At 39.9% G+C, this 288358-nt stretch overlaps 2 protein-coding genes across 3 annotated transcripts; both read right to left on the bottom strand.

The window, feature by feature from the left end:
- Positions 1 to 81534: 81534 nt before the first annotated feature.
- On the bottom strand, positions 81535 to 83012 carry GPR88 (G protein-coupled receptor 88; the record flags this gene model as incomplete). The annotated part of the gene is made up of 1 exon (XM_079930677.1): positions 81535 to 83012. The coding sequence occupies exon 1, from the start codon at positions 82684 to 82686 to the stop codon at positions 81535 to 81537; it is 1152 nt and encodes a 383-aa protein (XP_079786803.1). The 5' UTR covers positions 82687 to 83012.
- Positions 83013 to 122666: 39654 nt separating this feature from the next.
- Positions 122667 to 287276, bottom strand: CDC14A (cell division cycle 14A; the record flags this gene model as incomplete). 2 transcript variants are annotated; one of them, XM_079913594.1, is made up of 15 exons in its annotated part: positions 287229 to 287276; positions 285207 to 285297; positions 268111 to 268186; positions 254764 to 254856; positions 217884 to 217963; positions 200464 to 200530; positions 197389 to 197451; positions 183766 to 183853; positions 176759 to 176989; positions 155335 to 155473; positions 139377 to 139536; positions 128063 to 128178; positions 125979 to 126026; positions 123826 to 123948; positions 122667 to 123117 (listed from the first exon to the last, which is right to left on the bottom strand). In XM_079913594.1, the coding sequence occupies exons 3-15, from the start codon at positions 268150 to 268152 to the stop codon at positions 122667 to 122669; spliced, it is 1701 nt and encodes a 566-aa protein (XP_079769720.1). In that variant the 5' UTR covers positions 268153 to 268186; positions 285207 to 285297; positions 287229 to 287276. The 2 variants fall into 2 exon arrangements, with proteins under 2 accessions (XP_079769720.1, XP_079769719.1); XM_079913593.1 differs by lacking the exon at positions 287229 to 287276 and adding an exon at positions 286091 to 286646.
- Between the last annotated feature and the right edge of the window lie 1082 nt (positions 287277 to 288358).

Here is a 288358-nt window from a genome sequence, read left to right as displayed (position 1 = left end):
AGGCCATATATGACAAACCCACAGCAAGCATCATACTCAATGGTGAAAAACTGAAAGCATTTCCACTAAGATCAGAAACAAGACAAGGATGTTCACTCTCACCACTCTTATGCAACATAGTTTTGGAAGTCTTAGCCATGGAAATCAGAAAAGAAAAAGAAATAAAAGGAAGACAAATTGGAAAAGAGGAACTGTCACCATTTGCAGATGACATGATACTATATATAGAAAATCCTAAAGATGCCACCAGAAAACTACTAAACCTAATCAATGAATTTGCTAAGTTTGCAAGATACAAAATTAATGCACAGAAATCTCTTGCATTCTTATACACTAATGATGAAAAAGCTGAAAGAGAGATTAAGGAAACAATCCCATTTTCCACCACATGAAAAAGAATAAAATACCTAGGAATAAAACTATCTAAGGAGGCAAAAGACTTTTACTCAGAAAACTACAAGACACTGATGAAAGAAATCAAAGATGACATAAACAGATGGAGAAATATACCATGTTCTTGGATTGGAAGAATCAATATTGTGAAAATGACTATACTACTCAAAGCAATCTACAGATTCAATGCAATCCCTAGCAAACTACCAATGGAATTCTTCACAGAATTAGAACAAAAAAATTTACAATTCATATCAAAACACAAAAACCACAAATAGCCAAAGCAATCTTGAGAAAGAAAAACAGAGCTGGAGGAATCAGGCTCCCCAACCTCAGACTATACTACAAAGCTACAGTAATCCAGACAGTATGGTACTGGCACAAAAACAGAAATATAGATCAATGGTACACGATAGAAAGCCTAGAGATAAACCCATGCACATATGGTCACCTAATTTATGGCAAAGGAGGCAAGAACATACAATGGAGAAAAGACAGCCTCTTCAATAAGTGGTGCTGGGAAAACTGGACAGCTATACGTGAAAGAATGAAATTAGAACACTATCTTACCCTGTACACAAAAATAAACTCAAAATGGATTGAAGACCAGACACTATAAAACTCTTAGAGAAAAAAAAAATAGGAAAAACACTCTGATATAAACCACAGCAAGATCTTTTTTACCCACCTCCTAAAGTAATGAAAAAAAAACAAAAATAAATGAATGAGACCTAATTAAACTTCAAAGCTTTTGCATAGCAAAGGAAAACATAAACAGGACGAAAAGAAAACCCTCAGAATGGGAGAAAATATTTTCAAATGAAACAATGGACAAAGAATTAATCTCCAAAATATACAAACAACTGGTGGAGTTCAATATCAAAAAAACAAACAATTCAATTAAAAATTTAGGCAGAAGACCTAAATAGACATTTCATCATAGAAGACATACAGATGACCAAGAGGCACATGAAAAGATGCTCAACATCACTAATTAGCAGAGAAATGCAAATCAAAACTACAATGAGGTATCATCTCACACCAGTCAGAATGGCCATCATCAAAAACTCTACAATCAATAAATGCTGGAGAGGGTGTGGAGAAAAGGGAACCCACTGGCACTGTTGGTGGGAATGTAGATTGATACAGCCACTATGGAGAACAGTATGGAGGTTACTTAAAAAACTAAAAGTAGAGCTAGCATATGACCCAGCAATCCCACTACTGGGCATATATCCTGAGAAAACCAAAATTCAAAAAGAGTCATTGTACAACAATGTTTATGGCAGCACTGTTTACAATAGCCAGGACATGGAACCAACCTAAATGTCTATCAACGGATGAATGCGTAAAGAAAATTTGGCACATATATACAATAGGATATTACTCAGCCATAAAAAGACACGAAACTGAGTTATTTGTAGTGAGGTGGCTGGACCTAGAGTCTGTCATACAGAGTGCAGTAAGTCAGAAAGAGAAAAACAAATACCGTATGCTAACACATATATATGGAATCTAAAAAAAAAAAAAAAATTGGTACTGATGAACATAGTGACAGGACAGGAATAAAGATGTAGACATAGAGAATGGACTTGAGGATGCGGTGGGGGAGGGGAAAGCTGGGCGAAGTGAGAGTAGCATCGATATATATGCACTACCGAATGTAGAATAGTTGTCTGGTGGGAGGCAGCAGCATACCGCAGGGAGATCAGCTCAGTGCTTTGTGACCACCTAGAGGGGTGGGATAGGGAGGGTGGGAGGGAAGCTCAAGAGTGAAGGGATATGGGGACATGTGTATGCATATGGCTGATTGATTCACTTTGTTGTACAACAGAAATTAACACAGTATTGTGAAGCAATTATACTCCAGTAAGGATCTATTTAGGGCTTCCCTGGTGACGCAGTGGTTGAGAATCTGCCTGCCAATGCAGGGGACACGGGTTTGAGCCCTGGTCTGGGAAGATCCCACATGCCGCGGAGCAACTGGGCCCGTGAACCACAACTACTGAGCCTGCGCATCTGGAGCTTGTGCTCCGCAACAAGAGAGGCCGCGACAGTGAGAGGCCCACACACCGCGATGAAGAGTGGCCCCCGCTCGCCACAACTAGAGAAAGTCCTCGCACAGAAACGAAGACCCAACACAGCCAAAAATTAAAATTAAAATTAAAAAAAAGATCTATTAGGGGCTTCCCTGGTGGCGCAGTGGTTGAGAGTCTGCCTGCCGATGCAGGGGACACGGGTTCGTGCCCCAGTCTGGGAAGATCCCACATGCCGCGGAGCGGCTGGGCCCGTGAGCCATGGCCACTGAGCCTGCGCGTCCGGAGCCTGTGCTCCGCAGCGGGAGAGGCCACAACAGTGAGAGGCTCGCGTACGGCAAAAAAAAAAAAAAAAAAAAGATCTATTAAAAAATATATATATTTTTTAACTATATATATTTTTAAACTATATATATATAGTTAAATCTGAGCTGCTATGTGAAATGGTTAATATAAAGCACATGAACGAGATCCTGCACTGAATAAGACAGGGCTGAGAGAGAGCTTGGTATGTCCTGTTATCTCATCCACCCCTCAGGCAACGTCACTTCCTCTGATCACCTCAGAGAAATGAGAATTTATTGTCCATTAAATAACTCATTATAATGTTTAATTACTGTTGCAGTCACTGTTTTCTTTTTTTCTATTTGAATTTGTCTAAAAATAATGAGAGCTCAAATTATTGGCTCCAGAATGCAGCTTCTTAAAATCTTAATATATGGTATGACTATGTTTATGTTTACCTGATATGCCAGAGTCCCTGGATTGATTTTGCATTATTCTTGGATGCAAAAAATTTAATTCATTTTAGACATCTTTATTAGAATTTCATATTCTTCATCAGATACAGCACACAGATAGAGCCCCTAGATTACCCATGTAGGCAGGAAAATTGGGGAAAAAATGAAAACCTGTCATCTATGTCATTATCTCAGCACTAAGTCTTTAGGGAGTAGGAAAAGTGTCACTCAGAGCATCCCTGCCATTGTCTGAGCTGCATCAGTACCACCAGCTGTCTGACACGATCATTTGGAGCTTGCTGAAACTTGCATGTTTTCTCTTCCATCTATGCATCCCCTCCCTCTCCTTGGTGGAAACAAGACCAGTGTTTGTTCAAACTCAATAGAAAATAGTAGCAAGCACCATCTTGGTTTGGCTTTTCTTTTCATGGTAACAGCTAATAACTCACTTGAGAGCTTGACAAAGGGCTAGGCACCATGCTAAGCGCCATTTCATTCAACCTTCCCCGCAACAGTCCCATGAGGTGGTATCTATTATTATCCACATTTTACAGATGAGGTATCTGATGCTCCAAGAGGTTAAGTAATCTGCCCAACTAGCAAGTAAGGGAATTGGAGTTCAAAAGAAGTCAGGTGGTTGATAGAGAAAAATCTTCTAACTGCTGTGTCTTCAGCATCACTGATGGGAACGACTCAGGAGCCCAGAGGGTAAGGAGGGTGGGCTGATGCTCCTGAATCCTCAGCAACAGCCATGAAGCTACACAGCTCCTGTTCTGCCTCTGAGGACACAGCTGAATGAGTAGCCTCTGCTCTGTATGAATTCGGAGGTTTCCCTGGTAAGTCCCTCGCAACAGACCCCCAAACCCACCTAACTCTCAGCTCATGTCTGTAGTGATTTTACCAGGGCATAAACCTTCACATGTCCCCATGAAAATGAAGCTGAACACAAATACCCCTTCAAAAAGTAAAGGTGGCTTAAATTCACACTAATCTAGACGTGACATGTGTTGGTTAGATTTAGCTATTGGAGACTGCAGAGAAACAGAGGAAGAGCAGCTCACTATAAAGGGCATGGAGGGACCTGGAGAATATTCAGAAATAAGCATGTAGGTTCTGACATCAAACTATACTTACCAAGTTGCTGATTGTCAATCAACCCATTCCAAGAAAGAATTAAAGGGGATGTACACTGGCCCCCTACCTATTCTTTCCACTCTGGAGCCTCACAATCTAATGTATGGGACTTCACACACAAAACCAAGCTCCCACCTTGCCTCCTGTCTCCCTTGCTGCTATTTATATGCAATTTATATTGATAAGCTAGTTATTTGAAGAAATGAATCCATTTCTTGGCAAAATCTATTTATACAACTGGTATAAATCAGCGCTTCTCCAGGGCTTCGTCCCACGCTGCTCCACTGTACACAGAGGGGGCAGCATTTTCCTCATGATGTGGAGAATGGTGATCACAGGTAGGAAACTCTGTCCCACAGGCTTATTCAGACCTTGTCTAAGAAGTCCCGCACAGCCATTAACTTTATTCCTGAAGAGGCTTCAAGAAAGGACTGATAAAGAGATTTGCCTGGGAGTACTGGGGTAATCTTATTATTTAAGTCACAAAATCAAGTTAATGTCAACCAAGTACTATAAAGGTTTATTTACTTACTTTATTTTCCACATTAAACTAGAGCTGGATTGAGAGGCAACCCAGCCAGAGAGCTGTCCCTAACACCAATCTAAAAGGGGAGCCACAAAACACCTGGTACTACAACCTCGCCAAGATGTGGTAAGATGGAAGAAATGTGTATTGACCTGACTACTTTTAGAATACTGAATATGAATGGAAGGAACACTGTCTCCTAAAAGGAGTGAAAGAATCAAAGGGACAAGTTAAACTGCCTTCTAAGGAGGTAGGAAGTGTTAGCCCCAGGGCTGTTGCTTTGCTGGATGAAATTTGCAAATTTGGGTCCAGAGCTGAACTGCTCCGGACTACAGAGAAGAGGCAGAGCGCTCTTACCAAATAGCACTCTGATTCCTCTCTCTCTGTTTGAAGGAATGCCAAATTATTCCTTTGCCCAGGGGAGCCACCAGTCTTGGTGTGGCCCTGGAGGGAGAGCTACATGTGGACATGGGTTGTACCTGTTTTGTTCGGAACTGTTCACTAAGCATCTAGCTCAGTGCCAGCCAGAGCACTCACCCTAGAGGCATGCCATGGCTCTGCTCCAGGGGGTGCTATTCACAGAGTGTACAGGCACTGTGTTCAGCCTCACAGATGGTGCACCACCTTTAGGGCTGCATATAGTGGCCTCTGAGATTTGTTGGTTGACCTACTGAATGAAAAAATGACATACAGATGGAGGAGGCATTAACATTTTCCCACCACTCTTTTCCCCACATTCACTTCATTGTCTTTATTTAGTCTCATGCTTGCTTTTTTTTTTTAACATCTTTATTGGAGTATAATTGCTTTACAATGGTGTGTTAGTTTCTGCTGTATAACAAAATGAATCAGCTATACATATACATATATCCCCATATCTCTTCCCTCTTGCATCTCTCTCCCTCTCACCCTCCCTCCCAACCCATCCCTCTAGTTGGTCACAAAACACCAAGCTGATCTCCCTGTGCTATGCGGCTGCTTCCCACTAGCTATCTATTTTATATTTGGTAGTGTATATATGTCCACATTTTATCCCAGCTTACCCTTCCCCCTCCCCATGTCCTCAAGTCCATTCTCTAGTAGGTCTGCGTCTTTATTCCCGTTCTGTCCCTAGGTTCTTCATGACCATTTTTTTTTTTTTAGATTCCGTATATATGTGTTAGCATACAGTATTTGTTTTCCTCTTTCTGACTTACTTCATTCTGTATGACAGACTCTAGGTCCATCCACCTTACTACAAATAACGCAATTTCATTCCTTTTTATGGCTAATATTCCATTGTATATATGTGCCACATCTTCTTTATCCATTCATCTGTCGATGGACACTTAGGTTGCTTCCATGTCCTGGCTATTGTAAATAGAGCTGCAATGAACATTGTGGTACATGATTCTTTTTGAATTATGGTTTTCTCAGGGTATTGGCCCATTAGTGGGACTGCTGGGTCGTATGGTAGTTCTATTTTTAGCTTTTTAAGGAACCTCCATACTGTTCTCCATAGTGGCTGTATCAATTCACATTCCCACCAACAGTGCAGGAGGGTTCCCTTTTCTCCACACCCTCTCCAGCATTTATTGTTTGTAGATTTTTTGATGATGGCCATTCTGACTGGCGTGAGATGATATCTCATTGTAGTTTTGATTTGCATTTCTCTAATGATTAATGATGTTGAGCATTCTTTCATGTATTTGTTGGCAATGTGTATATCTTCTTTAGAGAAATGTCTATTTAGGGCTTATGCCCATTTTTGGATTGGGTTGTTTGTTTTTTTGATATTGAGCTGCATAGTCTCATGCTTTCTTTTTTTTTTTTTTTTTTTTTTTTTTTTTTTTTTTTTGCGGTACGCGGGCCTCTCACTGTTGTGGCCTCTCCCGTTGCGGAGCACAGGCTCCGGACGCGCAGGCTCAGCGGCCATGGCTCACGGGCCCAGCCACCCTGCAGCATGTGGGATCTTTCCAGACCGGGTCATGAACCCACGTCCCCTGCATCGGCAGGCGGACTCTCAACCACTGCGCCACCAGGGAAGCCCATCATGCTTTCTTAATTTGACTTGAAGAGGGCTGGACCGCTCTTTCTACCTCCAGTCTCCTGTGTTAATTCATTCTACTCAGTAGGGGTAGGCTGTCTAGAGTAAGACCAGATCATGCCACTTCCTTCCTTAAAAGCCTCTGATGGCTTTTCATTGCCAGTGGAAAGGCCAAAATTCTTAGCATGGAAAATAAGACCCCCTGTGAGTGGTCCCAAGTTGAGGAGTCCAGTATCATCTCTTACTACTTCCTCCTTTTTAGCTCTGTGCTGCAGCCATTGCCAGTGGTCAGATTCACTCTATGCTTTCTCACTTGAGGACCCTGCACATGCTACTCCCTCTACCATGGATAACATTTTCCCCTTTTCCACTATTGGTATGGATTTTCCACGAGTATATCTTTAAAAATAAATAGTTTTGTCAAATTATTATAGATTTTTTCATAAACTTTTAGTTTTAGAATAGTTGCAGATTTACCAAAAAGTTGCAAACATAGTACAGAGAGTTCCCATACACTACACTCAGTTTCCCCTGATATTAACATCTTTTGCTAGCATGATGCATTTGGCACAACTAATTAACCAATATTGATACCTTATTATTTTTTCTTTTTTATTGAAATATAGTTAATTTACAATGTTGTGTTAGTTTCAAGTGTACAGCAAAGTAATTCACACACACATATATATATATATATATATATATATATATATTCTTTTTCAGATTCTTTTCCATTATAGGTATTATCAAGATATTGAGTATAGTTCCCTGTGTTATACAGTAGGTCCTTGTTGTTTACCTGTTTTATATACAGTGGTGTATATATGCTAATCCCAACCTCCTAATTTATCTCTCCCTCCCCACCCCTACCCCAGACTATCCCCTTTGGTAACCATAAGTTTGTTTTCTATGTCTGTGAGTCTATTTCTTTTTATAAATAAGTTTATTTGATGATACCTTATTATTAACTAGAGTCCATACTTTATTCAGATTTCTTTAGCTCTTACTAATGTCTTTTTTCTGTTCCGGCATCCTATCCAGGATATCACTTTACTATTAATTATGATATCTCCTGAGGCTCCTCTAGGTTTTGACAGTTTCATAAACTTTCCTCGTTTTTGATGGCCTTGACAGTTTTGAGGACCACTGGTCAGATATTTTGTACAATGTCCATCTACTAGAATTTGTCTGGTGTTTTTTTCATGGTTACACAGGAGTTATGAGTTTGGGGGAGGAAGACCACAGAGTGCCGCTCTTATTACATGATATCAAGAATAAATGCTATCAACATGTCTGTTAATATCAAATCACTGTTAATGTTCACCTTGATCACTTGGCTGGGACAGTGTTTGCCAGGTTCCTCTTTGTAAATTTACTCTGCACACTCTCCATACTGTAATCTTTGAAAGGAAATCACTACATGAAGCTCATATCCAAGGGGCTGGGACATTATGCTCCACCTCCTTGAGTAGGAAGCATCTACATAAATTATCAATTTAGATTTTTTAAAACATTTTGGGGCTTCCCTGGTGGCACAGTGGTTGAGAGTCCACCTGCCGATGCAGGGGACGTGGGTTCATGACCCGGTCTGGAAAGATCCCACATGCTGCAGGGTGGCTGGGCCCCTGAGCCATGGCCGCTGAGCCTGCTCGTCTGGAGCCTGTGCTCCGCAACGGGAGAGGCCACAACAGTGAGAGGCCCGCGTACCGCAACAAAACAAACAAACAAACAAACAAACAAACATTTTGTTCTCTCGGATACCTATTTTTACTCACAGGTTTCTAATAACCAGTTTGGCTTATTCTCAGTGGATTGTTTTGACTTTGGGTAGTCACAGAATTAGGATAAAAGGTACATATATGGTTCAGTTTTCTAATTTCCTTTCTAAGGCCTAGCTTCTAAACTGGAATTATTTGTTACATTTTAAATATATAATTTGTAGTCTTTAATCTTTACAGATGATCAAGAATATCATCTATTCTTTAGAAAGAGAAGAAGCCAAAGACTTGAAATGTTAATGATTCAAGTCAGCAGAAAGTGAAAATTGTTGATAAACTGGACACTATTGTTTTACATATATCTGCCTAGGGAGAGGTGGTAGAGGAATTCTTAAAGTTGCATAAATACTTTCTAACCATCCAAGGGCAGTTCAGTGCACTTTCAAGAATTTGTTCTTATGTCCCCCAAGTCCCATTCCAGTACATGTTATTATTTGTGTATCATGATCTAGAGCAGAAAAGGGTAACTTTCCTTCATGAGTGCCTGCCCTGTATGTTCTTCAGTTAATATACTTTACTAAAATAAAGAATTTGCCACTGTCTATTATCAGATTCAGACAGAGTATTCTGTTCTTGAATTGGCATGTCTCTGGAGTAAACATCTCTTGGCAAAACATTTGTGGTTGTAAAACCTTTGTGTTTGAAAAACAGAGAAACCTACCACCCAAAAAGAATCTTATTCTAGCCTCCCATAAAAATCAGCTTGAAAAAATGCAGCAAAGTACATTTAAGCAGTAGCTAGTTCATCACTAGTTGTTACCCTGAATTCAGCTAGTTTTTTCCCAAGCTAACTTATGTGTAGTTAAGGCCTAAATCTACATCCTTCTAGATTTACAGTAAAGTTTCTTTCCCTAAGTACTTCCAATAACTAAACAGTTAACACATGGTTCACATGGCCTGAATCTGATTGCTGGAATCTCCCTAAAAGTGCTTTCCCTGGGGCAGAATTTCCCTGAGAAAATAAAAGAACAAAAGAAATGAAGTCAAACTTTATTTTGGAATTTCTGTATTGGTAAGGAAATGGAGCTATTAATCACAGAAAGTAGGTCTTCAAGTTGAATTCTCTAAAACAGAACTGCATGGTACTTGTAAATTTAAAATACAGAAAGCAAGCAAGCCATTGGCAGTAGAATGACTGATTTGGAAGCTTCACATTAGTCATTTTATTTGATTTTGAAGTGACCAACCATAAGAGGTATATTATGACTGCCCAATTATTTCCTTATATTCTGAACAGGTGACTGTGGATATGTCCCAAGCATACACGACATGGGAGCCAACACCACCAGGACTATGTGAGGGCCTGCTAACAATTCTTCCCAGCAAGAAGAGTCACCCTGGAAAGCTATACACATCTATATGGGTTGATATGAAGGGAGAACTACAGCTACTACATTTACAAAACAGTACACAAAATAATACCTAGTTTTTGGTAAAATACAGAGCTAGAGTATAAATGTCTATATATGCCAAAAAAAGGTATGGAAAGATATATACACTAAAATGCTAACAGTGCTGAATAGTAAGAGAGTGAATGATTTTTATTTTCCTCTTGTACTTTATTACAGTTTCTGAATTTTTCTAATAGTATTTTTTTTCATTTTTTTAAAAAAAGATACACCTAAACATACCTTTTCTCTTTCCTGCTGGAATTTCATTTCTTTTTTACTGTCATATTTTTCTTAACACTCTTCAAGTGCAACACTTACTATCATACCCTTCACTATTTGCAACTAAGTGGAAGGAATTCAGACTCTGAAAAAAAAAAACATATTGATGATATGATATCTAATGGTGATGAGGATAAATTGGAGGCCACATAGAAAAAATTAAAATTCCATTTTTTTTTTCCTAGAAGAATTTTTAAAGGCCCTTTAAGGTTTATATAACAATCTGGCTATACATGAAATTGTGGTATTTACAGTATCTGTTATCATTGGTGGTCATAAACATAACTTGATTTTTTTCCAACAGAAAGAAAAGTATGCAGTGTTCTCCTGTTAATTCACATAACTAAACACCTCGAAATCTCCTGGAACTGATAAAGTTTATCAGAAGCTCTCTCCCAGGAATGAAGGGAAGTTTATGCATTTAACAGGCATAAGTTCTCATATGCAGAGTATTTTTTTTAAACTTGTAAAATACAGTGGTTTCTGGCAACAAAACTTTAATAAGCATTAACTTTGATGGTGCATGAGGAAGGATACTGGCAATTACAAGAGAAAAATATGCTCTTCATATGCCCTTGACTGCTTCTTCTCTGGGCACAGGTCATTCTGTGAAGCAGACACACAGTTGCACAAGGGATGGACATGCACAAAGTTGGGGGGAGGGGCAAGGGATGGTCGGGGAGACAACCACATAACCAACCAGAGTCAACAGGGCAATGTTCCAGACAATCTGAAAACTTCATTGAATGCAGAAAACCACAATATGGAGGTTGAGAACACAGGTTCTAGTACAGTGATTCAACATGTAGTGTGCATGGAAATCACCCAAAGGAGCTAGAGTGTGCCCAAGAATTTGCATTTTTAATAAGTTCACAGATATTGTTGATGCTGCTGGTCTGTGGGTCACACTTTGAGAATAAACAGAATCAAGTGCCTCAAGTACAGTCTCTACCACTTACTGACTACCCGACAGCAAGCAAATGAATGTGCTAATCCCTCGCCAGTCAACTCTGTGAAATGGGGCCATAATAGTCCCTGCTTCACAGTACTGTTGTGAGGATTAAATGAGAGATGTCATCTAAGGCTCTTGGCAAAATACTCAATAAACATCATAACTGTAGTTTTGATATTATTATTCCTGCTTTTTTTAACATCTTTATTGGAGTATAATTGCTTTACAATGCTGTGTTAGTTTCTGCTTTATAACAAAGTGAATCAGCTATACACATATATATATATGTATATGTATATATATATGTGTGTGTATATATATATATATATATATATATATCCCCATATGTCTTCCCTGTTGCATCTCCCTCCCTCCCACCCTCCCTATCCCACCCCGCTAGGTGGTCACAAAGCACCGAGCTGATCTCCCTGTGCTATGGGGAAGGGTAAGCTGGGACAAAGTGAGAGAGTGGCATGTACATATATACACTACCAAATGTAAAACCAATAGCTAGTGGGAAGCAGCCGCATAGCTATTATTTTTAATATTAATATTGTTTTGATAGTTTATCTAACCCCACAAAGCAGTTGAGGACACTGAGGCCCCAAGAGATTGAGTGACTCTCACATGGTTCCCGAGGCAATGACCAGTACAGCTGGGATGTGGACCCTGAGCTTTCAGGCACTCTCACGACACCAGACTGAGCGTGCCCTGAGATATCTTGAAGAGGTTGAGCATTTTTCAGCTGGTCTCAAACCCATGATCTTCATGTTGGAAATAAATACAAAAACTAGCCTCCAAAGGACATGAGCATCTAATAAAGCTGACTAACAAGAACCTTGCACCGCTTCTGCCAGATTGAAAGAGAACGTACAGTACTGGGTTATCAAAACAGGAAACCAAGGCCGTGCTGAATGAAGAAACTGTTAACGGCCCTAATAACTGAGGTGCTGGCATTACCCTTATTTCTGGAGAAGGCGAGGAGTCTGGCTGACATTAAACACATCCCTTAACCCCCAGGAACATGTAACGGGGACAATTCACAGTCACAATATGAACCTCCAGCAGGACGCTTGGGATAACAGGAGGTTATTGTCAGAGCATTGCCTGCCTTTGGCCTGCTGAGAAAGAAAGAATTCCTTAACTTTAGCTTTAATAAAGTGCACAATTACGCATTTTAGAAGAACAGAACAAACGTCCTTTCCCCAGCCAATAGAATGTGATGTGCTTTTCAATAAAGCTGCTGAGAAGGGCAATAAATCCTAGCCTGGTTGTAATACTACGTCTAAGCTGAAAAACAAGGAATAAGATGCTCTTCTCAAGTCTCCAGTCAGCTTTCTGCTTTGGGAAATTGGGACATTAGGGAGAAACAGAGATCCTTAGAACATTTTCTTCAAGGCAGATCTGAAAGGAAGATTACTAAGAATAACTTCAGAACATTTGGAAGATTCCAGTAATTTTTACATAAACTCAGAAAATTGCTTTGAATTTTACTGAATTAACAATTTAATTCCTAGAATTATTATGAAGATTCATTGATTAATATATAAAAAGAGCTTAATACAGGCCCTAGCACATAGTAAGTGCTCTATAAGTGTTTGCTGTTATATTAATAATTAGGAATTATTATGACGATTTGGTATTATTATAAAGTCACAGGGTTTACAGGTTGGTTCAGATCTCTGTGACTCTCATGACTATGTGAGGTAAAGAAATTTGCTCTCTCATTGGGCTAAAATAGAGAGAGAAAGAGAATGATTGAGGGGAAAATAAACATTTTGACAATAAAAGTTTTATTAAACATGGAAACAATCCTTTTTACGAAGAACTGAATTTAATGTTTTGGGTGGAAGAGTGGTTGTTTTGTTTAGTTTTGTTTTCATGAGTTAACATATTCTATGGAGAAACATTCAGGACTTTTCAAAACCACAGTTGAAGGCTTTTAACCTGAGATAGTCAGAATATGTGCATAAACACACAAGTAGGAAGCATTATATGTCTTTTTTTCTTACTTTCTAGTTCATCAAAATCAGGTTAGTTAAGAGTGAAATAATCATCTCACAGAATATTTTTCTACCATATTTGTTTCACTAATTGTAATTTTTGTTTTATAATTTTTAAAGTCTTCTTAAAATTTTTAAGAATACTTAACTTTATTTATTTATTTATTTATTATTTTTGGCTGTACTGGGTCTTAGTTGTGGCTTGTTGTGGCATGTGCGATCTTTAGTTGTGGCATGTGGACTTCTTAGTTGCAGCATGTGGACTCAGTGGCATGCGGACTTAGTTGCGCCATGCATGTGGGATCGTTGGGTTCCCCGACGAGGGATCGAACCCAGGCCCCCTGCATTGGGAGCACGGAGTCTTACCCACTGGACCACTGGGGAAATCCCACTAACTATAATTTTTTCATGGGCCCTGACATCTTACTGAGTTCTGAATGACCATTTGTATTATTATTTTTGAACTGGACAGTTCCACCTACTCATGGTACTAGGGCCCAAATGTATGTATTTTAATACAGTATTGGAAATACAAAATTATGCAGCTATGGACTTCCCTGGTGGCGCAGTGGTTGAGAGTCCGCCTGCCGATGCAGGGGACACGGGTTCGTGCCCCGGTCTGGGAAGATCCCACGTGCCGCGGAGCGGCTGGGCCCGTGAGCTATGGCCGCTGGGCCGGCGCGTCCGGATCCTGTGCAAAAAATTATGCAGCTATTCATGATGGTAGCATAAATATGATCCCAGGCAAGTCAAAAAGTATGCTGATTGAGTTATCCTCCACCTCAGCTGACTCCTACTGACCCAAAACACACTCTCCTCCATGTCCCATATAGTCCCCTAACTTCCTACAAGGGGTGACTCTGAAACCGAAGCATTAGGTAGGATTGTGGTTAAATATTTTGCTTTTAACTTAGGTAACATAATTTCATACAATAATAAGTAGAAGTCAAGAGAGGGGAGGGAATTCCCTGGCGGTCCAGTGGTTAGGACTCAGCCCTTTCACTGCAGTGTCCCAGGTTAGATCCCTGGTTAGGGAACTAAGATCCCCCAAGCCGTGCAGTGCGCCCAAAAAGGAAAAAGAGGGGGGTAAAAAAGAGAGAGGAAAAATGGGGGAGGGAAGCCAAGATTTAATGTTAACTACAGCCCCTGGAAAAGAAGTCCACCTTAGATAAACTTGTTCTTTGTTCTCTACCATACTTATTCCGCGGCAAATTTATATCTTAGACCAACATGTTCTGTTAGTGGAGGATGTCTAGACACATTTCCCGTTCCACTCTGCCATAAAGGCAAGCACCTTTTGTTTCGAAACCTACTGACTGGCTACATCAGGTACAAAGTGTTATCAAATTAACCTAGCTCTAAATGCTACTTTCCCCAGAAAAACTTTGAGGAAATCAAAACAGCAGCAGGTTATCCAGGCAAATACTTATTTAGCTGTCATTAGCTCTCGGTGGGAGTCCTAACTCTACCACTAAGGGCAAAAAGAAAGCAACATTATTTCTCAACTTCAACTTTTGAATTCTTACTAACAAAAAGGACTTTTTTATTCTTTATTAAAGCTTAGGAGGAAATAGTGATATATCTTTGATCACTATAATGCTTTACTTACAGAATACAATAAAGACATTTCTCAAATAGAAAAATACAGTGTGATCTTCATCTGCAAATAGAATTATGTCCTTCATAGCAGAATTCAGGCAGATCAGCTAGCTAATTCTGGTCCAAATCACAGTGATTCATTACATAAAAATTCATGAAAGGAACAAATTTTCTTTCTCTAGAAGGCTTCCAGGCCATCTTTCTCAAAGCTCCACTAATAGTTCTGTACTTCAGAGCTTAGGATGCCCTAAGCTCTGAAAGACCAGTGGCTGGGCAGTAACGTAGTGCCACCTAGCTTCCCTCCTGAGGGATATTTGTCCATCACTAGATGTTCTCAAATGCTTACAGAAACTAGACTGGATTCAGAAATGTGCTAAGGCTTTATGAGGCAGAAATAGAGAAAGGAGAAAGTTTCTCCTTTCATATTCCTGCAAAGACAACTGACCATCAGAGGTGGACCCTGGACTTAGGCATGATCTTCTACAATCTGGAAGTCCCAACATCCTATCTAGTCTTTCCCCACCCCATCACCCCTACACTCTGTAGGAGGAGAATATGTATTGTAGCATATACAGTGCTTATGGTGGTGACTACCCACATTGCGTATTCCTTCTAACCACCTCAACATATGCCATCAGTATTCCCACCTCTGTTGTAAATGCTTTCCCCAGACTAAAGTTTCCTCCCCATTAATTCTCCCTTTCAAATCCTTCCAATTTTTCAAGCCCCACTTCTTTTATGCAGTCTTCCCTAACTATACCAAACTCCAATAATAATTTCATCTCTGAGTTACATTGTGTTTTCAGTTCTTCCTTGTGTCTTTTGTTACTCTGCATGCACTTCCTTGCCCATTCCAGTCGTGTACCTGGAGTGTCCTACTCATCCTTCAAGACTCATCTCTGCTCTCTACACTGTTCTTGACCACACACACTCCCTCCTTCAGACAAACTGAGACACTGCCTCCTTGGTGCACATACATCTGTTAGGGAACTCATTTTTTTCCTCACCCTATTAGAATCTAAGCAGGGACTGTGTTTTAGTCTTCTGCTTTAAAATAATCATTGATACATTGTTATTGAGTTAATAAATGGTTGAAAGAATGAAATAAAACCTTTTAATTATTTCATGTGTTACTGCTCATTGTTTCTCCAACTAGTCTACATTTCCTGGGGAAAGACTATATCTTTTAGTCTTTCCATTGCTATAATCCTGAACACAATGACCAACCCCTGCCTAATCCCTTGTGACCTTATCAAAAACAAAAACAAAAACCCTGCATTTCCCTCGTGAATTGATTTTCCCACTCTCTGAAGCAGTCTCCTCTTTCCTCACATCGATACTACCATTCTCATTCCCAACTAAAGACTGCTTCTTTTTTAAGAAATTTTATTGAAGTATAGTGGATTTACAATGTTATGCTAATTTCTGTTATACAGCAAAGTGATTCAATGATACATATATATATTCTTTCTCATTATGTTTTTTGAATATTGAATACAGATCCCTGTACTATACAGTAGGACCTTGTTGTTTATCCATCCTGTATATAATAGTTTGCATCTGCTAATCCCAAACTCCCAGTCCTTCCCTCCCTGACGTCCTCTCCCCCTTGGCAACCACAAGTCTGTTCTCCATATCTTTGAGTAGAGATGTTGCTTCTTATTTCACTGAAAAGTAGAAGCAATCAGGGTTTCTGGCAGTATAGTTGACCAGAAACTGTAAAACCTGCCTTCTACATAATATCTAAAAATGCTCAATAAAGTATTTTTTAAAACCCTTTGCATATGATTGGTGAAATGGCAGGAAAATTAGGGAAATGAGAGGAGGAAAGAAATAAGATGGGAGAGAAATGAAGCATACGAGACATGCTAGGCATGTGCCTTTGGTTTCATTGCTGAGGAAGGACTGGAGATAAAACTTATGGTGGCCCACGGCATGGGAGCGGGTGGGAGTCTGTCCACAGAAATCCAAGACACGGTCTATTCTCAACGCATTAGCCAGAGTGATCATTTTAAAGTGTCGTTCAACGGCTCACAACCCTCCAATGACTCCTTATTTCCTTGAGAGGAGAATCCCAGGCCTTTAAAGGCTCTCTGTGACCTGAGGCTCTTCCTCCCTCCTTGAACTCCCTCTTGTTTCTCTCCCTCTCTCTTCTTCCTCTCCAGCCACACTGGCCTTCTTCCTCTTCCTTATGCTATTGATATCCCGGATATAAATAGCCATACTATTGTCTACATCGGGTCCTTAACTCTTTCTATTTCCCTTTCCAGTTCCCTAAACTTCATGTGACTTATCCCTCACTTCATTCAGCTCAGCGCTCAATATAACATCCCAGAAAGGGCTTCCCTGACTGCATTATGAAAAAACAAGAGACCCCACACCCTTCACTCTCCATCCTCTTACCCAGCTTTATCTTGCTTCACAGTGCTATCACTGCCTGAAATTACACTTCAAATTTTTACTAAGTATTTATTGCCTGTCTTCTCCACCTGAATATGAACTTTATGAGGGAAGAGACTTTCTCTTTCTCATTTACATCAATAAACCAATCCTAGACTGGGCTGGAAGAGAGGGGTGCTTTATTCACACATAATTTTTCAGAGCAGTAGGGACTTTGGAAGAAAGTTGGCACCAAGGGAGGTGTAGTCGTCATTGGGAAATAACTGCTATGATATACAACCCCTGAAGTTCAGGAACTTAACACAGTAAAGGGTTATTCCTTGCTCAGATGGAAGTCCTCACAGGCGTTCCAAGTCAGATGGCCCAATGGGTGAGCAGGCACCCTCAATCTAGGGGCTCTGCTATCCCCTAGGACCTTGGAATCCTCCACTGGATCCTTTGCATCTGACCAGAAGATGAAAAACTAAGGAGAGCATAGAAAATTATCCAGAGGCTTTAGGCTTTAGGAACTTGTGAGTTCCTTTTGTCAGAACTCACAAGGCCATATCTAACTGTGAGGGAGTCTGGAAAAGCAGTCTACTTGATTCTAGAGGGACGAGGAAGTAGGGTTTGATGCACACATAGCATAGTAGGGTCTGTGCAAAAAGTAAACAGCAGGCAATGCACAGCTGAGGTACAAAGGATGAGAAACTTATCCTGGAATAGTGTTCTAGAGGAAGGGAACAGCAGATGCAAAGGCAAAGAGGTGTGGGAAAATAATAGTCCATTTTAGGAACTTCAGGTTGTAGATATGACTGTATCCATTGTGAACATCCAATGCAAAATGAAAAGGTGTAAGGTTGAGGAAATAGGCAGAATCTAGACTATGAAAGACCCTGTATGCTGTGACAAAGGGTTCAGACTCATCCTGAGGGTGGCAGGGAGCCACTGAAGGATATTAAAGGCAAGGGTTGGAGAATAATATGATCAAATGTGTGTTATTGAAAAATCACTCCGATGGCTGTATGGAAGATGAATTTGGGGTAGAGAGAATGGAGACAGAATAATTAGACAGGAAGCTATTGCAGAAGTATCAATATAACAAGAAATGTTGAGGGATGGGAATCAAAACTAAGATAGTAGTTATATAGTGCTTGTTTAAAAAATTTTTAAAGTCTCATGAGCAGATTTATTGTCTTTGATGAGCTAAAGACTCTAATATTATTCCTGGAGCTTAGAAAGCCATCTAACACAGGTTAGCAAAGTCACATTTTAATTAAATTTCTAATTGGATTTTTAATGCTTGTCATTAAAAATTAGAGGTCAGTCTAAATGGATAAAGCTATTTCCAATCGATGCTAAGAGATTACTTGGGGCGGGGGAGCAGGCAGTAAAAGGTATGAGTGAACTTTCACTTACCTTGATAGTGTGTGCAAGAGTGGGAAAAATTGATGAACATCTCCCCGCAATACCCACTGTGATAATATGATTCTAATCAAAGAACAGATGAAAAGGATAGCTTTTTCATCATAAACTGTATTCAACTCTACTAGATAAATTAATATCACACTTCAATTAAATTGTTTTAGGTGTTTCTATAACCACAACTACTAACATTTTTACATTTTCTCCTTATAATTATAAACTTTTCCATTTCCCTGAATCATTACTGATCCACAATACTAATTCTCTCTTTTTCTTTTTTATGGGGAGGAGGGGAATCATATTTTTTAATTCAAAAAAATTTTTTTTCAGCTTTCTTGAGTATAATTGACAAATAAAAGTTGTATATATTTAAGGTATACAATGGGATAGTTTGATATATGTATCCATAATTACCAAAATCAAGTAAATTAACACACTTATCACCTCACATAGTACCATTTTTATTTATTTGTTTATTTTGGTATGGTGAGAACACAAGATCTAGTCTATTAGCAAGTTTCAAGTACAAAATACAGTATTATTAACTGGTCACTATGCTGTACATTAGAATTTATTCCTCTTATAACTGAAAGTTTATACCCTTTGACCAATATTTCCTTATTTTACCAACCCTCCAGTCCCTGGTAACCACTATTCTACCCTGGTTCTATGAGTTTGACTTTTGTAGATTCTACAGATAAGTGAGATAATACAGTATTTGTCTTTCTCTGTCTGACTTATTTTACTAAACATAATGTCTTCCAGGTTTATCCATGTGGTCACAAATGACAAGATTTCCTTCCTTTTATGGCTGAATAATATTCCATCGTGTATATATGCCACATTTTCTTATTCATTTGTGAACAGATACTTAAGTTGTAGGTTGTTTCCATATTGTGGCTACTGTAAATAATGTTATAATGTTATAAGCACAGGGGTCCAATATCTCTTTGAAATCCTGATTTCAATTCCTTTGGCTGTATACCCAATAGTGGGATTGCTAGATCATATGCTAATTCTATTTTTATTTATTTTTCAAATCTCCACGATGTTTTCCACAGTGGCTGATCCAATTTACATTCTCATCAACAGTTTACAAAGGTTGTTTTTTTTCCATACCTTCACCTACAAGTATCACTTGTGTTTTTTTTAAATTAATTTTTATTGGAGTATAGATGCTTTAGAGTGTTGTGTTAGCTTCTACTGCAGAGCTAAATGAATCAGCCATACATAAACATATATCCCCTATCTTTTGGATTTCCCTCCCATTTAGGACACCACAGTGCATTAAGTAGAGTTCCCAGTGCTATACAGTATGTTCCCCTCAGCTGTCTATTTTATACATAGTATCAATAGTGTATATATGTCAGTCTCAATCTCCCAATTCATCCCACCCCACCCCTTTCCTCCTTGGTATCCATACATTTCTCCTCTACGTCTGTGTCTCTATTTCTGTTTTGCAAATAAGATCATCTATAACATTTTTCTAGATTCCACATATATGCGTTAATATACAATATTTGTTTTCCTCTTTCTGACTTACTTCACTCTGTATGACACCCTCTAGTGTCATAGAGAGTGCCATCCATGTCTCTTCAAATGACCCAATTTCATTCCTTTTTATGGCTGAGTAATATTTCATTGTATATATGTACCACACCTTCTTTATCCATTCCTCTGTTAATGCACATTTAGGTTGCTTCCATGTCCTGATTATTGTAAATAGTGCTGCTATGAATGTTGGGGTGCATGTGTCTTGTTGAATTATGGTTTTCTCTGGGTATATGCCCAGTAGTGGGATTGTTGGGTCATATGGTAGTTCTATTTTTAGTTTTTTAAGGAACCTCCAACTGTTCTCCATAATGGCTATATCAAGTTACATTCCCACCAACAGTGCAAGAGGGTTCCCTTTGCTCCACACCCTCGTCAGCATTTGTTGTTTGTAGATTTTTTGATGATGGCCATTCTGACCCGTGTGAGGTGACACCTCATTGTACTTTTGATTTGTATTTCCCTGATAATTAGTGATGTTGAGCATATTTTCATGTGTTTGTTGGGCATCTGTATGTCTTCTTTGAAGAAATGTCTATTTCCGCCTTCCACCTATTTATTAATTGGGTTGTTTGTTTTTTCAATATTGAGCTCCATGAGCTGTTTGTATATTTGGAGATTAATCCTTTGTCCATTGCTTCATTTGCAAATATTTCCTCACATTCGGAGAGCTGTCTTTTTGTCTTGTTTATGGTTTCTTTTGCTGTGCAAAAGCTTTGAAGTTTCATTAGATCCCATTTGCTTATTTTTGTTTTTATCTTCATTACTGTAGGAGGTGGGTCAAAAAAGACCTTGCTGTGGTTTATGTCAAATAGTGTTCTTCCTATGTTTTCCTCTAACAGTTTTATAGTGTCGGTCTTACATTTAGGTCTTTAATCCATTTTGAGTTTATATTTGTTTACATTGTTAGGTAGCGTTCTAATTTCATTCTTTTACATGTAGCTGTCCAGTTTTGCCAGCACCACTTATTGAAGAGGCTGTCTTTTCTCCATTGTATGTTCTTGCATCCTTTGTCATAAATTAGGTGACCATATGTGCGTGGGTTTATTTCTGGGATTTCTATCCTTTATCATTGATCTATATGTTTGTTTTTGTGCCAGTACCATATTGTCTTGATGACTGCAGCTTTGTAGTATAGTCTGAAGTCAGGGTGTCTGATGCCTCCAGCTCCATTTTTTCCCTCAAGACTGCTTTGGCTATTCGGGGTCTTTTGTGTATCCATACAAATTTTAAGATTTTTTGTTCTAGTTATGTAAAAAATGCCATTGGTAATTTGTCAGGTATTGCATTTAATGTGTAGATAGCTTTCGGTAGTAAAGTTATTTTCACAGTATTGATTCTTCCAATCCAAGAACATGGTATATCTCTCCATCTGTTGGTATCATCTTTAATTTCTTTCATCAGTGTCTTATAGTTTTCTGCATATAGGTTTTTTATCTACTTAGGTAGGTTTATTCCTAGGTAGTTTATTCTTTTTGTTGCAGTGGTAAACGGGAGTGTCTCCTTAATTTCTCTTTCAGATTTTTCATCATTAGTGTATAGGAATGCAAGAGATTTCTGTGCATTCATTTTGTATCCTGCAACTTTACCAAATTCATTGATTACTTCTAGTAGTTTTCTGGTGGCATCTTTAGGATTCTCTATGTATAGTATCATATCTTCTGCAAATAGTGACAGTTTTACTTCTTCTTTTCCAATGTATATTCCTTTTATTTCTTTTTCTTCTCTGATTGCCGTGGCTAGGACTTCCAAAACTATGTTGAATAATAGTGGTGACAGTGGATATCCTTGCCTTGATCCTGATCTCAGAGGAAATGTTTTCAGTTTTTCACTATTGAGAATGATGTTTGCTGTGGGTTTGTCAAATATGGCCTTCATTATATTGAGGTAGGTTCCCTCTATGCCCACTTTCTGGAGAGTTTTTATCACAAATGTATGCTGAATTTTGTCAAAAGCTTTTTCTGCATCTATTGAGATGATCATATGGTTTTAATCTTCAATTTGTCAATATGGTGTATCACATTGATTGATTTGCATATATTGAAGAATCCTTGCATCCCTGGGGTAAATCCCACTTGATCATGGTGTATGATCCTTTTAATGTGTCATTGGATTCTGTTTGATAGTATTTTGTTGAGGATTTTTGCATCTATATTCATGAGTGATATAGGTCTCTAATTTTCCTTTTTGTAGTATCTTTGTCTGGTTTTCATATCAGGGTGATAGTGGCCTCATAGAATGAGTTTGGGAGTTTTCCTTCCTCTGCAATTTTTTGGAAGAGTTTGAGAAGGATGGGTATTAGCTCTTCTCTAAATGATAGAATTCACCTGTGAAGCCACCTGGTCCTGGACTTTTGTTTCTTGGAAGATTTTTAATCACAGTTTCATTTTCATTACTTGTGATTGGTCTGTTCATATTTTCTCTTTCTTCCTGGTTCAGTCTTGGAAGGGTAAACCTTTCTAAGAATTTGTCCATTTCTTCCAGGCTGTCCATTTTATTAGCATAGAGTTGCTTGTAGTAGTCTCTTAGGATACTCTGTATTTCTGCAGTGTCTGTTGTAACTTCTCCTTTTTCATTTCTAATTTTATTGATTTGAGTCTTCTCCCTCTTTTTCTTGATGAGTCTGGCTAATGGTTTATCAATTTTGTTTATCTTGTCTAAGAACAAGCTTTTAGTTTTATTGATCTGTGCTATTGTTTTCTTTGTTTCTATTTCATTTATTTCTGCTCTGATCTTTATGATTTCTTTCCTTCTGCTAACTTTGGGTTTTGTTTGTTCTTCTTTCTCTAGTTCCTTTAGGTGTAAGGTTAGATTGGTTATTTGAGATTTTTCTTGTTTCTTGAGGTAGGCTTGTATAGCTATAAACTTCCCTCTTAGAACTGCTTTTGCTGCATCCCATAGATTTTGGATCGTTATGTTTTCACTGTCATTTGTCTCTAGGTATTTTTTGATTTCCTCTTTGATTTCTTCAGTGATCTCTTGGTTATTTAATAACGTATTGTTTAGCCTCCATGTGTTTGTGTTTTTTACATTGTTTTCCCTGTAATTGATTTCTAATCTCATAGCACTGTGGTCTGAAAAGAAGCTTGATATGATTTCAATTTTCTTAAATTTACTGAGGCTTGATTTGTGACCCAAGAGGTCATCTATCCTGGAGAATGTTCTGTGCGCACTTGGGAAGAAAGTGTAATCTGCTGTTTTTGGATGGAAAGTCCTGTAAATATCAATTAAATCTATCTGGTCTATTGTGTCATTTAAAGCTTGTGTGTCCTTATTTTCTGTTTGGATGATCCGTCGATTGGTGTAAGTGAGGTGTTAAAATCTCCCACTATTATTGTGGATGACTTTATTTCCCCTTTTATGGCTATTAGCATTTACCTCAGGTATTGAGGTGCTCCTGTGTTGGGTGTATAGATATTTACAATTGTTTTATCTTCTTCTTTGACTGATTCCTTGTTCTTTATGCAGTGTCCTTACTTGTCTCTTGTAATAGTCTCTATTTTAAAGTGTGTTTGTCTGATATGTGTATTGCCCCTCCAGCTTTCTTTTGATTCACCTTTCTATGGAATATCTTTTTCCATCCCTTCACTTTCAGTCTGTATGTGTCCCTAGGTCTGAAGTGGGTCTCTTATAGACAGCATACATATGTGTCTTGTTTTTGTATCGATTCATCTAGTCTGTGTCGTTTGGTTGGAGCATTTATTGCATTTACATTTAAGGTAATTATAGACATGTATGTTCCTATTACCATTTTCTTAATTGTTTTGGGTTTGTTCTTGTAGGTCCTTTTCTTTTCTTGTGTCTCCCACTTAGAGAAGTTCCTTTAACATTTGTTGTAAGGCTGGTTTGGTGATGGTGAATTCTCTTAGCTTTTGCTTATCTGTAAAGTTTTTGATTTCTCCCTCGAATCTCAATGAGATCCTCACTGGGTAGAGTAATCTTGGTTGTAGGTTTTTCCCTTTCATCACTTTAAATATATCCTGCCACTCCCTTCTGGCCAGCAGAGTTTCTGCTGAAAAATCAGCTGATAACCTTATGGGGATTCCCTTGTGTGTTATTTGTTGTTTTTCCCTTTCTGCTTTTAATTTTTTTTCTTTGTATTTTATTTTTGTTAGTTTGATTAATATGTGTCTCAGCGTGTTTCTCCTTGAGTTTATCCTGTATGGAACTCTCTGTGTTTCCTGGATTGACTATTTCCTTTCCCATGTTAGGGAAGTTTTTGACTATAATCTCTTCAAATAATTTCTCAAGCCCTTTCCCTTTCTCTTCTTCTTCAGGGACCCCTATAATTCAAATGTTGGTGTGTTTAATGTTGTCCCAGAGGTCTCTGAGACTCTCCTCAATTCTTTTTATTCTTTCGTCTTTATTTTGTTCCTCAGCAGTTATTTCCACCATTCTATCTTCCAGCTCACTTTTTCATTCTTCTGCCTCAGTTATTCTGCTGTTGTTTACTTCTAGTGTATATTTCATTTCAGTTATTGTGTTGTTCATCACTGATTGTTTATTCTTTAGTTCTTCTAGGTCCTTGTTAAACATTTCTTGAATCTTCTCAATCTGTGCCTCCATTCTATTTCTGAGATTCTGGATCATCTTTACTATCAGTTACTCTGAATTCTTTTTCAGATAGTTTGCCTATTTCCTCTTCATTTATTTGATCTTGTGAGATTTTACCACAATCCTTCATCTGCAACATATTTCTCTGTCAGCTCATTTTGTCTAACCTACTGTGTTTATGGTCTTCTTTCTGCAGGCTTCAGTGTCATAGTTCCTCTTGCTTCTGTTGTTTGCCCCCTGGTGAGTGAGTTTGGTCCAAGGGCTTGTGTAGGCTTCCTGGTGAGTGGACGTAGTGCCTGCACTCTGGTGGGTGGGGTTGAGACTTTTCCTTCTGTAGGGCAGGTCCTCCTCAGGTGGTGTGTTTTGGGGTTTCTGTGGGCTTAATACGACTTAAGGCAGGCTGTCTGCTGATGGGTGGGGCAGTGATCCTGTCTTGCTGGTTCTTTGGTGTGAGGTGTCTAGCACTGGAGCCTGCACGCAGTTGTGTGGGGCTGGGTCTTTGTGTTGATATGGATACTTCTGGGAGCATGCATACTGATTACTTTTCCCCAGACCCAGGAATTCTCTGGCAGTCCAGCATCCTGGACTCTACGCTCCCACCCTGAACACCCAGGCCCAACCCCTGGCTGGGGAACCAAGAACCAACAAGCTGCACAGTGCAACCCAAGAAAAAAGAAAGAAAAGAAAAGACAAAAAAGAAAAGAAAACAAACAAAACTCAAGAGAAATAGCAAAAACAACAGCAAAAAACAACAGCAACAACCACACATCACACACTTACACACACACTCACACATACAGAAAAAAGGAAAAACAAACACACAAAAAACCCAAGGGGACAGGCAAACAAACAGAAGAATTCTAATATGAGAACAGTCAATAAGGACTAAACTAATAAAAACCAAGAATGACAAATAAAACAAAAAGCAAACAAACAATAAAAACGGAAGAAAACATAAAATATACACGTTAAAAGAATGAAAAAAATGAAAAAAAAATTTAAAAAGAAAAAAGAACAAAGATAAGAGAAAACACTGCAAAGCAACAAAAAAGTAAAGTAAAAATAGAAAAATAAAAAATTATATATATTAAAAAAGTAAATAAATTAAAAATGAAAGATAAAAAATAATAAAAGCAACAACACCAACAACTGAGTAAAACAAAACAAACAAAAAATAATAGTAATAAGAATATTTTCCTGGTGCCTCCTCTGTCAGTATCCTTGCTCCCACAGTGAGCCAGAGCCAATCCTCACCTCCCCTTCCAATACCTCTAGTTAGGTCTCTGAACCTGCGGTGGGCACTGTGGAGCCAGCTCAGACTCTGACCTGGCCTGATCCCCACGTGTACTTGTCCTCTGAGTCCAGTGCTGTGAAGGCTAGACAAGTCTCAATTGTTGAAACACTCATTGTCTATTCAGGTATTCCACAGATGCAAGATTTACCCAGCCAATCTTGGGCTGGGTAATCCACAGCTTGTGCAGCTGCACGGAAAGATTTCTGTTCCACTTCCTTAGTCACCCCGCTCCTGGAGCTCAGGTTTGGTTTTGACTCCACCTTTGTGTGTGCACTGCCCTCAGGCATCTGTTCCTTGCCCCGGTGAGAGGGGGCAAACCAGCAGTTGCTTGAGGCACACTTACTCACTCATGTCGGGGTAGGGGTACTGAGACCATGAATATAATGTTTGCAAGTTGCCTGCGGCAGCAGGACCAACAAGCAGTTGGAACAGACTGTGGCACACTTGTTCTGGTGGGTGTACCTCCCAGTGGAGCTGGCGTATGGGACTGGTGGCAGCCCTTCACCCTGCACACCTCTCAACAATGGCACCTCACTTTTCAGGCAGACTACACTCTCTCTAGGGGCATTCCTGGCCATGCACCCCCTCATTCCCATCCCCTCTACTATATCCATGCTCCCAAAAGCTTTCCTCTCCCCAGCCCCATTCTCCCAACCCCATGCTTCAGCACTCAGTCCCCGCCAGCATCAGCGGACTCTTGTCCCAGGCAGGGGTGCCCAGGGCTGATTCCCAAGGAGGCTTTGGAATAGTTGGCACCCAGGCACCCAGAGCCCTCATGGGTAGAGGAGACCCAGGCCTGAGGGGGGAGTGGACCCATTCAAATGGGAGTTCCTCCCAGTGCCGGAGGCCAAGGAAGCCTTGGGAAGGGAAAGGGAAGGGAGTTATAATGGCGGCTCCACCCCTTGTGCACCACTCAACAATGACACCTTGCTTTTATGGTATCTCAGGTTTTTTCCGCAGACTTTCCCAGTGGTGGAGCTCCTTACTCCTGTCCTTTCAGGCTGTCTTTTCACAGCCAACAACTATCTCCTCCCTGGGTCGGCGTTACAAACCTCACTTTCCAACACCCAGACCCCTTTCACAACAGGCAACTCACAATTCAGGCTGGAACACGCAGAGGTGCGGTGTAGAGCATGCGTGCAATTCTTACTTTGTCCTGCCTTCCACAGACCATCTGCTGCATTCTCCTTTGATCCCCTGGAGGTCCTTTTCTGTCCCAGCTGATTTCCACAGGGTGAGGGAGTTTTTTTGAGTGTGGGGACCTCCCTTCACCATCAGCTTCCCACTAGGATTGCTGGTCCTTTTTTTTTATTCCACTTTTCTTTTTTTCTTCTTTCTTTCATACTTTTAGATGTCTGAAGTCTTCCACTAATGTTCAACAGGTGCTCTGTGGGAATTGTTCCATTTGTAGATGAATTCTTGACCTACTTGTGAGGAGCAATGAATTCCGCATCCTCCTATTCCTCCATCTTGACTCCTCTCTCATCGGTTTTTTTTTTTTTTTTGGCTGCATTGGGTTTTTGTTGCTACATTCAGGCTTTCTCTAGTTGCGGCAAGTGGGGGCTATTCTTCACTGCAGTGCACGGACTTCTCATGTCAGTGGCTTCTCTTGTTGTGGAGCATGGGCTTCAGACACGTGCTTCAGTAGTTGTGGCATGCAGGCTCAGTAGTTGTGGTGCACGGGCTTAGTTGCTCCGTGGCATATGAGATCTTCCTGGACCAGGGCTCGAACCCATGTCCCCTGCATTGGCAGGTCGATGCTTAACCACTGTACCACCAGGGAAGCCCCTCTTGTCTTTTTGAGAATAGCCATCTTAACAAGTGTGAGGTGACATCTCTTTGTGGGTTTGATTTGCATTTCTCTGATAATTAGTGATGTTGCTCACCTTTCCATATATCTGTTTGGAAAATCCTTGGAAAAATGTCTATTCATATCATTTGCCCATTTTTAAATCAGCTTATTTGGTTTTTGCTATTGAAAAATACCTGTACACTGAAAACTATATGACATTGATGAAACAAATTGAAGAAGACACAAAGAAATGGAAAGACATTCCATATTCATGGATTGGAAGGATTAATATTGTTAAAATGTCCATACTACCCAAAGTGATCTGGAGATTTAGGTGATCCCTATCAAAATACCAGTGGCATTTTTCACAAAAATTTTAAAAAAAAATCCTAAAACTCATATGGAACAAAAAAACCCTGAATAGCCAAAACAAACTTGAGAAGGAAGAGGCATCACTCCTCTTGATTTTAAACTATATTACAAAGCTATAGTAAGCAAAACAATATGGTACTGGAATAAAACAGAGTCATAGATCAATGGAACAGAAGAGAGCCCAGAAATAAACCCACACATATACAGTCAACTAATATATGACAAAAGCACTAAGAATACACAATGGGGAAAGGATAGTCTCTTTAATAAATTGTGTTGGGAAAACTGGATATCCACACGCAAAAAAATGAAATTGCATTCTTATAACATACCCAAAAAATCAATTCAAAATGGATTCAAGATGTAAATATAAGACCTGAAACCATAAAACTCCTAGAAGAAAACATAGAGGAAAATCTCCTACCAGAAACAAGACAAAAAGACAACCCTCAGAATGGGAGAAAATATTTGCAGATGAAGCAACTGACAAATGATTAACCTCCAAATTATATAAATAGCTCATGCAGCTCAATATCAAAAAACCAAACAACCCAATCAAAAAATGGGCAGAAGACCTAAATAGACATTTCTCCAAAGAAGACATACAGATGGCCAAGAAACACATGAAAAGATGCTCAATATCACTAATTATTAGAGAAATGCAAATCAAAACTACAATGAGATATCACCTCACAACAGTCAGAATGGCCATCATCAAAAAATCTACAAACAACAAATGCCAGAGAGGGTGTGGAGAAAAGGGAACCCTCTTACACCATTGGTGGGAATGTAAATTGATACAGCCACTGTAGAGAATGGTATGGAGTTTCCTTAAAAAACTAAAAGTAGAACTACCATATGACCCAGCAATCCCACTACTGAGCATATACCCAGAGAAAACCATAATTCAAAAAGACACATGCACCCCAGTGTTCATTGCAGCACTACTTACAATAGCCGGGACATGGAAGCAACCTAAATGTCCATCAGCAGAGGAATGGATAAAGAAGGTGTGGTACATGTATACAATGGAATATTACTCAGCCATAAAAAGGAATGAAATTGGGTCATTTGTAGAGAGGTGGATGGACCTAGAGACTGTCATACAGAGTGAAGTAAGAGAAAACAGAAAGAGAAAACAAATATTGTATATGAATGCATGTATGTGGAATCTAGAAAAATGGTATAGATGATCTTATTTGAAAAGCAGAAATAGAGACATAGATGTAGAGAACAAATGTATGGATACCAAGGGGGAAGTGGGGGAAGGGATGAACTGGGAGATTGAGATTGACATATATACACTATTGATTGATTGATACACTATTGATACTATGTATAAAATAGACAACTAATGAGAACATACTGTATAGCAGCAGTCCACAACCCTTTTGGGACCAGGGCCCGGTTTGGTGGAAGACAATTTTTCCATGGACGGGGGCCAGGGAGACAGTTTCAGGATAATTCAAGCACATTACATTTATTGTGCACTTTATTTCTATTATTGTTACATTGTAATATATAAAGAAATAATTATACAACTCACCATAATGCAGAATCAGTGGGAACCCTGAGCTTGTTTTCACTTGCCACTCACTGATAGGGTTTTGATATGAGTCTGCAAGCAACTGATTTATTATGGTCTCTGTGCAGTGAAACCTCTCTGCTAATGATAATCTGTATTTGCAGCCACTCCCCAGTGCTAGCATCACCACTCAGCTCCACCTCCAATCATCAGGCATTAGGTTCTCATAAGGCATGTGCAACCCTGACCCCTCGATGCACAGTTCACAGTAGGGTTTGCGTTCCTATGAGAATCTAATGCTGCCACTGATCTGACAGGAGGTGGAGCTCAGGTGGTAATGCGAGCAATGGGGAGCGGCTGCAAATACAGATGATGCTTCGCTCGCTCACCAGCCTCTCACCTCCTGCTATGTGGCCTGGTTCCTAACAGGCCAGAGTCCATGGCCTGGGGGTTGGGGACCCCTGCTATATAGCACAGGGAACTCTACTCAGTGCTCTGTGGTGACCTAAATGGGAAGGAAATCCCAAAAAGGGGGGTTATATGTATATGTATAGATGGTTCACTTTGCTGTACAGCAGAAACTAACAACATTGTAAAGCAAATATACTCTAATAAAAATTAATTAAAGAAAGAAAATCTCCTGATATTAATCTTGGCAATTACTTTGTACTTGACAACAAAAGCTCAGGAAACGAAAACAAAAATAAACAAGTAGAACTACATCAATCTAAAGCTTCTGCATGGCAAAGAAAACATTCAACAAAGTGAAAAGGCAACCTAAGAAATGGGAAAAAATATTTGCAAACCAAATGTCTAAAAGAGGGTTAATACCCAAAACAATTCTTAATTAGAATGATTAGAATGTGCAATCTAGATATTTTAATGTCACTGAAAGAAAAAGAGGAAGAAAACCAGTGTGTTTTTTATTTCTACTCTGAAAAAATAATTAGAAAGATTCCAGAAAAGAAGAAGGCAAATTAAAGCATCAGTAATACTTTTCAAAAGAAACCTTTACAAATCTAAAATCACTTTTTATGATAATACCTATTATATTGAAATGGTAGAATTACGGGTGAGTGACTTATTTTTCTCCATCAAACTCTCTGTGTAAGTACATTACTTCTATAATAAAAATGAATAAAGATAGATTCACTTTGACAAGTTAATTTGCTCATAAAGTTATCATGGATTCCTGAGTTCAAATCCCCACCACTTATGTGACATTGAACAAGTTAATATCATTATTATCATTATTATTATTATCATTACCAGTAGTATTATTAATGCAATAGAAAGCATTCAGCATGTATTTTGTGCCATTCTTTTAAGCACTTCATGTACATTAGCTCATGTTAGTGAATCTTTCAAAATATACTTCTTCACCTATTAAAAAGTTGGTAATAACTCCTTAAATAGCAATTATGAAGATTAGATGAGATTATATATTAAAAGCATGTGGCAAACTGTATGATATTATGCATGTGTTGGTTTGAATCTTTGTACATTCTGATTATAAAGAACATTCAGATAATAAATATAAATTCACCGATGCTTTGCTTTTAAAAAGAACAATGGGGGCTTCCCTGGTGGCACAGTGGTTGAGAGTCCACCTGCCGATGCAGGGGACACGGGTTCGTGCCCTGGTCAGGGAAGATCCCACATGCCGCGGAGCAGCTGGGCCTAAAAAAAGAACAATGGTAGTTTTGTCCTACCACTGAACTTTAAGAAATTGGCTTCTTTTAACCTTAACTAGTTTCTGAGAAGCAGATACATGTAATGAACTGAAGTAAAAATTGTTATTTTGGTTTTAGGGCTTAGTATTTTCCACAGTTCAAAAGATGGTGAAAGCACTTATTGCCAGAAAAGTGCTAGGGAGGAGAGCCGGAGAAGGAGGGAAATTCCCAGTCCTTGATAACAGAACAATGGAATCAGGTTCTGAGCTCTCCGTTCAACAGTCACTGCTGTTTCTGATGCTTCGCTTTCATGCTCTTCACAGACTAAAATGACTGTGTATTCACAGTGAGACACGCTTCTCTCCCTTTGCTAGTTTAGTTTATAAAATATGCAAATTATTTTTCAGACTGCAATAAATGAAGGTAAGAAGAAAGGTTGCCTGTGTCCAGAAAAATCCTTACCACCGGTGCTGAAAAGACTGACTTAGCAGAGTGCCACACTGTATCTCTCTGGTTCAAATTTTGGGCTACGTTCTACACTGCATCCCCTCAAAAAAAGAACCTTTTGGTCATCAAACTGTTAAGCCAGAAACTTAGAACTATGCCTTGGTCCTCCTCTTCTGTCAACAAACCCCACGTTTCTATCCCAAAGGCATCCTGTCACCTCTCGCTGATCTCCATTTCTATTGTTGCCCCACTGTTATGCATCTCCCCTGAACTTCTACAACAGCTTCTAACTCTTCCTCTCTTCTTTCATCCCTGATCGAATATGTCTCCCCATTTTTCTCTCGCACTTTTACTCTATTCTAGGGTAATTCCTTCAATTCAACCTCCTAGATCTATGCTGTCCAATATGGTAACCACCAGCCACAGGTGGCCACTGAGCACTTGAAACATGGTTGGTCCAGAATGAGATGTGTTGTAAATACAAAATACACACCAGGTACTCAAACATTTTGAATGAAAAATAAAAGAATGTAAATATCTCATTAATAATTGTTCATATCTATTACATTTGAAAATGATAATATTTCAGGTTAAATAAAATATATCACTAAAATTAATTTCACCTGTTTTTTCACTTTCATAAGGTGGCTGCTAGAAAAATTTAAATTATACATATGGTTTGCATTGTACTTATTTTGGTTAGATCTCTTCTCCATTGCTAATTCAGTTGTCAGCTGCTACATTCAACCTTTTTACTGAGGGGTGTGGGGTATTTTGTAAATCAAGTTTTTAATTTCCTAAAGCCCTTTTGTGTTCTCTAGTTGCTTCTTTTTTGTAGCTACTACTCTTATTTTGTGAGTTTAAAAGCTTCTCAAATATTTCTGGAGATAAACAGAATTTTATTAAATTCCTATATCCTGTACTAACTCTATTTCCTCAGGATTTAGTTTCTCTATTTTCCCCCCTTTTTGAAGCCTCTCTTTCATGCTGCTGGTTTCTCCTCCAGTGGTTTTGATTCTTGGCTACTCATATCTAAAATGAGTATCTGTACTGATCAGTTATTGGTGGCTGCATTCCGTTTCCTGAGCCCAAGTGAAATGGCATTTCCCTTAGCAAGGAATAAGGATATTGATCAATGTAATCCTAAATGTGAGTGGGCAGAGACATGTGGCCTAGCTGGCTTCTCTTTAGGGCACATGAAGAACTTGCCTTTTCGGTACAGAGACTCCTTTTTTTTTTTTTTTTTTTTTTTTGCAGTACGCGGGCCTCTCACTCTTGTGGCCTCTCCCATTGGGGAGCACAGGCTCCGGATGCACAGGCTCAGCGGCCATGGCTCATGGGCCCAGCCGCTCCGCGGCATGTGGGATCCTCCCGAACCGGGGCACGAACCCCTGTCCCCTGCATCGGCAGGTGGACTCTCAACCACTGTGCCACCAGGAAAGCCCCAGAGACTCCTTTTGATAATACCTGGAGCACTGCCCTAATTATCTCTCTGGCCCCAAGATTTACTTTGGAGCTCCTCAAGGTATATCATCCATTCTATTTAAAGTTTTCAGCTTATTGCAAGAAATAATTTTAACCTAAGGAATGGAAACTAAAACTTGTTACAGAACCATGTGGTAGTGGAGTCAAGAGAAAGAAAAAAAGAGAAGAAGAAAATACAATATATCATCACAGAAAAGTTTTCAGACTTACCCAGGCAGTTAGAGCTACGTCTTCTTCATAGCAGCCCAAACCTTGCAAGAAGGCAAGACAAGGTACAAATGAGGGACATCAACTATCCATATATCTGATAACAAATTTCTCATCCCTAAATCTATCCCAAAATGAGTTGAGCTGTCTTGGAGTTCTCCTCATTAGATAACTTTGCATTGGGTAAATAGGAGACGAAATTAAAGTATTCAACATGTTTAAAACTGATGATTTCTAAGGTCTAGTCTAGGGAGGTACCAAGAAGAACATCCTGGGGTGTGTCAGAAATAACACTGAACTGGAAATCTTGGCATAGAGTACCAGCACTGCCAGTAACTGACTGTACAACTCGGGAAAGTCTCTTTAACCTCTCTGGGACTTAATTGTGAGCAACTCAGAAATAGTTTGTCTTTCCCAGAGACAGACCGCCTGGGTACAGTGGACTTCCTTTTGGCTCAGTTGTCTCATCTGTAACAGGACTCAGGAAAAGTCCTCTATAAAGGGCCAGATGGTAAATGCTTCAGGTTTTGCAAAACCTAATACAGTTTCTGTAGCATTTTCTGCTTCTCTCTCTCTCTCTCTCTTTTTTTTTACAATGTTCTAAAAATGTAAAAAGCATTCTTAGTTCATGGGCCCTACAAAAATAGGCCACAGGCCATAGTTTGTCTATCCTTGATCTTCAGAGATAATAAGAGTACTACTGCATAGGCTTGTCGTGTCTATTGAAAGAGTAAAGCATGTAAAGCATTGGAACACTGCATAGTACATAGGAAGCTCTCAAAAATATTAAATGGCATGGTTACTACTATAATTGTTATCATATCTTCAGTATCTAGCTTAGCATTGGGAACACATCATGACCTCAGTAAATGATTATTAAATAAATTAATATGTAAAGGAAGGGGCTTGGACTCCATAATATCTGCGCTCTCTTCAAGCTCTGCAATTCTATAACCCTCCCATCTCAGAATGCGTGTTGACAGCAAGCATTGGCCCAGTGCTTGAAGGGAAGTCTGGTGAGAGTTGGAGGTGATGCCAAGTAAAGCCGGCAAAAATATTAACCTGCTGAAAAAAATGTTTCAATATGTAAGACTGAAATAAAAACCTGAAAGGCCAAAAGTCCTAGAAAAGTACTTAACAAATCCAAGTATGATTTTTGTTACATATATTTATGCAAAGTACAGTTTGCCAATTTAATTTAGAAAGCCTGTCTTTTCTAGTGAAGTGAGCTACTCCCTGGAGCCTTGATATCATCTCTTGAAAAATTTCATGAATTTACGATGACCTAATTTTTATCCACAAATGACAGAAATTAAACATTGAAGATGGTGAGGGGAGGGGGAATTAGATAAAAGTGGTCAAAAGATACAAATTTCCAGTTATAAGACAACTAAGTACTAGGGATATAATGTACAACATGAATATAGTTAACACTGCTGTATGATATATGTGAAAATTGTTAAGAGAGTAGATCCTAAGAGTTCTCATCACAAGAAAAAAAATTTTTTATCTATGTAAGATGATGAATATCTACTAAACTTACTGTAATAATTATTTCACAATATATGTAAGTCAAATCATTATGTTGTATACCCTAAACATAGTCACTGCTGTATGTCAATTATATCTCGATAAAACTGGGGAAAAAAATTGTAGGTGCCCTGAGGTTCCAGCAATACTTTCCTTTTCTCCATCGAAGATTATACCAACAATTTAAGATGACACAGATCAATTATCAAATTAGTAAATATCGGTTAACATCTTTGGAAGCTGAATATACAATGAGCCAACTAACATTGCCCTGTTATAACCCCATTGTGTATAAAAATTAGGTTTAAATGCTTAATGAATTGTGAAAATATAATTTCTAAGTTATTACTCTTGTAGAGGTGACTAATAATCATATTACTGACTTAAAAAAAAAAAGAGAAAGAAAGGCTGTCTTTCTTCTAAGCCAGTGATTCTCAAAGTGCAGACCTCGAAGGAGCAGCAACAATAGCACCTAGAAATTGGTTAGAAATACAGATTCTCCTCCCTGCTCCAGACCGAGTCATAAATTCTGGGAATGGGGCCAGCAATCTGTGGTGGTAACCAGCCCTCTAAGCAGGATCAAGTTTGAGAGTCACCATTTTAAACCAGCCCCTTCCTCAATCATCTTCTTAGTCTTATCACCTTAGTCCATTCAAGCTGCTAAAACAAAAATACCATAGACTGGGTGGCTTCAACAGCAAACATTTATTTTTCACAATTCTGGAGGCTGGGAAGTCCAAGATCAAGGAGCCAGCAGATTTGGTGTCTGGTGAGGACCCACTTCCTTGTTCATAGATGGCCATCTTTTCACTGTGTCCTCACATGGGGGAAAGGGGCAAGGGAGCTCTGGGGTCTCTTTTACAAGGGCACTAATCCCAATCATGCAGACTCCACTCTCATGACCCAATCACCTCCCAAAAGCCCCACCTCCAAATACCATCACACTGGGGATTAGGTCTCAGCACACTGGGGATTAGGTCTCAGCATATGAATTTGGGTGGTGGTGGACATTGGCGGTGTGAGGGGGGGCAAATGTTCAGTCTTCAGTCTCACCAAATTCAGGATTTGGGGTCTCTTCTTCAATTAGCATAATCTTTATAGAACCAGAACAAGTCTCATTTTTCTGTTCTCCCAATTCTTGGATCCTTTCTCCTCTCTCTCCTTCCCTTATCCAGTCCCTTCCCTTTCCTTATATCCCCTTTCAGTGCCTATGTTCTGGGCCAGGCCTTCCCAGACCACAATGAGCACGTCATTTGCTGAAATCTTTAGTATTAACTCTACTACAATTTAAACTCTAATCACCCTCTGTCTTGCACTGTTACTAAGTTGTTTTATTGATTCAAACTAAAATCATTTACTAAGGTTCTACCTGGAGCCAGATTCTGGACTAGACTCTGTGACGGTTCAGACATAGAACCTATCTCCAAGGAAATAATCTAGTAATGGATGAGAGGAAACTTACAAGTAATAATAAATGTAGAAAGCATGCTTAAAGGGGGCACAGATAAAAGCATCATTTCTTGGTCTTTAAATAGCACTCATATGTATTTGACTTCCAAATTTACATCTTCAGCCTGGACCTCTCCAATGGTTCCAATATCATAAATACAACTCCACACTCCATATCTAGGCCTGAATGCCACAGAAACACCGCAATCGTAGCATGTTCACAACTGAAATTATAACCTTCCTCCAACCAACTCCCTTCCCCATCTTCCCCATCTTTCTTTCACACTTCACATCTGAGTATGATTTCCTGCCAGCTCTACTTTCAAAACAGTTGCAAAAGCTAACCGTATCTCATCACTTCCACCATTACCACCAAGGTCTTAGCCTTTGGACAATGCTCTTGCTTTCATGCCAGCCTATTTGTAACCCAGCAGCTGAAACAATCCTTTTGAAATATAAGTCAGATGATGTTACTTCTCAGCTCAGACCCTGCAATGGCTTCCCATCGCTCTGTGATTAAAAGCCAAATCCTTAAATAGCTATGGGATCTGCACCCCGTCCCCCTCCCACCATCACACATCTGCCCTCCTCACCTGTTAGACTCACTCACTCTTCTCTGGACTCCCTGGCCTTGCACTTGTCATTTCCTCCCCCTCAAGTACCTCCCAGCTCACTTCCTCATTTCCAACAGGTCTCTGGTTGAAGATCGTTTCTCCATGAGGCCATTCTACTCGAAATTGCAACTATTCTCCCCCCACTCTGGAACTCTATACCGTTTTCCTGTCTTATTTTTCCCAGGACATTTATCACCATCTAACATAGAATATATATATATATTTTTGTATCCCCCCCACTAGATTATAACCTCCATGAGAGCAGAGACTGTTGTCTACACAGAGTATATATTTGTTGACTAGATGGGCAAATGAAACAATGATGTGTTACAGCAGTCCAAAGAAAGGGCAGAGTACTTCCGATCAAACGAATAAAGAAAGGTTAGGGTGGAGGTAGCATGTGAGTTGGTCCTCCAAAACTTGGTAGAGTTTAAACAATAATAGATGGTTCATGGAGGCTTACCTTTTTTTTTTCATGAATAAGTTCTGAGGATCTAATGTACAGTATGGAGACTATATTGAATAATACAATATTGTATACTTGAAATTTGCTGAGAGTAAATCTTAAACAGATCTACTTAACCCTTTACGGATACTTACTTATGGAGACTTCTCTTTTTACCAAACCTAGGAGAGCCCATTATCCCCAAATGTAGCTAAAACATTGTACTATTATGGTATAAAATATATTAAAATTATATCCTTTCAATGTTAATATTAATAATATTATTACATTAATACTAATTATTAGTAGAGTCAAAAATAGTTTTAAATTGTTCTGTGAAAAAGTGATTGAGTGGAGCAGGCAGGGAATGAAGACCTTTGTAGGCTCTGGACAGGACCCAGGGTGCACACAAAGGCTTTCAAGGTGAGAGAGATGAAGATGTGGAGCCACTGACTTCCTTTTCTGGGTCAAGGTGTAGTCAATGATCCTTTTCTGATGAGATTAGGGATATTTGTTCTTCATAAATTGATGGAAGAGCGATTTTGTTAGGCGATAAGAGTAAAAAGCTTAGCATTAAAGAAGGTGTGTGTGTACATCAGTAAGCGAGTGTGTGTGTGTGTGTGTGTGTATGTGTGTGTGTGTGCATGCATATGTGTGTGAGAGCTATGGAAACAAAGAAAAGGGAGAGGAGCTGCTTCCAGACAGGGTACAGTGAGCACGACTCAGGGAATACACAATAATGGATAAATAGTTGTCAAATGGATGACGTCCCACCAATTTAAAATAGCCCCAAGAAGAATCTTCCTAAGCCCTCACTGATGATTTTTTGATTCTCCTAAAACTCAGCTCGTGATTCATCTCCCCCAGGAAAACTAAATGGTGCACCAATCTTATCTTCTCTGCAGAAAACATGGCATCCAAAACAGAATATTTATGCTAGAAAGAACCTTGAGAGTTGCTTATTCCATTCACTCTCATTCTCCAATAAGATGGGGGGCTTCTGATATGTGTAGAGCCTGTTCAAGGTCACAGAGCTGGTTAGTATCAGATCCTGCACTGAGTCCAGGGCTTCTGGCTCCATGTCCAGGACTCCTTCTCCTTCACCAGCTGACACTGTTCCACTGTATTGTTTGCTTTATTGAACAACAAAGCAAGTCAGGTGGCCAGTACTTGCTGGTGTATCATCTGACATTATCTTGCAGAACTTGGATTCTGGCTTACACTTGAGTTCCTACTGAAGGTCAAGGTTGGCTTAACAGTTGTTCATTTCATTCATTCAGTAAATATTTATGGAGCCCTTACTCTGTGCCAGGCACTACTGATCCAACAATGAACATGACAATCATGGTCCTGTCTTCACAAGAGCTGCTTACATGTTGGTAGAGGTGAGAGAAAACAAGAACAAATAAAATTACCAAATACTGAGATAAGTGATTCGGAGGAAACAAACAAGGTGGCTGTGGTAGAGAATAGAAAGGGGACCTACCTTAAGTAGGGTGGCCAGAGGAGGTTGCTAAGAAGTGTCACCCAGGCTGAGTATGAGGTAGGGGAAGGAGCCAGGCACTGGAAGAGTTTCTAGACAGAGGGAACAGCAAATGAAAATCCCTTGAGGCAGCAAAGAGCTTCGCATGCCTGAGAAGCCAAGAGAAGACCTGTGTGTCTGGATCACAGTGAGGGAGGGAGAGAGTGGAGGCAGGGCCAGGGAACATAGGACGTGGATGCCCTGGTTTGGAGCTTGAATTTTATATCAAGTACATGGAAAGGCACTGAAGGATCTTAAGTACATGGTTTTATTGACATATTAATAAGTTCCACTCACGTCAAAAGGGAAAAACTCACTCATCATAACTCTGCAAGGTAGGTACTATTATGATCACCATTTTATAGCTGAAGCAATTGCAGCACAGAAAACTTAAATAAATTGCCTAAGTTCATGGAGCTAGGAAGCGGCAGAGCCAAGATTCAAATCCAGGCCATATGATCCCTGAGTATTCACTCTTAACCACTACACTTTTTTTTTTTTTAACATCTTTATTGGAGTATAATTGCTTTACAATGGTGTGTTAGTTTCTGCTGTATAACAAAGTGAATCAGCTATACATATACATATATCTCCATGTCTCCTCCCTCTTGCGTTTCCCTCCCACCCTCCCTATCCCACCCCTCTAGGTGGTCACAAAGCACTGAGCTGATCTTCCTGTGCTATGCGGCTGCTTCCCACTAGCTATCTATTTTACGTTTGGTAGTGTATATATGTCCGTGTCACTCTCTCACTTCGTCCCAGCTTACTGTCCTCAAGTCCATTCTCTACATCTGTGACTTTATTCCTGTCCTGCCCCAGGTTCTTCAGAACTTATTTTTTTTAGATTCCATATATATGTGTTAACCGCTACACTTTTGGTTTTTGCTGAATAAGAATTTGGTGAGGTGGGGCAGAGGGCAAGAGTGGAGGCAGAGATATCAGTTAGGGATCTATTCCAGGAATCTAAGGGAGAAATAATGGTGCATAAATCAGGATGGATGGAGGAGGTACTGGAGATGGAGAGAAGCTCATGGAGTTCAGATATATTTTGGTAGTAAAATTGACAGGATTGGATGATGCAGTGGCTATAGGAGGTGAGGAAAAGAGAGGAATCAAAGATAGTTCTTAAATTTCTAGCAAAAGTCATAAATCAGGCTTCTGGGGGTACCATTTATTTAGATAAGAAAGACTGGTAGAGAAGTGAAACAGGTTTTAGAGGTAAAAAGTCCAGGTTTCTGATTTAGCTACCTTAAATTGGACAGATCAAGTAAATGTCTGAATGAGTCTAGAGCTCAGGGGGCTGGATATAAAAATGTGTAAGTCATCTGCACAAAGATTGTTTTTTAAAGCCATGAGAATGGACAAGACAACGTAGGGGAGAGCATAGAGAAAGAAAGGAAGAAAGAGAGAAAGAGAGAGAGAGAAAGAAAGAAAGAAAGAAAGGAAGGAAGGAAGGAAGAAAGAAAGAAAGAAAGAAAGAAAGAAAGAAAGAAAGAAAGAAAGAAAGAAAGAAAGAAAGAAAGAAAGAAAGAGAAAGAAAGAAAGAAAGAAAGGAAGGAAGGAAGGAAGGAAGAAAGAAAGAAAGAGGATCTGAGACACACTCTGAGGAGAGGATGGACCTCAGACCTTGATTAGAGATGGGTCCATCAAAGGAATTCTGAGATGCTTTGGACAATGAAATGGGGTAAGCCATAAAGTATGGTAACAGAAAATCCAAGACAGGAGATGGTTTCATAAAAAAGGGAGTTGTTAATATGTCAGATGTTGCTGAGAAGTCAAATAACAGGGGTGAGTTATATCACCTAAGCCATTTCATACCAGTGACTCCAGGAAGCTCTCATCATTTAAAGACCTGCCCAGCCAGTTCCCACATGTAGGAAAGTCTGCATTTAAGTCTTCATTCCTTTTTTCTTTATTTTATTACATTCAAAGTCCCATCAGTGAAATACCAAATTGAATCATTTCTACCCCTGAGAGGTAGTAAGTTTCAGGTGATTTCTGGATACAGGAGATTTGATAAGGAAGAGGAGGGAGAGAGAGTGTAAGGGGGGAAGAGAGGGTACTGTCAAAGTCGGGGAGAGGGAAAAGCAGAAATGATGGGAGACATCAAATGGCACAAGAAAATAGCCTGGGGCCTGCTCACTGCACTGAGTCACTTCTGTTTTAAAATGGTACTCTGGCTGACATTTGATTTGATAAATGAGTATAAAATCTCCCTTACATTTCCTCAGGGTATAAGCAAACATTCCCTTTATATACGATACACCATTGATAATGAGGTTCTTAACACACTCTCCTTACAGTCCTTATATCACCATCCTCCTTGAGGATGTATTAGGGACACAATTAAGAACAAAACTCTTATTAACAACATGTAAACACCACATGATGCTACCATTGGACTAACAGAGACGTGGGGAATGAGAAAGACACATTTGGTGACTTGTATCTTCAGACCAACCCACAACCCTCAGGAGTGTGCATGTGCCAGAGGGAGGGCTCCCTTCCTAGTTGGGGGCTGGATGGACTTGGATTCTAGCTGACACACTTGAGCCTGAACCCACTGGTTGTCCACTGCTTTACACTCTTAAATCTTTGATCTTTCACAGATCCTGAGGGAAGACTAAGCTGGAAAACCGGTTCACCTTCAGTGTCAAACGTTTCCAATCACCTGATGGGAAGTAGAAATGCCATTCATCAAAGTACTTAATTCTTTAGAAACCTTGATTTCACAGGTCTTTAGAGGAACAAAACAAAGGAAGTCAGCATCCTCTCCACCACTTGTGGTTAGGAAAACAATGATGTCATGTAACAAATGTTTCTTAACAATAGAAAATTCTACTCAGATGAATGAATAAATAATGAATGAACTAACAAAATTAATGAATGAAAGAAAAGGCACATTATAAATTGATTCCCTATAGATTATTCCAGATACTCTTCCAGGGGCTGTGATTCCTTCCAGACTCCAAACAGGGCATGAGATGAGGACAGATAGGACAGGAATACAGGAAAAAGCTACAAGGGGGATAAACAAAGAGACCTTGGCCCCTGGGTAGTGGCGGTGACTATCATCTGGACATTTGTCCTTGTGGAGTCTTTTAGACAATCAGAGCCAACTCTTCTCAAATCCCTTATCTGAGGACGAAACTTCCCTGACTGTGCAAAAATGAAGCAGCTGATGGCCTCCATAAGGAGGCATTTTTGAAGAGCAAGCATTTCCCCTGTTCAGGGCAACCCACTTCAGAGAAGGTTAGCGTTCCTGGAGAGGCTCCAAACTGTCCAGAGAGACTCTGTCCCTGTAGTCTAAACGAGGAGAAAAGTCAGCAAGATTCCTTATAAAACAGCACACACAAACAACAACCAAAAAAACCCTTTCGCTTGGGGCCTAGAGGATTACAAAGTGGGGGGTGGCCACGACACGTGAGTACAATCATGGTTCCTGGGGCCTCGGGGCCGCAGTAAGTGGATGGCAAAGCCAGAACTGTGATTTGGCTCTCAGGTGACGATGCCAGGCAGAAGTGCCCTCACTTTTCTTTTTTGTTTTTCATTAATCAGTGGCATTTCCTATTTAAGCCCTAGATTGCTCCACTTAGAGGTGTTATAGATCCAGTTGTTTGATGAGTCTCCCTCATGGCAATGGTGCCTTGATAAGATTCCGTGACCAGAAGTGAGACTACATTGTCCTGTCCATGACTTTCTCCATGTTCTTTTCTCACCTGCAAGGGTGAGAACCCTCTACCGTCTCTATCATCTCCACTTTGAAAAATGGGCAATTGTCTGTAATTATTATCTGTGCCTAGTATCAGTACCTTGAAGCAATATGGGGTAAAGAGCAAACACATCAAATAAAACTGGCTTAGCGTCCCAACTCCACCATTCACTAATTGTGTGACCTCAGATAAGTTCCTCAACGTCTCAGAGCCTCAGTTTTCCAAATCATAAAATGGATCTGTGAGTCTGTACTACACAGGATTATTGTGAGGATTACACGGTAACATATACAAGCTCATCACACACTGTTGGCATTTGGTGAGCACTCAGTAAACGCTGGTTCTGTTCTGTCCCAACAGGATGCTCGCTCCAACCAGAAATGACTCTACTTTTCCCACACACTCTCCCAGAGTGTTTATTATTTGCCCATTTACAGAATGTCTATCATGTCCTGCTTTATGCTCTCTACTGCACTGGAAGCTTTTTCAGGACGTGGGATGTGCAGTGTGTTGTTTCCTCATTTCCCTACTGCTTGGCATCTACCTTCACATGAATAGCACTCCGTGAACATTAGTTAAAGGAACAAATCTTTCTCTCTTATCAGAACAGATCAGAAGGTAAACATTCCTCCAAGTCGTCCTTATTTACAAGTCTTTACAAAGAGAAAGGATTCAAGAAGTTCAGTAACATATTTGAGATGGGGGAGGTGAGTGCCTCCTTCATTCTAAAGTTTTCACTTTATGATCTTATCTATTTCTCACATCAAACCTCCTTTAGCCCCAACTTACAAAAAGGAAATAGACTCAGAAATATAAATAGTTTGCCCAGGATTTCACAAACTATAATAGCATTTTAGTTACCCTAATTGAAATATTTCTATGCAAATTAAAAGCGATTGAGAAAGAGACAACGGTTTGGGTCCAGAGTCCCTGGCAATCATTAGTCTTAATCAGTTTTCAATTATGCCAGACACTACACATAAGTGACAATAATAACTGAGAGTCTGGTAACAACTTGGTCAATTTATAAAAACTGCCCATTGTTTTCTTTAAAAAAATTTAAAAAACAAAAAAGCAACTTCCTGGAGCCCACAAGCCCTCTTTATTTACTAAAGTTCCAAATCCCATGGTTATCTTTTGTCTCATTCCAATATGCAAGGCCCTTCACCTAGTTAAGAGATACTTGTCCAGAGAGATGTTATTTTAAAGGCTGAACTTTGCACGCTCAGCAGTCTTGCCCTTGAATCAGAAACAGTCTGTTCAACAGAAGTCCCTGGAACTTCACCATCCAAACAAACATGGGGCTCAGGAACACCTCCCCCATCTCCGGGGAGAGGGTCCAGAGAACCACAGAATTAAAACAGCCCTGCCGTCTTTCCTCAACACAGGATTTTCTCTCCAAAGTGTCTGTACTTCAAATCTCTGATTTATGTAAGAAAGAAAACTTTACTTAGGTTCTAAGTGTCCTTAGTATTTTTTTCTTCCTCCTAAACCAAGGCAAACACAGGTTCACTATAACATGAGACAGCAGTGGTAGCTGAGGCCCAGGAAGGGGTGGGGGTGAGGATGCAGGGGTGAAGTAAGAGGAGAGCACAGTATTTCGAAAGGAGCATCTGAGATTATTTTGAAACACAACATTAGAATCCATAAATCTAGGAACTGAAATTCCCTCAGGTTCCATAGTCATGTTATCTGGATGGTTTACACAGAGTTAAAGCCTCGTGGTTAGTATAGAAGCTACCCAGGTTTTAGAGCACTTCCTTTTCATTCTCTTCCATTCTCTCCTGGGATCTGACCTGTGGCCTGATCCCCAGCTCTTCATGGCCCTGCAATCTTGGCCTGCCTTGGTCACCAGACCTCTCTCTCCTCCCCTTTTCATTTTGGTGACTATTCTACACCATCCTTATGTTTCTATTGCATGCCTGGGGTGTGGAGGGTGTTTCTGCTTTTACTTCGTTGTTTGATTCTATCTGTCAGCCACATAAAAGTCACCCTACATCCTTATATGTTCACGGTTCTATAGGCATATTTGAATTTCAAACAAATATGTGATTTTACAAACACAGTATTTTACATACTGGTTCCCAGTCCAGGGGAAATATGTCCATAATATCAATTATGTTTTCAGGGAGATTGGTCATATTTCTATAAATCACCTCTGAATTTACCCCTGAACCAATAGGCAGGTTTTAGGGATCAGAAATTCTCCCACAAGAAAGTCCTTTAAAATAGAAAGATGGTCCTAGCTTGGTACACTCATAGAGGTAAACCAAGCTTATCAAGGCCAGGCCACCACACTTCCATTTGTATTGTTAAGATGGGTTTTATAATTGCACAATGGGAGTCATTGATTCAGAAAGAGTGTAAGTTAATTAATGGATAATAAATCTATAACAGGATATTGAAAGAGACTCAGAAGCATCCAGAATCATTACGCTCAATGGCCAAGGGCAATTTCTGTGAACACACATGAAATATCCCTTGATACTACTAGAAGAGACCTCTTTTTATAAAAGGATAGAAGGAATAAGTGTGGTATCTTTTACATGAGATGAGAGGGTCTGAGGGAAAGACAAATCAACCTGTCTTCTCAGGAGTGACCAGAGTCACTCGGAAATGTTAGGGCTTCTTACAAGAAACAGTGAAGAGGGCCCATTTTAAAGTACTTTTCTTTTTCTCCTCGTAAAAGATGAATGATATTTTTGACTGATGATTGGTTCCAGGAACTAAAACTGTGGAACAGACTTGAAGGAGAGCTGGATGGGAGACACAAACCCAAACTTTAGAGGATGGGTGATGGGAGGAAAGGATTGCAATAACAAGAGTTTTCTGGAGTATGTTTGATTTTCAGAAAAGACAGGGGCTCTTGGGAACAAACTTGGCTAGAGTTATCTCAACATCCTGACCCAGCCCTGGGGAAACTTGTAGTGGGTTAAAAACAAAAGGCAGCACAGAGGTCAGCTTCAAAGGAGCCCAATAACATTGTGATACCTGCGGAGGAAGGATTCTCTCCAGACTTCCTGAGAGAAACTTCACCAATCACTAGGGTGAGGAGGTTACTTATGGTGGCTCTGGGTGGCAGCCAGGTCAGCCTCCTGGGCACAAGCAAGAGCCGCATCAGTCAATTAAGATCATGATAACTTCTACAAATACTCTATCTTCCTTCAGTAAGCATCTTCTAGTCATACGTTCTCCAGCTGTCCAAAGTTCCCATCTGCAATGAGGTTTTGAAAATCATACCCAAATGCAGTGTGTTTTGGTTTCTAAGAAAGTTCCAGAGCTAGTTAGCCTCTAGGTGACACAAACTGCATTTATCTCCAGATCATCTGTTCTTGTCCTCTCCCAAACACTGATTCAATATTTTTTAATTAATTCACTTTATTCTTTAGAGAATTTCAGGTTTGCAGAAAGATTGATCAAAATGTACACAGAGTTCTCATATTGCCTCTATGCCCCCCCCAACACACACACTCTCTCTCTCTCTCTCACTTTTTCTCTCTCTCTCTCTCACAGTTCCCCCTATTATTATCCTCTTACATTAGTGTGGTAAATTTGTTACAATTGATAAACCAATATTAATACATTATTATTAACTAAAGTCCATAGTTTACATCACGGTTCATTTTGGGGCTGTACAGTTCAATGGGTTTTGACAAATGTATCATGACTTGTATCCACCATTGTAATTTCATACAAAATAATTTCACTCTCCTAAAAATGCTCTGTACTCCACCTAGTCATCCCTCCTCTTTTCCTGTGAACCCCTGGCAAGCACTGAGCTTTTTACTGTGCCCATCAATTTGCCTTTCCCAGAATGTCATATGGTCGGACTTGACCTATTCATATTGGCTTCTTTTGCTTAGCAATACGCATTTAAGTTTCCTCCATATCTTTTCATGGCTTGGTAGTTCATTTCTGTTTGATGCTGAGTAATATTCCATTGTATGGATGTACCACAGTTTATTTATCCATCCACCTACTGAAGGACATCTTAGTTGCTTCCAATTTTTGGCTATTATGAATAAAGCTGCTATAAACATTCATGTGCAGGTTTCTGAGTGGACATAATTTTCCAACTCATTTGGGTAAATACCAAGGAGCATGATTGCTGGATCATATGGTAAGAGTATGTTTAGTTTTGTAAGAAACCACCAAACTGTCTTCCAAAGTGGCTGTGCTATTTTGTATTCCCACCATCAATGAATCAGAGTTCCTGTTGTTCCACAATTTTGTCAGCATTTGGTATTGTCAGTGATTGGATTTGGGTCATCTTAACAAGTGTTCAGGGTATCTCATTGTTTAATTTGTAATTTCCTAATGACATATGATGCTGAGTATCTTTTCACATGTTCATTTGTCATGTGTATATCTTCTCTGGTGAGGTTTCTGTCAAGGTCTTTGGCTTATTTTTTAATCAAGCTGTTTAGTTTCTTATTGTTGAGTTTTAAGAGCTCTTTGTATATTTTGGATAATAGTCTTTTATCAGATACATAATTGGCAAATATTTTCTCTCAGTTATGGGTTATCTTTTCATTCTCCTAATAGTATCTTTCAAAGAGCAGATTTTTTAAAATTTTAATGAAGTCCTGTATATCATTTTTTTTCATGGATTGTCCTTTTTGGTGTTGTATCTAAAAACTCATCACCATACCCAAGGGCACCTAAACTTTCTCCTATATCATCTTCTAGAAATTTTATAGTTTTATGTTTTACTTTTGGGTCTATGATCCATTTTGAGTTAATTTTTGTGAAAGGCATAAGGCTTGTTTCTATATTATATTTTTTGCATGTGGATGTCATTATTTCAGCATCGTTTGTTGAAAAGACCATCATTTCTCCATTGAGTTGTCTTTGCTCATTTGTCAAAGATCAGTTGACTATATTTCTGGGAGTCTAATCCCAGACTCTTTATTCTGTTCTATTGATCTATTTGTCTATTCTTTTACTAATACCAATTTTGTCTTGATTACTGTAGCTTTATAGAAAGTCTTGAAGTTGCATAGTATCAGTCCTCCAGCTTTGTTCTTCTGTATCAATCTTGTGTTGATTATTCTGGGTCTTTTGCATTTCCATGTAAACTTGATAGTTTTTGTCAGTATTCACAAAATAACGTGCCTGGGATTTTGATTGGGATTACATTGAATCTATAGACCAAGCTGGGAAGAACTGACATCTTGAGTTTTCACATCCATGAACATGGACTATCTTTCCATTTACTTAGATATTTTAAAATTTCTTTCATCAAAGTTTTGTAGTTTTCCTCATATAGATCTTGTGTATATTTTGCTACATTTATACCTAAGAATTTGTCTTTTTTTGTATTAATATAAATGGTGTTCTGTTTTTAATTTCAAATTCCAATTGCTCATTTTTGGTACATAGGAAAGCAGTTGACTTTTGTACATTAACCTTGTATCCTACAACCTTGGTATAATCCTTTTTAGTTTCAGGAGGTTTTTATTTGTTTGTGGTGAGGGGTTGTCAATCTATGAGATTTTCTGCATAAACAATCATGTCATCTGCAAACAAAAACAGTTTTGTTTCTTCTTGCCCAATCTGTATATATTTTATTTCCTTTTCTTGTGTTATTGCACATCATGTTCATGTATGGTTTACTTCTTTCTGAATATTTTTAATAGCCATGTCTTTATTTTGATTATTGGTTACTGTCTATGAACAATTTGATTTAATTCAATTTGACTTGATTTAATGTGTTTAGTTTGACTTAATGGGTTTATAAAGCTACTCTTATACTTTAGCAACTGAGTTTCAATAACTGTAGTAAACCAGCATCTCTGAGGGTGAGTGATGTGCCAGGAAAATTACAAACTGAAATTCTCACATTCCTGTAAGATTGGTCCAAAAGATAGCTGGAGAGGCACATTTGTAAAAGAGATTCAGTTCTATGAGAAGCATTTTATACTTTATCGAGATAAATAATTTATTGTTTATTTATTCTAAATATGGGGTTGGCCAAAAAGTTCATTCTGGCTTTTCCATAAGATGTTACAGAACTTTTGGCCAACCCAGCATATAATCTGATAACTAATGATATCTGATAATCACTTTCTGCAGGTGAAAATCCCAGAACACAATGTCTCCCCTTTAAAAATAATTGCAAATTTTACTTTTACTTGTATGATAAAATTCAACAAAATTGTATTCATGTGAATGAAATACCACATGTCTACAGGCAACAATCAAAAGTCAACTTTTCCATATTAGAGGAAGTGAGTGTTCTTAAGGTCCAGCAAGATCTGGTATAGGCAACTGCTTAATCTTCTTTAACCTAGGACTGCCTCTGTGTGTGTGTGTGTGTGTGTGTGTGTGTGTAGCCATCTTAATAACCTTCTCTATAAGACTCTTCCTCTACACAGAGAATCTGACTAACCTTCTGCATCCTTCAAAGCTACAAGCTAATGTTTATTTTTATACACCTGTAAAATGCACAAATTTTCTCTTCCTAAAGTGAGATAGTTAATAGAGGCATTTTACTGCTAAGGCTGTATGTAAGACAGGACTTATGATAAACAGCACAGTTGAAAAAAATGCATGTAGTTGTTAAGGAGAGTATAGCTACTCCTGAAATCAGAAAAAGGAAGTAAACTGTGTTTCTTCCTCAAAGAGACAGATCTGGAGAGTCCTGCTACTATCTCAAATAATCTACTTGCAAATTTCAAAACAAAGGACACAAGGAAATTACAGGCTGTCTCTTTGATTTACAACTTCCCCCCAACCAGAGCTGGTACTTACACTGCTACGTCTGAAATTGATCTGTGTGGGAAGGTTTCAGAGGGATGGCCAGCCAACTGGTACACTGCTGCCAAGTCAGCTGATGCCACAGCCTGGTATGGGACCCTGGCCAAGTAACCCATAGTGTCTACCTGAAGGAGTTATTGTGCAGAGGTGGAGAGCAGTGCGGGGAGAAGGGGGGAGGAGGAGAAAGTTATGGAAATACATTTTGAAAATCCAAAGTGCAGTTGAAATTCCAGTCTTAATGAAAAACAGTAACAGGCTCCGCTAAATACCCACAAAGCCCTGCTAAAAATATGTGAAGTTCATCCAGAGTTCAAACCTCAGAATTATTTTTATTTCCCAGCTTAGGCCTATCAAAACTGCCATGAAGCCTTTGGCTGTTTTAGTGAGAAAACAATCTGTCCTTGCAAACTAACCAACATGTTCTTACATCACAAAATGAAGCCAGAAGTGAAAGAAACTTGACAAATCTCTCCTTGCCGTTTTACTGAGGTTTAAGAGCACTGAGTTTGGAGTCAGCGAATATAAATTTGAACTTATTAGCTTCTTGACAACCTCACTGAGCTTCAATTTCTTAACCTTTAAAGTGGATTAGGCATAGGCCACTATACTGCGTAGAATAGGAAAAATTCAAAATCGCTTTCTTTCCACTGTTACATTACTGATTTGAATCATGTGTAAGTCCTCTCTACGGTCAGAATTACAATGTAGCTGAACCATAGCTGCTTCCCACTGACCCACAACACACGAAAGCTAAGACATTGAAAGGGAAGAAAATGTTTAATTTGGAAACCAAATATCTTTGAGACACTAATCCAGATGTAAACTGAAATCACACTGTCCTCTGAAGTTGATACGAAAGTATGTCGAGCCCTGCCCCTCATTCAGTGGGAAGTTTATTGCTCTACTTCAGATTTCTACAGAATCTCAGGGGCTTGTGTTTATTTCTGGCTTCAAGTCCCTGCTTTCGCCACACATCGAAACTCACTTGAGGCTCACCTCCCCTCCTCTTCACCCATCCCCAATGAAACTACCCCCCACACACTCCCCCATTCAGAGTTCTTAAACAAAACCACTCACATAAACAATTGAGTAGATGGCAAACGTTACTGAAAGTTTGAAGATGCAGAAAATTTTACAATAACAAAAGCAACTGAATGTACACTACAAGGCATCCGGTGCTGAAAGGCATCTTGCCCCTTGCCTTTTCCCAAAGGAACCAACCTCCTTCCTACAGCTCAGCTCACTCTCCCTGTCCATACCCTCCTGCATCAAGAGTCCCCTCACCTGATCTGCAGAGAGATTTATCTCTCTACACCCTACTTGGTGCTGGTCCTTCTGTGGCTCATCCAGAGACACCCTGATGGGCTCTGTTAGGCAGAGAGCCATCCACTTGGAGCCCCAGTGTCACTAGTAGAGGCTGTGAGATTTTATTCTTTCCTTCTCTGCACTGCTCCCTCCAGCAGTCTCTGTAAATTGAAGGAAGTAGTATAGAGATTTATTTTCCTACTCATACATGTTATTATTCCCCAAACACCTAAGACAGACCTGACAATTTAAGGATTTTTTTAATGAGTATGTACTTTGAGCAGTTTTAGGTTTATAGAAAAGTTAATCAGAGTATACAGAGAGTTTTCGCACACCCCTCCACCCTCTCCCCTTCACACAGCCACACTTTCTTGTTCTTAACGTCTTGCATTAGTGTGGGAAACATGTTATAATCGAGGAACCAATATTGATACATTATTATTAACTGAAGTCTATAGTTTACATTAGGGTTTACTTTGTTTTATACAGTCTATGAGTTTTCACAAATGTACAATGACATGTGTCCATCAATACTGTATCATACTGTCCTACATTTCATTGTCCTAAAAATACCTTGTGCTCCATCTATCCATCCCTTCCTTCCTTCCCCACAAAGCCCCTGACAAACACTGATAACAAGGTAACATAGCTAGTAAGGGGTGAAGTCAGTGACTATTGGACTCAAAATTTAGTGCTTTTAACCACTGTCCCACCTGTCCTTTTTCTTTAGGCTTCCCTTAGAGAAGAAAGGAAAATGGCTTTCTCAAATTCAATTTTAACTTGCACTTCATATGAAACCGTTCTGTGTTAATTATCTTCACTGTCAGACACGGTACCTTTATGTGCTGAGGCAGTTTGTGCTAATCTGTGTCAAAAGGAATAAATGATAGCAACTTTGCTCAATGAAGTATTATTTTCTGGTCACCAGTGCTCAGAAAGAACCCTTGAGATCAACAACCAAATAAATGTACATAAGTTGTAAACCTTCAGAAAAGATTATGTTTGAAATTTAACCCACTATCTGGGGGGTGGGGTGGAAAGTATATAAGACTTTAACTCCACATTAATATAAACTACAAATAAAGCACATTAAATTAGAATTTCCAGTTCAATAGTAGATACGAATGGTAAATAAGGGAGAGTAAGTAACTGTAAATAAAGAAAGCCCTCCACTGCATACCATTTGCTTGGTACAGCCGGATGCCTCCAATCATCTTCATCTTTAATTTTTGACAGCAAATTTCTGCTGCGCTATCAATGATTGACTGTAATGTTTGCATGTGGCTGGCTTGGTTACTCTTTGGGCATTTGTTTTCCTACTTCTCAGTCATTATTTTGCAGAGATGATCTGCAAATGGCGCACCCAGTCAAGTCTGGTCTCTGAGGATCGCAGTCTACGGGGCCCAGCACTGACCATGGAAACTTTGACAAGAGTGGTATTAGAGGAATAGTGGAGGCCAGACTGGAAAGGGTTAGGAGAGGTAAAGGACTGAGAAAATAGGTTCATGGAGGACAGACTGTTTAATGAATAAATTTGGCTGTGAAGGACCTGAGCGTGTCTGTAGAACAGAAGCCAGTAAACAAAAACCAGTAAGTTTTTCAGCCAGTAAAATTCTGTAGAACAGAAGCCAGTAAGAGAGAGCAACAAAAGGTAAAGGAGTAAGAAAAAAATAGCTACAGTTCCTGGGGTCCAAGGAGGTGGGAGGGAATGTTGCTCTTAGGGCGCTGCTGAAAACCCATCGCAGCTGGAGAAGGTTATAGGAAAACTCTCTACTCCAGGGGGAAGGGAAGGGTTACATGATGGAGCTAGAACTACAACTGGGGGAGGGGGGGAGGAGCCCTGGAAAGGAGACATCCCGAGACCCGGGGATATAGTACCTGCTGAGACTGAAGCTGAATAAGAGGAACAGAAAACTCCCCTCACCTTCCCTACAAGGCTGGCAAATGCTGAATAACAAGGAAACAGGCCCTCTGTGAGTACAGTGCAAAGGGAAAACCTAAGGCAGAGGTTGGAGCAGACATTGTGAAAACCCTCTGACAAACCAGTCCCACCAGAAACACAAGGGATCCTAGAGGCATTTGAAACCTGGTGCAGAGGGTAACTATAGCAAAAGCAAACCTCGAATCTTAACTCCTAACTAGATTAATTCAAATCTCCACACTAAAGGCCCAGCAGAAGGAAAGATATGCCCATTTCCAGGTATAAAACTCTCTGCCTCAGCATCTTCTGTCTTGTAGCTTTCAACAAAAAATTATAGAAAAGGCATGAGAAAAACAACACACTGCCAAGAGACAAGCAGTATTGGAACTGGAAATTTAACGATTAAGATGTTAAAACCTCTACTAGAAAAGATGGTAAACATGCAAGATCAGATGGGGACTTCACTGGAGAGGTAGAAACCATAAAAAATAAAAGAGAGAATTCTGGGGGGCGTGGGGGGCATAAATCCTGGGGATTGTTTGTAGGAACAAAAGTAAAAGGTGAGGAAGAACAAGAAGTCAGATGACTGACTTCTGGGACGATGGTGGAAGAGTAAGATGCGGAGATCACCTTCCTCCCCGCAGATACACCAGAAATATATCTACACGTGGAACAACTCCTACAGAACACCTACTGAACACTGGCAGAAGACCTCAGACCTCCCAAAAGGCAAGAAACCCCCCACGTACCTGGGTAGGGCAAAAGAAAAAAGAATAAACAGAGACAAAAGAATAGGGACGGGACCTGCACCAGTGGGAGGGAGCTGTGAAGGAGGAAAAGTTTCCACACACTAGGAAGCCCCTTCGCGGGCGGAGACTGTGGGTGGCGGAGGTGGAAAGTTTCAGAGCCGCGGAGGAGAGGACAGCAACAGGGGTGCGGAGGGCAAAGCGGGGAGATTCCCGCACAGAGGATCAGGGCCGACCAGCACTCACCAGTTCGAGAGGCTTGTCTGCTCACCCGCCGGGCCGGGCGGGGCCGGGAGCTGAGGCTCGGGCTTTGGTCGCAGCGCAGGGAGAGGACTGGGGTTGGCGGCGTGAACACAGCCTGCAGGGGGTTAGTGCGCCACGGCTGGCCGGGAGGGAGTCCGAGGAAAAGTCTGGAGCTGCTGAAGAGGCAAGAGACTTTTTCTTCCCTCTTTGTTTCCTGGTGCGCGAGGAGAGGGGATTCAGAGCGCTGCTTAAAGGAGCTCCAGAGACAGGCGCGAGCCGCGGCTAAAACTGCGGACCCCAGAGACAGGCATGAGACGCTAAGGCTGTTGCTGCCGCCACCAAGAAGCCTGTGTGCGAGCACAGCTCACTATCCACACCCCCCTTCCGGGGAGCCTGTGCAGCCCGCCACTGCCAGGGTCCCGGGATCCAGGGACAACTCCCCCGGGAGAACGCACGGCGTGCCTCAGGCTGCTGCAACATCACGCCAGCCTCTGCCGCCGCAGGCTCAACCCGCACTCCATGACCCTCCCTACCCCCTGGCCTGAGTGAGCCAGAGCCCGCGAATCAGTGGCTCCTTTAACCCCGTCCTGTCTGAGCGAAGAACAAACGCCCTCCAGCGACCTACATGCAGAGGCGGGGCCAAATCCTAAGCTGAGGCCCTGGGAGCTGTGAGAACGAAGAAGAGAAAGGGAAATTTCTCCCAGCAGCCTCAGAAGCAGCGGATTAAAGCTCTACAATCAACTTGATGTACCCTGCATCTGTGGAATACATGAATAGACAACGAATCATCCCAAATTAAGGAGCCATGTGGATGAAAGGCTCTTGGTGCTCCAGCCAGGAGTCAGGGCTGTGCCTCTGAGGTGGGAGAGCCAACTTCAGGACACTGGTCCACAAGAGACCTCCCAGCTCCACATAATATCAAACAGCGAAAATCTCCCAGAGATCTCCATCTCAACACCAGCACCCAGCTTCACTCAACGACCAGCAAGCATTAGTGCTGGACAACCTATGCCAAACAACTAGCAAAACAGGAACACAACCCCACCCATTAGCAGAGAGGCTGCCTAAAATCATACTAAGGCCACAGACACCCCAAAACACACCACCAGACGTGGACCTGCCCACCAGAAAGACAAGACCAGCCTCATCCACCAAAACACAGGCACTAGTACCCCCCACCAGGAAACCTGCACAACCCACTGAACCAACCTTAGCCACTGGGGACAGACACCAAAAACAACGGGAACTATGAACCAGCAGCCTGCAAAAAGGAGACCCCAAACACAGTAAGATAAGCAAAATGAGAAGACAGAAAAACACACAGCAGATGAAGGAGCAAGATAAAAACCCACCAGACTTAACAAATGAAAAGGAAATAGGCAGTCCACCTGAAAAAGAATTCAGAATAATGATAGTAAAGATGATCCAAAATCTTGGAAATAGAATGGAGAAAATACAAGAAGCATTTAACAAGGACCTAGAAGAACTAAAGATGAAACAAACAATGATGAACAAAACAATAAATGAAACGAAAAATGCTCTAGATAGGATCAATAGCAGAATAACTGAGGCAGAAGAACGGATAAGTGACCTGGAAGATAAAATAGTGGAAATAACTACTGCAGAGCAGAACAAAGAAAAAAGAATGAAAAGAACTGAGGACAGTCTCAGAGACCTCTGGGACAACATTAAACGCACCAACATTCAAATTATAGGGGTTCCAGAAGAAGAAGAGAAAAAGAAAGGGACTGAGAAAATATATGAAGAGATTATAGTTGAAAACTTCCTTAATATGAGAAAGGAAATAGTTAATCAAGTCCAGGAAGCACAGAGAGTCCCATACAGGATAAATCCAAGGAGAAATACGCCAAGACACATATTAATCAAACTGTCAAAAATTAAATACAAAGAAAACATATTAAAAGCAGCAAGGGAAAAACAACAAATAACACACAAGGGAATCCCCATAAGGTTAACAGCTGATCTTTCAGCAGAAACTCTGCAAGCCAGAAGGGAGTGGCAGGACATATTGAAAGTGATGAAGGAGAAAAACCTGCAACCAAGATTACTCTACCCAGCAAGGATCTCATTCAGATTTGATGGAGAAATTAAAACCTTTACAGACAAGCAAAAGCTGAGAGAGTTCAGCACCACCAAACCAGCTCTACAACAACTGCTAAAGGAAATTCTCTAGGCAAGAAAGACAAGAGAAGGAAAAGACCTACAATAATGAACCCAAAACAATTAAGAAAATGGGAATAGGAACATATATATCGATAATTACCTTAAATGTAAATGGACTAAATGCTCCCACCAAAAGACACAGATTGGCTGAATGGATACAAAAACAGGACCCATATATTTGCTGTCTACAAGAGACCCACTTCAGACCTAGAGACACATACAGACTGAAAGTAAGGGGATGGAAAGAGATATTTCATGCAAATGGAAACCAAAAGAAAGCTGGAGTAGCAATTCTCATATCAGACAAAATAGACTTTAAAATAAAGACTAATAGAAGAGACAAAGAAGGACACTACATAATGAACAAGGGATCGATCCAAGAAGAAGATATAACAATTGTAAATATTTATGCACCCAACATAGGAGCACCTCAATACATAAGGCAAATACTAACAGCCATAAAAGGGGAAATCGACAGTAACACATTCATAGTAGGGGACTTTACCACCCCACTTTCACCAATGGACAGATCATCCAAAATGAAAATAAATAAGGAAACACAAGCTTTAAATGATATGTTAAACAAGGTGGACTTAATTGATATTTATAGGACATTCCATTCAAAAACAACAGAATACACATTTTTCTCTAGTGCTCATGGAACATTCTCCAGGCTAGATCATATCTTGGGTCACAAATCAAGCCTTGGTAAATTTAAGAAAATTGAAATTTTATCAAGTATCTTTTCTGACCACAACACTATGAGACTAGATATCAATTACAGGAAAAGATCTGTAAAAAATACAAAAACATGGAGGCTAAACAATACACTACTTAATAACGAAGTGATCACTGAAGAAATCAAAGAGGAAATTTAAAAATACCTAGAAACAAGTGACAATGGAGACACGACAACCCAAAATGTATGGGATGCAGCAAAAGCAGTTTTAAGAGGGAAGTTTATAGCAATACAATCCTACCTTAAGAAACAGGAAACATCTCAATTAAACAACCTAACCCTACACCTAAAGCAATTAGAGAAAGAAGAACAAAAAACCCCCAAAGTTAGCAGAAGGAAAGAAATCATAAAAATCAGATCAGAAATAAATGAAAAAGAAATGAAGGAAACGATAGCAAAGATCAATAAAACTAAAAGCTGGTTCTTTGAGAAGATAAACAAAATTGATAAACCATTAGCCAGACTCATCAAGATAAAAAGGGAGAAGACTCAAATCAATAGAATTAGAAATAAGGAGAAGTAACAACTGACACTGCAGAAATACAAAAGATCATGAGAGATTACTACAAGCAACTCTATGCCAATAAAATGGACAACCTGAAAGAAATGGACAAATTCTTAGAAAGGCACAACCTGCCAAGACTGAATCAGGAAGAAATAGAAAATATGAACAGACCAATCACAAGAACTGAAATTGAAACTGTGATTAAAAATCTTCCAACAGGGCTTCCCTGGTGGCGCAGTGGTTGAGAGTCCACCTGCCATCGCAGGGGACGCGGGTTCATGCCCCGGTCCGTGCTGCGCAGCGGCTGGGCCTGTGAGCCATGGCCACTGAGCCTGCGTGTCCAGAGCTTGTGCTCCGCAACGGGAGAGGCCACAGCAGTGAGAGGCCCGTGTACCACAAAAAAAAAAAAAAAAGAAATCTTCCAACAAACAAAAGCCCAGGACCAGATGGCTTCACAGGCGAATTCTATCAAACATTTAGAGAAGAGCTAACACCTATCCTTCTCAAACTCTTCCAACATATAGCAGAGGGAGGAACACTCCCAAACTCATTCTATGAGGCCACCGTCACCCTGATACCAAAACCAGACAGCGATGTCACAAAGAAAGAAAACTACAGGCCAATATCACTGATGAACATAGATGCAAAAATCCTCAACAAAATACTAGCAAACAGAATCCAACAGCACATTAAACAGATCATACACCATGATCAAGTGGGGTTTATTCCAGGAATGCAAGGATTCTTCAATATATGCAAATCAATCAATGTGATACACCATATTAACAAATTGAAGGAGAAAAACCATATGATCATCTCAATAGATGCAGAGAAAGCTTTCGACAAAACTCAACACCCATTTATGATAAAAACCCTCCTGAAAGCAGGCATAGAGGGAACTTTCCTCAACATAATAAAGGCCATATATGACAAACCCACAGCCAACGTCATCCTCAATGGTGAAAAACTGAAAGCATTTCCACTAAGATCAGGAACAAGACAAGGTTGCCCACTCTCACCACTCTTATTCAACAGTTTGGGAAGTTTTAGACACAGCAATCAGAGAAGAAAAGGAAATAAAAGGAATCCAAATCAGAAAAGAAGAAGTAAAGCTGTCACTGTGTGCAGATGACATGATACTATACATAGAGCATCCTAAAAATGCTACCAGAAAACTATTAGAGCTAATCAATGAATTTGGTAAAGTAGCAGGATACAAAACTAATGCACAGAAATCTCTGGCATTCCTATACACTAATGATGAAAAATCTGAAATGGAAATCAAGAAAACACTCCCATTTACCATTGCAACAAAAAGAATAAAATATCTAGGAATAAACCTACCTAAGGAGACAAAAGAACTCTATGCAGAAAATTATAAAACACTGATGAAATAAATTAAAGGTGATACAAATAGATGGAGAGATATACCATGTTCTTGGATTGGAATAATCAACATTGTGAAAATGACTCTACTACCCAAAGCAATCTAGATTCAATGCAATCCCTATCAAACTACCACTGGCGTTTTTCACAGAACTAGAACAAAAAATTTCACAATTTGTATGGAAACACAAAAGATCCCGAATAGCAAAAGCAATCTTGAGAACGAAAAACGGAGCTGGAGGAATCAGGCTCCCTGACTTCAGGCTATACTACAGACCTATAGTAATCAAGACAGTATGGTACTGGCACAAAAACAGAAAGATAGATCAATGGAACAGGATAGAAAGCCCAGAGATAAACCCACGCACATATGGTCACCTTATCTTTGATAAAGGAGGCAGGAATATACAGTGGAAAAAGGACAGCCTCTTCAATAAGTGGTGCTGAGAAAACTGGGCAGGCACATGTAAAAGTATGAGATTAGATCACTCCCTAACACCATACACAAAAATAAGCTCAAAATGGATTAAAGACCTAAATATAAGGCCAGAAACTATCAAACTCTTAGAGGACAACATAGGCAGGACACTCTATGACATAAATCACAGCAAGATCCTTTTTGACCCACCTCCTAGAGAAAAGGAAATAAAAACAAACAAATGGGAACTAATGAAACTTAAAAGCTTTTGCACAGCAAAGGAAACCATAAACAAGACCAAAAGAGAACCCTCAGAATGGGAGAAAATATTTGCAAATGAAGCAACTGACAAAGGATTAATCTCCAAAATTTATAAGCAGCTCATGCAGCTTAATAACAAAAAAACAAACAACCCTATCCAAAAATGGGCAGAAGACCTAAATAGACATTTCTCCAAAGAAGATATACAGACTGCCAGCAAACACATGAAAGAATGCTCAACATCACTTATCATTAGAGAAATGCAAATCAAAACTACAATGAGATATCATCTCACACCAGTCAGAATGGCCATCATCAAAAAATCTAGAAACAATAAATGCTGGAGAGGGTGTGGAGAAAAGGGAACCCTCCTGCACTGTTGGTGGGAATGTAAATTGATACAGCCACTGTGGAGAACAGTATGGAGGTTCCTTAAAAATCTACAAATAGAACTACCATATGACCCAGCAATCCCACTACTGGGCATATACCCTGAGAAAACCATAATTCAAAAAGAGTCATGTACCAAAATGTTCATTGCAGCTCTATTTACAATAGCTCGGAGGTGGAAACAACCTAAGTGTCCATCATCGGATGAATGGATAAAGAAGATGTGGCACATATATACAATGGAATATTACTCAGCCATAAAAAGAAACGAAATTGAGCTATTTGTAATGAGGTGGATAGACCTAGAGTCTGTCATACAGAGTGAAGTAAGTCAGAAAGAGAGAGACAAATACCGTATGCTAACACATATATATGGAATTTAAGGGAAAAAAATGTCATGAAGAACCTAGGGGTAAAACAGGAATAAAGACACAGACCTACTAGAGAATGGACTTGAGGATATGGGGAGGGGGAAGGGTAAGCTGTGACAAAGCGAGAGAGGCATGGACATATATACACTACCAAACGTAAGGTAGATAGCTAGTGGCAAGCAGCCGCATAGCACAGGGAGATCAGCTCGGTGCTTTGTGACCGCCTGGAGTGGTGGGATAGGGAGGGTGGGAGGGGGGGAGACGCAAGAGGGAAGAGATTTGGGAACATATGTGTATATATAACTGATTGATTTTGTTGTAAAGCAGAAATTAACACACCATTGTAAAGCAATTATACTCCAATAAAGATGTTTTTAAAAAATAAAATAAAATAAATAAACAAACAAATAAGAAGTCAGATGACTGTGATACTATTTACTGAGGTAGAAAACATAGAAATTCTAATTTGGGGAGGAATGTTCATTATTTCAGATTTGGACAATTTGAGTTGAAGGAATTGGTGGAACATCCACGTGTGTATATTCAATCAAGGGTAAACAGAGATGTAGAGTTCATGAGAGACATCTGGGCTGGATCAGCAGGATACAGATTGTTGTTTGAATCATTGGAATGGATAACCTCTCTCAAAGAGATTGTGTGCATTGAGAATAGAAGAGAGTCAAGACTGAAAACACTGGGAAAACCAGCCTTTGAGGAGTGGGCAGAGGAAGAGGAGCCCACCAAGGAGACCAAGAATGAGCAGGAAGAACAGCAACGAAGGATGCCCACAGTGCAAAATGCTGCAGAGAAGTCAGTAAGATAAGAGACTACTCTATCTGGCAACAGCGATGTCACTGATAAGCTAGAGAGTGTGGTAAAATGAGAGACAGAAAGTGAGTTGGGTGAACAAATGGAAGTAGAGACAGCAAGAGAAAATACCTCTTTCAAGAAGCTGGGCTATAAAGGTAAGGAGAGAAATAAGGTGGTACCTGGATGGAGATAGCTCATCCTCCATAGGGAGCATTTCTTTGCAGAGGAATCAGCTTGAACATATTGAAGTGCTGATATGAATGATCCCGTTTGAAGAAACAGGGGAAAGAGAGGGAACTTAACTGATAAATGGCTTCACTGAAGAGATCAGTGTCAACTGGCTCATTTTCACACTCTCAGCATTTATCTGGTGTATATTATGTAGTAGGAAATATGTCACTGAATAAGACACTGTCCTTGCCTTTAATAAGACACTGTCCTTGTCCTTGTCCTTTGGTCTGTATGCCTATTTATGGCCTACATAGGCATACAGACCAAAAACTAAACAAAACAATTGCTATATCGCGAGATACGAGCTACAGGTTAATCATAGGGGGTTATGAGAGCGTGTAGGGAGGCTACCTAATTCAGTTTTAGGAGGTCAAAGACAATTTCCAAAAGCCAGAAGAATGTAAGGTAGTAGGAAGGAATCACTTGATTTCTAAACAAAGGACACAGTTTATGATGTTCAAGAGGCTACAGAGAGCACTGATCATTCTAGAAAACAAATTTAGTGCTTCCTTTCATAAGTGTTCATTGCACTTACCATTTTTGCTTCTTGTCAATTATCCCAACTGTAATGAATGAATAATGTGTGTAATTATTTGTTTGATGTTTCTCTCCCCTAAGTCCCCAAAAGGCAGGGACCACAACTCTATTTTTTGCACAGGTATATAGTAGTCTTATGATAAACGATTGGAACCAAAAATGTAATAATTATGTCTCCCCTTATCTCTGTGGGGAGAGTCAGAAGAAGAAATCATTGGAATGTGTTCCACTTGGAAGCAAAGCACGTTAAAACCAACTGTATCTGATTCTTGACTGCAGGCTCTGACATGGTCTCTTTGCAGATGAAGGCTGGACCCGCTGCCAACAACCCACGTGATGCAAATGCATCAAGGTGGGGTCTATTTTTAGCTACAGCAAATTACCATTCCTTTATGCTTTTAGATTTTTATCTCTGCAAATGAGTTCTCTTGTTCTTACATTTTTTCAGCATCAAGACTGGCTTCTTTCATGAAGAGAGAAGATAGTCTTTAAGACAAAGAGCATTTCTCCTTTCATCACCCCAGCCTGGAAGTTCAAAGAGATTTTGGAGAGCTGCTTGTTGCTATTCCTGAGAGTAAGGATGGTCCTTCCATACTTTTTGTAATGACACTGCAGACTCAAACTGGGGTGGGGGAAACTCAGTCCAAAGAAAACAAAATGAAGATTTGACTGTGAGTCTAGTCAGAGACATAGTGTTCCATGCAATTCTATCCAATTGGTTAATAAGAAACTGACATTGTATAATTATAGATTGTAAGGTCGGATCTTAACAAACGGCACCGCGAAACAGAGGAAAGCTTCAAGTGAGCTTTATTAGGGAGCACTCCTGGGCGAGATTCACTGGTCCGAGAGAAAGGGGCCAGAGAAGTCGCATCCGGGAGAGGGTTGGGCAAGATTTTATAGGGGAAGAAGGGAGAGGGGTGTGGTGAATCTGGGAGGACGCAGGGTATTCCTTATTTGGTGGTCTTTTCGGGTATCCTGGGGGACGGTTGGTCCCGCCCCTCGAAAGGCGGGAAGGCTGGGCTGGGTTCAAAGTCCCCAAGTCAGTTTCTGGAACTGGGTGGTCCGGAATGTCTCCAGGGCAGTTTCTGGAACTGGGTGGTCAGGAGAATTTCGGTCTGATGCAACCTGTGAATCTGATTGTGTTCCCCTGCCTCGGGCCAGTTGGCCTTACATAGATTTTTTTACTATATTTGTAAAAAGGTCATGTCATATAAAAATGAGCTACAAGCTCCCACAAACAAATACAGTTTATATAATGCCTTGAAGATGTCTTCAAGGTCAGGTAGCTTTCTGGGTTAACAGATGTAGTGCTGTTGGCAAAGTTGTCAGCTGAAAGGTGGTGTCAGCACAGAGGAGGGATCTCATTGTGAGAATCCCGTTTCTTGTGGGGGGCAGGGAGTAGAAGAAAACAGGGGACCTGAATATCAGGTAGGCTGAGGTGGGGAGAGGACATGTAGCTTTTTAAGTATTTTTGAGGTATAATTTTATATTTTTAAAAATATTGTTTTGTAATACAACATTAAAAATTAAAACTTTGTATACATTTCTTGATTAATAAGGATATGGAGAAAAGGTTTTGGAATCACTAAGAGGCCAAAGATTTTTATCTTTGGTCAAGGAGGGCAAAAGTCTAAAAAACCCAGTCATAAGATTGGCCCCAGGCTTCCCTGGTGGCACAGTTGTTGGGAGTCCACATGCCAATGCGGGGTATGCGGGTTCATGCCCCAGGCCGGGAGGATCCCACATGCCACGGAGCGGATTGGCCTGTGAGCCATGGCCGCTGGGCCTGCACGTCCGGAACCTGTGCTCTGCAACGGGAGAGGCCACATCAGTGACAGGCCCGCGTACCGCAAAAAAACAAAAACAAAAACAAAACAAAACAAAAAAAGATTGGTCCCAAGTAAGAAAAGAAATATGTTTGGTTCAGTACCATCTTCCCTTCCTTTTTTACCTCGCTTTACCTTACCTTGTCTCCTTTTCCCTATGTTAATTTTTTCTTTGTAGTCAAACACACCATACACAGTCCTGCTTCCATGTCTGTGGTAGGCAGAATAATGCCCCCTCCAAATATGTCATGTCCTAATCCCCAGAACCTATGATCATGTTACTTTATGTGATAAAAAGGACTTTGTATTAAGGTTAAAATTAAGGACCTTGAGATGGGCGATTATCCTGGATTATCTGGATGGATCCAATCTAGTCTCATAAATCCTTGAAAAGTGCAAGAAGGCTGAAAGGTCAGAAGACACAGAAAGGATTCACCCCACCATTGATGGTTTTGAAGTTGGAGGGAGGAGACCATGAGCCTAGAAAAACAGCAGCTTCTACGAGCTGGGAATCATCCTTAATTTATAGCCAGCAAGAAAACATGGACCCCAGTCCTACAACCAAATGGAGCTGAATCCTGCCAACAACCCAAATAAGCAGGAAATAGATTCTCCCTTACAACCTCCAGAAAGAAACACAGCCTGCCAACATTTTGGAGGATCCGGTTTGAAGAAACAGGGGAGAGAGAGGGAACTTAATTGATAAATGGTGTAAGACTGTAATGAACTTCTGACCTACAGAACTGTAAAATAATAAATTTTTGTTACTTTAAGCCATAAATTTTCTTGCAATTTATGATACAACAATAAAAACCTAATACAATGTCTTTGCTCCTATCTTTCTCTGTGTTTACAATGCCCTTTCCTCTCCTACATTCTTCCAAATCCCACATCCTCAGTGAAGCAATCCTGACTTCACTCCCTACTCTGTTCTATGTGTTGGCACATATATTTATGTAGGGCAACTAGTTATTTCTTCATGCTTATGCTCTAACTCTATAATGAGATTGTAAGAACCTTAGGAACATGAATGATGTATTAATAATTGCAGTCCATTGCAAAAATGGCCACAAATTCTTTCCTTCCACAGTCTTACAATGTGACTTTGAAGATATTCCCATCAAAAGATGGATTACATTCCTCCACACCTTGAATCTGGGTTGGTCCTGTAACCTGCTTTGATCAATGTAGATTAGCAAATGTAGAAGAAGAAAGTTGACTCTGAGACCACCATCAAATGAATGAGCCTGGACTAGCCCAGTCAACTAACCCAACTGCTAGCCCAGCCAAGAGCTGATCAAATGTCAGACAGGTGTGTATGAACCATGGACCACCACTCACTGCAGACTCAAGGGTGGGTTCAGCAGAAATCAGCAGAAGAACCACCCAGATGACCCCATCCAAATTTCTGACCCACTGATTCCTGAGCTAATTAATGATTGTTGTTTAAAGTCAATGGTTGGGGGTAGTTTATTAAACAGCAAAAGCTAACATATATAACTCAGTGCTCTGCATTGACCTATTTGTGAATAATTTTTGATGGTACTCACAATGATGATGATGATAATGACAATGACAGTAACAACAATGACAAAGATTAAAGAAAGCCACATTCATTCCTAGTAAAACAAGAAGGTAAGTGGCATCATTTCCATATCTCAATACCAGGAAATTTCAGTGCTTATAAATTGAAGAGTTTCAAAATTTTTGTTCAAGTAAATTGGAAAATACAGTATCTATAGATTTTAGGTTTATTGGTCTGTTATTGATCTCCAACAAATCCAAAAGAGCTCTTAACCTAGCTTTTGTATTGGTAACTTTTAGTGTTTCAATCTATTTCCCATTTTGTCAGAACATTGGGAGGGGCCATAGAGCCACTTTGCTGCCCCAGTTCTGAACGTACAAGCAGACTTTGGTTAAAATCTGCAGCGGCCTTTGTCACATGAGAAAAACTCAACCAGGAATTTTCATCAAAGGTAGCTTTTACCCAGTAGACAATAAATAGCTTATTTCTCATCCAAATAGTGTTCTCTAAAATCTGTTCAACTCCCAACAAAGTCTTCCAAAGTATTGTGTTTATAAAAGTTCTTAAGTGAATTAGGTAGTACATAAAACTCTAATATTTAGCCTAAGAAGTCTTAAATATGATGCACTTCTTTCAGCCTATATTCCATTAAAAAAATGTTTGGGAATGAAGTGGGAACAAAAAAGAAACAAACAAAAAAAGCATCAGAAAGGAGATGGGTTAAAGATGGCGGACTAGAAGGATGTGCTCTCACTGCCTCCTGCGAGAACAACAGAATCACAACTAACTGCTGAACAATCATCTACAGGAAGACACTGGAACTCACCAAAAAATATACCCCACACACAAAGACAAAGGAGAAGCCACAATGAGATGGTAGGAGGGGTGCAATCACAATAAAATCAAATCCCATGACTGCTGGGTGGGTGACTCACAAACTGGAATATATTTATCCCACAGAAGTCCACTCACTTGAGTGAAGGTTCTGAGCCCCACGTCAGGCTTCCGAACCTGGGGGTCCGGCTACAGGAGGAGGAATTCCTAGAGAATCAGACTTTGAAGCCTGGGGGGATATGATTGCAGGACTTTGACAGGACTGGGGGAAACAGCGACTCCACTCTTGGAGGGCACACACAAAGTAGTATGCAATTCAGGACCCAGGGGAAGGAGCAGTGACCCCATAGGAGACTGAACCAGACCTACCTGCTAGAGTTAGAGGGTCTCCTGCAGAGGTGGGGGGTGGCTCTGTCTCGCTGTGAGGAGAAGGACACTGGCAGCAGAAGTTCTGGGAAGTACTCCTTGGTGTGAGCCCTCCCAGAGTCCGCCATTAGCACCACCAAAGATTACAGGTAGGCTCCAGTGTTGGGTCGCCTCAGGCCAAACAACCAACAGGAAGTGAACGCAGCCCCACCCATTAGCAGTCAAGTAGATTAAAGTTTTACTGAGCTATGCCCCCCAGAGCAACAGCCAACTCTACCCACCACCAGTCCCTCCCAGCAGAAAACTTGCACAAGCCTCTTACATAGCCTCATCCACCAGAGGGCAGACAGCAGAAGCAAGAACTACAGTCCTGCAGCCTGTGGAACAAAACCCACATTCACAGAAAGGTAGACAAAATGAAAAGGCAGAGAACTATGTACCAGATGAAGGAACAAGCCAAAACCCCAGAAAAACAACTAAATGAAGTGGAGATAGGGAACTTTCCTGAAAAAGAATTGAGAATAATGATAATGAAGATGATCCAGGACCTCGGAAAAAGAATGGAGGCAAAGATTGATAAGATGCAAGAAATGTTTAACAAAGACCTAGAAGAATTAAACAACAAACAAACAGAGATGAACAATACAATAACTGAAATGAAAACTACACTAGAAGGAATCAATAGCAGAATAACTGAGGCAGAAGAATGGATAAGTGACCTGGAAGACAGAATGGTGGAATTCACTGCTGCAAAACAGAATAAGGAAAAAAGAGTGAGAGGAAATGAAGACAGCCTAAGAGACTTCTGGGACAACATTAAATGCAACAACATTCTCATTATAGGGGTCCCAGAAGGAGAACAGAGAGAGAAAGGACCAGAGAAAATATTTGAAGAGATTACAGTCAAAAACTTCCCTAACATGGGAAAGGAAATAGCCACCCAAGTCCAGGAAGTGCAGAGAGTCCCATAAATCCAAGGAGAAACATACCAAGACACATAGAAATCAAATTGGCAAAAATTAAAGACAAAGAAAAATTATTGAAAGCAGCAAGGGAAAAACAACAAATAACATACAAGGGAACTCCCATAAGGTTAACAGCTAATTTCTCAGCAGAAACTCTACAAGCCAGAAGGGAGTGGCATGATAGACTTAAAGTGATGAAAGGGAAGATCCTACAACCAAGATTACTCTACCCAGCAAGGATCTCATTCAGATTCGATGGAGAAATCAAAAGCTTTACAGACAAGCAAAAGCTAAGAGAATTCAGCATCACCAAACCACCTCTACAACAAATGCTAAAGGAACTTCTCTAAGTGAGAAACACTAGAGAAGAAAAGGACCTACAAAAAAAACCCCAAAACAATTAAGAAAATGGTAATAGGAACATACATATTGATAATTACCTTAAACGTGAATGGATTAAATGCTCCAACCAAAAGACACAGCCTTGCTGAATGGATACAAAAACAAGACCTAGGGCTTCCCTGGTGGCGCAGTGGTTCAGAATCCACCTGCCGATGCAGGGGAAACGGGTTCGTGCCCCAGTCTGGGAAGATCCCACGTGCCATGGAGTGGCTAAGCCCATGAGCCATGGCTGTTGAGCCTGCGCATCCGGAGCCTGTGCTCCGCAACGGGAGAGGCCACAACAGTGAGAGGCCCGAGTACAAAAAAAAAAAAAATCAAGACCTATATATATGCTGTGTACAAGAGACCCATTTCAGACCTAGGGACACATACAGACTGAAAGTGAGGGGATGGAAAAAGATATTCCATGCAAATGGAAATCAAAAGAAAGCTGGAGTAGCAATACTCATATCAGATAAAATAGATGTTAAAATAAAGAATGTTACAAGAGACAAGGGAGGACACTACATAATGATCAAGGGATCAATCCAAGAAGAAGATATAACAATTATAAATGTATATGCACCCAACACAGGAGCACTTCAATACATAAGGCAACTGTTAACAGCTATAAAAGAGGATATTGACAGTAACACAATAATAGTGGAGGACTTTAACACCTCACTTACACCAATCGACAGATCATTCAAACAGAAAATTAATAAGGAAACACAAGCTTTAATTGACACAATAGACCAGAGAGATTTAATTGATATTTATAGGACATTTCATCCAAAAACAGCAGATTACACTTTCTTCTCAAGTGTGCACAGAACATTCTCCAGGATAGATCACCTCTTGGGCCACAAATCAAGCTTCAGTAAATTTAAGAAAGTTGAAATCATAACAAGCATCTTTTCAGACCACAATGCTATGAGATTAGAAATCAACTACAGGGAAAAAAAAAAACGTAAAAAGCACAAACATATGGAGGCTAAACAATACATTACTAAATAACCAAGAGATCACTGAAGAAATCAAAGAGGAAATCAAAAAAAAAAGTAGAGACAAATGACAAAGAAAACACTATGATCCAAAACCTATGGGATGCAGCAAAAGCAGTTCTAAGAGGGAAGTTTATAGCTATACAAGCCTACCTCAAGAAACAAGAAAAACCCCAAATAAACAATGTAACCTTACACCTAAAGGAGATAGAGAAAGAAGAACAAATAAAACTCAATGTTAGCAGAAGGAAAGAAATCATAAAGATCAGAGCAGAAATAAATGAAATAGAAACAAAGGAAACAATAGCACAGATCAATAAAACTAAAAGCTTGTTCTTAGACAAGATAAACAAAATTGATAAACCATTAGTCAGACTCACCAAGAAAAAGGGGGAAAGAACTCAAACCAATAAAATTAGAAATGAAAAAGGAGAAGTTACAACAGACACTGCAGAAATACAAAGCATCTTAAGAGACTACTACAAGCAGCTCTATGCCAATAAAATGGACAACCTGGAAGAAATGGACAAATTCTTAGAAAGGTATAGCCTCCTAAGACTGAACCAGTAAGAAATAGAAAATATGAACTGACAAATCACAAGTAATGAAATTGAAACTGTGATAAAAATCTTCCAACAAATGAAAGTCCAGGACCAGATGGCTTCACAGGTGAATTCTATCAAACATTTAGAGAAGAGCTAACACCTATCCTTCTCAAACTCTTCCAAAAAATTGCAGAGGAAAGCACACTCCCAAACTCATTCTATGAGACCACCATTACCCTGATACCAAACCCAGACAAAGATACTACAAAAAAGGAAAGTTACAGACCAATATCACTCATGAATATAGATGCAAAATTCCTCAACAAAATACTAGCAAACAGAATCCAACAACACATTAAAAGGATTATACACCATGATCAAGTGGGATTTATACCAGGGATGCAAGGATTCTGCAATATACACAAACCAATCAATGTGATAAACCATATTAACAAATTGAAGAAGAAAAATCATATGATCATCTCAATAGATTCAGACAAAGCTTTTGACAAAATTCAACACCGATTTATGATAAAAACTCTCCAGAAAGTGGGCATAGAGGGAACCTACCTCAACATAATAAAGGCCATATATGAGAAATACACAGCAAACATTATTCTCAATGGTGAAAATCTGAAATCATTTCCTCTAAGATCAGGAACAAGACAAGGATGTCCACTCTCACCACTATTATTCAACATAGTTTTGGAAGTCCTAGCCATGGCAATGAGAGAAGAAAAAAGAAATAAAAGGAATACAAATTGGAAAGAAGAAGTAAAACTGTCACTGTTTGCAGATGACATGATACTATATACATAGAGAATCCTAAAGATGCCACCAGAAAACTACTAGAGCTAATCAATGAATTTGGTAATGTTGCAGGATATAAAATTAATACACAGAAATCTCTTGCATTCCTATATACTAATGATGAAAAATCTGAAAGAGAAATTAAGGAAACACTTTCATTTACCATTGCAACAAAAAATATAAAATACCTAGGAATAAACCTACCTAGGGAGACCAAAGAACTGTACGCAGAGAACTATAAGACAGTGATGAAAGAAATTAAAGATGAGACCAACAGATGGAGAGATATACTATGTTCTTGGATTGGAAGAATCAATATTGTGAAAATGACTATACTCCCCAAAGCAATCTACAGAGCCAATGCAATCCCTATCAAATTACCAATGGCATTTTTTACAGAACTAGAACAAAGAATCTTAAATTTTGTATGGAGACACAAAAGACCCCTAATAGCCAAAGCAGTCTTGAGGGAAAAAATAGGAGCTGGAGGAATCAGACTCCCTGACTTCAAACTATACTACAAAGCTGCAGTCATCAAGACAATATGGTACTGGCACAAAAACAGAAATATAGATCAATGGAACAAGATAGAAAGCCCAGAGATAAACCCACACACCTATGGTCAACTAGTCTATGACAAATGAGGCAAGGATACACAATGGAGAAAAGATAGTCTCTTCAATAAGTGGTGCTGGGAAAACTAGACAGCTACATGTAAAAGAATGAAATTAGAGCACTCCCTAACCCCATACACAAAACTAAACTCAAAATGGATTAGAGACCTTAATGTAAGACTGGAAACTATAAAGCTCTTAGAGGGAAATATAGGAAGAACACTCTTTGACATAAATCACAGCAAGATCTTTTTTGATCCACCTCCTGGAGTAATGGAAATAAAAACGAAAGTAAACAAATGGGACCTAATGAAACTTAAAAGCTTTTGCACAGCAAAGGAAACCATAAACAAGACCAAAAGACAACCCTCAGAATGGGAGAAAGTATTTGCAAACGAATCAACGGACAAAGGATTAATCTCTAAAATATATAAATAGCTCATGCAGCTCAATATTAAAGAAACAAACAACCCTATCCAAAAATGGGCAGAAGACCTAAGTAAACATTTCTCCAAAGAAGACATACAGATGGCCAAGAAGCACATGAATATCTGCCCAACATCACTAATTTTTAGAGAAATGCAAATCAAAAACCACAATGAGGTATCACCTCACACCAGTTGTGCATCATCAGAAAATCTACAAACAAGAAATGCTGGAGAGGGTGTGCAGAAAAGGGAACCCTCTTGTACTGTTGGTGGGAATGTAAATTGATACAGCCACTATGGAGAACAGTATGTAGGTTCCTTAAAAAACTAAAAATAGAACTACCACACGACCCAGGAATCCCACCACTGGGCATATACCCAGAGAAAAGCATAATTCAAAAAGACACATGCACCCCAATGTTCATTTCAGCACTATTTACAATAGCCAGGTCATGGAAGCAACCTAAATACCTATCGACAGACAACTAGATAAAGAAGATTTGGTACATATATACAATGGAATATTACTCAGCCATAAAAAGGAACGAAATTGGGTCATTTGTAGAGACGTGGATGGATCTAGAGACTGTCATACAGAGTGAAGTAAGTCAGAAAGAGAAAAACAAATATCACATATTAACGCATATATGTGGAACCTAGAAAAATGGTACAGATGAACCGGTTTGCAGGGCAGAAATTGAGACACAGATGTAGAGAACAGATGTATGGACACCAAGGGGGGAAAGCGGTGTGCGGGTGGGGGTGGAGGTGTGATGAATTGGGAGATTGAGATTGACATGTAAACACTGATGTGTATAAAATGGATGACAAATAAGAACCTGCTGTATAAAAAAATAAATTCAAAAAATTCAAAAAATAAATAAAGTGAGACTACAAAAAAAAAACCAAGTAGGACTTGCACTTTTTTAAGAAACATTATATTTGTGAGGGAAATCTCTGTTTGTAAGGGCATCTCCCTCTCTGACTCTGGAATAGGTGGATGACCAAATCTCTAGAAACTTATCAATGGAATAGGCAAAGACTTAAATCTGTAACAAAATCATCCTTGTTTACTGTGCTTTTCCTGCAACCTCTCTTAACCAACTCTCCTCATGCTTGACTTCCTTTTATCTTTAGCTGAGAATGGTATTTAAGGTAAAGGCTTCAGCCATTTTGACAGGTTACTCAGTTTTCCTAGGTCCCTCCCATGTATGTATACATGTTATTAAACTTTGATCTTCTCATGTTTAAAAAAAAAAAGCATCAGAAACAAGGCAGAAACACTAAGAATGTCTTTGTTGCATATTGTTGCATAGAGGCAAAGAATGTTGCATATTCATGTCCCTGTGCCCAAGGAGGGACATCCCTGGTCACCTAGGCTTGCTTCTCTGTTAGCTGGTGTGGGTAAGGTTTTTGGCAAAGGCAGTCCTTCTCACTAATTATTTAAAATGTTATAAGCCCAGAGCAAGAAAGATTTTGTCACCTCCAAGTAGAAGAAGAGATATTATATAATCTTAGAAATTAGATTTCAAGGCAATCTCAGAGTTGCTCTGATAAAACTTCCCACACAGTACAGACATTCTTTCCAGAGCTAGTCCTCCACACCCTACTTGAATTCCTCAAGTGTTAGGAAAGTCACAATTTCCTGAGACAGCCCATTCTATTTTAAGCACCTATTGAGACAAAGTTCTTTCTCATAATAAGCTGAAATCTATCTCCCACCCACTGAGCCAGATTTTACCTCTAGGACCACACCCCTCACCTGTTTTCTCCTTGCTCTACGGTTGGGTGCTGTGTTTGTTTACAAGGCCAGGCTTTAGAATCAGCTGGACTTGAATTCAACTGTCAGCTGTTTCCCTTGCCAGCTGCATAAACTTAGGCAAGCCTAACTCTCGAAGAATCAAAATTTTCAACTATAATACTGGAGTCATCGTACCTGCCTTATAGGGTTGTGAAAATCAGAGAAGGTAATATACATAAAGTGCATGGCACAGCGTCTGACACATAGTATGTTACCAATAAATGGGATCTGGCTTTATTATTTTGCTTGACAGCCTTTCAGACATTTGCAAGCATCTTATTTTTCCATATAGTCTTCTCCAAGCCGAGCATCTCCTTCAACTGTACCTCAGAATATGGCAAAAATTATTCTTTCCCAGATCTGGATACTGCACTGGTTTACAGCTTAAGTTTGTATTTAGGGGCTAGTTTAAATTATACCTGGTTAACACTTCCTGATACAACTGGCAGTTTACCTATTCTCAGAAACTGGGAGGCATTTCCTCTAATAAATAAAACTGGATAGAAAAGCAGCTCATCTGAGCAACTGTACCGGAAGCCTGCCTGTTCCTCCTGACTGCACCCTGGTTCAAGATCACAGGTCTACACTTTTAGAGGAGAATGCCTTTTTCTCATTCGTCTGGTCTCCAGAGAAGTCACTTTTGCTAGTGTTGCCCCATCTTTTGGTCTACCTCTTGGAGGTGAAGTGAGTTACCTAGTGGATAGGCAACAACCACTAGCCAAGTTTCTCATCAGAGTGGAACTAATCTAGCAAGGTCTTGAGCCCAAGAGATGTGGTATCTTTCTCCTTCCTCTCCACTTGGACTAGCGAGAGCCAGTTGACCTGCTTATTCCAAGGACTAGACTGGTAGGGAGGGCATTAGTAAGCCCATCTCGGCCCTCACATTAAGTTACATCCTCTAACTTAGCCTTTATCAATATAGAAGTGGTATTGTGATTCACCATTTGCACACTTTATGTTCTTATGTATCACATGGTCCAAAACTCAGTGAGTGAAGAGGGGTGCTATTTCCTGGCCACCTCCAGACCTCAGTATGTTCTGACCATGATCTGGAAATAGTCCTACCGCATGAGTGCTGATGTGCAAGGAAGACTGAGGGCTGCTCTCACCTCTGCCCGCTCCACCCGCAGCAGGAATTCTCTTTCTACAACCAGCCAGAGAGCAACTATGAGAGGGACAGAAACAGAAAGAGACCTGGTAGATTGTAGATTTTTACATGCTCCATCTTTTCACTGTCAAGAAGCTAAGTAATAGGGGTCAGAGGAGATCCTATTTCAGTGCAACAGACTTAACAATAAATGACTTCTAGACACTAGAAATTGCACAAGGACCTACTCATTTTAACCTGCAGTCCAGCTGTAAGTTCTGAAAAAGAGATAAAATCCACCGAGTAAGTAGAGAGCAGCACAAATGGCAAACAATGAATCCTGTACATTGACAAGCACTGGATAGATTTCTCATTATAATATTTTTTTAATGCCAGATGTTCACAGCTCAGCTTCCTTTAGGGGTAGCTATGTGACCTACTTCTGACCTATGAGATGGGAGACATCTTTAGGGGAGTTCTTAGACTTTCCTCTCTCATGAAAAAGAGAGGCAAGCAAGCAGAAGCTTTTTCCCTCTCTTCTGCTCTGGGTGCTGTCGTGTGATTATAGCAGACATCTTGGAACTATCACCCAACAACATTGAGGCTGATGAAGCAGAAGGATGCAAAGAACCTGGGCACTTGATGACATCAAGATGCTACTGAACAGGGATTCCCTGGTGGCGCAGTGGTTGAGAGTCCCCCTGCCGATGCAGGGGACACGGGTTCGTGCCCTGGTCCGGGAGGATCCCACATGCCGCAGAGCGGCTAAGCCCGTGAGCCATGGCCGCTGAGCCTGCGCGTCCGGAGCTTGTGCTCCGCAACGGGAGAGGCCACAGCAGTGAGAGGCCCGCATACCGCAAAAAAAAAAAGAAAAAAAAAAAAAAAGATGCTACTGAACAAATTCTGGAAACGACCTACAGACTTCTCAATTGTGTGATGATGAAACGTCATCATTGTTTAAGCATTTTTAGTTAGGTAGTCTATTACTTGTAGTTGAACATATTCTAATTGTTACAAGGCCTAGGCCCCTCTTTGTAACATCTTTCTTTTGCTTACACTTTTTAAATATAGGTGAGTGTACTATTTACAATAGCCAGGACATGGAAGCAACCTAAGTGTCCAGATGAATGGATAAAGAAGATGTGGCACATATATACAATGGAATATTACTCAACCATAAAAAGAAACGAAATTGAGTTATTTGTAGTGAGGTGGATGGACCTAGAGTCCGTCATACATAGTGAAGTAAGTCAGAAAGAGAAAAACAAATACTGTATGCTAAGACACATATATGGAATCTAAAAAAAAATTAAAAATGGTTCTGAAGAACCTAGGGGCAGGATAGGAATAAATACATAGACATAGATAATGAACTTGAGGACATGGGGAGGGGGAAGGGTAAGCTGGGACGAAGTGAGAGATTGGCATGGACATACATACACTACCAAATGTCAAATAGATAGCTAGTGGGAAGCAGCTGCATAGCACAGGGAGATCAGCTCAGTGCTTCGTGACCACCTAGAGGGGTGGGATAGGGAGGGTGGGAGGGAGATACAAGAGGGAGGGGATATGAGGATACATGTATACGTATAGCTGATTCACTTTGTTATACAAGCAACTAACACAACAATGTAAAGCAATTATACTCCAATAAAGATGTTTCAAAAATTAAAAAAAAAACATAGGTGATGTATAAATACACATACATATAAATGTATGTCAATATATACTTTCTGGCTATAATTATGTACAATCAAATATACATAGGAAAAGAAATTTTTAAAAGTAGATGAGTACAGTAAAATGCTAAGAGTGGTAATGAATGATATAATTTCTTCTACGTTTCTATATTTTACAAATTTGCTATGAAAACAGACATTAATCTGCACATAGAAAAACACCCTTTATTTTCAAGAAATAAAACTTTCATAGGGGCAGATTTTTTTGTAGTAATACCAGAATTCAACCATGCCAACATTTCATAGAACTTTCATTTGGCTAAAAGCAGAGTATCCACTATAGCATTACTATACAAAGGAGGCTATGTACTTATCTACTACATGAGAATAGAAAAATGGGAAGGGGGCCTAATTTATACCAGGAAAGATTAAAAACTAAAGCACTTTCTGTTGAATAAAAATAGCAGGGGGTTGGGCTGGCTAGCTGATCTTCAGGGCTACCATCCAGTGAAATGACCCGAAGTAAAGACATTCCCACAGTTGTTCCTCCCAGGATTTTAGCAAAATTGCATGACCATTGATTAGCAGTTTAAGGCTTTTAGAAATCAAAATCACACAGCTTTACTATACAAGACCCTGACCAAAAAAGTATATGTGTAATTACTGAATATATGTTCAGTAATTTGACCTTGAATTTAAAGTAGTATTTAGGACTGAAACTTATTGTTGCTTTTGTCAGTGTGAACAGAGCTTGGATAAGAGGAATATAAATCTCCCCCAAATAACAGCCTGTGATTTATACACATGGCTCATAATCCCATACGTTATTACTCTGGGATATCCTTTAGCAAGATATGAGTTGGGAGATAGGATTTATTCTCAGTCTGTTTCATTAAGAGGAAAATATATGTTCAAGGAAAGGATCAAATCTTTTTTCTCTCAAAATTACTGTCTTCAACTATAAACATATATTAATTATTTAGTATATTTCAGGTAACTGGTTACTAAAAGATAAAAGGCAGTATTTGCTCTACAAAAATAAAGAAATAAACCAAAAAAATCTTTCCTATCTAGTTTTGAAGATGACACACACAGTAAAACAGAGGGAATACAAGGGAATATGTGGTACGATCAAAGAGGTGCAGTTCTGGGCTTCACTGGTGGCGCAGTGGTTGAGAGTCCACCTGTCGATGCAGGGGACACGGGTTCGTGCCCTGGTCTGGGAAGATCCCACATGCCACGGAGCGGCTGAGCCCGTGAGCCATGGCTGCTGAGCCTGCGCGTCCAGAGCCTGTGCTCCTGTGCAACAGGAGAGGCCACAACAGTGAGAGGCCCGCGTACCACAAAAAAAAAAAAAAAAAAAAGAGGCGCAGTTCTATTGGGGCAGAGCTTATGGCTGGGGGAGCTCTGATGAGCAGGGGAGAAACAAAGTGAGCCTTTCTGGAAGGAAGGATGAGGGTTGGGTAAGTGATGAGACACTAAGGGACTCCAGGAAGGTCCTTGAATGAACAAGTTACAGACACAGAACATGGGCCATGTTTAGAAGGCAGTGTAGAGACCAACTAGGCTATAGTGAAGGATGCAAGTAGGGGAGAGAGAGATTGGGGAAATTAGGGAACAGTCCCGTCATGAAGGGAATTCCACACTTAACTAAAAACTCCGATTTTGTCCTACAGTACAGTAGTTACCATCTCATGCTCTGGAGTCAGACAAAGGTTTGAATCCCAGCCCCACCATTTAAGTTGCCACATGACCTTAGGCACATTAATTACGTTTTTTCCTTTACTTTTTCTCTTCCTTCTTTCTTTCCTTCCTTCTCTCCTTCCTTCCTTCTCTCCTCCCTTCCTTCTTTTCTTTTCAAGTTTGACTTCACTTTTTTTAACTTTTCATTATGATAAATTTCAAAGATACGTACAAGTGAAATGTGCAATACATCCCATGTACCCATTGTTCCCCTTCAATAACCTTCGACATCTGACCTCCCTTCTTTCATCTACACCCTTCCCACTCCCTCCCTATTATCCTCCTTACCTATAGCACTAGGCCTGATGTGATTAAGCATCTGGGGAAACTCTATGTGTGGCGCCTGTTTAAGGAGTCCCTGCAGGTGGGTAGAGTTAGGAAAGGATACCCAACAAGGACCCATGTGAAAGCAGCATTGCCCTTAGGTTGGAGATACTGGGGTCCCAAGCTGTGTCTCATGCTTCAAAGGGCCTGCTCCCACCTGCCTCTGGTGTCTCCCCTTCCCACACAAAAAGGGGTCCCAAGGAAATGTGCAAATCCAAAGTCTGTGACTCCTTCAACAGGCCTGGTTCCTGGATCCCCGGAATTCCCTGCCTAAATGGCTTGAGGTGACTACCAGGACATGCTCTACCCTCTACGTGCACCACTAGGCACTGGCAAGGTGGCTGGTTGAGAGGTGGATGTGGGCAGAGCTTGGACCTGTGGGCTGAGTCCACACACACATGTGGAGGCCCCTCAGCACGCTGACTGCGAGAGGAAAAGCAGAAAGGCCTTGTTTCTGCAGACCAAGAGCTCTCGTCCGGAGATCCATTCTTGCCCCCATGCCCCACAAACAATAAGGGCAGCGCTTTAAAAGTGAGGAACGTCTATAATTTTCCTCAACGTTCTTGAATTTAAATTTATGCTACTGATGCCCTTTGTCAGGTCAGCCCCTAGGACTGCCAAAGACCCAGACGAGCAGCGTCTGAGTACCTGGAAGAATGGAATAAATGGTCACATGTGAAACAAGAAAGTTGGCCAATACAGTTGTCATCAGAAGAACAGAGTTGCATTAAACCAGGGGGCCAGGGCAGACCAACACTTCCTTGGTAAGCAGATCTTTTCAAGGGCTTTCTCTATTAGAGAGTCAAAACCCTATAGTATTTAAAAAACAAAACAAAACAAACAAACCTGTGGATGCTTCTGTACCTCTGTACAAAACAGAATTATTGTTTAAGCACATATTTCATTTTGGAAGAAGGAAAGTGCTACAAGTAATACCTATTACTTCCTAGAATTTAACCATTAAAATACAAGGGTGGTGCAGGGGGAGAGTGTGCTATATGTCTTAACAGGCATATACCTAAAGAAAAAAAGTAGAAAAGGCAAAGTAGGGCAGCCCAAAACAGCAATTAGGATTTTTCTTGAGTGGATAATGTGTAGTTTCATTTAAATAGGAACACAATCTTCATTAACTTAATCTGTAAAAGCAGTAACTCCAACTCCCAGCTATTGCCCGAGTAAGGCAGTTTTATTGTTTTTTGTTTTCTTTTTTTTTTTGCGGTACGTGGGCCTCTCACCGTTGTGGCCTCTCCCGTTGCGGAGCACAGGCTCCGGACACGCAGGCTCAGCGGCCATGGCTCACAGGCTCAGCCCCTCCGCGGCATGTGGGATCCTCCCGGACCGGGGTACAAACCCGTGTCCCCTGCATCGGCAGGCGGACTCTCAGGCACTGCGCCACCAGGGAAGCCCGCGAGTAAGGCATTTTTAGAAACATCATTGCTACTTCGAAATTTAAAGTGAATCAGTCCTGTGGAGTTAATTACCGGTAAATACAACCTGAAGTAGTTCTCCCACTTGGCACTGAACAAGCATAAGGTGTTCTCAGTGTTAGCCAGAAACACTGCAAGGTATCAGATACTTGAAAAGCTAAGTTTATAGGCTTGGCAACAGTTTATAGGAATAGCGGGAAAAATCGTCAGTAGCATCCACAGTGAGAAACATGGATAAAGGCCTAATTAAAAGAAGACCTTTTTGATAGAGATTTTGATAGAGATTTAGACAAGCATCCCCCAGCCCCCCCCCCAAAAAAAATTCAGCTCTCTGTTGTTGCAGCCTATTCCCCAAATCAGTTATACTTACAAAAAGGAAATTACACCTATTTCTTTTCAATGCTGGCATGTGGATCCTATTTAGTTATAAAAGGTAGAAATAATTTTAGAAACTAAAAGTAAAATTAAATAAAGCCAGAACAAAGAAATTACTTTCATCACCAGTGCTTCGGGATACAGTGTCATCTGCTTCAGCGTTCTCGAGGAGGTATGCAAGAAGATCAGAGACCGAAGAAAAAAACTCGGAGGAATAGTTGTCTGAACTTTAATTAAATATTTGAATCAAGAAAAATGGGAACAGATGAAACCTTAGTAAGAGAGAAATGGTGCATGCACAAAGGGGATAGATTAATAAAATGACTGCTGATCTATTACTGGTAATAAACACATTTGTTTTGTTTTGTTTTTCTACAAACATGTCAAAGTTTCCTGCAACTCCCATAATTATTCAAACACACAAGTGTTCCCACTATCCTGGCTTACAAATAAATGTCCAGGAGGCCAACAAAGCAAGCTGTTTTGGTTCCTGAATTACACAGTTAATTGAGGCTGTTCAGCCCCAGATCTGATGTAGTGAACAGTCAGAATTGCTGATAGCTGAGTATCTTATTACTTTACTCTCATTTTTATTTGCTAAAGTGATTTCACACAATTTTGCATTTCAAATATTTCTAAATAAATTTAGTAAACCAGAGATGAAAATGGCAAGCCTCAAATCATATGTTTTAGAACAGATTCCCATTTGAACTGTTCATTTTATATAACCGAGTTTATTACACCTTCTTTAACAGATATGATATTAATGGTAAGTGTCGTGGTAATACATAAAAAAACACTGTTACTTTCTAATGTGTGACTTGTCTAAACCCTAAAAAGAGCACAGTTGGCTTTGCAGAGCCAAATCATATTATTGATCCATCTTGACTGTGGTTCATTTGCAAGATAAAGTCCCACCTGGGAGTCTTCTCATAAATTGGGTCAAGACAAGAAGAACTCTAGGTAGCCAGAGGTGTCTCTGTGTCTCTTTTCAAATAATTGATGGCCACTTCTTCTGGTGTGTGGAAGAAGTAAAATGTCCTTGTCAAATGGGTATTGCTTTAGTACCACATGCCCAATAAATTCTAGCATCTAGGAGAGCATGCAATAGAGGTTAATATTAGCTATGCAGTCATGGTATTATTAGTGTTTAATTATTTCATGTGCATTGAGATATTTTAAATGTTAAAGAGAAAACAGAAGGACTTATTCTCCTTAGCAACCATTAGAGTACAGAATGTTCACAGCTGCAATCACACTCATAAGGCAGGTAAATTGATGACAAAATGAGGGTAGCAACTAATGTGCATGCTATAGAAAACCTGAAAGTGGTACCTAAAATAGATAGCCCCCTTATGTTTTCCAAAATTCCATAGCTGGCTCAGACCATCAATCAGCACAATGGAAATCTGTCACTTTAACACTCAATGCCGATTTTCAGTCTTAGAAGTGCAAAGGGCGGGGGGGGGGGGGGGGTGTAAAATAATAAATCTGGGGGTTTTCCCCCTCACTGGCTAAGATGCTATCTCATTCGCGAATAATTTTACTTTATAAAAACCCTTTTAAAAATAAAGGGCTTAAGGTCTTAATGGCAACTCATACTGGTGTGCACATCTGTGGCTTCATTCTTCAGGTTAATATACAAAGGCTAAGTTATAGCAGAAGCATTATCGAAGGTAGGTTACTTTCTAAAATGCTTCATAAATATTATTTCCTTCAATATTATTTCCTTTGGCTCATGCACACTCAACGCGCTTCATATATATTATAAGATGATGAAGGTGGGAATGGTAATTATGTTATCAAAGCTGTTTTCCCAAAACTGTGTTGAAAGAAATTAACCGGTTCTTTCAAAATGTCAGTGTGCAAGTTCCTGAAGTTTCCCGGTGTTCTGACTTTAGGATTTCTCCAAAACACGCAAACAAAAGGTAAAAATCAGGTGGCCGTCGAAAATGACTTCGCGGACCCCATGTATACGGAAACCTCGGTTCAGGTATCCCACTGGGGTCGAAGGCGAAATCTTCGCACCGATATATTATTGAGCTTCACCCGCAGGAGTCTTCGTTCAGGCAGGGGATGCTTTCCAAGATCAGGAGGCGGTGGTGCCCAAGGGCAATGGAAGCTGGGAATCTCCGCTTCCCGCCCGCCCTGCCCGGGTCACCAGTGCTGGCCTGCGGCGCGAGTGCCCAGCTGCGCCTGGGACACCGCAGGCATAGCCGTGGCGGCGGCGGCGGCGGCAGCCGCCGCGTCGCCGATGCCGGGCAGGACGGAGCGCACGGAGCGGCGGAACTCCTCGTTCCTCCACGTGTAGAGCAGCGGGTTGAGCGCGGACAGAGCGCAGCACAGGAGCCAGCTGGCCGCCTGCACACCCCAGGGCACGGGCAGCGAGAAGCCGCTGGCCATGCTCACCCACACCAGCGGCTGCGTGGCCAGCAAGAAGACGCAGCAGAGCAGCAGCACCGACAGGCCGCTGAGACGCCGCTGTGCCCGCCGCGGGTGCAGCGCTGGGGGCAGCGGCTGGGCCTGAGCCGGGTGCGCGGCACCACCCGGGCCTGGCGCGTGAGGGGCTCCCGGGAAGGCGGCGGCGGCGGCGCAGCCGGGCAGCTGGTGCAGTAGGTGGAAGTTGAGGACGCTGACCCGCTTGACGCTGACGCGCACGCGGCGCACGATGCCCAGGTAGCAGTGCAGCAGCAGCGCCGTCTGCGCCAGCAGCGCCGCGGCGGCCAGCAGCGCCGGGTAGTGGACGCGCGGGGGCGCGGCGCCGGGACGCGGCGCCCAGGGCGGGAGCAGCAGCACGAGGCCCAGGGCTAGTGCCCAGGACAGCGCCAGCATGCCCGCCGTGTGGCGCCTCTGGTACAGCGCCTGGTAGGTGGCGGGCGCCCGGGTGATGAGTAGGTAGCGGTTCAGGGCCACCAGGCAGTGGGACAAGAGGGACACGGTGAGCCCGAGGCCCAGCAGCCCGCCCCGCAGCAGGCGGTAGCTCCCCCCGGCGCCGTCCCAGTCCCCAGGGGGCTCCGCAGAGCCCGCGGGCAGGAGCCCGAGCACCGCCTCCTGTGGCATCCAGAGGGCGCAGACGCTGAGGTCGGCGGCACAGCCGTTCACGATGAAGGCGTTGCTCGTAGTCTGCAGCTTTCGGAAGGACGACACGAGATAGATGACCATGCCGTTGGCCAGCGTGCCCCCGATGGCCAGGCCTGAGTACAGGAGGGACACGGGGATGCGCCGGCCCGCCCACGACTCCTCTTCCTCGCAGAGCAGCAACAGCGATCCCCCGGTGGCGGAGGAAGTGGACGTGGAAGAGTTGGTCATTCTGGCCAACTCTTCACACCTCTCTGGCTAGCGTCGGCTTCTCGCAGCGCGGCGCATCCTGACACCCGCCTGCAGAGAGGGCAGAGACATCCCTTCAGCCCTCTGCCACCGACACAAAAGGCTGAAGCAGAATAATGGGCTGGGGGAGGGGGAGAGAGGGAGCTCTAGGAGAACGGGGGTGGCAAACGACAGGTGCCTGCCTGGGAAGTGTCTCTAGTGCCAGGCGAAGGGCCTCTTTACATTCAGCAAGCACCAGGGAAGCCCTAGGACAGAGCAATACAGAGAACAGTTTCCTCTTCTCCCCCTAAACACACACATAGACACACACACGGGAATGGCAGATGGAGCCCCCAGTTTCCAGGAGAAAGCAGAGATATCCCACCTGAGGAAAATACCAGGGGAAAGGGGTTGGGGGTATCTTACTTTCGGGCTGGTCCTTAGCTGGCAGTAGCAGAGGGAGGGATGCCAGGAAATACCTCCTCAGCAGCAGCATCTGTGGTCCCGAAATCAATAGGAGAAACTCATCTGGGATCAGTGCCAGGAGCCAAGTGCCTCCTTCTCCAATGCAGCATCCACGCACATGGCCCTAGGCAGAAACCAGCAGCTGCAGGGAGACTTCTCAGCTGGCAGCAGGGCTGGAGAAAGTGAAGTGGCAGGCTGCAAGCCCAGGCAGGTGGGCAGGTAGTCAGGCGGCAGCAGCAAGGATGCTTGGCTGCAAAAGCAGAAGCTCAGCTCAAGAGGAGAGCAAGCACTCCGTGCTCAGAAGCAAGAGTGGTGGCTGATGAGGGGAACCCACTCGAAGCGCTCTCCTGCTCAGTTATACATCACGCAGGGAAAAGGCAGCCTTTCCACACTTGCATGAATTATTCAATAGCTTCTAACTTGTGAAAGGGAAGAAAAATATCTTGCTCAGAAAGTGCTGTCATTAAACAAGTTTCTCTGTTTTTTCTCAGTCTCTCAATCACCCTATTTTTCACTTTGCTTCGTTTTTCTTTTCTTCTTTTTTTTTCCTTCCATCAATGCTAGAATAAAATTTAATATACCCCCAATGTATTTCATCCCAGTCTGATGCATCCTGGGGGTGAGTTTTTCTGAGAGATAAATATACTCCTAATACCTACGAATGATCTCTTCCATCCCACATTTTCAGGGAGAACTTACATTCTAATTGAAATTCACTTTTTCTTTGGTAAGGTGGGACATGGGTCATTATCCACACAAAATCTCCAAGTCTTAATTTCAATCATAATTTCAGTTTTTTTCTCATCATCAAACTCCTTTCTAGAGGGTGGCTTCTGTTTCAGTAATGAAATCGAGGGTAAAAATGACATGGTCAGAAGTTTAAATACAAGTGGGTATCTGGGGGAAAGCAAGGGCCCTGAATGTTACACAGTTTAAGGGGCAAAGTTGTCTCTTTACTGCAGAACTTTTAATCTTGTGGTCTGTCTTAGATAGAGATTTGCAGTCTGAAGTTGGAATCTTCCACATGGGAAATTTTTCATAAAAGTCATCACCTCCCACAAATCATTTTTCACCAGGAAAATCATTTATTTGAAAATGTAACTCAATATAGAATATGGTAATACGGCATAATAGAAAAAAATGCTAGGTGGGGTTTCAGGACACCTGGGTTCTAAGCTGGATGTCCACCAAATAAATGGCCTTGGGATGGATCATTTCACTCTTGTCAAATAAGGAGTTTCACTCAGTGACTTCCAAGGCCCTTTCTGTTCGAACTTTCTATGAATCCTCATGCATAAATGTGACATTTCTCCACCCTAGTCTGACATCTGAAATATACCTACTCCGTCTAACATGTAATGTAGTCAGTCTCAGGTCACACGGCAGCAGTTTTTTTCCAGTCTGTCCCTAAGAGTGTCTATTCAGGATGAAGCACAAAGTGCACCTCCTCTGCTCTCTGCTTCCCTCTCTCTCTTTCAGAAACAGGGTTAGTTAATGACAACTCTGAGGAGGTAGGACTAAAGCAGGACTTGATGGATTTGGTCCATTTAAGTGGTATCTGATAGTTGAGTCGGGGGATTTTTTGCCAGTGTCTTTTATCTGTTGTTATTTGTCTTAAGGCTTTGAGTACATCAAGCACAGCAAGCCTGCAAGAGATCCCTCTAATCATTTATAGTTAAAACTTGTTGAAATAAAAATTTCCTCTCACGTGGTGGGGAAGGATTCAAGTTTCAGGTCCTTGGTCCCAGCTGCTGCCTTGCGTGGAATGAGCGAAGCCCCTGCTGGGGAACTCCGATGCCTTGCAGTCACACACTTCTGCCAAGACCCTCCCTTCTTTAGCCCTGGCCTGGAAAGGGACAAATTTTTGTTTGTTTGGGGGTTTGTTTTTGTTTTAAGCTACTGCATTTACATAATATAGGGTGGGAATTTTTTCTATCTTATTCCCAGCATCAAAACAACACTCAATTATAATTAATATACTTGTTAGTGAATCAGCGAATGGATGTGTGTATAAATGGTTTCATTTCTTTCCATGGTGAGTCAGTAAATAGTTTTCATTAGCATCTCTTTCCTCCTACCCCCGCAGGAACTTGCTCTGTGAACTATGCCCTCTGATGCTGACCCAATCTCTCTACTCTCCACTGCTTGCTTTCCATTGGCCTTACAAAAATGCTGATTTCACTGCAATCCGATAAAGTTTCCCTGCACTTCACCTCCTTCTCAAGGTGCCTACACAGCTCACTCCCTTTCCTGGCAAAAGTGCTCGCTTTCTGTTTCTACTTCCTTTGCTCGCATTGAATGCCCACCCCACACTGCTTTTGGCTCTCACCACTGAGACACTTTCCAACTGATCAAAGGTCTGCCCATATATAAAACTGCCTACTGGACATGTCCACATGGCTAACCTATGGGTATCTCAAACCCCAGATGTCCAAAACTGATCCCTTCCTCTTCTTTCCAAATCAGTTCCTCCTTCTCCTGTGTTCTCAGTGACCAGTATCGCCAGTATCCTGGTGCCTAAGTCAGAATCCTAGCTATTACCCTTGATTCCTTATTTTCTCTCTTACTCCTGATATCCATCAATCACCAAGTGTCATCATTCTACCATATTAATTTTTTTTTATCTTTTCACTGATCTCTATTCACTTTGCCACTACCTGGTATCAGACAAACATCATCTCTTCTTTAAATTATCCCAACAAGGGCTTCCCTGTTGGCACAGTGGTTGAGAGTCCGCCTGCCGATGCAGGGGACATGGGTTCATGCCCCGGTCCGGGAGGATCCCACATGCCACAGAGCGGCTGGGTCCATGAGCCATGGCCGCTGAGCCTGCGTGTCCGGAGCCTGTGCTCTGCAATGGGAGAGGCCACAGCAGTGAGAGGCCCGCGTACCAAAAAAAAAAAAAAAAAAAAATTACTCCAACAAGCTCTAACTCTATGTGCAATCTTACCTTCCCCCAGACAATATGATCTTTCTAAAACCAAAAGACATCACTTGACATATTAAATATATTTATTTTTATCTGTTTCCTACCCTCTACTCTAATATACATTCCTTGGAAAAAGGAGGTTTACTTTGTTCACTACTATTATTGGCAGCTCCCAGAACAGTACCAGGCACATAGTAGACCCTTAATCAATATTTGTAGGAAAACTAGCAAGAAAATGTCACATTCTGCTTAAAACCTTTCACTGGGTCACCTGTTGCCCTCAGGAGACTCATAAATATCATCTTTGCTAATGATGTACACATACCATATGTACCAAGCATTGTTTTGAGTATTTTTCATCTCTTGTTTTATTTAGTCCTCGTGCCAGACCTACAAGGTAGCCAGGCTAGGGCCTAAATTTGCAGGCCAGGGCAGGAGTCCAGATAAAAGTCCATAGGTCACATGTCTAAATATTTTAAAATCATAAATCAAGCTATCAAACTGTTAAATAAAACATGATCTATTCTCCTATCTTGACAAATATGCTAGAAAGCCAGGCTCAAATTTAGAATTCTCAGATTTATAAATTGTTTCATGCCACTGGAATGTGACAACTCAGAGAGTTTGCCTCTGGCCCACAGTTCACCCCAGTTTTTCCCCACATGCCAGAGGGGCCTTATTTTAACATAGGACATGCCAGCCTGCCCATTCAAGTTTCATTCACATCCTTGTCACACAGCCACTCCTTGGCAACACCTCAGACCTAGGGTGGTACCTGGAAAGCATAGTCGGTCATCAGAAGGGCAAAGCCAGAGAGGAGGTCCACACAGGTCATGGAAGTGCGTTCATGGCCACCAGGCACAGAATTCTGGGTTCCTGGTAATGAACATGGTCTAGAAAAGGATGTAAGGTGTAGGGAAACTTGTCCCCTTAAATCCATTTAATAGATGAGAAAACAGAGTCACAAAGGGGTTAAATAACTTGCCCAAGTTCAGCTAGGAAGTGACATAACTAAGATTCAAACCCACTAGCCCATACTCAACCACTACACTATACCACCTCCTTTGGTGAAGTTTAATGTTCTTAACATGGATTAGCTGAGGTAGATTAAGCTAATGTAACAAGGAGACCCAAAACTATAGAGGTTTAAAAAAATAATGAGCAGTCCAGATGGAAGACAGATCAACCGCCCAGGACCACTGAGAAACCCAGGTATCTTCTCAGTGCTCTACCACCCCTTAGGGTGATGATAGTATTCAAGGTGTGCTCCCTGCCAGCAGTATTAGCATCACTTAGAAACTTGTGAATCACCAGGAATCATAATTCCTGGTGATGGGGCCCAGTGATCTGTGTTTTAACGAGCCCTCCAGGTAACTCTGATGCATGCTACAGTACAAGAGCCAGTGCCCTGGGATGTTATCCTTGTCTACATGGCTGACATTGTTTCCCTGCTACCGTGTCCACATTCCAGCTGGCAGGGATTGGATAAAAAGAAAGCGGGGTAGCCAGCTTTCTACATAAGGATGTGAACTGAAAATTCCACTTATCACTTTTGCACACACCCCAGTGGCCAAAACCCCAGCAGTCACATGGCTGCTCCTTGCTGCAAGAGAAGCTGGGACCACTCTAACTCACGTGCCCTACTAAAACTCGGGAGGGGCAGGAGAACGGAGAGAATGGATGCTGGGCAGTGGAGGGGGGCAGTTCTCAGGTTTACGCAGGTTTAAACCTGCAAGTTTAAAACAAGACATTGTGATTAAGGCCCTATAAACACAGTGCCTAGAGCATACCAGCTTTTTAGTTTTTTCATTTTTATTTTATTTTATTGTTTATTGAAGTACAGTTGATTTACAATGTTGTATTAATTTCTCCTGTACAGAAAATTTTATTTGGCTATACATACATTCTTTTTTATGTTCTTTTCCATTATGGTTTATCTCAGGATATTGAATACTGCTGCCTGTGCTATACAGTAGGACCTTGTTGTTTATCCATTCTATATATAGTAATTTGCATCTGCTGACCCCAACCTCCCATTCCATCCCTCTCCCCCCGCCCCGCAACCACAAGTCTGTTCTCTATGTCTGTGAGTCTGTTTCTATTTCATAGTTAGGTTCATTTGTGTCGTATTTTAGATTCCACATATTGGTGATGTCGTATGGTATTTGTCTTTCTCCTTCTGACTTACTTCACTTAGTATGATAATCTCTAGGTCCATCCACGTTGCTGTATATGGCATTATTTCATTCTTCTTTATGGCTGAGTAGTATTCCATTGTGTATATGTACCACATCTTCTTTATCCATTCATCTGTCGATGGACATTTAGGTTGTTTCTGTGTCTTGGCTATTGTGAATAGTGCTGCTATGAACATAGGGGTGCATGTATCTTTTTGAATTATAGTTTCATGCCAGCTTTTTAATACCCTTTGAAAAGGTTTGGTATCTGAAAGAAAGAATTACTGGCTCTGAAAAACAAAAAGGAAACTTTGAAATAGAAAGGGACATGCTATTAATAGTCAACTGCAATTCAATTCATTGTTATTCATAACTTAGTTTAAGGCGGAATCAGGATACATTTTCATGTTTGATATGACCTGTGATGGGGCCTCCAAAAGTGTTGAGGTCTGCAGAAGTCTTAAAACGGTCCCACATAAATCCCCACGTGACCTCATACATCCTCACCTCTCCACCGCATCCTCACTCCTCACCTGTGCTCCAGCCATGCTGTGGGCGTGCCCTTCCTGAGTGTGGCCCAGCCTCTCCTCTCCTTCCCATCCGGGCATCTCTATTTGTTCAGCGCATACTTTCCTCATGGCTGTCTCTCCACAATCTGCCCCACTCCTGCCCAGCTAAGTCCTACGCAGCTTCCAGGTATGAGCTCAGGCTTCACCTCGTGCAAGGAGTCTTTCTTGATCTCCACAAGCGAGTGTCCAGCCTGGGTTCCCCCAAAGCACCCGAGTGTATCCCAGCCACAGCCAGGCTTCCCGGCTATGTTTATTCCCTCTCCAAACCGTAAGCTAGTCCAGGGCCAGGCTCTGTTTTTGATCAGAGTGCCTGACACATTGGAAATACTTAAACATTTGTTGACTGAATAGGTCCCTTGGGAACCTTTGATATGTGGGATCAAAATTTCTATCTCAATTTGCTTCTCAAGAGATACAACCAGCCTCAGTCATGCTGCAAAGCGTTGCGATTTTTCTCAAACACTTTAAAAGCTTCATGAAACCATATCTTCATGCTTTATGCCACCAGATTTTCTTTAAATAGAACTTTTGTTCCTAACAACCCCTCCTCATATAACCCCACCCGTGACAGGATCCAGTGTGGACTTTTCTAGTACTCAATTTCATAATCCACCAAAACAAGATCTAGCTAGCAACTCTCTCAAGTGCTTTGCGAAATCAAGGGGTAAGTGGCAGCACTGACAAAGTGCTCATTTCCTGTGGTCTGCCGTCAGCCAAGCCACAGAGCAGCTTCTCTAAGCACAACACTGAGGCAGTCTAAAATCCCATTTCAAATCCCAGCTGTACTTCCTCAGATCTTGGTCTCTCAGAAGTAACACAACTGGGAATCGTGGGGTATGGGCCAGTTTGGACCGTAGAAGAGCAACAGCTTTTGATGTTTCACAGCCAAACTTAGGAATAATTCAACTGCGTGTGAGCATTCTACCATTACCACAAAGCTCAATGGTCGAGTTTTTAGAAATTAAGAATTTAGAGAATTATGAAGCTGAAAACGACCTATAGTTTGTTCTATCCTGAAGCCCTTTACCTGGGGTCCGTGAGACCTTGCCATGATGGCCCTCAACTTTTCTCCTGCCTTCAGAGAGATTCTCTATTTCCTCCTCAGTGACGTCAGCTCGCTATAGTAAAGTGATCAGGGGGGTGTACCGTGGAGCATGGTTCTCAGCTGGGGGCTAGTTTGCCCGCCAGGGTACATTTGGCAATGTCTAGAGACATTTTTGGTTGTCACAGCTTGGGTGGGGCAATGTTATCGGCATCTAATGGGTAGAGCCAGGGATGCTGCTAAACATCTCCCAAGGCACAGGACAGACCCCCCCTGCGACAAAGAATTATCCAGCCAGAGAGGTTAAGAGCTCAGGGTCAAATCCAAAGCCTGTTTGTTATTAGCATGTGACCTCAGGCAAGTGATTGCACCTTTACAAACCTCAGTTTTCTCATTTGTAAATTGAAGATCATGTCAATTGCCTCCGAGGAGTCACATAATGATTAAATGTATGCAAACAGCTTCATGAAGTGGTCATCTTATAAGTGTGCCACACCTATTGGTGACAAAGGTGGTTCCCTGCAGGGGGCGGAGAGTGGAGGATGCCCCTTAATGGAACAAATCTGAATGGGAGGGGGTATGAAACATAGTTTAGATGAGCCAGTTCTCTAGCTCTGAGCGTCACTGCCATAGGAAGTCCCTGTGAGGTTGTTAAGGGAACTGTCACCCTCCCTAAATTTGTGTGCAAACATGTATGTGTATATTTGTGTATTTTTCTGGAGAAAAGATAAAAGAATTTTATTAGCTGCTCAAAGGAGACTGTAATCTCAAAATGGTTAAGGACCATTGATGTCATCCAGTCTCCTCACTTTACAAAAAAGAAAATTGAAACCCAAAGAGAGTGAATGACTTACACACATAGTGACGGATCTGTGCCTCAAGCCAAGTTGTCCCATGACACGAAGACAGGTGGCTCCACTGAGGGGCGCTAAGAGATAAATTGTGTTTACCTCATAACAAAATAACTTCATAGCAAAACAACATAATAAACACAATTCCTCCTTCTAGTCCTATCAACTTATAATTCTCTCTGTTTGTCTTTTCAGTTAATTGAACTGTGACCTTCAAATCTCCTGTACCAAAACCACCCGGGTCTGGGTCAGAGTTACCGTCTGGGCCCGGAAATCTGCATTTTAACAAGCTCCCCAGGAGATTCTTTCCTACACCAGTATTTGAGAATCACTGCAGTGGAGGATATGTAGACTGATCTTGTTAGTTTCTGAGTGTTGATTTGTAAAGTTGCCAAGGCATTGCTTTTCTGAACTACATTTTCAGCTTTTCCAGGAAAACCAATTTGAGCTAAAATTGCTTTGGCTTGGTCTCTGTCCAGAAGTGACTTTTTTCCAGTAAGAGGTTTAATATAGTTTATTTTTTAAATCTGCTTAAAAAATATTTCTGTCTGAAAGAGATAGGAACTGGATGGAGAGAGTTTCATGTTGTCAAGTGTTTAGGAATTATTTTAGGTAGTTTTAGTGATGAGATCAAATTACTTTAAGAGAGCGCTGTGTGTGTGTGTTTTCACATATCACTGAAAAGAAAAAAAAATCATACACTTTTGGATGTCTGATCACAATTATCACCATCCTTAATGATGACGGTAAGCAAGATTGACAAGATCAGGAAAGAAATAACACGAAAAATCTAAGAAATTTCCTTATAATTTTAAAGTCTAAATTAGATTAGGGAGCAAGATGACCAGAAGCTGCTACCCTATTTCTGCCTCATCTAGGCAATCAGTGGTGGTTAGAAAAACTAATATTTTCTATTTTCCTCATCTCAGAAATAAGGCACCCAATCCCCATCAATTTCCAGAAGCCCTTTTCTCAGCATATTCCTTTATTTTCTAATCCTTGAAGAATTCCTCTGGATACCGGGCCAGCCCTGTGAGCCCTGGTGAAAGCAGCTGCTAAGTATGTGTGAGAAGCCTCCCTGTTCTGGAATTTAAAAGTCGGGGACTTTGCCCCATTTCTGACTGTAACACACACATCTCCACTTAGGTGTCCCTCAAACACTGTAGATAAAACTAACCCTCCCGTGTTGCTGCCCATTGGGTGTGGAGTAGGTGGCGATTCCCTGTGCGCAAACACCCTATTGCACCGCCTCGTTTCTTCCCAAACACCTCCATACCCCACACGCAGTGGGGAACCTAAGTGTGTACATAGACCCAACCCTGCCAAGAGGCTGCTCCAAAGGTCCGGCTTTTCTTCAGGTGGGGCTAGCGGTACTCTGTACTATTCCTTTGCTCGTTACATCTGCACCACACTGTCCTCCAGGGTTGTCCTGTAACTTTCTTGTCCTGTAACAGTGTAGTGGACACTTGTTTTGATGGCCCCTCCCTCCACCTGTTCTTCTGGGACTAGAACACCTGTTGTTCAGAAATCTATCCTTCACTTGATTTCAACGGGAGGTGACCTGTTCTTCTGTGAGCCCAACCCCAACCCACTAGATATGGTTTGTAAGTCCAGAGGTGAATGTGAGTCCCTCCCCAGAGGTGTGGGCTTGAGTCTGAGAGGCAGCCAGTATCTCTCCGGGTGACTGAAGCTGAACTTGCGATAAAGCAGCAGCTCCCAGCAGCCCTGTTGTCTGCCGTGCAGAGAGAGATAGGGCACACCTGCTGGTTTCCAGATCCTGGGTCCAGCTTTACCTTAAGTCCAGCCACTTCCTAGTCCTTGGGCTCTATAAGCTCCTTGTGTCCTAAGCTGATTAAAGTTGGGTATCTCTCACAATCCAAAAAACAAACAAACAAACAAACAAAAAACCCAACCAATACATGATTAGATAATTTCCCCAACTGTATTGTGAACTCCTTGAAGACTTAGATGAAGGCGGGGAGAAGATACCTTCTTACCCTTTTCCCCCTTGTTTTTTTTTTTTTTTTTTTTTTTTTTTAACATCTTTATTGGGGTATAATTGCTTTACAATGGTGTGTTAGTTTCTGCTTTATAACAAAGTGAATCAGTCATACATAAACATATGTTCCCATATGTCTTCCCTGTTGCGTCTCCCTCCCTCCCACCCTCCCCATCCCACCCCTCCAGGCTGTCACAAAGCACCGAGCCAATATCCCTGTGCCATGCGGCTGCTTCCCACTAGCCATCTACCTTACTGCGTTTGTTACTATGTATATGCCCCTGACTCTCTCTCGCCCTGTCACAGCTCACCCTTCCCCCTCCCCATAACCTCAAGTCCGTTCTCTAAGAGGTCTGCGTCTTTATTCCTGCTTTACCCCTAGGTTCTTCATGACATTTTTTTCTTAAATTCCATATATATGTGTTAGCATACGGTATTTGTCTTTTTCTTTCTGACTTACTTCACTCTGTATGACAGACTCTAGGTCTATCCACCTCATTACAAATAGCTCAATTTCGTTTCTTTTTATGGCTGAGTAATATTCCATTGTATATATGTGCCACATCTTCTTTATCCATTCATCCGATGACGGGCACTTAGGTTGTTTCCATCTCCGGGCTATTGTAAATAGAGCTGCAATGAACATTCCCCCTTGTTTTTATTCCCTTATTCCCTTGGGTTCTGAGCACAAGCCCTTGAGCAATATATTTGTTAACTGATAGATGGGGGAGGGGCCCTATTTAGCTTATTATTTCTCAATCTAAATCTTGATTTTGAAAGCCACTCTGAACAATTAAATATCTTATTTTAAAAAGACAGTGTTAAATATTTGGAAACCTTGGCTTTCTCTCCTCAATTCCTTAATCCTACTGTGTACCAGTAATTAATGAAGAAGTTTTTGTTTTTGTTTAATTTTAAAGCCTAAAAAAGCAATTTCAGGCCCCATGCACCACTTTCTGGTATAATTACTTTGAGGTAAGACCTTGGCGTCACTGGTTTTAAAACACTCCCCAAGTGATTCTCATGCAGCCAGAATTTAGAATCACAGTTCCACATGAATCTCACTTTACAATCATTTTAATGTTACATTTATATACATCCTTTAAAGCAGCCAGTTGAGGAAATTGAGTGTCAGGAAAGTCACATTCCAATAAAGTTAAAGTGTTTTCATGCCTCTATTCCTGCAGTCCCTCTATGACCCCCTCCAACACACAACCCTGCCCCCCTCCCTTAGTCGATTTTGTACATTTGTGGAAAAGCAGGAAGGATGGAGCAGGCAGTTCATTTGTCCTGCAAACCACTTCATCTCCTCTGGGGCCCACCTTAAAGTCTCAAAAGTATGGATCCTGCTAGGGCAGAGAGCTGGTGGGAATCACCACAGCAGGTGACTCCACCGGTCTCAAGATTATTGTTTCTTTGAGTTCCTTGCTGGGTGAACACATTCAGGTTTTTAACTAGGAAAAAAAAGACCAACATTAATTCTACACCTCCTGCTGTCCTCAAAACCGTCTCAACAAATGCTTGCTGCTCTGGGAAGCCTCCTCTTTTTACCCACACGCTCTCCTCGGGACTGCCAGCATTTCCCAAGAAAAAGGTGTCATCACACTGCATGGGCATTATTTAGGTGTCTGTGTTCTTCCCAAGACTGTGAACTTGAGCACAGGGACTTTTACTTTATATCTGTAGCTCCTTGGCAGCCTCTCATAAACTTTGTTGAATGAATGAATGAAATATTAATCTACGGTCAACTTTCCAATCTCTGTGGGTCAGTATGAGTTTTTTTTTTTTATGCCTTTCTCATCATCTCCATTCTTTCTAGACCAGCAAAGACACCAGAGCCAGCAGCACATTAAACTTTCCTAAATCTTTTCTGATAAAGCCTCTTCAAAGTTCTGCTCCCAGCAGGAAGACGTCCTGAACCAGATTTCACTCAAACTTCTGGATCTAATGACTAAGAGTCTCCCCTAGAAAATAAAACCTATGTAGCACTTAATTTCTGAAGCACTCAGAGAAAATATGAAAAAAAGCAAAGTGAAATAAAAGGGTCCAAACTATCCTATTATGAGTCGGGTACCTGGGATAAGCAACAAAGGACCTACAGACTTAATCAAAGATGTCACAGCGCAGTGAGGGGCAAACAATGACAGTTCACTGAATCCAAAGTAGGAAAAGGCTTTTTGAAGAAGGTAAAAAGTATGCTAACCACTAAAAGGGTTGACTGTATGTGGCACGTAAAAATATGTAAGAAGAAGCCTTAAAGCATAACTCACAAGAGGGGACAGGGCCTACTTTTATCCAGCACATGGTTTGGAACACTGAGTGTATTTGTGCAGGAACAAGAAAACACATAACATTTTGGGTGTTCGGATAGAGTCATTATTTAAGTACAGAACATGCTTTAGAAAAATATTCTGGAAGTCTAATCTGTGATCACAATTACTTCAGGTTAGCAGATTTGAGGGAAAGGAGGATTTGAATCTTTTACTCTGTACAGCTCTGATTGTTTTTACAAGAATCATATATTTTTTAAATTAATTAATTAATTTTATTTTTGGCTGCTTTGGGTCTTTGTTGCTGTGCAAGGGCTTTCTCTAGTTGTGGCAAGCAGGGGCTACCCTTTGTTGCGGTGCATGGGCTTCTCATTGCAATGGCTTCTCTTGTTGCGGAGCACAGGCTCTAGGCGCGTGGCCTCCAGTAAGTAGTTGTGGCTTGCGGGCTCTAGAGTGCAGGCTCCGTAGTTGTGGCGCACGGGCTTAGTTGCTCCGGGGCATGTGGGATCTCCCCGGACCAGGGCTCGAACCCGTGTCCCCTGCACTGGCAGGCGTATTCTTAACCACTGTGCCACCAGGGAAGCCCTACTTTTTATTTTTTAGTTTTCAGGGAAGCCCTACTTTTAAAAATAACATATTAACTTAAATCCACAATGTATGCTTTCAATGAAATATTTTATTAAACAGGACTCTAATTCTGATATGTCAGGTATATTAATGCACAGTGTTTGAGCCCATTAAAACCAAGAGAACAATATGTTTTGGAAAAGAATTGCCCAGGGTTTGTTATTAGGACAATGTAAAAATTTATATTAAAAATTCCTTAAATGGCCTGTTTATTAGACATCGCTCATTGTTGTGTGAGATTTCACTCAGGCATGTCAAAAAGATGCACAGCCAGGTGGCTGTGGAAACTTCAAACCTGAACCCTCTGCTTTTTGGCCAGCTAATTTTTTCAACACTGTATTAAAACAACTTTTTAAAATTTCAAGAATTTAATTTTCATCCATTAGATTCCAGCGCATGAATTCTTAGCCTTTTTAGATTTTTCATGCCAGTTGAGACTCAGCAAGAGATGATTAATTTATATACGTGTCTCTGACTCCCTGCCTCGAAACATGCTCTATTTTCAAAGTAATAATACCTGGTGTGTCTGGTATTTTATTTTGATGTGTTCTTTCACAGCAATCAGGCCATATTTAAAAGAGGCTCTTTGGCTACGTGTAATATAGCAAAAAAGCTTACGTGATGGGCTTCGGCATTAATTAAGTCTGTGTCTAAATCTGGGCTGTCCCTCTTGCTAGCCATATGACCTTGGACAAGTCACGTCACTTCTCCACCTCTGTTTTGTCCACCTAAAGCCTCTCAGGTCTACATAGTAAGATAGCTTATAGATTTACTTATAGATTTATGGCACTTAGCACAATGTCTGGCTTAAAGCAATGACTCAATAAAAATAATGTATTCTTAATATTCCCCCAAGGCTTAACAGCTTTTGCAGGTCTGCACACACCAGCCTGGAAATCTAACTGAGAGAATCTGAGCCGACAAAACGTCTTGTTCGTAAGTCTTTTCCTTGGAATATTCTGCCTGGGGCTTTTGACTCTCACACCTGTCCAGGGTAGCACAACCTTGGGATAAGGCTTAATGGGAGGCCTGTGGGCATCTGTAAATCTCTCTGCTCAAGCAGCCCTGTTGCTTTGTTAAGAGTGTTTTAAATTTATCTTTATTTTTTATGTTTTGATTTTTTTCAATCCAGGTCATTTTTGTTTGATTTATTTTTAATTTATTTTAGATTATTCTCCTCATTCTTTTAAATCTTCAGTTCCTTAATGGTATTATTCCACTGCATATTTTATTATTTAGATTTGCCTTTTATTTTAAGCAGTTTATCAACTTATATAAATCTTTTATCATTTTTATTTAATTATATTTTATATTTAATTTTTCAATACTTTTTATCTTAATATTGTAAAACTTGCAATATTTTAAAATTATATTTCTGGGGTTTTTTTCATACTAGGTGAAGTAAGTCAGACAGAGAAAGACAAATATCATATGATTTCGCTTATATGTGGAATCTAAGAAAATGATACAAATAAACTTATTTACAAAACAGAAATAGAGTCACAGATGTAGATAATAAACTTATGGTTATGGGGTGGGGGAAGGCAGGGAGAGGGATATTTTGGGAGATCGGGAATGACATATACACACTACTATACATAAAATAGATAACTAATAAGGACCTACTGTATAGCACAGGGAACTCTACTCAATACTCTGTAATGACCTATATGGGAAAAGAATCTAAAAAAGAGTGGATATATGTATATCTATAACTGATTCACTTTGCTATACAGCAGAAACTAACACAACATTGTAAATCAAGTATACTCCAATAAAATTTTTTTTTAAAAAAGGAAAGAAAAAATATTAACCCATATTTTTATTTCTTTTTACATATTAAATAATGGGTAAATATTAGGAGAAAAAATTAGACTAGTTCATCTCTTAAAGCAAAGAAACTCAGAGAGTTTTTCCTACTCTAGTTTGCCCTGAAAGGGATTAGAATATTGGAGACATTGGGTGGTGGCATGTCTACTATAACCAGTAGTGTTTAGGAAGGGGAAGCTGTAGCACTTCCAAATTTATCCATTTAAAAACAAAGCAGAAACAGGAACTCTGGCCCATCTGGAGCAGTGGAGACTCCAAGGATAGATCCCCTGTCTCCTGGATCACAACTCCTCCCCTCCACAAAGAAGTCTTGAAAACAGGGATTTTGGGTCAGTCCTGTTAAGATAAAGCTAACTGCACATTAATTTAAATGTGCTTTAGTTACTACAAATCAGTTGGCTAAGATACAGAGTGTGCAAAAAAGGGTTTATGTAGCAGGCCTGAGACAGGTGTCCTAGGAAAAGCCTGCTTTCAAGGTTGGCCTTGGCTTGCACCTGGGAACTTGACTGGTAAACAGATCCCTGGGCTGTTATCAGACTTCCCCTAATGATAAGGGTGGTTCACTGTCCTTAGACCATGCAAACAATAAAGTTTATGCAGAATGCCTGTTTTCCTTCTTCGAGCCTGGAATTTTGGTTCATGCTGGGTGGTGGGTGCTTACATGACCAGCCCCGATAAAAAAAACCTTGGGTGCTTAGGGTCTAATGAGCTTCACTGGGAGACAACACTTCACATGTGTTGCCACTACTGGTTGCTGGAGAATTAAGCATATCCTGTGTGACTTTCTGGGAGAGGACTCTTGGAAGCTTGCACCTGGTTTCCTCCAGACCTCACTCCATGCAACTTTGCTGATTTTGCTTTGCATCAAACTGTAATAAGTCTTAGCTGTCAGTGCAAACAAGTGCTGAGTCTTGTGAGTCCTTCTAGCAAATCATCAAACCTGGGGGTGGTCCTGGGGACACCGACAAACAGGGCTTCTCCTATCTCCAGACTGGCTGATAAATAATTAGTTCCTGGTTTAGTTCCTATCTTGGTATCTCTCCTCCAGACCAGATGGATGAACTTCCCTCTTTCGGTTTACTTTAAAAATTAACAATCCTAACCACCTGTCACTTAAACTGGAATCCTTAATTAAGGATAATTTTCCCCATGACTTGACTTTAAAAAGGAGATCAAACTTTCTAAAGTCTCAGTTTGTCAGCTTGGTGGATGATCAAGGTCTCTCTCAGCAGTTCCACTTCTTGTCGTGACAGTACAGTCATCTCAGGACCAGCGTCCCTCATTCGGCCACTGGTGCAGTATCTGAGAAAGAGAACTCCATGGAGGTGCTCTCTGGTGAGGGGACACGAAAATCTCTGAGCACAGTGATTCTGCCACCTGTGTCTCTGCTCTGTCTTATGGTTTCTGCAGTGTTCCCCTTCAACATGGCCCTGGGCATTCATTCTTTGATCATTGAAGGCCTGTGATCTAAGTGGTGATGTAAGCTCCTGGCTAGGCCTCAAGCAGCAGGAAAAGTCTGGAATCGGCTGCTATGCTTGTGAAAGAAATTGGTACGAAAAGTGGCCAAGGGAGAAAGAGGAAGTGAATTTTATATATTTCCTCAAATCAGGAAAAACTAGGTCTATCCAACCCTGCTGGTCACTGTCAGCAGATGCCATATTACTTTACAACCCAAGCTACATGAGAGGTGAATTTGTTACACCCTTCTAGAATTGAAAAAAAAAAACTGCGTGGAACTTGCCTCTTGGAGTATGGGATCTCTCTTAGTATGTGCAGTATGGTGCTAAAATTCTCTCTGCCTGCAAGGAACCTAGATTTTTAAAAATGGTTCCATTTCCTCCAGAGTTTTACTTTTTTTTTTTTTTTAAACAAAGACAAAATGAACGGGGCTTCCCTGCTGGCTCAGTGGTTAAGAATCCGTCTGCCAATGCAGGGGACATGGGTTCAAGCCTTGGTCCGGGAAGATCCCACATGCCGTGGAGCAACTAAGCCCGTGCACCACAACTACTGAGCCTGCATGCTGCAACTACTGAAGCCCACATGCCCAGAGCACCCGCAACAAGAGAAGCCACAGCAATAAGAAGCCCGCACACCACAACGAAGTGTAGCCCCCAGCTTGCCGCAACTAGAGAAAGCCTACGTGCAGCAATGAAGACCCAACAAATCCAAAAATAAATTAAGACCAAATGGACTGGCTTCTTTAATCTCAAGGCTCTGGGACCCCTGTATCCTCCAAATTTTACTTCTCAAGACAAAAAGGCACAAGTTACACTTTACAGCTTAGTGTACACTAGCTCTCAGTAAAGGTCAGATAAATTCTAGATAGATGATAGATAGATAGATAGATAGATGATAGATAGATGATAGACAGATACTTACATAGACTATTATTATCCTATTCTGATCTCTGGTTTCAATTTGTCCTTTGAACTTCCTATGCCATGTACCTGACGTAATCATTTTGGGGGATCTGGATATCAAGACTGACAATCTCACTTGGAGATAACCTCTTCTTTAAAAAAACTTTTAAACTACTTTATTGAGGTATGACTGACATACAAAAAGCTGTACATATTTAATGTATACAACTTGATGAGTTTGGAGGTAAGTATACTTCCATGAAAACATCACCACAATCCATGCCATAAACATATCCATCACCTCTAGAAGTTTCCTCCCATCTTCATTATTATCATTATTATTTTGTGATAACTTAAGATCTACCCTCTTAGCACATTAGTCAAACAAATAACAAAGTTTCAGTTCCACAAGATGAGTTCTAGAGATCCACTGTACAGCATAGAGCTTATAACTAACAATCATGTATTATATTATTCTTAAAGTTTTGAGTAAAATAAATACCAATAAGGAGCTCTGGAACCGACCAGAGGTGTGCATTTAGTATAAATGTGCCCAACCTAAGAGTAGACCATATCCTATGACATCTGAGAGGCTGTTCATCTCAGCTTTAAGTCTCAGCATCAGTTTCCTCAAAATTTGGTGTCCAAAGCCCCTTCCTTCTCACTCCTCTATGACATGCCCTCTCCAATCTTTGAAGCCACCTTAAATCCTTTTGGAAGAGAACCATAATATAAATAAACAAAACACATTTGATAGATCGTTACCCCTGATTCTGAAGTTTAATGTAAATGTAGACGTTTGCAGTCCAGCTTCTCATAAAAGCTTTGATCAACTTGATTCAAACCAAAGTAGGCTTTGTGAGTCATCTCCATTTTGGTGGTATGCAGGTTAAATAAAGCGAGGTATGGTGAGTGAAAAGTCAATTTATGTTCGTCCATTTAAAACCAATTCCAAATAATTTGAATTTTGTATTAAAAGCAGTCTTCCAATATAAGTTTCTACTTGTACTCACCAAAAAAAGTTTTAAATTCTCTAGAAAAGCTATTTTTCTCCTTCTTGAGATGATTATCATAATTCAATCCATAGAGAAGGAACTGGGTGGGAATATATTAACATATCAATCCAGCTCAAAATAACTTAATGCAGTTATTTTCTGCTTTCCTTTCTCTGCCAGAGGTGCCACCTCTACACAACCTATGTGTAAATAAAAAAGTTTTCTGTTATGCTGTAGATTGTGTCTCGCTGTAATTGGAAACCTCCCTAATTAATCTTCTGAGCAGATACACAGCGAGCAAATTCTTGCTGTGCTGAGTGTTGCGAAGAGGACTGCAAGGCTTCGCAGGCAACTCTGCCTTAGGAGGGCACTTTGGGAAAGAGCACAGTCTTCTTATATGATATGAAACACCACAGAGTACTGTTCAGCTTACACACTGACAACTGGTTTAAGTAGAAACTTTTTAACACAGTGATGGTTTAACACATGTCACCAAGGAGAGCATACAAGTGAGAACAATTTTGAAAACACATTTGTAGAGCTTACCGTTGGTCAACTTATGTTCCTGCTGTTATTTGAATCACAGCTGAATACATACATAGGGCAGCCTCTCCAGGTGTGTTTGGAGATCTAGAAATCATTTGACAGGGACTTCCCTGGTGGCGCAGTCGTTAAGAATCGCCTGCCAATGCAGGGGACACGGGTTCGAGCCCTCATCCGGGAAGATCCCACATGCTGCAGAGCAACTAAGCCTGTGCGCCACAGCTACTGAGCCTGCACTCTAGAGCCCACAGGCCACAACTACAGAGCCGGCACGCTGCAACTACTGAAGGCCACGCGCCTACAGCCCGTGCTCCACAGCAAGAGAAGCCACCACAAGGAGAAGCCCGTGCACCGCAACGAAAAGTAGCCCCTGCTCGCCACAACTAGAGAGAAAGCCCACGCGCAGCAACAAAGACCCAGTGCAGCCAAAAAAGAAAGAAAGAAAGAAAGAAATCATTTGACATCTAAGGGTAACAAAACCATGTGAACTCAATGACTGGTAGGTGAGAAATTTATTGGAACTAGTTAACTGATTTTTCTACTATGTTCTTTGTAAGAACTAAATCTGATTTTCTGCCCTTCTAGACAGGTTGATGAATTCATAAAAAATCTCCTTCTCTAAGATGTGGTCCCATGACAACCTCGGTACTCCAACTGTCTCATGCAGTGTTGTGAGAACAGCTAATTGGCAGATTCCCAACTCAAGAAGTGAAACTATCTTCCCACCCACAATCTTTCCTATGTGTTCTGAAAAATTTCAGAAGACAAAAGAGAAGGGGAAAACCTCAGAAACATCACAACCCAAAGAGGTCTAGTTGAATACATAAAATATCTCCAATAAATAATGCAGCTTCTCCCTCCCACGCCAGCTCTTCAGGGCATAGATCCAACAGTGGCGAGGTTTGTGCCATCTGATTTATTTCTATAATTTCTCCTTTAAAAAAAAGCAGCTATTCTTTCTCAAAAGGAACTGATGACCAGTGTATCATACAATAGTCATAAATGATCAAGCAGGCCCAAAACACTGATATGAACAGTATTTTATTAACAAAAAGGAAAATTATATATGGAGGAAGACAGTAAGAGCCTGACATTACCTGACTCTTGTGAAATTCAAAGTATAAGATTTCTTTGTGCTCACTGTCACATATTTCAGGAAATGACCACAACCTGGGAAGTCTATAAACTAAAAACCTGCAACAGAGAATTTCAGAAGCTCGAAAGGCACCAACCAGAGTGGATTAAATATAAAATTATAAAAAATACTTCAGTACATTGATAACTCCAAATCCAAATTACAAAAGCCAAGGAGAATGTAAATTGCATAAAACTTTTATTATTTATTAGCAGTGTATTATTCTACACTTTAAAATAGAACAAAATATCTTTTTGAAGGTAAACTATTCATAACAAAATACATGTCAAACAATTTTTATTATTGGAGTAGAATCACTTTGCTATATACTTTCTATATTATACACATATACTTCTCGGTTTGTCTATGTATGCACATGTGTATAAATAATTTTAAGACATACCCATGTAGATACATATGACTAAGTACACACATAATTATGAAAAATTTACAGTAGTCAATTTTACAATCATTTAGTAGCTGCACATAAGTTAGTATTCACAGAACTAAAACTGTCAATATGGTTCCCTTTCCCCCACTTCTCAAATATCATCTGAATTACTCTTCACTGATAATTTTGAAAAAATACATCATTTTCCTATACAATTAACCAATCATTTTTTACAATAACTCATAATAAAATATTTTACTATTTTAGCTTTAGAAAAGGTATACAGTTTAATTCCACTTAGTTTAAGTTTTGATTCCTAAAACATACAATTCCTTTTTTTCATCAGTTTAGTGCAATTGTTTGGTACTTCAGTTTTTGAAGGTTAAATTAACGAACCTGAGTCAAACATTCATTCAAATGCCTTTTTTAAAATGTAAAACATAAACAAGATGTTTTGATGAAGCATGTATAATAGTCTCAATGTACCCCCTTCTAATAAATATATGATAAATAACTCAATGGTTGAGAGTAAAGCGCTTCATATGAATCCACTGAACTGTCTCTGAGTAGTCCATTCTTAAGCAGCATGGAAAACAAACAGGATCAAAGACTCCCCAACTCCCCAAGGAAAAGAAGCTTACAGGCTTCTGGAGCCTAAATATAAGATTACATTTACATGAAAGGGCTGTGAAGTACCTAGGAGTCCTTTCATTTTCATGTTAGGTTTCAGATATGCCAGCTTGTGTGTCAGGGGTTTGTGATCTGTTTTAAACTTATCTCCTCTATTAATACATTGAACTACTTAGCAGCATCTTTTTCAGTTTTTTTTCTCTTCATTGATTTAGAACTGGTGCCAGACCATGTGTGAATACAGCCAAAAACCTCGTACCAAAAATCAGATTACTCTAATTGGGTTACGAACTCTTTTGAGAGGAGGAAAGAAAAGCATTTGGACTGTAGAGTCATTTCATAGAGCAAAACCATTCTTTCAGAAGAAATATTCGATGAATTCTGATCTTCAGCTGGATGTTAAATTTTGTTAAAACCCCCAAAGATGCAAAACTAAATGGCTCAGCAACAAAAACAAAGGGAAATGAAATGGTCTAAATAAGCCATATCAAATGACTGTACTCTTGCTAGAGATAAACTCGGATAAACTTAAGTTAGACTGACTTCCCAAAAGAATGAACTGTTCTGCCATATTCACAGTGGGAACAGAAAAATCACTTTCTAAAAACTTTCTCCCTTACTTTTTCTTAATAAAGAGGAATTATTTATTCATTGTAGATAAAACCATACTAAACAAATTCAAAATACAAATTTTTGGTAGCAAACAGGAAGAAAACCTAAGTCAAAATATAGTCTAGTTTTTACATAATTTTATATATTTATAAATTTATCAAAATAGTCTTTTAAAGTTCACAATACATACATAACATAACACTGTACATGTAAATGTAATAACAAATGTATTATGAAATACATTAAAAAATAACCTTTCAAAATACCAAATTCAACATGAAAACTGTCTTAAAAAGGGTTGACATCTTCATAAACATAGTTTCAGTGCATTTATAGTAGTCATTAACCAGAGTTTTCTGGTTTCAAGTCTCATGAAGGTGTTATCTTAGTGCTCTCTTTAATTTAAGGTAAGAAGGCAGAGATATTCTTCTGGCAAAAGCAGCTGCTTTCTCTCTACATTGCTCGTCCAGATGAAGCAATTGTGTCTAAGAGTAGAACAGCTTTCACCGGAGTGGCAAGGCCTTAGTAATGAACATATTCAGACTGAAGGGACTGTGCAGGGGAGAGACATAAACTGAGGTTAAATTCCATCACACACAAAATTTCTTGTACATTATGCAGCTTCTTCCTTCAACACAAGGTAATTTGGGTCTATTATGTAAAAGATAAATGAATAAACTAGAAAAGAATAGAAAAAGATGAGGGAAACAAAGTATTTGCTAAGAATGAGATATTCAATTAGGTAAAGTAATTGCAAGAAAACTTTATATTTTAAAAGCCTTACTAATTTAATACTAGTGATTAAAAATTAAGTATTATTTGGAAATTGGTAGGTAGCACTAAACTTGCTTTTAAGCTTTTGTACAAATACTATTGAGTTTTACTCAAAAGTACTAAATGACATTTGTAACTAAATAGAAGATTATTAGAGTATACTTTAAGGAATATATATACTTTTTATTTAATGCAATGCATAGCAAATGAATCTTAATGCTTCTAATGCAGGAGAATTAGCCGTCATTTAAACAGATTCCTTAAGGATGTATGGATACAATAAATACCTTATAAATCCTTTCCACTTAGGGGGGACACAAAGCACTTAGAGCTTTGAAATCTGATCTTAAGACCCAAAAAGCTTTTGTGTAGAAGAGTCTTGCAGTCATAACATAATAAACAGTGGGCAACTTTCAAGAGAAATAAATAATGCAACATCCCACATCACATTAGATAAGAACATATAAAAGGAGCATGCTTCAGATATGTAATCAGAATGCATTGACAATAGACATAAACCAGGAAGAGATAAAGACAGGTAGAGAAAATCTGCCAAACAGTTATTTTTGAGCAGCAGACAGCAGTTAGAAAGAAGAAACATAAATCAGCCTAAACATTAACAATTTCTTTGCATAATTCTTCTAGTCAAATACCTTCGAAAAATAAAGTTTACTTGATTTGCTACCAAATGCCCTTTTCTCTTCCTCCAATAATTATTTTTCAAATTTATCTGCAGCATTTTATTAATAGGTCATCAATTCTGAGAATGGTCCATTTTATTGATAGTATGGGTATCAGTAAAAAAGAATCTGTCCATTTTGCATATAATTTACAAAAGGATTCAAACTATCTTTGAACAGCTTCAAAATCCCAGTGAACTTTATACCCTATCAACAGCCATTTACTACATAAGTATCTATCAACACCGTGAGTCAAAAGTTATGGTCCTTGCCCTCAAAGGGCAAAAGACCACACTGTCACACAGACACAAAGTGAAAAGACAAAGGTGCCAACATTAAATAATAATATACATAGGGTGAGAGTAACAGTAACATTGTGCACAAGCAAAAGATTAGGCAAGGGGTGGAAAAGGAAGGTCGTGGCAGGGAGGTGCGTTCTTGAGGCTGCAAGTTTCAAGGAAGAGGTTAAATGTTAAGAGCAGGAAGAAAAAAGGAAAAGGTTTGGCAAACTGGCTTTCTCACTATAGGATGTAGTTTATGTCAAGGCTTCAAAACAGGAGAGATGATCAAGACTTAGGGTACTATAATGTAAATATACCTGAACTCACAGAGAGAATAAGAGGTAAAACTCTGAGAAAGTCCAGTGAAACTGGTCCAGTGCCTCGAAGCCCATTTAACTTGTGGGACATCAGCTACCATCCTAGCAGTTAGAGCTTGAAAGTGGACTATCATTTTTCTAGGTGGTTTTTCCCAGTTTCTTCTGAAATCTCTGCAGAGAGGGCAGAGCCACGAGGTCTCCCCAGCAGCAAAAATGCCACACATGCATGCTATACACTGGCCAATGCTTTCTTGGGAATATTTTAACTTTCGCTTTTGTTCTAATTAGAAAAGTTATTCATACTAACATAAATTATAAAGCTCCTCTGATTGCTTGAAAATTTACAACAAAGTTGTTTTTGCAAGCACCTCTAAAGTTCCATCAACTCTCAATAAACAGAAATACAGCAAATGAACAGACACTAGACAAGCGACCTTTGTTAAACTAACTTTCTTCCAGGTTAAAGTGTTTTACATTATGCATCAATATATAGGGGGTAAATATGTGTGTACATGTATTTATTTATTTTATGGAATCATGATACCCACTGAACTAGAAAATGGAAATAGTTTAGAATATTAGACTAAGGATTTCAATCATTCATGTGAAGTATATATTCATTAGTCTCTGGCAGACAGCCTTTCCTTGCACACAGCAGACGTCAGAAACTCTGGCTGGTGTTTAATCCAGCCTTCAGATTCAGAGGACCACAGTCTTTACTGCTTCCTTTGCCACTCACCCAGTTTGCTCACTTACATTGCCTAATTCTCTCTGCAGGCCTCTGTAAACAAATGAAGACATGATTTGGCCAAAGAATGAAACTTCTGTCATGCTGATTAATTTATTCAACAAACAATTATTGAACATCAATAGTATGTATATATTAGGTACTGTGGGATAAAAATATGATACCAAAGTTCTGGAAACCAAACATATCCCATGGTTTCTTTATATGGTGTAAAGAAAATTAAAGAAAATAAGAGATCAGTAAAACGGGTTTGGCAAATTATTCCGACATCAGTGTTTTATAACAAATTAACCCCTTTTCATTTTCAGTCTAAAACAAAAATCTTAATGTAACTGGACTTAGGGAAGAAAGAGAATTGTTAAAATCTACAAGACCTATCATTTTTGAAAAGTATAACTAATATTTCGAGGCCTTTTCACTGGGGAAACAATAGTGACAGAAATTCAGATTTCAGGCACCACGTGTTTATATAATGGGGTTGTACTCAGGGTATCTGGTTCATTTGTTTTCCAAATGTACATGTATCCTCAAGTTATTAATATCCCAGTTATTGGCACTTTTAATTTTTATAGTAAAAATGAAAATGCACTGTGTACTCCATAAACAATATCATTATTGCTATTGATTTTATTATTCAAAAAATAGATTAACTGAAGTACAACTAACTGGAATTTTTGTTACATTAGATATACTACTTAACAGGTCAATTATTCTGTAAAAGATGCTTATTGAGTACTTTCTACATACCGGGCACAGTTGTAAACATCTTATATGTATTAACTCATTAAACGCTCTGAACAACTCATTTTACAGATGGGGAAATTGAGGCACAAAGCAGTAACGTTACTTGCCCAAGATCATGCAACTAGGAAGGAATTTGAACTCCAGCAGTCTGGCTGTAAAGCCCAAACTCTTAGCCACCACAATATAATGCCTCAAGACGCTTCCAGCATTTGTCCTGTGATTCACTACATATTCAAATAAACATTCTCTATCACATGACACGGACAAATAATGAGCAGGGTATGATCCTGAGCGAGCAAAGAAATACTAACATACAAAAGAGAGTGTACTATTTATTACTGCAAAGGAGATAAGATTTTTAAATGATTTTCAATAGAACTGAATCCAAAAGAATTTTCAGGAATATTCTATAAGGAAATTTTCTTTATAAGAACACCCATGTTTAAATATTGTGATTAAAGTTTTAATTCTGCTCAGCCAATTTTTTTTATCATTACCATAGAACTGATACCTAATGTATGTGAAAAAAAAAACAAAAAAAAACCCTCAGCAATGACAATGATATGGTTATGAAGGAAGCGAGACCTGAGGTGTAAATATTATTTTACAAAGTAGCACTTATTTATATAACCAAGAGATTTTAACTTCTTTAACAGAAAATTCAAGTTCATGTGGCCATTAGGTTCAACTGGGTCACAGTGAGTTAAGACCAGATCAAGTTTATCATGATCATATGGTATTTTTACAGTATGAATACCCTAAACTAAACTAGTAACACAGCAATATTCAGCCTGCAAATGAAGGATAAAATTACCTTACATTGCAGCCCCCAAAATTTTTATGTCAAAATATAAGCTTCCAGCAAGAATTCTTGCTCTGAAAGCAGCTGGATTTGACACAAAACACAGTGTTAGGTAAGGAGATCAAGACAATTTGTTCTGTTCTGGAAATGTGCTACTAATCTGTTTTGGCAGATGTAGGTAGTGACATTAAAAATTTAGGTATTCTGGGGGTGTTTCTTTTTTAAACAGCCCAGTTACCTAATCATGGTAGAAAAATGTCTAATAATTATTGATATAAATACTGTACAAATAGTTAATAAATAAAACTATAAACCGACTATCAAAAACAGCAAATTGTAAAGAATAATGAAAGTTAAGGTCTTTGCGAGCAAATGAATGCAATAATGTCTTAGTGTTCAAACAACTTGGACCAAAGGACCCTACGATCTGGAGTGTTGGTTCCCTAGTAGGTCAAAATCACCGTGTGCTTTTGTCACACTGACTTTTTCTTTCCTGCATTTCCCCATTTTCCCAAGTCCCTTAGGAAGAAAAAAATAGTCTACTAGTTACCTTGGTTTGAGTTCTAACTACAGAAGCAAAAAGCACCTACAGAGGCAAAAAGTGATTAGTTTTACACTTTGCTGTACATCTGAAACTAACACAATATTGTAAATTAACTATACTTCAATTTTTAAAAAGTGATTTGTTTTAATGGCATCACTGATAGTTAAAGGAAAGAAACACATGTTTGGTAATATGGTATCTTATATATAACTCCAGTGTTTTTAAGTTTTAATGAACAAATGAGGAAAAAATAAACACTGGGGAAAAATAAATTTATCTATAACTGCCTCTATACTCCTGGGTCTTTTATGGCTTTGCAATGGAGTCTCCAGTTGTAATGTTTGTAAGTTAAAAACACACAAAATGCGTGCATTGATACATACTTCCACAAATGTGGTTTCACAATACTACTGAAAGTATCTGCCTCTGCTAACATGATAATACTTCTGCAATAACACTTGTAGAAGCATAGCTGGATAAGGTTTTATTGGCATCATATTAGGTTAAGGTTTGTGATAAAATCAGCTTCAAAAGAGGTATAAGCATTTTTCTACAGTGCTCTCTAAGCATTTCAGGGACCCTAAGATTTAACAATGCAATTTTGGTTAACTAAAATGCTATACAAACTATTCTTTCACCTTCCTGCATAACTTTTAATAGATTCTTTTTTCTAGGGGAACTTAATATGTGCTCTTCAACAATCACAAAGAGCTCAATTGTTAGATGACAGATTGTTGACACTCAATTTGACTCAGCCAACCATTACATGCGTGTTTTCAGTTCATCTGAACACCAAACTTATACTGATGCAAGCTTGGTTGAAATGTATTTTCTTTTATTTTAGTAAAGACACATTTGTAGAAAAAAACAAAACAAAACTCTCAGATTGCTGTATATTAAAGTTAAAGCTGAGAAGTTGTTTGCTTTTTATTAGTGCTTCCTGCACTTGCAATGATTATGGGCCCCTAATTAGCCATTTGCTTAACTTTCATGAACCTAGATAGATTATACAACGTTTAGTTCAATAAATATTTATTAGGTGCTTTCCACACTTTGGAACCTGAGAAAACATAGATGCCTCTGAGGAGCTTAAAGCCAGCAGAGGAGAGAGAGAATCACATACAGCTGACTATACTATGAGAGAAACCAGAGGGTGAGAACAAAGTCCCACGAGAGATGAGAAGGACAAGGCTTTCTGCCTGGATGGGTCACAAATGCGTCATCAAAAAGATAACTAGTGAGCCAGGCCAGGAAATAAAAAACCAAGCAGAGACAGGAGGAAAAGCAGAGTAAACTGCTTGTGCTAGGGGCTCGGCACGAGGCAGAACGCCAGTCAGGATGCCGGGTGGAGCTGCTGGAGAAGACAGGGCGGGAGGCACGTGGTCTGATGGGGAAGGGCGCCGAGGGGCAGGCAAGGGATCCAGACCAGACCCTGTGTGCAAAGTGGAGACGATGAATGACTCTTAACACAGGAATGATTTAATCAGCTGTGCCTTAGACATCCAGCGCTGGCAGCAGTACAGAAGAAAGTTTAAAGGCAAGAGATACTGAGGGCAGGGAGGAAATTTAAAATGCTAACCCAATAGTCCACGAAGACCTCAATGAAGGCAGCAGTGATAAGAATGGAGAGACAAAATACGGACATTTCAAAGGGAAAACTGCTAGGACTTAGTGGCTGGATGTGGCACAGGGAAGGCAGAAGTAACGTCAAAGACCATTCCAAATTTCTAGCTTGGATGATTGGATGTATAAAGATCGCAATCAGTAAGCCAGGAAACAAAAGGAGGAGTAGACAACTGAAAAAGCATGTATTCTTTCCCACGACTGCCCACAGGAAGTTAGAAATGCAAGTTCAATGCTCAGGAGATGATTACCCAGAGAGAGAAGTAGACCAAGATCAGAGCCTTAGGAAAAATCATTAAGGGGTGGGTGGAGGAAGACAAACTGGTAACTATTTAATGGGGGGAAAAGGAGAAATGGGAAAATAATATTCCAAAACTCAAGAGACCAAAAATAACAGGAGAAAAGGGTGGTCAACAGAGTCAAATGCTGTAGGAAGACTAAGAAGAGTGAGGACTAACAAGAGATCATCAGATCTGGCTGAAGGAAGTCAGTGGCAGCCTGTGCGACAGACTTTCACCATACTATGGTGCCACCTCCCTTGTCCAAGTTTGTCCATAAAGGAGACACTATGATAGGTGACAGAACTGAGGGGAGAAATTGGTAAGACCACTCTGTACCTGTTCACAGGTGAGGAGACAGGCAAATGGACGGTAAGAGACTGAAGATCTAGCAGAGAAAGGATGTGGATGGGGCAACTCCCAGGAACAGTTTGGAAAGAATAGTTCAGGCAGGTAGGGTTACCACTGGAAAACAGTAGGCCTCCTTTTTTAAAAAAGGAATAAAAGGACACGTCAGATGCAGATACACTCTGAGGTAGAGAAGAGGACAGTGAAGACGAATTATTCCTGAAAAATTCTATGTTCTCAGGAGAACTCAGGACCAGGTTAACTAAGGTTGGAGGAGCTATGTTGATGAAGAGCATGAAAAAGCTTCGGAACAGCCAATGTGGGGAAGAGAAAGGGAGCCAAAATGGGATAAGTAAACTACTTATGAGCACTGAAGGGTCAGGGTAAATTAGAAATTCATTTGAAATGGAGTCAGTTGGCAAAGTTGGGATTTTCTCCAGCAGAGCTCAGAAGAGAGAGACTAGAAACAGACATGAGATGGCTGAACTGATCTAATTTGGGAGGCTAGTGATAAAGTGGCTACAGAAAAAAGGTCCAAGTGGAACAGAGAATGTTGGAAAAAGGAAGCAGAAATGACTATGGGGCTACAGAAGGAAGTAAACTGTGAAGGGAAACAGGCAAGGGTCATAAAGAGGTCATGGGGAAGAGTCAGTAGGGTGCGGGGGGGGGGGCGGGCGGTATGTTTGATATGGGCCTTATAGAATTCAAGACATCAGAAGCAATGTTCTAAGCAATAAGAAGATCCATGAAATGGATTTCCAAGTGAATAAAAGCAAAGATCACTGAAGTTAAGGAAGTTTAAAATACAGTAGCTGTGAGACTGAGCAAGTCACTGCCTCTCTGAGTCTTAATTTCCTCATCTACCAATTACGGATTAAATAAATAAGATGATGTAAAATATTGCACCTGATACAATGTGAGGCACATAGGAGGTATTCAGTAAATCATTGATGAGGATGATGATAAGGATTAGAAAAATGTTACAGTTGTCACACATGCTGGCAGTAGCTTGGTAGCTAAAAAGTAAAGCCAAAGTCCTCAGTATAATGGTATTAGGCGGCAGATGCTTTGGGAGGTAATTAGGTCATGAGAGTAGAGACTTCATGAATGAGATTGGTGTTCCTTTTTTTTTTTAAATTTATTTATTTTATTTATTTATTTTTGGCTGTTGGGTCTTCATTGCTGCTCATGGGCTTTCTCTAGTTGCGGCGAGCGAGGGCTACTCCTTATTGCGGTGTGCGGGCTTCTCTTGTTGAGGAGCACGGGCTCTGGGCACATGGGCTTCAGTAGTTGTGGCATGCGGGCTCTAGAGTACAGGCTCAGTAGTTGTGGCGCACAGGCTTAGTTGCTCCACGGCATGTGGGATCTTCCTGGGCCAGGGCTCAAACCCATGTCCCCTGCATTGGCAGGTGGATTCTTAACCACTGTGCCACCAGGGAAGCCCCAGGATTGGTATTCTTATAAAAGGGACCCAGAGAGCTCTCTCGCCCTCTTACAGCCATGTGAGGATACAATGAGAAGATGGCAGCCTGCAACCCGGAAGAGAGCCCTCACCTGAACCTGACCATGCTGGCACCTGATCTCTGGCTTCCAGCCCCCAGAATGGTGAGAAATAAATTTGTTGTTTATAAGCTGCTAGTCTAGGGTATTTTGTTATAGCAGCTGAGCTCACTAACATACTGGTTTTTAATGTCCTTTCTTTTCACTCTAATAACTTTCAATCAGAGACTGAACCTGAGGATGCCAAAGCCCACACAGATGATGAACTCATTAATATTACGGAACTGAGGGTTTCACAATAGTCTGACCAAGAGAGAGAAATATCTGCTTCTATGGATAAACAGTTCTCTCTCACACATATCAGCCCTGTGGGTTCAGATATTCAACAGCAAACAGCCTGTGTTGTTTACCAAAGATTTCTTCCATGAGGGGCAGATCCAATGACTTTACAAGTAACATGCATGGGGCATCTGTGCTTGTTTGCACATGCATGCACACCTGCATGTATGTGTGTCTGTGTGTAATAGGGGGTTGCAATAAAAACATGCCTTTCTGCGTTAAACACCTTACACACATACAGTAAATTTCAAATTTTTGGAAGAAATAAATGACCTACTCAATATTAGAAAAGACGACAACATGGAATAAATAAACCAATAATCAAATAAGTAAGCAGAGTCCAATGCTAGATACTATGAAGTTAATAAAAGTAAGATGCCACGGTTTCTAACCTCAAGTTTACCAACCAACTCAGTGGGAACCCAAGGCATATACCCATGGGAAAGGTGACTCTCAATACGAAACAGAAATGATAAAGGCCAAATGACCAATACAGAGAGGACAAATTAAGAGAAAGTCAAGACTGCTATAGTTGGGTGAGGCCAAGGAAGGCTTCACAGAGGAGGAAGTAGGATTTAGGCTAACTTCTGAAGGGAAGGAGTCTGAAAGCAAAGGTGAACCAGGTTGGGAGCATAGCATGTAAGAAAAGGATGACGGCCCTTGGAGCAGGGAATATTCAAGTTCTACATAGAAGAAGTAAAAGGATCATGCTCAGGAGTGAAGGGAAATGAGTTTGAAATAAGGGTGGGGGGAAGACTCAAAAAGACCCTGAATGGTTAACCCCAGAGACTGAACCTACTTCATGTCAAGATGGAGCTGAAAGTTATGCTCCAAATGACCACTCTGGGTATAAATCAAATATTTTTAAAATGTGAGGAAGAAAAGCACAACAGGACACAAAAGTAAGATCAACATGTTCATGGCCCAGAAATGAACTAAGACACAGTGGCAGGCCACTGGCTACAGAGCTGGAAGCTGGCAGAGGTGGCCAGGTGTCCCATTCCTGGGGGTACACAGGCTAAAAGCTGCTGGCCTGAATCTGAGGCTGGGGTCAGGCTCTCCCACCTGTGAAAGGGGCCAAGGGAAGCCACAAACAATGCCTTGGGCCAGGTTTGTACACAGCTGCATCCTTGCCTGAGAAGTCAGCCTCCCGAGCTCACCACAGGAGGAGAAGCTGGGACATGAAGAATCTGTTTCTAGACTGGAACACCTAGGGCGTCAAGTGGAGCCAAGAAGAAAGCCAATAGGTGAGGCAGGGAAAACAAAGAGAGGGGGAGAGAAACAAAAAACTCTCATCCAAAGTGAATCTACAAATGAAAATTCTAAAGCACACAAGGAACGTGAACACCAAGAGAACTGACAAAGTCTGCAATCAGGAGACAAATTCTCACAGGCTGAAGCAACAGGCAAACCACAAAGCAATCTCAAAACAACTTATCATCTGAGATCCTCAAGGTGAGAAAATGAAGAATAGCCATAAAAAGAATAAGCATTTATTAAATGAAATAGGCAGGTCCAATGAGAACAGATGACTATCATAAAGAATGAATTATAAATGCTGGAAATGAAAGCTATGGCTGTGGAAATCAAAAGGTAAATAGGTTAGGGATACATTGCAGAATGGACACAGTTAAAAGAGAATTAGTGAACTGGAAAATAATAGGAGGGAGTCAATCAGAACACAGCCAGAGGGCTTCCCTGGTGGGGCAGCGGTTAAGAATCTGCCTGCCAATGCAGGGGACACAGGTTTGAACCCTGGTCCGGGAAGATTCCACATGCTGTGGAGCAACTAAGCCTGTGCGCCACAACTACTGAAGCCTGTGTGCCTAGAGCCCGTGCTCGGCAATAGGAGAAGCCACCACAATGAGAAGCCCGCGCACCACAATGAAGAGTAGCCTCCACTCTCTGCACCTAGAGAAAGCCCGCGCACAGCAACGAAGACCCAATGCAACCAAAAATAAATAAATAAACTTTTTTTAAAAAAAGGAACACAGCCAGAGCAATAGGAATTTCAAAACATAAAATAGAAGGCAAGAATACTGAGGACAGATTGAAATGCTCTAACATAAGTCTAGGGGTATTGCAAAAGAAGAGAGTAGGAGGAAAGGCCAAAAAGCACTATCCAGAAAGATAATGGTTGACAATTTTCCATAATTGAAAAAGTCATCAGCCCTTTGACTGAAAGCACACTGAGGCCAAAAAAGGACAAACTATAACGAATCAATATCTAGATATATTATGGTGAAACTGTAGAACTTCAAGGAAAAAGAGAAAAATCTGATAATAATTAGTTTTACTCTTCAACTGAGAAGCTTTGGGAGCAAAGGATAACATTAAGAAACTAGGATTTTAAGCATACGCTGGCAGCAGTACAAAGACAGATTGAAGGACCAGAAAAATGATGGCTTAAGATTAACTAAGCCAGAAGATGCCCTCATGGAGCTTTCAATCTAGTGGAAGACAATGGCTTACACATCTTTGTCTTACCTTCCTCCACTAAAACAATACTGAGCTTATGGTAGACACTCATATAATATTGGATAATTTTTCAATTGGATAAGCCTCTATACATATACAAAAAGCACTTACTCTCTTTTACTGCTGGCCAAAAATAAACTAGAGGAAGATTAAAATAAGATCCTTTCCTATTGATTTAGCATATTGTTGACATTATATAAGAAAAAAGGTATCAAATTAAGTTGAACAACCAAGGCAATAACTCCAATGTATTTGAGATAAAAGCAAGTTCTGTGTTTTAAAGAATCCTTTCAAATGGAGAGTCAAAAACAGCTGTCGGGGCTTCCCTGGTGGCGCAGTGGTTGAGAGTCCGCCTGCCGATGCAGGGGACACGGGTTCATGCCCCGGTCTGGGAAGATCCCACATGCCACGGAGCGGCTGGGCCCGTGAGCCATGGCCGCTGAGACTGCGCGTCCGGAGCATGTGCTCCGCAACGGGAGAGGCCATGACAGTGAGAGGCCCATGTAATGCAAAAAAAAAAAAAAACAGCTGCAGGATTTATACAGCAAATTAATGTAAACCACTATTTAACATTAGAAGCTTGAACAACCTTCAGCTCTATCTGCAAATACCGTGTGTACCTAAATAACTTATATGTAAATTTAGGCATCACCTGAACCGTGCTGACCTCAGAACAATTTGATGCTTTGTCAAGTAACATTCCCAAGTCCCCCTGGGAAGGGAACAGAAGAATACCAATGCTGAAATAATGACAAAGATGTAGTTCAATACTGAGACCGAGCTCATGTTCTTGATAGTATTAGTATCCCTTAGCTGGAAAATTGCATCAAATTTAAGGCAATGCCACAACAAAGAGGAGAGATGGAAAAACCACAGTAATTTGAACATACAGAAAGGTTAGAAAGCTAGTACTAACCCTATATATTAAATAATATTTAATCCTTTATCAGGACAAGACGATAGTTTTTTAAATGAAGAACAGGCAGAGTGAAAAGACATCAGGTTAAATCAGGAAAAGCTATTACATACCATTGGAAAGTAGGCGCATTTTATTGGGTATGGATGTTCAAACAATCAATAAGTAGTTCATCACTGTCACACTAACATTATTCCGAAGTAAAAATGAAGCATGCTTTAATGCACACAGCAATTGCTCAGATTTTCATCAAACTGGTTATTTCAGGAAGCTGGATCTAATAATTTGATCTTATTCCAATTCCTACTTTAAGAACAAATAATACCTTAAAATATATATTTTCCCCCTAATGCTAGAACACAGAACTTAACCTATTCATAGGCTACCCAGGTTGTTCTGACACTGGTCAAATCTGAGGTGGAAACTCATCCACAGAGTCTTCACAACCAAAGAGCAGACTAACCAGCTGAGTATAAAAATGGTAACGACCACTGGGACAGGGAACTGCATTTAAGGCAATTTCAGCGGTGGCATAAGGAGAACATTAAAGTAGTACACAATATTTCATTTCAATCTTCCTTTCAACTTTAAACCAAATGAGTATTTTTAATACTTTTCTGTGTTTAGAACTGCATTAGAAACCATAAGATAGAAAAGAATTTTACAAAATGTCTGCACAAAGTTTAAAATTTGGAGACTTGCAAATAAAAATTGCATGTATAAAGTCTTGCATGTATAGACAATATGTAAACAAATACAGATGCTTGTGTATGCAAAGCAACGCTACATATTGATAAAGCAGTAAATAGTCATCATGAATAGAAACAGAGGTTAAAAAGTAAAACATTTGGTGGGTTCGATTTCTTGAGAAGAGTTTCAGAGCGTATATGGAAGATAATATGTCTTCTCATAATGAGAAATTAGTGAAGAAGGAAGGGGGTTTCCAAGAAAGAGCTTCCCAGAGGCCAAGAGGTAGGGGAGGAAACCACCCTCAGGGTCAAGCAGGGGAAAGCTGGTACAAAGATACAGTAAGGAGAACAAAGGACAGAGAGCCTGAAAGCTCAGCAAAGGAATTCAGGATCAATGTTCTACAATTAGGGGATCACTGGTCACTTTCAAATGATGATGAGATCAGTATCTATTACCTGGCTATGCTCTCAAGCGGGGATCGGCAAACTATAGCCCAGGGGACAAATCCAGCTCACCACCTGTTTCTGTAAATAAAGCTTCATTGGAACACAGCCACACCCTCCATACACATATATGAAAGAGTTAGGACACAGAGCCAAAAATTTGCTCTCTGGTCCTTTACAGAAAGAGTTTGTGACCCCAGTTTAACGTATAAATTAAGACTGAGTTAAGAAGATTATCAACAAGGCTAACACAACAAAGAAGATGAGAAAGCAGCAGAATAGAGAAGAAGGGGGAAATTCCAAGAGACAATGAATGGCCTCACTGACGTAACCTGCAACACCACTAAGAGAATATTCTTGAAAATGTTTGAAGATCAATATATGAGTGAATAACAAAGCTTAGTATAAGCTACTACTTAATAATTTTAAAAGTCACAAAAAAGATTTTAATAGGTGATACCTGAAGAAGCTTTCAAAAGAACCTTATTACAGGACTGCTTATCTTATTTATGTTTATATTCCCTACAGGTCAATACAATAAAATCTTGTTATAAAAGGCTGTTCCCAGCAAGCAAAGATTAATTTCTGACACAGAAGTCACAAAAAATTCTTTGTAGCCAACCTGGCTATATATATGTATTTTTATAATAAAGCACATTATTTTACAACTCCTCATATCAAATGTTGTAAAAAATATGTTTTCTAAGGACCATATTTTTTTTCAATAGCTAAGTTTCCATTTATAAAAATAAATATATCATTTAAAATTTCATAGTAAAAATATGTTAGAGCTATTGGTCATATATGATTATTTAATAGTATCTATACTACTACGTATGTGCATTGAAACACGGCGTAATTGTTGAAAAGCATAGAATTTACCGAAAGAAACCTGTTGAGGTAGGATTGGGAGACAGCAGACAGAGCTCAAACTGGTCTTCTGCCTCCAGGGTTTCTAGCAAGAGCTCCCATCCCCATGAATGCCAGGATTATCTTCATCAAATCAGATCTGATCAAGCCACTCCTGCTGACAAGATTCCAGTAGTCACACTGCACCTCCTAGTTTGGCTTCAGCTTAATTTTCCAGCCTTATCTTTAGGTAACCACCCCTGGCTTTAGCTACACTGGAACACTCACTGCTCTTAAAACGATAATAGCTAAAATTATTGAGCATTATCTATAGGCACTGTGTAAACTATTTCATATGATTTATCTCAATTAATCATCACAACCACCCTATTACAAAGATTATTATCATTACCACATAAGCTTCAAAGCACACAGTCATATGTTTGTATACAATTTACAAAAATAGTTTGTACTCTTTATCTTAAACAGATCCCACCAAACTGTATAAGTTTCAGGTGCACAAAACCTAAATATGCTCCTGAAAATTATTATTCCCATCTCCTGAGGCTCGGAGAGGTTAAATAACTTGCCAAAGTACTCACCACAAGGAAATGGTTGAGACAGTATTTGAACCCAGGTCTACTCATCTTTAGAAACTAAGAACTTAACTATAGTACTAAGGCTGTACCTCTGTTCTTGTAGCTCCCATTGTCTGAAATGACCATTCCCCGTCTTCCTATTTTCATCACTAGATTTCTAGAAGGCTCCTATTCATCCTCCAAAGCCCAACTAAAATGTTATGCCTTCTTCACAGCTTTCCCTAACCCTTCTTGGAAAAAAAGGCATATCCTTTAGATATCCCTCTATTTTAAACACATATCACAGCATATCTATGACATGATGTAATCAAAAGAATATGCTTTCTTGGAGTCAAACTGACCCAGGTACAAATTATGGCTCTGCTACATACTTGTGGTACAATCTAAGGCAAAATATTTAAACTCTCAAACCCTCAAGTTATTTATCTTTAAAATGGAAGCAATAATTCTTACCACATTCATTCATTTAAATACCCAGCCATCCATAATATACCCATTCAAGAAATACTTAATGAATGCCTACTACATGCAAGGCACAGAGCATACAACCGTGAAAAACAGACACTGGTCCTGCCGCCACAGAGCTTACAGTCTAGCGGAGGATACAGACTAGTGAACAGATGATTAAAATGCAGAGCGAGAATCTGAGTATTGCAATTAAGACCAAGGCAGGGTGTAGAAGAGCTTATGGGGGAAGCATTGTGACCTAACCCAGACTTGCAGGGTCAGGTAAGGACAATGCAGATGAATAGCAATTCAGTGGTAAGTCTCTTAAAAATAACACAGAGCAAATATTCAAGACAGATACCGCAAGTAATTTCAATTTAATAAAATACTTCCACCCCACCCACGCCGTAATCACACGTCCCTCATCTCTTAAGATTTGAAAACGCCTCTGAATGTCAGGGAGGGAAAACTGATTTTTTACAGTAGGTGGGTCGGCCAAAATGAAACCTGGTGCATTGCACTGGTCAGTAGAAACCTCAAGGCTAACAGAACAGCCCAATTAAAAATAAAATCTGCTTCTCAGAATTCTGTCACAACCATAAGGATTCCTTAACATCTGTTCTTGTTATCTGTGTTAAAGCATTTAACGACAGAACAAGGAAATCATTTCCACATTTTTCTGGGGGCTGAACTGCTGCACAAAGTGAGAAGCAATTGCAGCTTTCAAGAGAGATGCTAATTGCAGCTTTTAAAATATTAGACGCCCTCTAAACACCCCGCAACCCCCGTCCCCTAGGAGTTTCTGGGCCTTTCTTAAAGGTGCGAGGAGGATATTGCCATCTAGACTTCATTTCCTACCTAAGGATTTTAAAACATTTTTGTTGAGTGATTTATTCCTAGTTCTTCAAGGATCATATGTCTCACATCTTCAGAAGCATTGGGAAAAAAGGACCATCTTATTTAGACAAGAAACCTGTAACAATTAGAAAAGCTTCATTGAACCGATAAAGGAAAAAACTCCCAACCTCCTACTTTATTCCGCATAAAACGGGAATTTCCATCTTAATTTAGACCTTCTGCCAGCGAGCCAGCAGGGTTAAGGACTTGGAACCCTCCCTCTCACAGACGTTGTCTAGGCAAAGATGAAGGAGGGAAAATCGGCTACAAGACACCTGGCTATTCTTACTTCCTGGGAGGGTGAGAGGGAGGAAAATGTTGTCTTGATGGCAATTCTATTTATAAATGCTTTTCTTTACAATAAGATGACAAATTTAAGAAGGAGAAGGGGAAGAAGCAGCAGCTGCCCACACAGAGTATTATTTTAAATTTAATTATTGGAAAATCACTGTGTTCAGGCCAGGAGAGGGAAAATATGGAAGGAAACCAAAATCAAGTTACATAAACATGGTGGCTAGGGGACTAACAATCATCTAAAGGAAGCTCCCATGCTGCCACTAGCAAAGAGGAAAACTGAGATCCAGAACAAGTAGAATGTCATTCTTATCAAGCTACCAATCCTTCTGGTATTGAGCTATAAATGTGGATCACACAAAACCTTTAGCCATGAAGTCTACAAGGTATTCATATAATTATCTATCTATCTATATAAAACACTTTTTCTGAAAATGGAGAGATCTGTACTCTGGTCTAAAAAAGAGGCTGACCCACAATCAGTATATGAAAATATTGACTGAACTCAATTCCTGCTGCGAAGTATAATGACTTGTAAAACTAGTTATAAAAATGTATAATAAATACACTTCATTTTCCATCTAATCCCAGTTACTAGGATTTAAGTTTTACTGATACATATGTACCCATAACTTAGTGGGATTAGAGTCAAATTAAGGGGTAGAGTGGGCCTAGGCTATAATCTCTACAGGAATCTAAAATAATGTTGAGAAACATCACTGGGAATAAAATCAGATCGGGGGAAATCATATGTGCCAGAAAGGACTGTGTGTGGAAAAAAAAACTTTGAAAGACGCCTGAGGTAGGGATGGGAGTAGTAATGAGTCCAACCAACACACACACACACACACACACACACACACACACACACACGCTGCATCTTCACATTCACAAAGTGGTTTCTAAACTGCCTTCTAGGGAAAGTGGGTCCCATTAGCTTTTACCGTGGGGTATGGATTTGCTGAGAGGCGGTGAGAGGCACACTGCCACCCGCACTTCTCCTCCCCTCCCCTCCCCTGCAGAGACCCGCTTCTTCCAGGATAATGGCTGAGGAAGTGTTTGAAGAACAGTGGACATGAAGGGGTGCCAGACCACAGCCTTCCCAGAACACCTGGGGCTTGCTTGTGCCTGAGTGGAGTCAATGTCGCGTTTTAACATTGACTGACATTGCCTTGATCTGTGGCATCTATTTCTCCTTCCTATCTTGTCCTTGTTCTCTCACATCAAAACTCACATTCCCATAGATCTCAATTCCTTTTGAGGCAATCAAAATATGTGATTAAAGTGATTCACGGCGGGGGGGGGGGGGGGGGGTGGACCAACAAGATTTTACCCTAATAGGGATTACTGGTCACAAAGGGGGCTTGGTAACCAAAATGAAGCGCTCATGGGTAAAATGTGTTTGGAGATCTTCCATCCTGTCTCTAGAAGAGTGACAGCTAATTTTAAACGTCTTCCTGTTACCCTGCCTTCCCGTCCCCTACATCCCGAGTACCTACCATAAACCTGCCATATAAGCACCCTCCATTTGCCATTTAATAATTCTGGGTCAGTTCCCTGCAGGTGACCTAGTCAAGGGCTTGATGGTGAGTTCTGAAAAGACACTGTTCATTCAACACCTTCCACATTTAAATACTCCAAATTCATCCACTGATAAATGATGTAGAAAAAGCCAGGATAAAAAAAAGCCACTACAACCAAAGCAGATGCTGTCTGTCGTATGACTCGACCCCTGACTTTGCTGAGTGATTCGAAACTTCAGTGAAAAGTAACTGAAGACAACGGTGTCCATGATGAAGGGAATGAAAGCTGCTACCCTTCCTAGAGAAATCACTTTAAAAGGAGTGGGAAAAGGAGAAGAAAAAGAAGGAAGGAAGAAAACTGGGTCGACACTTGGCATTTACTTGAAGAAGAGCCAGCAGATGTACGTGCAGAGACAGTTTCACAGCACAGAGGGAAGGCATCGATCAGAAGGCTTCCTTGGCGCAATTAAATTTCTTTGGTGGCAGCCTCGGCTGGGAAGGCAAGGCACAAAAGTTGTGTTCAGGGTTCTGAGGGCCAAGAGGTGGTGTCTGTGAACTTACAGGGATTGATCGGCTCAGGAATCTCGCTGAGGAAGAAGAAAGGCCGGTGTAGGAGGGCCGCAGGGCGGTGGCGTGATCCTCGGTCTTGGCGCTGTGAGGGCCTGGCTGACTGTTCAGGGCACTCCCACTGCTGCTGTTGCTTCTGCTGTACTGGTTGTTGTTGAGCTCAGGGTAATTTCTGGCAGGCAGCTGGGAGCTGCCGTTCAAGAGGCTGGTGAACGGGTTGCCTACGAAACCCACCTTGGAGGGTGAGGCAGTCTTTTTGTTCTCTGGATCGTCTGCTGCAGCGTTCAAGTTCCCTAGAGAACTGGCTAGCCGGGAGTTCATGGAAAAGCTGAACGAAAAACACAGGTGGGGCGGGGGGGGAACATAGACAGCCATGTATACTCACACAGGGTTCACGTTTCTAAAACACATGATTACGACATTAGGGGAATGGGATGAAGACAGTTCTGATCAACGCAAATGGTGACAGAATTGCTCTTGGTGATATTATAATATGTGGCCTTTAGTTATACATGGTAAGTTCCTCTGTCAAAAGTAGTTAAGACTCAAGAAGCTGGCTAAAACAGTTTGACCAGAGATCCTGAAATAGAATATGTGCGGGTTTCTACTTGCCCTGTGGCAGGAAGTAAATGAAAAGGACTATATAAGGGGAGAGTACAAAGCAGACCTAAGTACAAGATTTAACTTCTATATATTTGATCATATGACTACATCAAACATCCCTACCCATTTTAGTTCAGCCCATACACATCAGGGGAGAAAATGACTATGTCGTATATTATTAGTCTGCGCCACTGAGCTCTGTTCCCTGGACCATGTTGGGCAAGCTCTGGAAAGGGATGCCGTACAGCATTCCCTCCATGGCCATGTCCCCACAATTCAAGACAGGAACAGAAGCCTAGAGGGTCGCAGTACTTTTTGTGGTTTCTCCCCTTCCCCCAGTCCCCTCCTCTCACAAACTTCAGCCAAACTCATTGTCTGCTGCTGCCTTCCTTTACCTCCTGCCAGTGCCTCAGAAGGAGGAGAGAAAAATTACCTTCTTACACTGGTGCCTGAGGACAAAGAGCCTCTGTTTATCCTCTTGGCCATCACCGAAGGGGACAAAGCCACTTTTGAGGTCTTCAAAGCAGATGCAGATCCTTGTGGGGAAGAACTCAATCTTTGTGGAGAAAAATGGGCAAAGCGTCACACAAAAGCTGTGTTATCTTAACATTCAGCAATAGACTAGGACAAGATAAACTAATAAATGTTAAAGAGATCATGGCAGGTCCTAGTAACAGTAGCCAACACGGCCACAGCCCTCACTCTGTGCTGAGCGCTCATCTAAGAACCTGACGGACATTAACTCAGCTTCTCCTCACAGCAACCCCACGAGGTAGCGAAGACTGCACTTTGCAAGTGAGCAAATGGAGGCACAAAGGAAAAGCTCCTCGTCCAAAGTCACTCAGCGAGCGAGAGGCAAAGCTGGGATTCAAATCCAGGATCCAAAGTCCTGGGGGTGACTACCATCCTGCCATCCTTGATCACTTCCCTTCCTTGACACTGGCATCCATTCCTTCCAAGTCCTGAGATTCTACCTCTCTATATTTCAAATCTCTCCTTACCTTTCCACTCTGCAACTGCCCTAGGAGAGGCCATCATTATTTCTTATCCTTGACACCTAGCAGCACCTTTTAATCTGGTTCCTTAAAACTCACATTCCGAATAGCCTCCAACAAAATCTAAAATATCTAATCATGTTGCTTCACTGTTTAAACCATCTAATTTGCCTTCAGTGCCCAGAAAGCCTAAACTTCTTGGCTTGGCTTTAAAACCCTCCAAAATCTGGCATTTGCCAATCCTCCACATTTTCCCACCAGACACCTCTTCTCCAGCTACAGAAAATGCCCTGAGATGCCTGGATAGACGGCGTCCACACCTCTGTCCAGTTTGCATACGCTATTTTTCCTGCCAAGGCATCTTCTCCTGTCCTTACCTCACCTCTACACACATCTTTTTCTTCCACCTCCATCTGACTCACTCCCATTGCTTATCCTTTAATGGTGCAATCAGCTGTTACCTCTTACAGCAAGCCTTCACTGAATTCCCAGGCGGGGTAAGCATCAAGTTTCATCATATATTCTCATAGTAAATCACAGCTCTTGTACCACATTTCATTGTCTAATATCGTCTACTTCCCTCGAAATTAGCTCCATTACGAGCAAAGAACTGCTTCTCATTTCAATTCCCAGACTAGCACAGTGCCAGACTCAGAGTAGGTGTTCAGGAAATATTTGCTGAGTGAACAAAAAGGGAAAAGTGACTCAAATCTGGACTATCAGGGCCCAGTCATGGTTTTAATACCAAATGTGTTTTGTCCTGGACAAATCTTTTAATGTAGCTGGACCCTGTTTTCCTATCTGCTATAGAAAAGCTGATTTACTTGTAGACTCTTTTCTTCATCATCTTCCCTCCAAACAGCAGCTTACAACATGGTTTGCCTCTAAATCAAGAACAGGAAAAGTTGTACAAGGAAGCAGCTCAAGCTTCTGGAGAAGTCTGGGCCATCTCAGAGCTGCCCTCACTAAACAACCCTAAAACCTAGAGCTGAATAAGAACAGAGCTGAGGAATGAGTCAGCTTTTTCCCCCCATCTGTTGATGACAGTTTTGGGCAAACATTTCTACAGCCCTCACTAAGACCTACCCTTGATCCTGGTATCACTTAGACCACCAGGGAGTGTTCAGGGAACATTTTTCCAGAGAAAAACACTAATGTTTCCTCCTCAAATGGAGAATAGGGAAGGAAATAAAACTAGAAAACAAAGGAAGGGAACAAATACATGCAAAAATAGGAGGAAAGAAGAATAACAGAAATGTTAAAAATTCAAGGCAAAATCTATCACTGGCTTGAAAGGCATGTTGCAGAGCCACTGTAGTTTATTAGAGATCCCACCATGCACTGGGCACACCAAGTACATTGGCATCGTTCCCACAGCCATAGGGCCCTGTAGACACCTCAGGAAAATAACATTTTTGCAGGGTGAGCATTAAATACAAAGCATATTGTAACAATCTAGAACAGAAAGGAAGGAATTTTAAAAGTGAAAAGCTGTGGGCAGTTTATTTCTATGGGCTTAAGGGTTGGGAAATGTATCTAAAGGGTAGCATTTGTTTATAAGCTACTGGAAATTCAACCTGGTTGACAGTACCTGGAAGGCTGGGACACTGCTCTTGGATGCCCTTTCATATCCTCCAACCTACAGAAACCAAAGACAAATGTTCACACAACACCAGGGTCACACATTTAAGCCAAGACCAAAAGTCACATCATCTGGAGTCAGACCAGCAAAATTATTAAATGGGCAAGAGGGATAAACCTTGCAAATGGATATTAGTATTTATTCACTTTATAAAATAAGTCCTAGAATCAGCAGGAAATCTATTTTAGTCATTTTGTTTCCTCTTGAATTTCCTTTACAGCAAAATGCTTTTTCATCAGAAGGTGGTATTGCATCTACTCAGGTTAAAGATGTTTGATCATGGTGCCATGATGCTTTTAAGAAAAACTAAATTCCAAAAAATGAGAATATTTCTGAGGATAAAAAGAAAAAGAAAAACACCATGTTGGAACGAACCTTCTAAAGTTTTGTGTAGTGAAGATTCTCTGGCTTCTTTCACCTTTTTATTTGTCAAGTTACACCTCAACTTACCCTTTCCTCCCCCTATGATTTCTTAAAAATCAAACATAAATCTGTTTGAAGTTAATTTTAATCAATATGATGCAATTTCTTAGAGTTTCAAACAAAAAATGGTGAATAAAAAAAAAAAAAAGATTGGTGGGCTTCCCTGGTGGCGCAGTGGTTGAGAGTCCACCTGCCGATGCAGGGGACGTGGGTTCGTGTCCCAGTCCGGGAAGATCCCACATGCCACGGAGTGGCTGGGCCCGTGAGCCATGGCCGCTGAGCCTGCGCGTCCGGAGACTGTGCTCCGCAACAGGAGAGGCCACAATAGTGAGAGGCCCGCGTACCGCAAAAAAAAAAAAAAAAAAAAAAAAATTGGTAATGTAAACTGATCTTGAAGAAACTTCCACTGACTTAGACAATATATATAGTGAAAAGAGCATGAACTTTGAACAGTGCTGGGTTTGAATAACAGCTAGGGAGTGATTTAACCTCTCTGACCTCAAGCAACCAACACAAATGTGGGTAATGGTGCACACCTTTTGTGTTAACTCGGTTAATCCTCATGTCCAAACTAGGCACCTAACAAGATTCCTGGCCCATAGCACCTGCTCAGTAAATGGTACATTTCCTCAACTTCCTAGTGGTAGTTGGTGATTATTACTAAGTACCAAACTTGCTATCCCACCTTTCCATTTTACTACAGAAAACAATCACCTCAACTTTGAGCTATATGAACCTTCATTTTTCAGGGCAGGAAACCAGTACCCAAAGCACAGATAATGGTATGACCAGACCCAACCTGACTTAAGTGTTATAATCCTCCCAGATAATACATAAAACTAAATTCCCTGTGAGGAGTCTGACATTTATCATACTAGCAAAACATCTCTCTTGCTATGCATTTCTCTCACTTAAAAATCAAAGGAAAGTAGCCACTTCTGGTTATATTCATTTGTGGACTTGCCACTCCTTATATTACAATAAAGAATCTTGATGTTTACAGATTTTTGTACCTACATTGATTCTGAAGTCTTTTTTTTTCACTTAATCTGAATTATCAGAAGATTTCAAAGGTTGTGGTCAGAAGTTAAGTCCCATCAATTGATTCTGATGAGTAATTTCAGACCTCCAAACCAAGATGGTTTGTAACTTTACAGGCAAGAATTGCTTATTCAATTCTCAAAAATAGAAAGTAAGGCTAAGGAGTTAGGATATAACAAAAGCTTGGCATACTATACTTATCTGCACACTCTAGATTAAATACAAATGCTTGGCACATCTGTGAGAATTCACCATAGGACAGGAAACCCATTCACAGGAGAAGAGTCCATTCCAAGTGGAATTTTGAAGAGTCCCAAAGACAACCAACTGCTTAGCAGTTTAAGGTGGAATTCCAGAGATTAAGATGCAGCAGATGCTTTCAATAAGCTTCTAAAATTTAGCTACTCCCCGCAGTGATAAAATAATTTAAAAAATGACACAAAATAGTAATAAACCAAAAAATGAGAGGTAAACATAGTACTTGTAGAATGATATTCAAAAGAGAAGATTAAATATTCTATCCACAAATGGAGGTACAATATAAATTTAAAAGTTTCAAACAGATCTACCTAAATGCACACGATGGTGAGGAGCGTGGCTGTCTCTGACTTTTTAAGGCACGTAGTTTGTCTCCCTGGGTTATATTATTTTTCATTTCCACATCTTCATCCTCTTCTAAATTATTCTGGAAAAAAATTCATGTTCCACAGAAAGGTCATTACGAGTAGTTCTACTTTATATAGATTTCTTAACAGTTTATAGATTATCTCGGTATATGGATATGTTTTATACAGATTATCTTAAATAGTTTTAACGCACTATGAATTCAGCATTGGCCACATATATCCTAAAGAACGCTGGACTAATCACCAATTAAATATACTGGTCGAATTCCAAATCAAAGAAGCATGGGTATGGATGTGGTAGAATTTATTAAAAGGAGCTCTGTTACAACGGACCACAACCATGGAGACTTTCTTGCAGACAAAATTATGCTTTTGAATACAGCTTAGACATAGGTTGGCTCAATAGATACAGTACAAATATTTTTCCAGAAGCTACCAGCACCCATCACTGCAAATTCCATAGCTTGTTTACATAAGTGAAAGATAAAACAATTTAGGATATCTATACAGTAACTTATTAACATCATTTAACATTATTAAAAGCACTCAAGATTTTTCCAAGCTTACTAGACTGGGAAAGTGTGTTTCCTGCTGAACCAAGTCTTGTAGTTGGAAATATATATATAAGTACCACACCAGGTCTTTTTTGCATACCAGGTCACATTTAATTCTCACAACCCAGGGAGCGGTGGTGGGGAGGGCACCATTACCCTTAAAGATGAAAAAAGGAGGTGCTTGTGGAAGATAAGACTATTGCCTAAGCTCCCCTAAACTCTTCATGACAGAGCTATGATTTTAAAATCAGATTTCTTGTCCTCAGATACAATGTTCTTTCTAAAATATATGCCACGGCACACTAACACTCCACCATAAAGATTGTATTTTTCCTCACCTGAAAATAAATCAAAAGGTTTGAATTTGCTAAGATCATTTCTAGCCGTAAGAGTCTCCTCTCTTCTTTAAAGCTAGAAGTCTTATTTGATGAAGAATGTACAAAAACGCACTTCCCTCAGTGACCTTTTAGTCATTTTTGACAGCCATTCCTGAATCAAAACACTTTTTTGTTCCTTGCCATCTATTTTGGGGTCCATGGATTCATCTGGGGCTCAGTAGGCATGTCCTGGGTAAAAAGACCACACCTCACCACTACGGCTCTGATTTAAAAAAAAAAAAAAAAGACATACAAAATACACAGCTAATAGGAAAGAAAAAGAAATGAAGATGAAAGCTTCCCAGAGGAGACGACAATCCCTTAGCTGAGTCTTAAAGAATGAGTACAAGCGAAGCAAGTCAAGCCAAGGTCACAGGAAGGGCCGTGCTGGCAAAGAACTCTGATTTAACAGTCACAGGACCGTGGAACCCCAAAGTCGGGGGTTCTCTTAGAATTATTAAGAGATGCCCACCTATAAAGTCCCGAGGAATCAATTATATCATTCATCTTTGTCCATACAATCCCAGTGGGGGGAAATCTACTACCACCCAAGGAAGCCTGTAGGAACAGAAATCAGGCACGCCTGAAGGCTAGGCTTGCAAGCAGGATAGTAACACCTGAGAAGCTGAGCTTAGCTTCGTCTAGCACCCAACATGCTGGGTTGGTCGCAGTTACGTGTGCCTGACAGAAGGACAACACATAGCCAAGAGGCTCCAAAATATGAGGGGGTATCAAGAAGTATGTAAGCCTTCATAAGATTGGCAAGGAGAGCTTCTTGAAGGTCGGACCGGATCCACACCACAATCCGTTTCACTGTCTAATGAGTGCCTTAGTGAGAAAGCCAGGAAAGCACGTTTGTCTATTCAACTAGGAGGATCTTTGCGTTCTCAGCTCTAAAATGCCTTCAAAATTCTAAGGAAAAGTAATTCTCAACTTGAAATTGCAATATTCAACCTATCTGTCAAGTGTAAAAGTAGAATAAAAGTACAAAAATTTACCTCTCTGACAATCTTTCTGCGAAAACTATTATAGGATATGCTTCATGAGAAGGAAAGAAGACAACATGAGATCCAGGAAAATTAGGGATCCAACTGAGAAGTGTGAAGAGAAGGCCTTGGGTCAGAACTCTGTATTTGGGCTGTAGAACAATTAGTTCAGGTTGGAAGGCAGAAGTGTCTTCAGGAAAACAACAGATTTGGTTAAGATTTTTTTGCTGTGTTGAGATTTTAAAAAAAATTTTAATTGCTTGGCACAATTTGGGGAGGAGGGGAGAGTAGCATTCTCTTTTCCCAGATATATAGAAAACTACACAAATAAAAAGAGCAAATAACTCTAGGGGGAAAAAAGGAGCTTCAACAAAGAAATCAGTCATAGTGGGCTACTAAGCTCAACAGTGAGCAATATTTGTAATAATGTATACATTATTTGGGTTTAACCAAAAATTATAATATAGCTATATTGGGAAGCTAGGGGAAGTAGAGGTGATAGCAAGGTAGGAGAACTAATCCTATCTACCATAACCAGGAGGCAATAGAAAAATGTCCGAAATTGATAAGCTTTTAAAAGTAGCATTATAGCAAGATATTTAGGGCTTTCCTGGTGGCGCAGTGGTTGAGAGTCTGCCTGCCGATGCAGGGGACACGGGTTCGTGCCCCCGTCCGGGAAGACCCCACATGCCGCAGAGCGGCTAAGCCCGTGAGCCATGGCCGCTGAGCCTGCGCATCCAGAGCCTGTGCTCCGCAACGGGAGAGGCCACAACAGTGAGAGGCCCGCATACCGCAAAAAAAAAAAAAAAGATATTTAGAAATTTGGCAGTTAATTTGCTTACAGGTTTCTCCCGTTTGAGAATGGGTCTGGGGATACAGAAAGGTGGGATAGGGAACTGATTTTTTATTAGAATTCAATACTTTTGCTATTTCTAAAACTGCGGTCATATATTATTTTCTAAAATAAAAATTAATTTTAAAATATACAGTTAAAGAAAGTAACAGTATGTTTATATTATAGTTACTTTACATGTGTTTATTTCTTCCACTTTATTGTAAATCTTAAAGGTGAAAAAATTTTAAATTATAATACATTTCAAACACGTAGAAAACAACAAAATGATGTAACAGCCAGCCATGTACCTAACTACCCAGAATTAATATATTTTTTCTTAAGCTCCTTAAGGAGTTTACTTAGGTACACTGGCTCTCAAAGAAAATGAAAACATTATATATTAAGTCCCAGCTCTCAACCTCTGGAGAAGGAAACCATGTCTTTTCCAAAGAAAAAATATATATATTTTACCATATAATACTTGTTTGTCATAGGTAACAACAAACTACAGAAAAGAGATTAAAAAAATATTAAAGCCACCTACATACTTACCATCAAAGTAAAGCACATTAGCATTCTGTCATATAGTCTTCCAGACTTTCCCCTGTGCTATCTATACATACCCACCAACACATTTCTTCCTCTCAAAAGGAGGTTGAATTATACATGCTGCTTTGTAACCTACTTTTTCACTTAAATATACTACAGAAGTGTTTCAGGGTAGATTTTAAAAATCTTCTACATTATCATGTTTTATTGCTCCATAAAATTCCATTGTTGAGATGTATCAAATTTTATATATTTTGCCCTAAGTCAGGCTGTTTGCTGTCTTTCATCACTATAAACAGTTCCAACAAACATCCTTCTATAAACACATGGTTTCTGAACACTGTCCTATTATTATTGCCTTAAGATAAATGCATAGAAGTGGAATTGCTAGATTAAAGTCTCCTGCTACATGTTATCAAACCGCCCTCCAGAAAGGCTACACCATTTTAAACTCCAACTAGCAATGTTTAAGAGCTTTTTAATCCCCAAACCCTTGCTAATACTGCATACATTTCTTTAATCTCATACAAGTTGATAGGCATAAATAGCATCTGTGTTTCTTTCATTCCTAGAGAAGTAGCACATTTTTTTATATTTACCAACCATAAGGGCCCCCATTTTCTTTTATTTGTGTACATGGAGTTTTCACATTGATATTTTTTATAAATTTATTTATTTTCTTTATTTATTTTTGGGTGCATTGGGTCTTCATTGCCGTGCACGGGCTTTCTCTAGTTGAGGCAAGCAGGGGCTACTCTTCGTTGTGGTGCGCAGTCTTCTCATTGCGGTAGCTTCTCTTGTGGAGCCCAGGCTCTAGGCGTGTGGGCTCAGTAGTTGTGGCTCGTAGGCTCTAGAGCACAAGCTCAGTAGTTGTGGCACACGGGCTTACTTGCTCCACGGCATGTGGGATCTTCCCGGACCAGGGCTCAAACCCATGTCCCCTGCATTGGTAGGTGGATTCTTAACCACTGAGCCACCAGGGAAGCCGCACATTGATTTCTTAAGAGCTCTTTACATTAAAATAAAAAAAACTTTCATTTGAATGTGTTGTAAATATTTCCTTCCAGTTGATTAATGTGAGGAGAATAACTCAGAGAGATCAAGACTGGGGGCGGGGGGCACAGCAGTGGTCTAGTGAGAGAGGACAGATTGGATTAAGGTAGGAGAAACTGCCTGGAACTCAGGACCTGGAGAAGGAGGAGGGAGGGGAAAAGATCTGGACACACAGTACAGGTCTGAAAAATATCTGCTAAAATATAAATCATGTTTTTTTTTGTCTCAACCTATCTCCCCTTATTTTATTTCTGTGGCTACTGTAAGAAGTTTTAGCCATTTTTAGGACTAAGAATATAAAATATATGAGTTATAAAATTCTTAGTAAATGATTAACAGCCTTCAAACTCTTGACAAAAATAGTTATATACAATGTTATTCAAAACACATTTAAATTACAAAATTAAGAAACAGAAAATTTAAACAGAAAATTTAAACAGAAAATTTAAATTACAAAATTAAAAAGCCCCACACACCTACGGTCAATTAATCTTTAACAAAGGAGGCAAGAATATACAATGGGAAAGAGACAGTCTCTTCAGCAAGTGGTGCTGGAAAAGTTGGATAGCCGCATGTAAATCAATGAACACACCCTCTCACCACACACAAAAATAAACTCAAAATGGCTTAAAGACTTAAACATAAGACAGGGCACCATAAAACTCCTAGAAGAGATCACAGGCAAAACATTCTCTGACAGAAATCATACCAATGTTTTCTTAGATCAGTCTCCCAAGGCAACAGAAATAAAAACGAAAATAAACAAGTGGGACCTAATCAAACTTACAAGCTTTTGCACAGCAAAGGAAACCATAAAAAGAAAAGACAACCTACAGAATGGGAGAAAACATTTGCAAATGATGAACCAACATGGGCTTAATTTCCAAAATACACAGCTCATACAACTCAACAACAAAAAAACAAACAACCCAATCGAAAAATGGGCAGAAGACCTAAATACACATTTCTCCAAAGAAGAAATACAGATGGCCAATAGGCACAGGAAAAGGTGCTCAACATCACTAATTATTAGAGAAATGCAAATCAAAACTACAATGAGGTTCCACCTCACACTGGTCAGAATGGCCATCATTAAAAAGTCTACAAATAACAAATGCTAGAGAGGATGTGGAGAAAAGGGAACCCTCCTACACTGTTGGTGGGAATGTAAGTTGGTGCAGCCACTGTGGAAAACAGTATGGAGGTTCCTCAGAAAACTAAAAATAGAATTACCATATGATCCAGCGAGCCCACTCCTGGGCATATATCAACAAAACTATAATTCAAAAAGATACATGCACCCCTATGTTCACAGTAGCACTATTCACAATAGCTAAGACATGGAAACAACCTAGATGTCCATCAACAGATGAATGAATAAAGAAAATGTGGTACATATATACAATGGAATACTACTCAGTCATAAAAAAAGAACAAAATAATGCCATTTGCAGCAACATGGATGCAACTAGAGCTTATCACACTAAATGAAGTCAGAAAGAGAAAGACAAATACCATATGATATCACTTACGTGTGGAATCTAAAATGTGACACAAATGAACCTATCTATGAAATAGAAACAGACTCATAGACATAGAGAACAGACTGGTGGTTGCCAAGTGGGAGGGGGTTGGGGAGGGATGGAATGGGAAGTTGGGGTTAGCAGATGCAAGCTTTTATATATAGAATGGATAAACAACGAGGTCCTACTGTATAGCACAGGGAACTATATTCAATATCCTATGATAAACCATAATAGAAAAGAATATTAAAAAAAGAATGTATATATATATATATATATATATATATATATATAACTGAATCACTTTTCTGTACAGCAGAAATTAACACAACATTGTAAATCAACTATACTTCAATAAAAAATACTTTTATAAAAAGAAAAAAAAACTATATAGAAGAGGACTTTGGTCTCCTGGAATCCTGAATAAGCCACGCAGACAGGAATATAACCAACCCCTGTATTTATTAGGGTACTTATAATATATACTAGGTCACAAGTGCCTGCGTGGGGAAAAGTATATTAGAAAATAGAGTTCCATTTGTCATGAGGCATAAATCAATCCCAAGAACTGGGGGACCGAGGGCAGTTTGAAGATCTTTCTCATCAGGTACTGTTATACCGCATTCTTTATACCAAATTCATTCCTCATGATGACTAACGATGAACAAAGTCACAAACGATAAATGCCGAGAATTTAACCCAGGCCTCTGTGTGCTCTTGGGCTCCAGCCCCTTTCCCCAGAGTCCCAGTGTAGCCCCCCTCTTGCTCTCAGCTACTCTGGAAGCAGCAGATCCCCTGAAACAAAGCCACACGATTGCTGGCAATGGTGAAGAAGCCTAGTTCAGGGAAGACCCTGATATCTTGGCTCCCCCAAGGACAGGGGTCTGTTCTCAGACCCCCTGTCGCCCTCTGGAGGGTCTGAGCATCAGTGCGTTTTCTTCTGGATACAAGCCTGCCCTACATAAAGACAGGAAAATAGAGCCAACTAAAACACATAAAGAAGGAGAATTTTTAAAGATATTGTTATTTATAGGTGATGGTCTAGCTAAAGAACAAATAGCATAAAATATGAAGATGTATTTTATTCCACCAGTTGTTCTCTATATGCAGACAAGATGAAAACCAAAATCAAATAAATTAAATTGTGTCCACAGATTTCAGTTGGATAAATTACTGACCAACGCATTAATAAATTTATTTACTAATGTTACCATTAATAAAATGGTAACAGAGAAAACTACTAGGGAGGCCATTGTGTATGCCATTAAGAAAAGATATTTTAGATGAAATATAGCACACTATGGAATAAAGATGGAAGAGTTATAATAGAAAAATGACATAAAAGGAGAGTTTGAAATAGAAACAAGTAAAAATAGAAGTCTAAGGACTGAAAGAAAAAGACAAAAATGGAATTTTTAGCAGATTTAAATGATTTGGCAAGGAAAAATGACTGGGTCATCTCTAAAATTCTTTTCATCTCTCAGATGTTAAACCTATGAGATGTAAAAGTTGGAGAAAGGCAAAGAGGTCACCTTCATAAATTGTTTCTGATCAATAAAAAGTTTGGATTTACCAGAGCTCCCCAAATTCGTCTCCTCTTCCTTTTCCCTGCCACTGGTTCAGACCTCGTCACCTGGACCACTGCCTCATGACCAACTCCCTGGCCTTCCAACCCCGGGCCACACACAGACACCAGCACCCCTTCCACAGCACAGCCAGGGTGAGCCCCTCAAAGGGTGAATCTGTGTACTGTCACTCCCCTTACTGATAGTCTCTGGTGGATCCCTGCGGCTTTCAGATTGGACCTGGAATGCCTCAGTGGGCCTAAGAGTGGAAAGAAAGGTGCTTAAAAGTAGGGCCTTAGAGATTTAATTTTTACTTCATAGATTTTTTTAAAGATGTACCCTGCTTATGGGCAAAGGATTTTATAAATCATGGTAACTCACGGCTAAACGTCAGCAGCACCTGTATCTAATTAATATCTCTAACTCAAGAGTACACACTGACTGGTGTGCTAATACTGGACTATCACCCTAGAGTAGGAAAAAGATAAAAGCAATTGCAGTTCCAGGAGAAATTTATGAGGACACGTTCGCTAAGGTTATGTCCAAAATGACTGTATGCAATGTACTAGAGCCACAGAGAGGACCCAGTGGAGAGGCAGCACAGTACAGTGAGAGGCCTCAGGGTCAGAGGCCAACTCCGGAGCCAGAGTGCCTGGGTTCAAATGACAACTCCACTCTGTACTTTGTGATCTTGGGCAGGCAGCTTAACTTCCTCTACCTCAGTTATGTCATCTGTGAAATGGACCTTGTAAAGGTGCCTGTTTCATACAGCTCTTCTAGGGCCTAAAATTAGTCCATGTAATAAAGTGCTTAGGACAGTGCCGGGCACATAGTAGGTGCCATTTAGGTGGTTGTTGTTGCCCCGTAAGCTCCTCATTTAACTCCTTATACATCTGGCACTGTAAAGAAAGTGCATTAGATTCCATTTAAAGCCATTTTTTAATAACCCCAATACAGAATGGATCCTAAGGCCACTCAATGTCAAAATGAGCACTTATTGCTGGTACTATTTTATATTTGAGCATATGCTACCCTTGGATAGCTTGGATTATTACCAGTTTCATGTCTGTATTCTTGTTTGTTTTCTGTGAAACTGTCAGCCTTCACTCATTCAGGTAATATTTACGAAGGCCCTGTGGGCTAGGAATAGACTTATGATGAGGGCAGATAGAAGCCTCCATCCTTACAAAGCGTATTGCCCAGCAAGGAAGGCGAGGTAAGGACCATGGAGGAAAAGGACAGTGCAACGCAGGGCCGTGAAGCAGGGAGCCCCCTCCAGACCCACAGGATGGGCTGTGTACATTACATAGTTCCTAGCCCAGCACTGAAGACCAGGTTCAATAAAGGAAAAGCCTCTATTTTTAAAAGATTTCTCATAACTCTAAGTGGGCGAAGAGAATTCATTAAAGCCACAACCTACTCCATTACTATGGCCTGAATCATTCTGGTTCATACTTTTGATTATTTTCCTTTTACCCACCCCGTAAGCACTGAAAAACTATACATTCAAGCTCCCCAAATCAGGTAACTACGGAGCTTCCCAAGCTTCCTAATAACCAATCACAGGAAAATTCCTATAGGCATAGAAATCAAAAAATAATTTGCTATCTCTGCTTTTGACTTAAAAAAAAATACCTCTAGAAGAACACTGGCTTTTTGCACTTTCTCTGTATATAAACTAAATAAATCCAGGATTTCCATGGGCTTCTATCCTGAACATTGGTAGAAGCAGCATTCTTGACGTATTTTCCCAACTGGAATTCACAAGAATGATAAAGGAATCACTAACTCTGTTACACTCACTTGAGTAAACTAACTCCCCATATTCATGGAGACAGCACCAGATAAGCATAGCAATAAAAAGGTCAGAATCAGAAGAGGTACTTGCACAAAGCATCACCTAACTATAAAGTCGTCCAAAACCCATAGGTATGTCACTGTCTACAATCTTAACCACACCATCGTTCTCTAGTATTTCTGAACTCTTTCATTTCTGTCCTCTAATTTCAAAAATAATAGCACTTCTGAATGAGAGCTAAGTAATTAATTTGGGGGGTGGGAAATAGGAACGAGGTAAAAGAGCCAACATCTGAATATATGCTCATATTTCAAACTGACTTATTTTAAATTTCAATCATATTGCATTCATCACCCTTCCAGTGATAAATAAATGTTAATCAGTCTCAAGTTCAACAAACTGGGATCTAAAAAAGTATGAGAATGAAATGTTCTAACTACCAGATGTTAATTTAATACAGATTATGATATAAAAAGCATTATGTTCCTGCAAGATAAATATATTTCTCAGATAGATGGATGGGTTTCATATGTGCCTCTTCAGAGGTCATAACTCAAAAGCCTTATTTACTTGAACTCAAACCTGGGGAGGAAATGCTGACCAGAGCAACAAAGTGTTCTTGTTTAGCTACATTATCTCATTAAAATGTCAGTCCAGATCCTTTTTGTTTGCTTTGAAAAGGCCAAACCATAACACAGAGACAAGAAAAGGTCTACAAGGGCTCTGAACATCAACACGACCTTGGCTAATAAGATTTATGCTTGGTCAGGACAGATGACTCAAACCAGTAAACTTAGCCACTTCATCAGTGGCTGTCCTGGAGAACATACCACAGGGTTGAAAACTCAGTTCCTCCAGCAGTCCCCATCCTTCCTCTTGAAGAAAACACTCCCTATCTCCGAGCACTCTTGTTATCTTTCCTGGTGAAAAAAAATCTGTTTGGGATGCCAATTGTTGACCTAACAGAGCTATGATGCATTCTTTCCATCCTTGAGGGCTAAGCTTGTTCAAGGTCCTTGTCCATGTCTAATGGGTCACTGCCTAATTGAATGTAAACCTACACTTGCTACTTAAATATTTTAATAGCTTTTTTGCCCCTTTAGTGACATAAAAATATAAATATAAACTAGGTGCTTAGCTTCACCTCAGGCATATTGTGGTAGACAGAGCTAAACTAGGAGTCAGACTACCAGCTCTTAAGGTGGCCCCACTACTTGAAAACACTGCAAACTTGGGCAAGTAAAAAATTTTGTGCGACCCGGGTTTCTGATCCACATAAGAGAGGAAACTAGAACAAATTATTTCAAGGTTGCTTCTACCTCCAAAAATGCCCATGATCTTAATTCTTAGTGAATCACTGTCATTTTTATTGAGGTAGCAAGTATAATAGAAAAAAATATGGGTTTGAAATCAGATAGACCTGGACTGAATCATGTTTCTGACACTGAGAACTTCTCTAATATTCAATTTCCTTATTATAAAATAGAGATAATATTGACTAACTCACCAGGTAGTTATGGAGATTAAATCAGACGATGTATGTCAATTGTTTAAAGTGGTTTGTTTATAATGGAGTCTCAATTTAAAAGAAAAAAAAAGTTGCCCCTGATTATGTTTTCAACTCTGGACTTACTTTAGAAATCATGAATTTGAGGCTTCAATGTACCACTTATGGCATATAATATCCAACTGTCCCATTAAGATTTTTCTTGTTGATATCTATTTCCATTTTAAAAGAGAAAGTTTGCTTTTCTATTTCTTTTTTGTAAGTATTTTCCAAACCAGAGTAGACTCCTTTATAATTGTACTCCTTAAATTACAGCTTTTTTCTTTTTAAGGATAATTGCTTTCTTTGCTTTTATTATTACTTTATAGGTGTTGACTCCATGCCTAAAAATTTAGTACTGCAGCATTCAGACAAGAGATGTGGCTATGTTATATGTGTTCAATTGGGAAACAAAGAAATGCAGAACGTTAGTCTTAAGGAGACACGAAAATCTTCCTGGAAAAAACTCACCTCTCCAAATCTCTCCACGTTTTGTATTTTAGATAAGTTTCCACCAATAGACATATCATCCAAGCTAGAAAGAATTTTATTAATACTTCCTTCACTGGATGGTCTATTTTTCAGTTTGGATCGGAAAATGTCTCCTTGGACCCACAACGATGCCTGTTTCCTGTAAAAAGGAGAAAAAAACAAAATAATCTTTGAAATAAATGAGTATCACCTCCTCAAAAGTATATCTTATAGACAAAAAGATTAGCAGATAGACATTTGCAGATCAGACTAGAAAAATTATGAAGTCTTAAAGAAAAATAAAGTCATTTTCTGAATGCCAAAATAAATTATTTAAAGTTGTACAGATGAACTGGTTTGCAGGGCAGAAATTGAGACACAGATGTAGAGAACAACCAAGGGGGGAAAGCCGCAGGGGGGTGGGGATGGTGGTGTGCTGAATTGGGCGATTGGGATTATAAAATGGATAACTAATAAGAACCTGCTGTATAAGAAAATAAAATAAAATTCAAAAAATAAATAAAGTTATATATTAAATACAAAACCCTTCTTCCAATATATGTCTATATAGCCCTACATGGGTTGACTATTAAGGTTCCCAGTGTTTAAGACAAATTCCACAGCCATAAAGACAGTGAGCCAATTTGTCTTTTAAACATGAATTTGAAATCTGTAATATAGTTCTCAAATAGCAATTTGATACATCTGTAAAAATAGCTGGAGTGAAATGGACTCAAAGATGTGGTGAATAAACTTAAGCTAGATGGAGATAGTACCTTAAAAAAGTACCAAACACCTAATTGTATGTGGTATCATGAAAAGCCATGAACATATAACTTTACAAACCCACTCTTATAACCTAAAAATAAGGTTTATAGCCTCAATTAGATGATCCTTTTGGAAAAAGAAAATGTATTTGACGTTCATCTATAAGCTTTCCTTTATTCAAACAAGACATATTTACAACTGTTTTCAAGGTTATAAGAAAAGAACTTAAATGTGTAAGCAAAATGACAATCTGGGGCTACTATTTTTATTGATCGAGTCACCTTCATGTATTTCTTTTAAGATAAATTACCCCACAGAACAGTTTTTGTTCTGTACTATACCATACTGTACAGATTAGAATTCAACCAAAAACATTATTGTTCATCACAAGGAATACCAACATGCAATGAAATAATAGCATTATCAGGGAGATGCCACCAATAAGAACATAGATTTCTTTTGTAAAGCAGCAGGGAGACCGAGTAATACTTTCTCTCAAAGGTTCTACATATCACAGAAAATCCAGGTTAAAACATGAGGAGAAAAACAAATAACCCTCCCTGAAATGTACTGTCTCATTGAGCCCTCAGGAAAGGAATCCATCTTTCCTTTTAAACAGGAATCCGTCTTTCCTTTTAAACCATGTTTATTCTCAAATCAGAACTTTATTGTTTACAGTTAAAAATTGTTGAAAGTCTTGAAGAAGAGTTTATCCTTTAAATTACAGCAAAACTTTACATATGCAATCCCTCCAACCAAGCAAATCCATATCTAGGTATTACACTACAGAAATACACGCTTGTGTACAAGATACAAACACTTGTTACAATGTTATTTCTAATAGCAAAATAATGGAGACACCCTAATGGACAACAGCTTATTAAATTACAGTAGATCTATTCCGTGAAATATTATGTAGTCAGTAAAAAGCCTGGGATGGACTCACATGTGGTGACAGGGAAGAGTAGCTATGAAATAAAGCATTAGTGAATGAATAATATAAGTGACAGAGTGTGGAAAGTGTGACCCTGTTATTAAAAAACAAAAACAAAAGGGAAAAAGGTTACAATTCACAGTTCACAGTTATTTAGAAGATTATATGCCAAAATATTAATGAGTTACCCTGAAGAACAGTGACAAAGGAAAATTTTGCTTTCTACTACATAATGTCTACACTTTTTTACTCTTTTTAAAAACAATGTGCTTTGTTTGCTTTTGTAAAAAATAAATGATCTGAAAATAAATAAATACAAATATAGCTCAAAGCAGAACAAAGATAGAGTAATTCTGAAAAGGAACCTTTAAAGTTGCTATCATAAAAGATAGCATGCAGCACATGACTACACTGTGTTAACAAGAGCATCTTCAGAAGTCAGGAGAACAAGTGCCCAAATGTTAACAGCATAGGGTAGAAATGAATGGTTGAGGGGTTTTCTTTATTTTAAATATAATATCCTACCCTACTTTCAAATAAGAAATTTTGTTTTTCTTTTACTTTTTGCTCATTTTTCAATATTTTCCAAATAAAGCAAAAGAGAAAAAGAAATACCTTTAGATATAATTTCTGAGACAGCCTGTATGGATACAGATATATAGATGTAGAGATAGATATGATACAGATATAGATAGCCACTATAGATATAAAACGCTGTCCACATACAAGACTGACTTTTCATTCCTAACATTGTTCTAAAATTGAAACTAGATTAAAGAATGTTTCTAAATACATTAAATTTTAAAATAAAAATTTGGTGAATTTTTTAAATATATGAATAAAATTAAAATTCCAGAAATCCACACACACCAATTCACTAAGGAGTATGGCAGTATCTACCTTCTATCATGGCAGATTTTTTTTGCTTCTTGGAAGCAAACTACTGAGGAGTGTTTCCTGAGCTTAGGATACATAAATTGATGAGGTAATTTTTCTATACCAGTTGTAAAAATATGTATTCAAAACGAACTCTTCTTAACTTTTTCTCCCCTTGTGGAAATCTTCATAAAACCATGGAATAGCCTTCCTGATACTTTGTATCTTCACAAATTCTTGCTTTAATTTTTTGCTCCTCCAAACTTTTTTCACTTACTGTTACATCTAGCATAACCTTTTATATGATGCTTGAATCTATATCCCTCCAGTAGTAGTAAACAAAAGCACAGCCCTTGGCACAGTATGGATACTTCAAAAAAACAACTGTTAAATTTATAAATAATAGAGGTCTTGGGCCTCTGGTCAAAACCCCCCAGTAATAAAGAACTACTTCTTCACAAGGAAAGAAAACTCAGCCCTGTCACAGATAATGAAAAAATCAGCTACATGAAACACCCAGAAAGGACAGGGATAAACAGATAAGACAGAATTCCTGTCCCTCAAGAAATTCCCAGGACTTCCCTGGTGGCGCAGTGGTTAAGAATCCACCTGCCAGTGCAGGGGACACAGGTTCGATCCCTGGTCCAGGAAGGTTCCACATGCCGTGGAGCAACTAAGCCTGTGCACCACAACTACTGAGCCTGTGCTCTAGAGCCCACGAGCCACAACTACCGAAGCCCATGTGCCTAGGGCCTGTGCTCTGCAACAAGAGAAGCCACCACAATGAGAAGCCCACGCACCGCAATGAAGAGCAGCCCCCACTCGCTGCAACTAGAGAAAGCCCACGAGCAGAAACGAAGACCCAATGCAGCCAAAAATAAATAAATGAATAAAAAATAAATAAATAAAATAAAAATAAATTAAAAAAAAAGAAATTCCGAGGTTAGTATGAGAAAAGTAAACAACTGAAATCCAATATTAAAGCCCTATGACCAAGATTTGCTTGCCTAGGAGAAGGGGCCCTTAACTCAAACTGAAAGAATCAGACTGAAGTTGTCTGAGAATCCAGACATTATCTAGAAAGATGAGCAGGGCTTAGTCAGCAAGAGTATTCCCCAACAAAAAAAAACAATGTGGGCTTGAAGAAACAGTGATATCAAAGAACGCAGCATGTATGGAAAACTGTTGTTTGGCTTGGCTGAAGCCCTTCTGCTTCAGAGAAGAGGAGAAGGGAAGCAGCTCCTAGCAAGCTCTGCGCACCATGCTAAGGGGCTTATCTTAGATCTCAGAACTGAAGAGAAGACCCTGTAAGGATATTTAGGTATAAAAAACATGAAGAGGGAACAGAAGCTGAGAAGCTGGAGGCCCAAGAGGACAAATTGAAAAAAATTCTAATTCCAAAATGTTATAAACTTGCTGCCAACCTAAAGATGAAGATGACAACATGACACCTTTCCCTTGTTCAGTTTAAAAGACTCAATCTGTCCCATCACTGGAAAGACTTCATTTAAACCTGAATATACAGATGATAAGGTGTCAAAGTTGATTTATGTGTTGCTGAGCGATGCTGTACTCAAGTGCTCCTTAAGAAAAAGCAGCACTTCACGCAAATACCTTTTTTAATGACAGTGGAAACCACGTTAGCTTTTATTGTGGTGCCTATTACTCCTTAAAAGCCTCATCTCAAACAGAAGAAGTAAAACATGTATTTTTAAGTATTCAGCATTTAAAAATCAAATCCTGTGAAGCTAACACACCAACTCAAAGTAAATCCCCCAGTAAAGTAGTGCATTTTCTGAGAGAGCGTGACATAACTGACCCTCTACCAAAAAAGAACAAGTGCTTTGAAGTAACTTTGAACGGAGTCTTGTTGAGAAAAGTAACCAGTGCTAGGGTCATTATTTTTGGCCATGTCCTGGCCCTAGGTTAGTCAGGTTTGGGCTAGCCAAGCCTGGGACATAAGGAAAGAACTAATTAACTTCGCCTCATTACGAGCCAAGTCATAGCTAATTCTGATATAAAACCTTCATGAGTCTTTAAAAAAAAACAAAAACTGCTTTTAAAATTCCTCTAAAGAAAGTCAGGTCAGTTGCATTGTTACAAATATTCCTGGTTTTGAATTCAGAACACAGTGGCAGCCACAGTGCAGCAGCTTCTGTTCGTGGCTGATCTCTTCTCTCTCACTTTCCTGACTGTAACCGAATCCCATCTCCACACCATCCTAACTCTTCCTCTTCATCACTTCTTCCATCCTCAACGCATATTTTTTCTAGTATGACCTAATCCTGACCCCAGTGTCCATCCAAAGCCACCATTTGGTCATTTCATATAAAAACCCAACCAACTCTCTAGCTCAACCTAGGTCTCCTCTAGCTGTGACTTGAGCACCAATCTGCCCTGTGTGCCTCCTTCCACTGCCCCAGGGCTCTTTCGGAAACAGAGTAGTTCCTGGTTTAAAGAATTGGACTAATGAAATGGTCTAACCTGATATCAAAGGAAGACAGACTAGACAGCAGTACCCAAGATTCAGGGGGTGGGAAGGAGACAGGTATTCAAGGAGTTCTACTCTTACTTTGGAGAGTAAGAATGGAAGATTTAATAGGAAGATGCTTAGAAAGAATTTATGAGGGTGTAGGGAAAAGTTCTTGATTCTGAAATACACAAGGAGAGAAAAAAATGACTTAGGGAATTCCCAAAAAGATTCAACTAGCTAATTCTCATTTAGGGATAGAACCCCACAATTAGGACCTCGATCACTGGTATCATACCAAAGTACAAACTTTATAAGTAAACCTAATGCTTTATGGCTTACATTTTGTTTTTCCAACTCTAACCCTTTTACACAGGAAACATAGAACTAGCATTATTCAGTCAACAAATAAAACATTTTAATAAGAAAAAAAAGGAAACAAAACAAAAACCATTCAATCTTCTATCTTCAGTAACTGATATGAGTATTTCAAGATAAATTTCTGATGCCATCGTTGCCAAAAATTCTTACATATACCTTATCCTTTTTACTTAGACCCATATTAGAATTTTATTTTTGCTTAGCCAATAGATTCAATGCCAACTGAGAGTCAATAAATGGATCAAATGATGCAACAGTAAATACTGAAAAGCAATATAACTGTAACTGCAAAAATATGACTGTCAAATAAACAGTGCAAACTCAAACCTATGCAATGTGTTTGTTAGTTTAATAAACAAATCACAATATTGTCTATTATTAAGTTCTTTTGTTCACAATATTTCAAAATTTAAGTACTGTATTTTAGGAAAGACAAGTTCTTAAATCGTCAAAAAAGATTATTAAAAAAATGTAATCCATATTTCTTGACCTAGCCCATGTATCTTAAAAAAATACTATAAATAAATTATAATTTAAAACCCAAGCAGTTATTGTTAGACATTTTTAAGCACTTTTCCATTTTCTTGAACAGGTTTTCTTCATCTTATTTTTAGTAATTTCCTGAAATAAAAACCAGTGGTTGAACTATTAATTTCTATTGTTGTTCAATCCAATTGTGAAACTAACCAAATGCCATAAGTACCAAACTAAATGTTGTATAAGCTGATACCTACAAGTAAAAATGAGCCACAGACTCTTGTTACACAATGTGGTTGGTGGACCAGTAGCATAGTTATCACCTGGGAGCTTGTTGGAAAGTGCATTTCACAAAATCCCCAAATGAATGTTACACACTTTAATAGCTGAGAAGTACTGCAGATAACCGAAGGCTTATAACTAAATTATAATGCTGAAAAATATCCAACTTACTGGAAGTTGATGAAAATATCTACGATAATAAAGCAGAATGGGGCAATTTCTGATTTATGGGTTTAGGAACAAAAGAGTTCAGCCACAACATTGCTTTCTTAATGATAACTTCAAAGTGAAAGCTCTACTTTGCAAATACGGAACTCCCTGCAGAATCCAGATTTAAGCTCTGAGTTCTTACTGCCTCAGGAGGATTTTAAAAAATAAAAACAATAACAACATCATATCAGTTCCCGTAAGTAAAGGATCTCTGTGAGCTGAAAGTCCCCATGGGAACTGCATACCTGTCCCTCAAGGATCCCTTTCTAATGAATGAAAGCTTCAATGGATCATGATCTAGAGGTCAGCATAGTATCACACAGTGAATATTCAATAAAACAAATCATAAAAGCAGCCTGGGGCTTCCCTGGTGGCACAGTGGTTGAGAGTCCGCCTGCCGATGCCAGCCTGCCGATGCCAGGGACACAGGTTCGTGCCCCGGTCCGGGAAGATCCCACATGCCGCGGAGCGGCTAGGCCCATAAGCCATGGCCGCTGAGCCTGGGCGTCCGGAGCCTGTGCTCCGCAATGGGAGAGGCCACAACAGTGAGAGGCCCGCATACCACCAAAAAATAAAAATAAAAAAAAAAATAAGCAGCCTGATCCCGTCTATATACTATATATATTCTACAGGCTCTCTCTGAGAAGGATGAGTTTAGACTTGTCTCAGTAATACAAGAGGCATGGTTGTGCAGCATTTTAAGAACTTTGAGGATATTTGGTAGAAGACATATTTTGGGTGCAGAATGGTATTTTTAGCTTAAGAATATGAACTTCAAGTAGAAGAAAAACACCTGATGGTTGTTTTGCAAATAGCTTTATTTATATCCTAGAAAAAATGTAAATATAAAATTTCAGTCCGTTACAAAAGGGATGTCTTGATCAGCCAATACATAAATTCATCAGCTCACAAGGATTTTAATAAACATCTCTCTTACTGCTGGTGACATTAAGAGGAAGGTTTCTTCAAGGCATAGAAATCAACACCTGGGTACACTTTGGTGTTCAAGGACTAGCACGATGTGACGAACCAGCTTTCCTAAAGTCACAGATTTAGAATTAACATTATCTAAAAAGCACTGACTGGATTTTTCACTTCTGAAAGAATGCAATCCCTCTAACTTGTTCAGTCATTTTCGACAGATGAAAACCTATTAGAAAACTTTTTAATCCTCTTTCTTTCCTAATGAACCTGTTACTTATTCATGCTTCTACGTCATCACTGACATCACGCTCTTCATTTCTCATATCATTAGTCAGTCTTCAAAGCCTGAGATTTATTTCCTTGAAATGACCTGGTGCCCATCTCTAATTCTTCGGTCTAACTTCCAGCCCCTTTGACAAGTCCCTGTCCCCTAGATTTTAGTAGTAGTCTCCTTTTTAGCCTCTCTGACTACAATCTCCCTCCATTCTATTCATCTTATACATTGCTGCAGCCCAATCTTCCTTAAATAACATGTCAATCATGCAACTCTACTATATCAAATACTCCAAAGTAGAAATATGATGAATAAGAGAAGTCTGGAATATACATGTTCAAATTAGGATCTGTGTATCTTACTGTACATATTTACTGACTATCTACCCAAATGTATACAATGTACACAGATGTATTAGTTTCTTCTCTAAACAAAGCTGCTATCACAAATTACCACAAGCTTAGTGGCTTAGAAGAACACATATTTACTTTCATACAGTTGTGGAGGTCAGGAGTCCATCATCAGCTTCACTGAGCTAAAGTCAAATTGTTGGCAGGGTTGGTTCGTTCTGGAGACTAGGAAGGGAGAATCTGTTTCCTTGCCTTTTTCAGCCACCAGTGGTTGCCCATACTCCTTGGTGTATGGTCCCGTCCTCCAGCTTCAATCCAATCTCTGTTTCTATCATCACATCACCTTCTTGTCTAGTTGACTCCTCCTGTGTCCCTGTGATTACACTGAACCCACCAGAATAATCCAGAATAATCTCTTCACTCTGAGATCTTTTACTTGATCATATTTGCAAACTCCCCATTTATAAGATCAAGTGGGGTTTATTCCAGAGATGTAGGTCTCATTCAATTTTTTTTTAAAAAATCAGTGTAATCCACCATATTAACAGGCTAAAGAAGAAAATCACATGATCATATCAATCAGTGCAGAAAAAGCATCTGACAAAATTCAACACCTGCTCATAATAAGAACTCTCAGAAATACAGAAATAGAGGGGAACTTCCTCAACTTGATAAACCTCCAATTAATATTTCATGGTGAATGCCTGGATATTTTCCCCCACCAAGCCTGGGAACAAGGGAAGTGTGTCTATTTTCACCACAATTATTCAAGTTCTAGCTGGTGCACCAAGGGAAAAAAGGGAAGTAAAAGACATAGAGATTGGAAAGGTAACAAAATTCTCCCTATTTGTAGATGACATGATTGTCTATGCAGCAATCCCCAGGAATTCACACACATTTCTTTCTCTCTCTCTCTTAAATTTCAGGATACAAAATAAATATAGATAGAAAGTCAATTGTATTTCTACGTATGAGCAATTAATACATGGACACTGAAATTAAAAAAACAGTATCATTTATAATCACTCAAAAAATTTGAAATACTTAGGTGTATATCTAACAAAACAGGACTTATATGATGAAAGCTAAACAATGATGATGAAAGAAATCAAAGAAGATATAAATAAATGAAAAGACATATTGTGTTTATGGATTAGAAGACTCAACAACAGTAAAGATGTCAATTCTCCCAAAACTGATATAGCGATTTAACACATTTGCATCAAAATTGCAGAATGATATTTTTGTAGATGTGGACAAGATTATTCTAAAATTTATATGGAAAAGAAAATAAACTGGCATTGCTAAGACAATTTTGTTAAGGAATGAAAAATGGGAGGAGTCATTCTTCTGTTAAGGCTCTCTACATAAGTACAGTATCAAGAGAGTACAGTATTGGAGGAAGAATAGAAAAATACATCAATGGAACAGAATAAAGAACAAAGAAATATGCCCATCTAATTGTTGACAGAGATGTAAAAGTAATTCAATGGAGAAAAAATAACCTTTTCAACAAATGGTGCCACAGCAACTGGACATCTATAGGCAAAAAAAAAAAAGAACCTTGACCTAAGTCTCACATCTTACACAAAAGTAACTCAAAAGGAGTCACAAACTTATGGGGATCTATGGCTAAGCAAAGAGATCTTAGATCTGATACTAAAAGCATGATCTAAAAAAGGAAAAAACTGATAAATTTGACTTCATCAAAATTTAAAACTTTTGCTCTGTGAAAGATTCTATTAAGAGGATGAAAGACAAGTTACAGACTGAGAGAAAATATCTGCAAACCATTTATCAGACAAAGGACTAGTATCTAGAACATTAAAGAACTCTCAAAACTCAATAATAAGAAAACAAATCACTCAAAGAATAAACAAAAGATTTGAACAGATGCTTCATCAAAAAGGTATAGGGATGGCAAATAAGTACATGAAAAGTTGTTCATTATTACTTACAATTTCAATGCAAACCAAACCCACAAAGATATATCATCACACACCTAGCAGAATGGCTGAAAAAAAATGCTGGCAAATATGAAGAGAAACTCTACCACTCAAACACTGCTGGTGAAAATGTAAAATGGTACAGCCACTCTGGAAAACAGTTTGACATTTCTTATAAAACTAAACACGTACCATACAGTCCAGCAATTGCACTTTTGGGCACTTAACCCAGAGAAATGAAAACTTATGTTTGAACAAACCTGTACATGAACATTTATAGCATCTTTATTCATAATAGCTGAAAACTGGAAACAGTTCAGCTGTCCTTCAACAGGTGAATGGTTAACAAACAGCAGTACATTCATACCTTGGAATGCTACTCAGCCACAAAAAGGAACAATTATTGCTACATGCAACACCCTGGAGGAATCTCCAGAGAATTATACTGAGTGAAAAACACCAAGCCCGAAAGGTTACATGCTCTATAATTCCATATATATAACACTCTTGAAATGACAAAATATATAAAGGAAGGACAGATTGGCAGTTGTCAGGAGTCAAGGAGGGGATGTGGGCAGGGAGGAAGTGAGAGTAGCTATAAAAAGGCAATGTGAGGGATTCTTGCAGTGATGGAAATGTTATATCTTAACTGTATCAGTGTCAATATCCTGATTGTGATATTATACTATAGTTTTGCTAGATGGTAGCATTAGGAGAAAGTGGGTAAAGGGTACACAAGAGTTCTTTCTGTCATTTCTTACAACTGCATGTTAATCTACAATTATCCCAAAGTAAAAACTTTAATTAAAAAAGTGTGTGTGTGTGTGTGTGTATTATAGTTGGATCACTTCACTCCTCTGCTCAAAACCCTCCTCTGCTGACTTTTCATCTCATGCAAAGAAAAGCCAAACTCCTACAAAGGCCTAGAAGGATGCCTGATCTGACCTTTTTCCCCTTAGCCTCACCTCCCTTGCTCTCCCCATCAGCCATGGTGTCCTCAGGCACATTCCCACTCAGAGCCTCAGCAGCTGTTCCCTCAGAGGAAAACCCTCTTCTCCAAAACACCCACGATTTATTCTATCAGTTCTTCGAGATCTTTGCTCAAAAGTCTTCTATGAGCCCCACCACTACCATGCTATTTAAAACTGCCTTCTCGGGCTTCCCTGGTGGCGCAGTGGTTGAGAGTCCGCCTGCCGATGCAGGGGACACGGGTTCGTGCCCCGGTCCAGGAAGATCCCACATGCCGCGGAGCAGCTGGGCATGTGAGCCATGGCCGCTGGGCCTGCGCATCCGGAGCCTGTGCTCCGCAACGGGAGAGGCCACAAAAGTGAGAGGCCCACGTACCGCAAAAAAAAAACAAAAAAAACTGCCTTCTCTTCCTTCCCCTATTCTTCTGTGCTTCATTTTTCTACATCACACCAATCATGGTCAGAGAAACTATATAATTTATGCATTTGTTTATTAACCACACAACCAATCAACCCTCCTGCACCTTCTTCTTCCTCCCCTCCCCCTTCCCCCTCTCCTCCTCCTCTTTCTTTTTCTTCCATCTCTATAGGTCAGAAATTACTCTTTCACTGCAGCTTACCAGGTGCAAAGAACACTGCCTACCAGTGGCTTTCAACAAATAGTTGTTGAAGGAAGGAAGGCAGGAAATGAGGGAGAAAAGGAGGCATCCCTGCAATCTGGGACAAGAATGATATGGACAGGTATATTAAAGACCACTGAAAAAAACTTAAAACCAACAGAAAATTGTAACAGTAATGTTCAAGATGGAAAATTATTTTAAAGTTTTATCATTAGGAGCTTGTTAAAAGAAAGTAGAACCATAAATGAACCCTTTCCCTCTCACGGTTTATATGTAACAGAGGAAGTAAACTTTTATCAGCTAATAGGAGCAACATGAGAAAGGTAAGAGAAAAATCATTACTGGCATAAAATGTAGCTTGGAAGAAGGCTTGAGGTCATGTTTGGAATGGTTAGAGAAAGGCATGTTAAATAATCTTGCCCAGCAGGATGGTTAGAAAAAGTCAGGGAAGGAACTGAACAGAAGTGCTTGACCACCAGAGCCCCCCAGGCTCCCTGTGACCCAGCACCTCCTCCAGCAGACCACAGCACCGCTCTGCAGAGGAGCGGAGACTACCTTGGCGCCTCATGCTCCTCTGCTACCCACCTAAGCAAGTGGTCCCTCATCCGCTTGGTTACCATACCCCAGAAGTTGCTGGGTAGAAAGTCATCAGAGGACTCGTACCCTCTGGCCTCTACTGATGACCCATCTGGCTCTAAAAGCTTTTCAGAACAAAACCCATCATGGCTCACATCCTGGTCTACCTTTGTCACACCAGACGATCAACACTTCCAGGTAATCCAACATCAACCAGGCCCTTATTTCCAAATGACTCTCTTGTCCCCTAATTTCCCATCCCACCCCCTCAAATCCAATATTGTCTAATACATAGATTCTTTGTAGAAAATAGAAAAGGAAATGCTTCACAACTTGTTTTATGAAGCCAGCATAACCCTGATACCAAAACTTAACCAAAGTATTACAAGAAAAGAAAATTACATACCAATGTCCTTCATGAATACAGAAATCCTTAACAAATATTAGCATATTGAATCCAGCCATATGAAAAAATAATAGCACATCATGCACATCATAGCTCCACATTCAAAAATCAATGTAATTCACATTAGAAGATTATGATTATCTTGATAAATGTAGAAAAAAACTGACAAAATTCAATACCCATTATTAATAAAAATTCTCAAACTAAAAAGAGAAGGTAATTTCCTCATTCAGATAAAGGTCATCTATGAAAACCCCACAGCTAACGTCATACTTAACGATGAAAGACTGAATGCCTTCCCCTTAAGACTGAGAACAAGACAAGGATGTCCATTTTCACCACTTCTAACTAACACTGTAATGGAAATCTTAGCAATGAGAAAAAAGGAAAAAAAAAAAAATTACCAGAACTAATGAATGAAAATAGTAAGGTTGCAGGATAAGAAGTTAATTTTTAAAAATCAGTTTCAGCAAAATTTTTAATTTTGCTCATTAAAAAACATACAGCACATACATCTGACAAAGAACTCATATCTAAAATATATATACAAATATTGAATCATTATGTTGTACACCTGAAACTAATATAATGTTTTATGTCCATCATGCCTCAATTAAAAAAAAAATCTCACTGAAAAGCAAAAGTGCTCTTGTGAAGCTGCCAGATACAACCTTAACTGCTTTCCCTAATATTAAATAATTTGTAGAATAACAACATCAGCTCTGTATATAGTACTGTGAAAAATAATGGTTTTATATTAACTTCAACAAATATTTTTAATTAAAAAATAAAGAACTACCACAGAAAAAAATTTTTACTGGGTAAAGACTTGGTCCAAACACCTCACAAAGGAGATACATATATAAAAGGTGTTCAAGATCATGAGTCATCAGGAAAATACAAATTAAGATACTATTTCACACCAACCAGAACGGCTTTCCCCCACCAGTCATCCCCCTCCCCTGCTGAGGGCCTCTATTGTCATGTCCCTGTCAGAAATCATCTTGTATATAAACTTATACACTTGTTTATTGTGTGTTCCTTCCACTAGAGATAGTGACACCCTGGGAGGAAAGGACCTCGTCTGTCGCATTCACTGTTGCAGCCCCAGGATCAGGAGCATTGCCTGGCAGAGAGTGTGCACCTGACATACATCTGCTGAAAGAATGAATGTCACTAACACAGTAAAGTATGTCTTCTGCCATGAGGTACATCAAGACATAGTCTCTTTTTATTTTTTTAGTGAGTTGGGCTTTTTTTAATCTTTATTGGAGTATAATTGCTTCACAATACTGTGTTAGTTTCTGTTGTACAACAAATCAGCCATATGCATACATATGTCCCCACATCCCCTCCCTCTTGAGCCTCCCTCCCACCCTCCTTATCCCACCCCTCTAGGTCATTGCAAAGCATGAAAAGACAGCCCTCAGAATGGGAGAAAATATTTGCAAAAGACATAGTCTTGAATAAGGAAAATAGGAGAGAAGGAGAAAACAAAATAAGTGTACACAATTAAGTAAAGCAAAATACTATGTCTGGTGCCACTTAGAGGCATAAAGTAAATTAGGCCATAGACCGATACCTAGAAGGAGGCAATCAGAAAGGCCTGTGAAAGCCCATGAGTAATGCAGACATTTCTCCATAGAAATGGCTCTATAGGAAATACTGCAAAATATAGAAGGTATAGTGCCTCAGATCGAGAACCTGCCTTCAGGAAGGTTCTGACCTAAACATTAGTAATAACTGATTTTAATATCTCGTTATATAAGGAAGTCATTCCTGCACCTCAGATTCACAGATAGTAGAAAACTACAGTATTGACTCACACCTAAGTAAATAACCTAAGTTTTGCCGCTTAAGTATCTATAAATGAAAAAGCCTTCAACTTAGAATGCCTTTGCCTCATAACCCTAATTTCTTCTGTTATTATTTTGAGACATGGCAGAGAGAGAAGGCAGAGTAGGAAGTAGGAAGGAGTACGCAGGCATGAAGTGGGAGGGTTGTGGCATCTGGTGGCCTGAGACATTTAGGTGAATTTGACCAGTGGTGTTCTCAGGAAAATCTCCTCACCTTGTGAACTGTACTTAGCAGAGAGCCAGGGGCAAGGTGAGTATTCGGTAGGTACCTAATGAATGAACATTCTTCCAAACAATGATTTTAAGAGATGGCTTAAAGATCCAGGTTTAGGAATGTTTTTTGTTTTCTAACCCTAAGGCCATTTATCCAACTTTAGTAAGTAATTAGCACAACAAGCCCCTGGCAGATACACAGCACAAAGTCCCATGCTGTAGGCACACATAATGCAAAATAATGGAAACCTCTGGCAGAGAATCTGACAAGAAGAAAGCTCTAAAATAATATAATTATTTGATTTGCATCTCACAGGACAAAAACCTAGGAACTTGTCTTCTTAATGATCCTGTTCTTGGGTATTTTTTCCTTGTGTATTCATTACACTTCCACCTCATTCTTTTAAGCTAAGGTATAACTGCACATGTTTCAGCATGTCTTTTCCTATCACTTATTCCCTCTGGGATTGACAATTAAAGTAACTGCTCAGTAAGCTCAAATCCTTTTATCCATTTCAGATGCTTAAAGCTTGTTTACAGCATCTTTCTATGAAATTCATGATCATTTGTTTCTCACCGACATAAAATGATTTAAATGGGAAAGGAATTATCTGGAAAAGAATGCTATTCCATATAGATCCACACCAGAATAAAAAGAAAAAAGTGAAATTTTAGTATAAGACATCACCAATTGATTTTAGAGCTGGACCTAAATCAGCTAGTGCTTATTTCATCTCTTCATTTTCTTAATGGGTAAATTAATGGTAATTTCTGAAATTTTAAGGGGAAATCAGAAAGGATTGTACTCTTACAGGTTAAACCTCCCCGCCTTGCGGGCTGGGGTTTGACAAACAGTTAATGAATGAGTACGTGAACAGATGAAGGAAGGAATTTATAAGTATTCTTCTAAATAATGGTCATAAAGCTAGTTAGCGGTATAGCCAGGACTAAAACCCAGTCTTCTTTATTTCTTCCTTGGTAACTCATAAGCTGCAGCTACATGAGCAGCTTAGTTAGTTGTCAGAGGAGCGGCAATGTCATCGAAATCCTGGACTGACCTCTGTGGTGTGTTTTTTCTTGTTCTGCTTTTAGATGTGCAAACAAAAAAAAAGAATGAAAAGTGCCAAGTGGGCTGACATAAGAAAATTGCACTGTAGCCAGATCACACATAGAAAATGACAGAAAAAAGGTAGGCAGAGATGGCTCTGTGATTTTCTCCTCACTCTCACCTGATCTAAGAAATATAAAAGGTACAAAGTTAGAATGCATTAGCTGTCAAATCAACAACGTTCCATTAGAGGTACAGCCTTCTCTAACAATGCAGCCATTTCACAACCACGGGCTTGACATAGTCCACAACCAGGGAACAAGCGGCAGAAATAATCAGGAACAAGAACATCATGTGATAATGGAGACACTATACTTACTCTTCCAGGAAGTGCTGCTGGGGTCCTATAATAGAGCCGGGCCGGCATATTCTGATCCAAGCAATTATTTCTGCGTGTGTAAACCTGTAGTGTTTCATGACATAACAGGCTATCAAGGTCCCTGTTCTTCCAAGACCAGCTGTAAGAGAGGGAAACACAACAAGAAATACAAAATATAGCAAATGTACCCACAAAAACTCTGAAATTAAACCCTGTCCAGAAGATGCTATGGTTTCAAATATAATACAAAATTTTTAAACCCAGGCAATAAGGTAATGCTTTTTCATGATTGGGGGGAGGGGCTGAAAGATAATTCTAACTCAAGAAATTTTTAAAAAATAGATCATAGGATCAAAATAAACATATGTAAAAATATATATAAATATCAGAGCAAGTATCTTGAAAATTATGGAGAGTTCAACCCCCGAGGGCCTTTGAGAATGACCGTCACTGTGAACATTGTTAAGGCAATACTGGTTCTAGACAAGCACTTGCAAAATATCAGCTGTCAGGGACTTCCTGGCGGTCCAGTGGTTAAGACTCCACGCTCCCAATGCAGGGGCGCCCAGGTTCGATCCCTGGTTGGGGAACTAAGATCCCACATTTCACTGCAACTAAGTCCACGTACCGCAACTAGAGAAGCCCGTGCGCCACACCAAAGAGCCAGTTCAGCCAAAAGTAAATAAATAAATTTTTTTAAATATATAAACTAACTTAAAAAAAAAACCAGCTGTCAGGTGTCCCCATGCTCCCCATCCTTAGCTCCAGCCCAGGCTGAGATGAACCTTCAGTTAACAGTTTGTGGACTTCCCTGGTGGTGCAGTGGTTAAGAATCTGCCTTCCAACACAGGGGACGTGGCCTTCAAGCCCTGGCCTGGGAAGATCCCACATGCCGCGGAGCAACTAAGCCCGTGCATCACAACTACTGAGCCCACGTGCCACAACTACTGAAGCCCACGCGCCTAGAGCCTGTGCTCTGCTACAAGGGAAGCCACCGCAACAAGAAGCCTGTGCACTGCAACAAAGAGTAGCCCCCGCTTGTTGCAACTAGATAAAGCCCACACACAGCAAGACCCAAGGCAACAAAAAATTAATTAATTTAAAAAAAAAACACTTTGTGTGTGTGACTCTGAGTCAGTAGCGTAACTGATTATATTATCATGATCATTCTTTTAAGCCTATGTAAATGGTGAGGTTTTTTTAAACTTATCGTAGAATAAGGAATTATAGAATCAAAGTAAGAAGACACCATAAGTATCATCAGGCCCCATTAGCTGCCTAACTCATGACTGTTTCAGTACTATCTCCACCAGGTGGTCCTAACCTCTATGGAACTCCTTCAGAGACCAGGATTTCATTATTTCCTCAGCCAACAGGTATTGATGGAGCAGCTACTACCTGCCAGGTACTGTGCTAGAAGCTGGGGATAAGGTGACAAATAAAACAGACATGGTCCTGGCCCTTATGAGAACACACAATCCACTAAGAACCAAGCCAACAGAAGTGCTCAAGTTTCCTTTCTTGAGGCTCTTAAATTTTTTGGAAACTTTTGTGTCAACATATTTCTTATGTTGAACCCAATTTCTGTTATGTAGGAGAAATTAATATAATTAGAAATGATTTTCAAGGATGCATTGGTTACTATCATGATCAAAATGTTCTTCAAAGGGTTTTTACAAATTGCGATTTCTTTTTCCTCTCTCCACAGAAACAAAAGTGATAGGATGAAGATGGCAGTGTGGGAAGACGCGGAGTTAGCATCTCCCCACGATTAGGGCACCTGCCAGCCACCAGTGGGGGACTCTGACGCCCAAGGAGATGGGAGGAACCCCCAAGTGAACCAGTAGGATGTGGGGGGACTGAGGGGGGAGCAGAAGTGGAGGCCAGACAGGATCGGTGCCCCTGAGGCCAGGGAGATCAGGAGAGGCAGGCAGGAGGGACTCCCCAGGAAGAGCAGGAGAGGAGTGGAGGGTGATCGCCTGGCCCTCCAGGGAGCCTGCTGGGCTCCCAAGACGGGACCCCCTCTCCAAAGCCCCATCAAGGCCACGTGGGTCCTGGGGCCATGAGAAGGAGGCTGGGGAGATCAAGAGAGGCAGGTGGGAGGAGGCATCTGGGAGGAGTGGGAGAAGTGCAGAGGGCAATTGCCCTGCCCACTCAGGCCTGGGGAGCCTGCTGAGCTCCTAGGCCGGTTCCCTGCACTCCAAGGCTGCCCCCCACCACTGGGGGCATAGGAGGGAGGCCGGGGAGATCAGGAGAGGCAGGCAGGAGGAGCCCTCCCAGACCGGAGGAGCAGGAGAGGAGAGGAGGGCGTTTGCCCCACCCACTGCGGCCCAGGAAGCCTGCTGGCCTCCCAGGTGAGGTCCCCTGCTCTCTGAGACCAGGGGTGGGGGGCACACCTGGGCCCCTTCTGTTCCTTGAGCCTAAGCCCCACCCTCCACAGCCCCCAGGGCCTTTTCCAGCCCTGTGGGTCCTGAGCATTGGCCCTACCCACCACCCAAACCTTGCCCTTGCTTAGGCCCTGCCCTCCACAGCCAAGGCCTTTTCCTTTATTTATTTTTTTCTCTTTTCCCTCCTCCTCTTTTTTACTATTGTGGTACTGATGTACCTTCCGGTTGTCGATTCATCTCTATTTTTATTTTTATATTCTTTCTAACATATCTGTCAGTTTCCCAATCTATTTTTTTTTTACTTTGTTATTGTTCTATTTTTTTTTTTTTGCCATCCCACGCAACTTGCAGGATCTTAGTTCACGAGCCAGGGGTCAGGCTGAAGCTCCTGTGGTGGGAGCTCCGAGTCCGAACCACTGGACAAACAGAGAACCTCAGAGCCCAGGGAATAGTCATCAGAATGAGGTCTCACAAAGTTCCTCATCTCAGCACCTAAACTTAGCTCTACACAATAGCCTACAAACTCCACTGTTGGAAGCCTCAGGCCAAACAATCAGTAAGACAGGAACAAAATCTCACTCATAACAAAAAAAAAGAGACAGAAAAAAGGATGTCACAGATGAAGGAGCAAGGTAGAAACCTACAAGACCAAATAAATGAAGAGAAAATAGGCAATCTACCTGAAAAAGAATTCAGAGCAATGATAGTAAAGATGATCCAGAATCTTGGAAATAGAATGGAGGCACGGATTGAGAAAATACAAGAAATGTTTAACAAGATCTAGAAGAACTAAAGAACAAACAAACAGAGATAAACAACACAATGACTGAAATGAAAAATACACTAGAAGGAATCAATAGCAGATTAACTGAGGCAGAAGAACGGATAAGTGAGCTGGAAGACAAAATGATGGAAATGCCTGCAAGGAGCAGAATAAAGAAAAAAGGATGAAAAGAATTGAGGACAATCTCAGAGACCTCTGGAGCAGCACTAGATGCACCAACATTCGAACTAAGGGGTCCCAGAAGAAGAAGAGAAAAAGAAAGGGTCTGAGAAAATATTTGAAGAGATTATAGTTGAAAACTTCCCTAACATGGGAAAGGAAATAGTCACCCAAGTCCAGGGAGCACAGAGAGTCCCATACAGGATAAACCCTAGGAAAAACACACCAAGACACATACTAATCAAACTAACAAAAATTAAATTCAAAGAAAAACTATTAAAAGCAGAAAGGGAAAAACAAAAAATAACACACAAAGGAATCCCCATAGGTTATCAACCAACTTTTCAAAGGAAACTCTGCAGTCCAGAAGGCAGTGGCAGAATATACGTAAGGAGAATGAGGAGAGGAGCTTCAAGATGGCAGAAGAGTAAGACGCGGAGATCACCTTCCTCCCCACAGATACATCAGAAATACATCTACACGTGGAACAACTCCTACAGAACACCTACTGAACGCTGGCAGAAGACCTCAGACCTCCCAAAAGGCAAGAAACTCCCCACGTACCTGGGTAGGGCAAAAGAAAAAAGAATAAACAGAGACAAAAGGATAGGGACGGGACCTGCACCAGTAGGAGGGAGCTGTGAAGGAGGAAAGGTTTCCACACACTAGGAAGCCCCTTCGCGGGCGGAAACTGTGGGTGGCGGAGGGGGAAAGCTTCAGAGCCACGGAGGGCAACGTAGCAACAGGGGTGCTGAGGGCAAAGCGGAGAGATTCCTGCACAGAGGATCGGTGCCGACCGGCACTCACCAGCCCGAGAGGCTTGTCTGCTCACCCGCCAGGATGGACGGGGGCTGGGAGCTGAGGCTCGGGCTTCAGTTGGATCCCAGGGAGAGGATTGGGGCTGGTGGCGTGAAGACAGCCTGAAGGGGGCTAGTGCACCACAGCTAGCAGGGAGGGAGTCCGGAAGAAGTCTGGAGCTGCTGAAGAGGCAAGAGACTTTTTCTTTCCTCTTTGTTTCCTGGTGCGTGAGGAGAGGGGATTAAGAGCGCCGCTTAAAGGAGCTCCAGAGATGGGCACGAGCCGCGGCTATCAGCGCAGACCCCAGAGACGGGCATGAGACGCTAAGGGAGCTGCTGCAGCCACCAAGAAGCCTGTGTGCAAGCACAGGTCACTATCCATACCTCCCCTCCCAGGAGCCTGTGCAGCCTGCCACTGCCAGGGTCCCGTGACCCAGGGACAACTTCCCCGGGAGAACACACGGCACACCTCGGGCTGGTGCAACATCATGCTGGCCTCTGCTGCCGCAGGCTTGCCCAACATTGCGTACCCCTCCCTCCCCCCCGGCTTGAGTGAGCCACAGCTCCCGAATCAGTTGCTCCTTTAACGCTGTCCTGTCTAAGCAAAGAACAAATGCCCTCAGGCGACCTACAGGCAGAGGCAGGTCCAAATCCAAGGCTGAACCCCAGGAACTGTGTGAACAAAGAAGAGAAAGGGAAATTTCTCCCAGCAGCCTCAGAAGCAGTGGATTAAACCTCCACATTCAACTTGATATACCCTGCATCTGTAGAATACTTGAATAGACAACAAATCATTCCAAACTGAGGAGGTGGACTTTGGGAGAAATGATATACGTATTCTTTTCCCCTTTTTCTCTTTTTGTGAAGGTGTATGTGTATGCTTCTGTCCGTGATTTTGTCTGTATAGCTTTGTTTTTACCATTTGTCCTGGGTTCTGTGTGTCCATTTCTTTTTTTTTTTAGTATAGTTTTTAGCATTTGTTATCATTGGTGGATTTGTTTTTTGGTTTGGTTGCTCTCTACTTTCTTTTTTTATGTTTTTATTACTTAACAAAATTATTTTAATAATTATTTTTTATTTTAATAACTTTATTTTATTTTATTTTACCTTCTTCGTTCTTTCTCTTTTTTCCCCCTTTTATTCTGAGTCATGTGGATGACAGGCTCTTGGTGCTCCAGCCAGACGTCAGGGCTGTGTCTCTGAGGTGGGAGAGCCAAGTTCAGGACACTGGTCCACAAGAGACCTCCCAGCTCCACATAATATCAAACAGCAGAAATCTCCCAGAGATCTCCATCTCAACACCAAGACCGAGCTCCACTCAATGACCAACAAGCTACAGTGCTGGACACCCCATGCCGAACAACTAGCTAGACAGGAACACAACCCCATCCATTAGCAGACAGGCTGCCTAAAATCATACTAAGGCCACAGACACCCCAAAACACACCACCAGACGTGGACCTGCCCACCAGAAAGACAAGATCCAGCCTCATCCACCAGAACACAGGCACTAGTCCCCTCCACGAGGAAGCCTACAAAACCCACTAAACCAACCTTAGCCACTGGGGACAGACACCAAAAACAACGGGAACTACGAACTTGCAGCCTGCAAAAAGGAGACCCCAAACACAGTCAGTTAAGCAAAATGAGAAGACAGAGAAACACACAGAAGATGAAGGAGCATGGTAAAAACCCACCAGATCTAACAAGTAAAGAGGAAATAGGCAGTCTACCTGAAAAATAATTCAGAATAATGATAGTAAAGATGATCCAAATCTTGGAAATACAATGGAGAAAATACAAGAAACATATAACAAGGACCTAGAAGAACTACAGAGCAAACAAACAGTGATGAACAACAAAATACATGAAATTAAAAATTCTCTAGAAGTGATCAATAGCAGAATAACTGAGGCAGAAAAACGGATAAGTGACCTGGAAGGTAAAATAGTGGAAATAACTACTGCAGAGCAGAATAAAGAAAAAAGAATGAAAAGAATTGATGACTGTCTCAGAGACCTCTGGGACAACATAAATGCACCAACATTCGAATTATACGGGTCTGAGAAGAAGAGAAAAAGAAAGGGACAGAGAAAATATTTGAAGAGAGTATAGTTGAAAATTTCCCTAATATGTGAAAGGAAATAGTTAATCAAGTCCATGAAGCATAGAGAGTCCCATGCGGATAAATACAAGGAGAAACATGCCAAGACACATATTAATCAAACTATCAAAAATTAAATACAAATAAAACATGCTAAAAGCAGCAAGGGAAAAACTACAAATAGCATACAAGGGAATCCCCATAAGGTTAACAGCTGATCTTTCAGCAGAAACTCTACAAGCCAGAGGGAGTGGTATGACATATTTAAAGGGATGAAGGAGAAAAACCTACCACCAAGATTACTCTACCCAGCAAGGATCTCATTCAGATTTGACGGAGAAATTAAAACATTTACAGACAAGCAAAAGCTGAGAGAATTCAGCACCACCAAACCACCTTTACAACAAATGCTAAAGGAACTTCTCTAGGCAGGAAACAAAAGAGAAGGAAAAGACCTACAATAACAAAGCCGAAAAAATTAAGAAAATAGTAATAGGAACGTACATATCGATAATTACCTTAGATGTAAATGGATTAAATCCTCCAACCAAAAGACATACACTGGCTGAATGAATACAAAAACAAGACCTCTATATATGCTGTCTACAAGAGACCCACTTCAGACCTAGAGACACATACAGACTGAAAGTGAGGGGATGGGAAAAGATAATCAATGCAAATGGAAATCAAAGAGAGCTGGAGTAGCAATTCTCATATCAGACAAAATAGACTTTAAAACAAAGACTATTACAAGAGACAAAAAAGGACATTACATAAAGATCATGGGATAAATCCAAGAAGATATAACAATTGTAAATATTTATGCACCCAACATAGGGGCACCTCAGTACATAAGGCATGTACAAACAGCCATAAAAGGGAAAATCAACAGTAACATAATCATAGTAGGGGACTGTAACACCCACTTTCACCAATGGACAGATCATCCAAAATGAAAATAAATAAGGAAACACAAGCTTTAAATGATACATTAAACAACATGGACTTAATTGATATTTATAGGACATTCCATCCAAAAACAACAGAATACACAATCTTCTCAAGTGCCCCTGAAACATTCTCTAGGATAGATCATATCTTGGGTCACAAATCAAGCCTTGGCAAATTTAAGAAAATTGAAATCGTATCAAGTATCTTTTCCAAACACACCCCATGAGACTAGATATCAATTACAGGAAAAAATCTGTAAAAACTACAAACACATGGAGGCTAAACAATACACTACTTAATAACCAAGAGATCACTGAAGAAATCAAAGAGGAAATCAGAAAATACCTAGAAACAAATGACAATGAAAACATGATGACCCAATACCTATAGGAATGCAGCAAAAGCAGTTCTAAGAGGGAAATTTATAGCAATACAATCCTACCTTAAGAAACAAGAAATGTCTCAAATAAAGAACTTAATCTTACACCTAAAGAAAACAGAGAAAGAAGAACAAAAAAACCTCAAAGTTAGCAGAAGGAAAGAAATCATAAAGATCAAATCAGAAATAAATGAAAAAGAGATGACGAAAACAACAGCAAAGATCAATAAAACTAAAAGCTGGTTCTTTGAGAAGACAAACAAAATTAATAAACCACTAGCCAGACTCATAAAGAAAAAAGGGAGACTCAAATCAATAGAATTAGAAATAAAAAAGGAGAAGTAACAACTGACACTGCAGAAATACAAACGACCATGAGAGATTACTACAAGTAAGTATATGCCAATAAAATGGACAACCTGGAAGAAACGGACAAATTCTTAGAAACGCACAACCTTACGAGATTGAACCAGGAAGAAATAGAAAATGTGAACAGACCAATCACAAGCACTGAAATTGAAACTGTGATTAAAAGTCTTCCAACAAACAAAAGCCCAGGACCAGATGGCTTCACAGGCAAATTCTATCAAACATTTAGAGAAGAGCTAACACCCATCCTTCTCAAACTCTTCCAAAATATAGCAGAGGGAGGAACACTCCCAAACTCTTTCTACAAGGCCACCATCACCCTGATAACAAAACCAGACAAAGATGTCACAAAGAAAGAAAACTACAGGCCAATATCACTGATGAACATAGATGTAAAAATCGTCAACAAAATACTAGCAAACAGAATATCCAACAGCACAGTAAAAGGATCATATACCATGATCAAGTGGGGTTTATCCCAGGAATGCAAGGTTTCTTCAATATAAGCAAATCAATCAATGTGATATACCATATTAACAAATTGAAGGAGAAAAACCATATGATCATCTCAATAGATGCAGAGAAAGCTTTTGACAAAATTCAACACTCATTTATGATAAAAAGCCTCCAGAAAATAGTCATAGAGGGAACTTTCCTCAACATAATAAAGGCCATATATGACAAACCTACAGCCAACATCATCCTCAATGGTGAGAAACTGAAACCATTTCTTCTAAGATCAGGAACAAAACAACGTTGCCCACTCTCACCGCTATTATTCAACATAGTTTTGGAAGTTTTAGCCACAGCAATCAGAGAAGAAAAGGAAATAAAAGGAATCCAAATCGGAAAAGAAGAGGTAAAGCTATCACTGTTTGAAGATGACATGATACTATACACAGAGAATCCTAAAGTTGCTACCAGAAAACTACTAGAGCTAATCAATGAATCTGGTAAAGTAGCGGGATACAAAATTAATGCACAGAAATATTTTGCATTCCTATACACTAAGGATGAAAAATCAGAAAGAGAAATTAAGGAAACACTCCCATTTACCACTGCAACAAAAAGAATAAAATATCTAGGAATAAACCTACCTAAGGAGACAAAAGACCTGTATGCAGAAAATTATAAGACACTGATGAAAGAAATTAAAGATGATACAAATAGATGGACAGATATACCATGTTCTTGTAGTGGAATAATCAACATTGTGAAAATGACTCTACTACCTAAAGCAATCTACAGATTCAGTGCAATCCCTATCAAACTACCACTGGCATTTTTCACAGAACTAAAACAAAAAATTTCACAATTTGTATGGAAACACAAAAGACCACGAACAGCCAAAGCAATCTTGAGAACAAAAAACGGAGCTGGATGAATCAGGCTCCCTGACTTCAGACTATACTACAAAGCTACAGTAATCAAGACAGTATGGTACTGTCACAAAAACAGAAATATAGATCAATGGAACAGGATAGAAAGCCCAGAGATAAACCCACACACATATGGTCACCTTATCTTTGATAAAGGAGGCAGGAATGTACAGTGGAGAAAGGACAGCCTCTTCAATAAGTGGTGCTGGGAAAACTGGACAGGTACATGTAAAAGTAGGGAATTAGAACACTCCCTAACACCATACACAAAAATAAACTCAAAATGGATTAAAGACCTAAATATAAGGCCAGACACTATCAAAATCTTAGAGGAAAACATAGGCAGGACACTCTATGACATAAATCACAGCAAGATCCTTTTTGACCCACCTCCTAGAGAAGTGTAAATAAAAACAAAAATAAACAAATGGGGCCTAATGAAACTTCAAAGCTTTTGCACAGCAAAGGAAACCATAAACAACACAAAAAGACAACCCTCAGAATGGAAGAAAATATTTGCAAATGAAGCAACCGACAAAGGATTATTCTCCAAAATTTACAAGCAGCTCATGCAGCTCAATAACAAAAAAACAAACAACCCAATCCAAAAATGGGCAGAAGACCTAAATAGTCATTTCTCTAAAGAAGGTATACAGATTGCCAACAAACACATGAAAGAATGCTCAACATCATTAATCATTAGAAAAATGCAAATCAAAACTACAATGAGATATCATCTCACACCGGTCAGAATGGCCATCATCAAAAAATCTACAAACAATAAATGCTGGAGAGGGTGTGGAGAAAACGGAACACTCTTGCACTGTTGGTGGGAATGTAAATTGATACAGCCACTATGGAAAACAGTATGGAGGTTCCTTAAAAAACTAAAAATAGAACTACCATACTACCCAGCAATCCCACTACTGGGCATATACCCTAAGAAAACCATAATTCAAAAAGAGTCATGTACCAAAATGTTCATTGCAGCTCTATTTACAATAGCCAGAACATGGAAGAAACCTAAGTGTCCATCAACAGATGAATGGATAAAGAAGATATGGCATATATATATACAGTGGAACATTACTCAGCCATGAAAAGAAACAAAATTGAGTTATTTGTAGTGAGGTGGATGGACCTAGAGTCCATTATACAGAGTGAAGTAAATCAGAAAGAGAAAAAGAAATACTGTATGCTGACACATATATATGGAATCTAAGAAAAAAAAAATAGGTCATGAAGAACCTAGGGGCAAGACGGGAATAAAGACACGGACCTACTAGAGAATGGACTTGAGGATATAGGGAGGGGGAAGGGTAAGCTGTGACAAAGTGAAAGGTGGCATGGACATATATACACTACCAAATGTAAAATAGATAGCTAGTGGGAAGCAGCCGCATAGCACAGGGAGATCAGCTCGATGCTTTGTGACCACCTAGAGAGGTGGGATAGGGAGGGTGGGAGGGAGGGATACGCAAGAGGGAAGACTATGGGGACATATGCATATGTATATCTGATTCACTTTGTTAAAAAGCAGAAACTAACACACCAGTGTAAAGCAATTAAACTGCAATAAAGATGTTAAAAAAAAAAAAATGAATGCAGTTCTCTCTTACCCTGTTCATTGAAACAAATTCTCCCAAAACGTAAATTAAGGAAGATTTGCTTGAAATTTTCATTAATAGGTTTATAGCTTTAATATGTTAATAAATCACACAGTTTTTTTTCACTTAAGTAAAACAAAAAGAATATACTTAAGGTGAGGAAAGAGAAAAACCTACAATCAAGATTACTCTACCCAGCAAGGATCTCATTCAGATTCGATGGAGTAGTCAAAAGCTATTCAGAGAAGCAAAAGCTAAGAGAAATCAGCACCACCAAACCAGCTTTACAACAAATGGTAAAGAAACTTCTCTAGGCAGGTAACACAAAAGAAAAAGACCCACAAAAACAAACCCAAAAGAATTAAGAAAATGGTAATAGGAACATACATATCGATAATAACCTTGAATGTAAATGGATTAAATGCCCCAACCAAAAGACACAGACTGGCTGAATGGATACAAAAACAAGACACATATATATGCTGTCTACAAGAGATCCACTTCAGACCTAGGGACTCATACAGACTGAAAGTGAAGTGATAAAAAAAGATATTCCAGGCAAATGGAAATCAAAAGAAAGCTGGAGTAGCAATACTCGTATCAGATAAAATAGACTTTAAAATAAAGACTGTTACAAGAGATAAGGAGGGACACTGCATAATGATCAAAGGATCAATCCAAGAAAAAGATATAACAATTATAAATATTTATGCACCCAACATAGGAGCACCTCAATACATAAGGCAAATGCTAACACCATGAAAGGAGAAATCAACACTAACACAATAATAGTAGGGGACTTTAACACCCCACTTAAACCAATGGACAGATCATCCAGACAGAAAATAAATAAGGAAACACAAGCTTTACATTATACAATAAACCAGATAGATTTAATTGATATTTATAGAACATTCCACCCAAAAGTGACAGAATACACTTTCTTCTTAAGTGCACAGAGAATATTATCCAAGATAGATCACATCTTGGGTCACAAATCAAGCCTCAGAAAATTTAAGAGAGCTGAAATCATATCAAACATCTTTTCTGACCACAGCGCTATGAGATTGGAAATCAACTGCAGGAAATAAACTGTAAAAAACACAAATACGTGGAGGCTAAACAGTGCACTACTAAATAACCAAGAGATCACTGAAGAAATCAAAGAAGAAATTTAAAAATACATAGAAACAAATGACAACAACACAAAATAAACAAAACCTATAGGACGCAGCAAAAGCAGTTCTAAGAGAGACGTTTATAGCAATTCAATCTCACCTCAAGAAACAGGAAAAATCTCAAATAAATAATCAAACCCTACACTAAAAACCACTAGACAAAGAAGAACAAAGAAAACCCAAACCCAAAGTCAGTGGAAGGAAAGAAATCATAAAGATCAAATCAGAAATAAATGAAAAAGAAATGAAGAAAACAATAGCAAAGATCAATAAAACTAAAAGCTGGTTCTTTTTGATAAAGAACTGATAAAGCCTTAGCCAGACTCATCAAGAAAAAAGGGAGAGGATGCAAATCAACAAAATTAGAAATGAAAAAGGAGAAATCACAACAGACACTGCAGAAATACAAAGGATTATACAAGACTACTACAAACAACTATATGCCAATAAAATGGACAACCATGAAGAAATGGACAAATTCTTGGAAAGGTACAAGTTTCCAAGATGGAACCAGGAAGAATTAGAACATATAAACAGACCTATCACAAATAATGAAATTGAAACCGTAATTAAAAATCTTCCAACAAACAAAAGTCCAGGACCAGATGGCTTCACAGGTGAATTCTATCAAACATTTAGAGAAGAGCTAACACTGATCCTTCTCAAACGCTTCCAAAAAATTGCAGAGGGAGAAACACTCCCAAATTCTTTCTACAAAGCCACCATCACCCTGATACCAAAACCAGAAAAAGGTATCACAAAAAAAAAGAAAATTATAGACCAGTATCACTGATGAACATAGATGCAAAAATCCTGAACAAAATACTAGCAAACAGAATCCAACAGCACATTAAAAAGATCATACACCATGATCAAGTGGGATTTACCCCAGGGATGCAAGGATTCTTCAATATACACAAATCAATCAATGTGACACACCACATTAACAAGTTAAGCAATAAAAACCATATGATCATCTCAATAGATGCAAAAGAAGCTTTCGACAAAATTCAACACCCACTTATGATAAAAACTCTCCAGAAAATGGGCAGAGAGGGAACCTACCTCAACACAATAAAGGCCATATATGATAAACCCACAGCAAGCATCATACTCAATGGTGAAAAACTGAAAGCATTTCCACTAAGATCAGGAACAAGGCAAGTATGTCCACTCTTGCCACTCTTATTCAACATAGTTTTGGAAGTCCTAGCCACAGCAATCAGAAAAGAAAAAGACATAAAAGGAATACAAATTGGAAAAGAAGAAGTAAAACTGTCATTGTTTGCAGATGACATGATACTATACATAGAAAAACCTAAAGATGCCACCAGGAAACTACTAGAACTAATCAATGAATTTGGTAAGGTTGCAGGATAAAAAATTAATGCACAGAAATCTCTGGCATTCCTACACACCAACAACGAAAAATCAGAAAGCGAAATTAAGGAAACACTCCCATTTACCACTGCAACAAAAATAATAAAATACCTAGGAATAAACCTGCCTAAGGAGGCAAAAGACTTGTACTCAGAAAACTATAAAACACTGATGAAAGAAATCAAAGATGACGTGAACAGACGGAGAAATATACCATGTTCTTGGATTGGAAGAATCAATATTGTGAAAATGACTATACTACCCAAAGCAATCTACAAATTCAGTGCAATCCCTAGCAAACTACCAATGGCATTCTTCACAGAATTAGAACAAAATATTTTACAATTCGTATGGAAACACAAAAGACCCCGAAGAGCCAAAGCAATCTTGAGAAAGAAAAACAGAGTTGGAGGAATCAGGCTCCCTGATTTCAGACTATACTACAAAGCTACAGTAATGAAGGCAGTATGGTACTGGCACAAAAACAGAAATATAGATCAATGGTACAGGATAGAATGCCCAGAGTTAAACCCATGCACATATGGGCACCTAATTTACAACAAAGAAGGTGAGAATATACAATGGAGAAAAGACATCCTCTTCAAAAAGTTGTGCTGGGAAAGCTGGACAGCTACATGTAAAAGAATGAAATTAGAACACTCCCTAACATCATACACAAAAATAAACTCCAAAAGGATTAAAGACTTAAATGTAAGACCAGACACTATAAAACTCTTAGAGGAAAACATAGGAAAAACACTCTTTGACATAAACCACAGGAAGATCTTTTTTGACCCACCTCCTAGAGTAACGGAAATAAAAACAAAAATAAACAAATGGGACTTAATTAAACTTAAAAGCTTTTGCACAGCAAAGGAAACCATAAAAAAGACAACCCTCAGAATGGGAAATAATATTTGCAAATGAAACAACAAACAAAGGATTAATCTCCAAATATACAAACAGCTCATGGAGCTCATTATCAAAGAAACAAACAATCCAGTTAAAAATGGGCAGACGACCTAAACAGACATTTCACCAAGGAAGACATACAGATGGCCAAGAGGTACATGAAAAAATGCTCAACATCACTAATTATTAGAGAAATGCAAATCAAAACTACAATGAGGTATCACCTCACACCAGTCAGAATGTCCATTATCAAAAGATCTAGACACAATAACTGCTGGAAAGGGTGTGGTGAAAAGGGAACCCTCCTGCACTGTAGGTGGGAATGTAAATTGATACAGCCACTATGGAAAACAGTATGGAGGTTCCTTAAAAAACTAAAAATAGAACTACCATATGACCCAGCAATCCCACTACTCGGCATATACCCTGAGAAAACCATAATTCAAAAAGAGACATGTACCACAATGTTCATTGCAGCAGTATTTACAATAGCCAGGACATGGAAGCAACCTAAGTGTCCATCGACAGATGAATGGATAAAGAAGATGTGGCATGTATATACAATGGACTATTTCTCAGCCATAAAAAAAAACCGAAATTGAGTTATTTGCAGTGAGGTGGATGGACCTAGAGTCTGCCATACAGAGTGAAGTAAGTCAGAAAGAGAAAGACAAATACCGTATGCTAACACATATATATGGAATCTAAAAAAAAAAAAAAAGGTTATGAATAACCTAGGGGCAGGACAGGAATAAAGATGCAGATGTAGAGAATGGACTTGAGGACACGGGGAAGGGGAAGGGTAAGCTGTGACGAAGTGAGAGAGTGGCATGGACATATATACACTACCAAATGTAAAACAGATAGCTAGTGGGAAGCAGCCGCATAGCACAGGGATATCAGCTCGGTGCTTTGTGACCACCTAGAGGGGTGGGATAGGGAGGGTGGGAGGGAGGCTCAAGAGGGTGGGGATATGGGGACATATGTATGCATATGGCTGATTCACTTTGTTGTACAACAGAAACTAACACAGTATTGTGAAGCAATTATATTGCAATAAAAATCTATTTTTAAAAAGTGATAGGATTTTACGTTTTAGACAATTTTTTTAAATCTACACTGGCTTCCTCCTTTCCCAAAATATTCAAAAATTTGATCAAGCTGTAGGGTCTTCAAATATGGTGACTGTTGTTCACACACCAGAACTGAAGCCCAAAGATACTAACCAGTTCACTCACATTAGCATAACAAGTGAATATGGAATTCAGGACTAAAATCCCCAGGGGTCCTGTGAGTGTCCCAGAGTTCTTTCCAGTCTCGGCTCATCCATTCAGTCACTCCATTCTACAAATACTAAGACCGCCTGAGCATGCGGTGCTGTGACAGACGCTGGGGCCAGAAACATGAAGACAAGCAGGACGCCTGCCCTCATGAGATATACAGTACTGAGCCACTAATGCTTATTTACAAGCATTTTCTAAATCTTTCCATATCTGCCTTCTTGGAATTAAATTCAGTACTATAAACTTTTATTTGTTAAGTACCACCCATGAGCAAGGCACTGTGCTGAGTTATTTTTCCACTACTTAATCTCTTCCCATCGTATACTCTTCTTCCTAGAAACGACAAAGTGGCTCTCTGCTTTTAATCCTTTGATTCAGCTAGTCCAATGTTTATTTGCTGTCTACAAGCTACCCAGGACAGGGTTTTGCTCAGAGGATAAGGAGATAAGCAAGTAGAGGATATAATTTTGACCAGGATATGTTATCAAAGAAGTTGTAGACACAAGAATATTAACCAAGAAGCAAAGAAATTAGGTTTAAACTGAAAACTGGGCTCTCAAAGAAAGGGACTGTGTGAGCTGTTGGTGTCTTCAAAGAATGTGTCATTGATGACAAGGACTTCAACAGACTCTAAAGAATAGGAAGGTCATGGAACATTTTCAGCAAAGGGTCCAGTGATGGAAAGCCTGGCTGGTCTGGAGAATGTGTCAGTGTGTGCTGAGTAGAAAATAAGAGCAGATGGGTGTAGAGGAGGCAGATTAAAGGGCACCTCTGATTTAAGTGGAGGAACCTGTACTTAGCAGAAGCAGGTTATCAACTGTGGGCCAAAGACACCAAAGACTGCTGAGTTATTTGGGAATCCCCAAATCCAGATGCAAAGTTCTCTGAGCACTGATTAGGGCACATCTCCTGCATATATGTGTTATTACTCCTCAAACATGTAGATGAGCCTCTGATGAACGAAATTCAACTCATTTTAAAAGTATTATGGGGGCTTCCCTGGTGGCGCAGTGGTTGAGAGTCCGCCTGCCGATGCAGGGGACGCGGGTTCGTGCCCCAGTCCGGGAGGATCCCACATGCCGCGGAGCGGCTGGGCCCGTGAGCCATGGCCGCTGACCCTGCGCGTCCGGAGCCTGTGCTCCACAACGGGAAAGGCCACAACAGTGAGAGGTCACGCGTACCGCAAAAAAAAAAAAAAAAAAAGTATTATGAAATTCATGATATTATCAACAACTAATAAACATACAATTGGTATCATGCAAAAATCTGATTTTGCCTTTAATCAATGTAAAGGGCAAAATAAAGCTGTCATGTATTTGGGGTCAAAGAATGTGACATGATAAAAGCAGGTGGATGAGGCAGCAGCATACCTCTGGATTGGAAAGGACAGAGACGGGAGCCAGAGAGAGGAGCTGGAAGGCTGGGGCAGGAGCAAGGCTGGCTGACAGGCATGGACGGGGGAGACAGTGGTAACAACGAAGAGCTGAATTAGAAAGACATTTTGATTGGGTCACAGAGAAAGCTAAAGACAACGGATATTTCTAGCCTGGAAAATTGGTACAATGTCATCCATGAAAACATTTAGTTAGAAAACGACATAGGAAAGTGTTGGTGCCTTCGTTTTTTATATGTTTCGGAATCTCCCCCCTCCCTCAAAAGGAGGAGGCCTTTTGTCAGCGTTTTCTAGTCAAATAATAAAGAGAATCTTCTCTAATTTCCTCACTACTTGGAAATACACAATTTTTCAGCAAATCTAAGATACCATGTCATCTAACGGTGTAACATACACCATTATTTAAGTTCCACTAAGAAAAAATTAAACTATGGTATGCGATCAATTTTAAGATCCATCCTAGTTTCATAAATGTGAAAATTTTAAAAACGCATGTCTCTAAGTCAGTGTTTCTCAACCTTCTCTTCATTATTGTCCTCCCCCCCAAACCAAGAGCCCCTCTAGGCATTTTTTTCCTAACTGTCCCCCATGAAATTTTACTGTCACAGACAGACCACCTATTTCTTTATGTGCCGTGTATAAATCTACACTGTATACAGAAAAAGAAAATGTTTTTTACCACCCAAAAACAATTTTTCCCCCTTGAGGGCAGTATCACCTGAGGTTGAGAATACATACCAAAAATGTAAATGAAATTACAATCAAGCTCATGTTTACAGATGCCTGGCATTCCCTTCCCATTCACTCTTCCTTTTTAAAAATTATATTTACACTATTTTATTAGATGAGGGGTGTGTGTGTGTGTGTGTGTGTGTGTGTGTGTCCTGTTTTCATCTGAAGTACACTTTACCCCAGATAAAACATCGACATTCTTTAGAAAAGAGTGAAGCTTAATCATGGTCTCAGTAGGACTCTCTTCCTTTAATATGAGTTATTTGCCTTCATGTTTGTGCCCAGAGCAAATATTTTGTTTCTGCAGAGCCTGTTAAGTCCTCAGACATCTGACGAGACTACAGGCAATCATGTTGATACAACACAGCTGGACAGCCTGAAGCAGGAAGCCCAGTTGGTTTCCAGTGTCCTCCTTCAAGTCACCAATTTGGGTCTCTATCTGGGAAGAAAACGGCCTTCCCTACGGAGACAACACTGTCTCTCCCTGAACCCCTCCCTGTGCAGGAGGCTGCCCGTTCCCTTGGTTGCGTTCCTCATCACACACACTCACCACCAAGGAAAAAAGGTGGTGCAGAAATTTTTCAACTTTCTCTAAAACTAAAGTTGCTTCCCCCTTTTAAAAAGAGTCTATAATTTAGATCTATAAAAAGAACCTACTTAGCACTCAATAGTTAGGAGCTCTTACCACAGTTCAACAGAATAGGAACAGTTCACTAAGTTTCTATAAAAACTTTAACAAATTTTTTAAAGCATTCATAATTAAAGGGCTCCCTGGCACAGCAAGAGAAGACTTTGAAACGTCTTCTATTTATACCAAGTTAAGCACTGATTGCCTTACAGTTCCAGGCGTTTTCTGAAACTCCCATAGAACATCAAAAATCACACACTGGAACATCACAATGTTGCTGTTGTTTAATGATTATTTGTGCTAGAGAATGTCACGAAATCATAGCCATTCCTTTTATCAACCAGAAGGCAAACTGCAGATATTGAATCATTGTAAGATTTCACACATTCCCAGAAAATTAGTTTCCAGTTTGTCTCTATTTTTAGTACTTTACGTTGAGGCAGGAAATAGTCATTTTTTTCAGCAGCTACCAAAGTTCATTTGACATTGGATAAGGGTCTCTCTCCCTCCTCCTTATAGTTCAATTAAAATGCTCAGTGCTGCTTTAATTCCCAGGAAACTAAGCTGACTTAATTAGCGCAGATGTCGAAATAATTAACAGGCCTATAGTAGCTAACCACGCTATTTAAAACAATACAGCTGTAATTAAATCAAAAGTGTAATCCTTATGAAAGAATCCTACATGTGTGTACAAGTGGAAGCAAATGAAATAACACTCTCAAAAAGATGTCACCACCTGTAATTGTGACCTTCCTATAAAAGAACTGACTTCGATGCTAAAGGTTCTGATTAAAATATAAAAACCTCTGCAACATAAAACATATGAATTTCTTAAAATATTCTTTACAAGGTCAACATTCACAAGTCAAGGATATAATAACAAGAATGTTATTATATCCTTGTAACAAGAATGTTTAACAGCAGAGCGGTTCATTTTCCCAATGTTTGTCAGGTGAGGAATAATATCAAGAGAGATGCTGAGTTTCAGGGAAAGCTTTGCATTTCTCCTCCCCTGAATTTGTCAATCCAAGACAATGACAGGCAGAGAAACTATATGCCTTGGTAACCATAAAACTAATTGATTAGGAAATAAGGCCAAATTAATCCCAGGAAAAATACTGATTTTTATGACACAAAAATAAGCTTTGAAACAGAACATACGAATAGCTCCTACTAAACGTTAGCAGCTGCCATATTCCCATTAGCTTTCAAGTTCCACTTATAGCTGAAATACAATGGTCTCTTGGTATGCGCGAGGGATTGGTTCCAGGACCCCAGCGTATTCCAAAATCTGGGGATACTCAAGTCCCTTATAGTCACTTCGGCGGATGCGGAAACCCCGGATACCACGGAGGCGGAAACCCCGGATACCACGGAGGGCCGACTGCGTGTGAAATGCAGGCTTTTCCTTGGGCCTGGGCAATCTTTAACAAAATGGGATGGAGAGGCAAAGCCAGGGCGCCTACGGATCACTCGGGGGCAAGGCAGACACCGCCAACCCCACAGTGACCTGGGCAGAACCGAAAGCAGCAGTCCTTCCTAAGAGACCCACGCCCCCCGCACCCCCAAGACAGGAAGTCCAGCAGGTCCAGCAAGTCGGGGCCCCGTCCTGCTGAGAAACGCGGAGGGGCGGGAGGGGGCTCTGTCAACGTGGACGAAGCTTGACTGAGGAGCCCTCCGCTGAACCAGGGGCCACGTGCAGCTCGTTTCCCTCGCCGGGGCTCCCGCAAAATGCAGCTTCCAGTTACTGCTCACATGTTCAGCAAAGTACCTCCACCTACTCAAATCTTAAACATAGAAACAAGGGCCTACAAAATGGTATTTTAATTTCTGTTAGAACCAAAGCCACCTCGTCTGAGTAAGTCAGTTACAGCAGCACTAGGCACATGAAAAGAACAGTACAATCCCCAACACCTACCAGACAATTAGCATAAAACGCGACAGAAACCGGTTCTCAGACTCAACACCGGAGAACAGCACCACCCAGTGGCGATACGAAAAGCTGCATCTGAGGAACTAGAGGCTCCATCCCTGGTGGCCAAAGTGATTTCTGCTCACTGAAAAGAAAGACCCCCGTAAAATACCTTCCACCGTGCTGGAAAATCTTACCATGCGAGCCTCCTCAGAGTCTATAACAACTAGGCTTAGAGCAAATGGTATTTCATATTTTCTGAGTAGCTGACGCAAGGTTGCCAGGTAAAATACAGAATGTATGTTTGGTGCACTATTTGAGACATGCTAAAAAAGTACTCACTGTTTATCTAAAATTCAAATTTAACTGGGCATCTTGTATTTTTATTTGCTAAATCTGGCGACTCCTGTTCCAAAGTACCCACTCCTGGAGACCACAGATGCATTTACATAAGTCTTTCAAGCTTTCAAAGAGGCAGTAACAGACCTGTGGCAAGGAAGCTAGCGATGAGCCGGGTATGCTGCCGCCCCTAGGGTTAGGGTCAGGGTTAGGGTTAGGTATGCTGCCGCCCCCTTGCAATGGTCAAGTAAGACACTCTGTTCCACGATGCAAAAGGCTAATAGGGGAGAGGAAGGGGGGGTGCGAAGTGGGGCTCCAGATAGCTGGGTCACGAAATGGGAGCATTAAATATCAGATGGGTGGAGGAGGATGGAAAAAGGATGGGCAATTATGGAAGAGAAGGAGAAAGGGGAACAAACAACCCTTGCCTCCTGACAACTGTGCCAGCCTACCGACGGTGCTGCTGCGATTTCCCCTCCTCATGGCACCTGGTGTCAGCGATTGTGAATTGGGGAAGGTAAGGCCAGAACAACTGCCTTGTCCAGAAAGCCGCACACCACCGACTGTCCACATCCAAGCGATCCTTTCTTTAGGAAGGGGTCATTTAAATGGGTTTGTGTTCCAGTTTTCTCAAACTAAAAACAACTCATCTGCTTCCTAAGCCGCTAACTGGTTTTGTTTCACGTTTTTCTGTCTTTTGGCTCACCCCCTCTCAGAAACCCAGTGCCCACCGAGGCCTCCTCGCTCGCACCTTTGCAGTGAACCGCGATCGCCCCCTCCGTGTTCTCGCAGATATTCAGGAACCTTCGCACGATGTTGTCGCTGGGTGTGCTGCCATCGATGAAGAAGAGGTCATAGTGCTCGAAGCCAGCATCGGTGAAGCGCTTCGCCTCGTAAATCTTTTTGTTCAGCCTCACGATTGCAGTCACGTTATGCTTTTTGAAATAAGGAAAGTAGGCTTCGGGGGCATGAAGAGGATAACCTAAAGGAAAGCAGGGGCTGTAAGCAAAAGGCACGCATTTCGTTTTACGTAACCCAGGAACACGAAAACCCTTCACAATAAAGACGATCAATCTCAACAGAGCTTAGGAGGAAAGCACATTTCAGGAGAGAGTAAGGTCGAAGCAACGTTCCTAAAAGCAGCAGTCTGAAAAACTGAGGAAAACACCATAGGAGGGGGGAAAAAAACCTCTTCTGAGTATTGGAAATAGCTCGTGAACGTTCAAAACCTCAAGCTTTAGGCTTCAAATCCTGGGAGCACACTCCTCCCACGCCAAAACAAAGGCATTCCTGAGGCCCTCAGATGTATACAGTAGGCCTGGAAGGACTCTGTCCTTTTTACTCCTCCTGACAAATACTTTTGAACCGCAGTCTTTTTGCCAGGTGTACAGTTTTAATCTACAATGCAGTCCCCCACAAGAGAGACTGATTATTAAGCACCTACCATGTACAAGTCACAATTGCATAAATTTCTTTTAATTCTCAAAACAGCCTATTAAGATAAAAATAGTAAACCCCATGTAACAGTTAAGAAACTACAGAGGGCTTCCCTGGTGGCGCAGTGGTTGAGAGTCCGCCTGCCGATGCAAGGGACACGGGTTCGTGCCCCGGTCCGGTAAGATCCCACATGCCGCGGAGCGGCTGGGCCCGTGAGCCATGGCCGCTGACCCTGCACGTCCAGAGCCTGTGCTCCGCAACGGGAGAGGCCACAACAGTGAGAGGCCCGCATACCGCAAAAAAAAAAAAAAAGAAAGAAAGAAAAAGAAACTAGAGGTTGAGCGGTCACTTTTGTAGACATTTTCTTTTTTGAGAAGAACAAGTGGTCGGGCTCTAACCACCGTTCTACTGTGAGTGGGTCCAGCATCACGTGGAGCTGCAGTCAGCTGGGTTACAGACATATGACCTCGACTTGGCCAATCAACCAAGGTGACCACTGGGGGCTTTGACCACTGCAAGCCTTGCCTAGTGGCCCCAGGGTTTAAAAGGACTAATTTCTCAGTCCGTTGATTAGCACATCTGTAAGCCATTCAGGGCATACCAGGTGAGGGGATCTCGCTCAGAACTCGTTCATGATGGTGGGCTCCGAGTGGGGCGGGCAGCAGCAGCCAGCAAAGTGAACCAGCAGTTTCTGCACTGTGGCTGTACTTCCTGCTGCCTCGAATCTTGCATAGCCTGGTCATCTCCTATTTTCTCTCAGTTGCAAGCCAACTCATATGCCGGGGCTGGGGTGTACATACAACATTTCCCAAGCTACCTTTCCCACTGGGTTCCCGTCCATCTGAAAAGTGGGAGTCACTAAAGCACTGCCGGAGCAACTGGAGGCCAGAAGAGGGAGAAGGGATGTCTTCTGTTTTCCTGCCAGCATGGCTTCAGCAGCAGAAGAGAGGAACTCTCAGCTTAGTCTGGCACTCCCGGCACCAGCCTGCAGCCCAGCCTCAGGGTCCCCACTCCTCAGGCTCCAGATGCAAGCACCAGCCCTTCGGAGCTCCCGGCACCTGCCAAGGTCCCAGGTCCTGCTAACCCCACGTTTTCCTTTCTGTCCCTCGTTGCCTTAAAGGCAATAGCTATTTCTTCCTTAATATGCTGTTTTTTTCCGAGTTGCCCTTTTACTTTTTAGCCTGCTTTCTAACAAATTCCTTATATTGCATTCCCTCTGTTTGAAATAAAGTGGTTTCCGTTCCTGCCTGGATCCTGCTGATACATGACCTCCCTTAGACCCTGTTCATTTTCTAAGCCTCATTTTCCAGCCTTCGCTTGGAGACTGTGAGCTCCCCAGCATAATTCCAATACCTGCTGCGTGCAACCAAGAGCCCTCGCTGGCAGCCTTAGCCAAGGTCGCACAAGGGGTGAAGGCAGCATTGGCGGGCGGGCCTAACTAATCCGCAGCCCACAGACACGACTTTCACAAGCCAGGCTGCTTCTGAGCAAACAGGTAAGACAGAGCTTACTTACGATCTTCTGTGTAGAAACAGTGACTTATACACATTTAGAGAAAACAGATCCTTTCCACTTGGAAAAAAATCAAATCTGTTTTCCTAGTTGGTTTGTGTGCTCAAATCATTTTCCAGCCTAAAGGGGAAAAGAACTGTGGTTGGCATAAGGAAACAAGAGCTTTTCTATCATGTAAGGAGTGGGAAGGAGAGGGCTTAGGAACACATGGGATGGGGCGTGGTGTGACAGTCTGACAGGCACTTCTAACCCTGGGCTCCTAGTGATCACTGGCACCTCTATGATGGCACCTGTCAGGAAGCACGCTCATGGTTCTTTTGGTGTCTGTCCCTTCCCTCCTCCACCAAGGCCGTAAGAGCTTCTCTTTACATATATGAATTCCCATCATGAGTAAATGGCATTACAGATAATATACCTAAATCTACTATCAAGAGAAACTGCTTATATCTTTTGAGAAAAGAACACTGAACAGTTATCCAAATATGGTAATAGGGCACTGAAATAATAACAGTAATGGTAATCATAGCACCTAACATTTATTGAGCGCTTACTATGTGCCAGGCACTAAGCTAAGTGTTTCATGTATATCATCTCATTAAACCTTACAATTATCAGTCACTGATGCCTGGGAAAGTGAACTGGCCCAGGCACACACTGCTGGGAAGAGACAGAGGCAGCATTTGAACCCTGACAGTCAGATTCTAGGGCCAGTGCTGGGGATGATTTAAGGTAAAATCCAACTCAATTCTATTTGTTAAATCTCCAAAACAGGGACCTTACGTGAACATGAGGGGCTGCACTTCCTGGATTTGTGAGGAAGCTTCTTAAAAATCCTCAGAAGCGTTTCAAATGAGTTATAACCAACAATGACAATATCTTCTGACCTCTGAACAACTGTTTTCGATGTATTTGGTTGCTTCTGATGGAGGACTGGTTTTAGCAATGTGCACGGAGCTGACCGAGCTTTCATCCGACCCTTACTCCATCTGGCCACTAGATGGTGCCCTGGCATCAGTAAAGCACAGGCAGAGCCCTGGCGCTGACCAATTTCAAAGCAAAGAGAGATTGTAAAATTCATCTCTTCCCAGAACCTCATTTAAAGGAAACAGAAGAACAGCAGAGTCAAATGATTAGTCCACCCATTCCTTATTAAAAGTAAAAACTGCAAAACAGGCAGGCAAATGTGGAAAGCAATAAAATATGTTTATCAGGTTCATTAATGATAAAAATGTAATCAGAATATCTGCTACCTAATAAGCACCTACTAATGTGCCCGACACTGTGCAAGGCACTCACTTCCTATAATATCCCTAATCTTCACCAAATGCCTGCAATGTGCATCCTATTTCCCCGTTTGATGATGAGAGAAGTTGAGGAACTCCACGAAGTTCACACAGCCAGTTAGGGGCAGAGCCAGACTTCAAGCAGCCCAGGCTCTTCACACCTAGCTTCTCTCATTCAATGAGCAGGCTGATGCTTCAAACTGTTTGGATTCCCTGTCTCGAGCTGTCTTTCCCTGTTCTTTCTTTCCTTTTTCTTTCTTTCTTTCTGAAGTAGAGATGAGGACATTGCCACCTAAGAGTTTGAGGGTTTTGGGGGAAAATCTGAAATCCAATTTGTTCTACTGCTATATTATTCATTTATCAAGTCACACTTGTTTAATCAAAAAAGGGTTATTAGGGCTCCTCTTGTCCCCCCTGTCAAAACAATGTGAGCAAAGATGGCTGAAAGGAACTCCTAGTTGGTCTCTGTTGACAACACACACTTAAGACTGCTATAATGCATTCTGCCAGACCCCAAGGTTTTAGTGCTTCCTTTTGCTACATCCTAGCAACAGCTATTTCAGTGCTAACTCCTTAAAAAATCTACCTTTTTCTACTAACAGACCCCTAAGATGACTTTCAGCCACCTCAGAAAATACAGGGGTTTCTCAACTAAAAAAAAAAAAAAAAAAGTCTTAAGTTCAAAAAGAATTTACAGAGTTAAACCACTTTACAAAAAAAATGACACTTCTAGTGAATATCAGATCTTAAAATGGGGATTCCAGTAAAATATCAATATTTTACCAACAACAGCCTTAAATGAAATTATTCTAGACATAAAAACTGGAAAGTATTAGGTAAGCAGCACTTTCACACCTTTTTTTCTCAATGTGAGAGGGCACAGTATATGCATAGAAAAAAAAGATATAGAGAGAACGATATCTCAACAGTGGCTATTTCTAGATTATATAATTACAGGTGACTTTTTATCTAGATTGCTTACAGTTCTGTAGTGAACATGTTCTTTCTCTGTAGTAAAATTAAAAAGGACACAGAATTTGGAATCAAAGAGACCTGTGTTTGAATCCACACACTGCCACTTTCTGGCTATGTCAACCTGGGCAAGTTAGGTTACCAAGTCTCCATCTTCTCTTCCACAAAAGAACTACCACCTGTTCCAGGGGGTGTTTCTGCTTATTAAATAGATGAGGTGTGCACAAAAGGCTTATCAGCACCACTCCCAGCATATAAGCAAATGGTGGATAATTATTTCCCTATATTGTAATATAGGACCAAAAATAATTTTTTTAAGACTTTTGACAAGTAACAATTGACACACAAAATATGTCCTTTTATCTTGTGATTCTACTTCCAAGAATTTAGAAAAGAAACCAGGGCTGCAAAACAGATGTATGGACATGCATACCAACCACTGTAGTTTTCAAAAAGTGAAAAATTGAACAACTTAGATCTCATTCAAAAATTAAGTGATTGATTAGTAAAATTATAGCATAGTCATTGAATGCAGTCATGGAAAATTATAACGAAGATCTACATTTATTGCCATGGAAAGGAGTATGTGATATATTAAGTGAAAAAAAGCTGCTATAAGACAGGAATCATGTTATGACTCCATGCTAGTTAAAAAAAAAGGAATATTTTTGTAAGTCTGTGTGTGTGTATGTATATATTCTTTAAGAGAGAAAAAAATATGTGCAAATAAAAAATACAGAGAAGCAGATGGAAAGAAAACTAAAATCCCCAATAATCCCACCACCAACTAGTAAACCTAGAAAACGTGGGTAGAATTATAGGTCTCTTTAATGCTGTTTTTATGAGTTCATCTGCATTTTCTTTCTTAAAAAAAAAAATCATGCATTACCTCTATAAAAATATTTTAAATGGGTTTTTTAAATTACACCTCTCATCTTCTCTTTAAGAAAATTTCATTTAAAAAGTGAATCCTATATGGCAAATTTCTTTCAGTTTCACCAAATGAACACCCAACAACAAAGCCACTACTGAAACCATACACCTACTAAGGTTTTCTGGGTCTGAGTCAGATCTTTTTGCACAGAAGGCTAAAGGGAGGTTTAATCAATCCTGTCTTGAAAGACCAACGGTGGAAAGCAGTTTCCTCAGGCACTTAACAAGTTATTCCTAACAAGCCAACAAAGCAGGTTATTCAGTCAATGTCTGTAGCGAACCGGATTCATGATGTGTAAATGAGAAGATCTAATTATGGCTTCAGTACAGAGACATCTTATTTGTTAGGGTAACTCTGTAGACCTGGATTACCCATCCCCAGAGCGGATGATTCAATCCCCATGATTTAAGCAGAGTTCCCTGTGAGATATGTCATAGGTATAAAATGATAAGCACATGTGCGGAAACTCAAAAAAAATTATCAAATCTAAATGCATGAATAACCATATACAATGACACTAGATTTTAGAATAAATACTTATGATGATGATGATGATGGTTATGAAAGAGTAATAAACTTATAAATCTAGACTAAGGGTTTCAAATTATGTTCCTCCAAGGACTAGTGCTCCAGCTCTAAGACTAGAGAGGGAGCAAAAAGGAGCTATTATGTTCATGGGTGATATTTTTTTAATTTTATGTACTTCTCCCATCAACTGTTCTTAAACCTTTGGTACCTATCATTACGTGTCTTCTGGGAATCTGAGGTTAAAAAAAATAATTAAGTAAAAAATATATGTTAATGGGAAAACACACATAGCCTATCATGTTTCATTCAAGAGGCTTATTTTTTTGTCATGCTTTTTCTTCCTGAATATGTATGCCCCTGGCTCTACATATACTGCAAGTAAGTAATTTAATTATTGTCAGCTAGAAAATTGTTCCTAGTTGCCATGATGGAACTAAACAGATCAGTGTAGTGGCAATGCTTAGGAGCCCCGCTCTTGGCTGGAGTCTCACCAGTTCTGCATATTACTTTGTGAACTTGGGCAAATTTCCTACTCATATGCCTCCGTTTCCTCCTCTGTGAAACAGAGGTAATAGTTCCTACACCTCATAGAGTTGTGTGTGCACTAAATGAGATGATGCTGTGATTAGCTAGTAACTAGCACTTAATAAATGACACCTATTGTCACCATCATCGTCATTATTCAACATGGTGCTACCAAAGAATACCTTGAGGTATAGCACGCCATCACCACCAAATAAATCTGAGAACCACTGATAGAATTCAGCAATCTGCTTACTGTTTTGACCAGTTGGTTTCTCAGATTCTTCTTTAATAATTGGGTCAAGGTAAAGTGAACACCCTATTTATGGCAACCTAAAAATTTGATAGTCTTAAAACAGTGATTATAGTTCCACTTACTAAACTCTAATATTTAACACACTAATTACTGTTCAATTAGTAATTTAACAATTGAAATACTGTTCAATTTTTTTAATTAATAAATAGTCTTTGGAGAATATTACCAATAGAAAGGATTATCTGAGGATATTAAGAACTCAAAGAAGATGAATTGAAATAAATTTTTGGAGGGTAAAGTAAATAAAAACCTACCATTTTCAATTTTGCTTTTTGGATGTGGTCCACTAAATGCTAAAAATTTTCCTGGAACAATCCAGTTGAAGTCACCATTTTCAACTCGCTGGGAGAATTTTGTGAGAAAAGAGAAGAAAAATATTTTATAATTCTTATACAATTTAGGAAACCCTTACAAATATAACCGTTTTTCACTCTATTAGTACTAGACTAGTTGGACATACATGAAGACAAAATAATATAGCTTAAAATAAAAACATGCATCTGATTCTCAAAATGGTTATGAATTCAATCCACTTCAAAAAATTTTTATCTAGACCATAAGAAAAGTTTAGAAAACTTTACTTAAAGTGGAGGTACTTTGCTGAAAATAATTTTGTCTCTTGGCCACTCTGCAATGGAATGAAATGAAAACAAACATTGCTTGCCCCAGCAAGAAATAATGGGAAATAAGAGAAGACAGAAAATATAAGCACTTTCCATGAACATGGTAAACATACTTTAAACAATGAAAAAATCTATAAATATCAGGGTCATGATGAACACACCTCCATTTTTTGTTTGTTTTTACAGGTTTCTATCTGTTGTCGGTGCTGATTTTTAGACGGGGAAACAGAAGACAGGAGTGAGGAATAGAGGCTCATCAAACCCTCAGGGTGTACCACAAACTGGAGACTGCCACAGTCTCCTGCAGGAGCTGCAAACCAAACAGCTACAAGGGTCAGGCAAGAGACATAAATAAAGGCAAATGCTCCTCAGCTCTGGCCAACTGACCACAGGAAAACTTGACTGAATATAGCTGATCTTCCAATTGGATGTTCATGTAAAATCTCTCTATATTTGAAATGTTGACTGTTTTAAATTGTTTTTTAATACTAGGAAAGCAAATAAAACACATCTGTGGGCTGACTTTGATCACCAGCTGTCAGCCTCTGGTCCACACACTCCAGGATCCTCACAGAAGGCCTGAAGACCAGGCAAGGGGCCAAGCATCCTCCCACTGCTCCATTACCTCCTTCATTTCCTTCCCTTCCTGGTGTGCCTCTGAATCCAGGGAACACTGGGGCGGGGCTGAGGGGACCCAAACTTTGCAGGCTACTGGGACACAGCTGTGCAATGCATCACAAAATATATGTATCTCTTCTTCCCCTAAGCATTCTTTCACCCACCCCCAACACCAGTCCTACTCCCATCCTCCACCACCAGGCACAGCTTTTAGTCTCCAAGTCTCCACCCTCTATAGCACTGCATAGATACCTCCCCAGGCAGGGAAGGAAGGCAGTTCTCTTTGCTGGGCCAAGGTTATCCACAGAAAAGGCTCTCTGCTCCACTACATGGCACAGACCTCAATGGTAGGAATCTGTGTCAGTACAGAGCCTGCACTCTGCTGTAAGAGCTCAGAAGTATTTGTTAAAATAAATTGGAGTAATCCTACCAAGGAAACCTGGAGCCTCTACTTTAATTACTTACACTACCCATTAGATTTGATTTCTACAAAAATCATAACTTGGCTGTATAATTTTCATGTTTAAAATGCAGATGTTTCTTCCCAGTTATAAAAAGTTACAAATGAAACTTGACATGACACCTTGTAAATGTCTGAATTGCATTAATCTAATCATAATAAACATAAAATCTCCATAATGCCCTAAATAGAATCTTAGAGATGCCGAGTGTTATGATTACACATGCCAAATTAAATCTCAAGCATAGCTATCTATTTAGAACAATTTGGATAAAGAATTTAACATCCATCTCAAGTAATACTTAAGCTTAAAACATTATTTAAAAATTCAAAAATAAGGGTATGCTCTAAGCATCAAAAGGCTAAAACCAATTATTTATGAACAGTAGAAGAAAACAGGTTTCTATGTTCACTATTCCTGTATCCTTGACCACGAAGTTGGCCTAGATAAATATATACATTGTGCTATGTCTGTTTATTTGGATTATAGACATCCATTTGATTAAACAGTAACCTTTTATAATCAATCATATGGAGAGAAGCAATGAACTCACTCACAGAACCAAAAGAATATGTTTGCAAATCTGCCTACCCAAAAAGATAAACATTAGATAATATTGGGCTATATTCAGTAACCTGGATAAGGTTGATGGAGTAAACAAAAAGATTTATGTCTTAGATCCAAATCTGAAAAAAAATGAATAAGAAAGTTACAGCTTTTAACTGAATAATATAACATAACCTTACTGGTAAGCTTCCAAAATTACTATCTGTGCCTTCTTTCACAGTGGATTATACAAATGTCAATATTTATCAGTAATAAAATATTTAAGATAACACAAGCTGGTTTTTCTAATTAAATGTGTTTGTGCACAAGTGCGAGTGCACACACATACACACACACACACACACACACACACACACACACACACTTCCAAGAAACCTAGATCAGATAGGAACTTAAGGTACTTTCCAACATTACCACATTTTATAAACAAATGTCTAGGCAAAGATGAGGTGAGAGAATAATTTTACCTCTTCCAGTCCAAAGCCTACAACCTACCAAGTACTATGTAGAGAAACTGCAGATGTTCTTCACTACAAGAAAACCCCAAAATGAAAATGTGAATTCTTGAAACTGATACATTTAGTTGTTAATATTCATGTTACTATAAGATCCTTCGGCTTACATATAAGACTCACCAGATTTCTTTGGAATAGCTAACTCTCCTGGTGCATTGAAAATAAAATTTGAAAAAATAAAAAGAAATCAAAGTGTCTTACAAAGTAAAAATAAACTGTATTAAAACTGAAAAAAGATTAAAAATTAAATAAAATCTAATTTGACTTGAAAACATGAATTTTTATAACTTCTAAGAAATAAATCTGTGCCAGTAAGGCATGACTCTGTTCTAATGGTCACAGAGATATTTTTCGGTTAAAACACTGAAAAATATTTGGCCTTTTTACCAAATGTTAAACAGACTGTAAGAGAGAAAAGACAGACCTTCGGGTTGACAATTATTGGATTGGTTCCCTTTATCAACAGATGTGTTTTCTAAGACAACATGGATAAACAGTTTTGAAGCACAATTCAACATTCATTAAAACATTTGCTGAGCTTTTATTATATATCAAGGACTATAACTTGGTGTCACACATAAAATAATAAAAAGCATTCCCTCTGTGCCCTTAAGGAGTCTGAAAACAAGTAACAAAAAACGTTAATAATAATAGCAGCTAACAGATATACCACGGACTCTCTGCTAGGCACTACTCTATGACACGCAACTCATTCCATCTTTAGGGCAACCCTGTGAGGTAGGTGTTATTACCATCTCCATTTTACCCATTGCGATAGACTGAATGTTTGTGTCCCCCACAAAATTCATATGTTGAAACCGAATCCCCAACGTGATGGTATCAGGAAGTGGGCCCTTTGGGAGGTGATTAGGTCATGAAGATGGAGCCCTTATGAATGGGATTAGTGACCTTATAAAAGAAACCCCCAGAGAGCTCCCTCTATGAGGACACAGGGAGGACATGGAAGAATTTGGCCATCTACGAACCAGGAAGAGGGCCATCTCCAGACAACAGTTCTGCTGGTGCCTTGACCTTGGACTTCCCAGCCTCCAGAACTGTGAGAAATAAATGTCTATTGTTTAAGCCACACAGTCTATGATATTTTGTTATATCAGCCTGAACTAAGATACCCATTAAAGAAAAAGTTGCATTAAACTTTGATAAATGTTATAATACAAGTACATAAGAGGTTTAATGGTGGCACAAAGATTATTTTAAAAATAAAGACAGAACTACAGAGTCTTTTTTATTCATTAAAAAGCACCTTCTTTATATTTCCTTACTTCTGAAACAATAAAATAGCGTTGATAGTATAGTTGTATTACGTAAACAGCAAATATGCTGTCAAATTTGGTACTTTATGAGCTTAAATCAAAGTAAATATTTGAGGTATTTGGTTTAAATTAAGTTCCCTTGCCATCTGGCTTTAAATAAGAGTCAAACTCTAGATTATTACTTAGGATTTACTTTTGAGAGAAACAGTGTGGTAGAGGGAAAGAGGAGCCCCAGGTGGACGACTGCTTCACCTCTAAACATAGAAAACATTTGGCGGCCTGCTTTCGCAGCCCCACCCAGCGAACGCCGTGCTAATGCAACCACAGGGAGCAAGAATCTAGTGCACGTGTGCAGGTACCTTTCCAGTGCTCAAGACATGCAGATTTGAGGCCAGCAGCACATACATGGTTGTTGAAATTTGGAAACAGTCCCCTCACTCATGGAGAATGTATTTAACCAGAAATCACATGGCCCTAGAGACCAGCACGTTTCAGGTGGGCAAGGGAAGGGAAAGGACTTGCAGGGGATCCTGAGACACATGGCCAGAGATGGAAGGAGGAGAAAAGTAAGAGACGGAACTTTTTTTTTTTTTTTTTTTTGCGGTACGCAGGCCTCTCACTGTTGTGGCCTCTCCCGTTGCGGAGCACAGGCTCTGGACACACAGGCTCAGTGGCCATGGCTCACGGGCCCAGCCGCTCCGCGGCATGTGGGATCTTCCCAGATTGGGGCACGAACCCATGTCCCCTGCATAGGCAGGCGGACTCTCAACCACTGTGCCACCAGGGAAACCCAAGACAGAACTTTTGAGGTTAGGGAAAGAAAGTGAGTTTCTAGAATTAGAGAGCGGCCACAAAGTAAATCAAGTAGGAAGAAGACCAAGCACAACAATTCGGTTTGGCTAAGTCTTGCCATTAAGCAAGAACAGTTTCCGTTGAGTCACGAGAGTAAAGGCCAGACCATCACTTTGACTGACTGCGTGAAAACAGAGTCAAGATTGCTCTCTTAAGAAGTGGAGGTAAAAGAAGGGACAGAGAACAAACAATAATTAAAGAAGAAGGGAAAAACATGGGAAATTTCTTAGACCTCAAAACATTTTATAGATTTAACCAACATAATCTCTGAACCAGCAGTGGGTGCACTGTATTAGAAGATGTGGAAACACTGGGTCCAGGAAGGATTGTATCTTGCTTCCTTAAACTTGTGGCTTTTGAGGGGTATAATCAACACTACAGGATAGCTCCAGGCAAATGCTTCTAATAGTTCTTTGAACAGTCAAATCACCGTGGGATGCACAGCTCCCCAGTTCCTCCAGGTGTGAGGACATGCCCATATCCCTGCATTCTGGAGCTTGCCTGATCCCAGTCTTATGGCAGGAATTCACAATTACGGTGGCAGAAATTCACATTTTTCCAGTTCTGTAATTCATGAACAAGTCGAGGGCAAATCAAGCAGAATCCAGGTTACATTCTAAATTGCCGTACAAATTCTAATCCAAAGCAAAGCCTTGAAACATCATCCCCTAGATGTTCAATTATTCCTGCTGTTGACCTGAGGTGACACACTGAGAGATAAGAGGCCTAACAAACCTTATTAGTTCTCAATGTGTATGCAAAAGGGCAATGTTGGGAGTCTACACCACCTTATCACTTGACAATTTACTTATTAACTGCAATGAAGGATGACATAGTCAACCTGGAGACAGTCTCTCCAGGTTTAGTAATATTAAACTAAACTGGCCTTACACGCAAGCCCTGGTTGAAGATTACAATATCTAGCAATCTGTGCTGCAAATAACTGGTTGGAAAAAAAACAACAACAACTCACTCTTGCTGCATAGATTGGCTGGTAATGAAAAAACAGAAACAGCATTTCAGGAAGTTGTCTACCATAGTCAATACATTTTCCCCCTGGAGTGTTACTACAAAATCAGAATGGATTCTTAATTAATATGTCTTGGTCATTTTCCATTGAAAAGTAGTTACTTTTAACAGATTATATAAAATATCTTGAAATGTGCTATACTCCTTTTTTTTTAGAACTTATTGACTCATTTATTCATTAGTTCTTTCATTCTACAAACATTTAATGACTGCCCACTACAAGTATACTGTGCCAGTGGGTTACTTATTGACACAAAGATGAGACAGACACATTCTTTTTTTTTTTTATGTTTTCCCCAGGGGCTGTACCAATTTACATTCACACCAACAGTGCACTAAGGTTCCCTTTTCTCTGCATCCTTTCCAACATTTGTTATTTGTGTTTTTTTTTTTTACATCTTTATTAGAGTATAATTGCTTCACAATGGTGTGTTAGTTTCTGCTTTGTAACAAAGTGAATCAGTTATACATGTACATATATCCCCATATCTCTTCCCTCTTGCGTCTCCCTCCCTCCCACCCTCCCTATCCCACCCCTCCAGGCGGTCACAAAGCACCAAGCTGATCTCCCTGTGCTATGCGGCTGCTTCCCACTAGCTATCTACCTTACATTTGGTAGTGTATATATGTCCAGAGAGACATATTCTTGACTTCAAGTACCCAGAGTGCAGGGAAGACACAGGTGTGTAAACAGAGCATCACACACGCTGTGTGAGAAGAGCTCCCATCGAGCTAAAAATGCCTTAGACATGTAAATACATGAATTCGGTGGGCAGAGGAGGAAGGACCACAGGGAAGAGGACGAGGGAACGAGCATGTCTGAAGGCACAACAGCATGAAGATGCACTGCTGCATGGACTTGGGTATGAGGAGGGAAGGGAAAAGGACGAAAATGGGGAAGATGGCAAAGCCCATGTCCAGAAGGGCTTTTTGCGCTGCATTCAGGAGTTGGCATTTCCTCCACACTTTCAGTCAGGATGGAGCCCATGAAAGACTTAAAGTAGGGGAGTGATGTAATCAGACTTACTTAATTTCTAAAACATAGACTCTGAGAGTTATGTGGAGACTTGATGGAAGCGGCCCAAGGGCCAAGAAAGACCCAGTCCCAAGCATCCAGAATTGACCAACACTTTCTCACAAACAGTTCCCAGACGGGCTACATTGCAATGTGGCCAAGATAATGTGAAATCACCTTCTAGAACAGCAATGCTCTTTTCCCAAAAGAGCATCCCTTAGTGATAATAGGAATAATGATGGATTATGAATTGCTGAATTTCTCACTGATTCTCACTATGACATTCAGCCTGTCATAGATCAGTGAGAAATTCTGTGCAGACAATTAATCTGATAAACATGAAGATGGAAGTATAACATATGAGAAGGGTCAAACATGATAACATCTGCAGACTGAGGCACAAGGATATATGGAATCTACGACAGCAGGTGATAAGAAGAAAGGCTCTAACCCCACCCATGAAGAGACAAAATTACAGGAGGCCTTCCAAAAAAAAAATATTAGCCTAGTAAATATACTGAGCAAACAGGAAGTACTTAATAAACATCTGTTCAATAAATTAACTGAAAAGTTACCAAATTGAGGCCGTAAAGAGTGTGATACATCTTCTTGGCTCACAACAGATAGAATGGGCATCATCAGAAAATCTACAAACAACAAATGCTGGAGAGAGTGTGGAGAAAAGGGAACCCTCTTGCACTGTTGGTGGGAATGTAAATTGTTACAGCCACTATGGAGAACAGTATGGAGGTTCCTTAAAAAACTAAAAATAGAATAACCATATGACCCAGCAATCCCACTACTGGGCATATACCCAGAGAAAACCATAACGCAAAAAGACACATGCACCCCAATGTTCATTGCAGCACTGTTTGCAATAGCCAGGTCATGGAAGCAACCTCAATGCCCATCGACAGATGAATGGATAAAGAAGATGTGGTATATATATACAATGGACTATTACTCAGCCATAAAAAGGAACAAAACTAGGCCATTTGTAGAGATGTGGATGAATCTAGAGACTGTCATACAGAGTGAAGTAAGTCAGAAAGAGAAAAACAAATACCATGTATTAACACATATATGTGGAACCTAGAAAAATGGTACAGATGAACCAGTTTGCAGGGCAGAAATTGAGACACAGATGTAGAGAACAAACGTATGGACACCAAGGCGGGGAAGCGGCAGGGGGTTGGGGGTGGTGGTGGGATGAACCAGGCGATTGGGATTGACATGTATACACTGATGTGTATAAAATGGATGACTAATAAGAACCTGCTGTATAAAAAAATAAATAAAATAAAATAGAAAAAATATATATTTTAAAGGGTAGAAATACAACATTCACTTGAAATATTTTTTGTACTTAAGTGACAGATAATAAACCTTTTAAAAATGAAAAAAAAAGGGCTTCCCTGGTGGCACAGTGGTTAAGAATCCGCCTGCCAGTGCAGGGGACACAGGTTCAAGCCCTGGTCCGGGAAGGTCCCACATGCCACGGAGCAACTAAGCCCGTGTGCCACAACTACTGAGCCTGCGCTCTGGAGCCCGTGCTCCGCACCAAGAGAAGCCACTGCAATGAAGAGTAGCCCCTGCTCGCCGCAACTAGAGAAAGCCCGCCTGCAGCAACAAAGACCCAATGCAGTCAAAAATAAATTTAAAAATTTAAAAATGAAAAGAAAAACAAACGTTGACCTGTACACCGTTATTTCTGTAGAACAGAGCTTCCCAACTGGTGTAACAGAATGGAGTTTCCTGGGCTGGTGCTGGGGCAGCCAGAGTTCCCCAGCCAGCTGCCGTAAGCTGTGAGCTATGACCACACAGTGCTGATCAAATACTGTCACATTTTCCACGTGTGCCGTGACGGGAGAAACAAGAGGAAGCCTTGTGCTGTGACTCCACTCTCAAATAGGCAGGAACCAATTTGTCTGTCACCAGGCCTACAGAAGCCAAGCCCAGCTCTAACCACTTCCGTCAAGTAACCCATGGTGAAGAAGTGTCCCAGGTTTGCCAGCATGTAAAAGCACAGGGGCAAGTCAGTAATAACTTGATATTCTGGGAAAATATCCTCATATTGACAAAATTATTTCATAGAAAGCATTTTTTTCTCAAAATAAAGGAATGATTTATGGAGAAAAATAATAATGGCGGATATGAAATAGCTCAAAGAAAGAAGTCAAAGTAATTTCTTAGCGTTGGAAGTAGGTTTTTACGTGAACTTTAAGCTCCAGATGATTCCCAAAAGGGTATTTAAGGCAGCTCCTCAAAGTTGCATGGACCAAATTCTGGATGCGGTAATTAACGTAAGCCACACTGATAAGGCATCTCCAAATGCTGCCACTGAAGCTGCATTTCTTTGCATTTCTCTCCCTCTCCCCTCCCCTCAACTAGGCACATGGTACTGCTCTGTGAGCTCATCTCTGCATGGCCAACACAGGGACGTCATCAAATATGGCAAGCCTTCTGGTAAACAGTGGAAAGTCCCATTTTGCTTTCCTTAGGGGACACCCAATATAAGGAACTGAAGACACAACTTCAAATTCTCTTTGATGAATAATGACTGCTTAAGAGTAGCATCATTAGTGATCGGTGGTGTTTAGACAAGGTCTTACTTGGTAAGGATAGTTTCTCAAAAGAACAGTTGTTGACTGAAGGCAGCCTCTATATGGGTGCCACTTCAGGGTCTTACAAGCAGAATATTGTCCTATATTAGCAATAAACCACTAAGCTTTACTACTAGAGAAGATACAGTTCCTCACATACCTACAGGTACATAACTCGATTGAATACTCAAACTCTTTCATCTTCATTGTTTTTCCTGAGGGCAAAAGGTCTATTTCTATTTTTCAAATGTACTGATCAATGGTTAGATTTCTCAAGTTCTTGGAAAATACCTTAAGAAGCCTGTTGGAAAAGGTGACACTGATTCCTAGCAGAAGCTTCTGGGCCACCATCTTGCAGTTACTTTACTGGACCTTCCCAGCATAGCTCCCAGGCTTATATCTATTTGATCAGTGCAAAGAACCTTGGCAAAGAACCTGAGAGACCATATTTTAGAAGATACGTTTGTTTATCAATAATCAATACAGTGGACTATTTGGAAGCCACAAGAAAATTAAGCAAGCTATCTGAGATATCTTACCCCAAGCCTTCTAAATAGAACAGAGCCTTGAAATTAATTCTTATGTGAACAATTCGATCACCTGAAGCTAGAAGGTGCAACCTGTACTGCTCATCCTAGGCTTCACGTCATTCTGAGGGGCTATGATAGTTCATTGGCAAGCCTGTCCTTGCAGAATCTGCACTTTAGCTACGTGTGGCTACCAAGCACTTGAAATGTGGCTGGTCCAAACTGAGATGTGCCGTAGTATAAACTACACACTGGGTTTCAAAGGCTCAGTTCAAAGTTAGAAACATAAAATACCTCATTAATAATTTTTATATTGATTACATGTTGAAATAATACTTCTGGTATATTGCATTAAATATATATCATTAAAATTAATTTCATCATTTCTCTTTACTTTTTCTAAATATGGCTGCTAGAATTTTAAAATATATAGATATAGATATACTCTCATATAATTCTATTGGACAGCACTGCTCTAGACCCTTTTGCAGAATGAGTAGAGTGGTTCTTGTGCTGACCTTGTCATTAACAGCATTTATAAGCAGCACTGTTATCATAAAGACTCTCTTTTTTTTCTTCCGTAAGACTCCCTTTTAATCTCACACAGAACTGCCACATCATTACTTTAGGTTTTTTCTTGAGTCATATTATATATTAAATGTGGTTTAGTCCAGAAGTGCCCTTTTAAAAAGCTTTAACTTGAGCATTGCCATATTATCTAAGACTTACATTCTCATAATTTGCTATCAGTGATAAAATTTTACTTTGAAAACTACAAACAACATTGGAATACTGACACTGTTGGAGCTAATGAAGCCTATGAACTTAGCTATTCCACAAGTTTACCAAATGTCCAGACTCACCGAAGCAGAGCAAACAGTGGGAGAAGTTATCACAAGGAATGAATGGTCCACAGTTTGTCGGGAAGAGAGTTCCTTTACTTATATCCATTTATTCCTTAAGCAGCGTTTATGAAATGCCCACCACCTGCCGATCACGCTTCAACTTGTGCTTTTCTATTTTTTGGCTTTATGACAGAATGGATATATCGTTCTCAAAGAGGAAGTTATCTGACGGAAAACTTTTCAAATGCTCACCAACTGCCTCCTCTCCCTCCTGCCATTACCTGAGCGGTGGTGCTGGTGGTGGTGGTGCTGGTGGTGGTGGTGCTGGTGGTGGTGGTACTGGTGATGGTGGTGGGCGTGGTGGTGCTCGTGGTGCTGGTGGTGGTGGTGCTGGTGGTGGTGCTGGTGATGGTGATGGTGGTACTGGTGATGGTGGTGGGCGTGGTGGTGCTCATGGTGGTGGTGGTGGTGGTGATGGTAGTGGTTATTTATTCAGGGTACAGTGTGACCACATTCTTACCAGATGTTTGGTTTGTTAGTTGGTTCTCAAGAATGAAATTGTACTATGTTTCAGGTTTTTCAATCGCTTTTTCAACTAACTCTCAACATCACCATTAAAGTTTTTAAAAAGATAAAGGAATAAGTAAGACATTGACAAGTTTTCTTTCTTTACTGTGGCATGTCCTCCCCCTCCTCCCTCTCTAGCCTCCACTGTAATCTCTCCTTTCACTGAAATGGCTTTAGAGTTTCACCATATATTTTTCTCCAGGTTCATATACGTGGGACAGAGATTCAGGTTTGGGCGGCAACTGAAACTTATCTAAGGTGGAGGCCCATTCTAAGAAAAGAATACAATGTTAAGAACACAAAAAAGGCACCCATGCAAGTGGGGCCCTCTAAAATTTAAGCTTTGTTCACTTCACAGGAAATTACCTTTGCTCATGTAACACAGATACACATATACATGTACAGGGTGGAGGGGGTCTTGTCATTGTTTGTTAAAAAGGGGGGATTATACTATAAGCACTCTTCTGTATCAACTTTTTCCCGTCAATATATAATAGAAATCATTCCAAGACAAGTGGTATAGCTCACATCAATTTTTTCAAATGACTGTGTAACATTCCATGGTGTATCTGTACTACAGGTTATTTATTCAACCTTTCCCCTTATAAGGACATAGTCTTTTTGTTTCTAGTTCTTTTTTTCTGGGGGGGGGGGGGGATTTTTTTTCTTTTGACACTACTAGAAATGCCACAATAAAGATGCTTTTGGAGTTTAAAAAGAAGAAGAAATTCTTTGGAGATTTTTAATAAATTGTACTACATGTATTAATTTGGGGAGAAGTGGCAGTTTTATGATGTTAAATCTTTCTACCCAAGAACGCAATACATATTTTCCATTTAGTCATGTCCCACCCACAAGGAATTTACAATCTAATAAGGAAAATAAGGCTTGTGTGCAAATAGCCAGGATGTAAGAAAAATGGAAAGCACAAATTGTGACACATGAAATTGAGGGGGAGAGAATTCTGTAGAGAGTGAGAGCTGACCTGTGGAGGACTTTACACACACAAGTGGAGGAGGGAAATGTTAAAGGAGACAGGTATCTGGAGAAAGAAAGCTCAGCCAGCGTGCAGAGACATTCAAGAAACAGTAAATAAGCAGCTCGGTGCGGCTGGAACAGAGAGTGCATACAGGGGAGAAACAGGAGACATGCTAGCAAGGTGGGCTGGACCTCATCCAAAGCTAACAATACGAGGACAGGGGAGTTTATCCTCATTTGAGCCGAGTAATGAGAGCAGCAGCCAGTTTGGGGCCAAGACAAGACGAGAGCTCTGTTTTAAGACCACTCAGTCAAGTGTGTGAAAGACCAAGAGGAGAAGGGCCTGGGCTGCTTGAAGAGCAGTTGTGATAGTCTACCGGATGGGACACAAGACCTGAGCCAGGGGAAGGAAGTGAGAACAGAAAGGAAGAAAGAGATGAAATACATCCTGGGTCCCTAGCAACGGGAACTCAAATACTCATTAGACTGGGGGGGCGAGAAAAAAGAAATGTTTCTAGTCTTGAGCCTGGGTGAACAGTAGAATGGTGATGCCATTAATACAGAGGAACAAAGCAGAAGCCCATGTTTGGGTGAAAGATGATTAATTTCTTCTCAGATGTGTTAAGTTTAACATGTAAGCAGGATATCCAAATAGACACATCCTGAAGTAGAGCCCAGAATGGGAGGGCTACCCTTGTCTTGCTAAGGAGAGTGATAAATGTTATAACTCCTCAGGAGAGCCACGACAGACGAGCTCAGTTTCATGGAGTGGTCAGACTACTCAGAGTCTACAGATGTCTCATCTTTAGGAAAAGTTAACTACTTCTAGACTCCTCTACTACCCCGGAAGTGCTCTTCCTCAACATCTCCTTATAGCACAATGTAACTTGGACAGCCTTTGCCTAAATTGCTTCACTGAACAGGCAAGATACTATTCGAAAGCTTTGTAATGGCACCATGGGGAAAAAATGCAGCCAACTCTTAGAACTGAGTACATTCAGATGTATTTCAAAATAAAATATATGCAGTCAAAAATATTATACGGCATAAATCCGGTTTTGTTTTAACCAAAACATAAATTAAAAAAAATAAAAGTAACAAAATTTTACTACCAAAATGTAGTTTTAAATTATTTTTTCTTACAAACTGAAGGTTCAAAGTAATTGTCAATAAAGGTTTGATGAAAGAATATAGAGAGGTATGGCATTTTCCCAATGAAAATTTTGATAAGTCCTGGTTCAAAGGCAATAACCAAAGCTGAAAGGATTAAACCGACAACTATAGAAAACTGCAGAATGCTTTTATTTAGCAGCCAATCAATTTGCAATACCTGAGTGCTAGGAAAAAAAGAACAATTTAATCAATGTGAAATTATATCTTGCAAAAAGATAAAGTGTACAAACCTCATAATGTTCATATTCATCCACATCAAAGGTCTCAAAGTCAAAAAATCCATGTTGTAATCCCTAAAATAAGAATTTGAATTAGTTTTTGCATGTGAAATTGGTAACGACTTCTAGCCGTTTCTGGAATTCCTGCTCACAAATGATCCTGCCTGATCTGAAGGAGAAAGCTTGAAACCTTTATTTGTAATGCATACCAAGCAATCATCTAACATCTAATTTTGCTTTGAGATTTTCTTGCCAGTGGGACTAAACACTTAGAAAAACATGAAAATATGTCCCACAAAATATGTCTCTTAAGGTCTAATATACATTAGTTTTGTATGTAAAATTACTTATGTATATCAAATGGAACATACTAGCAAATGTATAGTTAAAACCTATTGGGAACTATGCAATTAATTTATACCTAACTATGACAGAGTATATAATAGTGATTAAATTTTCAGTTAGAAGAAAAAACAATTATTCTTAGGTTTTATTTTCCTTTTATCATTAGTGAAATACTTAGTAAAAAGAGCATTTTAGGCCCTTATTTGTTCCTAAAACTCTACATTAAGAGAATTTGTTTTATGGTGATTGTTTCTGACAGAGTAAAAATGTACTTGACTACTCTTACAATTTAGAAGGAAGAACTGATCTGTTTAACAACATGAAGAAAAATTTCATACTCCTTTTTGTAACCAATGACTTAGAACTAAAAACTATCTGGCTTACTCAGATAAAATATTTTGAAGAGGACAGTCTTTTTTTTTGTATGTCATGAAGCTATACAGATTACCATAGAATACCAAACCACAGTTACTTTTGAAAGTTACATGATCAAGTCATTAAAAATAGAAGAAACTGTTAAGCCAAGTTTAGTACATCTATCTTTGAAAATACCTTAGAGACCAGTGTTTTCCAAAATGTAGAACATGGACCACCTGCACTTAAGGTTATTTATATTTAAAATCCAGACCGTTAGGCCCCATCCCAGAACTATGAAATCAGGTTCTTTGGGGGTGGGATCATCATTTTTAAAATGCCTTGCTAGGTGATTCTTATAAATTCTGACAACACTGATTTAGACAACCTCTACAGGATAAGCAGAACAAGCTATTTAAATTATTCCACATTGAAACAAAGACGCTTACTTCAGCCATATGTACCATTTCAGAGAAAATGGTGAGAATATAATGCCCTGAAGTATAACTTTCCTTCCTCTTTTTTTAAATGGGTTTGTGTTTGTGTATGCCTCTGTGTGTGGTTCACACATATATAACTGATGCTTATAATGACGCTGATACATCAAAATCAGAAAGATATGCTTCTTACAAAGGGAAAAATGTGGCCATAGTCTGTCTACCTTCTTAGGAGGTATGGTGCTCATTGCCACAAAAATAGCCCAGCACACGATGCTTTATAGAAGAATGTACAGAGGGAAAGTGTGTCCCAGTTGCTTAAAGACATGTTGAACAATCTATCAGATCCTCTAAAATCTCATCTTCATTTGGGTAAAATAAACCCAGCATTTGATGAAACAAGAAATTTACAGAAGACCTTAATGAACAAAGTCGTGCCTTTCCTTTGTAACAGGAAGGATGTCATAAATGTCTATATCAAGTTACCAGTTACCATAATAACAGGCAAGGATATTCCAGTGTGAACTCTTTTTCAATTTCATAAGTTTTATAAAAGAAACAGCCTGTACCAGATGGCAGGATAGGCAAAATAATAATAATGTAACAATAAGTAATTACTTTTTTAAATGCTACAATTTTAGGTTGTATACTGGGTGATATATCCGGTATACATAAGGGTATACTGGATGTAGAAGGGTTCTTAACTGGTGTTACTGGAAGTGTGTGTTGGTGATATTATTTGCAGGGGATAGGCTAGATTATCTTGATAGTTTTTAAGTGAAAAGAGAACTAAAGTTTTACAGAGTCTACATTCATTTCTAGATGAAATATCAAAGTCAAAAATATACATACAGAAAACAAGTACCATATTTTACCATAGCAATTTTCTCAAATTAAAACAGGCCAAAGCAATGTTATATTACATCAGAGAAAAGAAACTAGAACAAGACTCACTACTGATACTATATTTACAGTCCACGATGACCCTTGCCAATGGGTTCTGAAACACGTACATTCCTGACTCATAAGTCATGACTATATGTTCTAGATGGAATGATGTACCTTGAACCTTCATTAGAATTCACAGTATAGCATGCATGACTTCTCAGCTTGTAAATCAATGTTTCTAAAACATGCTCCGAAGTTCTCAAAGATCTTTTAGATTAACTTCTCCAAAATATATATAAATAACTAAATAATTATGACTCTAAACTTCAGAGTGCATCAAATCACATGGAGGGATTATACAAACACAGACAGCAGGGCACTACTCCCAGAATTTATGGTTCAATCAGTCTCGGATGAGGTCTGAGAATTTGCATCTCTCCACAAGTCCCCACCATTTGACAACCATTGATTTATGACATACCTGGATAGGATATGAGAAAGAACTCCATATTGATATGGAAATCTGAGTTAGAACGAGCCCTCCTAATAACTCCCTGTGGCCCTGAGAGTGACTTAACCTCGCTGGGGTTGTTTCCTCAACTGTAAAAATGAGATAATAATATCTGACCTGCTTACTACTTCATGTTCATGGGCATGTAATACTATCCAGTTAGAAAAACAATGTGGAAATGTTCTCCACATTAACAGAGGAGACTTAGATAACTTCCTGTCCCTCCCACACGAAGATCTAGCTTGATAATGAAGCTGAGCAGGTGACAAAGCAACATCACAGGCACAGCAGCAGACAGAAGTGATAACACAAATAGTTTAAGTGAGAAAGGGAGACCCCTTCCACTTCTATAAGAAGAGTTATCCCTTGAAACACCACCCCTATTTGCCCTGTGGTCTGTGTATTACAGATCCATCATTGTTTAAGAAGTGGAAAGCTGCCTTCTTATTCCCTCCCCTCTCTTCTCTCCAACAACAAACAAGGATATAGACATAATTCTTTTTTCATATTGTTAAACTACAATGTCGACCACAGCAAGGAGATTGTTATTACCTTTCTGATTCCGTGCAAACAGTCGAGGATGGTGAGATTGTAAGTGCAATTTCCAAAGGAAGCATCCCTGTGAACACAAGAAAACTTAACATTAAAAACATGCATTTAGAACACTCAAATAATAAAATACCAAAGTCAGTTGGAGACATGCTTATTTGGATTCACAGCTGTCAACACGGTAAACTTACGTAACACATCAGATCTTACTAGCTTAACTCCAGAACTTCTGAAATTGCTTTAATCCAACTAGCTGAATTAATAAGAAAGCAGATTTAGGAACCTGAGCTCTGGAATCAGGCTGCCTTCAAATTCCAACACTGCCACAAATTGGCTGGGACCTCAAGCAAGTTATTTTACCTCTATGAGTCTTGGTTTCCTCATCTGTGAAATGAAGGTACTGATAGCTGCTACTGTTCACAGGATTGTTGTCAGATTACATTTAAAAAATATAAAGTCCTTCCTATAGTGCCTAGCACAAAGGAAACAATAAATATTATGACTATTCTTATTATTAACAGTGAGTATTTCATTAACGAAAACATGCATCATCATGAGAAGTATTCAGACAGAGAAACAACCATCTGTCAGGAATATGGCAAATCCTAGCGTAAAAATTTAAATGGGACAATGCACGCAGGTCAACAGAACCTGGCAGTTGTTTTCATGGATTATATGCCACTACCTCCATTTTGCCCCCCGCCCCACCCTCATTCCCCCACTCCCCCCACAAAAAAAATGCCAAGGAAAATGCTTCCAAACAATCTCCTCTCAGGATCCAGGAGAGCTTCTAATGCACCATGAAGTGTTCTATGAAAAGGAGTGGAGACCTACTGCACCGAAAACTGAGTGCTTCATCCTTTATTTAAATTTTTAGAGCAACTTAGCAGGCCTGCTTTAGGCAACATAAAACTGAAGTATCAAGTTCAGGTCAGTTAGCAAGAACTGGCACTGGAGCTTTAACACTAACAATGTTCCAAGGTGTCCAAGGCAAGAAACTTGACCTCAAGGCTCTCAGTCGCTCTTCCCAGCCCCCACTGCTGACCTGAAGGAACAGAGCTGTCAGGCACCTGCCAATCACAAAGTCAAATGTACCACACAGAGTTGGTCCAAGGTGAGGAGGAAGGGGGCAGCCACAGAAGATGATCCATGAGGAGAAAATGACCCTTAAAGGCTTTAACACATAATTAACATAAAACTGAATCTTGTATCACAACCATCTAAGGTAACTTGAAACTATGGCTGCTAAGCCACGAATTTAAATGCAATGTCAACATCACTGAGTTTCAGCATCCTGATAACCTAATTTAAAAATAGTAGGTTAGCAAAGCAGCCTAACAGAAATGTTTAAGTCCTGAAACATCAACGTTAACCTATGTTAAGGAAGGGTTATTCTAGATATTTAATCGTGATTTCAAGAGTTCTTTTTTTAATGCCATCTGAACTCATGGGTCAGTGAAAAACAAATAACCCCATTTCAAATATCTTGTAAAGATATAAGCCATATATTAAGAAGCAAATTTTAAGGGATTAAACCAGAGAAAGGAGTAGCTGGGGATCTAAGACAAAATACTAGTTTATATAAATAACCACACATTCCTTTGTAGGAACTTGTCTTTTTAGGACAAGAGTTCAGAATCTTTTGTGTGTCATGGACCCCCCTTCAGCAGGACCCCCCCTTCATCATTCTGATGAAGCCTGTGAATGTCTATTCTCAGAATGTTTTTAAAGGCATAAAATAAAACACATAGAAATAACAGAACACTAATGCAATTAAATGTAAAGTCATCAAAATGTAACAAAACAAATTTATAATACCATACTTTATTGTTAATATTGATATATAACAAGATCTAGTAGCAGGTCTGATAACAACTATAATTTTAAAGAAGAAATGAACATAAATATCTTAAGATATATGCAACAACTGCAATGGGATATAAAAATGCAGTTTCTATTGTGAAAAAGTCACTTATATTGCTAATACTACTATAGTTTATTTCCAACATTTAGAATTGGATGCAATCTTATAACTTACATGGCTAGTGAAAATAAAGATATTTTTGTGGGCTTCCCTGGTGGCGCAGTGGTTGGGAGTCCGCCTGCCGATGCAGGGGACACAGGTTCGTGGGAAGATCCCACGTGCCGCGGAGCAGCTGGGCCCGTGAGCCACGGCCGCTGAGCCTGCGCGTCCGGAGCCTGTGCTCCTTGGTGGGAGGGGCCGCGGTGGTGAGAGGCCCGCGTACCGCAAAAAAATAAAAATAAAAAGAATCTGCCTGCCAATGCAGAGGACACGGCTTCAGGCCCTGGTATGGGAAGATCCCACAGGCTGCGGAGCAACTAGGCCCGTGAGCAACTAGGCCCGGGAGCAACTAAGCCCGTGAGCCCCAGCCACTGAGCCTACGCACCTAGAGCCTGTGCTCTGCAACAAGAGAGGCCGCGATAGTGAGAGGCCCGCGCACCACGATGAAGGGTGGCCCCCGCTGGCCGCAACTAGAGAAAGCCCTCGCACAGAAACGAAGACCCAACACAGCCAAGAATAAATAAATAATTAATTAATTAATTTTTAAAAAAAGATATTTTTGTCATCTGAATTCTCTCTATAGACCCTAGTTTAAAAACTACTGCTTTGGTAGAGAAAAGAAAAACTTAGGGAAAAAACTTATCTGTATTTAAAAAGAGTAAAAGAAATAAGAATTGAAGGTGCTCCTTACTTCCCTCAAGTGTATCTTCCCACCTAGACGCAGCTAAACCGATCCACAAATGTAAGTTATCAGAAAAGCTCCAGATCCAGTCTCTCGTACTGTCTGCAAAGCATGGTGAGATTATCATGATATCTCTTGTCTTAGCATAGCCACAGTTTTTACCAACAACTGAAAAGAGAGCTCTGGTGACTTGGTGATCAAATGTGCAGACCTGAGAGCGAGGGTGCGTTAACAGGCCATCTGACAAAATTAGGATACAAAGCAGTTACAGCAGGCTAGAAAGACAGGCTGACATTCACAAATTGAAATATAATAAGGACTGCAATAAAATTAAGTCACATCCTCAGGACTGGGGAAAGTTGATGACATACCTTTTTCCAACACTTACTATGCTGGGTAATTTAAATGCATTAACACATTTAATCCTCATGAAGGCAACAGGTTCCCAAAACCTGCCCTCATAACTACGCAAGAGAGAAATGGCTTATTAGTGGCACCTGGCTCATACATAGTCAAAGGAAAGTAACCATAAAAGTGAAGGGACACAAAAACATGTTACATATTCTCTGGGGAAAAAAAGGGAGAAAGATAAAGGTGGCAGAGTAAATCCATGTTATCTACAAAAACCCCACTAAAAAGAGAATTTTAAAAGGCTTTTTTAAATGGAATCCAACAAGGTCAGGGAGAATGAGAACAGACAACAGCAATAAAATTCTGAAAGCTGGAAGTCAGATACATGAGTGATAATAAATTAGAAGACCAAGAAAACTGAATACTAAGGTGACAGGGGAAAAATCAGAGCATCAACCCAATTAATACCAGATAATTCGCAAAAGGCTCAGGAAGTGGCAGCACTGGGTTCTTCTGGAAATAAGAATGAAGGAAATGACTATGATAAGTTTGAAAGTACTTTAAGAAGCTGAAAAATTTTACTCTATAAAAGCAATATTATCTCCTACTTTATAAATAAATCTTACCTGTTGAGTCTCCTCAACCACCCAATGTAGTTAGAACCATCTAAAAATAAAATGGTTGGTCCTGGAAGGCAGCAAGCTAACCTGCCCCACACGACGTTCAAGTTTGAATTGGCAGATGGCTTGCAAGAAATATTTTTCACCTACATTGTTATAGGAAATGGAGGTGAAGATTAGGAAAACGCCAGGCTCTATTAAACTCAAAAGTCCTTTCCTACCCTGAAACTGCATCATTATTCAACACAGTGGATGATTTCTTTCCTCTCCGTATCTCTCTCTTGGATCCTTCCCAATAGCAGTCAAACATTTTCAAGTCCCTACCATCTTTAAAAGAAAAAAAATATCTGAAATTTTCTTAACTTCAGCCACCACCCTCTCTTTGGCCTCCTCTTTAAAACAGGGCTTCTCTGAAAAACTATTCATCTTCCTGCCCCCACTTTCTCTTCTCTCACATCTTAACCTCCTCTGTTCTGCTTCCACCCTCATCCATGCCATGAACATTTCTCACTAAGGTCACCAATGACCTCCATACGGCTAAGCCCAGGGGACTTCTTTTTTAATTGAGATAAAATTCACCATTTTAGCCTTTCTAAAATGTACAATTCAGTGATTTTTAATGTATTCATAATGCTGTGATTTTTAGTATAGTCACAATGCACACCACTAATTCGAAACCATTTTACCACCAGAAAGAAACTCTATACCCATTTGCAATAACTCCTCATTCATTCCCCGTCCCCACTCCAACCCTGGCGATCACTAATCTACTTTCTGTCTCTAGATTTGCTTATTCTAAGTTCAGGGAACATTCTGCAAGCATCATTTTATTTACTCGGTCAAGAACAAGTAATTCCCTCTGAATATTCTCTTCACTGTTCCTGGATTTTGCTTTGACCTCTCTAAACACTACTCCTTCCCAATCTCCTCTGCAAAGTCATCCTTCACCTCCCAGTCTCTTCAAGATTCAATTCCAGACTCAAATTCTCCGCACTCCATGCTCTCTTCCGAGACCAGGTTCTCTCAAACTTTAGCATTCATCAGCATCAGCATCACCGAGATGGCTTCTTAAAACACAGAATGCTGGGCCCCACCCGAGTTTCTGATTCAGTAGGTATGGAACGGGGTCTGAGAATCTGCATTTCTAACAAGTTTCCAGGTGGTATCAGTGCTGCTGGTAGGAGGGACCACATTTTGAAAATCCCTGCCCTACACGATCTCATCTATGTAAGGTACCATCTATCTGCCAATAACCCTCAAATTTATCTCCCTAGCACAAAGTCCTTAAAACTCCAAGGCAGGACAGCCAACCACATACATGACATTTCCATTTGGGTGTCTTAAGGCATCTCAAACTCATTGTGGAAGAAGAATCTCTTGAATCTGCCCCTACCTCAAAACAACAACAATAATCGGATCCTCCAACCCTCTGTAACTTGGTAAAAGACACAGCTTCCACAATCACTCAAGCTACAGCCCAGAAGTCCTTCTGTCTCTCTCATTTCCCGTACCCTACTGCACCGTGCCCCACTGTGTTTCCCTCCTAAACATCTCGTGAACGCATTTACTTCTCCTCGGTTCTGCTGCCTCTCACGTAGCACCTCTCCACACACTACAAGAGCCTCCCCACATCCACCCCTCGCCTTTCTAATCAGTTCTCTTCACTGCAGCCAGAGTGATTTCTTTAAAAGGCAAGTCTGATCCAGCCACTCTTCTGCTGTAGCCCTTCTCTGATTCCCACTGCTGTCTCGAGGAAAGGTTCAAATCCTAAAATGGATGCAAGGCCTGTGGTATCTGGCCCTGCCCACCTCTCCAGTCTCCTCCTCACATCATGCTCCCTCACTCTCTGTGCCCATCACAACCCCCCTTCCCTGAGCTCCTCAGAGGGGCACTCTGAACCTTTGCTCCCCTGGTCACATGTTCTCCAATCGCCTTGCCTAGGTCACCCTACTCACCCTTCAGATCCCAGCTCAAAGATGACTTGTCTCAGGGAAAATCCTCCAACCCCACTCCAGCTAGATCAGGTCCCCATTGTTTTCCACTGGACTTAACTACAGTTTGACATTATATCATGATGTGCTTATCTGATTCCCTGACTCTCTCTCTACAATAGTCCCTAAGAAGACGGGATCTATATGTTTTTTTACTCACCATTGTCTCTTTAGTACCTAATACAGTGCCTGGCATGAAATAGATAGTCAATAAATGTTTGTCAATAAACGTTTAAATTAAGTAAAGGAACTTGGGAGATCATCCCAAGAAAATGTTCGATGATCTCCTATGGCCACTTTTGTTAACTCGAGAGCCTGACACCTCCATCCTCACTAGCAAGAAGAGCTTTCTTTGCATTAACCCCAAATCCCTTCTGTCCATTTAAGATCATTTCTTTCTGTTCTCTTTGCCAAAGAGTATTAACTGAATAAAGCTAAAAAGCAGTGACACTCAAAGTAGTTTTCTCTTTCTTTGTCAAGTGGTATTAAACACACTTTTATTTTAACCCAGACACTTTAGAGAGGCTACACAGAGCTTTCAGGATTTAAATCACTATACCAATGTGCTACAAAGTTTTATACTCCCACAGTTTTTATTGCAGTTTTGGTTCCCAATTGTTTATTTAACTCCTGGTTTGCTTTTTTACTCATTCATCCATGCATTCATTTATATTTATTGAGCCAAACAGTTACTGAGCTGAATAAGAGGACATGTATTTTTCCACCTCCCTCATAAAGGACCACTGAAATCCCATAGACGTCAATTGAGGGAAAACGCTTGCACATCCTGTGCTGCCTGGGAAAACTACAGCTCTAACACTTATATACCATGACAGTTTTACCATATATTGCATTACTCTCTTAAACAGGTAAACACAAGGCTGCTCTTCGTTCAGGACATAAGGTAATAATACCCCAAACACCCAGGATTTCTAATCATTCATCCCTGCTGAAGAATACATCATGTGTCTCTAACCCCCAATACAGAAGACTAATGTTACAACCAACAGCTATCTAGAGACATCCAAATACAAATTTAGCTCAACCTCATGCTTGACCATCCAAATTCTATCCATCCCGGCAATTCTATCTTTCTAAATGTGATTTCTGGCATAACAGTCAACTGAACCATAAAACTATTATGAAGTGGTTATAAAAATCACTGGCAGTCAATAAATATTTGTTGAATGAAATACTGAATTATGAATATTTTATAGGTGAAGCAATTGGGATTTTTGTTTATTTTTACATTTATTTTGCAGAGAAGCAGTAGAAGAAAAATTAAATTTAAGAAAACTAGAATCACCATCCACAAAGAGATACAAAGAGAAAGGGCTTGATTCCCTATTGTACTAAAGCTGTCTTTCTACAGGCTCTCAAGAGTCAACTGTTAGATATTCAAAAATTCTGAGAGCCCAAATCAGCATTGGAGGGAAAATTTACACCACACAAATCAGCAAATGCTCTTTAATTACAGAGCCGGTTTAACAACACACCACTGTTTGCAACCTACGAATCTAAGAAATCACTCAGAATGAAGCAACCCTGTAAATGTTAATAATGAGCAGATGAAACCAGAGATGAAAGAACATATTTACACAAAACAATAAGAAAGCATTTCTGTTAATGAAGTTGTTTGAAATGAAGAATAAATGAAAAACAGAGTCACAGTGTTTACAATGTGGAGACTACATTAAAGAATAAAACAGAGCTATAGTAAATGGACTGAGAAATAACAGAAATGACTATGATTTACACATCTTGATTCTGATTCTCTGTAAATTCTCCAGATAGCAAGTAGTTACGAGGCAAGCAAATATCTGCAGAGCAATGGGTTAGAAAGGATCTCAAAGGTCATCTGAGCACCCTTCCAATCACTGAACTGAATCCCATCTACACAACCAGCACAAGATCAAGAGCTTCCTAAGGACAGGGAATGTGCCCTTTATGTTGTATGCCCAGAATCTAGTACAGTGTTGGGCACATTACTCTCTTGTAGCTGTTGAATGAATGAATGAATGAATGAATAACCATTACAAGGAGACCATTCAACATATGCCTGAACAACTCTAAGTGGCTGGGAACTATGGACATTTCAAAGCAAAAATTATATAAAAAATCTGTAATCGTAAACTGTGTACAATCACAAAAATGTAATCTAGATCACTGCTTTCCAATGGAAATATAATGAAAGCCACAAAAGAGAGCCACATGTGTAATTTTAATTTTTTTCATAACCATATTAAAATAAAAAGAAATAAATAATATTAATTTTAATAATATATTTTGTTTAATCCAATATATCTGAAATATTTCAGCATGTAATCAACACAACTATAAATAAGATATTTTACTTTTCTTATACTAAACCTTTGAAATCCAATGTGTATTTTATAGGCTTGTAGTCTATTTCAGTTTGGACTAAACAAATTGCAAGTGCTGAATAGCACATGTAGGTGATAGCTACTGTACTAGACAATTCAGCCCTAATTTGTATGGATACTTGGGAATTAGACAATGTCCAAAAATACTTTACACAATTGTCCAAATTACATCTGGTTTCCAGTCTCTGAACACATCCACGATATATGTGCACCAGCTCCAGGGAAAAGAGCAAGCCAATGGTTTATATTATCTAGACCTACAAGATAAAAAGGTATTTGCTAAGAATTAGTGGGGAGAACGAAGCTATTTCCCACTTAGAAAAGAATAAAAATCAAATGGCTTCACGGGGCAGAGCCAAAAATTGAACATGACCAGTACCTAACAAAAACACAGGACACAGAATCTCCTGCTTTTCAGATTTAACATAAAGCTACACACTAATCATTTTGCTCATCTAAAGAAACAGAGATTTGTGAAAATTCATTTCTAAGTCATGGCTTAAAAGGTCATAAGTCAGCAGAATAGAATCCCTAGCAATAACAGATACCAGAAAAACAGGCCAAGGGCTGTGCTCTGGGCCTTTTATCAACACCTGACTATCCCCTATTTAACCACAGTAATTTTGTTTTAAAGATAAAAATAATAGTAAATTATCTTTGACTCCAATATTGAAAATAAGAGCTTCATATACGAGGCATTCAACAAAATAACTATGTTCACCAACATAAATGATTGCAAACTTATTCCAAACCACCTTTATCAACTAAGGCTGGCTATCGGAAAAGTACTGTGAAGAGTACAAAAATTTGGCACTTACCCTTCTACAGAAAGTTTGGTACACTGGTCTGAAACCATAAAAACAGGAAAAACAAAAAAAGTAACCTGAGCCAATTTTCACAACTCAAACCACTGAAGCACTGCCATGTCCCCCCCCCCAAAAAAAGAATAGATATTACTCACTTCCTTCTGCGTATTATTGGGTCCTAGAAACCTTGACAGTTGTTTCTGTCCTCAGATCCTGAATAGTGGTGCTTATTTAACACTTTAACAAGAAAACCGGATAAAGAGTCTGCTTTTCATAGTGGCCTCAGTTATTCAATATGCCCCAGCTGTTGAAAATAGATTCCACAGTTCGGACTGGATAATTTATTTTGTTCTATTTGCAATACCCAGGAAACTGACCCATCCTCACTAATCAAAACTAATGCAGATTCTTTCCCATCACATCAAGCATCAAAAGTAAAGGTTTATTAAAGATCCATGGAGGTAGAAATGACCCCAAAGATCAACACTGAGAAGCAGAGAGTTAGCCATCATAAAGAAAAGTTGAGAATGAAAGTCTTAAGAGAGCATAAAATAAATTTTGTTTCTACATTTTTGATACTCAGGGAAAAAACATGGTAAAGAGAACTTCCCTTTGAAGTACAAAGTTAATGCTAAATAAACTTTAACAAAAATCGCAGTATCATATTTAAACTAACAAATATCTGGTTCAACATTTTATGTAAAGAGATACATTTTATAATTGCATCTAACATCTACCCGCACATGTTTACTTTGCTTTAGAAGAAAGAAGGCAGCCTAATGCCAAGTTCTAAGTAGTTGACCCCTCTGGGCCTTTGTTAAGAGACCTGCAGGTTCTGGCATGCCCAGGTGAGATTTCCCATTAAGACTCAGCCGCATTAACACTAGCTCGGCAACCGGGATATCACTAGGGGTCATCCCCAAAACACAACAAACCCATCCCTGAACACAAACAGTATGGGTTCATTTTAATGACAAACGTCATTGAAGGATTGATAGAGGGAGGTTTGTGGGTTCTCTGTTAAGGAAGGTTTTCTGGCGTCAAGTCTGCTTTAAGAGAAAATTCGTTATTCCTGTTCATATTAGATAAAATATCATTATTTGATAAGCCATCTATTTCTAAAACTCAGGAAACCACGCAAAAACATTTCCCCAAATGGAAGCTTATTATTCTAATCCCAAGAGATCTATTCTGTTCCACACAGGTGTGGATCAGGAAATGTATCCTAGAGTTTCAGAAAGCTAGCTCTGCTGGATGTTAATAGAAGCGGGAGGGGGATGGGGACCGATTTCAGGCTGAAGTACTTGGGAAAATTCTGAGTTAAACAGGTTACTTTATTACTCAGAACCATGCAGAATCTTTAAAATGGGAATGTGCTCTGTAAAATCTCCAGGATGGAGAGTTCTAAACTTATTTGACTGTTGAATTTTTTTTTTTTTTTTTTTTTTTTTTTTTTTTTTTGCCACGGTAAACCTTATAGAGCAGTAGTGCACAACCTTGGCAGCATATTGGAATCATGTAGGTAGTTTTTAAAAATCCCAACACCCAGACTTCACCCCAAGCCAATTATATCAGAATTTCTGGGAGTAGAACCTGGCATCAATATTTTTTAAAGCTTCCCAGACTTTTTTGGCTGCGTAGGGTCTTCGTTGCCATGCGCAGGCTTTCTCTAGTTGCAGAGAGCGGGGGCTACTCTTTGTTGTGGTGCATGGGCTTCTCATTGCGGTGGCTTCTCTTGTTGCAAAGCACGGGCTCTAGGCACGCGGGTTTCAGTAGCTGTGGCTCATGGGCTCTAGAGCACCGGCTCAGTAGTTGTGGCGCAGGGGCTTAGTTGCTCCACGGCATGCCGGATCTTCCCAGACCAGGGATTGAACCTGTGTCCCCTGCATTGGCAGGCGGATTCTTAACCACTGCGCCACCAGGCAAATCCCCTTCCCAGGCTTTTTAAAACCAAGTATGAGAACCAATGTAACTTTGGGAAACACTGACCTATAAGCCTCTTCTCCAAACTAAAATAAAATAGCCACACAAAAATATGTTCCTGGACCTAAACAGGAAGAGACCCACCAAAAAAATAAAACACACTAAACTAAAAACTGGTGATGATAGGACATCCAACATTCAACCAGCTTTATTCCACTGGATATCAGCACAGCACCCTACCTCAACCTCACCTCTGCACCTAGTCATTCTTTTTAAGTCATGCTTTCTATATTTGTCTTCGAAACTGGGCCCGTAGATGTTATTTATTGTCTGTATAGTTGTATTCCCCATTTAATTTTATATGTCCTAGAAAAATTGGGTTTTAGCAGACTTATGAATCATTAATACCAAAAAAGTTACCAAGCTAATACATATGGACCAATGAAAAAAGAAGTAAGCACAAAGTGAATTTGAAAGCACAAGAAAAGATCTAAAAGCAGAGTTGTGCAATTTAGATGGGTTAGCTTTTCAGTGTTCTGTGAGATTTAGAAAGTTTTCACAAACACCTGTTTTATGAACACCCAAAAATGCAGATTTAAAAACCACTGCCATTGACTGCCAAGAAAATAATCTAAGAATTCCAATAAGGGTTGGTGGTCTCGTGGGACTGTAGAGAGGCTGCAATTAATATGACCTTGTAGAATGACTGGTCAACAGTATGGACTATCAATTTGGTAGTATACTGACTGACAGGAAGAGAACCTAAAAAGATTCATACTGGGCTTGCCAATTCAAACTCCGACTCTGGCCCCAGAACGGAAAAGCCCCTTGTTCCCTTGAAGGCCAACTGCCAAGCAAGCCTACAGTAAAGATGGATGGACTTAAAGAATTAAAATAGGTGAAAAATACCCTCTTTCCCTAGTTTTGAGATAAAGTCACTGTTGATAAAACACACTGGCTATCCTTAGTACAAGTGAAAAGTACAGTTTTCGACAGACCTACTTTACCATTAAATGGAACACCCTAAAACTGACTTGCAGACAGTAACATCACAACAAATACTCCTTGAGTGTCACACCAAGCCAGAAATTCAAATGCCTCCAAAGTCTACTATACTTCATGTAATCAAGAATAGACAGTAGGGACTTCCCTGGTGGCGCAGTGGTTAAGAATCCACCTGCCAATGCAGGGGACACGAGCTCGATCCCTGGTCCAGGAAGATCCCACATGCCACGGAGCAAATAAGCCTGTGCACCACAACTACTGAGCTTGCGCTCTAGAGCCACAACTACTGAGCCTGTATGCCACAACTACTGAAGCCCGTGTGCCTAGAGCCCGTGCTCCGCCACAAGAGAAGCCACCGCAATGAGAAGCCAGCTCACTGCAATGAAGACTAGCCCCCGCTCGCCGCAACTAGAGAAAGCCCGCGCCCAGCAATGAAGACCCAACGCAGCCAAAAATAAAATGAACTAATTAAAAACAAAAGAAAAAAAAAAAGAAAATGGAATAAAATGGGAAAAAATCTTTAAAAAAATAGGCAGTAAATGGGGGTGGGGGGGAGGAATTGAGTGAAAGTGGTCAAAAGGTACAAACCTCCAGTTATAAGGTAAATAAGTACTGGGGATGTAATATGCAACATGATGACTATAGTTAACACTGCTCTATGGGGTATTTGAATGTTGCTAAGGGAGTAGATTCTAAAGGTTCTCATCATAAGAAAAAAAATTGTAACTATATGAGGTGATAAGTGTTAACTAAACTTATTGTGGTAATCATTTCACAATATATGAAAGTCAAGTCATTGAGCGGTACACCTTAAATTTATACAGTGTTGTATATCAACTATATCTCAATAAAACTGACAGAAAAAAAAGAATAAGCAGTAAATCTACTCAAATCTTTTTTTTAAATTTGCTTCATCTTTAGTGAATTTTTAACTAGGTTAATAGAAAACTATTAATTTAAAATTTTTAGGATAAATCCAAATAGAAAAACTCAATTAGACGGTACTCGTGGTTATAGTAATACACTGCAAGCATCATATTATATAGTATCCTACCTAACCTACCATTATAAAAAACAACCTATGCCATACAAATGAAAACTTACAGCACCTAAAGCCAGTACCTGGATTGTTATTCTCCATTTTCATCGTAATGTGAAAGGCATTCATGATGCCTACCCCTAACAGCTCCTCCAATCTCCAGTTCCAGTGTTCAATCTCCTTCCTCCTGGAGCAGGTACCTAGTTGTCCTATTAATCTTTAGATCCATAAGTCTAACATAGTGACTGGCACAGAAAAAGCAATAAACTAATTATGTATTCCCTGGCACACAAATAAGGAAAGAACCCAATCCCAGCCCTTGAGAGAAGAGTCAGCCATATTTGGTGGAAAGTCAGCCATGCAAACAAATAATTACAATGTAAGACATTTGTTTTAATGGTGTATGTAGCAAATGTAATGGGGCATGAACAAAATGTAATAGGAAATTATAGGCACAGGACATGCCAACCCTCTCTAGAAAAATGAGCAAAGGTGCTACGGAAGAGACTGCTCCAATAAATGTTTGTTAAATCAATAAATCTTGAAGAACAGCATTATTTAAATTAAAACCTTAAAACACTTTTATTAGGAAGACTAAAACCCTATAGCACAAATGGTAAATAGGCATTTCATTAAAGAGGGCGTGTAAAGATACCAACCACACGTCAACAAGCCTTCAAAACTGTCCTCATTTTTCTTAATTTTTAGACAATAAAACAATCACATTTAAATAGAAGTTCCTTTGAGGCTTCCTGTTTTATAAATAAAAGTATTAATGCAGAAGTGGGATAAAAAAATCTAGACAATGAAGATAAAGATGTAATTTAACAATAAATGGGGTGGAAAACCTAGTGGATGATAGAATCCAGATTATCAAAGGAAGGCAAAGGCAATGATGACTGACTAGGACTAGTATGAAGATGATTCTTGATAATACTGCATTACCTTTAGTTGATCTGGGCAGTAGACTAAAATCAACTCACATCTTATCTCAGCATTAGGAAAAAAATTGTTTCTGTAGCAAAATTCCAGAAAACTAGTAGTATTCTATCAACTAAATTTTCCACTGAATTATAAATGCACACTGTGTGGTATTTTCTGCTTCAAATGTAGGATTTATGAAGAGTCTGGATTTAGAAATGCAACTTAATGTAAATACATTAAGTTGTACACCAACTCTTGGTGTCACATTATCAGAGAAATACAGCTTAGTTATACTCAAGGTCAAACTTTTAGTTGGAAATAGGTGCCTAAACTAAGGGGAAAAAATGCCTGACGTCTGTGTTAAGCATTCTTTTTTTCAGGTAAACAAATAACTAAAATTCTCTATGTCTAACAACACTACAATATTCTCCAGAGTATTGTCTCAATTTCTTTCTTCTAAAATACATTTGAGACCATGTGACTTAAAAAGCTACAGTTAAAAAGATAGGAAATGACCTAAATGTCTACCTGTCAGAGACCAATTAAATGCATTCTTGTACATTATACAGCAGTAAGACAGAATGAGGAAGGAAGCTCTCTATTTATGATGTGAAAAGATATATCCAAGATGAGTTAAGTGAAAAAAAAATCAAGATGCAGAATAGTACATACAGTATGTTACATTTTGTGATAAAATGGGGAAAATAAGACTGTACATCTTTATTTGCTTATATATGCATAAAGAAACTCTAAAAGGATATAGAATAAACTAATACCAGAAGTTATTTGGAAAGGACTGGACAGATAAGAATCAAGGGTGGGAGAGAGAGTTTTCACTATAAACTATATATATTTTAAAATATTTGAACCATGTTAATGTATTTATATTTTCAAATATTTAAATAAAAACAGTTTGGATAAATAAGCTACAATTATAACAATCATGATTTAATTCTATGTTAAGAAGTAATAATCTTTTATATCTTTTCTTCCATTCCAATCTTATCAATTATTCAAAGATTCTAGTTCTCAGGAAACAAATTAATTACCTATCACATATAAGCTAAAATATAATTATGATTAAAGGAAGAATTCATTCTTTCCTTCTCCTTCTCCAGTATCTTCATCTAAATTCACAATTAAGGTTAGCAAGGCTCACCTGGCTTGTGAAACAAATACATCTCCCATGACTTCTGAGTGGATACTATCACAAGCATAAAAATTAATATATATTTTCCACTTAAAATGTCTGAATAGCCACAATGTCCACTGGGCCTATTGACTGGAATTACAATTTTACAAACGTTACAGCATTACAATCCCCAGGTGCATGTGTTGTTTTCAAAATAACAACAAAAAATTGTAAACATTTTTCTGATTTAAAAAACAAATTTAATGAGTCCTCACTGTCTCAAGGAAAAGTACACCTATGATCCCTTCACAGTTGCTGGCCCCTCTCTCACCACGGACCCTATGGCTCCTACCACAGAGGATGTTGGAAGTTGCCTCAGACACAATCCCTTCCAGGGCTTTCCAGTAGGGCACACAGATGCCTAACTTTTCCTCCTCTACCTGCGAAACCCTTTAAAAGTTTAGTTTAAATGAGTCTGATACTTTCTCGTATTTCTGTCAGAATCTTTTCTTCTATTTTTATAAAACCCAACTTTTTAACCATTAATTACGTGCCTATAGAGCTACCTGCCCCTACTAGAATGTGTGATCATTAGAAATACTTCCTATTCATATTTATATCCTTGTGGATAATCCTTATTTCTTATGAATAATAGTAATAGTACTAACAACAACAAGAAAAACAAAAACCAGGTACTGCACCAGGCACGGTGATATATGTATTACCTCATTTAATCCTCAGGATAGCTCTGAAGCCATTGTACAGAAAAGGAAGCTGAAGCTCAGAGAGGATAAGTAATTTGCCCAAGTTACATATACTTACTTATTACATATAGAAAAGAGCAGAATGAACCTTCGAACCCAGGCAGTGTCTCTGCCTCCAAATCATGTACTCTTAACCACTTTGCTTAAAATTTAGAAAGTGATTAATATTATCATTACTGCAATGAAACGGAAGTTTGTGTCCCCCCCCAAAGTCATATGTTGAAAGTCTAATCCCCAATGGGATGGTATTAGGAGGTGGGACCTTGGGAAGTAGTTAGGTCATGAGGGTAGAGCCCTCATGAATGCGGTTAGTGCCCTTATAAGAGGCACCCCAGAGCGTTTTTCTGCCCTCTTTCCACTATGTGAGGACACAGCGAGAAATAAGCAGTCTACAGCCCTGAAGAGAGCCCTCACCAGAACTTGACCATGCTGGCACCTAATCAGTCTGCAGAACTGTGAGAAACACATTTCTGTTGTTTACAACCCACCCAGTCTATGGTACTTTGTTACAACAGCCCAAATTAACTAAAACAATTACCCTTTTCTAAAAAATAGAATTGTACAAAGAGCTTTCAAATTATAGAAGCCATTAGAAGTGGGAGAAAAAAAACTCTGTCCTCACCATTAAAACTCTCTTCTACATAATCTGTAACCTTTTATCTGTCCTTCAATGGCTAATTAGCTCATCCTCTAGGTTGCTTGAGGATATTTTCCTCTCACTGTCCCAACTCCAGTACTTTACCCCTTGCTTTCACTGAGAAGATCAAGCATACTAGCTGTTGTTGTCCCTATATCCTCCTCACCGGACACCCACCCTGTCCCTAATAACTCTCCCTCTTGTGGTCTGAGAAACAGACGTGGGAATCCTTTGGATCTTAGGGGATTTAGTCTTAACTTATTCATTAAAATAAATATTTACAAAAAGCACTTTTAAGTGTCAGGCACTGGGACCTGCCCTCTGTGAGTTTACAGGAGAGTAATGAAGACAAAGAGGCCTCCTCATTCTTTCCTGTTCCTTTCTTTCATTATTGTTGGTAATTTTGATATTAGTAACAATAAGAAGCAATCCATGTGCTTGTAGATTTGGACACAGAAATAAACAAAAAGGCAAAAATATTAGAATCATTCACAATTCTGTTGATGACTGTTGTGGAAGTTCTTGTGAAGTAGAAGGAGTACATTTCCTTCTACTCTTTAAATAAGCTCAAGTTTACATGAAATTTTTAAAATATCTTCTTCAGGTGTCACTTACAAAACATTCTTTTCCAGCACTGTAATGAGAGACAGTCTTCCTCAGGATGGAAGTTAGATTTGTCTGCTAAACAGGTGATTAGGGTCCCCACTAAATAGGTACTTCTGGGAAGGTGCTTTGAGGCTCTTATTGTATATTCCCAGCCCCTGACATTTGGTCAGAGCTCAATCAATGCTCACAAAATGAAAGAATGAATGGATGAATCAGTGATGCAGATGACTGAAATCTAACAAATCTTGACATGGTTATTAGGTCATAAATCAGGCACTGTTTGTGCTTAAACTGTCAAGGTATAGAAAGAATTCAAGGAAAAAAATTAATTCCTAAAAAGGGAAAGCTATTTTATTCTTACTAGACGGGGGAGGGGGTCTCTACAAAAACAAAATAATAAAAACTACTGTCTCATTTCATTCCATGTAATATCATGGTCACACTCTTCATACAACTAAAAAACACAATTCTCCAATTCTAAAGTAGCGAGCTGTCTAGCAAAGTTGCCATAGCTCAAGTCTCACAAGCAGTTATACCTGAATGGAAGATAGGGGGGATTTGAGCCAGATAGGAGTGCTCTGTAGGCTTCTTCTGGTGTCTTCTTTAAATAGATTACCTAAGACAAATAAATAGCAACATTTAGAACACCACCAAAGAATGACACAAAACTAACTTAATTACTCACCAAGTTTGCATTTCCCTTCTTCCACTTTGAAAGTGACAACTGTCATGGTGATAATGTTGATCTTTAGACAGCAAGCAAGCTGCCAAAATTTCCTTTTCAGCTTGAAGCGGAACAACAGCCTTTGGCTTAAGGATGAGTAAGAGCTTAAAGACACAGGGCAAATCCATAAAGGGGCCATCCAGGGCTGTTCACAAGGCACATTGAACAGATACAATGGCAAGGTTTTCCCTTTTGGGACCAGAATAATTGTACCTCCATTATTGAACTGTGTGTTCACCAAAGACCAATACAGACTTCCCTGTCCTTCGTAGAAGATCTGCTGCGAGGTAATTTAGTTCCTGGTGAATTCTGAAAGACATCTCAGGGCACAATACCCTTGGGAGATCTACAGAGTTCTCTGTCTCCTCTGAGGAAAGCGCATGTTGCTCTCCAAACAATCAATAAAATCACAATGAAATGGGGGGAAATGCATGCAGGTAAGAGCACTGGAAAGCATATTGGTTTGGCTCTTGATGTCAAGGATACTTAAATCCCTCCAGTCCAGCATGATAAACTAATCATAAATAAAGAAACAAACAAAAAAGAGCTCTTAAAACCAGTAAATAACTTCCATTTAATCAACTTATTGACTATATACTAGCTGCTAGGCACTTTATCAGGTACTGGCACCTCTCTTAATAGAATTTACATTTGTGGGGCAAAACGAAGTAATTAACAAAAAGAAATACAGTCTGAGATAAGTGCTGAAAAGGAAATAAGCAGAGTATTGGAAAGAGAGTAGACTTACTTAATACCTTGACGTGGTCAGGGAGGGGTCTCTTGGAGACATTGAGGAGGAGAGCCATGGGAACAGCTAAGGGAAAGGAGGAACAACAAGGGCCAGGGTCCTTGAGGGGGGAAGAGCTTGGTGAGTTGGACAGAGGAGATGAGTGTGACTAGAGCAGTGGGCGAAGGGAAAGCCAGGTAGTGTTCAGATTGTGAAGAGCACTGCAAACCATGAGGAGAGGTTGGTTTTATTCTAAGAGCAATTTAATATTTTAATTCTCAGACAGGAGCACTGATCATTTTCCTCTATAGTTTGAATCAACTTTCATCCCTAAAATCCTCTCTACCTAGAAAGAATGACATTATTTCCTTAATATGTTCCAACATCAAAACCCTATGCATTAGTACATATAGTAATATTACATATAATTTTTTATATATTTATATAAATAAATACATATAATGTATATGTATATATACATATATGCATATATATATTTAGAAGCTTGTAAAGACAAGAGAGAAATAATTTTTGAAATGGCTGACTAGGCACTGTAGACTAAAATGGTTTTCCATAAATATTAGTTATTCCTATGGATATACAGATATCAAAAAGAAAAAAAAAGAAACCCTATGGGGCTTCCCTGGTGGCGCAGTGGTTGAGAGTCCACCTGCCGATGCAGGGGACACGGGTTCGTGCCCCAGTCCGGTAAGATCCCACATGCCGCAGAGCAGCTAGGCCCGTGAGCCATGGCCGCTGGGCCTGCGCGTCCGGAGCCTGTGCCCCGCAACGGGAGAGGCCACAACAGTGAGAGGCCCGCGTACCGCAAAAAAAAAAAAAACCTATGCATTTCAACAAGAATGACAGAGTCCCAGTTCTTAAAAAGTAGGGTTTTCTTCTCTACTTACAAAGTTTCTTTGAGCTTTACGCTGTTCCACTAGCAATATATTACATATACTTAATTATTAATAATTTCAGGACTAGAAAACACTTCAATTCTCTAAAGAAAGAAAGCTAAAATAAATACATAAAAAGATACTTCTAACTTTATTAAGAAAGCTCCATATTCCTGTGACAAGTAAACAAGAAGGTCTGATAAAGCACACACCAAACAAAGCAAATTGAATATGAAACAAAAACAGCACAGAAAATGAAACCACAGGAAAACAATGATCGAGACATGAGACACAGATTCCACCAACGGAGAACCATATCTCAAGCTGCAGCTCAAATAATTACAAAAATCCACCTAAACCAACCCTAGCTTTAAAGACCATTTTCAGTAACCAATATTAAAACAGGACTTTGTTGTTCCCTAACGAGTAGGTTATATAATATACTCAACAGAGTTGGTTATGATGCAGTGATTTTTCAAACCTAAAGATGCCGCAGTATTTGCAAGCTGACTATGCCTGCTAAAAGGGAAAGCTGCTTGTAGAAAGCTCCCGTGTTTGGATTAGATAATTAAAGCTTATACAACCACCTTTGAAAAGCAAAAATACATTTCCCTCTTCAGGAGCAATTACATTAATTCTCTTTAATTCTAAGGCAATCATTCTACAGGAGGGACACAACAGCCCACATGAAAGACCTCTTTAGACCGGATACCCCACTGAGTTTTGCTACTCATCTTACCTGCATGACTTAGCACACATGACCCATGTTCTCACACTGTAAGATGAGAGTCTTTGTTTTTTATTTTTATCCCAATGTTAAATTATTAATAAGTGCAAAGTGAAACCCAACAGAGGCCATCTAAATTCCAGGAAGATTCCAGGGGCAGGTAAATACAATGTCCTTTTACAACCTGATGATAGGTACTTGGGAGGGTGGTGAAATGTTCTAATAAAGGAGTGTATTACTGAATGCACGCACATTGTGGTCATTAAAATACCAAATTCCATTTCTCCAGGAGAAAAAATGTCATGGATTCTTATGCCAGTTCTTCTTAGATATGTTTCCTATTAAAAAGAGACAGAGAGACAGACTAGGCCAGATCAGAGGCTGGAAATAAAACAACATTAAGCCTTTGCTGTTGAGGAACCTAAAGCTCAGAGAGGTAAGGAACTTCCCACTCAGAAAGGTAAGGAACTTCCCAAACTCGCATTGCTGCTCTGTGATGCAGTAAGAATTCGAACACAGATCTGACTCCAAAGCCCACAGTAATTCCATACATCATATCTGCTTCAAAATATAGACGCAGGTAATGGAAGCAGAATCTGGAACAACAACAACAAAAAGATTCCTACTCTTCCAATTTCTAAATGCCATTACACTTGACTTTTAAAATTAAGTGACTTCAGGGCTTCCCTGGTGGCACAGTGGTTGAGAGTCCTCCTGCCGATGCAAGGGACACGGGTTCGTGCCCCGGTCCGGGAAGATCCCACATGCCGCGGAGCGGCTGGGCCCGTGAGCCATGGCCGCTGAGCCTGCGCGTCCGGAGCCTGTGCTCCGCAACGGGAGAGGCCACAACAGTGAGAGGCCTGCGTACCGCAAAAAAAAAAAAAAAATTAGGTGACTTCAGGGCGTCCCTGGTGGCACAGTGGTTAAGAATCCGCCTGCCAACGCAGGGGACACGGGTTCTATCCCTGGTCTGGGAAGATCCCACATGCCACGGAGCAAATAAGCCTGTGCGCCACAACTACTGAGCCTGCGCTCTAGAGCCACAACTACTGAGCTGCGTGCCACAACTACCAAAGCCCACACACCTACAGCCCATGCTCCACAACAAAAGAAGCCACCGCAATAAGCAACAAAGAGTAGCCCCCGCTCGCCACAACTAGAGAAAGCCCGTGCGCAGCAACGAAGACCAACACAGCCAAAAATTTTAAAGAATAAATTTATAAAAAAAATATAGGTGACTTCAGGGGAATTCCCTGGCAGCCATGGGTTCCCTGTGGCCCGTGTTCAATCCCTGGTCGGGGAACTAAGATCCCACAAACCGCATGGCACAGTCAAAAATATAAATAAATAAAATAAAATTAGGTGACTTCAAACTGTTAACAGTAGTTGTGCCTAAGGAATAGGGCTGGGGGAATATTAGTAGAAGAAGAAGGAATTTCTACTTATATTTTCTACTATCTCCACATTTCTTGTATTTTGTAGTAAGGTGTATTAATCTGTTTTTTAAATGTGGAGTAACTAAATCAGTTATGAAATGTTAAATAAAAATAAAATCTATATTTAACTATTACTCAAAGATCTGTTCCCAGATATTCTAATATTTCTAAAAATACTTTCTGGATAAAATTAACTTCAAAGCATCTTCTAAATATCCTGGTTTTCCTTTTCTGCTTCTCAGGGAAAAAATAATATGCTGTCTACTCTTCTCACTAAATATTAGCATATATGAACCCAAACCAAAAGAATCTTCCCCAACTTTTGATTGATAAAATTTAACAAAAGCCCTTTGCATAGTGCTTGGTTTGCCATGCCAATTTATCCTTGAAATTAGTGAGTATATGTATGACTTTTATAAAATTGCCCTACTCTTTGCCAGGAAGTCCTATAAACCTTCTCAATAGAACAGCATTTGACATATATGTTCTTACTTTTAACTAAGTAAGAGTCAAACAATTAAAATGACTATGAGGTTTTTATTTAACAATTAATTAAAATTACAGTACTACAAGCTAGTATAACATATTATTTACAAATAAGCCAACGTTTCCCAAACTTCAATTAATCATGCATCAACTTTCTCAACTTCTGCCACCACACGTAGCACCACGTATTACCATTTCTCTTTAAAGACATACCCTTTTAACCTAAATCAATGTATTCTAAAGTGGTTTATATCATTGCTATAAATGGAAAACCAGTATCACTTGCCACAGAGTCTACACATAAATGAATTTTAAAATACATAACTCTTAAAACTGTAAAATGTTTGTGAAGATTAATTGTACATACAAGTGTGGGTTCATATCTGGGCTCTCTATTCTATTCTGTTGATCTATGTGTCTGTTTTTGTGCCAGTACCATACTGCTTTGATGACTGTAGCTTTGTAGTATAGTTTGAAATCAGGGAGCATGATACCTCTAGCTCTTCTTTCTCAAGATTGTTTTGGTTATTCGAAGTCTTTGTGTTTCCATACACAGTTAAGCATTATTCTAGTTCTGTGAAAAATGCCATTGGGCAATCAATCTACAACAAAGGAGGTAAGAATATACAATGTGGGAAAGACAGGCTCTTCAATAAATGATATTGGAAAAACTGGACAGCTACATGCATAAGTATCAAACTGGACTACTCTCTCACATTATGCACAAAAATAAATTCAAAATGGATTAAAGATTTAAATATAAAACTTGAAACCATAAAACTTCTGGAAGAAAACATAGTACTCTCTTTGACAACAATCTCAATATTTTTCTGGATATGTTTTTTCAGGCAAGAGAAACAAAAGCAAAAATAAAGGGGACTATATAAACTAAGAAGCTATGCACAGTGAAGGAAACTATCAGAAAAACAAAAAGAACACCTACCGAATGGGAGAAGATATTTGTAAATGATATATCTGATGAGGGGTTAATATCCAAAATATACAAAGAACTCATACAACTCAACATCAAAAAAATAAACAACCCAGGCTTCCCTGGTGGCGCAGTGGTTGAGAGTCCACCTGCCGATGCAGGGGACACGGGTTCGTGCCCCGGTCTGGGAAGATCCCACATGCCACGGAGCGGCTGGGCCCGTGAGCCATGGCCACTGAGCCTGCACGTCCGGAGCCTGTGCTCCGCAACGGGAGAGGCCACAACAGTGAGAGGCCCGCATACCACAAAAAAATAAAAATATAAAAATAATAAACAACCCAATTAAAAGATGGGCAGAGGATCTGAATAGACTCTTTTCCAAAGAAGACATACAGATGACCAACAGCCACATGAAAAGATGCCCAACATCACTAACCAACAGGGAAATGCAAATCAAAACCCCAATGAGATATCACCTCACACCTGTCAGAATGGCTATTATCAAAAAAGACAACGAACAGCAAATGAAGAAAACAAAACCCTTCTGCACTGCACTGGGAATGTAAATTGGTACAGCTGCTATGGAAAAAAGTAGGGAGACTCCTCAAAAAATTAAAAATAAAACTACCATAGGATCCAGAAATTCCACCCCTGGGTATTTATTCAAAGAAAACAAAAACACTAATTTGAAAAGATATATGCCCCCCTATATTTGTTGCATTATTTACAAAAATAGCCAAGATATGCAAGCAACCCAAGTGCCCATCAATAGATGCATAGATAAAGAAGATGTAACACACAATGGAATATTACTGAGCCATGAAAAAGAATGAAATCTTGCCATTTGCAACAACATGGACGGACCTAGAGAGTATTATGCTAAGTGAAATAGAGAAAGACAAATACTGTATGATTTTACGTATACGTGAAATCTAAAAAACAAATGAACAAACATAAAACAGAATGGTTGCCAGAGGTGAGGGAGGTGAGGGGAGGAAAGAAATAGATAAGGGAGATGAAGAGGTACAAACTTCCAGATGCAAAATAAATAAGTCATGGGTATGAAATGCACCATGTGGGGAATATAGTCAATAACTATACAGTATCTTGAATGGTGACATATCACAACTGGACTATTACCATGTTGATAATTTTGAAATGTACAGAAAATACCAAATCACTATGTTGTGTAACAGGAACTAACATAGTATTGTAAGTATTATACCTCAAAAACAAACAAATAAACTCATAGAAAGAGAGATCAGATTTGTGGTTACCAGACATAGGGGCTCACAGGAGGGGGAATTGAATGAAGGTGGTCAAAAGGTAAAAACTTCCAGTTATAAGATAAATAAGTACTAGGGATGTAATGTACAACATGATAAATATAATTAGCACTGTTGTATGTTATATATGAAAGCTGTTAAGAGTGTAAATCCTGAGAATTCTCATCATAAAAAAATTGTTTCAGGCTTCCCTGGTGGCGCAGTGGTTGAGAGTCCGCCTGCCGATGCAGGGGACACGGGTTTGTGCCCCGGTTCGGGAAGATCCCACATGCCGCGGAGCGGCTGGGCCCGTGAGCCATGGCCGCTGAGCCTGTGCGTCCGGAGCCTGTGCTCCGCAACGGGAGAGGCCACAACAGTGAGAGGCCCGCGTACCGCAAAAAAAAAAAAAAAAAAAAAAATTCTGTTTCTTTAATTTTGTATCTGAGATGATGGATGTTCACTAAACTTATAGTGATAATATTTCATGATGTATGTGACTCAAATCATTGTTACCTTAAACTTATACAATGCTGTATGGCAATAGTTAAACTTATAAAATGTTGTATGTCAATTGTATCTCAATAAATGTGGAAGAAAAAAGTAAAATAAAATAAAATGTTTGTGCACACCACACGTTGAGAAACAATGTAACAAATATAAAGTTTGGACCGATTTTACAGAACAGCAGACCAACCTGATAAATTAAAATCCTCTTAGGACAGACGGGCGCGAGCCGCGGCTAAAAGCACGAACCCCAGGGACGGGCGGGAGACGCTAAGGCTGCTGCTGCCGCCACCAAGGGGCCTGTGTGCGAGCACAGGTCACTATCCACACGCCTCTTCAACAGAGCCTGTGCAGCCCGCCCCTGCAAGGTTCCCGGGATCCAGGGACAACTTCCCCGGGAGAACGCGCGGCGGGCCTCACGCTGGTGCAACGTCACGCCGGCCTCTGCCGCCGCAGGCCCGCCCCGCACGCAGTGCCCCTCCCTCCCCCCGGCCTGAGTGCGCCAGAGCCCCCGAATCAGCGGCTCCTTTAACCCCGTCCTGTCTGAGCGAAGAACAGACGCCCTCCAGCGACCTACACGCAGAGGCAGGGCCAAATCCAAAGCTGAGCCCCTGGGAGCTGTGAGAACAAAGAAGAGAAAGGGAAATCTCTCCCAGCAGTTTCAGAAACAGCGGATTAAAGCTCCACAATCAACTTGATATACCCTGCATCTGTGGATTACATGAATAGACAACAAATCATCCCAAATTGAGGAGGTGGGCTTCGACAGCAAGATCTATGATTTTTTCCCCTTTTCCTCTTTTTGTGAATGTGTATGTGTATGCTTCTGTGTGAGATCTTGTCTGTATAGCTTTGCTTCCACCATTTGTCCTAGGGTTCTATCCGTTCATGGGTTTTTTTTTTAACTTTTTTTCTTAATAATTAATTTTAATAATTTTATTATACCTTTCTTTCTTTCTTTCTTTCTTTCTTTCTTTCCTTCTTTCTTTCTTTCTTTCCTTCCTTCCCTCCTTTAGACAACGAATCATCCCAAATTGAGGAGGTGGTCTCTGAGAGCAAGATTTATGATTTTTTTCCCTTTCCCTCTCTTTGTGAGGGTGTATGTGTATGCTTCTGTGTAAGATTTTGTCTGTATAGCTTTGCTTCCAACATTTGTCCTAAGGTTCTATCCATCCCTTTTTTTTTTTCTAAATAATTACTTTTTAATTCAATAACTTTATTATACTTTATTTTACTGTATCTTCTCTCTTTCTGTCTTTTTTTTTTCTTTCTGTCTTTTTTCCTTCCTTCCCTCCTTCCTTCCTTCCTCCCTCCCTCCCTCCCTCCTTTGTTTCCTTCTTGCCTTCTTTCCTTCTTTGCTTCTTTCTTTCTTTCTTTCTTTCGTCCTTCCTTCCTTCCCTCCTTTCTTTCTTTCTTTCTTCATGCTTCTACTAATTCTCTCTACTTTTTCTCCCTTTTATTCTGAGCCATGTGGATGAAAGGCTCTTGGTGCTCCAGCCAGGAGTCAGGGCTCTGCCTCTGAAGTGGGAGAGCCAACTTCAGGACACTGGTCAACAAGAGACCTCCCAGCTCCACATAATATCAAATGGCGAAAATCTCCCAAAGACCTCCATCTTAACACCAGCACCCAGCTTCACTCAACTACCAGCAAGCTATAGTGCTGGACAACCTATGCCAAACAACTAGCAAAACAGGAACACAACCCCACCCATTAGCAGAGACGCTGCCTAAAATCATAATAAGGCCACAGACACCCCAAAACACACCACCAGACGTGAACCTGCCCACTAGAGAGACAAGATCCAGCCTCATCCACCACAACACAGGCACTAGTCCCCTCCACCAGGAAGCCTACACAACCCACTGAACCAACCTTAGCCACTGGAGACAGACATCAAAAACAGAGGGAACTACGAACCTGCAGGCTGCAAAAAGGAGACCCCAAACACAGTAAGATAAGCAAAATGAGAAGACAGAAAAACACACAGCAGATAAAGGAGCAAGATAAAAATGCACCAGGCCTAACAAATGAAGGCAAAATAGGCAGTCTACCTGAAAAAGAATTCAGAATAATGATAGTAAGGATGATCCAAAATCTTGGAAATAGAATGCAAAATGCAAGAAACAGTTAACAAGGACCTAGAAGAAATAAAGATGAAACAAGCAACGATGAACAACACAATAAATGAAATTAAAAGTACTCTAGATGGGATCAATAGCAGAATAACTGAGGCAGAAGAACGGATAAGTGACCTGGAAGATAAAATAGTGGAAATAACTACCGCAGAGCAGAATAAAGAAAAAAGAATGAAAAGAACTGAGAACAGTCTCAGAGACCTCTGGGACAACATTAAACGCACCAACATTCGAATTATAGGGGTTCCAGAAGAAGAAGAGAAAAAGAAAGGGACTGAGAAAATATTTGAAGACATTATAGTTGAAAACTTCCCTAATATGGGAAAGTAAATAGTTAATCAAGTCCAGGAAGCACAGAGAGTCCCATACAGGATAAATCCAAGGAGAAATACACCAAGACACATATTAATCAAACTGTCAAAAATTAAATACAAAGAAAGCATATTAAAAGCAGCAAGGGAAAAACAACAAATAACACACAAGGGAATCCCCATAAGGTTAACAGCTGATCTCTCAGCAGAAACCCAACAAGCCAGAAGGGAGTGGCAGGACATACTGAAAGTGATGAAGGAGAAAAACCTGCAACCAAGACTACTCTACCCAGCAAGGATCTCATTCAGATTGATGGAGAAATTAAAACCTTTACAGACAAGCAAAAGCTGAGAGAGTTGAGCACCACCAAACCAGCTTTACAACAAATGCTAAAGGAACTTCTCTACACAAGAAACACAAGAGAAGGAAAAGACCTATAATAACGAACCCAAAACAATTAAGAAAATGGGAATAGGAACATACATATCGATAATTACCTTAAATGTAAATGGACTAAATGCTCCCACCAAAAGACACAGATTGGCTGAATGGACACAAAAACAAGACCCTTATATATGCTGTCTACAAGAGACCCACTTCAGACCTAGAGACACATACAGACTGAAAGTAAGGGGATGGAAAAAGATATTCCATGCAAATGGAAAGCAAAAGAAAGCTGGAGTAGCAATTCTCATATCAGACAAAATAGACTTTAAAATAAGGACTATTAGAAGAGACAAAGAAGGACACTACATAATGATCAAGGGATCGATCCAAGAAGAAGATATAACAATTGTAAATATTTATGCACCCAACATAGGAGCACCTCAATACATAAGGCAAATACTAACAGCCATAAAAGGGGAAATTGACAGTAACACATTCATAGTAGGGAACTTTAACACCCCACTTTCACCCATGGACAGATCACCCAAAATGAAAATAAATAAGGAAACACAAGCTTTAAATGATACATTAAACAAGATGGACTTAATTGATATTTATAGGACACTCCATCCAAAAACAACAGAATACACATTTTTCTCAAATGCTCATGGAACATTCTCCAGGATAGATCATATCTTGGGTCACAAATCAAGCCTTGGTAAATTTAAGAAAATTGAAATTGTATCAAATATCTTTTCTGACCACAACGCCATGAGACTAGATGTCAATTACAGAAAAGATCTGTAAAAAATACAAACACATGGAGGCTAAACAATACACTACTTAATAATGAAGTGATCACTGAAGAAATCAAAGAGGAAATAAAAAATACCTAGAAACAAATGGCAATGGAGACACAACGACCCAAAGCCTATGGGATGCAGCAAAAGCAGTTCTAAGGGGGAAATTTATAGCAATACAAGCCCACCTTAAGAAGCAGGAAACATCTCGAATAAACAACCTAACCTTGCACCTCAAGCAATTAGAGAAAGAAGAACAAAAATACCCCAAAGCTAGCAGAACGAAAGAAATCATAAAAATCAAATCCGAAATAAATGAAAAAGAAATGAAGGAAAAATAGCAAAGATAAATACAACTAAAAGCTGGTTCTTTGAGAAGATAAACAAAATAGATACACCACTAGCCAGACTCATCAAGAAAAAAAGGGAGAAGACTCAAATCAATAGAATTAGAAATGAAAAAGGAGAAGTAACAACGGACACTGCAGAAATAAAAAAGATCATGAGAGATTACTACAAGCAACTCTATGCCAATAAAATGGACAATCTGGAAGAAATGGACAAATTCTTAGAAATGCACAACCTGCCAAGACTGAATCAGGAAGAAATAGAAAATATGAACAGACCAATCACAAGCACTGAAATTGAAACAGTGATTAAAAATCTTCCAACAAACAAAAGCCCAGGACCAGATGGCTTCACAGGCGAATTCTATCAAACATTTAGAGAAGAGCTAACACCTATCTTTCTCAAACTCTTCCAAAATATAGCAGAGGGAGGAACACTCCCAAATTCCTTCTACGAGGCCACCATCACCTTGATACCAAAACCAGACAAGGATGTCACAAAGAAAGAAAACTACAGGCCAATATCACTGATGAACATAGATGCAAAAATCCTCAACAAAATACTAGCAAACAGAATCCAACAGCACATTAAAAGGATCATACACCATGATCAAGTGGGGTTTATTCCAGGAATGCAAGGATTCTTCAATATACACAAATCTATCAATGTGATAAACCATATTAACAAATTGAAGGAGAAAAACCATATAATCATCTCAATAGATGCAGAAAAAGCTTTTGACAAAATTCAACACCCATGTATGATAAAAACCCTGCAGAAAGTAGGCATAGAGGGAACTTTCCTCAACATAATAAAGGCCATATATGACCAGCCCACAGCCAACATCATCCTCAATGGTGAAAAACTGAAAGCATTTCCACGAAGATCAGGAACAAGACAAAGCTGCCCACTCTCACCACTCTTATTCAACATAGTTTTGGAGGTTTTAGCCACAGCAATCAGAGAAGAAAAGGAAATAAAAGGAATCCAAATTGGAAAAGAAGAAGTAAAGCTGTCACTGTTTGCAGATGACATGATACTATATATAGAGAATCCTAAAGATGCTACCAGAACACTACTAGAGCTAATTAATGAATTTGGTAAAGTAGCAGGATACAAAATTAATGCACAGAAATCTCTGGCATTCCTATATACTAAGGATGAAAAATCTGAAATTGAAATCAAGAAAACACTCCCATTTACCATTGCAACAAAAAGAATAAAATATCTAGGAATAAACCTACCTAAGGAGACAAAAGACCTGTATGCAGAAAATTATAAGACACTGATGAAAGAAATTAAAGATGATATAAATAAATGGACAGATATACCATGTTCTTGTAGTGGAATAATCAACATTGTGAAAATGACTCTACTACCCAAAGCAATCTATAGATTCAATGCAATCCCTATCAAACTACCACTGGCATTTTTCACAGAACTAGAACAAAAAATTTCACAATTTGTAAGGAAACACAATAGACCCCGAATAGCCAAAGCAATCTTGAGAACGAAAAAAGGAGCTGGAGGAATCAGGCTCCCTGGCTTCAGACTATACTACAAAGCTACAGTAATCAAGACAGTATGGTACTGGCACAAAAACAGAAAGATAGATCAATGGAACAGGATAGAAAGCCCAGAGATAAACCCACGCACATATGGACACCTTATCTTTGATAAAGGTGGCAGGAATGTACAGTGGAGAAAGGATAGCCTCTTCGATAAGTGGTGCTGGGAAAACTGGACAGGTATATGTAAAAGTATGAGATTAGATCACTCCCTAATACCATACACAAAAATAAGCTCAAAATGTATTAAAGACCTAAATGTAAGGCCAGAAACTATCAAACTCTTAGAGGAAAACATAGGCAGAACACTCTGACATAAATCACAGCAAGACCCTTTCTGACCCACCTCCTAGAGTAATGGACATAAAAACAAAAATAAACAAATGGGACCTAATGAAACTTCAAAGCTTTTGCACAGCAAAGGCAACCATAAACAAGACCAAAAGACAACCCTCAGAATGGGAGAAAAATATTTGCAAATGAAGCAACTGACAAAGGATTAATCTCCAAAATTTACAAGCAGCTCATGCAGCTCAATAACAAAAAAACAAACAACCCAATCCAAAAATGGGCAGAAGACCTAAATAGACATCTCTCCAAAGAAGATATATAGACTGCCAACAAACACATGAAAGAACGCTCAACATCATTAATCATTAGAGAAATGCAAATCAAAACTACAATGAGATATCATCTCACACCAGTCAGAATGGCCATCATCAAAAAATCTAGAAACAATAAATGCTGGAGAGGGTGTGGAGAAAAGGGAACACTCTTGCACTGCCGGTGGGAATGTGAATTGGTTCAGCCACTATGGAGAACAGTATGGAGGTTCCTTAAAAAACTACAAATAGAACTATCAGATGACCCAGCAATCCCACTACTGGGCCTATACCCTGAGAAAACCAAAATTCAAAAAGAGTCATGTACCACAATGTTCATTGCAGCTCTATTTACAATAGCCCGGAGATGGAAACAACCTAAGTGCCCATCATCGGATGAATGGATAAAGAAGATGTGGCACATATATACAATGGAATAGTACTCAGCCATAAAAAGAAATGAAATTGAGCTATTTGTAATGAGGTGGATAGACCTAGAGTCTGTCATACAGAGTGAAGTAAGTCAGAAAGAAAAAGACAAATACCATATGCTAACACATATATATGGAATTTAAGAAGAAAAAAAAATGTCATGAAGAACCTAGGGGTAAGACAGGAATAAAGACACAGACCTACTGGAGAACGGACTTGAGGATATGGGGAGGGGGAAGGGTGAGCTGTGACAGGGCAAGAGAGAGTCATGGACATATACACACTAACAAACGTAAGGTAGATAGCTAGTGGGAAGCAGCCACATGGCACAGGGATATCGGCTCCGTGCTTTGTGACCGCCTGGAGGGGTGGGATAGGGAGGGTGGGAGGGAGGGAGACGCAAGAGGGAAGAGATATGGGAACATATGTATATGTATAACTGATTCACAATGTTATAAAGCAGAAACTAACACCATTGTAAAGCAATTATACCCCAATAAAGATGTTAAAAAAATAAAATAATATAAAAATAAAATAAAATCCTCTTAGAATTGATCTGCAAATACTTCTAAATCATTTCTTTAAACTAAATCCTATGGTCATTAAATTCTTAAAGCCTGTCAAAAAATAATATATGTGAATTTCAGAAGCAGTTTGAAATTTTCAACTGTATTTCTCTACTCAGATAATTTAATCTCTCTGATACACAAGGGATGATTCTTTAAACAACACATGGTTTAATATAGAAGTCTAAACCAGACTCTGAGTCATGAATTTGCTAATGGTCTTTCCCTGGGGACATTTGCCTCAGATCTTACTATGTTTTTAGCTTTGTTTTTAGGTGTTATTATTTCCCACAAAAAGCCTGATGGCAAAGCCAACACACACCCATAATATATTTAAAAATGAAGCCTGAGCCCCTATGTCAATTATATTTATATTTTGTGATCTAGAAAGTAAAAATACTGTTGAAGATTCTATTTGGCCATCTGAGAGAGTATTCTTCAATTTCCTGTTATTTAATATTTTACTTGTTTATGAAAGAGGTAACAAAGGCTGAGAACAGCCTTTCCCAGTCAGGTACTGCCACAGGAACACTGACATGATAGCTATGAAATCAGCATTACCAACCACTTCTGAGTCAATTAAATTTCTTCAAAATAGAAGTTTCCAGAAAACAGATGTTATAACTTGAAAATAGTCTAGAAGCACTAAAATTTGCTGAACATAGAAGAATCTACACCAAAGATATACCAAAAAAGGAGAGACTTTCTTTAAAGGTTTTAGAAAACTAGGCTTAGCATACACAGAGTACTAAATATAGACATTACAAAGATGTCCCTAAGACATGTGCTTTGGGCTCTAGCCCACTAATCAGCAGTCATCTTTGGACCCCTTTCTCCAGCCCCCATATAACTTAAAATTATCACACTTGCGAGACAGCAATTGAGGATAGGGATGGGCAGAGGTTTAAAGAAAAGAAAATGTTCTTTCCCTGGCGAAGCTAACCAATCTAGAACACTCGCTCGGTTTGAAACCACTGCTCCCTACTTGGCTTCTCCCATCATCCCCCTTTCCTATCAGGTCCCTCCCCATCACCCAGACAAAATCTCACCAGTCGTCTTTAACTCTGGCCTCTCTGCTTGACTCTATCTACCCTCACCAAATCAATATACAGACTGATTCTTTCTCCACAGTCTCTTTCAATTATGGCGTGGAACCAGGTTTGGGGGTCTGAAACATACCATTTAGAGAAAGAAGCAAACGATACAAATAGCTTTTCAAATTTTACAAAACCACCAGTAGGATTCTGAGCATGTGAGGGGCCCTGAATTTTTTAAGTTTCATTAGTTCTCCAGCAGATATGCACTTGACCTTTTTTTTCATGACTATCATCATCACCTTTTTTCAAGCCCTATCATCACATGCTAAGACTCACACCATTTCTCTCAGCCTCCATTTCCTGCCTACTCCCAGAATTATAGAGCAGGGCTCTGAGAGACTCAATCCTGCTCAAAAAGCCCGGCCAGATTGCCAACTCTTCACCAAGATAAGGTCCTAATCCACCTTTCCAGGTGAATTTGTCATTGTTTCTTGAAAGAACTTCATCCACTAGCCTGGACTCCTCACCATTCCCTAATCATAGGTGATACTTTCTAGCACCTGAGGTTTCTTGGAATCCTCTCCACACCCTCTCTGCCTATTAAAATTCTTCCTATTTCATTTGAGACCTAACTCAACTACCACCTCCACGATGTCTTTCTCCTTTAGTTCAGAAACCCTTCCCCTTACCTTTAGGCTTGACCATAAGAGTGATAGTGACCATGATAATGATGATAATAATAATTTAAAAAAAGATATATAGTATATACTATGTGCCAGGCACTATTCTAAGCACTTTACATAATTTGGCTCATTAATCCTCACAATCATAATTTCCATTTTACGTGTGACATGCAGAGAACCCGTTGCCTCAAGGCCACAAAGCTAGGGTGCAGTGGAGTCAGGCAGTCTAGCTCCCACAGGCCCTCCAGGCCACTTCCTGATGGGCCCCTCACAACTCTGTTGCAATTATTTTCCTTTATGCTAAAGTAGGAAGCTCCTTAAGTGCAGTAACCAAGTGCTCCATACTTCTATAAGCCTTATAAGGCCTCGTTTGAAGATGCTCAGTAAATACGTATATGTTTAGTGAATGACTACATTAACCTGGTAAGATACAACGAGTGCACCTGCCCTAGAGGGTTAATTCAGCTCATTTAATAATTAGTGAATGAGAATTTTTAAATGTGTCGCTACAACTTTAGTGGTAATGCCCAGAGGACCTAGTGAAATTAACTTTCTGATCCCAGTTGTATGAAAACATCAAACTACGTACTTAGAGACAATACGTCAATGGTGTGCTAAAAGAGAAAGTAAGAAAGAAACTGATTTCAAACATAGGGGCACAAGATCAAATGATCTGTATAAGCTTACAGAAAGTATTTTGAGAGCCAAGGCAGGCTACCCGACCCAGACATTCCCTCTCCCACTTCCCCGTGTCTGTTCTGAAGCAACACTCGGCCACTCCCAAAACGTGATAAAAGGCAGGAAGCAAGAAGTGGAACAGAACACAGTCACCAAAGACCAGCATGTATTTACTTCATGCTTATAATCTGCATAGGAACCTGCACACATACAAGGGCACAAGGAAAAGTCTGCAACGTCATTATGTACTTAAAGCTATTGAGAGCAAGGGCTCTAAAGGGGGCTGGGGAATGGTCCACAAAGGGACCAGACTCCACCTGAGTCTTCCTTGCATCACGGTAGCATTTGGATGGCCTCCTGGCACCACAGCTCTAAGCCACTTTGGCAGGGCAGCCTTCTTTGGCAACTTGATGAGATCAGGCCCCTGCCTTATGTTCTCAAAGCTCCCTGCCCTTCTCCTTCCAACTCTTACCCTTGTTTGTCATCACACGTTTCTGTGGTTATTTTAATCTATCTCGCTGGCTAGGCTTGTATCTCTGAGAGCAGGATTTCTATCTCTTCTGTATCTACAAGACTCACCACTGTGCCTGGCACACAGCACACACTCAAAAAGTGTTTAACGGCTGCAGGATAAAACAGTGGAGAGAAAGAGAGCGTTTTATGTGAGAACAAGCATGACAGGGTCACAGAATACTGATCACCTCTCCAGAGAGTAGGTGACAGTGTGGAGTGGTTAGGCACCCCAAGTCCACAGCCAAACTGCCATGCTCTTCACTTATAAGCTGTATTACTGTGCTTCCATATTCTTACCTATGAAGTGGGGATAATACTGTAATTGCCTCATTAGGCTGCTTTTTGGGAAGATTAAGTGAATTAATAATGTATGTAAAGTGCTCAGAATTGTACCTGACACATGGCTCTTCTATAGCAAGGGACCACAGGAAAAAGATAAACTTTGATCCCAAAATATTTTTTTCTTCTCCTTTTCACCACCCGTATCCATGTGAATCAGGATCCACAACTGCTATTACTTCTGACACCTTAGCCCTAAAGCCTGCCTATACATATAAACATCAGAACATGAGGATGTAAACATCCCTCATGATTGCTATATACCAAAGGTGCAACATACAGACCCTCATTTAGTTCAACCCTCTCATTTTAACATACAGATATCGATCCTACTCTCAGTTTTGCCTGTTCAAAGGGTCTCCTGAGTCTCCTGGTGCCTTAGTATCAACAACCACAAAATAAATGCACTGGTCCCTGTTTTATCAACCCATTGTCAAAATATCAGAAGATCGCTGATGTGGCCCACATCTCTCTCTAACAAAGTAACCAGAAGAGAGTGGATGCTGTACTCATTTTTCCTTATGTGAACTTCTCGCGAGCTAAAGAATAAGATTACCAGGTTGGGTTTGTTTTTAGGAGAGGAGAGCAATTACCAGTTATCTACAAAACATAAACCACAGAAGTCCATGGAATGAACATCTATAAAAACACATGATGAGGTGAGAAACTGCAAAGGGATGAAACAAAACTTTTAAAGTTCCTTCCTTGCCTCCCAAGACTTGGTTCTCAGACTTCTTAAGTGTCAGGGCACTTAATTTATAAACTGCTTTTTCCTGAAGACAGCATTAAGTCTTAACTGTCATACACAAGCACAAATAAAATGCTTAATTTTTTATATTTAGCAACATTTTTCTTCTTTATCATTTCCTCCCATTATAACCAGAGACTGAGAAAACAATATCTGCATTCAACTTTAAAATAAAATTTTAAAATAGGAAAAAGGCAAACATTTCCCAAATGCACAGCTGATTCTACTTTTGTTCTAACTGCTTACAGAAATAAAAATATTCAGTGTTAAACAATCACAAATTAGATAGGTAAGACTAATTACAAACCAGAAATGCAACTGTATAGTTAAAACAACTTGCATTATTCAGTCTATTTTAAGTTTATTCTACTGGTCTAATTAAAACAGAACAAGAATGAATGCATCTTGAGTCTTTGAACACGTTGTTAAAGAAAGTCATTCTTCCTGTTCTTCAAGTTTTGAGTCTATTATAAACCACAGATTACAAGGCCTGCAGAGTGTTAGACAATGCATCTGCTTAAAAAATATGGAGGCAACACTAATTATAGAAGAAAGGCAGAACCTCACGTTAGGTCTCTATCTCCATCACTTATTTCTGCCCAAAAAATACTTAAAAATCATCTGGCATCCTCTTCAGAACAAGGTCTAGAAATGACTGTGCTTTTTGGTAAGGTGATGTCTGCTCTGTAATACTCTCATGTGTTGTTGCTTCACATTTGAATTTGAATTTGGGATTTGATATTCAGTGAGTAGGGAGCAGACTTTATTTATGTGAGAATTAGTATAAAATAGAAGTCCTCTCTCCATCACTCTCATGGGTGTAATTAGAGTGAAACCACTGGGAGCTCTTTGATGGGTAATTTAGGAATATTGCAGACAACATCAGCCATGTGTATCTTTCCGTCTAATTTGACGGGAAACAGAACTGTCAGAATCAGCCTGAAAAGATGTCCTTCCAGAACTGACAGCTATAGCCACGACAAATATACATCTCTTGCTAGTAGTGTCTCAGTACCACAGCCTTCTCCTGCCTGAGGAGAGATCATGTCCCAAAACAGATATTGTTGAGCTGGTTGTATCTCATTGAACTAGTTCAGCCCCTTGTTAAGCAAACCAAGGAAACACTAAGCCAATATTCTCAGCACACAGAAGTCTAAAGGGAAAAGGAGAAAATATTTGGTCCCAAGAAAACCTGAGTCCCTAGTCTCACATAAGCTGAGTACAGGGCTGTTATGTTATAACACACAGATAAATACACACAGATAAATGATACACCTTGTATATCATCTATCATTCATCATCAGAAGGCAGTCTCTGCATAAAGCACAAAAATAGACTCACTCCAGAATACCACTTGAATAATACATACTCTCGAACGAAATGGTTTCATATTAAAAACTCCTCATACTGACATTCACTGTTTAATTCTGGGTATAATATGAGCTTTATTTCATAAAACCTTTCAAATTAAAAAAGAAAAGTAAAAAAAAAAAAGTGAGAAGAGTAGTTCCTTAAACCAAGAACTGAATTCGATCAAGCTTTGAAGGCAAGAATCATAACTTCATTTATTATGAAGATGCAGATGACAGATCCACTGTAATAGACCAAGAATCAGTGTTTAAATCCTCTTAATACCTATGACCAATTATAGAAAGCCCTTAACTTGCAAATGAATTCTATTCCAAAAGCTTATTTGAATTCTATTCCAAAAGCTAATATTTAGATTTCTGGAAATAGTTTCCCAAAGATAAAATCTTATGGTTGTTAGTCTTGTAGCCTAGTCCAAAAATGATGATATATTCCATATTATCATTGAAATCAGATATCTGAAATAAAATGTAGTAGAAAACATATTTCAAAAACTAAAACAAAATAATTAAATTAAATAAGTATGTTTGCTTTTTAAATTATTTTCTCTCAATGCTAGTACTTGAGGAAAGGCTAGGTTAGAAAAACATGAGATCAATGAACATGTTTACAATGACTCTAAAGTGAACCTTGAATTATTTCAAATGTCTGACTGGTACTTTATTACATCTAATTCCACTTCAAAATGCATAGCTTTCCTCAATATTTGGCATTATGATTAGGACTAATTTCAAATCTGAGGGAATGGGAGGCAGGGAAAATATGAGAGGAAAAAGATTTTCTCAATGTAAATAGAGCAAAATAATTGGAAGAAAAACGAATGAGAAAGGTCAAAAACTTTCTGGACACACACAAGAGGAATATGGCCAAACTTGCCAGGTATGGAACCCAACCCAGGCTCCATAAGACAAAAGTGTGGCTCACTTCACTTCCCATGACTTAAGGCAACTTACAGCTGCCTAAGATTTCCTAGGAAGGAAGGAGGTAGACCAGACAATCCATTGTATTCATGTTCGTAACTAGAGCATGCACCTGAGGGACCAAAAACAAAAAAGCTTTTTCCTTTTTGAATATAGTCACCTTATGCTTTTTCAATCTGAAAACTTCTAACACAGAAGCCACACAGCATGTGAACTAAATCTCAGATCTAGAATCTCATAGTAACTTGTAAGCTACTGTTCTTTGAATTGACTCAAGAATAGAAAGCCAACAATGAACACAAATGAGGAACTGGTTGTTCTCTTCCAGTATTTACAAAGAGTTGTTGCTTAGAGAAAGCAGAGAAGCAAGAGCTTTGCCCACCAGGCAGGTGTTTGCAGAAAGGATTCAGTGGCAATTTTACTGTGCATTATCCCAAACTGTTCAAACAGATGCCACATGACAAATGTATCCTACAAGAACATAATATGGTTTATCATTCTTAAATGTATATACTTTTTTTAAGAAGTAACCACGTTCCTTAAATACTTTAGTTTACTAATTTCCCAACAGTAGAACTGAAACAAGTGAAGGAAACTTCAACTTAAATAAAAATAATTTAAATCCAACCCACAGATCTATCTATTGCATACATACCCAATATGTAATATATAGAAGTCCATCCACCTTCCCTGCAGCTACTGGAAATTTCCCTCCCATTCCAGCTCACTACTGCAGGTAGACAGACCTCACTACTTCCAGAAAACAACCCCTTCACCCCTGGCCAGCAATTTCTCACCACCATCTTTTCATCAGCATCAAGACTTGCATTGCAAAAAAAAAAAAAAAAAGACTTGCATTGCAGATTTACTCATAGTAAGGAAAATTAGGAAGAGGAAGAAGAAAGGAAAAGGAGATGCGCAGAGAATTCTCCAAAGTTCTACACACAGGTAATTAATTTCTTCATACAGCAGTTACTGGTACCAGGCACCATGGATAATATGCAAGAACAGGCAAATATATTCCTGACCTCAGGGAGCATCCTTTGTATGTTACTTCAGATCTTCCAAGCCAGGGGATCACAACTTCAAATATTCCTCAGCAAAACCTTTAAAGCTGTTTAAGATATAGATATCTTAGCTTCTTCCACCTGAGATTCTGATTTGCCAGATATGACAGGTCAGGCCCACAGGTATTTCTGATACATAATTATAGTTGACGACCAATATTAGAAATGTTATTCTTATAGAAGTCGGAAGGCTCAGTACGTAAATTACATCACAGTACTACAAATATTATTCCCTTAGCTTTAAGTGATAGTTAATATAAGAAAGGAGGTCTCCATTCTCAATGAAATTCCAACGGCACAACAGGCTTTGCCAATGCCCGTGACAACCATGTGACAAATGCACCTCTTCTTTCACTGTCTACTTGTAGACACTGAGCTATATTTTAGGGATATAAAAATGAAGATGACAGGGAAGGCAGACACATAAATACTCAGACCATCGTGGCACAGTAGCATAAGAGAAATTTGAAACCCAGAGATAACTGGTATCATGGAGAGCTTTGAGTAGGTTTCTAAAAGATGAGTTTTAAAAGTCCTTTTAAGTGCAAATCAGATCATTTCAACTCTCTAACAGCTTCCCAAGTCATGGAGAAGAAAATCCAAACTCTTCCCCTCACACACAAACACTGGCAGAGACCTCACACTTCATCGCTGCGTCAGCCTTTTCACCCGCTGTGCTCCAGCCACATCGGCTTTCTCTTGACTCCTCAGTCATACACAAGTTCATGCCCACCTTAAAGCCTTTGTACTTGCTATTACCTCTGCCTAGAACGTTCTTCCTCTTTATCAGCTTAACTGTTATCACCTCAAAGACAAAGTTCAGCTTCTCTGAACTTCCAATCTGAGCTAGCCAAACACTAGCACACCACCACAAAGCCATTATCACTGACCTTTTATTTCTTTGTTTGTCTCCCCCAGCAGAATATAAGCTCTATGAGGACAGGGATTTTTACCTCTTTCGTTCATTGCTATATCCTTAGAGTCTAGAAGAGTATCTGGCACAGCTGCTCAATAATTATTTGCTCAATGACAGAATGAACAAATGAACCAGATAGAAGGGGAGAGGGAAAGGCTATTTCCCATTAAAATGAATAAAGAGTTTTTATTAAACAGTGAAGGCTACAGGAGCCCTCTACTTCCCTCTTTTGACTAAACTACAAGGAAATTCATTCTAAAGTTTTGAGCTTAAGCAAGTCAGAGCCAGTTTCTGTTACACATAACAAAAAAACTCCAATTATTACAATATTGCTATTCTATATACCACCCAATTAAGACAGAAGGAGGGGCGAAAGGAAGGGAACAGAGCAATGGGAGAGATGTGATCAGAAACAGAGGAAGGAGAAAGAGATGGAAATAGTACGGGAAAAAAAAGATGAAGTGGAGAGCTACACAGAGATAACAAGGAATGTGAACGAGTAACAGGCATAAAGGAAAGCCAAGAGCAAAGTGTGAGAAAAGAGGTAACTGGTTACTTCACACATGGTGTTAACTTGGCTATGGGTGTCTACCTGAACAGGGGGTGCTGCTAACGAAGAGGGGAAGAAATGGAATGCCAATGATATAGGGGGTTCTTGTCCCTCCCTGTTCCGCCTCTTGTGACGGTTACTTAATTTCTCTAGGTCTCCTAGTACAATGAGGCAGAGGAGGAGGGAAGGGTACGGGTGGGCAGGCAGGGTGAGGGGAGAGCCTCTCTAAGGTCCGTCTATTTCTGTAACTTAGGGGAGAATCACTGTATACAGCTCCACTGGAGCAGTTCTTCAGGGGAGGAATTACTCTCTGGATTGCTAGAGTAGACAACTCCCACCACCATCTCACCCTGTAGTCTTTGTGTTTAACTCAAGGTCTAGGTCAACTACTGTTCCTTTAAAAAAAAAAAAAAAAAGTAAGATAAAGTTTATCAAGGAAATCCACTTGCCCACATTCTGGGTAAATCCCCCAATTTTTAACTGTAATAGAATGATCTTAATCAACAACTAAAATCTAACTTCCTCTTCCATGAATTCAGAAGTAAAATACTGTCATTAGCCAGTACACATATATAAAATTTAATATCTAATATATTTTTTAAACTTTGTGTTAATAATGTCATAGCCCAATGTCAGGGTATTCTAAAAGTTGTTGTTGTTTTTTAATTCAAATATCTGACTTGGAGACAAGTAAACAAAATGATTTTAGAAACTGTTTTAAAATATTAAGCACATTTTGTCACTCTTTCCATTATTTCACAGATGTGTTTCCAGAAAGACAATAAAACTTAAAATTTGGCTCCTGGCAAAATATGCAGCTTGCTGCCAAAACTACAACTCCCTTACAGACACTGAGAATTTCTCCAAATTTCACACATTTCTGAAGGGAACATAATACCACCTTCAAACTAATGGGATTTAAGGCTTTCCCAACTCCAAGACAGACAATACCCTGCAACGCTATTAAGAGAGTTACAGCATAACCCTAAATTCTTTGTACGGGATGGGTCCATTCCCATAAGTTTTAATAAGCAGTGGATTTCAAATTGAAAGCACTGCAGCTGAGACCTGGGTTACAGAAGTCAACTGCAGGACCTGGGGGTAGGAGTGGTGTGATGAAGACCTCGAGCTTGGAGTCTGCATTATTTCTCACACACTGTTAACACAAGATCAGTCACCTTGGGAAGCTGAATTCCCTCCACGGCTGTCTCCTATCTTGTTCATTCCTTATTCCTTAAAACAACACAGACAGGCACTATGTTAGGTACCGAGGATATAAATGTGAGTACAGTCATTCCTCTACTCAAGGAGCTCATTCTAGTAGGAGAGAGATGGCAAAGCAAGTAATAGCAAAGAGCTCATTCTAGTGGATTATATCACACGTAATTAATTACAAGACAATGTGAGAAAAGCTATAATTAAGCCAGGTTCTGGGTCAGATAATAAGAAATGACAAAATAAACAGTTGGGAGGAGAGGAGAGGAGACTGGACCAATTACGGAAAAAACATCAGAAAGTTTCTCTGAGAAAGGAATTATGGGGTGTTTTTTTTAATCAATTTACAAATTTCCCAAAGTAGGCCCCACTAATTGACTCACACACCCACTCATGAAAGAACTTTAAAGTCTGATTCATCCTACAGTATGTATCTTCACACGGAAAGGCTTGTCTGTCTGCTCCTTAATTTGAAACCATGAACCACAAATGTTACTCCCCTATTAAACAATTCTCTGAGGTACTACAGCAACTCTAAATATCTCTTTCAGGCTGAACTTACACTTACCTAGCCCAACTATTTACTTTAACCGTGAATTTGCTGACTAACTACATCCCTCGCTTTAGGTTCTCATCATAAGAGCCTGGTTTTCCATAATGAAAATTCAGAAGCCCTCTAAGCATTTATTATGGAAGGTGAGAGGGGGTGGACACCAGGAAGCAAGGCTGAGGCAGAGGCACAGTGAAGGAGAGAACTAAGAAAGATGCAGGGGCAGAGTGGCGCTGACATGGGACCTAGTAGCCAGCATGGGCATGGTCTGAGTTTATTGCCGTGGTGACCATATTTGGGGCACTAAGAGTCTTAGGAATAACTCAACACACAGCAACCTCAACGGAGCTGCAGTTAGCTCCTGCTTTATTTAAAATTTCAGAAAGTACATGTGGAGAGGGCTTTTCAGTTATTAGTTCACTGTCCATAATGGGGAAACGGCCACTATTTTATTCACTATGTCAAATAGAAAAGAAAGACTTGAAATAAAATTTACATAGATTAAAAGTATGCATTCAAAAACCCTTACAAACCTAAGGTTTAAGATTAGATGTCGTGAGGTCAATAGGGCATCACATATCATGAGCACAAATTTAGAAACTAAACTGGACAGGCACTCACATAACAGACCCAGAGGCAGGCTCAGCGCTGGCTCCTCAGGGCCCCCAGTGCTGACCCAAGCACAGACGTTTCTCATTCAAGGTTGTCCCCAAATGAATAAATGCACATTTGGGCTGCCAGGAAGAAGGGGATACGTAGGAGAGGAGTTTGAGGGAAACACAGTGATTTAAATGGAAGTGCGATGTGCAAAGATAAATTGTATTATTTGAGGGCTTAAAACAAACTCAGCTTTTTCTAATAATCAAGTAGCAAATGAATGAAAATCATGTGGGAGCCAGCTGTACATCTTGATATTTAGAGAGAGGCACCTCTGAGGAGTTCAGGACACTTAAAAATTTACTTCAGCTGTTTGCATTAATTGTAGATGGGCCAGATGGGCCAAACAATCACCTGCATGTTCAGTGTCAAAATCGATGCCCTAAAAAACACGCAAATACATTTCAGATCTAAGCACAGCAAGCAGATTCTCCAATGGCTGTGAGCAGCAAAATCAATTTAATGGATAAAGACTTTTCTTTAATAAAATAGGACAGAATATAAAACATCAGTATACCTCACCCACTGTAAGGTAAAAATTGTTTCATGAACCTTTTGTTTCAATTATTCATGTGAATGGTATGTGCATGTCTGTGTGTGTGTGTGTGTGTGTGTGTGTGTGTGTGAACTAAGCTGCAATGTAAAATATGTTTCTTACTGTGGATTATAGTGAAAAAACTTGGAAAACCCAGTCCTAAGATAAACTACTTCACGTCACTCCTTGGTTCTGTTTTTCTCTCTCCTGTTTTCTATCACTCCTGACACTTAGAACCACTTTAGGACATTCATAGACATCACTGAGGCGAATGTGAGGAAAACTGCCATTTCACCTGGTTGCTACACAAACTTATTGGGGTGTTAGCTCCATCAGCCAGAATTAAAGCTTAGATGCTGCCTGGAAGAGAAACTGCATGACCAGTGTATTGGAAACATTGCTTTCCAACTGGAACATCCTACCCTTTCACACTACATGCTGTTTTGAATCTTCTGCAGAATATCGTGGTTTAGACACAGTATTATTACAAGACTAGCACTGCTCAGCTATGTGCTGTGGGTGGATATACCTCCAACTGAGAACTTGGCGGAGGGTTCTAGTCTCTCTCTTTCACTAACTGGATTTGACCCTGGGCAAGACACTTGACCACTCTGGTCTCAGATTCTCCATCTGAGAAAGCAGGACTGGAGCAGGATTTTTTTTTTCCTAGTCAGTTTCTTACAGAGATACTTCAGTCGTTCTGCAAAAGTGAGTCTTTTGGGTTTTTTTAGCACCAAGTCACATGATGATAATGAATAATGTCTTCAGGGCTTTCAGTGTCTCTTTTCTAATTTTTTTCCATAAAAAATGAATACAGTTGGGCTTCCCTGGTGGTGCAGTAGTTGAGAGTCCGCCTGCCGATGCAGGGGACACGGGTTCGTGCCCCGGTCCGGGAAGATCCCGTATGCCGCGGAGCGTCTGGGCCCGTGAGCCATGGCCGCTGAGCCTGCGCGTCCGAAGCCTGTGCTCCGCAACGGGAGAGGCCACAACAGTGAGAGGCCCGCGTACCGCAAAAAAAAACACAAAACAACAACAACAAAAAATGAATACAGTTAAATTTTTTTAATGCAACTGATGGAAAATTTTTCCAGTATTCTTTTTTTTTTGAGCATTTGAATTAGTTCTTATTGAAAAGTATATGGAGAGTATAAGGACAACTGTTAAAAAAGTGGTTGACATTTTTAAACAACACCTTATATGCATAAATAAGGATTTTCCGCTACTGAGAAAAACAGAAATAATGCTGGGGCTAAAATGAAGACTATCATCCATAATACTGATTTCAAATGTTTATATATATTAACAAAGTCCATTTCAGTTCTAAAATTTTAGAGAGCTATTTAAAACACCTTATTTTACTCCGTAAATTTAAAAAAGTAATGCCTCAAAACACTGTGATTCTTGTTATTTCTATAATTAGTACTGACTTCCTAATTTATTTTTAAGCACTCCAGCTTTTTAATTACCCCATATCAAACTTTCAAGAATCGTGGAAGATAACTTACTTATCAATGTTTTTATCAATGTTACTAATGTTTATTTATCAAATAAACATTCGGTCATTCATGCAAGTATTCACTGAGCACTTAGGATGCGTCAGACACTGTTCTAGATGCTGGGGCTGCTGTGGGGAACAAAACGAAATTTCCCATTCCAAGCATTAAGTAGGTACATCCCTGGCTTCCCTGGGGTCGCAGTGGTTGGGAGTCCACCTGCCAATGAGGGGGACACGGGTTCGAGCCCTGATCCGGGAAGATCCCGCGTGCCGCGGAGCAACTAAGCCCGTGCGCCACAACTACTGAGCCTGCTCTCTGGAGACTCGTGCTCCACAACAGGAGAGGCCACCGCAACGAGAAGCCTGCGCGCCGCAACAAGGAGTTAGACCCCGCTCACCGCAACTGGAGAAAGCCCGCGTGCAGCAAGGAAGACCCAATGCAGCCAAAAATAAAATAAATAAATTTTTAAAAAAAAGTACATCCCCTGAATTCAGTATGGAAATGAAACAAACGGAATAAGCTTTTCACATAGAAAGTATATGCCTTTTCAAGGCTACTAATGAGATTCAAAACTGTGTGAGCAGACACAGTATCACCCTTGAAATATACTGTCCTAAATACAGTGTGTGTGTGTCTGTGTGTGTGTGTGTCTGTGTGTGTGTTTACAGCACAGAGGAAACTTGTTAGCAGGAAGAAGGGGGGAAGAAAAGACAGTTAAACTTGAGAAACAAACCTTCCACAAGTGAAAAGCAAACAGCTGATTTCTCTAGCCCACAGCTAAATGAAACATGCAAGGAGAGTTGAAAAAGATAATATCGCTCTATCCATATGCAGAAGATTAACAGAATTTCCAAATTCAAAGAGTTTGAAATTGAAAATGCGATATGATTTTAGGGAGACTGACCTGCTTAAAGACACCAAAAATGCAAGCCTGCGAGGATAAAAGCCTCTCTGGCCCACTTTCAGGCACTAGCATTCTTACCTATCAAGCTATAAAAGGAAGGAACTGCAAACAGGAAATTGCCCTGCCCCAGCCATAAGCCACTCCTCCCTTCCTCTCCACAATTTCTATAAGCAGAAGCAAACGCTACCTGGTAGGTTTACCAAGAAGCCACAGAGGTTGACAGAACACTGGTAGCTGACATCCACTTTATTACTATTTTAATAAATATTTAAGGTAAACACCTTTATTATTTTGAACCAACTATTTTCTTGATAATTTGACCTACATTTTAAATAACATTTGTTTAACCTATAGTTTTTTTAATGATAATTTAAAGCAGTTCTGAAATTGCAATTTATGGATGAACTGTGAGTCAGAAATAAGACAAATTCAGAGTCAGTTGGCCTCGTTTACCATTTTCCAATGATTTAAACACACACACACACACACACAAACACACACATTAACCACTTTTAAATAATACTGTCCCAAATATAATTTTTTGTAAAATTCAGTAAGCCACTCACTGTTAAATAATCAATAAGTCCATTATCAGCAGTTCCAATGAACCATCTCTGTATTCAACCACACAGAAGTACTTATTAATACAGCATTTTGATAAGTAACAGAACTTAAGGTATACGGACTTCCTAATTTCTTACAGAAACTTGGACTGGTGGATGTGATTTCTAGGGGTCTACATCTATTGAGACAAATTAGACACAGGGAAATGACTTCTTTTTTTAAAGGAAAGAGACTGATAGTAACTTTTCAACTTTTAATGGTCCAAATACAGTAATAAACAAATTTAAAAAACACAAGCTATTCAAAAAGTTAATAAACCCACAAATAAAACTACAGGAATAATCAACCTAGGTACTAATCATTTAGTAAAACAATGAAATATTTTCACCAATTAAATTTTTATGTTTTTTTATTTTACTGAAGTATAGTTGATTTACAACGTGTTAGTTTCTGCTGTACAGCAAAGTGATTCAGTTATACATATATATTCTTTTTCATATTCTTTTCCATTATGGTTTATCACAGAATATTGAATAGAGTTCCCTGTGCTATACAGTAGGACCGTGTTGTTTATCCGTCCTATATATACTAGTTTGCATCTGCAATTCCCAAACTCCCAATCCTTCCCTCCCCCAGCCCCACCAAGTAAATTTTTAAATCTTTAGTGTTTATCCCCATTATGCAAAGGTATATAACACTGAAGAGTCCACATGATACCAAATTTAGTGGAAATTGGCTGAAATATGGTAATATACTCCAAGAGCCTAAAGTTATGCTGATTTTTTTTTAATCTATTAATCACACTTCTGGCAATCTAAAGACAAAAATCCACAGAAAGAAGCATTTACAGTGCAGAAAGTTGTTTGTCACATTATAAAAAATTTTGAAAAGAATCTAAAATGTTAAACAATGGTATGTACTCTAAAGGGGATATTATTTGGTCACGTAGTTAACAAAAAGGCAAAACATATGTAGGCCAAGGGAAAAAAGGTTCACAAAACTACACTGCAATTATACCTAAGTAAATAGTTCAAACTTAGAGAGATATAATTACAAGAGAAACTTTCTACTTTTCTTCTATAATGTGGTTATGCCAGTTTGTTAGATTAAATTCATTAAATTATCCTCTTTTCAAACTAGATGTTTAAAATAATTTAATCATTTCCCAACCCCTCCTATCCTCCCCAAAAAGCATCCTCCCCTCCATGCCGTGCCCCCCATCTGATATTCCCTTCCCAACTTGGCCTACTGGGGTTGGTCATCCTTGATCCCTCTCAAATCTCTCTAGGTTTGACCCTGGTCCCCCAACACCGACACCAGAAGGCAGGGAGCTATTCACCTTAGTATCCTCAACTCCTAGAACAAGCCCTCATGTATGACAAGGCCTGGAAAAACACTTGTTGAATGAATTTTTATCCAAATTTGGCACTTATTACTACACACTTTTCCCAAATTACTTGTTGCTCATCTGTTCCCCTATTCTAAAGCTAGGCATTCATTCTCTCTTCGTTGTTTATTTCTTTCTTTTTTAAAAAATTTTTATTTTATTTCCCAGAGCCCACCACAATGCTGAGTCAAGCTCATGTGAGCTAAATAAATACTCACTGAACTAATGAATACTTGAATACACATCTCAAAAATGAGAAATTCATTTGCTTTAGACAGGTTCTTCCTTTAGAATGCAGATAACGTCCTAGGAGGGGGAAAATACTCATACACACACCTTCACACCTTCCAGTGAATTATCCTAAGCAATCATCACATTAACAACCTTCTGAGTGTTACTGAGTCAAGGGAGGATCTAGGTGTGAAAAGGGATGGAAAGGAGGGAAGACAAGCAGAGAAAAAGAGGCGAGCAGGAGCAGCCTTCGGCTCTTCAGGCGAAGTAAGACAATGGCTCAGAAAGAGATTTGGAAGGCCACACAACTTTCCTGCCTAGAGCACCAGCCAATCCTAAGTGCTTAAAATGCCAGGCACTGCCCTGACACCTTCATGAGCATGACCTCCTTCAGTCCTCACTGCAACTATGTTAGGCGGAGTGTTATTATCTCTGTTTCAAAGATGGAAAAAACAGGAGTTTGGATGAGTTAAATAACTTGGTCAAGACACACAAAAAACAAGTGAATTCAAGGCCAAGCCTGTGGCTCTGCTGAAGTCTTTGCTCTCAACCACTACACCAGATGGAGAATGGCTTCTCTGCAATTAGTAGTAGACTTAGAGGTATAATATAACTGCTAAGACCTTAAGTATGGTCTACAAAACAAATAGCAGACATAGATATGGTTGGAAAGTCTACAAACCTTAGCCTTGTCATCCCTGATTCAGACATGACATCTGGTTCAGGCCAGTCCCAGTTAATCCATAATTAGACCCCTTATTTAGCAATATGAGGCCTTAACAAGTGCGTTAAGGAACACACAATGTGGTAACCAGAATCCTCCACATAGCTGAAAAAATTCTTAATTCTTTAACTCTGAATTATTTTCCAATCCTTCAATCATCATGGCCTGCTCCAAATTCTCCTTGATCTCTTTACCATAGTTCTGTGAACCGAAAACAATACAAAAACAAGTGAGGATTTGGTCTCTAAGCATGTGGCAAGAGACTAATTAATTCATGATTTTAATTTTTTAAAAGTCATCTTCTTCAAATTCATATGGGAGTATTTTGGATGCTATGATAATCTAAGCATCCTAACTCTAAAACAGAAACTGCACTGAGTATTGTCCTGGAAGGGAAACATCTTTCCAACAAAGTCTTAAAATCTGAGCCCTTCATCTCAAGGAGCACAACGTCACAGCTTAGGGATAAAGAGATGCTTCATGAGTGGGGACTGCCCTGAAATGGGTGCCTGTCATCTGCCGCGCGTCACTGTGATCTCCAGTGGCCACATCATTCCAGCAACTCTGGCTTTCAGATCACCCACAGAGAAGGGTTTGTGGATTTCCTACTGAACATGACGTTCTGTATTTTATCTCCTTTTTGATACTCATGACACCTCTAGGAGATAAAACATAAAAAGGCTCTCCCTCACTTACAGATAAGGAAATAGAAACACAAAAGCTTCTGTGACATACTTAAAGTCGGAGAAACCACAGGCAAAGCCCTGACTCTAGGTACATAATGTCTGCACAAGATGTCACACTCAAAAGCAAGGGATGATAGTTGTACAACAATATGAACATACCTAATACTACTGAACTATACCCTTAAAAATGCTTAAGATGCATCAAAGAAAAAAAGATTTTTGGTAACTATGTATGGTGACAGATGTTAACTGGATTTGTTGTAGTGGTCATTTTGCAATTATTTGCAGATATTGAATCATTTTGTTGTACCTCTGAAACTAATATGTTATGTCAGTTATACCTCAATAAAAAATAATAAAAAACAAAGAAAAATTATTAAGATAGTAAATTTTACATATAGTATTTTACCATAATAAAAATAATTGAAAACAAAGTTTATCAAAAAAGAAAAAAAAAAAGCAGCAAGATAGTGATGTGACTTTGTATACAGGTACTGTCCTTGGTCTATAACCTTTGCTTTGATTCTGCATCTTTAAAGATCATGGTTGAGGGACTTCCCTGGTGGTGCAGTGGTTAAGAATCCGCCTGCCAATGCAGGGGACACGGGTTCGAGCACTGGTCCAGGAAGATCCCACATGCTGCGGAGCAACTAAGCCCCTGCGCCACAACTACTGAGCCTGCACTCTACAGCCCGCAAGCCACAACTACGGAGCCCAAGTGCCACAACTACTGAAGCCCGCACGCCTAGAGCCCGTGCTCCACAACAGAGAAGCCACCGCGATGCGAAGCCCGCACATCGCAACGAAGAGTAGCCCCCACTCACCACAACTAGAGAAAGCCCTTGTGCAGCAACGAAGACCCAACGCAGCCAAAAATTTTTTAAAAAAAAACAACATGGTTGGCTCAATCATTACTGCAAATATTTCTGGTAATGAGGAAGACATGACTTCAAACTTTATGTCCAATTTGATCCAATTTGATCATTTTCAGTTTCTTTCTGAAGTTACCCAAAGAAAGTCACCTTCCTTCTTTCTTTCATATTTTATCATTCCATTATTCATTCATTCAGTAGATATTTATGGAGCACCTACCACAGGCCAGGCACAGTTCTAAACTGATGCTCAGTGTTCAAGTACCGAAATAGTTCCATTCCAGTTGGTAAATCCTCCAGTCCCCTCCAGGCTGGCCACCTCGTCTCTTCCCTGAGGCCCTGCCCCCAACCCTGGACTTTCCCATGATTCAGCACAGCAGAAAGGCCCCACTGTGGCCAGTTTCCAGTTCAACTGGTGAATGCCTGGGCCTAACCCCTGATTAAATAGTTTATCACCTCCTAGACACAGCAATGAACAAAACAGACAAGGTCCCTACCCTCTAGCCTAGGAAAGAAATAACAAGTAAATACACAAATGAACCAGATAATTTCAAGTAGTAGAGTACTACAGAACAATGACTAAAACAGCAAAGGGCTAGAGGGTGACTGGAGGTGGAGGAAGCAAGGTAAAACTCAAGAGAAAGTCTCTCTGAGGAGGTGACATCAGATCAGACGGAAGAAGCAATGCAAGGGTCTGAGGTAAAAACCTGAGGTGAGAGAGAGAGAACAGAAATATCAAGGCCTTCCGGCAGGACCACACTTGCAATTCCACGGCTAGAAGGCCAGCGGGATGGGAGCATCTTTGAGTAAGGTGATCACAGAGGGAGAAAGGGCCAGATCAGGGAGGACCTTCATGGCATTGGTAAGGAGGCTGAATTTCATGCCAAGAAGAGCGAGCGATCATTAGACAGATTTGAAAGAGGGCAATGATCTAATTTATAGTTTTAAAACATTACTCTGACAATTGTGTAGCAACTGGATTAAAGGGAAGCAAGGGTGTGAAAAGGAGACAATGTATGAAGCTGTGGTGGGCATTCAGGTGAACGGTGACAGTGGCTTGGACTAGGTGATAGCAACAGAGAGGGAAAGAAGTATTCTGACTCAATATGTGTTTTAGAGTTAGAAATTACTGATGAGTATAATGTGGGAAGAGGAAACAACAGGAATCAAAATGACTACGATCCTTTGATTCAGTAAGTTGCTGATGGTAGCTCATTTACTAAAAAGGCAATGAGTAGGGGAATAAATAGGTTTGTGGAGAGAAGGAATAAAAAATTCTGCCACAGTAAATATGACATATCATTTGGATATATTATGTGGTGCTATCAGACAGGCAGTTAGATATTTGACCTTGATAATAATCCTGTGAAGTAGACCAGAAAACCCTGGTATTAACCAAATTTTACAAATGAGAAGAATAAGGCTCAGGGAAAAAGGCTTGTCTTAGTACAAATCAGTCGTCAGTGCCCCTTGATAGAGGGCTGATACCACATATTAAAAAGAGGAACACCTTCACAGCTGGGGATTCTGAAAAATACACATGTACATAGCTCACCCCGTTTGGCTACACGGCTACTCCAAAAGTAAAAGTCTTTTATGCCCAAGAAGATTCCCCCAGGAGATTATGACTTACCCAAATAGCAATATGTAATACATATGAATCTTAGCTGAGATGTATGTATAAGGCCATTACTGTCTTCTTAAAATACTTGAGTCAACTATTAAATGCATACATATAATACAAAGGCAGGCACAAAATTTTCTTTAAGGAAAGTTTACAATTCCTGGTTCTCATTTTTATTAAGGGTTTTGTCAAAAAGCTTTCTGGGGAACACATTTCTCAAATTTGAAAAGAAAATCAGCTGGGAAATGACTAGTAAAATAATAATTACACTGCCTCGCAGGACCGTAATCAGCATTTAAGACAAGCTCATGCTGCCCTCAACATTTCCTCAGACTGCTTTTCTTTCATTTGGCTGCTTTAAAGTGGTGGAAACTTCTGCATTAGAAGATATATTTTATCCCCAAGCTCAACGTATCTATTAGAACTAAACTTCCATTCAAAATTCCAAAGGTGCCATGCTGAAATTAAGGAAGACACTAAAAACAGGAAGGACGGGCATTAAGAAAGAAAATAAGAGAAAGAAGGGGTGAAGGAGGGGAAGAGCGGGGAAGGAGCGAGTAACAAATGACCTCTTCCTGATGGCAATCCCTGTGACAAAGGACTCTCGAATAACGTGCTCAAAAACATCACAAAACCCCTCAGGAAGACAGGCTTGTTTACGTGGCTTGAATCCAGAGGTTATTACAGACTCTCCATAATTTAAACACGGTGTCAATTATCAGTTTCAAATAAATAGTAATTATCAAAGTGAAAAATAAGCATGCCTGCTTAATTCAGCTTAAACCAGCACTTCACTGAACCTTCATGCCAACAGCCAGCTTTTCATGCATGCTCTTAAAATAAAAGCAAGAGCCTGGCTGGCGCTACAAATAATCCTAGTATCCTCAGAATTGGAAGGAAACTTAGAGGTCATTATATCCAACCCTCTCATTTTACAGATAAGGAAACTAAGTAAAGCTAAGAAAGATAAAGTGGCTTACCCCTCATCACAGAGCCACTTTAGGATGAAAAACTGTGCTTCTGATTCTTAGTCATGATTCCAAATACTATAGCATGCTGTCTATGGAGCAGGAAAGAAAAGTACCACAAGGGATGGCCCAAGGCTTTACTGTAGCCACATCCTGATGAGAAAAGGTGGACAGAGCTGGGCATCTCAGTTCTGGAAAAAAGGCCCCGGGCTGCGGTCTGGCTGTCAGCCTGCCACTATCCTCAGCCTACACCCTGCAACAGCTGACAGTCTTTTCAACAGCACAGCTGGGCTTTTTCCCCCAAAGCTTTTGGGTTGATGTGGCAGAGTTTGATGTCTAGTAGCTGGTGCCTCCTTCCATCAAGGTCTTCAGAAGGAAGCCGCTGAAAGGTCATGCAGCAGTGAGCTTCCAGGCTTTAGAGAAACACCGACCTTCCTGAAGGATGAGAGGGAAAAGGACACCTCTCTCCCCTGCCTGCCCAATCCCAGTATATATAGAAAATTCTAGAAGTATTCACAACAAAATTGTGTAGCACATGGGCTTCCCTGGTGGCACAGTGGTTGAGAGTCCGCCTGCCGATGCAGGGGGCACGGGTTCGTGCCCCGGTCCGGGAGGATCCCGCATGCCGCGGAGCGGCTGGGCCCGTGGGCTATGGCCACTGAGCCTGCGCATCCGGAACCTGTGCTCCGCAACGGGAGAGGCCACAACAGTGAGAGGCCTGCGTACCGCAGAAGTAAAAAAAAGTTTAAAAAAAAAAAAAATTGTGTAGCACATTCACGTGGAACTCACATTCACATTTTAGTGCCTACAGAGAACAAAATTTCTAATCAAAATTATTTTTGAAAAGTCATGTCTAGTCATTAGGGAAGTTGCAATATAAGCAGGATTTATATTCAGTTTGCTTACTGCAAACACTTGTATAGATAAATAAATGGACTGATAATAATAATAATGATGATCCTTCCCCATGCAGTCAAGGATTTCCTCTTATCCCCAAAAAAAGGAAACCATTAAGTCTTTAATAATCTTCCACTATATATTTTTTTCCTGTAAATATCCTTTCTGGGTATTCTTTTTATTAAAAACACCTATACAACTGTGGAATACAAGCTACACATTGCAGTCCCAAGATTCTCTCATTAGCTAATGGAAAATAAGATCCAAGAGTAAACAGATGATCAATACTGGTCCACACTTTCCATTCCAGATCAATTCCCAAGCTGCTAATAATATTCACCATCTCCCAATTCCACTGAAAAAGTGGCCTGGATTTTATCTGACAGTGTTAGCATTCCATTGGCCTGATTATAGAAAATAATCATGAAAAAAGTACTTACGGCATAAGCACCTATCAAAAATGCTGCATTTGCTCTTTTCCGTTGGTCAAAACAGGTGTAGTGCACAATTTTCTTTCGTGATAAACTGTATGACTAGAAAGAGGGAATAAAAAGAGTTCGTGTAACCACAGAGACAATTCACAATCAGTGAAATTTAACAACTTTCGACTTCAATTTCTATGGCATTCATACATAAGTTGTACGGGATGGAGGGATACTAGCTCATACTTTTTACAGCTCAATCATAATGTAAGAATTAGAGCATACCAAATATATTTCTCTCCAAGAAAGGAGAATGATACAATGGGAGATAAATTATTGGCATCTTTATTATAGCAGGAATCATTTTTGAAGATTTACTCTTGATCTTATATGTAAAGTCTATTCATCCTTTTTCATTCCCTAACACACCACACCCACTCCCAGAAAATTTATCTATGCTTTTCATATTATGCCATTTGTTTTTAAATGTGTCAACCAATCTATTTTCCTCTCTAAAAATTTTTAAATGTCTATATTAACCAGAGCACCAATATTAATATTTTCTTTTTATAATGTTCTATTAAAAAATCTCCTTTTAATTACCTGAAAATAAATGGTTAATGGAAAAAAATGAACCATCAAAAGGATTATGTCAGCAAACATCTTAATACAATAGCCATATATTAAATTCATGGACTCAAATGAACAGTTATTAAGCACCAGCTGCTATACGCCAGGCAATATGCTGCATGCTCAACTAAATCCAAAATAAGCGACATAGTATATTGTACGCATGCTAAACACGAAAAGAAGGTAAAAACAAAAAGATCTGTTAAAATGAAATCAAATTATTAGTAAAAGTTCAAACATAAGACAATGAAAACATGATACAACTCAATGAAATCCACTCCATTTCCTCATATTTCAAAACAGTTATATGGTTTTCCTCATATTTCAAAACAAATGGTTTTCAAAATACAGACACATAAGTACATTTTCATATTTATCTATAAATTCATACCGACTAGAAAAAGGCAGCTTTTTATACTCTACACACTAACCACAACCCGCAGAATATCTGCTTTTAGAGCCCCCTTAAAAATGTAAGAACTCAACTATATACCTTTCTTTACCCTGCTGTTTTCTACAAGGAAAAGAAACTCTTCTAAAACTCTAAAGTCCATTCTAAGATGAAACAGCAACATTCTGGCTTTAATGTGTAACCACAGAAAACATAGTTCTATGCATCATGGCTGTAAGCCTAGAAACCCTCACCGTCCCAAGTCAGGCATTTCTTTGATAACCAAGAATCATGTTCTGAAAATGGCACTGCTCTTTTTTTTTTTTTAATTTATTTATTTATCTTTGGCTGTATTGGGTCTTCACTGCTGCACACGGGCCTTCTCTAGTTGAGGTGCGCGGGCTTCTCACTGTGGTGGCTTCTCTTGTTGCGGAGCACGGGCTCTAGGCGCACAGGTTTCAGTAGCTGTGGCATGCAGGCTCCGTAGTTGTGGCTCATGGGCTCTAAGGCACAGGCTCAGTAGTTGTGGCACACAGGGTTAGGTGCTCTGCAGCATGTGAGATCTTCCCAGACCTGGGCTCAAACCTGTGTCCCCTGCATTGGCAGGCGGATTCTTAACCACTGCGCCACCAGGGAAGTCCAGCACTGCTCTTTTAAGTTGAACTTTGAAAAATAAGTGTTTGCCTCAAACCTCCTTGAGGTTTGGTCTCTTATTACCAAAGTCCTTATTTCCAGACAAGCTTACTAAAATACCCCTATGATATAAAGTTTAAAAGAGTACATTTAAAAACAATAATAAATTTTTTTTTAAAGAGTACATTTTATTCAATTCAGGTCAGTGGAGTTAAAGCACACAAGTTATCTAAAGACTTCAAGGTCACTATCAGTGGTGTTGACACTTGTCTACTTGCTTTCTCAATTTGGAATTGTTACCTGCTGGACATTTCTCATTTGTTTGTTTTTGCCAGTGATTTATCTCCATCAATAAGTTATGTTTGATTTATTGAAAGAAGGATCAAGGCTCTTAAGATCTAAGCTTCTTCTACGGTCTCTAAATCCTACACTACCTAGGGGCTTCCCTGGTGGCGCAGTGGTTGAGAGTCTGCCTGCCAATGCAGGGGACACGGGTTCGAGCCCTGGTCTGGGAAGACCCCACATGCCGCGGAGCAGCTAGGCCCATGAGCCACAACTACTGAGCCTGCGCGTCTGGAGCCTGTGCTCCGCAACAAGAGAGGCCGCGATAGTGAGAGGCCCGCGCACCGCAATGAAGAGTGGCCCCTGCTCGCTGCAACTAGAGAAAGCCCTTGCACAGAAACGAAGACCCAACACCATCAGAAATAAAAAAATAAATAAATTTAAATTAAATCCTACACTACCTAAAGACTGCCTTACAGAGGCCATGACCCCGTTAACATGAGTCAGATGGAACACAAGGACTCAGCTCTTCTGGCTCTCAGCCTCTCACTATTTTCATTTCCTGGATCCCTGACACACCTCTGAGGAAGTTTAAATTATCTGTTTCGATGCCCTTTTCTACTAAGAGTTTAGGTTTCATAACAAGCTACTCTTATCATTAAATAATGTGGAATTAAATTTATTTTACAAATTTACTCACCAACAGTGACAAACTCCTATTGCTGTTTTTTCATCGCCAATGGTCTTTACTGTTGGATTGTTTTTGAACTTTTTGTGTTTGCTTCTTTTTTGTTTTTCTCTCTATTCTAAAGTATACGGAATGCAGAGAACCATCCTACAATGGGAACCGTGAGGACAGAATTCTGAAGGAAACTTTCTTTTCACTGTATACTTATACATTTTTTAAAGTAAACATAATACAAATTAAAATTTTAAGGGAAGAATTTTTTTTACCTTTACAAGCTTTCAGAAATTATATCAGATAAAGAATATTCTTCACAAAATCTACCTAGAAATTTTAACTATTTTAAAATACCTGGACTTCCCTGGTGGCGTAGTGGTTAAGCATCCGCCTGCCAATGCAGGGGACATGGGTTCGAGCCCTGGTCCAGGAAGATCCCACATGCCGCGGAGCAACTAAGCCCATGCGCCACAACTACTGAGCCTGCGCTCTAGAGTCCGCGAGCCACAACTACTGAAGCCTGTGCGCCTAGAGCCCGTGCTCCACAACAAGAGAAGCCACCACAATGAGAAGCCCGCGCACCGCAACCAAGAGCAGCCCCCACTCGCCAAAACTAGAGAAAGCCCACGCGCAGCAACAAAGACCCAACACAGACAAAAATAAAAATAATAAATTAAATAAATTAAAAAATAAAATAAAATAAAATGGAATACCTCCTGTTGGAAGCTGCCTACAGGATGCAAACATAATTGACTTTTTTTGAAACATCTGCCACCCTACCTACTCACAAAATTTTTTTTCTTGTGATGAGAACTTTCAGGACTTACTCTCTCAGCAGCTTTCACACATGCAATACAGTGTTATTAACTGTAGTCACCATGCTGTACGTTACAATAACTGACTTTTTTAAATGAGAGTTCTCTATCTGACTTTCAGGAAAGCTTTTAAAACTCCTAGCATTTACCTTGCTTAGGGTTAGATATTTTGGAATTCAAGTGTTTTTCTCAGCACTGCAAGTCAAGAAATGATCTTCTGTTTAGTGAAGCTTGGCCAATATCTCCTAGGTCAGATCACAGAGAGGTGAGTTCTCACTCAAGGAATCAAAACTAATTCAAAGTGAAGGATAACAGAGAAAAATCTTATATATTACAAGCCTTGTCCTAATTTCCCTCCCTGTCACAGCCAGGCCTTCCTCTTATGGGTCAGCATATCCCAGTCTTGCAGCAGTAACGCTGTTCAACAGAGGAGATATTCTGGTACTAGGATGAAAAATTTCAAGAATAACAAAACATTTTGCCAATCGTTTAGCTGGTGCTTTATATGATTGAGTTGATCTACACAACCTCTTTAACGTTTTCTCCTTCTAAATATTAAACATGTCCTTATCTTAAAAACAAAAACTACCTATTACATATCAAAGCACACTGATAACTAAAGTGCCTTTAGAGGAACATTTGGCTCGTCCTTCGAGATCTTTCATATGGAAGAACTTTACCATGCAAGAAAAGAAAGTCCTGCAGACAATAGGACTCTATTTTATAAATGAGCCCTGTAGATATTTTTTCAAGTTCTGCTGTAATATCAGGAGAATTCCATGCCTCCAAACTGGACAGTTGCCTCTTCCTTACCTGGCTGCCACCCCTACAGTCTGGTGTACCGGCCACACCCTTCATGGAGACTACTTGCTAAACCATACCATCACCTCTGGCTTTTAGTGAGCTCCTTGCTCTAATACAGATTCTTTCTGCTTTACATGAAAAGCTTAGAGATTACAAAAACACTGTGCACAATAGCAAAGTAAAGTTAGAAATTGGTAAAACAAATGAATATAGTCTTAAATTGGTAAAACAAATGAATATAGTCTTAAATATAAATATGTCACAGAAGGAATGCTAAGACCTCTGGACTATTTGTCTGCTCTGCAGCAAGGCTGCACGTGACCCATTGCAAATTATAACATGCAGCCACTATCCGCACTATATTGTAGATTTCTATCTGGAAACTGGAGTATACAGCCTTGTGAATCTTCTTAACCTAAGTGGACACAGCCAGCCCTCTATAATAACAACAACAACAGTAATATTTATTAGTCACTTGCTACATGCCATTATTTCTCAAAGCAGTAGGACAGTGCCAAAGGGGTCCAGTTTGACCAGACACAGAGTGACTCCCAAACCAAAGGTCCTGGGCAAGGCTGAAGTATAATGAGCATGCTGTGTCTCTCTTTTACCAAGAGAACATAAGCTTGGAGCCATGGAGGGCCTGGCTTAACACACTTGGCCAATGGCTCCCAGGCCAGATGAGACAGTTGAGTGCTCTCCACAACTGTGGTAGACGGGAGGAATCCAGAACTCTCTCACTGAGCTTGATAACTTGTGTGAACCTTAATTCTCAATTATAAGGCCATAACAAGTTTCACGGTTCAAAATTTAAATAATTCTCAGGTTGAACTGGTCAATAATTTAAAAACTTTTCAGAAATAAAAAACAAACTAAATTTCTATCTAAATTATATTACCATATTGTATTTCATCCTCTTAACAGACTGATTCAGAGTCACCTAGAGAGCTCATTAAACCACAGACTGCTGGGCCCCACCCCTAGAGTTTCTGATTCAGCAGGGAAGGGCCAGAGAATATGCATTTCTAACAATTCCTTGGTAATTAATACTGATGCTGCTGGTCCAGGGACCACACACTGAAATCCACTGTGCTAAGATATTGCTAAATTTTGGAAAAGAGTGCATGAAAATGTGGGAAAAGGCCCCATTCCTGGAAATGCTCTATATGGATCCTAAAATACCGTCCATCTGGTCAAGTAGCCCCAAAAGACACTTAAATTCTTTTAGGAACTCCAAATCATGCCATGTGACTTTTAAAGGTATGTTATAGAAAACATATTTCCCCAGATTCCTCAGAAAACTTTATTACAATTTGTAAATTCTTGCATTCCAGTTGATAACACCTAAGGAAAAAGTTCCTTTAATGTTTCAGTAACTAAGCTGCTTTAAATGGTGTTATTCCAGGGCTTCCCTGCTGGTGCAGTGATTGAGAATCCGCCTGCCAATGCAGGAGACACGGGTTTGAGCCCTGGCCCAGGAAGATCCCACATGCCGCAGAGCAACTAAGCCCATGCGCCACAACTACTGAGCCTGCGTTCTAGAGCCTGCGAGCCACAACTACTGAAGCCCACGTGCCTAGAGCCCATGCTCCACAACAAGAGAAGCCACGACAATAAGAAGCCGGCGCACCGCAACGAAGAGTAACCCCCGCTCGCCGCAACTAGAGGAAGCCCACGCACAGCAACGAAGACCCAACTCAGCCAAAAATAAATAAATAAATAAATAAATAAATAAATAAATAATGGTGTTATTCCAGAGGTTCCAAATTCAGATGCTCTCAGGGGCCAAGAATTTAAAGTGGGTCAGCTGGGAAACTAGAAAAGCATGCCCTACCCAATGCAGACCTAGGTCTCATGCAGGAATCTGGGCCCAAATAAGATACCACAATATATAAAAGAAGCCAGAAATCTAAAATTTAATGAAAATTTTCATAAATTACAGATGTTGACCATAAATTCAAAATTTTTAAACAGCATTCATGCCAAAAAAAACCATGTCTGTGGACTGAAAGCAGCCCATAGGCAATCAGTTTGCTGAATCTGAGTGCTGGGATACTGCAGCTGAAGAAAGTTCTAACGATCCAATCAGCATGAATTGAGCACCTGTTGTGTGTCAAGCACAGTGCTGAGCAACATGGTAACAAGGGAAGCAGAACCCCAGTCTCTAGCCTTCTAAGTGCTCAAAGTCTAATGAATATTTGATGCTAAACCAGGGGAAAATATTAGCCAAGGCTTATTACAAATGGAAGAGAATAACTACCTAGGGAGGCATTCACAGCACAGCAAGGTCCAATGGAATGATCTTAATTACAGGTACAATAATTGTTTCATTTAACAAGGTAAAAAAATAGTAACTAAAAGATGGGATTTAGTAATGAATATCTATCAATTAACATAAGCAAACCTATGGAAATTTCCAGACCTGTACTGCTTACCTGAGTGAGAATTAAAGTTCTACCACTCTTACGTAAATCATGACAAGTGTGTAATATAGCATATAAATGTTTGATGGTACTTGTAAACCCAAGTACAATGACTGCCATTTTAGAAAAATACAAACTAAGATGAGGATATTGACCCCAGACAGACATTTTCTATCTCAGAAAGGAAAGCTATGTGAAAAGTTGCATTCTAATGGGATCATTCCTGGTGAAAAACAAGCCACGGCAACTCAGACAGAGAGAGAAAAGGATGACATGCTACACAAATCACAAATACCCTAGGCTATCCTTGAGTTATGGTGACAGACACAAATCATGCACTTGTTCAGTTTAGGTCAGGAGACCACAAACTACTTAACCATTCAAAATTAAACGGTGATGCAATTAAGCTCAAAGCCAGAAAACAAAAGAGTTAATGGCCAATTTAAACAAAAACAGATTTTGGGGGCAGCCTTTCGGTAAAGTTGTTTGCCATGCTTAAAAGTAAAATCTTCAAGTCGAGTGGTTAGAATGGGATGTTTGAGCTGTGTCATTCGGCCTGATTAAGCTAAGGAAGACATTAGTGCAGCCTGGATTATATGCCCTTTAATAAAAAACAAACTGAGCCCATGCACTTCCCTAAACAAGCAAGCTCGGCCAATGATGGTGGTCAGATTAAGTAGATTACAGCACAGGGACCGTGGTGACCAAGGCATCATTCTCTTACAGTGACTAGGCTAGCCCAGTAACGGCCGCAGCAATCAGCGTCTCCAGAGCAATCAGTGGTCATTCCATTGCAAAAGCGATAAAATGAACAGGTCGTCCTGTGAGCAGCCATGACCTCTACATGTTTTACCTCCAACTTCCCCAGGAAAGGGATATTCTTGAAAATTTTCTTTGGCTGTACAAAACAAAATACGGTTTATGTTTTCATTTAAAGCTAAAATAAAACAGATCGAAGAGTTTATTTAAAAAGAAAACGGTGTCTCTTTATGGTCCATTTTGTTTCAAACCCAGTATGTTTCATTTAATGAAATGGCACCTTTGATCAAAGTAGGAGTCAAAACATCAAGAAAAGTTGCTCATAAAGGTTAATCGATCAGGCTGATAATATAGTTGAAGGTATTTGCGGATTCTCTATAAAAGGAGGTTTTCTTGCCTGAGGCCTCTGAATGGGCATAAGGGCTCCAGGCCTTGCAAACTCTAGGTAAGCTCACTCCTGTGGGAATTAACACTTTTAGCACCCCTGAAACCTCTTTAAACTACATGAACACTCTCCAGAATGTAGCTTGCTCTTCTTCCCCCAAAAGCCCATGAACCTGCAACAGAAGATAACCTCATGAAGAAATCTTCAACATGTCTTTGTAGTTATAATAAGAGGGTGGTCTGATCACTGTATCAAAAGAGTGCTTGTGTACAACCACCTGATACCGTGGCAGGTACCTGGTTACCAGATAGGATTACTGCACTGATTCATTCAGCAACAAGGACATTCCCTGAGCCCCACCATCTGCCAGGTACTTTCAGTGCTTTCATATAATCATCCATTTCACCATGCCCCCCTCCCTTGTCTGCTTTTACCCTGAAAGGGCCGTGTGGGATGTTTTGTACATTTAAAATTACCTTTCTGGCAATATTCTTTTAAATCTTTCTAAATTGTCCCCAAGATTACTGTGATTGTCCTGCTGATTCATAAGAGCAGGTGTTAAAAAAAAAAAAAAATCACTGCCCTAGAAAACGTCCCCTTTTTTCAGAGACACTCTTCTTTCCCGCAGGCTGGGGTTTTATTTTTCTCAGAGGAAAAGTGAAATCAACAGTTAAAACTGTGTTGATTATTTTAGAAAAAGCCAGTTCAATCATATTATGTTTCTAAAACTGTCAAATTATTGAATCAGTAATTGAAAGATTTTCTTAACTGATTAACTTTGAAAAAGGTACTCTGCTTTTCAAAATACCACTACCTTGTCTTTAATTACTACAGTCTTCTCTTTTAGAAGCTCATATAGTCCAGCCCAGTGTTCTTAGCATTGTCTGTGCCAAAAATCCCTTTGAGAACCTATTAAAAAGTTATGAATCCTCTCAGAATAAAAATGTAAATACATACAAAATTTTATATATAATTTCAGAAGTTTATGGATTCTTTGAAGTATAAGATTACAATAATGGGTCTAGCCTATCAATCATTGATGACATTTTAAATTAAATAACATACACAGTTTTGCAAACTGTCCTCACTTCATTAAATCTTCTTCCTTTGACTGATTCCCTTATTATGGTAACTCTTGACCAGAAATAGCAAACTACTACCTATTACTGTATAACTCTTAATACTTGCATTTTTTAAAGTATAGTTTAAAATGAGAAACAGGGTTTTTGCTGGTGGTAGTGGTTTCTGATTTTCGTTTTTTAATCTAAGTAAATGTGTAATGGATAATTTTAATTCATATAATTAAAATGAAGGCCATTGGGAAAAGAATGAATACAAATACACACACACAAAAAATCAGTAAATCATCACCTCAAATCATCAACTTTAAAAAAAAACCTTTTAACATATAAAAAATAAGAAATTTGGGTTTGGAATAGAATGTACTGTAAAATATTACCTATCTACCTAAGGTATCAAATAAAGGGGAAAAAATAATAAGAGGTCTACTGGAAGAAATAAAAATTTCCAAAGTAGAAAATAAAATGCGCCTCAAAGAGTTAGGAAACCACACAGAAAAAGAATTCTAAGAAGTTCTTTGTTAAAAGAACAGAAGTTATTTAAGTTATTTTAACAAAAGTTATTTGTTAAAATAATGCCAATTATTCAGAGAAGCAAAGGAGTTTGAGGACCAAGTCAGTGGCATCAGATTGGGTATTTAAGATGTCACTAGAGCAGTTTCAGCACAGTTAGGAAGACAAAGGTGGGGGAGCAAATGATAAGAAATCAGTGCGAAGTAAGGATGTAATCATGCTGAGGGCAGGATATTGAAACCTCTAGAGGCAAAAGGTTGGAAGAGGATCTGTAAGTCATGGGGATCGTGATAAGGCCAAAGCAGTTTCTGTGTGTTTAGTGACCCTGTGCTGGACACTTGGAGACAAAAGTCTCCATCTTTTGATAAGGCATGCCTCCATCCTCTAGGAGCTCAAAGTCTAGTGAGAAAGATAGATGCAATTGAAAATTGCAAATTATAACTGAAATTATTATTTCAATTAAAATTAAAATTACAACTCATCAGTAACAGAGATCTGCACAAAGAATTACAGGAAAACAAAGGAGGCACCTCCCACTTTGTCCAGCAGCACAAGGAGATGCTTACTAGATGTGGTGGTGCTTGCACAAGGTCTTAAAGAATGAGGAGTTATCAAACCAGAGGGCAAGGGCACTCCAGCCATACTGGATGTCACACGCAATTGTGTGGAGCAGCGCTGTGGTTCGGGGTAAAGTTCAAGGCTAGGAGCAGCAGGGGTACTGCAATCTTCAGTAACTCAGTAAGTTAGTGCATGAAATCACCCACTGGGAAGATGCCAAGGGTGGGAGTTGTCAAAGTGAGCAAGACAAAAGGCATGGAAGTATGGTGCCAAAGGTCTTACCAAAATGAGTGACCGTGGGCTGCAGACAAGAGACATCGGAAGGGAGCTGAGGGCCTAAAAGAATAGGGAAACTGAAGGCCTGGAGATTACACAAGGGTGAGAGAGACGATGTGGGAGGCGTGTAACAAGGAGGGTACATTCAAAATCCGAAAGGCTAGAGTCTGGGTTCCAGGAGGCAAAGCAGCCGGAGTGGCAGGAACGGTCACTGGAGTAAAAAAGAAGCAGAGGAGCTATGAGGCCACCACGGGACAACAAGGGGAAGTCAGTCAGGGCAGTGCTGTGGGTGAGTGCAGGAAGATGATAAACCAGAGGCTGTAGTTACCAGTGAAGGTGGAGAGAAGTGTATGAATGATGCAGTCAAGGGCCTGAGAACCGGCCCCGACCTTACCCTGCAGCCTTGGGCAAGTCACATGCCTCTCCTGGGCTTCCCTTTCTGCACCTATGAAATCAGGAGCCTGGACTAAATGGTTATTTGGATTCCTAAAATGATATCGCATAGCTTTCGCATATGGAAATGATAGCTATGAGGCTGAGGTGTTCGTAAACTTTGTTGAAGAACTGTCTTTATTGTATCTATCAGAATTCACGAATGTTACCTTAGTAACTTTCTTTTGTATAGGACTTCAAAATTTACAAAGCTCTCTTACACATATTTTCTAACCTCTGTACATATATAATCCTAACCACCTTTCTGTGAGAGCTCTATAAACCCTATTTTAGAGCTGAAGAAACAGATTCTACAAGGCTGAAGCGACGGCAGCTTTGAATTGGTAATGTAAGTCTTTTTCTCCTGATAAAGAGATTCTACTTGGTATGTTTTATTGAGATAACCCATGGCTTACTAACATTTAAAATTCATTCCCTCAGCAAGTAACAAGGGTCCCACTAATTGTACTAAAGCTAAAAAGGTCATTCATTCCAGGCATCCATCAGATTACCTGATCACTGAAATGAACAGAGGGGACTGTCTGAACTTTATTAAATTTGTATAATGTTGAAAGAAAGCTTTGTAAATGAAAAATATCAAAACAAGTCCTTGTATATGCTTACCCATACTGTTTAGTATAGACCATGATAGTAAAATAGTCTTAATTCAATCCATCTACTCTTATGTACTTGTTATATAGAGCACTGAGTCAGACCAGAAAATTTGTTTTCCTGATAATGGTTCCTTTCTCTTCAATCATTCCAGATAGCAGACAGGTTCCACACTGTTGATTATAATACCCAGTTCATACCAACTACATACTAACAGGACTAATCAAGAAAGTGAAGAAATTCCTAGGTCCTCAAAAGGAAGAAATGGCTTTTAATTATTTATGAATTATCCTTTCCTTGTTCATTCATCCATAAAAAGTCCATTTAATATTTTTTATTAAATCTTTTGGGGATATTATTTGCTTCCTTGGTGATTACAAAAATTTTAACTTTATCTTTTAAATGATAGGCAGTAGCTTCTTTTCTGAAAAATGTAAGTAGGTTTAGAAATTGAGTTATTTGTAGTGAGGTGGATGGACCCAGAGTCTGTCATACAGAGTGAAGTAAGTCAGAAAGAGAAAAACAAATACCATATGCTAACACATACATATGGAATCTAAAAAATGGTTCTGAAGAACCTAGGGGCAGGATAGGAAGAAAGACGCAGACGTAGAAAATGGACTTGAGGACACAGGGAAGGGGAAGGGGAAGCTGGGACGAAGTGAGAGAGTGGCATGGACATATATACACTACCAAATGTAAAACAGATAGCTAGTGGGAAGCAGCCGCATAGTACAGGGATATCAGCTCGGTGCTTTGTGACCACCTAGAGGGGTGGGATAGGGAGGGTGGGAGGGAGACGCAAGAGGGAGGAGATATGGGGATATATGTATATGTATAGCTGATTCACTTTGTTATGAAGCAGAAACTAACACACAATTGTAAAGCAATTCTATTCCAATAAAGATGTTAAAAAAAATAGAAAATGAAATTTAAAAATTTAGTATGAATAAAAAATAAAATTTTTTAAAAATGTAAGTAGGTTTTACATACTATGTATTTCTGAGTCAGACACTACTTTAGAAATTAATCCCCTAAAAAGTTGATTACAACAGATCTTATGTGATTTTTGACTTTAAAAATCTCTCTTTGGTATCATTCCATGTCCATTTAGCATGTTGAGATCAATGGCAAAAATCTGTGAATTCATATTTTACAGGAAATTCTCCATGATAGACTGTCTTTTATACCTAAGTACAATAAAAATCAATCAAATCAAAAGATTATCATTAAGCAGGTAATATATACAAGGCACTGCACTATGTCATGCCAGAAACATTTTACCCAGCAGAAAGATTAAACTATCCAAGCATTATAATTTAGTGGTTATCCTCAAGAGCATGCTGTGTAGATTTCACCTTGCAAACTGAAACATTTAAGATCCCCATTTAGAAAATTGAGAGAAAAAGATAAATATTTCTTTCTGTGTGATGAAGTAAGTTTACCAAAACTAGGAATACAGATGTCACTCTTCCTCATATATGCTTAGAATTTAAGAGGGAAAAAAAGCCACATGTAAAATTTAAAAAATAGAGATGAATAGTGAATGTATGACCCAAAATTTGTCATAACAGGTAAAATCCATGCTCTATTGCTGCTAGTTGATCAATCTCACTTGGCTGTTAACTCTACAGAGGTGACATTCAAGAAATACACAAAAATTTCAATCTTGATCAGATAGAAAAAGCTTATGCTCCAGAGCTCCTGCCGTGCAATGATGAGCCAGCCCCCTTCATCGCCTGGTAACAGTGTCCAGAAGTGGACCTGAAGGTTTCAGAAAAATCATCCTAGGAGGGAATTTGATAAACTCATTAACAACAACCTGAAAGGATTTGAGTTTTCTTTCTTAGATCACTATTTCAATGACTTCATTCAGCTCATGTTTCCATTGATCCTGAAAAATGAAAGAGGTTAACATGTCCTTTGTGGGGTAATCAGGTAGATCAATTTCAACTTCTAGGTGAACTACTCACTTAAATTTCCAAAGATCAAGATTACCTAACTAAATGGTATATGCACAGCAACCCCACTGGTTAGATTTCACAGTTCAAATTTTTAATACCAAAATATAAACATCACCACAATACTCACTTTTAGTTTCTTGTTTAGTTTACAGCAGTATCTGTACACCATTGCCAAGTTCAGAGGTCCAAAATCTGCATAGAAACTGAGATTTTTTTTTTAAGTAGTATTTAGTAAAGATATTTTCAGTAACATCAATGCTCATTTTTATTTTCATTAAAGTTACAATCAGGTTTCAATTATCTTTGGGAATAAAGGTTAGTATACGACTGAATCATAATAATCCAAATAACTAGTGATTTCACCCTGCCAATGCCCTCCAGTTACTATAACCAGTCTCATAACAGGGAACTATTTGGACAGTTTTGAGTTCCACCTCCTTTTATCTCCCTGCCAGGACATTAAGTAAAAGAATTAAAAAGCAAGCACTGAAAGAACCAATATGAACAAAACATATATGTGGCCTACACTTCCTGGTTTTATTTATCACCTACTTAGTCATAAAGCACATGTACACTAAGTTCTAATTCCAACTATTCCACTCAAACTTTGCTCTCAATTTTCAAGTATCTTAAATCCAGTGGTCTTATTTTCAGTTTCATTCTCCTTGGACTTTCTGTATTATATAACACCCTGGCTCGTCTCCTTCTCTCCACCCCTTTACATCTCCAGGATACACGCATCAGTCTGCAGATCATTTGCTGTCATGAATTAAACGATAACACTATGGAAAACAGATGGCTCCTAACCCAAGACCCAACATCAGTTTTTCCCATCTTCAGCTACCTGCTGGACTTCCCATCTATGGGTCCTTCCATCACCTGGAACTCAACCCATCTTTCCTTCAAATCAGCCCTCCAGGCTGAAAACATTTTGTTTCTCCCAGTTGCTCAGACATGAAGCTTCCTATTAATTTAGTTCAAATAAATATTAATTTAGTTATTATATATCAAATAAGCTACTACTCTAAGTCATCCCTTCCTTTTCTATTCCTACTTTAGCAACAAAAGTCCAGATCTTTCTTCATCTCACATCTTTAGTGTTTTAATTCTCTCTCTCCTGCCCAGTCAACCTATATTCCACACTAGAAATTAATCTTTATAAAATCTCACTTCTCACATATCCTCTCACTGTTCAAAAATGTTTAATGGCTCTTTACTCCCTTCAGAATAATTCCTTGGCTCAGAAATCAAAGCCCTAACCATCACAGCCCTAGCTTCCAGGCTGATCTCTCCTAATAGTTTCCATATGGAATCTTCATTCCAACAAATATGTCCATTCCTCATTCTCGAATACTCCATGCATATTCTTAATCCAAGCCGCTGCTCAGATTGGTCTCCTTGCCTGGAATGCTCTCCTTTTCTCTTTCTACTACCCTCTAGTTTCCTCAAAATCCAGTTCAAGTCCTACCTCCTGCACTCACCCTAAGAGAAAACTAACCACCCTTCTCTCAAAGTTCCCAAAACTTACCATATGAGCCACTGTTTTGGCCCACGACACATACCATCACATACTATGAATTATCCTTTTAAGTGAAGATCCTACCTGGCCAACTACAGTGTAAGCTTCCCACTCAGGGACTGGACATCTTGAGAATGTCCTGCTCATAATAAACTTCAACAAATAAGTCTTCATTATGACTATTTTGCTCATTAATGCCCAAATTCAATTTAGCCTAGACTATAAATTTACTAAATATCAACACGTTTCCAAAAAAAGCATCCCCAAAAGACATTTAATTTTTTAAATAAAAATTAGGATTTAATTTTTTCTGCTACCCAAATTACACTACCATAGATATGTCATTACAAATCTGCCAAAAGCCTCTTGCCTTACTTAAGAATACTATACTTGGGCTTCCCTGGTGACACAGTGGTTGAGAGTACGCCTGCCGATGCAGGGGACAGGGTTCGTGCCCCGGTCCGGGAGGATCCCACATGCCGCGGAGCAGCTGGGCCCGTGAGCCATGGCCTCTGAGCCTGCGCATCCGGAGCCTGTGCTCCGCAACGGGAGACGCCACAACAGTGAGAGGCCCGCATACCGCAAAAAAAAAAAAAAGAATACTATACTTGTATATTTTATCCATCTTAAACAAGTAGACAATATTTTGGCCCTTATATTCAAGGTAACATGAAAATTAGCCGTTCCTGCACACAGGTTTCATGAGAGTAAGAGTAGACTTGCCAAAAAAGGAAACCTGCAAGAATTTGAAATTAAAAGTTCTTCTATGTCTAGTCCCCAGTGTGATGCTGTGCTCTAAGTATAAAAAAATACCCATGAATCCAAAATGAACTATGCCTACAACAATTACCGACCAGTTCAAGCCCTGTCGACAAGAATCCACTCAAAAGAACCAAAATGAAAAGACTGTACAAATAAGTATGTACCAGCACTGATTAAGGCAGCCTTGTTTCTATCACAGAGATTTCCTTATCTTTGGGTTATTGTAAGCAAAACTCAACTAATATATCTTATTTTGCTACTTGAACATGAATTTTTTTTTTTTTTTTTTTTTTTGCGGTACACGGGCCTCTCACTGTTGTGGCCTCTCCCGTTGCGGAGCACAGGCTCTGGACGCGCAGGCTCAGTGGCCATGGCTCACGGGCCCAGCCGCTCCGTGGCATGTGGGATCTTCCCAGATCAGGGCCCGAACCCGTGTCCCCTGCATCGGCAGGTGGACTCTCAACCACTGCGCCACCAGGGAAGCCCTGAACATGAATATTGAGACATAGGACTTTAAGGTAAATCTGGAATTTTTAGTTAAGATTATTTCAGCTTTCTTAACTCACTGTGAACAAATTTTAGGAAAGCATATAGAATGCAGGTCATCTAATTCCAGTTTCATACTAACCATTATAAGCCGACTTCAATTCCAGACTCAAAGCTATTCGTAACAATAGAGCCAGCTTAGCCACACGTACTTTTGGAAGCAACATGGTTAATGAACACACCTATTTCACCAAACAACATGAAAATAAATTGGTATACTCCAACAGCACAGGAAAAAGTAAATCAAATACAAACCTCGTCCTTAAGTTGATCTGCACTCTCCAATATGGCAGCCACTAGCCACACGTGGCTATGTAAATTTAAATTAATTGAAGTTAAATAAATTAAAAATTTAGTTCTCCCATCATATTAGCCCATTTCAAGAGTTCAAAAGCCACATGCGGCTAATGGCTACCAAGATGTACAATACAGATATATAACATTTCCATCACTGCAGAAAATGTTATGTGCTGATAGACAACACTGATCAAGATTTTAAAAAAAAGAAAGAAACAAAAAATAACAAACAACTAGAGAAATATAAATAAATAACTTATTTAAAATAACTAGAGAAATAATGAAGCACCATGAGTGAGGTATAGATGAAATGTTTAAGGACAATGTCCTTTCCTTTCAGGGGCCCACATTTTTTCCCAACAGTGAGATTAGGCTCTGGTAATTCTTGTCCCTTCCTGTTCAAGGGGGTCATAGTTCCAGAAAGCCAGTTTGGGACCTAGGACAGGAGAGGGTGGAAAAATAGAAGAGGACCTAGTCCCCACTACCCTTCACAGTCCCTCAAAGAGACAGTTAGCTCAGAGCATCAGATAGCTACAATGAAAGATGTATACCTCTATCTTGACCACAGCCCCAGGCTAAGGGTAGAAGAAAAACAAGCAATCTTAACCTAGAAGGTTTCTAACCTCACAATACCTTGAAGCTCAATGAGCCAGCGTTTATATCCTACAAAAGGAGGGATGGCTTTCAAGTCACACTAAGAAATTCAGTCAAAAATTTTGCACAGCCAAGAGCAATTTAGAACATGTCTTCAAAAGTCAGAATTGTCACAGACAAATATAAAGCCAACAAACTCTATCTTAAGGTCATTTTATATATCCTTTCCTTACAGTGCTTACAGTTCTAAAAATATATATGTATTTATAATATAGTTTTATATACATATAATTTTCTAACAAGCTAAATACATTTCTGAAAATGTCAAGAGCATTGAAGAAAAAATGGTCACAGCTGCTCACACCATGCTAGGTTATCACTGACTTAGATATAATAAAATGCCATGAACAGAGAAGACACCTTCCAACAACATGCCTCTTTGTAAGAAACTTCCTCACCAGAGGTGGGGAAAATGGAAACACATTTACAGGCCAGACCATTAGCTAGAGGGAAATGTTAAAATACAAAAATCAACTGATAACAATTGAAATAACTCAAATATGCTAAAAGGTATAAAATATGTACTTGAGCAACTTGGAACCAAGGTAGGAGAATAAAAGAATTGGGCTCAGGGCAGAAGAGGAGAACTGGAAAGTCATCAACCTGGGGACAGTGAAAATGGAGAGGAGAAATGGCAGAGATAAGCCGTGTAGAGACACAATAAAGAAACCCGAGGGCTGAGTGGGCTCCTAAACCTGAGGTTAATGATACATGATAGTGTCTTCTCCATTGTGGCAATTCCCAGGAAGAGGCCTCCAGAGCCACAGTCAAGCAAGGGCCCCCGCTTTTTCTAGGGTCGGGGGGAAACTCGTCTCATTTGGACAAGGAAAACCATGGATATATTATTTTATTATTGCAGAGTACCCTGAGCTTCCCCTCTAAATGAATGCACGAATGAACAAATGAATAAGTATCCCTTATGTATATATAAATTTCCCCTTGTAAGGTTGGTAAATTATGGGTCAATACCTAGAATGAAACTCATGAATTAAGTGAAAAACAGTCAATCTGTCTTTTTTATTCAGTAAGTGTAAATAGCTAAAATCAAATTCTTCCCTGTTTTGATAGGAAAGAAATGAAAAGAATTGGAGTCCTGCAAGTGGGGAGGGAAGGAAAGATAGGGTTATCTTCTGGGGAGAATGAAGAAATGGGACCAGAGCAAATGTTTACCAGGGTCACCCACTACCCACAGAATTTAAGGGAAATAGAACTTGGGCCTAGAAGCCTTTCTGTTATACCCTACATGTCTAGCTCTTCTCACGAGATTTATGAAGTTTATGATCTATCATTCTTTTGTGTTTGGTTTTTCTAACAAACTCTAATTTAAGTGGGTCCATTCCTAGAGGAATCATTATTTAAAGCACAGTTGTACCTTATTCTACATATCAGAAGTTTCCTCTGAAAACTGTCAACTCCTCAGCAAAAAGATAAACTATATTCCAAGCAATACTCACTGAACAAAATTTATGACCACCTACTCTGAGCAAGGCACTACAAGTTAACATAATAATCAAAGAGTGCTGACAATACAAAAAAATATGAAAAAATTCTGTAAGATCATTATAACGCATGCCAACTCTTCAAACTCTTTACCAGCACTGCTGACATGTTTCGTCTATTCATTCATTCACTCACTCACTCAAATATTACTGAAAACCTGCTGACTACCAGTCCCTACCCATAAGGAGCTCACCACCCAAAGATAGACAAGTAAACATAATTACCATTGATAAATGCTAAGATAGCAGTATCCTCCAAAGCACAGTGAGATGTGTGTGTATGTGTGTATGTATGTACATATGTGCAAAATTTTGGTGAAATTAATCAGCACTGATCTCTGGGCTATACACTTCACCTAATATTTTCCCTATCACTAAAATATTATCAGCACCCCTCCAGTCTAATGATAAAGATCCTGTACATGGCTGAAACTCACAATGATCACATTTCAAAAAGGTCTCAAATGCTCAGCAAACATTAATCTAAGATCAAAGTACAAGTCTGAGTTTTTGCTCAAGTATAACAAACCACAGTCACATTGATGCCTACCTCCTAGGGAAGAGAGGCTAGACATCTAAGAAGCTTCCCGCTCCACATCAGTCACCTAGAGACTGATGGAAAACTAAAGACCATTGGGAAGCAAGGGGTTCGTGTCTCAACTTGATCCCTCAAAGTCCCTGGGCTGATGCCTTAGCCTCTCTGGGACTCCACATCCTCATCTATCAATAAAAATGCTGAATTAGATGGCTTCCAAAGTTCTTTCCAGCTATTATATTATATTACCCTACCATATCACATTCCTAGCCATTATATATGACTATTATATATATTATATATTATAGTGTGTATATTACACATATTATATATATTATATATAATAATATACTATAGTATATTATTATATATAATATATAATATTGTATATATATTATATATATTGTAGTGTGTGTTGTGTGTGTATATATATATATATATAAATAAAATGGTCTAGATTGTCTATGACTCTAGTTATCCATACTAAACAAACCATTCAACAGTTCAAATGTTTCTCAAGGGCTGCTCGCCCTGTCTGATGCACTCTGCCCTCTCAGTGTGTTGGGTCTAGGTACAGAAGGCATTTTCCTCAGTGTCTCCTCAGAGAACAGAAAGATCCTCACAGCTTTCTTCCTTATATTCACTATGCTTTCTACATAGCCGGAAAACAAAGCCACAGTCCAGAGAGCGGCTTAATAAGGTAGGAACCTTCACATCAGTACTATTTACTTACCTACGTAAGGTAAGTAAATACCTTACCTTACGTAGGTAAGTAAATTTGTTGAGATCACAAAGGAAGGAGAGGATCCCAATATCAACTCTCACGCCTGTCCTTTGGTACATTATCTAGGTTTTTAGGAAAGTCCAGATACACAACTGGGAATATGAGGAACCCTTCTCCACTCACCACCTTATTAACCTGGGGCAAGTAGCAGGGCCACCTAAGCCTTCAGCTGCTGCTTCTGTAAAATGGGTTGCTGCTTTGCCTTAAAGCCAAAAGACAGACTAAATGATATCAAGGAACCTTCAGCACCAGGGTCTGTAATGCTGTAACTTCCCTCTTTGGAGCAGGTCAATTAATTAAAAACCCCACTGACTCTCAAACTAAGGTAAACAAAAGAAGACTTTTTCAGGAATGCACTGGCAAGATTAAAATTCACTCCCACAGAAACACTCTCAAGCAGTGGAAATTAACCCCTTTGTTTAATGGCAGGTATTGAAGGCAAGAGGGCCATGCAGACAGTATGCATGTGACTTTGGTAAAAAACAGAATGGGGACTGATCCCCTTTACACAAAAGACTAACCTTCCTCACATGTCATAAAGCAAGTGAGGTCCTGAAAAGGAAAATAATTACTCTAAAACCCAGCAATGATCACATTACCTCTCTAAGCTCTTGGAAATAAAACCAAAACCCTCAAACTTGTCTGTGAGGCCCAGGGTGATGCAGCCCCTACCTATCTCTCTTTGGGGCCTCATTTTGCACCATTTCCCCCATTTTAGTACTAGCAAGCTCCAACCAAGCTGTTTCTTTTAATTCTTGCCTCAGGCCCTTGGCACTTTACTCTCCCTGGCCTAATTAACACCCACTTATCCTCTAGGTCTCAGCTCCAGTCACACTTCCTCAGTGAATTCTTCTCTGATCCCTCCCCCACCTCTACCTCCACCTCCGTTGTCACCCCACTTCACACACATACACACACGCACGCGCCCACGCACACGCACCCCTTCACCCTGCAGGCCACTTTTCGTTGTTATGTGCTTCCAAAACCACAGGTCTTTCCTTCAGAGAACTTACAAAACAGTCCTATGTCTCAATATTTGATTAATGGCCTCCCAAAGCCTCACTGGACTATAAACTCGATGAGAACAGGGTTGGGTTAAAATTTGCTCATTAATGTCTCCCTAGGACCTGGCACAGAGATGACTGAGTAAATGAATGAAAGATTGACGTGGTTGGTTCATCTGCAAAAATACCGCCTTCTTCCATTTAATCCTAAACTATACACCAGGTCAAATCTGGGGAAAGATATCCGACATCACATTTTACTAGCTTTGGGTACAAAATTGAACTAAGTAGACAAAATTGACAAAAATAACCTAAAAAGGAAAGGGCAGTGAGGGGGATGGAGAATGGCGAGGTCATCCACCTCTCTAGAGCAGGGAAAGGTTGGGAGCACCCATCTCCACAGTCTCCCCCCGACCCGGCCTGCATCTTTATTACTGGCTTGCTCCCAATGTGACCTCCTCCAGAAGTAACCCCCAATCTAAAAAGACTCACCCCAACTAAGCACCATCCCAACTCCTTTTTTGCTTAGCAGCCCCTTCAATTCTATCTGAGAGTTTTGCCAAGTTAAAATCATTCTAAACCTTTACTTTTGGGTTTTCTAGAGCTGTAGGCAATCTGCTATAGGCCATATAAAATAAAACACATTTGACACTAGTTAAAGCATCTGGCAGAACATGAAAGACGCTATTTTCAAGCCCACTATTCACAGCTCCCTAGAAAAGACCTTTTAACCCTTTTCTTTATCACACACTTAGAAAAAAATAAAATGTTTTTAGCATTTCAGATTAATTCAGCTGCAGACAATCAATAATTTGACTACCAGGACTAATGTAAATGCTGCATATATTCCACACTCTCTTAAAAGGACGATAAATGTATAGAATAAGAAATCAGTTATACAAGGATCCCCAACTCAGAAATCTCAATCTGGAATATAAGTGAGAATCACAAGTAAGCCAAAAAACAAAGTCACATTGCTTTTTCTAAAGCCTGTCACAAACCCATGCCCTTTAGCGATGTCTATAAAACACTCTCAGACTCGCTTGGAGTCTATTTAGCCTTATTTTGTATAAAATGTGATATCTAGTTCCTATGCCCATAGTATATTAGACTCATCAGACAGATCATAGGCAGAAGGCAGCTATTGGCAGCTGGTACATTGATAATAATGTCAAAAGCTAACCCAACAGTATGCAACACCTAGAAAGTACTCATGGTAGTCATCATCAAAAACTGACTGAATAAATTAAAACCACTAAAAGACAAAAGACATTTAGCAAGCAGGCACCATCTGCTACATAAGCAGAGATCCCTTTATTCCTTAGGAGCTCCTAAAACTATCCCTGAATTACAGTGAAACTATACAACCAATGTATTCATAATAATAGAGTCTGAGTATTACAGAAAAAAAAGCAAATCATAATCAGTAAATTCTTTAACAAGGCAAAAATGTACATTCATTTTAGGAAGGTTTCCATAAATTACAAAACTGCTTTGATATTTTAAGATGTGATTTTCTAACTCTCTGTAGAAGCTGCCCCAGTGAAATGCCACATTCTCAGACAAGATAAATGCATTACAAGAGTATATCCATCAAGGAGAGCAAATCTGAAATAAACCATCTTTTCCAGTTCTCAAAAGAAAATTAAATTTTATAAGAAAAGAAGAAGTCCAAACAAGCAAATTCTTTAATTTGTCAATAGGACGTGACCGTCTTTAAGACCAAAATATTAAACTAATAAATTAATAAATGAAACATTTTATTCAAAAACTCTAGTTCACACAAACTATTTTCCATAAAGGAATTCTCTATCAATCACAAGTAATCGTGATCCTTTATCAGATGTTTCCAAGTTGTCGAGGACCAGGACTGTTACATCCTTTAATAAATACAGCAATATATTTGATGGTTCTCATTCAACATCTGATTGTTTGGTGGTCCTGGAAATATTTAGGTGATTAACAAAACCAACTTTTTTTTTTTTTTTCTTTGTGGTATGCGGGCCTCTCACTGTTGTGGCCTCTCCCTTTGTGGGGCACAGGCTCCGGACGCGCAGGCCCAGCAGCCATGGCTCACAGGCCTAGCCGCTCCGCGGCATGTGGGATCTTCCCGGACCGGGGCACGAACCCGTGTCCCCTGCATCGGCAGGCGGACTCTCAACCACTGCGCCACCAGGGAAGCCCAAAACCAACTTTTTAAATGTAAAAAAATTTTTTAAAGAAACAATGAATTCCACACTTAAGCCCAACTCAAATCAGTGAGCCAGAAAGGAACTTGAGATCAGCTGTCCCACCCACCTCCCCAGATTTTAAACAAGTAAATATCTAAATATCCAGAGCAGACATTGTCTATTTTCTGCTGAAAGATCACAAAACACAAAGACTCCTCGTCCACTTTCATTATAGACCCCCTTTATAGACCACTTTCATTATAGACCCCCCTTTTTTACTTCTCTTCGCCATCCCCAAAATAAAACAAGGCAACAAAAAAGGCAGCTCTTCCATCTGATTTACAGACATGGCCTACTTTAAGGTGTCCCTTTCTCCCAATCACTCAAGTCAGAAACCTTGAACTTAACCTTCAATTCCCCCACCCCCTCATCTGGTCAGTCCCAAATACAGTCACTCCATCCTCTCTAGCCTCTCCCCCACCGGGCCTTTCTGTTCCCATTGCTACAACCATAAACCAGCCTGGCCACAGATAACAGACACCCCACCTCCCAGCCATGGGAGTATCTGTCCTAAGCAGAGCTCTGCTCCGTCTCCCTGTCATTCATAAACCAGCAGAAGTGAGATCCAAACAGCTTTCCATAGGCCAGTCCCCAACCATGTTTCCAGCCTCCCCTGTGACCTCTCTGCACTGCAAGTATTTTGCCTCACCTGACAGAATGTTGCTATTCCCCAACACTGAAATTTTTCTTTCTTTCCTCCTTCTTCACTCACTCATTCATTCAGCTAAAATTTCTTGTACACCATCTCTATGCCAGGCACTGTGCTGGGTATAGGGATACAGTGGTGAGCAAAAATAGGCAGTACTTGTCCTCACGGAGATCATAAAATTTACTTTTGCTCTTACACACCCTTCAAAAGCTAGTTCAAATATCATAGCCTTTATATCTCTTCCTTTCTTAGATTTCTAATATGTACATTTACAGCTTTTGTCATATATTGCCTTGCAATGTATTGTTTCCACTTCCTTCTTTATGTATCTGTGTATCCCCAAAGCATTAGCACAGTGCTCTGCACCAAAATCTATCCCATCTAAATGTTAAGTTTTCTCTATTTCCAACCGCTTACAACTTTCTTTTAAATTTTGCTTTTTTCACTTCCCATAAAAATGTGTCGAGTCTTTTTTTCTTTTTCTTTGTTTTTTAAGCACGAAGGTGTATTAAGCTGTGGCTAAATAAAGGTCATTTAATTTCAGCTTTGGAATGTGTTTATGAACTTACAAATGAGGACATCTGATGTCTTAGGGATCTACTTCAAACACAATAATGAAGCTGCCCTGTGGTGACTTGGCTGACAAAGAACTTGGACGGCAGACAGCTCCTCATTGGACTCTCGTACAGTCTATTCGGATCCCTCTCTCAGGCTGCCCTTTTAAGACTAGCCCTGTCAGTTTTAACCGAGTCCTCAGCACCTCCGTTAAATTTTGCATTTTCACCAGGCTTATCTCAAGCAAACTGAAAGAACTGAGTAACAATTTGTCCTTATGAAGAGCAGAGACTGACTACCCACTGTGAATGCCTAGGAGGTCAAAACAGCAACTATTTAATAAATCAATATCCTGAAAGTAACAGTTGACTCCAGTGGGTCACAGAATTAAGAACTGACCAGTGAATGTATACAGATATGTCTATTTCCTCATCACGTACACAGCATAGTACTCCTGTTTATGTGCACAGGTGTACACATACACAAGCACACGCCTAAAACTCATGCGTTCAAAACAGAGAGTGGAAAAAGTGGCCCTGAACAATACTGGGTTATTTCTGCAAGGTTAGGATGGGAGGAAGGAGAACAGGGGAAGAAAGTAGAAACCTATACCATCTTTTAAAAGCTAAAGAGTTTTCCAAGTTTTTAGGAGAATTCTATACAGAAATCATTACATCTTATGTTACACCAGTTAAGCAGCAAGAACATTTCACCAGACAGCCTGCAAAAAGTTTTCACAGGCTTATAAAAACTGGGCTTTTGTTCTCATCTCTCCTATTAATATATAATGATAATTAACTCAATTTACTTTCTCTCTCCTTTTTAGGCGGGGCAGTCCACTGAAAGGAGAAAAAGCAAAATTACACCCACAAAAGTGGAGCTGTGGAAAAACATTTTAATTACTATCACACATTCCCAGATACAGCCTGCACACAAATTTGTGCACACAACGTCAGCAGCACATTTACTGCCAAAGCCATCACCACCCAAGTTAGAAGGGCCACGTGAGCCAGGGAGGGGCAAAGCTGTTCTGCACCCTCCCCCCAACCAGGCTCAGGACAACTGGGAACTTGCTGGAAGCATAAGAGCAAGACTTCAGGGCAAATTTACTAGCTCAATGACCTTAAGCTCTACATAACCCTCTCTGGGCCTCAGTTTCCTTATCTATAAAGTGGTGATAATAATAGCACCTAACTCCTAGGGTTGCTCTGAAGATTGAGTTAATGTGTATAAAGGATATAGAACATCGCCTGTCACAGGACTATAAATATCTGTCTATATCATTGCAATTTATAATGAAAGCTAAGGTACCAAATGATGGCCCTAAGGCTCTTATAAGATCACATATCTGTGTACGTATATATGTGCTTAGATGGCATTCAGCTGTCCGTTAAATAAACCTACTTGTTACACATTAAATTTAAAATAAAAACTGAAAAACCAAAAGTGTTTCTTCCTACCTCTATCTAACCTAAATATCCATTCCCACAAGTATTTCCGGGCAAGAGAAGTTTTTCTGTATTTCTCTCAAAGATGTCCTAGGCTCACATTTCAACTCACACCTATGCTACAGGCTACATAAAAGAAATCATTCTTCTATAAATTACTTATCCAAAAATTCCCGGTTGTATTAATATCAGGCTGCTTTAATAAAGTTTAAATGAAAATTGAACATTTTAAAGTATTTAAATCTTCAAGTTAGCTAATTAGTCCTCATTAGAGGCTGCTCATTCTTCCATGCTAAAACATTTGGTGAAATCCTTTGAATCGTTTCAGAAACTGCTTAATATTCAGTCCCCAGAGTATGACCATGAAGGGTTCTCTCCTGCATTTTCAATACCTTTCCTTTGCAAACACAAGGAGAGAAGAAATGAAAATGGACAAGACCTCTACACTCTCCTTTATAGCAAACTGGCTTTCTATGCATAAACATCCAACCCTATACCCATCACCATTAAGAGGGGCACACAAAGGTTATAATAATTAAAATATTTGATTTTGCTAACTTTTGAGCCAAAAAAAATTTGAGCCAAGTTATAAAAAGTAAGCCTCTCTTTAGATTACACGGCCCAATTCCAAAACCAAAGAACTAGCCTTTCTGGAGGGTTGTACATTATTTGCAGCTTAATCACATACAGACAAATCTTTGAAAGGCTCCCTTTTTATGGGGCTACTTTTTTCCCACAAGTGTGTTAGTCTATACGCTGATGTTAATTCTGATCTGTGAAATGATAAACCAAGGACAAATGTATGTTTATTATCAACCACATTTTACTAAAACTGCTCAGGCCTTTATATCAATGTGATAAATTCTGTTTAAAAATCAAGGAGAGGGCTTCCCCGGTGGCGCAGTGGTTGGGAGTCCGCCTGCTGATGCAGGGGACACAGGTTCGTGCCCCGGTCCGGGAAGAACCCACATGCCGCGGAGTAGCTAGGCCCGTGAGCCACGGCCGCTGAACCTGCGCGTCCGGAGCCTGTGCTCCGCAACGGGAGAGGCCACAACAGTGAGACGCCCACGTACCGCAAAAAAAAAAAAAAAAAAAAAATCAAGGAGAAAATTCATACTTTCATTTCTAATAAACAGCCTGACCTCATAAGGCCACTTTGTTAAATTTTCTCCACCAGCTTCTCAGAAGGTTGCCATTTCAATCATAATGCACTAATGTCTCTCCATAGCTAAATAAACATCTGCACAAAACACAGCTGTGTCCAGAATGCCCACAGCCTAATATTTAAAGAGTCTACTTCCTGATTCAAAAATAATAGTTGCATTTCCAGGGTGATAATTTAGTCAGAAAGGCAGTATTTCACTTATACATTCAGCAAATAACTACACAGATACAGGGCTGTACAAGGCCCTGTGTGATTATGCATACTAATATTCCCCTTTCCTTAGAGACATGTACAATCTGATATGATAGTCAAGGTTTTCCTCACCATAAGCCGTCCTCCATAGAAGAACCCAGATATTACTCATCCTTCAGGGGCTTTACAGTCTCTCTCATTCAATACCTCCCTGAAGTGGAGCTGAAGAGATGGATTGCACCACTTCTGTCCCTCTCCCCTTTCTTCTCTCTCCTTCGGCATTTGTCCACCTCTTTGGCTGCTTATTTCCACCTCTTTCCCTTGCTCCTCTCATCCTGGTCATGCCTATGAAATACAGGCCTTGATATTTTTTCTTTCTTCCCAGAAATCACATCATTCTCAAGGCTTTATCATCTCTTTGTGGAAAATTCCCAAATTTAAGGACTTCAAATTTATGTGATATCCAACACTGACGTGCACATCCCTTAAATTCCTTAATTCCAACCTGACCAACACGGAATGCCTGATCTCCCCACTAAAGCCAATTCTTCTGCCCTACTTCTTATTTCAGTCAATGGTCCCAGCAGGTTCACCATGACCCAGGCTGTCTTAAAGACTTCTTTGACCCCTCTTTTTCCTCAGCACCCCACCAACCCACCCACCTGGTGTGTTCCCAAGTCACATGGATTCAGAGCCCTTCTTCCCACCACCATTGCCACCAGTCCTAATCTAGACACTTATTTCTCCCCACTGAACATTTCAGAATTTTTCTAGGTGGGCTCTACCTCCTCTCTAATCCATCTTAAGTGACGATAGCATCATATTAATTTTTTTAGAGAGGATATATGTACTCTGGAACCAGAGGGCTTGGTTTTAAATTCCAGGTCTGCTACTTCTTACTTCTGTGACCTTGGGCAAGTTACCTAACCTCTCTGTACCTTACTCTCATCGTTTGCACACTAAGGATGGTAATAGTAGCTGCCTCAAAACTGTTGTGAACATAAAATAAATTAATAGTTATGGGGCACCTAGAACAGCATCTGGCATGCATTTAAATGCTCAATAAATGTTTGCCATTATTTGCAGTTAGCATAGGTCCAGTCATACCCTGGACTGCCCCCAGATCCTCAAGAGAGTCCCATGGCATACCATGCTGCATTCAATCTGCCCAGCTGACCTTTCAGCTTCCTATCACACAGCCCCACTTGAACCTGTACACACACCAGGCAAATCAGAGGTCTTACTATTCTCTGAACACACGCCAGAGCCTCCCTCCTCATCCTCACTGTTCCCACTTCTGGGATCTCTCATCCCATATCTCTGTCTATCCTTCAAGCCAGTCTTAACTCCTTCATGAAGCCTTTTCTGAACCCCTCAACCAGAAGTGCTCCCCAATGCCCATGAATTCCCCCCAGCACAGGGGTTATGTTACTCTATGGCAGTCATCTTTTCTCTCCGTCTCACTGCAGTCCTGTCTTTCTCCCTGCAGGTTTGGAGCTCCTTGAAGGTAACATATGCATCCATCATCCGTGTATTCACTACATCCTCTAGCCCTGTGAAATATGTTGAGGTGACAAAAAAATGGAGGTGTGGGTGATCAGAACCACAGCCACTACTGTGGCATAGTAGTTAGGCACCTCAAATAAAAAGAAATACACACTCTGCCCAGACTGGAGTCCTCATCATAGTTTTGAATGACATCAAAACTCACAATATAAATTGGATGGTCTCTCCAGCAAGTCTTTCTTTATAGGACACCAGAAATACAGTAGAATCAATATAAGAAGAATGTGGTTTGTAGCCCTATCCTAAAATACTAACATTAAAATCACACAAAAAATTTTCCTCATATATTAATAGTAGAATCAAAAAACCACTGACTACTGACTGTGTTTAGTTGACTAAATGTAATTTTCTGCTAGATCTACCATCTAGCAATCCCAAGAGAAGCAACTTAGACCTCAAGGCCTGGAGCTTGTTCAGTGACATATTAACTTCTGGCACATCACTGAAGAATTAAACATAATGGCATATACACAGTCCGTACCCTCGGACTCATGAGAGGTCCCCAAACCCTACACCCAGAAAAAGAGGGCGACAACAATGCACATTCCCAACAATAGAATGAACACTCCATAAACACTGCTGGCAGTGACATCATCCAGGTACCAGAGGTCAGAGAGCAGGCAGTGCAGTAGTCCATGCTATCTAGGAGCAGAGCTGTAATCTGACACCAGGGATTTAGACCTCTTTGCCCAGCAACTCTGGGCATTCATGAGCCGCAGCAAAGGGCTCTTTCATTCCCACTTTCACTTCAGCCATTCAAGGAGCACCCTGCTCCCAGCACCACTGAGAGAAATGTCCCGAAGACATCAGTTTCAAGAATCCCTATGATTAAGTGAAATTAAAGAATGTTTTCCCTCAAATAAAAGATATGCTCTTGAAGTCTGAGAATACTCTCACTCTTCCAATACCTGGTGGTACCCACAAATCCTTTGGCAGAACTGCCAAAATCCCTCTTAACATGACAAGTCCTAGGAAGCTTACTAAGTAACTATGGTTCATTTAACTATGTTCATTTAATTGCACGTTTGGTTAAGAAAACAAGGAAGTAAAATTAAATGTTTGTTAGAATATGCTGGACAACTCTGAAACACTAGCTCTTTTAATAAAAGGACATAATTATGTCAACTCAGCCTTCTTATTCCTTATTATATGTTGCTTTTATTAAGTAGAGATTTATCTCTCTTTAAGTTTTTACTATACTATACGATATCTTTTTCCTGTAGATCAATGGTCTTTCACAGAAAACAGTTCCCTACTTGTATCTTACACTCTCAAATCCTAATCCCACAGAGGCAGAGTAAACAAAGAATGTAAATTAGCACTCCTATACCACTTCCTCAAAGGCAAAAATAATAATACTGTGAAGCTTGGGGCACCCAAATAAAATAACTCAATAATTTACCACACAGATAAACTCAATACACACACTGCCCTGTACTCTGTAGGTGCTCCAATAAATACTCCATGAACTGATTCACAGGCCTGCTACAGAATCTGGCAAGGACAGAGGGTGCGTCTCCCTGGTCCTGCTCTGGGGAGTGTTAGGAATCCACGGTTGCAGTTTATTGTGGTGGTAGGAAGAACTAATATAGATAGAGGTCTAAAAGAAATGAGGTGACGATAGGTTCAAATTATGTTAACTTTCCCTGCACCTCTCCCCAAGCATCTGAGCCTAAAGAAATTGGATTTGTTGCTTGCACCACGGGGGGAAGGTGAATAAAACTGCCATCAAGGTGCACTGCATTTCCTCACCAAAGAGCCAACAAACTAAATGGTTGAGAAAAAAAAGAAAAAAAGAAAGAAAGAAAGAAACTTACTTTTCATAGACCAGCTCCTCATCGATGGAGAAATAGTGGGTATTTACTGTGCTTTTTGGTCTATTCCTTAAAGTAGCAAAATATAACCGATCTGAAAGACAAGTTTAAAAGACAGGAGAAAACATATGAGAAGTAGGGAAGCTGGGGGCAGGGGGGGTTGCTAATGCAACAAGATCAAAATAACAACCGCCACCCATTATTTAAAGACCCCATTAACACATGGAATTCTTGCAGAGCCCTGATCTCTCCCACAAAGCGACAGAGATCCAAGAGCATACCAGTTAGAGAAGCGAGAAGAGGGCCCGACTGAGAACTCAGCGGTGGGCAGAGCTCCCATATCCCCCTTGTTCAGGCCAGCGGGAGCAGGTAGAAGCTGAGGGTACCCGTAGCACTGGAGATGCAAGTTTGGTTCAGAAATGTCCAGACCTCAGCAGCTGCGGAAGGGGAAGGGAGAGGCCAGAGGCGAGCCTCTCCCCTGCAGCTCCGGAGACTTCAAGAAGAGGAAGGGAGGAGAGACGGGGTTTGTGTCTGGAGATGTCCCGAAAACCGAGTCCAGCAGTAGAAGGATAAAGGCAACCGAAAGGATCCGCACGAGCCGCTGCATGCAGGAGCCCGGGAGAGGCCGGCGCCGTCCCATTATCGGGCGGGGAGGCCTTCCGAGCGTGCTGCAGAGGGAACGAGGGACGCAAGAAAGACAGAGAAGCCGGAAGCAGGGGGTCCTCGGGGAGAGGATAGCACCGAGAGGGGACGAGAGCCCGCGCAGCGACCGCAATACGCTGGGGGCCCAGGAAGAAGCCGGAGACAGTGGTTGGGACGTTGGGGCGAGAAGTGAAAAGAGTTGGGGGCGACGGAGGGTTGGAGGATGCGGGGCGGCTGCTCCTCACCTTTCATGAACTCGCAAGCCCCGATTAGTTCCCCTGACTCCGCTGCCATCTTAAGCGAGATACGCACGGGGGAGGGCTGGGTCCTGGCCAGCTGAGGTCACCCGCCCCCGGGGGCTTCCCCACTGCCCAGGAGCCGGGAAGCTTGCTGTCCCGAACACCAAGCCCGCCCGAGAGAGGCAGCAGGCGCCGAGGGCGGAGGCGGCTGGGGGGTCAGCGCGCAGGGCGCCCCGGGGACATTCCGTGGGGAACCCGAGCACCCTCCGAGCGGGGCGCACACGCCCCGGTCTGTGGCCACTCCGCTTCGGACCCGGCTGCTGCCGCTGCTCCGCCGCCGCCGCCGCCGCGCCTGGGAAACGCAGACCAGCTCTCACGGCCGGGCAAAGTCTTCCCCCGGCTCCCAAAGGGATCATGGAGGAGGAGACTTCTGGCCCCGCTCGCGCCCGTGGCTACTCGTGCGGCAGCGGGCAGGACTCTGGTGCCCGCCGGCTGGCAGCAGCTGCTCCGGCTCCTCCTTCGCCACCTTCTTTCAGCAGCAACTCTTCCTCCTCCTCCTGCCCCTGGGTCCGCCCCCAGACCTTCTTCCCCGCCCTCCTTCAGCCCCCTCCACTTTCACGGCTCCGCGGCCATCCCTTAAAGGGACAGCGCCGCTCCTTTCTCCGCGCCCGCACCGCGCCCCAGTTACCAAGCGCCCCGCGGATCACTAAGAGCCGGTTGCTAAGGCTTTGTTGTCGTCCACCAATTGCTGTACAGGAAACGCGGTCCCGGGCCCTGAGGAGCCGGGCGGGGCCTCCAGACCAGAAAGTTATGAATGAAACGGTGGAGTTGGGAGTGGTCCCGGAGGGCACTGAAGCGGCTTCGCAGGCAAGAATGAGCCCGCGCCCCTCCGTTTTCTGCACGCACTTAGTCTTCTTCCTATTCCAGATTTTTCGTCTGTCTCTCTCATTCTCTACCTCTCTCTCCCCACTCACCCTTGTTCTTCTAAACTCTTGCATGCGCGCGTGGACACACACACACACACACACACACTCTTAAAGCTCTCAGAACTCCGTGCCCCACCTTACCTATAGCTAATCTTTCAACCAACCCCCATCCTCACCACTGACAGACCTCTATCTTTACTAAAAAAAAGAAGCCCTACCTCCTAGCTCAGAAGAACACCTACTGGTTTCCTCTACACATATTGGACTCTGAATTAACTTGTGCTTTGTTCTCACTGGGTAAAAGGTTCCCAGCCGGTTCCCCACGTCCTCTAATTTGGGTCGCCGCTGTGGGCGCAAAATCATCACAAATACCTAACCTTTATGTGGCTCTGGTCCTGGAGGGGGGCGGGGCGGAGGAGCGAGGCCAGCCGGGGGGCAGGGGAGGGAATAGGGGAGAGGGAAGAGGGCCACTTGTCCACGGGGAAAATTATCACAAAAGAATATCTTTACACAGTCTTAGCTGAAGCGCTGCAGAGAGTGGTTCATCTCAAAGAAGCCCTTGACTTGTTTCCGTGAGGCTTCTCGTACAGCTCGAACAACTTTAAAGCAGGGTGTCCTACCGGTGTGCCTAATTAGAGAGCAGTCCCTTCCATATGAAAATGGCGCTACAGACCCATCACCGGAAGAGCATGCGCTCTGAGTGGTTTCTCCAGAAACAGACAGGGATTTGTGCCAGCCTTCGGTTTCGCAGTCGTTTGTTGACCTCTTGGAGAAAGGGGGCGCGCAAGAGAAAGAGTCCACTGGCTTTGAAGGACCGCTCTGAGGTCAGCAAGTAAAGCTCAATCTCTTGGTCTCAACCCGTTAGCTTTGCTGGCTCTCCAAAAAGCTAAAGAGCCCACAGAAAAATGATAAACGAATATTACTTAGATATTCAGAAAAAATATTCTGAACATATCAGTAATTCTAATAGAACATGCCCTTGCAAGACAGTTAAAAGAAAACCTATCCTAACAACCAAATCTTTAAACTCTAAGGTAAGAACCATATAAATTTAAAGCTGGAAGAATCACTAAAGACGACCTCCTACCATCCCCTAATCTTCCCACGAGGAAAGACTATCTCAAAAGAGTTTTTAAAACCGTAAAAGTCCTGAAAATATGAGTTGTCATGAGTGTTCCACTCTGCTGAGATGCAGTCCATGTTTTCCACGCCCCTGGCCATGGCTATGGAATTCTAAAGAATGAAGTATCTCTAAATGTATTGTCCACACTCAACAATTCTTCGAATTTTTTCTGATATTTACTCCCACAAATCGTGTGTCAACAATCATGTTAGCCAATTCATATTA

Source organism: Stenella coeruleoalba (genome assembly GCF_951394435.1).
Source record: "Stenella coeruleoalba genome assembly, chromosome: 1".
Taxonomy (NCBI): domain Eukaryota; kingdom Metazoa; phylum Chordata; class Mammalia; order Artiodactyla; family Delphinidae; genus Stenella; species Stenella coeruleoalba.
This window is presented reverse-complemented; position numbering and strand designations above follow the sequence as displayed.